The sequence below is a fragment of the Vipera ursinii genome (assembly GCF_947247035.1).
Source record: "Vipera ursinii genome assembly, chromosome: 2".
Lineage (NCBI taxonomy): Eukaryota > Metazoa > Chordata > Lepidosauria > Squamata > Viperidae > Vipera > Vipera ursinii.
In genome coordinates this window covers 175,412,734-175,652,175 of record NC_139513.1, presented here as the reverse complement: position 1 = coordinate 175,652,175, position 239,442 = coordinate 175,412,734, and the positions used below count along the sequence as shown (strand labels likewise).

Here is a 239,442-nt window from a genome sequence, read left to right as displayed (position 1 = left end):
GTATCTCCCCAAGATGGTGCCCTCTTAGAGTGTTGGAGTGAATCTCCCATCAGCCCACATCAGAACTGACAGTGCTGGCTGAGGGAGATTAGATTTTGTGTCCAAGAAGAATATCAGCTTTGCTCAGAAGAAGAAGATATCCCAAAAGAAATTGAAGAAGCAGAAACTAATGGCTCGGGAATAAACATTGATGTAACTTACAAATAAAACTAGTTTAACACAAAAAAAAAAAAAGAATATCAGCTTTGGGTAACATAGAACCTTGTCCCCAAAATGCACCTCAAAAATATAAGACAGCACTTCTTTAGCACCAATTTCGGTAGTCCTCAACTTATGACAATTTGTTTAGCAATCATTTGAAGCTCTGAGAAAACTGACTTATAACCTGTTCTCACACTTATAACCATCAACAGTATCCCTCTCAGTCACATAATTGTGATTTGGGTGCTTGGCAGCCAGCATGTATTTATATGATGGTTGCAGCATCCTGAGGTCATAATGAAGGCCATTTGCAACCTTCCTAGCTGGTTTTAGATGAGCAAAGTCAATGGGGGAAGCTGGATTTACTTAATGGGCATAGCAAAAAAAAGGTTGTAAAACTGGGCACAACTCGCTTAACAACATTATCCTTTACTTCTGAAAGTTCTGTTTACAAATTGTGGTTTTAAGCTGAGAACTGTCTATAGAGCTCTAGAGAATGAAAGTGTAGACTCTAGCATCTCTGGCAAAATTGCTCTGCAAGAAATGTGCCCTGGTGACTCATTACAAAGTAGAAAAGTAGCAAATAGTTTTAACCCAGCCTTGATAGTGTTTGGCAAGTGGTGATTTGTCTTCATAACTCCATGCTTATAAGACCATTTTTCTCCACCTAATTGCCTCCAAATATGTTGGACTTCAACTGCAATTTCCAGCCAGATTGAGAAAACTGTTCAAGAATGTGAATAATATCCAGAAACCTATTGACTCCAAGAATTCTTCCTTTCCTTGCTTTGTTTGAAGAATATAATCAGGGTGATTGGCTAGAGGAGTATATTCAGCTTTGCCTTATATCCTGGCATTTCCATGGGCAAGCTGTTTGTTCAGTAGTGTATTTATTATTCCAAATTCCTAATGGGTCTACTCTATGACATAACTTTGCCCCAGGAAGAAACACACCATTTTGGAATAGTACTATAACTGCAGGTATAAAAATAAAAAAAATCACTGAATTACACAATTAGAGAATTGGAAGGGACCTTGGAGGTCTTCTAGTCCAGCCCACTGCTGAAGCAGGAGACCCTATACTATTCTGGACAAATGGTTGTCCAACATCTTCTTAAAACCTCCAGTAATGGAGTATCTACAACTCCTGGAGGCAAGCCACTCCACTGATTAATTTTTCTTACTGTCAGGAAATTTCTCCTTACGTTTAGGTTGAATCTCTCCTTGATTAGCTTCCATCCATTTACTTGTGACAGCCCCTCAAATATTGGAAGACTGCTATCATGTCACCCACAGTCTTTCTCTTCCTTAAACTAGACATACCCTGACAATTTTTTGCTTGTCATGTTAAAAGCATTGCTATTAAATCCTAGTATCTTGGCCCTCACACTGCTCACTCATGAAAAAGGGTGTGTGTGCCTTCCAGTGTTATTTCCATCCATCCATTACACACCAACAAGAATGGAATTCCTAAAGCTCTTTTCTTTGGCCTGCAGAACCTGTGCAGATTCAGCAGAACAGTATTGTATAATGATGGTGGGATTTTTCTAATTTTCAGTGACAATCCAAAATTGATTGGAAATTGATTCTGGAAGATGCTTAAGCCCAGGTCTAGATAATTGGAGGAAAAAACATCCAAAAATAAAAAAGACCTACAATCTTATCTCTGCCTGTCCATCAGCCATGAAAATCACCATGATCACAATTATCATAGTAGAAGGCATGATTTTTCTATATCAGAGAGCACATGAACATCCAAAACATTATCAGTCCTTTTGTACTTTTGTTTTGTCATAAACTGGCCTTCTTTCTCTTTGTTTGTGTTAGTTTATTTAGGCAAATACACTGCTTGTAGCACTGACAATTCCCTCCACCCATCCCTGGTTATTCTTTATCCTTTTATTATTCCCATTAGTAAGTTACTAGAAGAAATAGCTTATTTATTTCATCAAACACTTCTGCGTCTCTTTTGCCACTTATTTTAATAGTAAAATAAGTTAGGTAAAGGTAAAGGTTCCCCCGCACATGTGTGTTAGTCATTTCCAACTCTAGGGGCCAGTGCTCATCTCCGTTTCAAAGCCGAAGAGCCAGCACTTGTCCAAGGACATCTCTGTGGTCACGTGGCCGGCATGACTAGATGCCAAAGGCGTACAAAACGCTGTTACCTTCCCACCGTAGTGGTCCCTATTTTTCTACTTGCATTTTTACGTGCTTTTGAACTGCTAGGTTGGCAGAAGCTGGGACGAGTAATAGGTGCTCACTCTGTTACGCGGCACTCGGAATTCGAAGTTATTTTACTTAATACCATAGTAAAATAAGTGGATTAGGCCTAGTAGAGTCTTACCACACATTTTTATTTTCTGTTTTGCAAGAGAAATATCTACCAGAACATTACATCTATTCCCACATTATTCTACAGCAGGAGCATATATATGTGTGTGTAATCACAAGACTACGACTGGTTTACTTTGGCCATGTCCTGCATGCAAATTCATTGGAGAAGTCAATGAATGGTTAGTGGACAAAGAAGAAGGGGCAAGCAAAGAACACGCTGGTTTGATAACATCAAAACTGATACAAAGATGAACATCCAACAACTGAAAGAAGCTGGGCTTGACAGGGTAGCATGGAGAGCACTTGCTTATAAAGTTGCCAAGAGTCGGACGTGACTGAATGGTTAAAACAATAACATATATACTGTATGTAAGAGAGGAAAGGACATAGTCCTGCCCATAAGCATCTAGTGAAAGAGACTATAGTATCACATATGTCACAGTGCCATGATATAAATGTTACAAATGGTATAATGTCTGAAATTACATACTTTATATACTTCTGGTTCCCTACAGACAGCTTTGGTCCCTCCTTTCTCAGTCACCCACCTGCTCTGCTCCTACAGTTGGCATACTACCCAGTTGGCTCTGCTCCACATTTTGCTTTGGGCCCACTCATTACTGCCATCGTTTTATGACAGGATCACTCTCTCCCTATGGTACCTATAAGCACCCATGATTGATACATTTCAAGAAACTGTTCTCCATCTTTAGCTCCCAGTCCTATTCGTGGCTCTCTCTCCAGAATATGCATGTACAGAAAACCTAGGAAGGGGATGTGTACGTGTGCGTGTATGTGTGCGTAGAGAAAAGCCTGGGAGATTTATTATTAGTGTTAAAAATTACACTTAGTTATGACTTCTCAAAAACTAAAAAACAGAAGGAGTGGTAGTTCTGGGGTTTAAGCGTCCCAATCCCAACCTTCCATTTTAGTCTGGAAAAGGCTTTTTTTTCAGTTCTACACTGCAGAATGTCCTTTTATTTATTTAAACATTTACAGAATGCCAACTATCAAAGAATGGTTAGCAAAACATATAGAGATCATACAGTCATATTTTTATCCTTTTAAAAGTCTGAGTAAAAAAAAATATTAATGTTTCCGAAGGGAAGGAGTGCTTTAAAGAGTTTGGGTGTGTCTAGCTGTCCTGAGGCCACGTAAGCATTACACAAGGGGTGCTAACAAAAGCTATTCTTTCACACTGATTTTAAGAAATGGTAGGGTTATAATAAAGGCTAAATTCTTAAGAAACATTTTGCTGCATTGGATTTGGCACTGCTAGGAATAAATCTACTGGTTGAAAGTATGGCTTTGGGGGCCGTTCACTTTTTTACTCGATCAAATATTGCCTCTCACACTCATATCCCAGAAAGGCACCAGAACTGAGCAAAAGGTGTGGTCAGTGGAGAGCTGAACATGTGAGATCGACTTGTACATATTTCTAAACCACCTGTCGCTTCCTCATAAAATGTGCTTTTATGAGTCAGACAAGTAAAGTCACCTCAGCAAACCAAGCCTTTGTGGAAGACTCTCCCTCCAGCCCGATGAAATAGGATCCTTCCCCACCTTTTTAAGCTGGAGATGTTGACACAATCATTTCTCTCGTTGCCACAAAGCGGAAACGTAGCCTAGGCATAATAGTCAAGGCAGAGAAGCTCCTCTGCCACTTAGTTTTTTTTATTGTGCATTAAATGTCCTGTCAATTCAATAAATCCCATTTACTTATAGAAGGAAATGCTATTATAGATTTAGCCTTTCAAATAACAGTTAATTAAGCAAGTTCACTCTTTCTCTTAAATGGCTTTTAGCTCTGGGGGGAAAATGACTGCCCATTTTCTCAGTGAGGAAAAAACATCAGACAACCCTTCTTTTAAGGGCCACAGAAAGAATTCTTAAAGACCGGGATTCTTGCTGAATTTATAAACGCCTGCAATTTGGGGTTACTCCTACACAAAATAAGCTCTAATTAAAAAAAAATGAACAGAAGCCAGCATCCCCTGTAAAACGAGCAGCAGAAAGGAGCTTTGCAAAAGTATATGAATTTTGTTGTGGTTTCTCACCTATGAATTGGAGTAATATGAAGGGCTTCCTCCTACCATATGTTTTTGTGCTATATAAATACTCAAGGGCAAAATCCATGTGCAACATGTTGAATACAAGCAAACCTGGGGACAAAATCAGTCACACGGGAACTAGTGATCTTAATATCTCTCTTTCCTGAGGATATGTATCCAGAGACATAATCAGCCCAGAAAGCCAGTTAATTGCCAAGCTCCCAAAGCGAAAGGTAATCCTGTGTCTTGTCTACCTAGACATCCTCATGGCAGCCAGCCTTGGTCAGAATGTACCTGCGCATCCCTGGACCTACTTGAAAAAAATTGCATGTGGTGGGACCCTGTGGATCAAAGCTGTAAAATGTAGGGGAAAAAGTTATGAATAGAAAAGTTATTTAAAGAAGTTATCGGTGTCCATCCAGGTGTCCCTACATATATGCAAAACTAATAGCCACAATGCTTTGGATTTGGAGCTTAATTTGATTTATTGATTACTAAAAGTATACCCTTTCTGCTTATATAAGCCCTCAGAACAGCTCATAGTCTAACCGTAGTCTTTCCTTCTCGCTCCAATTTAAATCTCAGAAGAATGCAACCAAGCACAAACATCCTTTCTGCTTATGATCAAACTGACAGTGTAGACAGGCTTCGGAACTTTTCTGTCAAATCAAAAGGCTGAATAGAAGGAGTGCAGGATGGGCTCCAGAGAGATGCTTGCACATGGCACTTATGCTTGTGCGGGGCACTCCTTGAGAAACCCCGGCGTGTCTTATGAAAGGAAGTCAACCAATTGCTTCTTCAGGCTGTAGCAGCCCCTAATCCTGGTTCTCCTCATTGCCAATAGCTCCAGACTCCCAACGCTGGATTAAGGCATTTCGCTGGCGACGCAGGAGTCGAGGACTTCTCTCCACCTGTGGGGTTGAATGGGGAGGGGGGAAAAGGGGGAAACAGGAAGCAACGGTTTGTGAGGTTCAAGAAACACATGAAAAAGCAAGTATGTGAACTAAGTCCAAGAATGCTGCCATGACTAGTTCAGAACAAAGAAAAGCACTCAGCATCATTTTTGCGATTAAACTAATATTTATTTTTCCCAACCTCCAAAGAACACAATTTGATTGCACTGTCAACATCAATAGTTGCCTCTACTGGGCAAGGATTTATGATCCAGAATTATTCAAAAAGTAATTCAAAAATTGATTAATTCATAAAACTTAATAACATGCCTAATATACCCTTTGTATGCTTTGTTGCAAATTAAGCTTTTTCCTAGATCTGATCTTAAAGGGAAAAATTTCCAAATCTTGCCACCTCAAATGCCACTGTAGTTTGGGAATCATGGTTTCTATTTGCCAGTTCACAAGTCTGTGCAATGCATTACCGCCTTGAGTTATTTGCAAAAAATAATAAAGGCAGAATACAAATAAATAAATAAATAAATCTGGAGCATGCTGGATTCAGTGGATGCACATCACAGTAAATGTGTCAGGATTAGTGCCTTCGCCCTTGAAGAGGAAAGCCCTGACATGATCTGCTTCTCCTTCTAATGCTAATGGGAGCTGGGTTTGTCATGCTTTCTCATATTACACAAAAAAGATCACATGCTTTTAGTAAAAAGAATCAAATAATAACAGAAGTCTAATTACATTCTTTAGACTGAGGCCAAGTAAGTTTGTTCCTTTACAGGTTAGACTCTCAGTCAAGCTTTTCAAAGTGGAGGCTGGCATGGTGATAGATTGATGTGTGACAATCTGAGCCCCATTCAGTTTTATGCCATGATGTACAGCAATTAAGGACTAAAGCTAGATTGTAATCTGCCAATGGACCACTGCTCACCTAATTTTTGATGATGATGCTTCTCGCAGTTATTTCCTGACAAGATCATGGGTCACCTATTCTGGCAAAGCTACACTGGCTTCTTGCAATTTTAGCCAAATTTAAGCTGCACAGAGTTTTGTTGCCAGTTTGTCTCTGACTTTCCTGGAAGTACTAACTGTAGGAACTAACCCAGAAGGAAGCTCACTAAGAATTGACTAGGTGTAAGGATTTCTTGGTGACAGCACCAACCTGGCACAATTCCCTCTTTCTAGAATTAGAACTACTTCATTCTCTGGTGTGTTTTAAGAAGAAGTTAAAAACTTATTTTTAAACCCAATCAAATGGGTTTAAACTGCTCCACTGGTCCAAATATGTCATTGAAAAATATAGAATGGATTTTTTTTAAAGGGCTGGAGCTACGCAGTCTAAATATTAGTGTGTTATTTCATTTGACAGCATTTCTAATAGCCTCAGCGTAAAAAACTGGCATTTACAGAGATTATAACAGACCTGATGTTTTATAAATCTGTGGGGTTTTTTTAAAATTACATGGTTGCTCTTTTGTGTTTTTAACATGACTCTCTGTTGGCTTAACTGAAATCAAACAGGATAGAAATATGTTAAATAAATAAATAAGCTCCAAATTGTTCCAGCAAAGGCACAACTTGTAATCTTGTCCTCTAGTGCTGGTACTAGCATGTTGGCCATTTAGGGCAATTCCAGGATCCTCTTCTAGGAAAGGGGAGAGGTCCAGGCACAAAAAGAAACACGGAAAGGATGTTAACAAGTAAGTCCCTTCATAGAAGCTCTTTCAATCTTATAACAAGCCAACTACTTCCTACTAGAACCTCAGATACAAAAATCTGAAAGGCCGTTGCTGTTGTTTTTAGATTATCTCAATAAATGACAAAAAAAACACCCTGAAGCATGTGAATTTTCTTCCAATGTCTGCAGCCACGTGAGATTAGATATGAAATTCCTAAGAATAATAGCCCAGTACTACTATTACAGCTTAATTATTTTCCTGCTGCTATCAAGGGCAAAGGAAACAAATGTAAATGTATTGCAGTACAATGAATCCATTGAATGAGTTTTGTTAAAAAAAACAACGGGGGGGGGGGGAAGGGAGGAAATCAGTATTTTTTCCACTGTTTTAAATAGTAGCAAAGTTTTGTGTTTTGCAGAAATGCATGCAGGTCAATTTTGTGAGAATGGTTTGTGCAAGACATCTTGTACAATTCTCTCTGCAAAAGATGAGAGTGTGGCAAAGTTGAGCCACTTTTTGTATGATAAACTACAACTGTGAGTAGACGTGGGTTAGGTACCATACCATTCTAGTCTCTTTTAAAGAGTCACATGCAATGGAAGGAGCTGAATAGTGCACATCCAGACATATTATTGAAGAGCTGAATTTGCAGGAGCCTCACTTTACGCACGTACACTCACGGCTGCATTCTACCATATAAAATGTAAGGAGCTTAGTTTTCTCTGACATGCTCTGTTTTTATTTTATTTATAAAATGTCTACTCCACTCAACCCTCCTAAGTGATTCTAGGTGGTTTGCAAATAAAAACCATAAAAAGAGACATAGTTAAAAACAATATTAAAAACAGAGCTTGAAAGTGTTAAAAATTAAGAATTAGAAAAGTTAAAAAAAGATGGAGGGAGCACCCTGAAAAGCCACCAACCAACCCCCAAGGTTGCATGATATTCTTAGACACCCCCCCCATGCCAACTGATCATTAAATAAATACCATTCATTAATGCAAACAAACAGAGATAAATTCATTCAAGTTCCATCCATACTTATCACACCATGTCATAAAATGGAACTTAGTTAACCAGGTAAACCATAGCCATCCCAAGCAAACACCTCACATATTCAAAGTAAATTTCAGAGTCTGACCTTTGCAAAGGAGCAGATTCTTAGCAAACTGCAACTGTTTCTATCGTATACGATAATATTCTGGTTTATGGTGAAAGACTATGGGGAGATATCAATTGCAAAAGCAAATCAAAGCTATCAGTGACAAAGAGTGGGCAGGCCCTTGCTGTTATTTTAAATAGTTTATTCACTACACACAAAGCTTTCAACAGCAACGTTTCTTTTCTCTAAGGAATTATGAACCACAGTGTTAACAATAAGAAAGATGGCAAAGGAACCAGTAGGAGGAAAAACAAGGGAATGGTTTTGCATCCATAATATTTATATACTTTGCAATCACAAACAACATACTATAGAGTAGAGCAACCTCATCTTGCAACTCTAATATTCCTTTTTTATTGATTACAAAGCCCATCACCCCTGACAATACCACTATGCTGCTTGGAAGAGAAGGGAGTGATAGGTTAGAGCAGAGGTCTGCAACCCGCGGCTCTGGAGCCGCATGCGGCTCTTTCAGCCGTCTCCTGCGGCTCCCAGTCCTCTGCCATGTGCAGTCCAAAAAAAAAGTGGGACTAAAAAAGTTCAACCAATCAATTCAAATATGCAGGGTAGGTGCATATCTCGCCTTGTCTCCACTCTTCAGTCAAACCCTGTTCTGCGCATGTGCGTATGTACGCGCATGCGCACACATTTTTTGCGGCTCTCAGTTTTTCCTTTTGTGAGGGAACCGGTTCTGAGTGGCTCTTTCACTGTTTCAGGTTGCTGACCCCTGGGTTAGAGATTATAGAAAGCCTATAATTTAAAGATTTAGAACTTCTGTTGGTTCCAGGGCTATACTGGGATTTCCATAATACAGCATGATTCATATAGTATAAGTAGGTGGGACCAGATATATCGTTACCAAAATAATTCCTCTAAATCATTTTGGATTGGGTTGGAGAATTGCAAAAACTCTGAAAAAAAGCTAGAAACCTTGCTCCTGTTCTGAGGCCACAAATGAATGTTGGTACTTCTCATTATCCTCTATTTTTGGACCCTTGACCCTTGTTACAGGCCTTCCGCTGAGGAAGGGCCAGACTGAAAATGGAGAAAGGTTCTAAGGACCGGAATTTTCATCTGTGCCAAGGTAACCACCTACTGTATATTCCTGAGAGGAGAGCTTAAGGCAGTATGAAATAATTGTGAGGAGTCAGATGGAATATGATGATCCATGGTTAACATCTCCTGCAAGTTTCCCCCCTTTTTAACTTACCTGTTAATACTTTAAGTGCTTCAACAATGATGAGTACTACCCCCATTAACGGGATTTTTTTTATGGGATAAACAAAGATGGTGGGGAAACATAGGAAGATTTGGAAAAGAAACAAGAAAAAAGTTATCTGAATGTTCTAAAATGAATCCATGAATGAGACAGGGAGATTATGCCCCACATTCTTATTGGATCATAGTTTTATCTCACGTATGCATTTGGGAGTGATAAGAGCTTGCTACATCTAGCTTTATTCCATAACATATACGACATGTCATAGCTGTGAGGATCACTGGAGCTTCCCTGCTTGTTACCTGGTGGAGGCCATTCACCTGAATGTTCTCTGAAGTGCTTTGAGGGGGCCAAGTGACCTCCAGTTTCTTGCAGGAAGGTCTCTCTGCAAAGAAAGAAAAAGGAAGCCAAGTCAGTCTTAGGAGCTACGCAGTCTCATTAGCAAGAGAATGCTTCCGTGGTCGTTCCTCCCAACTAGCGGCTTGCAGCCACTTCTAGAGTCATCCATCCATCATTATGGCAAAATAACAACAATAATAACAACAACAACAACAGTCAATTGCAAAAAGCAGCTTTACTTGGAACAGCTTACATCCTGAGACGACATCTGTAACACTTATCAAACATCCAGATCTACCTATCCCAGGTCTTTGGAAGGACTTGACGTGGCTAGACAAAAATGCCAAATCCAGTCTGGGCATCTGGCTGGCTGTGTGATGAACCATAAATCATGTCAACAAGGGCTGCTATGAAGGTGTTATACGTCGATTGTGGAGAAATTGCCTGAGCATATACAGAGTTCTATTTCTCACGCTTAAGTAACTGATAATAGGGAAGGGCTTTAAATTCTGTAGCTGGGTTGATGCATTTATTTAAACTTGGTTCTATAAATGATTTACTACCGGCAGGGCCCATACTATACATCATGTTTTAAAAGAAAACCTACAGATGACAAGCCATGATGGTTTGGTTTGCATAATACACTTAATCCCAAGCCACTTTGTGGCTAGGCATAATGTAAGAATGAGGACAGCATGGCCTGAGCACTGCTACTGCCACAGACAAATCAGAAATGGGTCCTTCTTCCTCCTGTGTTTCTGCCGCAGTTCTTCTATGAGTTCCACACCTCTTTTGAGAAGATTCTCAGAGCCATAAGCGTTCACACCCAGCTTTCCCTTTCAGTCTTGCCTCTGTTAAAGTTCAAACCAGTGTTTGCTATAACACCCTAGAAACCTATTTCCACCCTCTGGATACACACGCCTTGTCTGCTGAATGCCAAATTCTCATGCTACATTTCACTCTGTATTAGCTGATACAGACAGACTGATGGTTACAACAACTGATGAAATTAAAGAGATTTGAACACAGGCTTTGTCCAACATTCTTTTATCACTTCATCACATTAGTAGGCAAGTGGTGAGACATCCAGATATCAACTGCAGCCCTTTCTTAAGCCATAGGAATCAGCAGAGGGACGTTAGGATGAAGTATTAGACCTTCAATCAAGGTCTAGTTTTCACACTTCCTTACTATCGGCCCTGTTCACGTCCTTATGGGAGCTGAAGGCAAAACACTTGGATGGACCAGATTGCCTGCCCTGGTTTACTTTATATCATTAGCTCATTTTATCATGTTGAAATGAGGAGGAATCGAAATGCATTGCTGTCTTTAGGAAGAGCAATGTATGAAAAAGCTAGTGGCAAACAGACTAAATCAAGATTAAAAACAGATTTCTGTGGCATCAATGCAGAGTTCTATGACATCAGAGTTGACCACCACATGCAATTTTCTTCTTTCTTTCTTCAAGCTTGGACAAATGGCATAAAAGTGGTCAGTGCTACCAGTTCAGAATCCTTTCCCCAAACATACTTTTGTCCTCAGGTTTCTGCACATTCCCATTCTGCATTTTTTAAAATATTCCTTTACTTTAGAGAAAGCAGACCAAGCAGCTCTTTCAAGGTCATGCCGTGTGACCACATTGCAATGTGGACCATATCAAGCAATTTATGCATTTGACTCCAACAAACTAGTCTCAGAATGAGTGGATTTCAGAAGAGGCCTGCAATAGGAAGGCCAATATCCATCTGGATTGGCATGCCTCTGTTGGATGCCCAGAAGCCTCCAGAAAGCGCAGAATGCTAATGAAATCATGACTGTTTCCCAGCTTATATACAGAGTTATGATGTTTCTAAAAAGTGATGGTTTTATCCATAAATTGATGCAATTTCCCCTTAGAGCCATCTAGCCAATCTTCCCCAAACAACGATTCTCCTACAAATGAATGGGGAATTCTGGGAGATATAATTCCAATACATCTCAAAGTCCTCAGAGTGGAGAAAACTGATCAAAGCTATTGGCTATTATAACTGGAGTGAATTCCAGGGTTTGTTCAATTATGATCTGTTCCCGAAGAACTTTATTTTAATTTTTTCTTGCCCCTCTATTTCACCCAAATTCTTTTTGCTTTCATTTCTTATGTTTTAATAAAGCCTTGCCCAAGTTGGCATTCTCCTGGGATAAGGGGAGCTGTAGTCTATTTGAATGACAACAGTTTGGGGGAAACTGTTTTGGGAAAACTGAAGAGAGGAATGAGAAAGGATCACTGCTTGCTTTGCTTCTTCAACTCAGAGCCAAGCATGTGGCCCTTTTTTCATTCTTGTCTTCAGTGCTTTTTTTGTAAAAGAAAAAGGTGCCGGAACTCACACATGTCATACAACCCGCCTTGCCTACCCTACAAGGTTCCATTCAAAAAAGGTGCCGGAACTCACACACGTCATACAACCCGCCTTGCCTACCCTACAAGGTTCTATCCCAAAAAGGTGCCGGAACTCCGTTCTGAGCGTTCTATGAGAAAAAAAGCCCTGCTTGTCTTCATCCCATCTTCCAACTACTACAGTACTTACCTGGTGGGGAGGGAACTTCCTCGGCTTGATTGGAGTCTTCTGCTGGCTGACAAGGCAATGGCGAGCCATACAGGGCGAACCTCTGCCTCTGCAGCTCCCGTTCTCTTTCCTGGACCTCCCGGACCTCCTGCTCCAACAGAGACTGAGAGCTTTTGGCACGCAAGCACGAAAAGGAACTAGCCAAGGAGGCTCTCCCTGGCATATGCGGCTTCGGTTCTGCTAAAAGACCAGAGTCCAGGGTGATCATATTGGACATCCGATTGGCCTGAGCAAAAGATGGTCCCCTTGCATTTTCTGTGTAGCTGTTGTTGCTGCTGCTGCTGTGTGCCATCTTTTTGAAGTCTGGTGTCTCAGGGTGGGAAGGTTGCTCAAAAACCATCTTCTTCTCCTGCAGTTCTTGGGGTGTACCACGGTCATAGGTGCCTCTCACCTTGCCCAGCTGCACTAGGTCCTCTTCACGCCGACACTCCCGTTGAATCTCCCTCTGCATCTGGACACCAGCCCACTGTCGCTCCTTCTCCTTTGGCATTAGGGAGGATGCCATACTTTGGTTCAAGATAGGTTTGATGCACACTTCCACATATTCCTGGGTACCTCGAGAACTGCCCAGGCCTCTCTCCCTTCGTAGAAGTTCTTCCCTTTCCAGATGTACACGGATCTCTCGCTCAATTGGAGTCTCCAAAGGGTTCTCAGGCTCATAGGTATAATTTCCCATCAGGTCTGTGGGGCAGTCCGATTCTTCAGTCACCAAGTGTTGCTCAGCAGGAGATGCAGCAAGAGTTGAATCTGCTGGGCTCACCAGATCTCTGGTAGTGGTGGGGTCTGCAACATTAAGTAGTAATCCCTTTCTTGGTGTTGGACTCAAGCTAGAATGTTCTGTAGCTAACCCATTAGCTAAAGAGGCATCAGCCAAACCTCGAGAGTCTACTCTGTTCCTGGTATCTAGCAGATCTTCGGCACTGGCTAAAACCATTGCACCAGCTGCCTCTTTGGGACAAGTTGGATCACTTGTACCCGTCAGGCTTTGTGAGTCAGGAAATGCTTTGTCCAGTTTGTTGGCACCAGTCAGATTCTCTTCCCCCTCTGGCTGGCTGGTATTTTCTCCTGGCTCAGAGTCCCTGGTCACTTCTTCTTGCCTCTCAGATTCCAGCACACACTCTGCTCCAACCTTACCCTGGGACTGATTATTATTGCCGGCTCTTCTTGACTCATGAATAGCCAATCCTTCCCTGTCTTGCCCGTCACATACAGGAGCCAGGCCCTGGTGGGCAGGTCCACAGGAGTCATTGGTTGCCACAGGAGACCGTGCCGACAGTTTCTGAGGTAGAGTGTCACAACCTGTATCTGATGCCCTCTGCTGGCAGCAGAAGTCAACATCTAGCTGGGAGCCTGCTAATGCCAGGGAAGATGAATTTGGGCTGCAGGAAGAGTCTTGGGTGACCTGCTCATCAGTTGCCTGGGAACTGTCTTCCAAGGCTTTTCTCAAAAACTGCCCATTGACATGATCCTGGTAGTCTTCTGAAGCTAAAAGTAAGTGATCATTCTCTCTATCGGGCATTCTTTCTTCATTACCTGGTTCTGTAATTTTTTGGCCGCTTGGCTTTATTTCTTCATGAATGTTGGTAGGATGAAATGTTCCCTGAAGTTCATCTGTCAATTCAACATTAGAATGATTGGAGATAAAACACTCTCCCTCCCCTGTTTGGATTGGAGAATTGGTCTCCAGACACAACAAGCTGAGAGATTTAGGTGAAGGGAGACCTTCACTCTTCTCTTCACAGGCAGGAATTTGTTTGAGGCTACTGGAAAGTTCTGGTTTCTCTGGTGAATCTGAATTCACATCGATCGATTGGACAGAATGATCTACCGTGTCAACTTCTATCCTTTGGTCTGGTTGATTAGAGATGTCATTGGAGGTCTGTTGCTCTGAAGCAATATCTGAAGTAGTTTCATCATAAACAAGAGGATTCTTTTTAGCCTCATGGACACATTCCAAAGGTTTCAGGAAACCATCAGGCACAACAGGAACTTTATCAGAGCAGTGATACAGCTCGCTCTCCACTCCTTGGACCTCTTGTATTGAGGTTCCATTTGAGTGCTTCAATTCTGGAAAAACATTTAAAATACTGTCATGACCTTCCAGACAGCTGCCGTTCTCTCTTTGTGCCAGCTGACATGAAGTGTTTTCTTCTTTCTCCTGCTCTAAGCAGACTTTTGGCATTTTGATGTGGCTATTCTCTTGCCCTTGGTCTAGTTGGTTGTAGACAGGTGCCATATTAATTCCTTGCGAAAGCATGACTGGAGATGAGGAGGCTTTCTCCACAGGGACATGCTTTTGTATTAAGTTGGATGATTCTTCTAGTATATTTTTTTTGGCGATGAGACTGTTGGCATCTTCAAGTGGGGTTATCAAGGGCTGATTGGCTTCAGTGGTCATGGAAACATCCTTGACCACATCTTTGGTTCCCACCATCTGCCTGAATTCATCCCCATCTGAGCTCTTCTGGTTGCTGTGCTCCAGCCCAGAGTCAAAAGGGGGCAAGAATAATGCTTCTGTGGTCATATGGGAAATGGTTCTTTCTCCAACAGATCTAGGACAAAGAACATTCATCTCTTTAATGTGACTTGTCAATTTTCTGATATTCCCCTCATCTTATGAGTTTCAGCTGGGAAGGCACATTAATCAATCGCAGCAAAAACTCTAAAGGTTCTTTTGGCAAATTAGTGCCTTACAATTTTATTGTTGTATGTATTTCGTGTTAATAATTTAGGTAATAACATAGTCATAGAGTACATAGAAGCATAGGGCTGGAAGGGACCTCGGAGGTATGCTAGTCAAACCCCCTGCTCAAGGCAGGGCCTTTGCATCATCCCAGTCAAATGGTTGTCCACTCTATTTTTGAAAACCTCCAGTTTTCAATATTTGCTAGCCTTCAGGTGCTGCTATAGTTCCTGATTTTAAGGAAATTAGAAATTTCAATGAGACAACGGCTCCCCCTTCTGACAGTAAAAGGAAAAAAATATTGCAGGGCAAAAATCAGATTTGCAAAAAGCTGGTAGGGAAATATCTGGAACAGAATATGTGGATAGCAGAGCAAGAATAAATATTTTTTGCATTTCTCTTATATTTTGGATATCCCTTGGATATTTATGCCCATGTTATTGTATGTTGCTTTTAATATTTGCCTGTCCACATCAGTAGAGGCTGAGTAAGAAAGACTCTTCTAGCTCACCTAATCTAATTTTCAATTATTGTTATAGAATAGAATAGAATAGAATAGAATAGAATAGAATAGAATAGAATAGAATAGAATAGAATAGAATAGAATAGAAGAGAAGAGAAGAGAAGAGAAGAGAAGAAAAGAAAAGAAAAGAAAAGAAAAGAGAAGAGAAGAGAAGAGAAGAGAAGAGAAGAGAAGAGAAGAGAAGAGAAGAGAAGAGAAGAGAAGAGAAGAGAAGAGAAGCTGGAAGGGACCTTGGAGTTTTTCTAGTCCAGCCCCCCACTCAATCAGGAGAACCTATTGGCCAGGGCTGCCCTTCAGAGCAATAAAATGGGCACTGAAAACCACACCAAAAGCATGTCAGGCTAAGTGTCAGGTAACACTCTGTTGGTTAAAAGTACAAATATTTGCATAATAGTTGTTCTATTTCTGGCATTCCCCCAAAACCCATCAATCAATTACCACCAATTAGCTTTAGAAACCGTATGCTTCTTTTTCAGGTTCAGTTCTGATCTAATTCATTCAATGTTGACTCCAAAGTTAGCAAAGAGCAGTGGCTGCTCCTCTCCAACTATTTTCTGATCCTTCCTTTATTTATGCAGTTGAACAGAACTTTACAGCAAAACATTAGACCTATTGCTTAAAAGGTTGCAGTTTTAATGAAAACCCTCAAGTACTGTATTCAGCCTCAGAAGAACAACAAAAATGAGCAGGGCCAAATAGGTGGACATCTTTGACTTCCCTGGAACTAGACCAATTTTAAACTTCTCTCCCAGTTAGGAACTGGGCTTAGTGAACCATGTGTGATAATTGCATTCCCCTTGGATTTCAAAAGGCTGGTGAGTACCAACCGTTTCCCCCCTCTACCCAAATCTTTCTTCTCCCATATACTTGGATATGGGGGGAAAAACCCCAAAACAAAAAACAAAAAAAACCTTGCCTGAAAAACTGAATGAAAAATCCATCACCTAACCCATTTTTGGAATAAGATGCCAAAAATTAAACAAGCAATCTCTGACAGTTCTAGAACTGTGCATGAAACAAACTGCTCCCCATGAAAAACAGATGTACCAGCATTGATCAAGACTTGCCTTCCATAAAAAAACGATCGCGGTTCAGGAGAATGTTCTGCTAGCACTTGACGAAATGCTCTTCCTTCTCTGTCTCCAGGAATTGGGGGGGAAGAAAGAAAAAAAAAAGGGGGGGTATTTGAAAGGTCCTTCTTCAGCTATCCTCAACAGGCATTCAGCTTATCTTCAGATCCTCAGAGCCTCCCAGAGCCTCACTTCATTTCATTTCATTACCCCCTGCAGTTGCTAGCTTTATGGATTTTAGGCAGCCAAGGGGTAGAGCAGATGCCTTGCGTAGCTAATCCAGTTTCAAGTCCTTCCACTGATACAATTAAAAGCTTGCAACTGTATAATTAAGGAAATTCTCCATCTGCCAGCATAGATCTATGGTTTGGTTTTGCGAAAAGCAGGTACAACAACATTTCTGTTCTTAACAGACAGCTGTGAAGTTCAGATGTAGGAGTTGGGAAAAAGAAAGCTGGGGAAAAGGGAGTGGAAAGCCTATTCTTAGAAACAGACAAAATCAGAGGTTAAAGGTATTTTAATCTACTATTTTTTTTAAAAAAAATACTTTCCTATCTTTTAGTGACAAAGGCATTTTGCCTGAGAGCAATGGCTGTCAAAGAGAGGTGACCCCCAATTGGATGCTTTGATGTGGTTTCCTTCCAGGCAACAAGTTGTAAATCCATGAATGGTGAATAGATAAAGGGACAATGGTATGGGGGAATGGCACAACTCCAATGTCTGCAATACCACACCTGAGTCAGTCTGGAATAATGGTTAAGGATCCGAACTGGAAACTGGGAGACAGACCGTGAGTTCTAGTTTTCCCTTAGACGTGGAGTATACCTTTGGGCGAGTTGCTGTTTCTCAGCCCAACAGAGTGGTTATTATGGGGAAACCAAACTTAATTATACAAAATAAAGGCAGGCTATACATCTGATAAATAAATATGTTCTTAATCATTTTCTTTCTCTTTCTTTCCCTTCTTCCCATGATTCTCAGTAGAATTACACAGTGCATAATTGCCTGCTTAGCAACCGCCCTTTCTTTTTTCATCCCTTCTTCCCTGCAGCAATGCCCAGCAGGGGTTTCTTAGCAGCCCAGCTGAGACTCATCTTACCTGCCTCTGATGCTCTCGATCTCGCCTGGCCAGTCTCCTAGGCCCTTCCTCCGTCCCTGCCAGGCAAAAATGCATCCAGTGCTGAGCACTTAGTGCCTCCCAGTGTTTTATGCTCAGCCACTCAGCCAATTACTCGCCTGAAGCTAATCTGCTGGCAAGACTCCCTCAGCCGAGACTACAAAAAGAATTGCCAAGAAAATGTATAACCCTGAGGCCCAAAATGCAGGTGTCCAACCAAGCCGAGGCAGCTGGCCACGGTGTTAAAGATCAGCCTTATGAAAGAACATGTCTAGGCTTCTTTAAAAAGCCAAGGTGGATCCTGGCCTGTCAAAGGTTCTTTGCTGTGAAATGAATGGAGTGTCCAGCTGTACAGTAATAGTACAGCTCCTAATGCTAAGCAAGTGCTGCATGCACAAGGTGGGAGGGGGGAACCATTGTCTTCCTATTGTGATTATGGATTTGGAGGCATCTGTCTTGTCACTGTTGGAACTGGGAGGTTAAATAGTGAACCTGTCCCTGACCCAGCAAAATATTTGTTGGGGGGGAAGGACTGCATTTGTTCACAAGCTACTTATTTGAGAAGAATAATTTCCATGCAGATTAGCATTCCTGGCCAGTTTTCTTAGAGAAACAATAAAAGGGGTGGGAATATAGTTTTCAGTGCAAAGTAGTTCTTTGTTTTTTAGTTGCATCACCTTTCCTGTACTGTCCTTCCACAGGTAAGATTACTCCTGCTTGCCCGCATTCCCCAGTGGGAGATGCCATGCCCAAGTAAATAGGGAATCCCATCTGAAGCCTCACTGACCCATGATGTGAACACAATGGACGGACAGAAAAACTGTCAGCTCCCCAAATATTGGTTTGGGATCGTCCTTATAGATCAAGATAAGGCTACAGCTTTCTATTTTCTTATTTATGCGCAAAATGTCATGAGATTACTTATGTATAAAATGTCATGTCACAAGAGTGTAACTCACTCGAAAACACAGCATAAAAAGAAGCGGCTGTCCTAGTACCCCATGGCTGGACACTATAAAGGATGTCACCAGATGACCATGGCAGATCTGAAGGAGGCGGTGAGAGACAGGACATGAAGAGTGCTGATCCACAGAGTTGCCAAACGTTGGTCACCACTGAATTGGCTGACAATGATGACAATGTATAAAATGTGCTACTAGTTTCCATCACAGCCTATCAAAAGTCCATAAGGGGCATTTGGGAGGCAAATAACAAAATTTATATCATAAATGTACATTGAGACATCACAATTCAAATCCACACTTACATACTTTCATCAAACATCCGGATGCAAGTAGGTAAGGGTGGAGTTTGGGTAATGATGTTAGCCTGCATGTATTATTTTGACACTATCTTGGTTTGCCCAGATGTCTATAAGGGATGTGATCCAATAACATCTGGGAGGCCACCTCCATGACAGGTATAAGGTCAGTCTCAGCTGATTGTTACCAGCAGTGCTTTCATTAGCAAGCATTCCCAAGTATCTCGCTCTCTCCACTGAATTATTTTACTGTCACTCAGTTATAGCATCTACACAGTTAGCATAGATCAGGTGAGCTAAAAACAACCACGCTCATGGCTTGAGAAAGAAGAACAGAAGAAGACTGGAAGAGAAAAGCTAGCCATGTAATGTTTGCATGCTTAAATGAGCTTGGAGACAAACCATCAAGTCAGGGGATATCCAGGTTGTCAATCTGAACTGGTGACTTTCTCATGCTGAGAATCATGGCAGGAAAGCGGGCATAAATACCAAGAATTCAAGGCTGGCCTAGAAATGCACTAATTCCAAGAAGCTCCATTCTGTGGTTTAAGAGCTGGACACCAATTCTTCTGCGTCCCAAGATGCTTCTGTTGGACCATGGAGGCTGTTTGACAGTTTGCTGCTTAAAGCCCTAGGACAAGCCTCTCCCCTCTGTTTGGAGGTGGTGACAGAAAGACTGAAAGAGAGAGAAAAGAAAGATCATGTTCTGTGGTTTGGTGGGATTAGAGGACATTCAAGGACTTGATTAACTAACACTGAGTCAGAGAGACTTTCCAGAGTCACCCTTTGCTGCCTGGCACAGGCTGGATCCATCTGGAGGGGAGGGGAGGGGACAGGAGGGGAGGGAGGGGCAAGGGCAGGACAGGTACAATCTATGGGGGTGCCAAGCTCCACACAGCTCTTTCCAGGGATTTGAAGTATGGCAAAGTCACCTCCTGTTCTGAATATGTTATTATTATCTGGGCTGAAACTTGAGCAATCCAGATTCTAGAGCCTGTAGTGAGGAGAAGGAAATGTTCCTTCAAAATGTTTCACGTCACCCTGGAGAGATTAGGATCAGTTTGGTGAATGGAAAGGAGAAAAAAAAACTCCAAAGGAAGGAGAGAGTCCAAGGTCAGCTGTACACAGAGTAAACCTGACTACACCAAGCTCTCAACCTATGCTGAAGAACTGATAGAGAACAAAATAGTGAGGGTGTCAATATAAGCCATAAGTGCGTTTAGATCCCTCTTTATTTCTCATACTCAGAAAGCCTGGATATACATAGTGGTTGGCTTCACACAATGCAGTAATATAAACCTAAGCAAACTATATTTTGGCTTAATATGTTGGGTGAACAAATGATAGGATCTGGGCCATCGAGTGCTGGAAGGGATCTTGGGACAGCCTCCTGAATAAAGCATAGCTATTAGACATGACTAATTTTTTGGATCTACACTGAGAACCAGATAAGACAGCCAGTTCGGTCTAGTAGTGAATTCTAGAAACCAGAAAACTGAATTCTAGTTCCACTTTAGGCATGAAATCCAGCTGGGTGATTTTGTGCTTGACACTCTCAACCTATAATGTCAGGCTCAGTTAACCAGCCAATCAGTCAATTCTTGTTGCAACTAATGAATCAACACTTGACTGATCCAAAAAAAACAAAAAACCCAATCCTGCACTTGTGGAAAAACACAAGGAAGGAAATAATTGAGAACCACATGGCAGAAAAACTTGCTCCCAGCAATACACCTTAGGATTCAATCCCTGTACCACACCCACCGAATAATTCACAAATGAAAACATTCAGGTATTTTAGCATCTATATAACCTTAATGGGTTGGTTTACACATCACATTAAGCCACAGTTTGCTTTAATCACATTGTGTTTATTAAGCCTCAGAGGGTGGATTCACATGTTGCACTACACTATAACTATGGCACAATGGCTGGTTTCAAATGTTGTGCCAAGGCAAAACTAAACAATCTACAATCTATAGGCTGGCTTCACTACACCATGATGACTGCCTCCTTACTTCCTCTATTTTGCCTTCAGATCTGACTTAACTCCTGAAGGAAACATGTTCAGAAGTGGTTTGCTAAAGCCAACAAGACACACATCATTGGACAGTGAATTTCATAGTTTTCAGGCCTGCACCAGTCTGCTGTCTCATGAAAGTAAGACTTGTGACTTCATTTAGTTGAAGCAAATGAACTTTTATTGAAAGAAACTGGTTGTAATCAAGTCAGGTGAAATCTGGTGTTCCCACGCAAAAGAGAGAGAGAGAGAGAAAACAAGGAAAACCAGGGTAAAATCATTTGGGTTCTCAAGGTATTGATTGTGGAAGCATTTAAGGAGTTTGGGGGCATTAACATGTTTGAGGTCCATCCACTCCATTTTGGAAGGGGGAAAGTCTCTCCATGCCAGTGGGTACTGGGACTTCCTGTGGTGTTTGTGGGAATCCAGAATGTCTTTCATTTCAAAATGGTGCTCCTCTTTGAACATGAGAGGCTCAGGTGGTGGTGGTAACATTGGGCGTAGCGGGGAGAGCGCCTCAGGTTTCAGCAGACTGCACCTGAGTGATTTGGGAAGTTTTATTTTATTTTATTTATTTTAATTCCATTTATATCCCGCCCTTCTCCGAAGACTCAGGGCGGCTTACAAGCTTAGCAGTAGCCTTCATTCTATGTATATGCCTGCTTATTAGGGCTTTCACACACACCCCAAGCGGCATTATTACAAAGTCAGCTTAATTGCCCCCAACAATCTGGGTCCTTATTTTACCTACCTCGGAAGGATGGAAGGCTGAGTCAACCTTGAGCCTGGTGGGATGCGAACCTGCACTAATTGTAGGCAGCTGGTGTTACTTAAGGAGGCATTAGCCCACTGCTCCACCAAGGCTCTTATCCTATCATGGGATATGCAATAACCTAAGTAATGACTTTTGCTTTGATGGAACTCACATTTAGAAAGTTTAGCCCAGGGGTCAGCAACCGGAAAAAGGAAAAGAGCCACTCAGAACCGGTTCCATCACACAAACAAAAAAGTGGGAGCCGCAAAAAGTGCGCGCACGTGCGTCCACTCACGCGCAAAAAACATTTTGCGCGTGTGCAAAATGGGAGGCACCTGCGCTGCGACGGGTCTCCCCTTTGGAGAGGTGCGCGCCATCCCGTTCGGAGACCTGCCGCGTTCGTCAAACATGAACGAACGTGGCAGCTGTGCAAATGGGACGGCGGCGGCTTGGGAGAGGTGCGCGCGCACCTCTCCCAAGCAGCCGCCGTCCCTTTCGGAGACCTGCCGCGTTCGTCAAACATGGATGAACGCGGCAGCTGTGCAAACGGGACGGTGGCAGCTTGGGAGAGGTGCGCATGCACCTCTCGGAACGGGTGGTGCCACTCTCCATTTGGAGAGGTGCGCGCGCACCACTGCCCGTTCGAAGAGGTGCGTGCGCACCGGGCGACTGGGAGCCGCACGAGACGGCTCAAAGAGCCGCATGCGGCTCCGGAGCCACGGGTTGCCGACCCATGGTTTAGCCTATAGCTGAGCACCATACAGTTTCTATAGCATTGTCCCCACCAGCCTGACCTGATCCTCCATAGTCTCGGTATAGATTAAAATGTCATCTAAATATACTAGCACCCCTTTGTTTAAATATTCATGCAGCACCTCATTTATCAGCTGCATGAAGACAGCAGGAGTTTTTGGCAGTCCAAATGGGAGGACTCTGAACTGGAAACATCCTAAGGGGCAGTTGAACACTGTCTTCCACTCATCTCCCTCTTTGATCCTAATTCGGTAATGTGCTTCTCAGAAGTCTAGTTTTGTGAAGATTTTCCCCTTTGCCAGATGGGCCAGCATGTCTTTCATTACGGGAGGAGGTAAACATTTTCCATGCAGACAGTGTTTAACCCTCTATAGTCCACACATAGATGAAGGGACCCATCTTTCTTTTCTCAGAACAGAACTGGGTCAGCTACCTGGGGTCAGCCGATTGGATGAACCCTCGTTCTAGATTTTTGTCAATGAAGGTTCAAAGCTCTCCCTAGGGGTCATTGAGTATAGCTTGGGTTTGGATAATTTGGCCCCTGGTAGAATTTCTATGGAATAGTAAGTCAGCATCTGACCCCTTTTTGCTAAATACATCACATAGATCTTGGTACTCTTTGGGGAGTTAAGGGCTTGCCTCCTTCTGTTCCTGGAAGGGAGCTCCCATCTCCTGTCTGGGGTCCTGTGGTTCCTGGTCCCTCCTCTGACTTTGCCCCAGATTTGTCCATCATATTTTTAATAGCTTCCCCTCCAGTTTACGTACGGGTTCCACTTCAGTAGCCATGCTAGCCCCAACACCAGAAGATGTCCCATCACCAGCTGCAGTGAGGGGTAGATGCGCATCAGGTTGCCCCATCTAAGCCAGGGTTTTGTGAAGTTTGAGGTTCTCGAAGGCTCCCTCGTGAACTTTATGGCTGGTTCCATCATCTAGTCTGTCTAGTCACTTTCTCCACACTCATCACTTCCTTCCTCTAGCCCTTCCAACTCAGCTCACTTCCCACGTTGGTGGCTGCCTCTTCCTCCACGAGTGAATGTTACCCTTTGGTGTTTCTCTTCCCAGTCCTCTTTTCTCTCAACTCATAGGGCCCATCAGGGTCTCGATGGGTCATCTTCCCCCAGCCACTCAGACAGATCCAGTCCTCCCAGAGGGGGTCTTATATATGCCTTTCCCCAGGTTTCAATTTCTTCTTGGTCACTGCCTTGAGTCAACATTGTACGCACAGTTCCCATGTTAGAGGTAAAATACTCTCCAGGTTGACCAAAATTGCAGATTCCGCCTAATGTCAGGCCTGCCCCAGACTGTTCTCTCAGGAAAGTAAGACTCGTGACTCCATTTAGATGAAGCAAAGGAACTTTTACTGAAAGAAACTAGTTGCAGTAAAGTCAGGTGGAATCTGGTGTTCTCATGTAAAATACAAAGCTATTCTTTCCAACTCTCAATCCCTCCCTGCATGACCAGTAGCAGCCCAGCCAACCAATGTGATGCTGGTAAGATGCTGGTAACTCCATGGTAACATTCCATTCTCAAGGCAAACGGCCTTGAAGATCTTTGTACAAGCCGGTTTGATGATCTGGTCTTCTTTCATTGTCACTTCCCCCCTCTCCATTTCCCACCATTAGATATACAAGTGTGGATTGCCCCAAATTCCTCACCCTTCTCTTCCCCTTTGAAGGCACCAGGCTGACGATGGGGATCCTGACACAAAACAGCTATTAAAATATAAGAAGATAATATACAACAGAGAAAGTGCTCTACACATTTTACCATCTGCTTTGAAATGGGTAGTCCAGCTGTTTGTCAGACCCTTCAGGATTTCATTCTCTTCATCTGCTACGTACCCCAAAGTTAGAATCCCCCAGCTCATTCAGTTTATTTCATCTGAGAAATCCCATTCTCTATCCAAGCACATCTAAAGAGGCAGGCAGGCAGGCAGGCAGGCAGGCATGTGAGCAAGTAGAAAAATGACACAACAACCTGTCTGCAAAAGTCTAGTTTATATACTGGGTTGAAATCAGAAAATAGTACTATAGTATTCTATGATGCAGCAAGCAGAAATAGGCTGGCTTCACAAAGCACGGTGAAAGCTCCAGAGAGGAGAACCAACTGAGGTTCAAAAATATACTGACATTTTGACTTGCAAATTATTCAGCACATTCTGCATGTTTCTCTGACATAACATAATGAAAATTATGTTGTTATGCAAAACAACTGGAGGGCACCAGGTTATTGCCTGCCACATACTGGATTGTGCTGGTAATAATCCTACAGAAAATTATTCATGAAGAATGTGTATATGAGGATGCAAGGAAGAATACAAAGAATACAGGAAAATTAAAAGGAAACAGTCTGCTTGTAATTAGTCTTGGATATTAATGGCTAGAAAGCAGGATACACTACATTTATGGATATATTAATAGAATTTATTCCATTTAGAAGGGTAAAGTATTGTCTATGATGCCTGGAGAATAATAAGGTCTCCTTGCTAAAGTGCATTCACAAATGCGGTGCCAGTAGGAACTCAGTATATACACTGCAAAAGAGAACATTCTCATCACCAGGAACTCCAAAATAAAAAAAAGACCCATTAATTTTACAAATCTAATTTTGTATACAGTTTGAATGTTAACCAACATCCACCAAGCAAGGATGCTGCAAAGATTCTGGGGACCATCTCTTGAATCATATATTCTAGTTGCGTGCAGGAAACTGATCTTCTTGCATACCGTGTCTATGGATCTCCCTTCTTCCCAACACCCTGCAAATTAATCTACATCAATGTATTTCTATTTCTGTCTTGCTAATCACCAAACCTTTCCTTGTGGGGTAGTGTTTGGTATACAGCTGTCTTTAGAAGACTAAGCTGCTTAATACTCCTGACAGATGAACTTGAAGGTGTCACAGGCATGTTAGGCAAACAAAAAATGCTTTTGGTGATTAAAAATAAAAACAATTAACCAAGTGCCTTTAATGGGGTGGGAGAGAGAGGGAGAGAAACTCTGTCAGGAGTCAGATCTTTTGCTCTCTCACCTTCTCTTCTCCTTGAATCCAGGACTGACATTCTATGTATGTTCACAGACATTTTATACATTCTAAGGCTCAACTTATACTGACACGGAAATAATTTGTGTGGTTACATTCTATTGTAAAATGCTGCTGAAATCAAGAGTGAAAGAGCAACAGTGGCATTCCACTGTATGCCTGAATATAAACAGTTTTTAACTACTTAAACTTCAAATGAAAATGCAAATACCTCTGTTAGGATTGCAGGGCATGGAAAACTAGAGAAAAAACACAAGATTTAGGAGAATTTCTTCTGTCTCATATACATGTAGAAATAGATGGAAGAACATAAATCAGACTGCACAGAAATCTTAACCAATTTTACTAATATGTTTATTTTTAATGTAAGCCCCATCTGTTTCTTATGGCTGAAGATATTTGGGAAGAGAAGCTAACATTTCATTACCAGTTTGGAAAAAGGGGAAATGCACACCTTTTGTTTGGCATGCTTATCTGAATTTTGAGTCAAAAGAAAAACTGATATCAGAGGTAGGAGTGTAAAATTTCTTGGTTGGAGAAAGTATGACTCAGTAGTCACAGAACCACATTTTATTCTGAAAGATCAGATCCTACAGCAGTTTTCCCATTAAATAGCTGTGGAAAATAGTGAGAATAAGGAAGAACAGAGTGTGTCTTGTGGAGAATGCTTTTGAAATATGGAGATAGCAGCAGGTGAAATGTGGAAAGAAGTATTGTAACTCAGGAACTACATTTCCTTGCCAGCAGGGGTTGCAAGAAGATTAATTACAATAGAAATATTCCTGATTGCTATCAGAATCACAGGGAAGGGTCCTTTGAGATCTTCTAGTCTAGTCCAACCACCTGCCTAAGGCAAGAATAATTTATAAGTCATTTATAGATTCATTTATAAAGAAGACAGAAACATAAATGAGGAGGGTGACAGCACCAGGTTTAATGTTGCTGGTTCCAGTCCATACACTTGCACTGGGTTGGTTCAGTTGTATGAGACAGAACCTGCAGACCTTATAATAAATAACAGCTTAACTCCTTCATGGCATACTGTGTGATTATGAAGGGCTTCATTTCTGGTTCTTATTTCTTCTCCACAGAACGCAGGTTAAAATTACTTCACAGTAAGCTTGCCAGATGTCTCAGGATCATAAAAAGACAGTAACAAAAATGCCATTGGCCCTCCATCTCAGCAGGATATTGTCTTGACCACAGTTCCCCAAGGGTTCAGGTGCTCTACCTTGAGGCACTGGGGGCTGAATCTTATCAGTGTTGTTGAATTACAATTCCTAGCTCTTTTATCATTACTCATACTGGTTTCTCACCCTCAACCTGAGAATCAGGTAAATAGCGAGGCAAACTGGTTCATAATCCTTCTCAGGGCATTTTTTCTCATAGAACGCTCAGAACAGAGTTCCAGCACCTTTTTTGGATGGAACCTTGTAGGATAGGCAAGGTGGGTTGTATGACATGTGTGAGTTCCGGCACCTTTTTCTTTTACAAAAAAAGCACTGATCCTTCTGGTTATCTGAAATTGGATCCACACTTTAAGCCAGGTTATATGGGTTTAAAGTAGGTGTATCTCACATGGGCTGCAAAACCTGAATGTCCACTAGATGACAATGAGGAGTTAAAGAAATGTTTGCCTTCTTAGCTTGTCTGTGATGATGTCTTCTTTGCAAAGAATTAACATGACAGCATTAATAAATTATTTCCCCCAAATTGATGTAATCCATTAACTCCTTATTCCACTGATCATTTGATCCACGTCTATTCTTTTCCCCTTGCTGAGTTCAAGTGCTCTCCACATAAACCATGAAATTTGCTGTTCCAATTACTTATTCTGCTGCTGTTATATTGTTTCAAGGCAGAATAGCCAACTAACTTATCTCCAGCATATAAGCATGGTCACATCTAATGAAATTTATACATTTGAAGGCTACCTTAGATGGTGGCAGAATAAGGAGAGAAATACTACTGGTAGCATTATGGATGATTAACGTCTGCCTCATTTGTGGGCTAAGGTCTAGAATGACAGCTACATTATAAGAACACAGCACAAGGAAAGACTTCTTGTTTGTGTGCTGATTTGATGCAAGGAAAGGCTTTAAGATTTGAAAGTGCTGTTCTAGACAAATGACAGGAAATATAAAAAACCTCAAGCGTATGTGTTAGCTTCATAAAACCGCACACTAAACAAAATTAGAGTACCAGGAAGAGGAGGTAAAATGTAATTCAGGAGAAATATATCATCATTTCTCTCAGATTATGATTGGGGACAAGACATTGTGTTTTGCTGATTCCATCCGGTGAACTTGGGGAGCTTTAACAAAAGGTTCTTTAGATCATCATAAAAACCATAAAAGTTTTTCTGCTTTTTAATGGTAGCTGATTCACGAGAACTAGATGGAATCTGTGTTATGACAACTTCATCTTTTAATTGGTATAGAGAAACCTATCATCCTCTAGCTGCATAAACTTTGTGAAATTGTTTGAGAAAATGCTAAAAATGAATTCTTCTGAAGAAGTGTAGGAATAACTCTACGTAGGCTGAATATGTTGAACTGATGTAAAATAGGCTATATGTGGTTGCTATTATTTACTGTAATTAATTCATCATGGGTGTTTTGCTGTTGCTGTGAATGTTTTAATATTGTATACCTATTTGTGACTGCTAGGAATCTTAACTGAATTACAGCAGACTAAAATGGAATGAATGTATGCATGAACAAATACACAAATAAAGAAATAAAATTATAGGTGTTGAAAACCAGGTATGCAAGGTATGAGGCTGAATCTATCAAGAATCACCAACATGTTCCCAAGATATACACTTTTTCTTCCTCAATTTTAGGAACTTAAGGTGACACACATAACCATCATTTAGAGAATAGAATAGAGCTGGAAGGGACCATGGAGAGTCTAGCCCTCTGCTCAAATAGGAGAACCTATACCATTTCAGACCAGTGACTGTTTACTCTCTTCTTAAAGACCTCCAGTGATGGAGCGCCCATTATTTCTGGAGGCAAGCTGTGTCCATTGTCCTCACTATTAAGAAGTTTCTCCTTAATTCCAGGTTGCGTCTCTCTTTGATCAGTTTCCAACCATTGTTTCTTGTCCTGCCTTCTGGTGCTTTGGAAAATAAACTGACCCCCTCTTCTTTGTGGCAGCCGCTCAAATATTGGAATACCGCTATCATGTCTCCCCTATTTCTTCTTTTCTTTAGACTAGCCAAACCCAAGTCCTGCAGCCGTTCTTCATATGTTTAGTCTCCAGGCCTTTGATCATCTTTGTTGCTCTTCTCTGAATTTTTCCCCAAACTCTCAACATCTTTTTTGTAATATGGTGATCAAAATTGGTTGCAGTATTCCAGGTGTGGTCTCACTAGGGTTTTATAAAGCAGTACTAATACTTCACGTGATCTTGATTCTATGCCTCTGTTTATACAACCCAGGATTGTATTAGCTTTTTTGGCTGCCGCTACACAGTACTGGCTCTTTCTCTTATTTTAATTCACAACCAGAACCCTACTTTCTAACCCAAAGTAGGTGGGTAGAAAGAATAACTGGTCCAAAATCATTCAGCTTTCATGGCTAAGGGAAGACCTGAATCTGGGTCTCCATGGTCCTAGTCCACATCTTATTCATTACTCCAAACTTTGAGTGTGGTAAAACAACAAAGCCAATTTTGCTAATTATACGTTACCCCTGTATGCTATATGAATTCAGCCAGCATGTCAATTCATATTTGGAAAAAAACCCCAGATTTTTAGTATGCTACAAAAATCCAGGGAACAGTAAAATGGCAGAAAGGTGTAATTTTGTATCCTTTGGCTGACATCTAATAGTGATCCACATGGTTGCAGTCAGATCATGTAAACTCAGAAAAATGGGGTAATTTTGAAAACCATGGGAGTGTTTATGAAAACCCCATTGCAGAATCTTCTAGTAGCTGAACAGCTTTTGAAAAGAGAAATGATTGTAAAATAAGCCCTTGGCCACACAGCCCATTTCATAAAATAAAAACCTTTGGTCATTTCGTTTGTTTGTTGTTGTTGTTGTTGTTTTATTTTATTTTGCTTTGCTTTGTTTGACTGAGCCATGAAAGAACTGGGGAGAGCTTTCCACCAGGGGAAAGGAGTCAGTTGGGCAGAAACGGGGTGACCCGGAAAGAGGGTCCCTCATGGCCAGCTTTACCATTAAGGACCCGATTTTAAGCATGAATGGAGTGTGACCACTTGAGCGTCAGTGGCAGTCATCTCCTTTTATTTTCTGGCCTTAAGATGGTCTCAGAGGATAGAAAACCAGAAGGTAACCAAACAGCTCAGGAATGCTGGTAAATAATTCAGCTAGGCAGCTGATAAGTCACTGACCCAGCAGTGGGGGTGGGAGGCTTTCAAGGGTGCCAGGGCCCAGCAGTGCTGGTATTGCCTGTGGGGAAACTCACCTCCCTTCTCCCAGCTCTGCCTGCCTCTCAGCTTTTTCCAAACTGAAACCAGCCTGACCAGCTCCAGAGCACCTCATTTCTTCTCTCCTCTGTCTTTTGATCTAGGCGCTCGTGCGCACGCACACACACACACAGAGAGAGAGAGAGAGAGAGAGAGAGAGAGAGAGAGAGAGAGAGAGAGAGAGAGAAGAAAGGCTTGGAGCCAAGTCAGGTCCTGCTAGTATGGTGGGGATGTTAAAAGATGTACGTGCTCTTTGACTTTGCTCTTCTGGCTGCCCCTCACTGAGCAGGACAGAAGCTCTCCCCACCCCCTGCTCATCTACTCCCTTCTGCATCAGAAGAAACTCTGCAAAAGGCCACTGGCTGGATGGCTATCCCATGACTGAAAGGTAAGGAAAACACAAGAGGACTGGGCAGCTCTGGTAGGTGCTGGCCTATGGGCTTGGAAAGAGTGAAGGGGAAAAGCAGAGCAGAATGACGAGGCTGGGCTGTTGGGTTAAAAAAGAAGAGCACTAAAAGGAACCAAGTTAGTTACTCCTACAAGCCCCCTGTTTTGCAAAGGGCTTCATGCCACTTGTGACCAGTAGCAAAGAAGGACAGCTGTGGATCCCTTTAATAATTCCATACATGAAGGAAGATGGCAGGTGGAGCTTGTTCTACAGGGAGCAGCCAAGCTGCTCCACTCAAATTGTAATTTCCCCCTTTTTTACCTCCAGTCACTCAGCTGGAAAGGCTTTGTCCTAAAGTGCCTCCCTTCTGGGCAAAGGAAATAATTAGGGCTGCAAAAATAGTCAGTGTTAAGGAAAGGGTGGCTTTGATGTTACAAACAGCTGCAGATGTTGTTTCTGTGTACAAGGGATTGTCAAAGAAACAGGTGTACATCTTTTTAATCAGAACCCACACCTTCCAATTTCTTCATTATGGGTGCACTGCCCCCCCCCCCATGGAGGCCACAATGAAATGCATCATGAAATTGTTGCACAAATGATGCAAACCCCTTGATTTGCAATGATGCCATGACCCGTATGAAAATAATTTGTTCTATCCTTTGGACTCCCAGTGGAAACATGTTCCAGGGTGTCACTACTAGGCTACAGATGAAGTTTTAAGGGAATATCCTCAGCCTAGGGTGAGTGCTGGAAGATAGCATGCCCAAGTGTCTCCATGCATAGGTATTTCAAGAATGCACACACTGAAGATGACTTTTTATAGGTGATTAAAATCCTTTAAATGTCCTGCTGGATGCATACTCTCTTTGGGTGTATTAATCTATGGACTTTAATTAAAGCCCTTTCTCAACCATAGGTCTGGGTACGATCATGAAAGAAAAGAATTAGGCTGTATTTGGACAACATGCTAGATTAAAATGCAGTTGGTTAGTCTCTAATTTAGTGTGTTGTATGAACCCAGCCAATAGTTGGTTTGTGATTCAGTGATCATGTACAGTACATCCAGAAAATTGGATTCAGTAAACCAACTTTCTGGATGTACTGTATATGATCACTGAATCACAAACCAACTATTGGCTGGTGTTGTGTCACTGTTGTGTCCCGTCCAGCGAGTGATCACACTGAGGCAGTTTAGTGTTAAAGCGTTTATTCTGGTACATGTGGCCGAACTGGCCCTACCTGCCCGGCTGCCCATATATGTATGCCCAGAGTGTCTGACGCTAGCCAACCCACGGGCTCTGATCTCCCATGCTTGCCCTGGTCACCCAACCCGGTGTCCAGGGATTCCCGCCCCGTGGGTTAGCCAATCAGGTGGCCAGACAGGTGTATACCTAACACCCCTTTCCCCCCAATTGAGTCTGCTTTCTACTTAACAGTCCCTGCCCTACTGCCTCACCCCCTTATATAATCCTTTAGGTATGCTGGGGGTCTGTGTGCCCTGGCAGGGTATCTCCCAGGTGGACTGTCGGGTCCCAGTCCCCTCCCCTGGACTGGTCTCGAAGGCCCTGGCTGATCACTCCCTTGTCTGTGGCCCGCTGGCTGTGAGGATCCGGTGGGTTCACCTTGCACTGTGTCTGTGGTTGGCTCTGGTGCCCCAGGCTCGGTTATGGCATCCCTGGGTCCCTCAATCTCTGGTGGCCTGGTCAAAACCCTGGTGTTGGGCTGCTGTGAGGTGTCTGGGAGGGTGAGTGTTCCACTGAGTGTGTTGTTGGGTGGCTGCTGTGTCTGTTTATGTGTGGTGTTCTCTGGGGCCCTTTTCCTGAGTTGGTCAATGTGTCTCCTGACCTGGCGTTCCCCTTCCCCTTCGATGATGTACGACAGCGGGCCCAGCTTGTCCACCACCACTCCTGGTATCCACTTGTCCGCTTGGCTGTAGTTCTTGGCCCACACTAAGTCCCCAATATTCAATGTCCTGGCCGTGCAGTCCTGTTCCGTTTCCACCGTTGCCCTATCAGGGTGGAGTCTGTCTAATTTGGTTGTGAGTCTCTTGCCCCACCTCATTTCTGCTGGGCTTTTCCCGGTTGCTGTGCACGGTGTAGTATGTTATGCCAGCAAGAATTGTTGCAGTCTTTGGGGCCAATCTCCGACGATGATCCGGCGTAGTGCATCTTTGGTGGTCCTCACGTTCCTCTCTGCCAATCCGTTGCTGGAGGGGTGGAAGGGGGCCGATGTTGCGTGCCTAATCCAATAGGCCTTGAGGAAGTCCTGAAATTCATTAGATACGAATTGAGGGCCATTGTCAGACACTATCACGTCAGGTAACCCGTGGGTGGCAAAGAGTCCCCTCAGAACCTGTATTGTCTTGGCTGACGTTGTGTTCTTAACAGGCACCACCTCTAACCACCGGGAATAGCTATCGACCACTATTAGGAACATTTGACCCTGGAATGGCCCTGCGTAGTCAATGTGTATGCAGGACCAGGGGTTGTGTGTAGCCTCCCACCTATGGACCGGTGCGTGGGCCTGTTCGGGTCTGGACCTCTGGCATAGGTAGCACCCCGCTACTCTCTCCTCAATGGCCTTGTCTAACCCCGGCCACCATAGGTGACTGCTTGCCAGGGCTTTCATGCGCACTATTCCCTGGTGTCCTTCATGTAGTTCGCTGATGACTCTCTCCCTTAATTTTTCTGGCACTATCACCCTGTTTCCCCATAATAAGCAGCCTAAGTGTGCTGATATTTCGTCCCTTCTCCTTAGGTAAGCCTGGAATTGTGGTTCCAGGTTCCCGTGTTTCTACCCCCCTAGGACCCAGGTCGCCACCCTGCTTAGTACTGGGTCTTTGCAGGTGGTGTCGGCGATGTCCTTGGCTGTCAAGGGGCATTCTGGGAGTTCTTCTATTGTTAGGATTTGTCCAGCTGGGTCTGGGTCTGTGTCAGTGTCTGGGAGGGGTAATCTGCTTAGTGCATCCGCATGACCCATTTCCTTCCCCGGTCTGTATTGGATGGAGAATGTGTAGGCTGCCAGGAATATTGACCATCTCAACATCCTGGGCGACATTATTTGTGGGGTCTGTTTGTCCATGGTGAATAGGCCTAGCAGGGGTTTGTGGTCAGTAAGTATTGTGAATTCCCTCCCGTATAAGTAATCATGGAATTTCTTTACTCCTGCCACGATTGCTAATGCCTCTTTGTCTATTTGTGCGTAGTTGCGCTCTACCTTGGTTAGGGTTCTGGAATAGTATGCTATGGGTCTTTGTTCCCCGTTACTGTCCCAGTGGCTGATCACTGCTCCCACCCCGTATGGTGATGCATCACATGCTAAACAGATTGGTTTCCCTTCGACGAAGTGGGTGACTGTGGGCCTACTGGATAGTATGTCCTTTAATGTTTGGAAGCTTTTTTTGTGTTGTTCCAGCCACTGCCATGTGGTTTTATTGTCTAATAGTCTGTGCAGTGGTTCTGCTATGGCAGCTTTGTGGGGTATGAACGCGTGGTAGAAATTTATTAGACCCAGGAATGCTTGTAGCTCTGCCTTATTTTTGGGTTCTGGGGCTGCCTTGATTGCCTTTATTTTTCCCTCTGTAGGATGTATGCCTTGGGCATCTATCCTGTATCCCAAAAATTCAGTGGATGCTACCCCAATGGAACACTTTCCTTTTTTTAATTTGAGTCCTGCAGCTCTGAATCTCTCTAGTACCCTTTCCAACCTTTCAGCTAAAGCTCCCTCATTTTTCCCTGCTATCAGTACGTCGTCAAAATAGGGACACACCCCAGGTATACCTTTCAAGGTCCTCTCCATCACTTTTTGGAAAATACCTGGGGCTGTTGCTATGCCAAATTGCAGTCTGTTGACTCGGAACGCCCCCTTGTGGGTAACTATCGTCTGAGCATCTGCTGCCTCCCTGGTGACTGTTAGTTGCAAGTACGCCTGCGCCAAATTGAGTTTAGTGAAGATGGTGCCGTCCTGGATGGTCGCGAGGACCTGCTTCACCGTCGGGACCAGGTAAGCATGCTGATTTAATGCCCGGTTTAATGTGGCTTTATAATCGGCACAAATCCTCACATCTCCGTTGGGTTTTAGCGGGGTGATGATAGGCGTTTCCCAGGGGCCCCCTTCTACCGGTTCCAGCACTCCCTGGCCTACTAGTTTGTCTAGTTCGGTTTCTATTTTTTGTTTGAGTGTGAAGGGCACCCTCCTGGCCTTTATTCTTATGGGAGTTACTGTGGGGTCTAGTTTTAAGCTGATCGACGGCCCCTTGTATTTGCCGAGTGTGCCGTCAAAGACGTCTGCGTAGTTATCACAGATGGACTGTAGGGACCGGTGTTGTATTGTATTAATTCCTCCAACCCAAATACCGAGTGGGTCGAACCAGTTGAGGCCGATTAGGCTGGTTCTCCGGCCTTTGGTGACTAATAGTTCGAGTGGCCCCTTAAACCCCTTAAAACTGACTTCTATTGTGACTATTCCCTGCACCTTTATGGGTGATTTTTGGAAATCGGCCAGCTGGATGTGTGTATGTTTGATTGGGACCCGGCGGCCACTTCTGGCCTCAATGCGTGCCAGTGTTTCTCTAGAGACTATGGACACCACCGCCCCCAAGTCTACCTCCATTCTGCAGGGGATGCCCTGTAGGCGGACCTCGATTTGCAGTTTGGGGCTAAGCACTTGGTTGACGGCCTCGACCGTCCCTCGGTTAGGGTTTCATGCCTGTGGTCTGCGGGTCTCTTTGCCACTATTACCGGGGGTTACCTTACCTGTGGCCCAAGCGTCGATGTCATGGAGGTTTTCCCGTGGTTTGCTTCTGCAGATGCTTTCGATGTGGCCGGTTTTTCTGCAGTTCCTGCACTTTGCGTTTCGGAATCGGCAGCCCGCACGGGGGTGATTTCCCCCACAGCTTCTGCATCTGGATTCTGAGTCCCTGTGCCTGTTCAAGCCTTCCCTTGGTGGTCTTGTTTGTTGGTGGGGTGGTGGTCTTCTGCTTCTGTCGGTGTCGTCCACCCGGGGTGTCCTCACTGTGGTCTTTCCGAACCGTCGGGTGACTTCGTTGATGTCCGTCTCCCATGGGTAGTCCTCCACCCCACCGTCCACAAGGCACTCTTGGTGTATGGATCCGGTTGCGCCATTGCTGTTGTGGGGGGGTGTCGTGATGTCTGGTGGCTTCATAAGTGAGCAGTTCATCGAGGACTTCTTGTAAGTTTCCTGTGGGTTTGGCTATTATCCTGTTTTGTAGTTGCTCGTCACGCAAGCCTAGGACCACTCGGTCTCTGATGCGCACCTCCAGGTTATCGTACTTGCAGTGGAGTGTGGCTTCTCTCACCGCAGCCACGAACTCCGTTATCGATTCCCCTGGTTTCTGGTTCCGCTTTTCGAAAATCCTCCTCCAGAAGAGCTCGGATGAAGTGTTCTCGCAGCTTCCCTAAGAGGTCGGCGTACGAGACGCTGGTGACTGTTGCTGGCTGGCATAATCCCACGGCGACCCGGTAGACCGGCGTTCCACTGATCATCAGCAACGCGGCAGCCTTCTTTCGATCGTCCGTAATGCCATGCACCAGCATGTATCCCTCGACCTGGCCTACGTACTCTTCCCAATCTTCTGGGTGTCTGGGATTGAATTCTCTTATTGAGCCGACTTGTGCCATTCTCGTTCGTTCGCGGAGTTGGTGTTGCTGACGGCTCTTTGAATTTCCTGCTTCGCGTCTGCCTGTTCTCGCGCGTTCCTCACCGCTGTTACGCATATCCCACCTTCGTCGCCACTGTTGTGTCCCATCCAGCGAGTGATCACGTGGAGGCAGTTTAGTGTTAAAGCGTTTATTCTGGTACACGTGGCTGAACTGGCCCTACCTGCCCGGCTGCCCATATATGTATGCCCAGAGTGTCTGACGCTAGCCAACCCGTGGGGTCTGATCTCCCGCGCTTGCCCTGGTCACCCAACCCGGTGTCCAGGGATTCCCGCCACGCGGGTTAGCCAATCAGGTGGCCAGACAGATGTATACCTAACAGCTGGGTTCATACAACACACTAAATTAGAAACTAACCCCTTCATGGATTACTGCCTTGTCGTGGCGAAGGGGCTTGCGTAATTCAATGAAGCTATGAGCTATGCCATGCAGGACCACCCAAGACGGAGAGGTCATAGCAGAGAGTTCTGACAAAACGTGATCCACTGGAGAAGGAAATGGCAACCCACTCCAGTATCTTTGACATGAAAACCCTACGGACAGTACCAAAAGGCAAAACGATATGATGCTGGAAGATGAGCCCCTCAGGTTGGAAGGCATCCAATATGCTACTGGGGAAGAGCAGAGGGCTAGTACTAGTAGCGCCAGAAAGAATGAAGCGACTGGGCCAAAGCCGAAAGGACGCTCAGCTGTGGATGTGTCTGGTGGTGAAAGGAAAGTCCGATGCTGTAAAGATTTTTTCTCCATAGGAAACTGGAATGTAAGATCCATGAATCAAGGAAAGCTGGACATGGTCAAACAAGAGATGACAAGACTGAACATCGACATCTTAGGTATCAGCGAACTAAAATGGACAGGAATGGGTGAATTTAATTCAGATGACCATCAGGTATACTACTGTGGGCAAGAATCCCTCAGAAGAAATGGAGTAGCCTTCATAGTCAATAAAAGAGTAGGAAAAGCAATACTGGGATACAATCCTCAAAATGACAGAATGATCTCAGTTCGAATCCAAGGCAAACCATTCAATATCGCAGTAGTCCAAGTCTATGCCCCAACCACCAGTGCTGAAGAGGATGAAATTGACCAGTTCTATGAAGCCCTACAGCACCTTATAGAACTAACACCAAAAAATGATGTCCTCATCATCATGGGGGATTGGAATGCTAAAGTAGGAAGCCAAAAGATAAGCGGAATAACAGGCAAGTTTGGCCTTGGAGTACAAAATGAAGCAGGGCACAGGCTAATAGAATTTTGTCAAGAGAATACGATGGTCATAGCAAACACTCTTTTCCAACAACCCAAGAGATGGCTCTACACATGGACATCATCAGATGGTCAACACAGAAATCAGATTGACTATGTGCTCTGCAGCCAAAGATGGAGAAGCTCTATACAGTCAGTAAAAACAAGACCAGGAGCTGACTGTGGCTCAGACCATGAGCTTCTCATTGCAAAGTTTAGGCTTAAACTGAAGAAAGTAGGGAAAAGCACTAGGCCACTCAGGTATGAATTAAATCATATCCCTGTTGAATATACAGTAGAGGTGACAAATAGATTTAAGGAATTAGATTTGATAGACAGAGTGCCTGAAGAACTATGGACAGAGGTTCGCATCATTGTACAACAGGTAGCATCCAAAACCATCCCAAAGAAAAAGAAATGCAAGAAAGCAAAATGGCTATCTGAGGAAGCTTTGCAAATAGCTGAGGAAAGGAGGAAAGTGAAAGGCAAGGGAGAAAAAGAAAGATATGCCCAATTGAATGCAGAATTCCAGAGAATAGCTAGAAGAGATAAGAATGCCTTCTTAAATGAACAGTGCAAAGAAATAGAAGAAAACAATAGAATAGGGCGGACCAGAGATCTTTTCAAGAAAATTGGAGAGATGAAGGGAACGTTTAATGCAAAAATGGGCATGATAAAGGACCAAAACGGCAGGGACCTAACAGAGGCAGAAGAGATTAAGAAGAGGTGGCAAAATTACACAGAAGAACTATACAAGAATGAGCTTAACATCCCTGATAATCACAATGAGGTGGTCACTGACCTCGAGCCAGACATCCTAGAATGTGAAGTGAAGTGGGCCTTAGAAAAGCTGAGCAACAACAAAGCTAGTGGAGGTGACAGTATCTCAGCTGAGCTATTCAAAATCTTAAAATACGATGCAGTAAAAGTGTTACACTCAATTTGCCAGCAAATTTGGAAAACTCAACAGTGGCCACAGGATTGGAAAAGATCAGTTTACATTCCAATTTCAAAGAAAGGCAGTGCCAAAGAATGTTCAAACTATCGCACCATTGCACTCATTTCTCATGCTAGTAAAGTTATGCTTAAAATCCTACAAGCTAGACTCCAGCAGTATGTGGATCGAGAACTACCAGAAGTACAGGCAGGATTTCGAAGAGGCAGAGGAACCAGAGATCAAATTGCCAACATACGCTGGATCATGGAGAAAGCTAGAGAGTTCCAGAAAAACATCTACTTCTGCTTCATTGATTATGCTAAAGCCTTTGATTGTGTGGATCATAACAAACTGTGGCAAGTTCTTAAAGAGATGGGCGTACCAGACCATCTTATTTGTCTCTTGAGAAACCTATATGTGGGCCAAGAAGCAACAGAGATAACTGGACACGGAACCACTGATTGGTTCAAAATTGGGAAAGGAGTCCGGCAAGGCTGTATACTGTTGCCCTGCCTATTTAACTTATATGCAGAGCACATCATGGGAAAGGCAGGGCTAGATGAATCAAAAATTGGAATTAAGATTGCCGGAAGAAATATCAACAACCTAAGATATGCAGATGATACCACTCAAATGGCAGAAAGTGAAGAAGAACTAAAGAGCCTCTTGTTGCGGGTGAAGAAGGAGAGTGCAAAAGTTGGGTTGAAACTAAACATTAAGAAAACGAAGATCATGGCATCCGGCCCTCTCAATTCCTGGCAAATAGATGGGGAAGAAATGGAGGTAGTGACAGATTTTATTTTCCTGGGCTCCAAGATCACTGCAGATGGAGACTGTAGCCAAGAAATTAAAAGACGCTCCTCGGGAGGAAAGCCATGACAAATCTAGACAGCACACTAAAAAGCAGAGACATCACCCTGTCAACAAAAGTGCGTATAGTCAAGGCTATGGTCTTCCCAGTTGCAATGTATGGCAGTGAAAGTTGGACCATAAGAAAGGCTGAGCGCCAAAGAATTGAGGCCTTTGAGCTATGGTGCTGGAGAAGACTCCTGCGAGTCCCTTGGACTGCAAGGCGATCAAACCAGTCAGTCCTAGAGGAGATCAACCCTGACTGCTAAAACTGAAGCTAAAACTCAAATATTTTGGCCACCTAATGAGAAGGAAGGACTCACTGGAGAAGAGCCTAATGCTGGGAAAGATTGAAGGCAAGAGAAGAAGGGGACGACAGAGAATGAGGTGGCTGGATGGAGTCACTGAAGCAGTAGGCATGAGCTTAAATGGACTCCAGAAGATGGTAGAGGACAGGAAGGCCTGGAGGAACATTGTCCATAGGGTCGCGATGGGTCGGACACGACTTCGCAGCTAACAACAACAACAACAAACCAACTTTATGTTGATCATGGATATATCTGTAGTGGCCACATGGCCTAATTGTTTTTTAATGATTATATATAAAGGCATAAAAAGTCTTCCAGACTAATTTAACAAGCGTAAAAGTGCCCAGTAAATCTGTCTGTTTGTTCAGTAGCAGTTTTGTCCTTGGCTTGGCCTTGAAATGATTTAGTGCATTTGAGACTGGAAATGGAGCCTTCAGGCCTTTAGAATATTGCTTAGCTTTGCTCATTTCATCACTGCTCTCTGGGGCTTTTCCACCCCCACTGAAATGTACAGAGGAAACTGTGGCCCTCCTGATGTTACCGAGCTACTTGAGCAATCATCAATGGCTGGGGCACCTGGGGGTTGTAGTTTGAAATAGTGTATAGCATCAATCCCTTGTAAATTCTCAGGTTTCCTCTTTCTGCTATGTGTTCAAAATGGACAGTGATTAATAATGTGTGTGTGCGTGTATACACACACACACACATTCTTTAATTATATTAAAAATACGAATCCTGGACACATCCATGTTACAAAAGAAATAGTCGAACACCGGGATAAATATAAACCAACTGTTTAATATACTTATATATGTAATGTGCATATGTGTATTATGTATGGGTATGGGTACTTTCTTTTGAGAGCAGGCAATAGAATTTCATTTTGAATGTGGGCTAGTGTGCTCAAAGTAGAAAATGACAATAAAGTTTGTCTTATCTATCACAGCAGATTTTTCTGTTCTACTTTCCATTGTGAAAATACAATGATAAAAACCCTATGTCCTCTTGATTTAAGTGCCTAAAATTGAAATAACTTGGCTGGGGCGGGGGAGGGAGACTGGAGAAGATTGTATTTGGAAAAGGATTTATGTGAACATTGTTGCTAAAAATAATCCTCACCTTAACATGCTCTCAAAGTTGTTGTGTACCCCAATTTTGGGGAGGATTAAAATCCAGGTTAATGTGCTAGTTCTTGTATTGTCAGAGGTAAAAAATAAATCTCATTACATTACACACTGTATTATGGCACTTACCTTTCCTTTCAAGAAGTGTCTGGCCAGCCTTGATTAGTTATTGGTGGATTTCCTGGAGGATTCCTCTATTTTAAGAGGAGAGGGGGAGAAATTCCTGTGTTGCCCATTCCTCAGCTAATTAACACCCTCAAGATAGTCATTCCACCCCAGTAAGCACAACAGATTTTCTTAGCCAGACACCATAGCTGCAAGAATGAAGACCTCACATTACCATTCCAACAAGATGCTACATTCACTATAGCAACAGCTGAGATATAGTAAGGGTCTCTAGTGAAAAAAGACTTTGGTTTGCGCACCCAAAGTATTAGTTGAAATTCACCATATATCCTAGCAACTATCATCCCAAGTAGATGGATTGCAAGAAAAGCCTAGCTTCCACTGCATGCTGTTTCTAATTATTGACAGCTGCTTGTCATTCATATTCTGGGTAGCAATCAGGTAAGCATTCCCACAATTATTAGTCTAGCCCATCTTCTTCCATTGCTTATTTGCTGCAACAGTTCCAGCATTTAGATGAAAAAGTAGTGCTTACGTCTGTTAGAAGATTATGGTTTCCTTTTGGTTCATTAGTTGACTGTTTGCCATCCCGTGATCTGATTCCTATAAGAGAAATTAATAAGCAAGCTTATATTTAAAAAATCTATTGTGTCCTATTAATCACTGATTTATCCATGACAGATGAAGCAGCTCTGGTGCGGCAGTTTTCCAAATTTCTAATAACCAAGGTACCCTTTTCTGAATTAAAATTGAAGACTCTGTTCAGTTGGAGACTTCATCCCTCTGACTCTGTCACTGGATGAGTCATTGTTCCAAATGTGCCATTTCATTAGTAGTAAGGAATTCCAGAACAATAATTCACCCAGTAAATACCGGTATTGAGTGATTAAAATGACCCACTTGTGCAAGAGATCTCAGTAGAGGGTGTTTGTCATTGCAGAGTCACAGTGGGAACCTCTTGAGGTAAGACTAGCTCAAGAAGCTTTTAAAGGTAGCAGGATGGGTTTGGTGGAGCAGTGGGCTAATGCCTCCTTAAGTAACACCAGCTGCCTGCAATTAGTGCAGGTTCGCATCCCACCAGGCTCAAGGTTGACTCAGCCTTCCATCCTTCCGAGGTAGGTAAAATGAGGACCCAGACTGTTGGTGGCAATTAAGCTGACTTTGTAATACAGTAATGCCGCTTGGGGATGTGTGTGAAAGCCCTAATAAGCAGGCATATACATAGAATGAAGGCTACTGCTAAGCTTGTAAGCTGCCCTGAGTCTTTGGAGAAGGGCGGGATATAAATGGAATTTAAAAAAAACACCTGGCCTTCAGAGTTTGTGTTTCCACAAAAAGGAGGTTGAGGTTGAGAAATCCATGCAAAGTGAGGAGAAGGGGCTGGCTTTGCACAGCAGAAAGACTGGTTGCCTTCCAGTGCTTTCTGGGACAAACAAAAAACTAGCTTGCTTCTTCTAATCTAAATCCTAAGAAGTTTTGCTCTGCAATATGTAAACTCCAACTCTGCCTTTAATCACTTTGAGGGCTTTATCTTGCTTGCAACGACAAATCAAATGGCTATCTACCAGTTCTTGAGCAAACAGAAAAGCATGGCAGCAAAATATTTGCTGCCTCGGTTGCTGATTCCTATTCTGCCACGATAATGAGACTGGTGAGAAGTAGTGTCCTTATAGTTTTAATGCAGGACATATTAAGGAAAGCCATTGGTAGATTCATCTGACTTTGTTTCCCCTCCTACCAATTCTTACCTACCAGTAGGAAAACAAACACTAATTGCTCTTCCTAATGGAAGAAAATTGAGGTGAGTGTAGCATTGGTTGGAATGGTTGGGGTTAGCCACCTATCAGTAATTTTGATTGGAATATGCTGGAACACAAGTTTAGTGCACTTCTGAAAACAATGCTAGACCCAACAATACTCAGAGCAGAGGAGTGTTGGTGAAGATGATGGCACTTGTGGAAATGGCTACATTAACCTCTTTGATAGAGAAAAAAATAAAATCTATATTTATGGGTGACAGGAACCCCTTATAGACTTTTTGCACAACACTGGAAAAGTGCACTTATAGTTTTAATGATTAAAAAAACCCTGGATAATAACAAAAAAGAGTGAGCTTTCTTTTCTAATCACAGAGTACAATTTTACAATCGTACTTATATTTGCTGCAAAAAGAATTGGAAACTTTTTTTCTATTTTTTTCTGCAGTTTTGCTTTTTTTTTCTTACTCCTTTTTTCTTTACTGCTTTTATTTTGTGTTATTTTGTGTTAGGTTTTATGTTCTTGGTAAAACTTTTAATAAAAAAAATTATTTTAAAACGTCAAAGAATGCTACACCCACTTTGGAAACTCATGTCAACAAGTAGCCTAGCTGAGAAGTTGCAGGCCTAAAATAGGGACACGAGGTGGTGGTGGTGGTGATTCTTAAGAAGTGAGCACCAATCTGACTAGTGTTTCAACAAAATGGCACCTCTGACAGTGAATCCAGTTCTATTCTCACAGCCAGCAGCATCAGGGAGCAGGCTGTGGACAGCCCTGGATTGGCGAAGGCAAGATGCAACTCCCCCAACATAAATAGTAAAAAGTCAGCCACACATGATTACCTTTATTTTATTTTATTTTTTATTTATTTAAAAGGTTTATAAAGCTGCCCATCTTTCAACCAGCCCCAGGCAGCTCTCAATCAGTCTCCCAATCTCCCTTGTTGGTAGAAGCATTGGAAAACCTGTAACACATGCATTTGTGTAGTACCAGTAATACCAGGATAGAGCAGCTGGTTTACAGAAGAGCAATACATAGTGTTTCCCTGGTTTAAAATGACTTCTCTGTAGCACAGAGACCAGATGCTTAAAAGAAAACAAGTCTGCCATTATTTTTAAAGACTAATTTTTATTAAATATTTTTCTCAGATATAAAAGGTAAACATTAAAGTAATATAAAATAAAATGAGAAAGAAAGAAAAAGGGAAAGATGTGAGGAAAAAAACCAACTAGAAACTAAAATAAGCAAGAAAATGGTAAGAGAACACCTATCCAACCTTGACGAATATAAATCACTGGGACCCGACCGATTACATCCCAGAGTTCTGAAGGAGCTGGCAGATGTTATCTCAGAACCACATCTTTCAAAAATCCTGGACCATCGGGGAAATACCTGAGAATTGGAAAAGGGCTGATGCAGTTTGCATCTTCAAGAAAGGGGAAAAAACAGACCCAGGAAACTACAAACTAATCAGTTTAATATCAATACCTGGGAAGATCCTAGAAAAGACAATCAAAAAACTGATCTGCGAACAACTAGAAGGAAACGAAATCATAACTAGCAGCCAGCATGGGTTTGTTAAAAACAGATCATGTCAAACCAATCTCATCTCATTCTTCGATAAAGTGACTAAACTAGTAGACCAGTGGACGTAGTATACTGAGATTTCAGTAAGTCGTTTGACAAAGTAGACCACAACCTACTCCTTGGTAAGCTAGGACGGGGTCAGCAACCTGAAACAGTGAAAGAGCCACTCGGAACCGGTTCTCTCACAAAAGGAAAAACTGTGAGCCGCAAAAATATGTTCACTTGCGCATACATGCGCGCACGTGCAGAACAGGGTTTGACTGAAGAGTGGAGCCAAGGCGAGATATGCACCTACCCTGCATATTTGAATTGATTGGTTGAACTTTTTTAGTTCCTTTTTTTTGTGGACTGCACATGGCAGAGGAATGGGAGCTGCAGGAGACGGCTGAAAGAGCCGCATGCGGCTCCGGAGCCGCGGGTTGCAGACCTGTGAGCTAGGAAAAGGTGGAATAGACAACATCACCACCAGATGGATCTGTGCAGTGGTGGGATTCAAATATGTGAACAACTGGTTCTCTGTGTGGATGCCACTTCTGGAAGTCCATTTTGGGCCTGGGCAACAAAAAAATAGTTACTGGTTCTGCCAAAGTGGTGCGAATTGGCTGAATCCCATCACTGGATCTGTAGCTGGCTGGCAAACTTTTTCCATTTCATCAAAAAATCTATAAAAGGTTATCAGTCTTTAGTAAAATCCCTGATCAAACAGGTCAATTTTGCCATTTTTGCTAATTCCACCATCTTCACAACCCATTACTCCACTGTGGATATTTCAGTAGTTTTCCATCCTTGTGCATATAGTAATCTCACCGGAGTCAGCACATCTACTAAAGGCCATATTTTTAAGAAGCATGTGTAAGATGTGACAAGGCTTCAGAAACTGTTGGTCAGACAATTTGCAGGCAAATGCTCCTGTGGAAATCAGGTGTCCATTCTTTCCTACAGCCCAAGCCAAAGGTCTATGACAAAAAAAATGTATTGGGAAAAGGAAAACAAAATTGGAGCAACCAAAAAACTAATTTAAGCTGCCTCAGTTGTGGGTGAGGATAGCATGAAAGGACCGTCATGAAGACCAGGCATAAAAATGCCACATGAAGTATGTTTGTGTTGCATTAGGTGGATGTGATCATATGCTCTAAGTCTCACTTGTCTACAACCTTACTTTTTGGGGACACAGCTTGACTTCTCATACCTTTGGAATAAAGTGCCAGGTTTTTAACTAACTATTTAAGAGAGTGATGGTGAAGGCTGAATGCATTCTTATTAGAAGCATGCTTAACAACTGTTACTCTGTTCACCTTCACAAGCATCCTGGGTCAACCATTTACAAAAGCCAAGTCAAGATATAGAAAGCACAGCCTAAGCTTTGGCAATCTGCATTCTTCTTCCTGGGGTGCTTCTCCACTCCACTGCCTCCTTAAATGACAGTAGAAAGACTCACCCAGAGCCTCTCTGGGACATGGATCAGGGAGCTGTGGTGGTTTCCTATCTTTGGTGCTGTTGATGCAGCAGAGGTTCCACTTAGCACAGCAGGAAGGAGGGAGTCCTTTTGGCAGCAGTATAAGGAACGGTTGCTGGAATCGGGAATGTCTAGTTTAAAGAAGAGAAGGACGGGTGTGTGTGTGGGGGGGGGACATGATAGCAGTGTTCCAATATCTCAGGGGCTTCCACAAAGAAGAGGAAGTCAAGCTATTCTCCAAAGCGCCCGAAGGCAGGACAAGAAGCAACAGATGGCAACTAACCAGACAGAGAAGCAACCTAGAACTAAGGAGAAACTTCCTGACAGTTAGAACAATTAACCAGTGGAACAACCTGCCTCCAGAAGCTGTGAATGCTCCAACACTGGAAGTTTTTAAGAAGAGACTGGACAGCCATTTGTCCAAAATGGTATAGGGTTTCCTGCCTGAGCAGGGGGTTGGACTAGATGACCTCCAAGGTCCCTTCCAACTTTATTGTTGTTGTTGTTATAAAAATGCCAGTGGACTCTGGCAGAAAAGGGCTTGGAGATAGTCATGCAGCTGAATTTGCCAAGGTTAAAAAGCAGCACTTCATACTCCTTGCTGGCACCTGTGATGCATCTGGCTTCAGGACTGAACAAAGACTCTCTGGTATCTGTGGCATACAATTAAAATGTTATCTGTGGGCTTTGCTAATTAATATAAGGCATAAGCCTCTGAGATACATTAGTACACAGATCCATTCAAAATGAATGGAAGCTGTCAAAGAGAAAGCTCAGCACTAGGCTGCCTAATGCAAAATCACTACAGGCACTGTCACTTGAGCAGCATCAGAAATCTGCCCATCCTATTGTTATTGACACTCCAGTTTGGAAAATGGACCTTTATCTAGACTGGTGGCAGTATAGCACGGTCATAATTAATAGTCTCTGATGCTTGTTGAGCCACTAGAATTTGTGTCAGATTCTGTCTGGCTGAGTGAAATCTGTCCATGAATTATTTTGAGCTCGTTGAAACAATTTTCCCATTGGTTTATTTTTAGCTGGCAAAAGCAGCATTTTAATATTGGTGCCTGGATGATGTGACATCAAGGGTTTCCCAGTCTGAAACCCTTAAGATATATAAAATTACAACTCTCAGAATTGTCAGTCAGCAGGGCCAATTTATTTATTTTAGATTGTTTATCCTGCCTTTATTTTTTATTTTTTTACAAATTATGTGGAAAATATACATATAGCCCTTCCTCCTATTTTCCCCACAACAACCCTGTGAGGTGGGTTGGACTGAGAGAGGGTGACTGGCCCAAAGTCACCGAGCTGGTTTTCATGCCTAAAGCAGGATCGGAATTCTCAGTTTCCAGGTTCGAAAGCTACAGTCCCAATATATTAAAATGATACCAAATGAAGGAAAGCTGTTATAAAGACTCCAGTGCGTGGGAGCGCACTCTCATGCAGTGCAGGTTTTGCTGTCTATTTATTGTAGAAAGCAGAAGGAATGCTTTGAAGGACTGGAAGAAAAGCCAATACCAAGGCAAAGGTCAGATAAGAGGAGCTGAGCCCAGGCCAAGAAAATAACATGAGTAATCATTTCAGACAAGCCTCTCCTAATTTTCATGAAGATAATGGATAGCAGAGGAGAAATACATTCAGATTTGCAAGATTCTGTTACTATAGCTTTACCAAAAGAGAGAGAGACAGAGAGAGAGAGGGGGAGAATGAATACTGACCTACAAGGCATTACTGTTATAGTCTGGTCTAGCTCCAAGGGTTGACACCTATTCAAATGTTTAATTATAAAGTTTGTTGAAAAAATTCCCATGTTCCTGCAAAGTGGTTTCATGTGGCCTGTGAAGCCATCCTGGAAACAGTGAGGGAATGGCTCCCACTGCCTTGGCCCAGAGACCCTCCTTCTGCCAGAGACCCTCACATCTGTCCCACTCCTGCCCAGGCCCCCATAGGCACCCTTGATGTGAACAATGTAGAGCTGGCCATGCCCACCCAGTAGGCCATACGCACTCTAGCCACGCCCACCCAGTAGGCCACGCCCACCTAGGCCATACCCACCTGGCCCCCTGAGGGCAACCGCAATGCTGATGTGGCCCTCAATGAAATTGAGTTTGACACCCCTGCCTTTAGTGTATATGAAATACCTGGATCCTTGGAAAAAATCGACAGATATGTTTATTGTTATTAAATTTTACAGTGAATTTTTGACAGATCAGAAAGGTGATGGAGCATAGTCCCACTTTGGAAATAATTGTGAAGTTTTAGGAAGAGGAAATGTTAATTTTCTTCTATAGTAGAGTTCCCTAATCTGTGACTCTCCAAATATGTGAATTACACTTTCTATTGTCATATAAGCAAATGCCCATTTTTGCTAAGGGTTATAGCAGTATTAGGGACGCGGTGGCTCAGTGGGTTAGGACGCTGAGGTTGTCGATCAGATGGTCGGCAGTTTGGCGGATCGAATCCCGAGTGCCGCGTAACAGAGTGAACGTCTGTTAGTCATCCCAGCTTCTTCCAACCTAGCAGTTCGAAAGCACGTAAAAATGCAAGTAGAAAAATAGGGACCACTAGGGTGGGAAGGTAACAGCATTCCGTGCGCCTTTGGCATCTAATCATGCCGGCCACATGACCATGGAGATGTCCTGGGATAAGCGCTGGCTCTTCGGCTTTGAAACAGAGATGAGCACCGGCCCCTAGAGTTGGAAACAACTAGCACGCATGTGCGGGGGAACCTTTACCTTTACTATAGAAGTATTCGACCAAGTCTCTTAAGGGTACCCAGATGGAGGACACTTGTATGTAGGGTGTCTTTATTCTGAACATGGTAGAGGATCCTTTCATGTGGATCATCTTTATGGAGCCCATGCGTAGAGTGTGTAGCTTCTCTGGAGATTACAACACTGCCTCCGCTGAACTGATAAAATACAGCATGCCAGAATGCCTTCAGCCAGAGATACAGTCGGCATGTGGGTCATACTCCTAATGTCTCAAATATGCTCGCCTTGTTACTATTTGTTTGTTTGTTTGTTTATATATTTATTTTTAAAATTTATTGGCTGCCCATCTTATCATAGGGTAACTCTGGGTGGCTTACAGTTACACCTAAGACACATGAGGAGGGCAGGGGAAGAGGGGGGTGGGGTGGGATCTGTTATTATTCAATCAGCTCTATTGTGCTATTCCCCCACTGGGACCCCAAGCTGACTGGCAGAACCAATTCTTTAGGCCCTTATGAAAGGATAGGAGGGTTGGGGCCAGCCTCACATTTGGGGGGGGATGGTAGGAGCAACAGCAGAGAAGACCCTCCTCCTGGACCCTGCCAACTGGAATGATCAGGCTGACGGGACCCGCAGCATGCCTCCTCTGCTGGCATGAATGGTACGGGCCAATCCCAGTGGGGTGAGACAGTCCCTCAAGTATTTGGTAAGCATCTGCAGATAGAGGTCCTCATGTTCATCAAACTGAATTGTTCAGAATATAAGAACGATCTCTGGCTGGATCAGGCCAAAACCATATAATCTTCCCAGGAGCAGCCAGACAGATATCAATAATTATGTGAGTTTCTACAGGCAACCCATGAAATTGAGAAAAAGAGTCAATGGTCTAGATTACCCTTTCTGTAAAGAATGATGAAGCTGCCTATTTCTTATACCACTGAGTTAATTTGATTTTTTTTTAAAAAAAAATCTTTTTTCTCCTTGACTTGCTTATAAGTCATCTTATAACCAAATAAAAACTGACTTCTTCCTTGAAGTGATTATCAGCTAGCTAGAAGTCACACATTTGGGACATGTGATGCAAGGGGCTGGATTAGAAAAATGATTAAACTTGGCAAGTTCGATGCAAGAACAAGAAGTGGAAGACAACAGATAAGGGTCTGAAGAAATCACTGGAATGTTCTTGAAAAAGTTATAGATTAAGGTGGTAGGCATTGGTCCATATAGTCACCAGGATCCTAGCTAAATACTTAGTCATTTGGATGCATTGAAACTAATGTAGTTGTCACCTGGACAGAAAACTCCACTTGGATTTGAATGCTCACTGTTTGCAGTTAGGGAGTTAAGGGAACTCATTAATGTTCCCAGATTCTCTATAAACCTATATTTCATCCACCAAGACCAACTGAAAATCATGCTTTTATAACCTGAAGAATCAGAGATTGCAATGTATGAAATGAGATGTACTTTCAAAAAATTTTGTGAAGCTGCAGCTAGTGCTCTACGTGTCTGACCACTTCCTTTTGCCAAGAGTGCATAATTACTACTCCGTCAGTTGTAGTGACTGCTTTTCCAGTTTCTGTGCCTGTACAGAGAGTTGCTGGTTTAATTTCTTTTGCTGTTTAATTTACAAGAGCAGGAGCTTCCTCCATGTCTTGATCGTTTGAGATCTGCTGGTGAATTTCTGTTGGAGATACCTTCTTTTGCCTCACTGAAGTTGCAAAGTTAGCTTCCTAAAGTACCGGAGGAACTCTAATTGGTTTCAGAAGGCAAGTTAATTATATTTTGTTTATGCGGGCATTATTTGTCATTTGATTTATCTAATCTAATCAATCAAATTACTATTCTCCTCCATGTTTGTTTAAGTATATGATGACATGTCATTGTTGTAAGGAAATGGATGTTGTGATTTCAGTCATATCTATGAATTTAGGATGAGCTGAAGGAGGTGATCAGTTGGCAAAATATCTGGAAATACTCACACACACACACACACACACACACACACACACCAGTTTTTTCTTTAGATATTTGAAACACAGATAAATGACAGGAAAAATGGTAATAGTGAATATCGGTGAACTGTCGTGGTGCAATGGTCAGGATATTGGGCTCAAATCAACCTGAATCAGGTTCAAATTTCTGCTGGGCCACTTTGGGCTACTTGCTGAGTATAGTTTTTTGAGCTCCTTTGCTGTCTAAATGAAAGGACTTGATCAAGCCAGGAATTAGCCATTGGAATCCTACTGAATTCAGTGAGGGAGTTCAACAAGATCTTAAATGTTTCAGTAAGCTCCAAAGTGTTTAACTGGGATTTACGGACTGCTGGTTTGCCCAAGCAACTAGTCCCTGTACAAATTACTAAGATTAAACTAAAGCAAATCCTTATCACTTAATAAAATGGTGATAGTAGCAATAGAGGCATATTAAAGAACTCTGATGTACTTTAAGCACCCCTTTCCCATTATGAAGAATTTTATTTTTTCACTATCCACTCTTAAATTATTTTAAAAATTGTCTCTCTTTTTGCAATGTCTGTATACTATCTTCCTTGGATGCAAAAATGTTTTGTGTCTACCTGAAAAATCTAATATGGAAAATAACCCTCACTGTAGTTTGAGAATACAGTCTTACACGTGGAAACAATGGGTTCAATTTTACCTTTACCATCCAGCCAACCACTGAATTACTTGTAGGGTTGGAGCAACACTATTTGGTTGCTGGGGCTGCTGACTTACATGATGGTGGAATCACTTTTATCCTAATTTGGAGGCCTGGCATCCATAGCAGTCTGAAAGCACCATCTGTTCTCATTGGCTGTTCTTTTCACCCACGTAACCTTTGGAATAACCACAAGCCTCTCTTTCCTCTGAAGCAGCACTTTTGGTGGTTTGGGACATTAACCTTGTGGGAGGAGGCAGCCCAAAGGGCAAAGTTGCCGTTTCAGAGCAGGGCTTTTTAGCAGAAGTTGGCCTCTTGCACAAGTGCCGAATGAAAGGTTAATGAATGTCAGTTAAAGCAGGCAAGGCAAATATTCTTTTGTAGAAAGGCTGATCTCCCTTCCGCCAATGAACTGACAATCTTTCAGTTGAACTTATGGGCATCCAGTCCGGGTCATACTGAGAGACACATACTGATATTATAAAAAGCAACATGGCTCCATAGTTTTTCAGCATTCTTTTCAATGGGTTCACACCCAGAGGATCAGGTCGCTCAGGATTGAAGGCTGAGCCCTCAAAAAACACCCTGGATCTAGAACGAACGAGCCCAGGGGCAGAGAGTTTCCACGAGCAACATCTGCCTATATTTGCATGTGGATCTCTGGTCTCCATAAGAAGCATCTCTTTGCAAGATGTTTTGGTCTAAGACTCTTGTTCTTCCTTTTGGTGTATATACTTCTTATTGCATAGAAAATGCCCTTTGGGAAAGATTAATTTGTTTTTATACAGTATGTGTTTCTCCATATTTGGTTATATTTATAAACATTAACTACATTTCTGAATATGTATCTGCACAGAGTAGACATAGGCTGTGTATAGAGAGCAGTTGTACCAGAGAGTCACTCAATTCACACCTGTGCCTGATTGTCTCTCGATTGCAGTCGCTTAATGCCACTCAGGCTTTCTACTCTGCGGCTGGAGGATTCCACCTCCCAATTCTTTAGACACTTGTGAGGGAGAAGTTATTTTCTGCTCTATGCCTTCTGGGCTTTCCCCACCATATAAATAGAACTAATTAGAAGGATTCCGAGCTATCGAGGATTTCTCAGTAATTAACAGTTTACAAAAACTGCCAGTAGGTACTCAGAAATGATTTAGTCAATCATCAGCTAGCATCTGCAACTATTTAGTAAAAAAAAAATCTGCCATACAGGAGACATATTTTACTGTTTATGCATTTAGTGATTTAGCAGAAGCTAGTTTATGAGACTGAAAGAAATAAAAGGCTGGCTCAGGGATCTGGCTTCCCTTGGCCATTCTAGTTAGATCCCACCCATGGTGGGTGAATAATCTCATGGACTGATCAATGATTGCTCTCATTTTGCGTTACACCTACCAGCCTCCCTTCTGTGGGTGAGAAGATGGCTAGTCCTGTGGGGGGTTTGCCGATAGGCAGTTGGAACAAACCACATAGGCCTCAACACTCATTTTCATCATTTTCAGCCTGCCCTGGTACTCGTGGAGGGAGTAGGGAAGAAGGGAGGCAGAAGGGAAGTTGTGGTTCCAAAAATCTGGAGGCTGAGATAAACTGATTGTATGTTGACAAAATGACATATGAAATGTTCCGTTAGTTCCATTTGACTGAGTTGGTATAAGACTCCTGCTTTAAGCAGAGGGTTGGGCTAGAAGACTTCTGAGCTCCCTTCTAGCTCTATGATTCTACGATTATCTTGGGTTAAGCACCCCTACATGACTCAGTAGCTTCTGGAGCTCTTTTAGGCCTCTTCATCTATCCTATTCACGTCTGTCTGGATCCAATGTATGGTTCCTGATCTTTACTGATCATCCAGTGGGTTGAAAGCCAGTGGAAATTCATCTAATTTCAAGATCTTCAAAATCTAGCCCTCCTTAGTCTGAGCAAACTGCTTCTCTATAAAAAAGCAAGATTACTTCTACTTTTGATGTTTTGGGAAGAGACATTGGCACCTTTTACTCATTGTATGGAGAATTCAGCATTTGTCAAATAGTTGCAATCTAGTGGGTATTATCCTCCCATGTTTTCTTTAGATTTAATTTGTTTTGTTATGGTTACAACTATGATAAATAATATATACTTGCAACATTGCTCTATTCTACATAGAAGAAAAGTACTATTCAGATTCTAAAGGACTCATACCCCTTTATTCAACACATCTTGTTTCCAGCTTCCAGGTTTTGCCTGTTTTATTAATTCCTCCTAACTGCAATTAATTACAAGTAACAAATTATTATTTTAAATACCCTGGAATAGTCTCTGTTTATATATCTATATATAAGTGAGACTTAAAAAACGATAATCATTCATCTCCTTACTACACTAAATAGAAGGTGCTAAAACAGGAAGGATTTGCAAACATGAAAGTTGTAATGAAATTGAAAATATCTTCCAAACTTCCTGTGCCAGCTAATTGGCTGAAAAATACCTATATGCCACCCATGGCTATCTTGCTTCATTTCCTCCTGCATGCCTAGCTAGTGATTATCTACTTTCTGGCTCTGGCAAACATGGTAGGGTTTCAACTGCTGTTCCTAATAGTTCTGCACCAATTGTATATGGCAGACAGCTCATATTGTATTGTAAGATTGGGCACTGTGCCCAAATACCAATTTTTTTTCCACACAAGAGGTTTCAGTCTTCACTATATTTGTATAATTGCAAAACACTATTAGATAAACCCAGATAATCATACCATTAGCAATGCAAATTCTTCATTCCTACCATCTATCCACAAGCAGGCATTTTATTGGTGCAAAAATGTGGAACTGCAGTGCTGAAGCTGACATTAAAAAGGAATAAAGGGGCATGGGACAGAAAGAGTTCATTTTCTCAAGTATCTGTCAATCAATCCCTTGCCCCCAAGTGAAGCAGATGACAAGCTGACAAACTATTATAATTTTCCAGAATAATTACTGAAAATCATATTTCTGTAATTTGTCATTGCAAACCCAGGGATGGGGCATTCTGAACTGAGGATAGTGTATGCCACATAAACTGTGTGCTCCCCACCTCTGGTTTATCATGTTTGTAGAGTTTTGCACTGCAGTGTTTTTATATGTGACAATAGTGGTCTGAAAAGGGATGCCTGAAGACGAACAGAAGGTTGATGATTTATGCAGCATTCTCAGCATATGTTTGGCCATTCCACCACTGGTGGAGCCCTTAGTATCTGCCGATGTGGTACACATATGATGCCTTTGGGATGTGCTTTCTCTTTCTCTTTAAAATTTGACATTTGTATTTGACCTCTTTAACTGAGCCCTGTTGGGATGCCTTCTATATAGGAAGGATGCTGCTTCTCCATTTCAAAAGGGCTACAGTGGTGGGTCAGGTGATAGAAGAAGTTAGAGGAGAAGAATCTGTCTGTAAGCCAACTGTCCTACCTTGCCTGAGAAGAGTCTATAAGAGTGCGGGGACTAGAGCATGTAAGAACCCGAGATGGGAGTTGGGGGAGGAAAGAGGATGAGATGGTGTATACTGGCAACCAGTGTCCTCTGGACATATCCCAAAAGGCTCTTTTTCTCTTTCAGAAGGAAAATGGCAGAAAGCTCCTTATTTGCACAGCGGCTGCATGCTATTACGGTAAGCTTGTTTTCCCATTCTCCCCTGTGGTATGGATGCTCCACGTTTTCAACCAAGATTCTGCTGCTGCTCCTGTGGGAACTCCCTCTCACCCACCATCCCAAAATGGGAACTAAGAAAAAGTGTGGCAGTCCCACTTGGTCAGATCACTATTTTCAAAGCACGGAGCCTGTAGACATAGTAGCTTGATTCATTTGTGTGTGGTTCTTGTGGGTCTAGCTTGGCCATCGAGAGATGGGTCATGAATCTCAAGCTCATGCAATTATGTTCCTGCAGCCCATATTATTATTATGTAGTCTTAGTTTGGAACAGGCAAAAATTAAAGCCTGGTTTATGATAAATATCTGTGGGAGGCTCATTAAGGTCATCATGCCATTCACCCTGTGAGTGTTGCCAGATATGTAATCTTCTACTGAATAACAGAGTAAATATAAGAATCCTGCACGAGCAGAGGGAGAAAATGTTGATGGCATGTGATTCTAGCAGGGTCTGCTGATTGGATGGCAGTTTTGGAGCCTTTCTCCACTTGCACCTAACCACTTCACTGTTTTTCCCATGTCTCTTCTCATCCCCAGCCCATAACTGGGGTAGCTGAAAGTTGCCCTTAGCTATGACAGTATTAGTGTTCTCCCTCTTTAAACAAGCAGCAAGGTATATAATGTGCTTCACCAACCATATGCTCATTGTCAGATGACTCCTAACTTCCTTGATCAATTGAACCTGCTATGGGATGGTCCCTGCTTCCCCACATCTTCTTATGAGTTGGGCAACAGAATACATATAGTCCTCAACAACAGTTCATTTAGTGATTATTCAAAGTTACAAAGGCACTGAAAAAAGTAACTCATAGCCGTTTTTCATACTTATGACTGTTGCAGCCATCCCCATGATCACATTATCAAAATCCAGGCATGTGGCAACTGACTCATATTTATGACAGTTGCTGTGTCCTGGGGTCATGTGATCACCTTTGGTGACATTCTGACAAGCAAAGTCAATGGGGGAAGCCAGATTCACTTCACAACCATGTTACTCACTTAAAAACTGCTGGAATTCACTTAGCAAATGTGGCAAGAAAATTTGTGAAATGGGGCAAAACTCACTTAACAAATGTCTCACTTAGCAACAGAAATTTTGAGCCCAATTAGGCTCATAATCAAGAACCACCTGTAGTTTGGTTCTTTTATACCAGGTTCTTCAAGTCAATCTGCAGTCTGGAAATCTGGATTAGGCCGAGCAGCCACTGAGTATGGGGTAGGACTGCACATTAGGGAAGGAGATGAACAACTGTCTCTCTGGTGCATCACTGCACAAACCTCTCCATTCCTGTTGGGTGTTGTTTGGGCTACTTATGGAATAATATTAATCCTACGTTCAAAAAGGGACGCGGTGGCTCAGTGGGTTAGGACGCTGAGGTTGTAGATCAGAAGGTCAGCAGTTTGGCGGGTCGAATCCCGAGTGCCGTGTAGCAGAGTGAGCGCCTGTTACTTGTCCCAGCTTCTGCCAACCTAGCAGTTCGAAAGCACGAAAAATGCAAGTAGAAAAACAGGGAGCACTACGGTGGGAAGGTAACAGCGTTCCGTGCGCCTTTGGCGTCCAGTCATGCTGGCCACATGACCACGGAGATGTCCTCTAGGTCAGGGAACTGTCATCAGCGGGCGGCATGGCATACCCCCGCGATGAAAACAGTCGCTGTTTCCACTGGTTGCTGGCATCGATGGGCAAAGTTTAGGCGCCAGTATAGCTCTGACCGCCTTGGCATGAAATGCTTGCTGAGACGCTCTGTCAGGTCCGCGTATGGCACAGTGGCGACCGGGTCCAGGCTGCAGAGTCCAACGGCGATGTCATACACCACTGGCCCACTGAGGCACAGCAATGCTGCTGCTTTAAGGCAGTCTTCGGTGATTTTGTTCACCAGGAGGTAGCCTTCTACCTGCCCCCAGTGTGACTCCCAGCCTTCCGGGTGCCGGATGTCAAATTCCCAAATGTGTCCGAGATTAGCCATGCTGTGTGGGTCCGTGGTTCTGCTTCACGAGAGGGTTGGTGGAAAGGTTCCTTCTTCCCCAGCCAGTGACTTCTGCGAGTGGCTACCCGCGGCTGGTGGAATCAGTTCCTTTTCGCTCGTGACTTCAGCTCAGTGACTTAGCTCTGTGAAGCAGAACCATCCCATCCTCGTCGCCAGGTGGATTGTTTAGCAAGCAATGACCACGAGAGACAGCTGGCTCTTGTTCAGGACGCGTTTATTCGGGGGGAAACCGAACAGCTGACAGTGGGTAGAAATCCCCCTTTTATACAGAACCTGTCAGAACCCTGACCAATCCTTGAGGCATGTTCTCCCGCTGCGGAATTCTGACCAATCGGCTGCCGGCAGATTTTGACAGCTCAGAGCTGTCAACGGCTGCCGCGTGCGCCTGGGTCTGTCAGAGCGCTGTCAGCGGTATACCTCACACAGTTGTTGCTTGATCCTTGATGCTTTTGAAGTAACACAACATAACAATATATAACAATATATAACACTTTATGTTCAAAAGGAGCCAACTGTCAGATGATATAATTTATTTAGTCTTTTGCTAGAATAGCCTGTCTCCTTTTAGTGCTATCCTAAAACAAAGTTATCCTAGGAGAGTGCTAAATCCAAATCCAGGTAAGAGTTGGCCTCCCTTTGAGTGCATTTATGGAAGGAAAAAAAACCATTGTACAAAGCCAGAAGATGGATAAACTTTCTGTTAAAACTGTTCCTCACATTAAGGTGAGCAATTGGTGGATGTTTTCCCATTGGCTGTACTATTCAGTGGGAGGGGAAGGAAGCCAAGCTGAAAGAAATTCAATTTTTTGTATTCCATGTACCCTGTACACCATAAATGAGTATGATGTCATTTGATAGCATTGTGCTTGGAGCTGGGTAGGGATCACCAGTGATGCAATACTGCCAACTTAGAGACTGCTAGACAGGACTTTAATTCCTCCATGAGGAAAAGATATTTTTGTGTGTATGCTTCATCCACAACAGTTTAACCACAAAGAGGCAACAGCAGGTGTCTGAACAATAGAGAGTTTTTCAAAAGCAGTTCCCCAAATTATATATAACCTTTTGATACATCTTTATGTTTTATTTTAGTTACTAGTATATATGCAGCTATAGTTTAAACTTCAAAAGCAGGAAGCAGAGAGCTCCTTTTGAATTTGAGCAGTCCCCAGGTTCATAGAAAAGTAACCAAAGAAATCTGCACAAACTAGTCACTTACAGTATTGTTTTTATTCAACCAGACTTTTTCTAGATTTATGGTACTGCAGGAGTTCCCTCTCCCTCCTTCCAAAGTTTGCTGTATTCTTTAATAATAGATAATTCCTATGTCCCTCAATATCACTGTTATGAGACACAGGGCCAGCATTTATTCCTTTTTGTTTTCTGGCCAAGCATGCAAGGCAATGCCACCAGATGTGGTGGTAATGCTCTAAGAATGAGTATATGCAAAACAAAAACAAAATCCAACACATGCTCCCTAAATTTTCCCTAGTTCACTAGAATGTGGGAAACTATAAAAGGGAGGAGCAGTATTACAATAATATTGCTATTAAATGCTTATTTTCTTTTATTCATGTGACATGAGTATGAAACAGCATTTCCTGAGTATGAAACAGCATTTGCAAAGGGGAGCCTACAGTTTTGAATTTAACACAGATAAAATAACAAAGAAGGATCTTTTTGGACAACAGAAAGCAGAATGAAGATGTTTCGTTATAAGCAAGGGGAAGGAAGCTGGAGATTGTTTTTCATCAAAACAGCCTAGTGGGGAACCCTTCCAGGTTAAGAACCGTTTTTAATGGGTTTTTTTTGAGGGGTGGGCAGTGCAATGAGGCAAAATGGGCATGAATAGATCACACACCCAGCCATGTTTTGTAAACTGTATTTTGGCTTAATATATTTTGTAAATTCATCATATTCCGGATTGATCAGAAAACTACGATTAAGCAAACTATAGCACCATTTATAGGCCTAATTTTTGTCTTAGATTAAAAGGACAATGATAACAGTGCATCTGGATTAATTTAAGGGTTACTGAAATAGTGCATTAATTACAATTCTCAATTCCCACTGTGCCAGTGGCTGTTTACAAAGCTGAAGATATTGGAGCAACCATATAATTCCTTCCATTCATTAGAAAGTTGCCTTGCTGGGATGAAATTTCTGAGATTCTCCTTCCATGGGGAGAGCCTGGAGGGATATCCCCCTTGAGAATAAGGGCTGCTCTCCAGATTTCATTAAATCTTATTTTTGTTAGGGAAAGTTGCCAGACTTACTGATTTGTCCAAGGAATGGCCAAAATAAATGACAGGAATGTCCCACACAGAAGGGACCTAGGTGCCAGATATTTTCCACTTACAATCTTTGACTTTATGCCCAGTGGCTTTGGGTTTGTGCTAAATATGGGCTGTTTGCCCTGCTCCATGGGAAACCTGGGGTAACCTGAATCTCTTTCTTTGGTTTATCCTCTCTTCAAACAAATGAATAATTCATCAGACAATAGCTTCAACCTGAACCAAACAGAAAGAGAGAGAACTTTGGAGTCTTGCCCAGACTTGGAGAGGCAAAGATTGGGTTGAGGTTATTTCCTGAGCTGCAGCCCAGCTACCCTTGTGTGGGATCTCATACACACACACATCCTGATAATGAGCTTGACATGCGTGCTGCATTCCAGAGAGTTTAGCAAATATTTATTGTTATATGAATTTTTAGTTAATGCTTCTACAGTATACAGGGATCAAATCTGGACAGATTTTCCTGATCTGGCCAGAGCAGAGTGCAGGAGGGGAAAAGAAGCTGTGAAACAGCCTGTGCACTATGAAGACCAAGTAGCCTAGAGTATACAATCAGTAACAGACACATCAATGGCCATATGTCTGCAGCAAGGTGTCTGGTACACACACAGACTTTGTAAGCAGCAAAGACTCAATTACACACAGAAAGCAGAGCCACCAGAAGGCACATACCCAAATAGAAATCATTTCCTGGTACTCACTGGCACCAGTTAAACTAGAGTCAATATCAGTCTTTCTTTGCATTTATCCAACACGCAGATAAAGTAAAGGTAAAGGTTCCCCCGCACGTGTGTGCTAGTCGTTTCCGACTCTAGGGGCCGGTGCTCATCTCCGTTTCAAAGCCGAATCCCATTTCACCTATTAGCAAGTACAACCCCAAATAAGGGCAGCCCAAGGCAAACCAAACCACACCACCTCCTTCCTGCATTTGTGATGAGGGATCATAGACATGTCTCCTCCTGATCAAGTTCTTATTAAAAGAATCTTTTCTCAGTGACCTGGTGCAATTTCAAGAAGCACAGATGGGTTGTTTATTAGGGATCAGATATGTCTGTTTTCTGTTCTCCAAATCCAATATGGCAGGCAGATGTTTTATTTTCCTTTTTATCTAAGATGGAAATTTCTGTATATCCATAGTTCCACATGAAATCTATGACATTATTTTTTTTATTTTTTATTTTAATTCCATTTATATCCCGCCCTTCTCCAAAGACTCAGGGCAGCTTACAAGCTTAGCAGTAGCCTTCATTCTATGTATATGCCTGCTTGTTAGGGCTTTCACACACACCCCAAGCGGCATTATTACAAAGTCAGCTTAATTGCCCCCAACAATCTGGGTCCATTAAGTTTAGTTTAGTTTAGTTTAGTTTTATTTAATTTATATACCGCCCTTCTCCTTGGTAGGGACTCAGGGCGGTTCACAGGGCATATATAAAAAAGACAATACAAAAATTAAAAAAGATTAAACCCATGCCCAGTTAAAAACAGTAGTACAAAACTAAAACAACAATTAAAACCCATAATCCCCCGTCAGGCCAGACCAGCTATTTCAAATAGGTGGGTCTTCAGGCCACGACGGAAAGTTCGGAGGTCTGATGCCATCCGGAGCTCCACCGGCAGTTGGTTCCATAATGCCGGAGCGCCCACAGAGAAGGCCCTCCCCCTGGGGGCCACCAGTCGGCATTCCCTGACTGGCGGCACCCTGAGGAGGCCCTCTCTGTGGGAACGCACAGGGTGGAGGGGAGTTGATGCCGGCAGCAGGTGGTCCCTGAGGTATCCCGGACCCATGCCATGTAAGGACTTAAAGATCGTAACCAAAACCTTGAACCTCACCCGAAAGACAACTGGTAACCAATGCAGCTCACGGAGCAAAGGTGTAACATGGGAGTACCGGGAAACTCCCAAGACAACTCTCGCGGCTGCATTCTGTACCAGTTGGAGCCTCCGAGTGGTCTTCAAGGGAAGCCCCATGTAGAGAGCATTACAGTAGTCGAGGCGAGAGGTCACGAGCGCATGAGTGACCATACACAGGGCATCCCGGTTCAGATAGGGCCGCAACTGGCGCACCAGGCGAACCTGGGCGAAAGCCCCCCTAGTCACGGCCACTATATGATCTTCCAGGGTAAGCCGTGAATCTAGGAGGACTCCCAAGTTGCGAGCCCTATCCACGGGGGGTAAGAGCTCACCCCCCATAGAAAGAGATGGAACATTTTGAATGTCCCGGGATGCCGGGATGCACAGCCACTCAGTCTTGTCAGGGTTGAGTTGAAGTCTGTTCCTCCCCATCCAGACCCGAACCGCCTCCAGGCAACGGGACATCACATCGAGGGCATCACTGGGGTGGTTTGGGGTCGAAAAGAAAAGTTGGATATCATCGGCATACTGATGATACCCAACTCCAAAACCACGAATGATCTCACCCAGCGGTTTCATGTAGATGTTGAACAGGAGAGGCGAGAGAACCGACCCCTGAGGAACTCCACAAACGAGAGACCTAGGGGCCGATCTCTGCCCCCCTGCCAACACCGACTGCGAGCGTCCCAGGAGATAGGAGGAGAACCACTGAAGAACCGTGCCTCCCACTCCCAATCCCCTGAGACGCCGCAGCAAGATACCATGGTCGATGGTATCGAAAGCCGCCGAGAGGTCTAATAGGACTAGGACAGAGGAATATCCCCTATCCCGAGCCCTCCAGAGATCATTCACCAGAGCGACCAATGCCGTCTCCGTGCTGTACCCGGGCCTGAAACCCGATTGGTAGGGGTCCAGATAATCCGCTTCATCCAGGACCAGAGGGAGCTGATGCGACACCACACTCTCGACAACCTTCGCAAGAAAGCGAAGGTTGGAGACTGGACGAAAGTTGTTCAAAACAGCTGGGTCCAAGGCAGGCTTCTTGAGGAGAGGTCTCACCACCGCCTCCTTCAAGACGGTGGGGAAATAACCCTCACTCAAAGAAGCAGATATAACCGCCTGGAGCCAGCCTCGTGTCCTCTCCCTAGCTGCATAAACCAGCCAGGAAGGGCACGGGTCCAACAAACATGTGGAGGAGCTCAGCCTCCCCATAATCCTGTCCACTTCATCAGGGGTCACAGAATCAAACTCTTCCCAGGTAACATTGACAAGACCGCCCGTGTCCTGATCGCCTGACTCTGCCCAGCTGGAGTCCAAACCGGTCCGAATCCGAGCGATTTTATCCGACAGATGTTGATTAAATTCCTCGGCACGACACTGCAAGGGATCCTCCCTCACCTCCTGATTAAGAAGTGAGCGAGTCACCCTAAACAAGGCGGCCGGGCGATTATCTGCGGACGCGATGAGGGTGGAGAAGTAATTGCACCTCGCCACCCTCATCGCTGCGAGATAAGACTAGTTGGGACAGCAGGAGAGGGACTTCTGGGTAGCTGCACCCTAGCCCTGAAATAGCCTTCCCAAGGATTCCCACTCCTAACTAGATTAAAAAAATACTTCCTGTTACCTGGAAAGGCTAATCATCCAGTAACCATATGAAGATGCAGTACTTAACGTGCAATATTACTTTGTCATTTTAAATTTTAATACTGAAAATTCTAAATACTTTTGATTTCTGTTACATTGCTTTCTGATAGTTTAAAACTTGGTATCGTTTTACTGTTAATATCGTAAGTCAGAGCATCATGCATTTAGTTAAATTGTGTACAAATCGCCCATTACGAATGCATAGAAATAAAATAGAAGAAGACACCAAAAAAAAATCCTTCATAAGAAATCTATGCTAATACATTTGTTGAGATCAAAGCTGCTTTCTTAGCTTTCTCTAAAAAGAGGCGCGCGCTCTCTGTTCCCACGGCGCTTGGGGTTTCTGAGAAAACCAAATCCAAATTGCCGCTGGTAGGGCAAGGGGGTGCGGCAGTCTCTCCCTCTCCCCTCCATGCTTTCACAGGGCAAGCGTTTCAGAGTTATTCCCAGCGAATTGGGCGGCTGGGCAGTTTTGGGAAGCCTGTGGAGACCGGGAGTCCCCAAGCCAGCCGGGGGAACGCAGAAAGGCTCGATCAAGCGCTGCAAGCGGGACTACAGTCAAGTGCCAGGGGAGAAAAGGCGCCGGGGAGACAAACGGGGGGAAAAGTCGCGTTTTAAGCGAGGCTGATTCTGCTGGGATTAACCCACGGCAGCGTGGTCGGCCGGGCAAGCCAGCAGACGGGTCTGCCGGTCGCCCACGTGGGCTCGGTCCCGCCCTGGCTCCCTCCGCGGCGGGCCCTTTGTCCGCCCTTTTGCAGGGCGGCTCCTGTCTCGCCTCGCCTCGCCTCTCTCCGCCCACCCACCCCCTGTCTTTTTTGCTTTGCGGCAGGAGCGGCGGAGGCTGCAGGAGCGCATCCTAGCCACCCGGCGGGAACTGGAGGAAGAGAGACTGCGAGTCCAACGCCTCAAGGTACCATCCACGGAAAGGATACAGGAATGGATGGACCACCGAGAGGTGGAGATGGCTGTGCGAGGATCAGAAGCCAAAAATATGGGTGGGGGGGGGGGAGGAGCAGCACTGAAGGAGGAAAGAAGATACTTGTTAGCAGCAGCCGATTCCCCCCCACAGCAAACTGAAGGGAAGGAAGAGGCTGGGATGCACCCTGTTGTGGGTAATACCGAGTCTTTGGGGCTAGGTACATCTAGGCAATTCCAGAAGGCTGATTGGGTTTGCACTGTATTCATTTTTGTTTGACAGTCTTCTGATGCTGTGCCTTGAACCAGTTTATTTGTTAGTTTTATCTCCTATCTCTCCTCCAGGAGCTAGCTCCAGTTTCTTCCCAGAACAAGCTTATATACATACATGTGTGGTTTGGGGGGGGGGGGGGAAAGAGAGAGAGAGAGAGAGAGAGAGAGAGAGAGAATGTATGCATTATGGAACTGAGTATCTGCACTGGTGGGTGTGTCCAACATCTACTGTCAAGCCTAGAGCTTCACATGAAATGTCATTTGTATAGGACTATATATAAGGGTGTGGCTGAACAAGCATAGGAGTAGATACATGTATGTGTACATATGCATCGGCTTCAGACTGGAACTCATTTGTCTTGATGCATCCTGATGGCCCACGTGCATGTCCAGTATGAAGCAGACCCTAAATGCAATTTCTGTCTCTAAGAGAAAATCCCTGCGCGAACGCTGGTTGATGGAGGGAACATCCATGCCTGCTGATGACAAGGAACACATGTCTTCTCTTTGGGAGGCAGAGTCTCGTGTCCAAGACTTAGAACAAGATCTGTCCAGGTGGGTGTGTCCTAAGTGATGGTGAATGTGGAGCTTTGGTAATACAGTAATTGGGAAGGATTGCACTTCTCATAATTTCAACCAGCCAAAGAAACTGTCCTTTTGTAAAGCAGAATGGTTGTTTCCAGAGAAGTGTAAGGGAGACATCATTCAAAGGTAATCGTTTGCTGCTTTAAGGGGATTTCCTCCATCTGCAACACTTTGGGGATGTAGCAGCTGGGGAGAAGGCAGGTTCAGTTGCTGCTTAGATCATCCTGCCTTTCTTCCACAGCCACCTCAGAGTCTCCTGCCCCCTCAACAAATAGCTTCCTTTATTCTTCCACTACCCTCTATGCTTGCTATCCAGAACACTTCTGCTATCCACCATTCTTCTTGGTTCCTGAATTTCCTCCCCGATTTGTGAAGAATTTCCCACAATCCCTGATGTCAGAGTCATAGGGTAGCCAAATGCACGCCCCCCCCCCTTTGGGAGCTCAGGAAAAGTGTCTCAGAAATATGCAACCTTTGATTCCTCCAGAACTCTGCATTTGTTGCTTTTCTTAACTCATACCTTTGCTACCTGCTAGCCTGATGAGGAGCTCTAAAGAATTCAAAAGCTTGCACAGTTTTCTCTCTTAATGAAGGTTCTGCCAAAGCTTTGAATTTGGGATGCTTGCCTTCATGAGCCACAAATGACCGAATGGAGCTTATCATCTTCTCCTGACTTCATTCATTGCCCGAACTTGTTTCCGTTTCATCCCCCTTCCCCTTTTGTTTCTCTGCATCAGATTTTTCAAGGGCAAGCCACCCTGTGCAGAGACTTTTCTTCTGGTGTTGGTTTATAAATAAAGAGCCACATTGACAGCCTTTTGCGATTCTGGGTAGAGCTGCAAATAGAGACTGATGATGACATAGACATGCCCCTGGGGACACCAGGGAGTGCTGTTTAGCTGGGACTTGGTGTCTCCCTCCTGCTGCTATGAGCTCTCTTTCCGGAGGAGGCTAAAAACAAAACTGAACTAAAAGTGTGCATGGAGGAGGAGGAGGAGCCAACACACAAGAAGCCTAAAACCACTATCTGGCCTGAGGAAACTGGAGAGGAGGAGGATGGAAATGCTCAAATGAGTGATGATTCAGCAGCCCTCTTGAGACAATGCAAAGATAACCACCTAACACCCATAGATGACCTGAAAAAGCTAAGCAGCATTGATTCTTGTTAGTATTTGGATGGGAGACCACCAGGTAATGCCAAGAATGGTGTAGAGTAGAGTAGAGTAGACTAGATTAGGAAGTTGGAAAAACATCCTGGAAGAAATCCACTTCTGGGCCACTGCCAAGAAAACTGCATGGCTGAACCACAAAGATACTGGAATAATATAAATCCTACCTTTTGAGAGTTGTGTGGGAAGCTATAAAGGAACATACATAAATCCCAATATAAATGTAGCACAGTCATCCAACATGCACACACCTTAAACGACTACTCGACAATTGCCCAAGAAAGTAAGTAGTGTTCAACTCACAGTATAAAAGACAGCTGATTGAATTGTTTCTCAAAGGGAATGAAACTTGAAATCTACTTAATCAATGAGACACATTTATTTTAATATTTTTGCCCCTCTGTGAAGCCAAGGAGCTTTCGAGTGGAGATTATAAATAGAATAAGGCTATAAAATAAAACAAAATACCAAATCAATAAATAATAATTGAGTTGTCTTCTATATAGAGGTAATAAATTACATCCAATCGGTAGCTGTCTCGGCAGCTTGCAGATGTTTATGTCAAAAGTTTTGTACTACAAAAGAATTGAGCAGGCTGGTTTGAATCTTTAAAATTCTATGTGGTGGTGAATGTCTGGCCTTCTAGATTTGGGAATTTTGAGTTCAGTAACATCTGAAGAGCCACAGGTTCTCCACATTCTTTTATTCTATAGCTGGAATCTCCTCTCTAAAAATAATCTGGGTGAGGTTTGCAGATAAAATATTTCTTTCACTTTGTGGAGAAAGGCAAATTATAAGAAATGGACCCTTCTGGCTTCCTCACAATGTCAAGCTTACTGTTTACTGTTTTTCAGAAACCAACCTGTTCTAATTTGGCTCAGAATGTATTTTAGAAACACATCAGAAATAGGCATTGAGTTGAACATTTATAGTAATCTGCTCTAGAAGATATCAAAGCATGTATTATGGTGCCCAAGTCCATCAATTTCCTGCTAAAAAAGTCCTCTCTTTGCTAATAGGAATGGGGAAATGCTTGACCTTTAGATGCTGTTGAATTCAGTTCACCGGTGCTCTTGCAGCCTGGGAATGCTGGGTATGCAGCAGTATCTAGAATAGTTTTCTCAATCTTGGCAACCTTGAGACGTGTGGACTTCTGCTCCCAGAATTCCCCAGGCACTATATGTATATGCTGGTTGGAAAATTCTGGGATTTAAAGTCCACACATATTTGATGTAGAACTTGGATCTCATTACCAATGTGCTTTAAGGGAATATTTCTCTTGCGTTCCCCTATGGTCTGCAAATGTCCCCAAGCATTTTCTCTAATATCTCATTCTTTCTCTCTCTGAAGTCTTCAGTCTCAAATGCAGCACCTAGATAATTTGGATCTTCCCCAAGGATGGCAGCAGCAATCTTTGAAAGAGGTGAAGCCATTGGATGGCATTGTGAAGGTATTTATTATTAATTTGTATGCTGCCAAATCTTGTAGCCTCACAGCAGCGCATGATGAAAGAGAAACAGAGTAAAACATCCATGGTGAAAGATGCAATACATTTTAATCAATCAAACAAAAAGACATGTCAGATTAAACAGGTGATTAATACCAAATGGCATACAATATTTGCTAAAGATGCTCTGGAAGTGTATCACTATCTTCAGAAGGCCATTCCCAAGGAGCCAGTTTAGCTTCTAACAGAAATCTGTTGCATAGAATAAGCATCAATGCTTATCAGTTATAAGACTGTTAACAGTGTTTTCTGTCTTTCGTCCCTATCACCTCATGAAACTGAGGTTCTCTGAAGAAACTGGCCAATTCTTCTTGGAATGGGAGGTTCTGAAAATGCCTAGAACCTATAAGTCAAAACTAGCATATTGAATTGCCCCTGGAAATCTTTGCTAATTAGTGCAAGGCCTAGAAGATTAGAATTAGAATTAGAATTGTAGAGTTGGAAGGGACCTTGTAGGTCATCTAATAATCCAACCCCCCGGCCAAGATAGTTGCAACATGACAACAGCAGCTAGTACCACTCAATACTGGAATATTGTAAATGTCTAATCATACAGTTATGACTTGTGTCACTATAGATATAAGCAGCCTCAAAGTTTGCAAGCATGTGGTGGTGACCCTCCAGAAATTATTGTCCAGTAGGATGTTTTAATTCACATTAGAAGTCATTGTAGCAAAAAACTAAACCTGTATTTAACTTGTTTCCAATTCCCACTTTGAATCAAATCAAATTTTTATTATGGTCATAGACTAGCTTTGGAAGGGTGAAATACAAACAGTAATTTTAAAAGTGAAAAAGAATATAAAATACACAAAGTTAAAACACAAAGTTTTATATACCGTCTCCGTGGTCATGTGGCCGGCATGACTAGACGCCAAAGGAGCACGGAACACTGTTACCTTCCCACCATAGTGGTCCCTATTATATATATATATATATATATATATATATATATATATATATATATATATATATATATATATATATATATATATATATATATATATATATATATATATATATATATATAAACAAAACTCTTTAAAACCCCTATAAAAAGGAATAAAAATTAATCCCACTAATATGGACACATTTGTGCAGTCATCTTAATAGAGATGCCAAAGTTTTTCATGTCTTTCTTCCATGTGCTGTTTTTTTATGTAGGTTCTCAATCGACCCTACAGTCTTGCATTTTTCTGATTTTTCCCCCATCCAAATTCTAAGAAGGGTTAAGACCATGTTTAGCTTTCTATATTATTTGATACATTTATCTCATTTCATTGTTATTATACTCAATCTTACAAATCAAATCAAGTCCAGCTTTAATTCAGGTCTTGTCCCCCTTTTAAAATGAGGTGCCTGATTTCTTACTTGAAGCTTTTGATTGCACTGTTAAGCTCAAGAGGCCTCTCTTTCCATTCTTCTGCCATTCTGAAATTGTTATCAGAAGCAAGGCATTCAGCAGAAAGGAAACTCATACAGACAGAGAGGCCAAGATTTGAAATTGGACTTTGGTTTTTGTCTTTGGGAGCAACAATCCATGCTGATGGTGAAGTTTTTCTAATGGAAATAGGCCTCAGCTGGAACATTTGAACAAAAGGTTCTATCACACTTTTCATGAATAATAAGCCAAGATTCTGCAGAATTCCACCGTATTGTTTTGTGTGAATGTAGCTATATTAAGTTACAGCTAGAGTATGCAAAGACAAAACTTAACAATCTGTATTTGCACAATAATTTCCAGATTGAGGGCAACATCTGAATTTGAAGTACTGTGCCAGGAGTTATATTTTAAAAAGCAGAAAAAATATTTCTGATTTAATTTCATTTAAGCTTTAAATATAATTAATACAACTTTACCCTCTGTTACATTTAAAAAAATCATGCAATAAATAGTTTTAGTAGTGTCCAGGGTGTGATTTGCAGGTTTTGGGGACCACATTTGGTATGTGAGGCTTTAGGTTGGGCACTTTAGAGTAGCATGAGGGATGAACCTGATACACAACCTGTGCTGGACCAGATTCTAGCCAGCTTAGGAGTTAAGAACTGTGTTAGAGTATTTAGCATTTACACAGTTAATGTTGTATCATTGAGAGAACTGTATGTAAGAACATTGAGCATTTAAAGGGTTAAACGCTGTTTCCTTAAGAGATGGCTTCTGGGAAATGTAGTCTAGTGTACTTAGTCCTATACTTCAGGGCTTTTCAACCTTTTCACCCACTGTACCACTTTCAGGATATGGCAACATCAGAGTACCACCAGTCACCTAGCAAGGTGTCAAAAACTTAATGACCCCCCCCCCCCAAAAAGGAAAAAAGTGATGAAGTACAAGTAGTCCTCGACTTACAACAGTTCGCTTAGTGACTGTTCGAAGTTACAATGGCACTGAAAAAAGTGCCCCCCAAGCCACAACCAAGCAAGACACCTGCCTGCCTGCCCGGCAGCACTCTTCCTCCTGTCCGAGGTTTTCATTGTTGTGAGCATTTCTTTTGAGGATTGGCAGCAGGGGTGGGGTGGAGGTGTTTGGTTTTTAATCCCCCCTCCCCATCTGCTGGGTGGTTGCAGCAGGTTTTGGTCACTTCACATGACCCTGGGACACTGTGACCGTCATAAATATGAATCAGTTGCCAAGCATCTGAATGTAAATCACAAGACCCTGGAGATGCTGCAACATTCCAGCTGATCGGCGCTTCTTCTGGGCTCAGCAGAAGCACCAGGATCAGTGCTGAGCTCCAGCTGGAGCCTGGCGCTGATCCTGGCGCTTCCACTGAGCCCTGACAGCCCTGAAGAACGCTGATCCTGGCACTTCTGCTGAGCCCTGACAGCCCTGCAGCTCCAGCCATCTCTCGCTCAGGCTTGTGCAGTGCTGCCACCAGTTCAGCTCATTCCCCTCCCCCACTACCACTTTTCTAGGATGGTCACGTACCACCTGCCTGGTGTCAATGTACCACAGGTGGTACCTGTACCACTGGTTGAAAAGCCCTGCTATAGCTAGACAGTGGGAGGAGTTAAAAAGTTTATTGCAGGACATCCTGGTTACGTGCCAGATGGTAAAGCCTTTGTCTAATCAACCATGCTACACATATTACTAGCAGCCGTAGCCACACGTAGCTGAGATAGAGAATTACCCCTTTTTACCTACGGAAATGAACAGATATGGGCATATATGTGCTTCTACAACCGGATGTCTTTACTGCAAAATGTAAGTCTTTGCTTAAAGTTCCTGGACAATAAAAATATCTGTTATACAATTATTTTCACTGAGTTGAACTTTCTGGAATTCTGGAGTTACAAAGCATTTTAATTCTGACAGCCAGAATACAACCTGTTAAATCAAGTAATGAGCCCATTGTTTTAAAGAGTTACAAAACTGCTGTGCATGTTGCACAAATGTTGTCCAGGTGATGACAAAACATCTGGCTAAAGGCTTCTGGTACAATCTGGCAAATGTCCCTCATTCCTACCCCTCCCCACACAAGTTTAACTTTGAAAAGGTAAATGATTGTACTATTCATCATGGTGACAATGTTTCCTCTGAGAATGATCAAATTAGATGTAAATAGAATATGGATAAAGTGTATTTAGCTTATGCAAAATCTCATTGTTTATCACTTTATCAAAAAAAATTCTTGTGTTTTTAGATTGATGGGACATCTTCCTCTTCTCCAGAAAGTGAGTAATTTTCTATTTGGTAAGATGCAGATTATCTGGGGTACCTTATCACACTGGGCACAATCAGATTGGGAATTCTTTTAGGTAATTGCATTAAAATAAATAAGACTATTTATAGATTAATTAGTAGCGATAACCAGTGGTGTAGCGTGGGGGGTGCAGGGGGGGCCGGCCGCACCGGGCGCAACATCTGGGGGGGCGCGCTCACACTCGCAGCTTTCTGCCCCTGCCTGGCTCACTCACTCTCTCTCACTGCAGTGCTGGCTGTGCGAATCCGAGCCGCCGGGTCGCCGCCCACTGTGGAGGGGGGGGGTGCCAGGCGTGCGGTGCGGTGCGGAGAGAGAGCGAGGGACTATCTGGGGGAGGGACAGTGCAGTGGCCGGGTGCTTGCCCCGGGTGCTGACAACCCACGCTACGCCACTGGCGATAACTAGTGGTAATTTCATAGAATTTGGGCTGCATTTATCTAAGTAAGTCACACTTGATTATTTATATCCTGTTTAGAATTAATTATCTAGTAGTTGCAGATCTAGTCCTCTGCTCATACTTATGGATCAGTATAAAAAATGCCTTGCCCAAGCAAATGGTAGTGTTATATTTCATATGACCGGAAAATGTTTGGTCTCTGACCTAAACTTCTAAATTTTTAATCCCTTTCACCCAGCTAAAATATCAAAATGATGAATTAATTAAAGGGCAAACTATTATTTGCAAAATTATCCATAAGGTTGATTAGCTCACAGGGGATATTTTTTTTAATAGTCACCTGTAATCTTATCTATTATCAGCTAAAAAAACAATCCATTCACTAGTTCACAAGAAAGTTTTTAGAAAGAATTTAAGGAAGTATTTTCTGTAGTGTAGTGTTTCTTATCTGTAGCAACTGAAATCATTTTTGGCTGGGGAGTTCTGGGAACTGAAATCCAGACATCTTAAAGTTGCTAAGGCTGAGAAATGCTGCTCTAATGGAGAGTAAATTGGTTCTAAATTGGAAATAGTTCAGTTACTGAAATTCTTATAACTTCCATCTCAGTAAATCTTGTTAAATCTGAGTTTGTGAGAATAATTAGTTTTGCTTGGCATTGAACTATCAATCTTAGCAAGGGTACCAAAAGGCCTAGGTTGCTTTATCACCAGGTTTCACCTTTTGAGCTATGAAAACATCTTTTGGCTCCAGCATTCTTCCTCTGCAAAGGGACCTGGTTAAGCTAACTGAAAGTAATGTGTTCTTTACAGAGGGAAATTCTACTGAGACCAAACTTGAGTTGGCTTCTGTTTCTCCTCAAAAGCCCATGGAGGCAACAGCCAAAGAACAACTGGAGAATGGAGACATGTCAGGAGATGGTGGGTATTAGCCATTGGCAAGGTCTGCCATTTTGTAAGGGATCAAGCCAGGTCCTTGGGTGATGATAAAAATGAAATCCACAGTCCAAAGGACAACCAGCAATCCTGCTGAGCAAGTTTGCATCTGTCACATGATTTCTTGCAAATATGGACTTTGATAGAGAGTGGTAGAAAATTTGCCATCACAAAAATATCTTGGTTTCAGCTGTAAGGAGATTGCTCTTTTTTGAGGTCAGGACTTTTGAAGGTTCATTCTGGTTTTAGAAGAATAATCTGGGTATGCAGTGGGGATGGTAAAAATTACTTTGTTTTGCTGAGAGTTTGTGACAAATGAAATTCTGTGGTTCTCAGGAGCTCTTTAGATTTTCTTCCTGATAAAAGTATTTAATGGGAGAAATTAATCTCTGAAGCTGCCTTGTTCATTGCAGTTATTGACCACTAAAATGCTAAAACATGGGGAAGATTCAGTGTATATGACATGCACTTTAGCTTCATGCAAAATTATGGTAAGGCCCAATTTCATGAAATGATTTATCCTATACTGTTCATAAAATCAGCTGCATGGTAAACTTCTAGTTTGCAGGCCTCATGAGAGTCACACGGTCCTTGGCATGTCTAGATAGCTCCTCCCTCATAAGGCCTCCCCCTTCTGCCAAAGCCCTGGTCTTTCCACCCCACCCTACCCTCAATTTCTGTCAGAAAGATCTTATATCTGATTAGCAGCTGATGGGAGATGACTCTCTTCATATGCACACAAGCACTATTTTGTACCAAAAACAGCTTTAATAGCCCCTTAGTGGATAATAGAGATATTTTAAAATGTCTTTATTAAACAGTTAGTAAAAGAGGTTTATTTTTCCCCTAAAGACAGAAGGAATGTGCCTTTTGACTTAGTACCACAGTAACTATCCATGACGATTGTTCTACAGATTTCTTGGATGTGTTTTGAGGATTTTGTATTAGTGTAAATGGGATGTATAGGGAATGTTAGGCTGAATATTTCCCCTCCCCCATATATATATATATTATGTTCTGCTGAAACTTGCTGGCCCTCTGGGATACTCTTCAAGGGTGACATGTAGGCTGTGGTCACTCTGGACAAAAGCTAGACAAAAGTGTTTCTGGTTTTGTGCTATTCCCCCCTCCTTGCTGTTTCTGCCCACTCCTCCTTTCTCTTCCTACTTGCCCAGAGGACTAAGGAACAGTGTCGTTTTCCCAAAGGGTGCTTTTAAGATCAAGCTTTAAGTTTCAGCCTGTCTCTCTCTGCACTGCAAAACTCTGTGTGTGTGTGTGTGTGTGTGTGTGTGTGTGTGTGTGTGTGTGTGTGTGTGATTATAGATGGGGAGGATTCTATAATATGAAAGCTGTAAGCATTCTTTGGTGGAAGGGACATCTTGTGCGGGTAGGGCTATCTGAAACTTTCAAACATGAACACCATCACATGAAAGTGAAGCTGGAAAGATAAAGTTATTGTGCAATTTCCTCAGTGTCATCAGTTCATCTGCACTTAATGGAGCTTCTTGGCTAGCAGACAGATCCCTACCCAGGAGGTTGCTTGCAGAATTGGAGCTGTAAATAAGAGCAATAGGAATCAGACAAAAATGGGGAGATAGATCTAAGTAAATGCAGCAGACTGTACCATGAATTTGGAAAAAGGGATTAAGGGGCTGAGTCAAAGGTTGCTTCATCTGCTATGTAGTGGGGTGCCTGAAATAGAAATTCTAAATTGCTTTATCTCCTCCCACCAATGCACAATCCCTTAGGGAAGATCTCTGATGGAAGCCACATTGAACTAAATGGAAATGGCACAACTGCCCAGGTTTAAATCAAGGTAGGAAGATAAGCCAGACCATGGTGTAAAGGTCAATCTTTTGGTTATACAGTATCTAGCCTCCCTGATGCTACAAGATCATTTTATATCCTTATGGAAGATTGTCAGATTTAAATAACTCTGTGGATTATCTTGAGAGAGCCTGTCATAGTCGAAAGAAAGAGTCCTCAATGTCAGTATCTTGAGCGACCCTGGTAAAGCTCCACCTTGTACAAAGCAGGCCTAAAACAGAGCCTTGGGGTATCCCACTGCTTACTTGTCTCCAAGCAGATGTAATTCTATTAAGGACTAAACATTCAGTGTGGTTTGTCAGACAGTTACAAAGCCATTTGGTGGTGATGTTGTCTATCTCACATTTTTTTAGTTTACCAAGAAATAGGCTTTGGTCTACTTTATCGAATGCTTATGGAAATCCAAATATACTATGTCCACCAGCATTTCACTGGTCCACTAATTTATCACTCTGTTGAAGAATGAAATAAGGAGCCATGTCCAAACTAGGCACAAAGAGGATCATCACAGAGGTAGATCAGATTAATATGAATCTCCTTCTCCATGTGAAACTGAGAGGTATACTTTTAGCAAGAAGCTGTCATTTTCATAGCCTATAAGACTCAGGTTTTGGAGGCAGGTAGAGGTCAAGAAAGCCATAATACAGCAAACCATAATTTGTACTGTAAACCATTATGAATTTGGCAGATATGTTCAGTGAACATAAATCAGCTCTGAGAATTCTAAAAAATGTAGTTCTCATGCATAAGGAGGGCACAAAGTTGGGTAAGGTTGGCTTCAATATTGGTAATATTTAAAAAGAGAATACAGATCAGGACCAGAAAAGTCTTGACATTTTCTTTTGTTCTCCAAAGGTATTTCTGGCAATGAATGCAGCTCTGAAAAAACAGGAGTCAAAGTAAACCCAGTGACTATAGAAGGTGGGGCCGCTCCTACTACGAAGAATTTGGATCCTAGTGAAACCCCTGCTGCTCACCAAAGAAAGCTGGCAGTAGAAAAGATGGTCATCAGAGATCATTTGGGGCAGGAAGTGGGAAGCATGGATGCTGTTGGGCAGACACAGAACTTCATTAGAAAAGAGGACGAATTGGAAGACCATGATAACATGGGAAATGACTGTGAAGAATGGAGTACTTCAGGTAGTCTTTGCAATGTGGTGGATCAAAAGAAGACTGGTTGTGCTACTGAAAACCACCTGGACTGTGATCTCGATAGCCGTGATGGCCCAGAGGGAGCATCTCCAACTTCCCATGATCAGCAAAACCCTTCCAACCTTCTGCAGGACAGTGCTAACTGCCTGGATTCCCCCAGGAAGCAGGGAGATAGCGGGCAGGAGATAGGCTTGTTGGTCAAGGAGGCAGTTCTTATGAAAACGGGGCAGAAAGAACTATCAGAAGAAAATGCAGAGGAGGCAGAGCCTGCCAGAAACCTGGCAGTCTGCGATGTTGCTACAGAAGAAGAAGAAGCAGCAGTGAACCAAGCAAATCTTACACAGAAGGAAGAGATGCAAGAATGCCATGAATCAGACACAGTAATGCTGGGGGAAGCAGGAGAGGGGGAAGAGACCAAACAATCTGTTTCAGACCAGATCTCTCCTGGTCAGGAAACAACAATTCTGAACCCTTTGGAAGAGGCTAAGCTAGATCCGGTAATGACTTCATCTCTATCAGATCAGATTCCTTCTCTGCCAGATACTAAAGTATCCCTTCCAGAACAGAATCCATCATCTTTTCAGGAAACTGAAACTCTATTCCTGGAGTCAGAACAGCCGTTATTATTACATCAGAGTCCATCACCCCTTTTGGACCAATCTGTTTCATTGCAAGAAAATAAGGATTCTCCTCTAGGTCAGACCCCATCTTCACTGCCAGAATCCTTCATAGCGGCAAATCCGTCATCTCTGCAGGGCCATGTTTCTTCTCCAGAACAGAAAGCATTCTTATTACAAGATGATACTACTCCTCAAGGAACTAAATGCTTCTTGTTGGATCAGACCCAATCATCCATACATGAAGCTAATGGAAAAAATCTGGACCATATCTCAACAGCTCTTCAAGAATGTAGTGATTCTGTGGTAGATCAAATACTGCCTACCTCTCCAGACCAGCTCACATCTCTGCCAGAAAAGATTCCTTCCTCATTACATGAAGGACAGAAATCACCCCACATCTTGCCAACTGTTCTGGACCAAGAACAGTCTGTTTTGGAGATGAAAAGTCCCCTTCCAGATACAGCCCCTTCTGTTACTAATCAACTCTCTCCTCTATCTGATCAAATCATGCCCCTTGAAGAAGCCAATAATTCTTCCTTGGAAGAAGTTCCAGTACCTTTGCAAGTCCAAATGCCAACTGTTACAGAATCTCAAACACTGCTTCTTACTGAGGCTGATAAGTTTCCTTCAGGCCAGATCCCATTATCTGAGAATGAAAAGAAGGAAACACCAACGACTGAGCCAGACCAAATTCCACTTGCCCTCCATAACCAGAAACCCGTATTTCCAGATGGCAAGGAGGTGACAGGATCTCTAACTGATCATTCACCACTTCAAAGTCAGTCCTCTTCCTGCTTTCTAGAAGTATCACTTCAAGACCAAGCTCAACCAACTTTAGTGGAGCACATGTCAGCCTCTCTGCAGGACCAAACCTCTTCCCTTAAAGAAACAGAAGAGACTCTTGCAGGAAAGACATCTCCATTTCTTATGGAAGAGACACCTGCACTGTTGGATCAAGCTCCAACCTCTAACAAAGACCTAGGTCCAATACCACAAGAAACAACTGTCCTTGATGCTTTTCCGACTGTGAACCAAGTCTCTGCTCAACCCCTTCTAGATGCAGCTGTAAATTCAAAGAATCAAGAATTGAAAGAAGATAGAGATTCTAATTTGGCTTCAGAAGCAGAGACCACTGAGATGCAAGAAAATATTGCTGCTGAGCAACAACCTTTGTTGAATGAGCTGAAAACCGCAGTAACCCCACAGGACATTTCTCTAGGAGATCAGCAGCAGTCCAAGAGTGGGATCCAAAAGCACCAGGGAGCCTCAGTCCAGGAGGCCCCAATTTACATCACCACTGATGGCAATACTGCCTCATGCCACCTTCAACCTGCAGCATCACACCAGGAGGAGGGTCAAGAGCAGGGGCAGAACAGACGCAAGCAGAAGACGTGCCAGTGCTGCTTGGTAATGTAAGCTTGGCGTCTTTCACAAAGTTGAGGAGAATAGGTGTCATTGATCTGGTCCTAGCAGCAGGCTCTGAAAGTGGTAACATGCCCTGCTAATCATGTAGTGTAAGCATCTCACACATTCACGCATGCGCATGCACACACATGCATACAGTACACACTCCATGGAGGGACTTGGAGGCGAGTTGCATAGATGGGTCCATGGAAGGCTTGCTGCGTCACAAAAGAGAGTGTTCAATGACAGGATTGTTTCTGTTTATTGATAACTCCTAGCTCATCTTCCAGCTTTCCTGGAGGCAGCATATGAGGAATGCCCTGCTTGGGCAGATTGTATTGGTCCCCACACACTCTCCTGCAGCATGCACACTTCTCCATACACTAGTAGTGTAGATCTACATTTTTCTTGGCACTGTCAGGTACTGTATCACCGTTCCCTCCACTTATAGTTTATGTGCCTGCATGTCATCCTTCTTGTGCGTGCATGTACATTACACATTTAGAATGCACATGTATGTGCACAAAGGTTACTAACATGCAAACCGAGATAGATGCATATCCATCTTTTCTTCCTTTGGCTTGCAAGGCATTTTCCTATCTTGGAAAGCACCTGAGTTATGTGCCATTACAAACCTACAGGCTTCCGCAACTTTTTCACAGGGCTGGACACAAAGGCTACAATATGCATGCAGAACTCCTGCCATCCACACTTTCCGCATGTGCCTGAACACCGTCTGCTGAGTTGGCATGACTCACCAAATCAATCCGGATCCACTCCAGACACTGAGCAATACCCTCTTCCTCCTGTTCCCACCTCCTGCACCTCTGCTAAGACGGCCAGCTGAACACAACTAAGCTTGCAGGGCAGTGACACAAAGGACACAAGAGGACTTGCTGCCAATAGGTGGTGCATTGCAGGGACTTTGGACAAGGCACTACTGGAACCTTCTCTCCCAAATGTGGTCTTCAGCCAAGATCTCGTGTGTGGCAAACTCAAATCTTCTGCCTCCCAAAATGGGACTAAGAACCCTTTTCTAGCTCTGACTCTCCCCTTCCTATAGAAAGCCTGGGTTTGTGTCCTGCTAGGTCACAGGCTCTTCCCTCAGCCCTTCACATCCTCCTTTCGGTGACTGTTTATTCTATGCACTTTGTTTTAATTTTAGTTATATAAACCTCTGTTGGGGCCACCACCTAAGCCAGTAAGAGCCTTTTACATGTCAGTTTCTGGCTAATACTGATTCTCAATTAAAGTCAGATGCAATGACAAGTGACACCTGTGCCTCTGCTTGGGAATAGGGACGTGGGATTTGTCTCCTGGGCTTGGAAATGGGGCAGGCTAGCAGACCTGATGATCCACTTTGTGCCAGTTATCAAAGCCCCAGGGTGATCTGGGGAGCGGGGGGTAGACAGATGAAGAGTTGGTGATCCTGTCTCTTGTCCAAAGTTTTCCAGTCCTGGGAAAGAGGTAGCAGTTAAAAGCCACTTTGCTATCCCTACTTTTCCAATAAGGGCTTATCATGAATAATAAATAATAATGCACTATATTTATATATGGCTTGCAAAGTGCTGAAAGTACACCTCATGCAGTCTCAGTCATACTTAACAATACAGTTAAGTAGGTCCATGCTCCATCACGAAAGAGAAATGGAGTGGGGAAAGCAGAGGCTGGAAGAACACATCCCTTGCTTAAAACCTCACCGGGCCTCAAACTTGTTGTAGCTTTTTCCTTCTAGTTATGGTTGCTGAGGTATTATAAGGAGTCAGCAGGGGTAAGCATTGCTGAATTGAAGTTTCTTCCAGGGGTCCAATTCCAAATGTTCCAAGGGGAGAAGAAATAGCAACAAAAGTCATCTGAGATGCATAATATATACCAGGTGTGTTCTTGGCAAAGCTCATATTTGGAACTGGATTGGTGGTGAAGTGTGAGCTGTGGGTGCAAAAAAACAAAAACAAAAAACCTGCCCATTGTCTTGTGTCAATATAAGGACAGAAGTGGCATCTGAGTAAAAACAAACAGTGCTCAATTTGGGGGCAAATACATATAAAATTCACAGTGCTAAGATTACAGTGTATATTTATAGACACAGACATACATATCTTCCCTTTCAAACTGACCAAGGACAGAAACTGATACAAGAAAAAAAATCAGAGGAAAGCAAGCTTGATTCTGAGCTCCCTTATTAAATCTACCCATTTCTGTCTGCAAATAGGACCACTTTTTGCTGTCCGTGATGATTTCTCCACCTTTCCCATATCACTGCTGGCCACTTTGCCTGTAGAGTATTCCTGCGCACAAGCTCCTGAGAAATTTGTGCGAACACTTTTGTTGGCTCTCCTTTTATTTCCCCAACAGGTACTTTGACTTTCTCACCAGAGTTCTTTCCTGAGATTTAAGACAATTTATAACTTCTTTTTGTTACACAAGCATAATAATTGTGCTATGCAACCAAAACAGATTTTGGAAGATCTGAAGGGAGAGAAGGTGAGAGTGAGGGTTTCATAGTGTACAATGTGTGACAAAGCTATACTTGATCCTTTTTAGACTTAGGCAGGGAGGGGGGAAACGGATTTGTCAGATTTGTAGCCAACCAGTACTCCAAAAACAGATGTTCACCAGACATCTTGGAAGAAGAGGTCCTTGAAAGATCTTCCTTGGAGACTCAGATCATGCAGGCTCAACTTGGTAAGAATGAGATGTGAAACTGATCAAGCCAAGCCTTCGTTCAGTGCCCAACGAGGCAGTGGATTTGACAGCTTTGAGAAAAAAGCACACATCATTTTACTTTTCACCCAAGATTTATGAGGGACTCTTTTCTCATGGACGGTTCACAAAAGAGACAAAGTGACATTTGATTTTACTAAATCCTACTGAGAAAAGTGAGCCCAGAAGTTTGTCTACCCAACTTGACCTACCTGGACCTGCCCTTTAGCAAGGCTGCCAAACTCTGCTTTCCCCCAAATCCCAAAGCCACCTCTTTAATGTGACAGCAGGCACTTTACCAATGCCATGACTAAGGCAGGGACTGATTTTGTGTCATCTTCATGTATGTTCTTCGTCAGACTTTCATTTTTACTTTTGACATGGCAATCTTGCAGTAGTCTCCATCCCAAATCTGGTTCTTAGCATTTATGACACATGATCCTAAGTCACATTATTGCTTCTGACAAGTAAAGTCATCATGGAAAGCCAGATTTACTTAACAACCGCATGACTTGTTTAACAACCACAGTTATTCACTTAACAATCATGACCAAAAAAAGTTTAGTAAAATCAGGTGCAACCCAACAATGGAAGTTCCAATCACAATTGTGGTCAAAAATTGAGGATACCTACAATATTTGCCTTTGTACCGTATTATAGTGATTATACTTTTTGCTCATCACTAGAAGGCAATATAGGATCAGTTTTATTCCTACTTGAGTTTGTCAGCCTTAGGTGGGCCCCACAAGTTAAGCCTGATATATTGTATTCAACCAGAATTTGAACTCATGGTCCTTACAATATATAGCAAATATAACCACTGAAATAGAAGGTTATATTAATTCCACACTACAGGGAGGACCTGAAGTTTCTAGTATGAGCCCCAGACAAAATAATATCTGTAACCCTTTATCTGAGAGTGCAAACTAATAAGAAAGGAGGGCACAGTTGAAAAAACCATGGGAAATTATTTTGACATATGATTATGCAGCAAGATTATTATATGCACAGAGATGGAAAAATTGGCTGCTCTACCCACTATGGAGGAATGATTAGTGAAACTGAATTGATAAATTGACTTTTTTATTAGAAAAAAATCTACATTTATTGGTGACTAGAAGTCTCTTATGTACTTTTGCATAAATATGAAAAAATGAGCATGATTTATGGCTTTGATGATTAGACAGGATAAATTATGGAAAGGAGATTCGTGTTGTAACTTTAAAAACAGTGTTTTAAAAAATATCTGTACTTATAACTACTGTAAAGAATTTTGGGAGCCACTTCTTTATATTTCTTTCTTTTCTATTTTTCTTCTTAAAATTATATTTTAAAAGGTTACCATTCATAACATCTACCTGCATGTCCCCACTTGCACCTACCTGTGGAATCAACATTGGATCTTTTATTCCCTGCCATTTATTAATTGATTGAATTTCTGTCTAATGCCAGAACACTCTGGGTGGCTCCACAAAATTAAAAGAATATCTTAAAAAGACACTAATTGTCTGAGGGAACAACATTGCTTTGTTCCACACCTCCCTTCACTTAATGGGGCTCACCCAAATATTGCCTTCATCTCATCTCCAACCCATGCCTGAGGCAATCTAAAGAAATAACCAGGTTTTTAAATGCTAAGTAGTGTTTTGCCCATTTGACAAGAAACAAGCCACATCAGCTTTGGTATACATGCGAGTGAACCTGGCTCACCCATCATGCAATCTGTTCTGTAGTGGGTTTCTTGGAAGCAGGAGGCAAGACGAGAGGGTTCAAACAGCAACATTGCTTTATTGTAGTAACAGGAACAGAACTGAGAACAGAGGCTTCTACGCAGCTACTTATACGGTTGGCCACTAGGTGGCGGCCAATAGGTTTGAAGGAACCTATTCCCGTCCCAAAGCCAACCAATGATCATCCTGGAGACTGCATGTCTGGGCAGCCAGCAACCATTACACAGACACCCAAATTAGGCAAGCTCAAGCAGCATTCAAAGACACGTGAAAACAGTTCAAGTAAAAGGCCCACACAATCCATAGTTGCAATTAAGTGAAATTATCCCAGCACCTCTTGATCATTCAAAGCTGGTGCAGTTCTGTCTTCGCTAGCGTTAAGCACTATCTTATAGAGCCATTCAGCTGTGGGCAGTGAGAAAGTCTAATTATTTCAAACTGGGCTCTGTTCCTGACAGGCATCCAACTCAATCCTTAAATCAGACTGAGCGGCATCTAAGCAACCAATGGGGAACAGAGATGTAGGCAAGCTCTGTGAAATGAAATGAAGACAGCCGACCTCTGCTAGCTGGCTGAACTGGCTGGGAATGAAGACTTACCATTCTTCTGGGGATCAGGTGTAAGTTTAGTGCCACTTCAGCTTAGTAGTAAATTTGTGTCAAAAGGAGCCTCTCTGTTAGCTCAGGCAAAAGACTAGAACTAAATCTGCCTGTCCAGTCTCCCTCAAAACCTGCCTCCAGACCCCATTAAAGAGTGATGAATGACCATTTTTCTGCCACCTGGTGATGCCTAGTGGGAGGGGAGGGAAACAAGGGGAATCCACCAATCCCTGTTCCTAATGTGCCCTGTGCACCGTAAGAAAGGACAGCACCATTGGCTGCCATTTTACCTGTGGCAGGATAAGAATACCAGCAAAAGCAGCAAACATTATGCCACCATAGATTTGTGAGGACCTAAAAGCTAGTGGAATAAGAAACCATTCAATAACAACTTTGCTCCCAGGCAGCATTTTATTTTAATTTCCATGCCTAATTAGTTGGAATTTTATTGGAGAGCAATAAACAATACAAATTTGCAAGAGAAGAACTACAAGAACTGTTTTGGAGTCCCATGCACCCAGTTATGCTATTTACTTTTACAAAATGTGAGGCGCATCTAGCCAATAAATATATAGTTTCCTAGCAGAAACTGCTGTATCAGAACAATTTTTATGTAGTGAAATAAATTTGGGTTACCCGAAATTTAAATACTATGGATATTAAAGGTTAAATTGGAATACTGTAATTAAAAATTGAAAATTAGGTAAAATTTAAAAACAGGACATGGATATGTATAAGTAAAAATATATTAATAAATGTTTTAACTGAAAGTGCTATAATTAGAAATGTACTAGCTTAAATATAATATAACAAATGTTAAGAGAAATAGAAAAGGAATTTTGGATGATGCAACCTGAGATATGTACTAAAGATTTTGTTATTGAACTATTGATTACCCAATCACCATGCTGCTTTCCAAATATTTAAATGTAAAACTGGAAAACAAATAAAATTTGTTTTTTTTTAAAAAAAAGAACAATGGGGTATATGAAAATGGATGAGTTTGAGAGTTTATGTATTATAGAAATTGGGGATTCACGTTATAGAAGCCCTGCATAAACTTATTTTTAAAAAATAAAATTGGCTTGGTTGGAAAATTATGTTTACCTGCAAAAACAAAAACAAAAATACGAAGTGGGGATAGTACCCCATCAGGTTAGAGGAAATGTTGAAGAACAACCTACTTTATTTTCAAGTAAATGGCTATTTTGTGACTGGTCTCACTCATCACAGCACACTCTCAAAACTCCTAATGTACCTCCTGTCCCAAAAGAGTTGCCTGCCCTGATGCAGGAGCCAGAAAGTCAGCATGCCAGAGAAATGCTCTCAAGTTTTGGCATGTTGCTTTTTAGTCATGCCATTTGTAGAACATAATGACAAAAGATCTCATCTTGAAGTCTGTATCTTAAAAACAGGCCAAGTGAATAACCATAGCATGCTGAATGAAACCCGTGAAACAAGCTTGAAAGTGAAAAGACTTGTGAGAAACAACAAAAACTTTAGGAAATAAAAAGATAGAGTATAAAAATACCTTTCCATGGGGGAATCTCTAAAAAAAACCTGATTTTACATTTGGGTCTTAGATTTGTAAGGGAAGACAAAAGTAAGCTCTTAGAATATAATTCTGAACTATATAATAGAATTTGGAATGATATATCAAAAGATAGTATTTTAACAATTGATGCATGGTTAAGACAATATAAGATAGTATTTTAATAATTGTTGAACGGTTAAGACAAAAAATATCTTTCTAATAATTGGTGATTTGTTAAGATGAAAATGAGATTTTAATGGTAAAACATAAGAATGTTTTGTAATGAACAATGTAAGTTTTGTAGACAAGAGAATTATTCTTTATTGAAATAGGGAATTGTGGGTTCCCCCAAAATTAAGCTTTCTTTTTATATTATAGGCTATTCTAGAATATTCTATTACAATCAGATAAAATTTAAAAACAGGATATTGATATGTATTAGTGAAAATATATTGAAAATTCTCCGTAAGCAGGCATATACATAGAATGAAGGCTACTGCTAAGCTTGTAAGCCACCCTGAGTCTTCGGAGAAGGGCGGGATATAAATGGAATAAAAATAAAAATAAAATAAATAAATTTCAAAGCCGAAGAGCCAGCATTTGTCCGAGGACGTGTGGTCATGTGGCTGGCATGACTAGACACCAAAGGTGCACAGAACACTGTTACCTTCCCATTGTAGTGGTCCCTATTTTTCTACTTGCATTTTTACGTGCTTTCAAACTGCTAGGTTGGCAGAAGCTGGGACAAGTAACAGGCGCTCACTCTGTTACGCGGCACTCGGGATTCGACCCACCAAACTGCCGACCTTCTGATCGACAAGCTCAGTGTCCTAACCCACTGAGCCACCACGTCCTTTAGGTAACAACTAGAAATATATTAATTTCACTATTTTGACTATCTGATAATTAATGGAATCAGAGAGGGAATCCTTGTTGATGCAACCTGAACTACTTACAACTTGTTATTTGTTATTTTGACTACCCAACCACCGTATTGCTTCATAAATACATGTATATGTAAATAACAAAAAATCAATAAAACCTGTAAAAAAAACCTTTTGGAAATAACCAACTTGTAAAAAATATGCAAAATACTGTATTAGAACTATCCTGCCTCCTACTAGTGAGAAGGGAAATATTGCTAGCATTTAAAATGTTGGTTAGTGCTACCAAATATTTATTCTTGCTTATACATTTACACTTAAAGGATGCATGGAAATATGCCAAGATATAAGCAGCAATAAATGATTGTTTGCCCATTTCAGTACAGCTGTGTCTTACTCAGACAGCTTGCCTTATAACTTGTTTTACCATTTCAGACAAGTGACTGTTTTGGACAGTCTGCTGCTTGAGCAGGGGGTTGGACTAGAAGACCCCAAGGTTCCTTCCAGCTCCATTCTGATTGATTGATTGATTGATTGATTGATTGATTGATTGAAGTTCTTGTATCTCTAAATCTTGTTATTTCACTCATTTTGAAGGGGACATTCCTTATTTTGATCTCTCCCTTCTCATTAGCTCCCCCAAAACCCTAGAAGGTGATGCTACTCAAAATTACAGCTCTGCACTGGAAAATCACACAATCTCTCCCTTCTCATTAGCTCCCCCAAAACCCTAGAAGGTGATGCTACTCAAAATTACAGCTCTGCACTGGAAAATCACACAATTGGTACATGTTTTTCTTAGCATAGAATGATTACAAAGGAGAAAGAAGTGAGTCTTCATAAAGAGAAGAACACTAAAGTAAAACTGTATCCACTTGCAGAGTGTTCCGCCAGAGCTCTACTAATTGTTTCAAAAATAATGAGAGAAAATGCAGGGATTACGGTATTTGATTGTGGCAAAATAGGAATGACTGCCGAAATAAAGCCTAGGTTCACACATCACACTAAGCCACGATGTAGTGTGTTTGATTTTTGTTTGGTGTAAACCCACCCCTTCCAGTTTAAACCTCATGGTGTAGTTAGAGGATTAAGTGTTGCTATGTTGGTGTCAACTCTTAGTGATCAGGTGGAATTTTTCCCAGGAGGATGATCCTTCAGGTCTTCCAAAGGTGCACCACTATAACTGAGTCCATTCACCCTGTTGCTGATTGTGTTCTTCTTCTCTTTCCTTCCACTTTTCCCAGCATTAAAGCCTTTTCCAGAGCTAGGCCTTTTAATAATGTGACCAAAGTATGATAAATCTGATCCTTGACATTTGTGCCTCAAGAGAGAATACTGGGTCTATTTGTTTGATCCATTTGTTTGTTTCCTTGGCTATCCATGGTACCCTCTGAGTTTCAAAAAACGGGATGACTGATGACGATTATTTTGCTTTGGAAATAAGATCAGTTCAGTGCACTGGAATGGATATGTGGCTATCTATCTACCAGCCACGATAGCCATGATAGATCAAGGAGAATCTCTCTGATCCCTATTCCTAAAGAAGAATTGGAGACCAGAATTTCCATGTTGCATACTATCTGTAATTTACTGGCTTGTTGAGGTATTGAACTGATCTAACAAACCTCTATGTCCTTAAGAAATCATAAAGAACAAATTATGCACTTGCCAACTAAATGGGGGGGACAGTAACGCCTCCTGCTCCACATAGACTCAGGGATTGACGTTAAGATCGTTCAGACAATGAAGCTCCAGCCCACGAGATTCCTTTGGAGAAGCATGGCTTTCCGGAATTCGACTTGCTGCTAGAGCCAGGAAAAGAAGATGGACATTACATTGCAATAATCAAAGAGCTGAGAAATGAATGGTGGAAAAACACATGACAATGTCTGTACAAAGGAAACAACTGTATGCACGAGGTAGCTTCTACATTGGGCTACTTAAGCCCAATGTATCCTTTAGAAGCATATGCTGCTGCTTCTTGAAAGAAATATTCATGAACTACAAAATAGATTATATACAAATATTTATTAAACCTATTTTCCCAGTGAGCTGGGTTGCACTAAAGGAGAGTGATTGATCACCCAGGCTAAGGAGAACCAAACTCATGGCCTCCCAGTTGTTAATCCAGCACCTCAGCCAGTATACTGTGAAACAGTTTATAACTTTTGGGTGATGGGAATTGCTCTACCCTACCCTAAAATTTTACAAGTAGCAAGTAAAAAAAGACGGTTTCCTCAGTTCCAGCCTGGGGAATTTCACAGCTGCTGGGCTATAGTCACAAAGGCCCTTTTTCTAGCACCTTATGAAAAAGTCTGATTGGACACCTTTGAAGAAAGGATCTGTTATCCAACACAAACACCAACTCCATATTCTGGAGATGTGCTGAAGATCAGAAGTGACCTCAGAAGCCTCTCAGCAAGACAGTCTTGAAGACCTTGGAGACTGGATCAGGTCACTGCAGTCTCTGGCTTAAATTCATTGCTCTCTTCATTTTAAGCAGATCAAAGGATGTTAAGAGACATTTCAGTCATTTGATCCAAAGGCATAGTAGGAGCTTCAAAAGCCCAAGGAATGGTCTTTCCAGGAGAAATTGGATCTGCAGATGGATCAGAAGTAGCCAGCTGAGCAAATGACACCAAAAGGATCATGTCCCTCTTTCTCTTAATCCAGAAAATAGAGAATTGTTTCTGTCCTGCTCAATCCAATTCAGAATTTCCTCTTGAGTTGGAAGAAATCGTTTTTCATAATCAGAAATCACCACGGCATTTGGTCTTGCTAGTGGTGGAGATGGCTCAGGGATTTGTTCTAATATCTCAGCAATGTCCATAATTTCTGGAAACTGGGTAGAACATTTGGTCGGGGCATCCTGAAAAAAAAATGCAGCAAAGTCATAGGAAGCCCTAACTCACTTACCCTACTATAGGGTGACAGCAAAGCCTATTCAGAAAGTCAAAACATAGCCTCTACCCTTAAATATCTGACTCCCATTTTTCAGATTTCCAAGCTCCTTAACTTCACCAAACTTGGCATTGTTTATAAGCCAGCCAGCTTTTGGGACCACCCTTTTCAGAGTTCTCCATAAATGGCAGAAATACTGGATGAAAGGAACTTGTTTTCTCACCATTTAGGATAAGCAATTTCCTCCCTCAACAACCTATGGATCTATCCTTTCTCTTATCTATGGAAAAGGAAAATCTTTATCCTGTTTTTTGCAACAGCTTTCCTCAATTTGGTTCCCTTCTGATGTGCTAGATTGCAATTTCCAACACTCCCAAATATTCTCACACTTGTGAATGATGGGAATTGTAATCTAATGCAAATCTGAAGGTACTGAGGTTAGGTAAAGGTAAAGGTTCCCCCGCACATGTGTGCTAGTCGTTTGCAACTCTAGGGGCCGGTACTCATCTCCGTTTCAAAGCTGAAGAGCCAGCACTTGTCCGAGGACGTCTCCGTGGTCATGTGGCCGGCATGATTAGACGCCAAAGGCACACGGAACGCTGTTACCTTCCCACTGTAGTGATCCCTATTTTTCTACTTGCATTTTTATGTGCTTTCGAACTGCTAGGTTGGCAGAAGCTGGGACGAGTAACAGGCGCTCACTCTGTTACGCGGCACTCGGGATTCAATCCGCCAAACTGCCGACCTGATCGACAAGCTCAGCATCCTAACCCACTGAGCCACCGCATCCCTTCGTACTAGGGTTAGTGATTGATAATTCTTACATAATTAAGAAAAGTTTTCAATTGTGAGAATATATTTGCAGATTCAGTTGTGAGCGCATTTTGAGGTAGATATGGATCAGCACTGAAACTCAGAAATATGGCAAATAAAAAGAAAAAAAGACAAGAAAACCAAATATCTTTAGCACAATATACAGGCATGGTATTCTGCTTTGACCAGCCATTCATAGTAACCTTACACAGAAGATGAATAGAATACAATTTTAAAATGTAAATAAAGTAATGCCTTGGTCAAATGCACAAAGTAGTTGGCCTGGACTTTATGTCCATCCAATGACTACTTAAACAACCTACATCTGCAACCTTTAGTTTGGGGTTTAGCTTTAGTTCTTTTTAGGGCTATCTAGAAAGAGAAGCAGATGAATCTCCAAGATCACAGTAGAAGACAATACAGTACTTCCTCTTTAGTACACCCTGCAAATGCACTTAGTTCCTGCAATTTTGTAAAAAATCCAATTGCTTCTTACCATGGCCAGCACAGTGCTCTCTTCATTCACCACCACAGCAATCCCACTGTGTTTTGCATCTGGAATTTTCTCCCAACACCACCGAGGCAGCACCTTATGGCAGAAGCCCAGTAGCCTACAAAACAGAGATATTAGAGGTTGCTTTGCCCAGGATTCAAATTAGCAATTAAGGCAACCAGTAAAAGAACTTAGTTGACCCATCCACACACATGTTATGCCTGCATCTCTGCTTTTCATCACTTACCTTCTATATTTAAGCAGCACCATAATGGACCCCATTATAATCAGGATTACCACAAGTGAGAAAACTATCACAATGCTCTGCCAATGAAAAACTGCAAAAGATTTAAGGAAAACACTGTGATTTATTTTGTATCAAATGTATACATTGTCAAATTTACTCCATCTCAAGGATGCTTGCATGCCAAAATTCACAATTTCCATGGTACAAGATAAAAACGTCAACTGTAAAACAACCTCTGAAAAAATATAAACTACTTCAAGAATAATATTAAAATGGACTTCCGGGTGGTGCTTCAGCGGCGCAGACAGTCAGATTCGACAACTGGCACTTTGATCCCATTGAAGCGGCAGAATAGCCGATGATCAGCTGTTCCGCCGCTTGAAAACCCTTCCCCTTGGGCAAAGAGGGGAGGGGGAGCTTCCAGGTAGGGGTAGAGCTCCCCTAGCGCGCCCAGAACATTTGTTCTGGGGCATGAAGGGTGAGAGTTCCCCCAAAGCCTGGGAATGCTCCGGATCGGAGGACTCTTCTGCTTTAGCAGAACAAGACACTGAATCCACTCCTGCCGGATCTGATTGTCATCTTGAGTGGCTGTAGCAGCAGAGTGGATGCAGGAGCTGTATAAATAGCAAGTACAAGGCTTTAACTCTGAAACTTAAACTCTCTTCCTGTTCCAACGATCGTTTTGAAAGAAGGGGAAGATGGCGCCTGACTGATTTTTTTTTTTTGTAACAAGAAGCGAAAGTGTTTTTCTTCAAAGTAAAATGACTGTTTGGATACTGAGTAGGAATATGTAAAATGGACTTTTTTTATTAAAAAGTTTTATAAAGATTACAATATTATCCCCTCCCCAACCCACCCTTAAACCCCCCTCCCCCTCTCCCACTTCCCAGAGCTGAGTACAGGGTTACAAATATAATAATCATAATCTAACTAACATTAACCAACTAAATAAATAACCAAGTTCATAATGTGCTTTAACTCCCCTATAACATAAATACAAGATAAAAGTATCCAAGTTATTAAACAATACTAATACTAAAAATAATAATAATACCATATAATTAGAGCTAATAATAAAAAAAGAAAAATTTCCACTATAATAAACTATAACACTCTAAAATTTACTCATAAGCTAAATGGAACTTTTTAGTCCCATATTTATTCTGAATATAATCTATCCATCTTCTCCAGACCGAAATGTATATTTCTTGTGAATGATCCTTCAAATAAGCAGAAATCTTAGCCATTTCTGCTAAATTTGACACTGTAAGCGTCCATTCCTCTATAGTAGGCAAGCAATCCTTCTTCCAATATTGCCCTACCAATAACCTTGCAGCTGGTATCAAGTTCAACATCAAATTAATTTCTTTAGTATCACAATCTGTGATAACACCCAATAAAAATAATTGTGGAGTGAACTTTCTCTTGAAAATCTTTTGAATGTTCCACCAAATTTTAATCCAAAAAGCTTTTATATTTCTACAAGTCCACCAAATATGAAAATAAGTAGCATCCAAACTACCACATCTGCAACATTTGGGCTGTAAATTAGGATACATACAAGACAACTTTTTAGGATCCAGATGCCATCTATAAAACATCTTATAAAAATTTTCTCTTAAATTTTGGGCCTGGGTAAATTTTACTTTTCTAACCCAAATTACCTCCCATATATCCAATGGAATCAGTTCTTGAATATTTTGAGCCCACTTTACCATGCAATCCTTAACTAATTCCATTTCCGAATCCAATCCTATTAAAGCATTATAAATTCTCTTTATATGCACTCGATTTTGATCTTTAATCTGTTTTACCAAATTTTCATCCATTAATGTAATACCAACCTTTTGATCTAACTTCCACCTAGCTTGCAATTGAGTATACTGAAACCAGGACTGTACAGTATTTTCTTGCTTTAACTCAGCTAACGACCTTAATTGCCAATCATTCCCTACCAACCTAAGTAATTCCTTATAAGAAATCATATCCAAATTCACACCCATAGATACATCCTCTATTGCGTGTCCAGGAATCCCAATTGGTATTTTATAATTCAACTTATAATAATACTTTTTCCAAACACGCAATAAAGCACTTCTTAAAATATGAGATTTAAATGCGTCAACTTTTTTGTTATATATTAAATATGCATGCCACTCATATAGTAGGTCCCATCCATCAAGATAAAGTATTCTTTTATTTGTTAAATTAAGCCAATCACTAACCAATGTTAAAACCACCGCATCATAGTATAATTTCAAATTAGGCACTTTAAGTCCTCCTCCTCTTTCCCGTGCGTCTTGTAAAATCTTAAGTTTAACTCTCGGTTTTTTCCCCGCCCAGATAAATTTATTAATACCCTTCTGCCATTCATCCAAATTAGCATATTTTTTTTCAAAATAGGTATCATTTGAAACAAAAAGAGAAACTTTGGTAAAACATTCATTTTAACAGCTGCAATTTTCCCCAACAAAGATAATTGTAATTTTTTCCAATTATTTAAATCCTTTTGTACTTTTAACCATAACATCTCATAATTATTCTTATATAATTTCGCATTAGAGGCTGTAATATATACTCCCAAATATTTAACCTTTTTCACTGTTTCATAACCTGTTAATTTTACTAACTTCCTTTTCATTCATGGTCATATTTTTAGATAATATTTTGGTCTTATTGTTATTTACCTTAAAACCAGAAACTTTCCCATATTGAGTTATAATTTCCATCAAGTCTATAACCGACTGATTCGGTTGAGATAGTGTAACAACCAAGTCATCCGCAAATGCCCTTAGCCTATAATTATTCTGCTTTATCTTTATTCCCTTTATTTTGGTTGATTCACGAATTTTAATCAATAAAATCTCCAATGTTAAAACAAACAAAAATGGTGACAGGGGACATCCCTGTCTTGTGCCTTTTTCAATTTTAAATGCCTCTGATAATCCCCCATTAATTATAATTTGTGCCGATTGTTGTTGATATATAGCCTTAATAGATTGCAGAAATTTATCCCCAAAATTCATCTTATCCACAACTTTCAATAAAAATTGCCAATTCAACTGATCAAACGCTTTTTCAGCATCTAAGAATATCAATGCCACAGACACTTGGTTGTTCTTATCCAAATATTCTATTAAATTTACAATTTGTCGTACATTATATTTCAAATATCTTCCAGTTATAAATCCAGACTGATCACTATGAGACCTGGTTGGGCTCAGAGGGTGGTGTCCCTCTGGTCGATCTCTGCCCACCAGGTTTCCAGGTGCTGGACCGGCCTTGGGCTCAGGGTAGGGGCGGGGGAGTGGCGGTAGTTGTGATGGAGACCCTTTGTCCGCGGGAGGCCACCGTTGTCCAAATAGCCGGGTGTGAGTCCCTCCTCTTGAGATGTGGCCCTAGAGCTCAGTTGGGCTTGCTGCTGGTGTACCTTTCGCCTAGTCGCGCAGCAGCAGCCCTGCCTGAGCTTCTCGACATCCTCTCGGGGCTGGTGATTGAGTTCCCCAAATTTATGATTTTGGGTGACTTTAATCTACCATCCCTGGGAGGATCATCTGAGTTAGCTCGGGAGTTCATGGCTTCCATGACGGCCATGGACCTGATGCAAGTAATTCAGGGCCCGACTCATGTGGGGGGCCACATGCTCGATTTGGTTTTTCTATCTGGACGGTGGTTAGATGATCTGGGTGGGGGTTCTCCAATTGTTATGCCCCTGTCATGGACCGATCATCATCTCCTGCGGTTGGTCTTCCGTTTTGCCACTCCCCGTCATGGGGTTGTTGAACCAATGAGATGGTTCCATCCTAGGCGCTTAATGGACCCTGAGAGGTTCCAGGCAGCGCTGGGGTCCCCACCTGCCTCCTTTGCTCACAGCTCAGCCAACGCCCTTGTGGAAGCCTGGGAAAAGGCAGCCACAGAGGCACTCGACCGAGTTGTACCCATGCGGCCCCTGACCCGGTGGAGATCCCAGTGGGCTCCATGGTTTTCCGCGGAGCTCAGGGAGATGAAGCGTTGGAGACGGGGCCTAGAGAGCTGTTCGAGATCCAGCCGGTCTGAATCCGACCAATTGCGACTAGGGTCCTTTACAAGGTCTTATCTCGCAGTGATGAGGAGGGCAAGGTCTAATTACTTTGCTATCCTCATTGCGTCCGCAGATAACCGCCCGGCCGCTCTGTTTAGGGTGACCTGCTCCTTCCTTAATCAGGAGGTGAGGGAGGAGCCCTTGCAGGGCCGTGCCGAGGAGTTTAGCCAACATCTGTCGGACAAAATCGCTCGGATTCGGACCGGTTTGGACTCCGACTGGGCAGAGTCTGATGATGAGGACATGGGCGGTCTTGTTAATATTATCTGGGAGGAGTTCGATCCTGTGACTCTGGACAAAGTGGACAGGATCATGGGGAAGCTGAGCTCCACCACGTGTTTATTGGACCCATGCCCCTCCTGGCTGGTTTATGCGGCTCGGGAGGGGACACGAGGCTGGATCCAGGCAGTGATAACTGCTTCCTTGAGTGAGGGTAGTTTTCCTGCCGCCTTGAAGGAGGCGGTGGTGAGACCTCTCCTCAAGAAGCCTGCCTTGGACCCAGCTGTATTAAACAACTTTCATCCGGTCTCCAACCTTCGCTTTCTTGCGAAGGTTGTTGAGAGCGTGGTGGCGCATCAGCTCCCGTTGTTCCTGGAGGAAGCTGATTATCTGGACCCGTACCAATCGGGTTTCAGGCCCGGGCACAGCACGGATACGGCATTGGTTGCTCTGGTGAATGATCTCTGGTGGGCTCGGGACAGGGGTTGCTCCTCTGTCCTAGTCCTATTAGACCTCCCAGCGGCTTTTGATACCATCGACCATGGTATCTTGCTGCGGCGTCTCAGGGGGTTGGGAGTGGGAGGCACTGTTCTTCAGTGGTTCTCCTCCTACCTTCTGGGACGCTCACAGTCGGTGTTGGCAGGGGGGCAGAGGTCGACCTTGAGGCCTCTCATTTGTGGAGTTCCTCAGGGGTCGGTCCTCTCGCCTCTCTTGTTCAACATCTATATGAAGCCGCTGGGTGAGATCATTCATGGTTTTGGGGTTGGGTATCATCAATATGCTGATGATACCCAGCTCTTTATCTCTACCCCAAACCACCCCAGTGATGCCTTTGATGTGATGTCCCGTTGCCTGGAGGCGGTTCGGGTCTGGATGGGGAGGAACAGGCTTCGGCTCAACCCTGATAAGACTGAGTGGCTGTGCATGCCGGCATCTCGGGAATTTCAGATTATTCCATCTCTAACCATGGGGGGTGAGACTTTACCCCCCGTAGATAGGGCTCGCAACTTGGGTGTCCTCCTAGACTCACAGCTCTCTTTGGAAGATCATATAGGAGCTGTGACTAGAGGGGCCTTCGCCCAGGTTCGCCTGGAGCACCAGTTGCAGCCCTATCTGGACCAGGATGCCTTGCACACAGTCACTCATGTGCTCGTGACCTCTCGTTTAGACTACTACAATGCTCTCTACATGGGGCTGCCCTTGAGGACTACTCGGCTTCAGCTGGTGCAGAATGCAGCCGCGCGAGTGGTGGTGGGGGTTTCCCGATACTCCCATGTAACACCTCTACTCCGCGAGCTGCATTGGCTTCCGGTTGCCCTCCGGGTAAGATTCAAGGTGCTGGTAATGACCTATAAAGCCCTAAATGGCATGGGTCCGGATTACTTACGGAAGCACCTGCTGCCGGCATCGACTTCCCTTCGTCCAGTGCGCTCCCACAGAGAGGGCCTCCTTAGGGTACCGTCAGTCAAAGAATGTCGACTGGCGGCCCCCAGGGGGACAGCGTTCTCTGTGGGCACGCCAGACCTTTGGAACCGTTTACCGGTGGAGCTCCGGATGGCTCCCGACCTTCGCTCCTTCCAACGTGACCTAAAAACATATTTATTTGAACAAGCCGGCCTGGTCTGAAGGGTTGGGGTATTTTAATATTAACTGTATTAATTTTATTGGAATTGGGCTGTATTATTTAATTCTTTTTTAACTTTTGTACATTGTATTTTTACTGTATTTGCCCTGTACACTGCCCTGAGTCCTTCGGGAGAAGGGCAGTATAGAAATTAAATTATTATTATTATTATTATTATTATTATTATTATTATTATTATTATTATTATTATTATTATTTGTTTCAAAACATGCATTAATCTATTTGCCAATATTTTTTGCAAAAATCTTATAATCTGTATTTAAAAGCGATATAGGTCTGTAATTCTTAGGCTGGGTAAGGTCTTGATCCTCCTTTGGAATCAGCGATATAAAAGCCCTTCTCCAGGACGGAGGCACTTCTCCAGCCTGGATATTATTAAATAATTCCTTTAAAGGTTCTACCATCTCTTCAAGTAAAATTTTATAATAAACTGCTCATAAGCCATCTGTACCAGGAGCCTTACCCACTTTTAACTGTTTAATTGCTGAAATAATTTCCTCAGAATTAATTAAACGATTCATCCCTTCCCATTGTTCATGTGAAAGCGTAGGAATATGCGCTTCTTGTAAATACTTATCTATATCTAAAGCTTGTATATTCTCACTAGCATATAACTTTGCATAAAAATCTTAAAAAACCCTTTTTAATCAGATTTTGTTGATATATTTCTTTACCCTTGTATTCTATTTTCTCTATGATATGTAACTTCTGTTTTTTCCTTAATTGATAAGCTAGCCACCTACCAGGCTTATTTGCATTATAAAAAGTATTATGTTTCGCATATCTCAAGTTAGTTGCAACCTGATCCGCCATCAACATATTAAATTGCTCTTTCAAAAAATTTATTGAAATCCTCAGTCTCTTGTCTGATGGGTTCAAAATAAAAGCTTTCTCCTTCAATTTAATCTCTTCTTCCAATTCTTTACGTTTTTACATCTGCTTATACCTATGACCATTATTCATATGAATAAAAAAACCCCTCATATAAGCTTTACTAGTATCCCACACCATTTCAATTGGTGTACCTTTATGCATATTCAAAACAAAAAATTCTTTCAAAAAAATCTCTACATTTCTCTGAGAGCACATCATATCTGAATAAGTTTTCATTCAATCTCCAAGATCTTCTGATCCCGTCTTCCCTAAACAACTCCATCCATACAGGACTATGATCTGACAATGTCCTAGGAAAAATCTTGACATTCTTGACCCTGGAAATAAGATCACCAGTAATTTAAAAAAAATGAATTCTAGAAAACAATTGATGCCTGTCCGAGAAAAAAGTAAAATCTCTGTCCTCCAAATTCCACTCCCGCCAAGTATCTCTTAATTCCAAGTCATCTTTCAAATCAAAAAAAGCTTTAGGCAATCTAGAATGGTTAGGAGAATTTTTAAAAGATCCCTTCTTGTCCTTGCATGAATCCAAAACACCATTCCAATCACCCATCAAAATAACTGATTTGTAATCCAATTGAGTTGTCATGTAAAAACTTATAAAACTTTCCTTGCTGTTGATTAGAAGCATATAATCCAATAATAAGAATTTTCTTGCCTTGTAACACTAATTCAATAATAACATATCTTCCCTGTAGATCAGACTCAATTAATCTAGCCGATAAGTCTCTTCTTAGATAGATAACTACCCTACTCTTTTTATCTGGGGCAGATGCTGTAAAATGTAATCCCAACTGGGAATTAATCAAATACTTTTGATCTTTTGCACAAATATGAGTTTCTTGTAGACAAACAATATCATTTTATGGTTGCTTCAAGTAGTGAAATACTTTCTTTTTTGTGGTGAGTTCAGGCCATTAACATTCCATGTCAGGAGCTTTATCGCCATTCTTAGCGACCTGAAGCCTATGGAACACCGCCTGAAGATCCGCCGTTGATCTCTTCGGTCGCGCCCCTCCCACCGGCTCCTTAGTAGCAGGGTCTTGTATCATAGGCCCAGAATCTATCTTCTGTTTCAATTGCTCCTTTTCTTTACGTTTATGCGCAGCACGTGTCATTCTCTGTTCTTTTGGATCACCCTTTAACGCCAAAATCTGTTCAGTAGATTCAGCCAGCTGTACCTCTCCAACAAACTGTGATGTTGCACCTTCAGCTTGTTGTTTATCTTCCAAACTTTCTTCTGTTCTCTTAAATTGTGGAGATGGTGGTGAACCTGCTTTCAGGACATAAGTATAAAAACCTTTTGCCTTTGCAATCGTATTAAGTCGGTATCGTGTCCCTGCATAGTTTACCACTATTCCAATAGGCATCTCCCAAATGAACTGAATCTGTCGATTTTTAAGCTCATCAGACAAAAAACCAAACTCCTTCCTTTTTCTCAAAATTTTAAGAGGTATTTCTTTCAAAATTATAATATCTTGACCTGCAATTTGAAATCTCTGTTGATGAAAAGCCTGAATGGTTGCATTTCGGAGTGACCTCTTAGAAAAGTAAATCACCACATCTCTAGGTAAATTTTTCTGCCTCGCAATCCAAGAATTAACCCTGAAAATTTTATCCACCTCCTTTGATAACTCCTTAGGATCCCATCCCAAAATGGGAGCTATAGCTTTAATCACCTCCTCTTGCAAATCCTCTTGGGGGGTTTCTTTCAATCCCCTTATTCTCAGAGCAAATTCCATGTCTCTATATTGTGAGATAATCACCTCATCCTCAGTTCTATCAATTTTATTTTCAGCTTTAGCAATTCTACTTTCTAATTTTTCACTGTTTTCCACAACCTCATCCACACGGTCATCTAAGCGTTCAATATGTGCAGCCAGCCCTTGAAGTGCAAGCAATATGTCTTCTCTCATCTCCCTCAAGAAGATCAGCCATCTCCTCCTTTATTTGTTGGGCTGTTTGTTGTGCTTGAAGCTTCAAAGCATCCTGCAAATCTTTAAGTGTAAATGCTGGTGGTGGAAGAGAAGGTGGAGGGGATCTGGGCTTTGAAGTGGATTGTGTTGCAGGCTGTGTTACAGGAGAAGAAATTAAACTTTTAGAATCAACAGGAACTGCCTGCTGTCTTGAAGCCATTTCCCCATTTGTTACAATTCACTTTCTCTTATTACTTTCACTTTCCTTCTGCACTTCAGGATAAAAATAAAGTCCAAAAAGAAAGAAAAAAAATCTTTAAAAATTTTAAAAACTCTGAAATACACAAAAATCCAATATGTTGTTTAAACTTTAGCAAAATCTTCACACTTTATTCTTTCAAAAAATAACAAAGAAAAACATTTCGGCGCCATCTTTTCTCTTTCAAAGTCAAATTAAGGTGTGGAGAAGATTAATGCACCCCGAGTTAAAGTTTTAAATACTTGCAAATTTGCCTCCTCCTGATCAGCTCTGTCTGCTTGAAGATCAATCACAAATCACTATAATCCGCAGATGTGGATGCGGCGTCTGGCTTCGCCCCTGCAATTCAGAGCAAAGGCATCCTGGACTCGGAGAAAGCCTCGGGCTCTGTGGGAGCTCTCACCCTCCGACCCCCAGATGTTTCTGGGAGGTCTCGGGGAGCTCTACCTCTACCTGAGGAAAGCTCACCTCCCCCTCTTCTCCCGAGGGGGAAGTTTACGAGCCGCGGGACAGCTGATTGTCACCGTCCCCGCAGTTCTAACGAAGCCTCAGGATGGGCAGCCAAAGAACAGCCGCCATCGGTGCAGCGTTGCCACCAGAAGTCTCGTAAAATGGACTTTTAAAACCTTAAAAGAGCTAGCTAAAATTTGGAGGTCTTTAAGTTTTTAAGTCATTTTCAAGATTTGGTTATTTTACAGTTAAACTACAAAGTAACAAATGGACTAGAAAGTGAAAGTGTGTACTGAAAGTTATTAGCTGCAAAAATGGCTCCCAAACCGCATAGACCTGTTTTTAAAAGTGCGGAGGCATTGCTTGTTCAGCAATCTGGAACACAGTTTTTGAAGTTACCCTCCGAAGCTGCTGCATCTGTATTGACTTTAAAAGATTTACAATATGCTTTAAATGATGCTTTAAAAATTCAGTCTGAAAAAATATTTGAGAAGGTGGCAGAATTTACTGAAAAGGAAAACAAGAAAATAAGGGAGGATACTTTGATGGCACTTCAAGTGTTTTCAGGCTGTATTGAGAACTTGGATGAACGTGTGGAAGAAGTGAAACAAAATAATCTGATGCTGGAGGCTAAAATGGGTGAAGTGGAGAATAAAATGGAAAAACTTGAAGATGAAATAGTAATGATGCAATATAGAGATATGGAATTTGCGTTGAGGATCAGAGGTTTGAAAAAGAACCCGCAGGAAAATCTGGAAGAGACGTTGGTGGATGCTCTGGCACCTATTTTGGGGTCTCAACCTGAAGACTTTTTTTGGAAGACAGACAAAGTATTCCGTGTTAATTCTTGGATTGCCAGACAAAAGAAACTGCCAAGGGATGTGGTGGTGTACTTTACAAATAGAAAGATTAGAAATGAGATCATTCAAATTTTTTATAATAAAAGACTTAAAGTGGCTAATCAGGAAGTTTTGATTCTGAAAGAGATTCCTCCAAGAATTTTGAGAAAAAGGAAAGATTTTTTTTCCCTGGCAGATGAATTAAAGAAACAACAGCTTCGGTTTAGGTGAAAGATACCATCGGGTATTGTGGTGAATTATGCTGGAGAAAGATATTGTCTTAACACAGTCTGGAAGGCACGTGATTTTTATTCTAATGTATTGAAAGCAGGCTTACCATCATCCTCAGAAGTTAAAAAGGAAAGGAAGAAGGAGAGCGACAGCTATAAGAAATAGTTTCGGAAGCTGTGCAATTTTTGGTTTTATTAAAAGAACCTAAGACTCAAAGAAAGATACGGGCTGCATCTAGATGCAAGGAATAATAATAACAATAACAGTAGAGATTAAAGTCAAGCGTATATAAGAAAAACATTGATAGAAATAAGATTTAGAAATGGAACTTGTTAAAGATCGTAGGATAATCAAGAACTAATAATGGTGGACATTTGGGGATGGTATTTACAGTAGATCTTAAAAATTAGTATGTATGTATTTAAATTGTTAGCCTAAATGTTGGAGATGTGGTGGTGATGATGCAATGTATTATTATGTATGGTGGAACTGTAAAGATTACAATTTTAAAAGTTAAAGTAATTTGGTGGAATATGTAAGATTTTTAAGAAAAAGATAAGGTTTTTTTTCTTTTTTCTTTTTATAATTATTTTTGTAGGTATTACTATAGACTGTATTGTTATAGAAACTAAATTTAATAACTATAGTAAATATTTGGTAGTGTTATATTGGAAGAAGGCTGATTTGTTTACTATAGAAGAATGGATTTTGAAAGTTTTGAATTAGGTAGAAATGGTAGAATTTGGAATATGTGAAGAATATTTGTAACAGAGATATATTGTGATGTTTAAGGAGAGTTAAAGCGCGATTAGATTTAAAGTGTAATTATAGTTAGTATACCGTATTTTAGATTAAGATTGTTAGAAATAATACCCTGTATTCAGCTTTGGGAAGTCGGGTGGGTTGGTGTGGGGGAGGTAGGGGTACTGGGTGGGTTAGGGTATGGGTTAGTGTTAGGGGGATGGGGTTTATGTCTAAAAATGTACTTTAAAACTTTTCAATAAAAAAAGAATATTAAAACGTCTATTGTAAATAGCTCTAACTTGTCATTCACTCACCATACTCAATCCTTGCTACCCCAATACCATAACAGTATGAACTACTTTTAATTTTTTCCTCAAGAACTGAGCTATCTTAACTCTAATGGGACAAAGTAGAAAGAATACACTTCAAAAACTTTGCCTCAGTTCCTGCAGGTGACAATGACCGATTAAAAAGTATGCAGTCACGCTTGCAAAAGATGAGAATTGTAATCTAACGCAAATTTGGAGGTGCAGTGGTATGATCCATCCCAGAAGTATGCAGATACAGGTAGTCCTCATTTAACAACAATAATTGGGCCTGGAATTCTATCACAAATTGATGCAGTCATAAAGCATGATGTCATGAGACTGCATCACTTAGCTACACAATCCCAGCAGTCTCCATTGTCATCATTAAGCAAACACCTTACATGACTGCAACATGGAAAGAATCCAGAACTATTTGCTTATATTGCTGAAATCACATCCCAAGGAAGCAGGTGAAAGATACAGGTGAGTGTATTGGCACTGTAAAATATGTGCTGTGGCTAAGTGCTATGGAATATAGGAAGATGGGTGCTATGGAGCATGGATTGTGGGCACTATAGAGTATAGGTGTTCAGGTGTCATGGGCAAGTGTGTGCTGTGGGTGAACACTGTAGAGTACAAGTGGGTGGGCTCTATGGAGTATGGGCAGGCACTACAGAGTATGAGTGAGCATAGGTGGGTGGGTGCTGCAGGTGGGCACTATGGAGTATAGGCAAGTGGGTGCTGTGGATGAGCACTATGAAATATGGGTGGGTGGTGCTACAGAGTATGAGATCCCTATGCCACCTGGGGGCAGGAGCCAGAGCAACTTGCAGGAGCAACTTGCAACCTCCTACTTGGTCACCACAATGTAAAAAAGATGTCGAGACTCTAGAAAGGGTACAGAGAAGAGCAACAAAGATGATTAGGGGGCTGGAGGTTAAAACATATAGGGAACGGTTGCTGGAATTGGGTATGTGTAGTTTAATGAAGAGAAGGGTGAGGGGTGACATGATAGCAGTGTTCCAATATCTCAGGGGCTACCACAAAGAAGAGGGAGTCAAGCTATTCTCCAAAGCACCTGAAAGCAGGACAAGAAGCAACGGATGGAAACTAGTCAAGGAGAGAAGCAACCTAGAACTAAGGAGAAATTTCCTGACAGTTAGAACAATTAACCAGTGGAACAACCTGCCTCCAGAGGCGGTATATGCTCCAACACTGGAGGTTTTTAAGAAGAGACTGGACAGCCATTTGCCTGAAATGGTATAAGGTTTCCTGCCTGAGCAGGGGGTTGGACTAGATGACCTCCAAGGTCCCTTCCAACTTTATTATTATTATTATTACTGGCTTCCCCATTGATTTTGCTTGTGGGAAGATGGCAAGGAAGCCACAAGTGATAATAACATGGTCACAGGACACTGCAAACAATGTAATTGTGAGCCAATTGATGAGCATATCATGATCATGTGACCATGGGGACACTATGATGGCTGCAGCTTTGAGAACTGATTTAAGTTCCCCATATTCATCGTAACTGCATGGTTGCTGAATGAGTGGTTGTTAAGTGTGGACTTCCTGTACCCAAAACTCTTTACTGGTAGTTCTCGACTTATGACAGCAATTGGGACTGGAATTTCCATCACTATGTATGTGGTCATAAGCATAAAGTGATCATAAATCACTTAGTGACAGCAATCCCTGCAATCCCAGTTGCCATTGTTAAGCAAATCCCACAGTCATTAAACAACTTTCTGCCACCTTCCCAGAACTAAAGTCAGTGGGGAATCCAGCAGTTTGCAAGTCCAAGGCCAGCAGACTGCCGCCAAGTGTGTGTGTGGGGGGAAGCAAGGCAGTGTGCAAGGGTGTTGGGGAGGGTCAAGGACAGTACACAAGGATATGAGGGTTGAGGAGGGTGCATAGGGATGTGAGGGGATGGATGACTATGAGGTGAGGGTGTGCAAGGGTGCAGCTAGGTCGAGGAGTGAGTAAGGGTATGAGGGAACGAGCGTGAAATGTGCATAAATGGAGGATAAATGAGGGTGTGGCGTGATTAGGGAGAGGGGAGTGGTATAGGTTAAGTACACTGGACAGCAGCAGAAATTGGGGAAGGTGTACTAGAGCGCAGAGAGGTGCACAAGTGGCTGGTACAGTGCAAGCACAAGAGAAGCTGGCGGTGGGTGGAGGAGACTTACCTAGGTGACTTGCGAACCTCCCTGCTGGCTTCCCCACAGACTTTCTGGGGAAGCCAGCAGGAAAATTTGCATATAGTGAACATGTGATCACAGGGTGTTCCAATTAGTCATAAATGTGAACTGGTTGCCAAATACCCAAATTGTGATCATATGACCACAGAGATGCTGGGACGGCTGGAACAACAAGGACCAAGCCCAATGCCCTCATAGCTTTGAATAGTCACTAAACAAGTAGTTGTAGTTTGAGGACCTGTAATTAATAGCCAGAAGGTATCAAAATCCGTAGAGCAGTTTTTGTGCTAAAGTGATTGATTTCACAGCTAATTTTATCATGATCTTTCTTGCTCCTATAGTTAGTACAATATCTCCTGTTAATATACCAGTTTGGTTTAAGGAACAAAGCTCCTTGCAGTCCCTCCTACCTGATGTACTGAAGTGATGCATGGCACTGGCTGCACCCTCTCCAGCCGATGTAGAGCCAGTCATCCAGACCTGGTAGGTTGTTCCTGGCTCCAGATCTGAAAGAGTGTAATTTCTTTCCGTAGCACTAACTGTAATGTAAAACAAACAAACAAACAAACAAAAATCTATCCTAGGCAGGTGGTAATCCGGACCCATCATCCAGAATTCATTGGTGAGGATAATTTGAGGGAACACCTGCTGCCGGCATCAAACGCCCTTCGCCCAGTGCACTCCCACAGGGAGGGTCTGCTCAGGGTCCCGCCGGTAAGAGATTGCCGGCGGGTGACACCCAGGGATAGGGCCTTCTCAGTGGGAGCGCCTGCCCTCTGGAACCAGCTGCCGGTGGAGCTGAGGACTGCCCCCGACCTTTGATCATTCCGCCGGGGCCTGAAGACCTGGCTCTTCGAGCTCTCGGGCCCAGGCTGAGGAGAAATTTATTTTAATTGGGGTTTTTAATAGTACAGGGTTGATTTAATATTTTTTAAATTGGTTTTTAACTTTTGTATGGTTGATTTTTAACTCCCTGTAAACCGCCCTGAGTCCTCAGAGAAAGGGCGGTATATAAATGCAATAAATAAATAAATAAATAAATAAATAAACTTACAAAAACAATGCAAAACCAAGTCTAACTTAACTAGCAGTTTTACACAAGACAAGAAAAGAATATACTGCGTTTACACTTTACAGACAGAAAGGGAATCCCATATATTTTTCACAAAGAGATGTCTTTGTGAGATATCTTCACAAAGATATCTCACAAAGAGATATCTTTTCACAAAGAGATGGCTTTTGGAAAAGAATGCCTTACAATGTACATTTAATATAAGGCATAAGGAGATCAAGATCTCTGCATTCTTCTCCCCCCAAAATATGTGTTGACTGTTATTGTTTTCTTGTTGCCACCCATTGAAATGTACAGGTAGCTCTCAACATAGGATGGCAACTGGGACTGGAATTTCCATCACTAAGCAATGCAGTCATAAAGGCAATCACATCAGTTAGGGACGGCAATCCCTGCAGACCTTGCTGCTGTTGCTAACTGAATCCCATGGTGGTTAGGTGAGGCAACTTCCTGCAAGCTTCCCACAACTAAGTCAGTGGGGAAGCTGGAAGGAAGTTGCAAGGCCTGGATGATTTACCAGCAGGCAGGCAGGCAGGCAGGTAAGTTAATTTTAATGTTAGGTTTTACATTTTTTAATCAGTTATAATATGTTGTATACTGTGCCCAGAGACCCTCTTTGAGGAAGATGAACAGTTTAAAAATATGAAATATAAATAAATATAAGTAGATGCTGCAGGGCAGAGAGGAGTGCAAGGGGGTATGTAAAAGTGCAAGGGAGGTGTGACAAGGCTCAGGGAGGATGTGGGGTGGGGGGTGGGGGGGTGTATGCCAGAGTGCAAGAGGGGAATGGAAAGAGCTGGGGACAAGTTGGGGAAGATATGAAGTAATGTACAAGGGCAGGAAGAGGATAGGGCGAGGGTGTGTGAGAGCGGCCTGGTGAGGGTTAGGGAGGAACACAAGGTGTGCAGGAGTGTGAGGGAGGCACGGCAAGAGCCAGGGAGGATGTGCAAGGATGAATGAAGGTGTAAACAAGGGACAGCAAGGGTCGAGGAGGGTGTGCAGGAGTGGCTGGTGTGGCACAAGGACAGAAGGGCTAGAACAGAGTGTGCAGATGGGGGAGACTTATCCCAGTGACTTGCAACCTTCCCTGCTGGTTCCCCATTAGGGAAGGTCGCAAATAGTGATCCTGTGATAGCGGTATGCTTCAAGTGCAACAGCAACTAAGTATGAGCCTGTAGGCAAATGCCCAGATCATAATCATATGACTGCAGGTTGCTGGGGTAGCAGGAACTCCAAGGACCAGTCATAACCACCATTTGTTTGAAAGACTGCTGAACAAATAGTTGTAATTTGAGGATTACTGTATGGATTGCATCAACTGGAAATCTGTTTATAATTTTGGGGGTCTAATGAAGGGATTTGGGTTTATTTTCCACATAAAAGATGTGCTGCAGAGCTAAAAACCACTCTTTCTCATACCTTTCTATATTCTCCCATAGAAGGGGATTTTGCTCCTAGCTTTCCAGATATATTTTAGGCTGCAAAGGAACAGCCAAACAAGGAAGAACATATCCAGCTGCATGTGCTTTTTACTTAAAGAACCAGACTCCCCACTCCTTTGTTATATAAAGAGAATAGATAAATATGGTTTCTCTTGCTATGACTATTAGTTCCCCAAAAGCTATACAACAAATTTCTGGACCCACAAATCTTACCTAAGTGAGCTTTCTAAGGAAAAGCTATAAGGTAAAGGTAAAGGTTCCCCTGCACATGTGTGCTAGACGTTTCCAACTCTAGGGGCCGGTGCTCATCTCCGTTTCAAAGACGAAGAGCCAGCGCTTGTCCGAGGACGTCTCCGTGGTCATGTGGTCGGCATGACTAGACACCAAAGGCGCACGGAACGCTGTTACCTTCCCACCATAGTGGTCCCTATTTTTCTACTTGCATTTTTACTTGCTTTCAAACTGCTAGGTTGGCAGAAGCTGGGAAGAGTAACAGGCGCTCACTCTGCTACGTGGCACTCAGGATTCAACCCGCCAAACTTCCAATCTTCTGATCGACAAGCTCAGCGTCCTAACCCACTGAGCCAGCTATAGATATCACCTAATTTCAAACTAATGCCCTTGAGAAGTGATGAATTATCTCCATTTAATATGGGACTGAAGGGAATAATCCCAATCATCTGGAGGAAACCAGAGGAGAGAGCTGATGCAGAGCATTGTAATTAAGAGAGGCAATTTTAGGAGGACCCAATGCCTTCCTCCTCAGTTAGGTTTAGGCTGACTTAGACTTAGAATCTCACTCACTGGGCTTGTGAACCATAAGGCTGTCTGAACGGAGATGTTTCAGGTAAAGTTTATAGTACATGATATGCCCATTGCGGTCTGCCAAGGGAATCTCCTCCCAAGAGATGGAAGTGGCAGTAGACGAGAGTCTTTTGTCTTGCAATCCTTGGGGACCAGCTGATGGTACTGGAAAAGCAAAGGAGGAAACAGAGGCTGTGAACTGGTTCAGCAGGCAAGCAAAGCGTACAGTTCATCTCCATGCTGTAACAAAGACACATTGCATTACCTACCACAGTACAGAAGATATACCAAAAGTCAAGTTCCATAGGCCAATAAATCCAAAGGAGACCATCAATTTATGAACACCAGAGGAAATGTTTCTATACTAAGAAATGTTCAAAGATCATACATCCAAGGTAGTATTCAAGAAGAAAATGGCCACCATTCAAACATTTAATGTAATTTGTCTCTGGAAACTGACTAACAGTTCTCCCAATATAGGTAAAGTTCTATATAATGGATGCAACCTTTTTTTCAGTATGGAACTCATAAAACAGTTTCCCTCCAGAACTCTGGAAGTGATGGCCTTCTGAAAGGAAATGACCAAATTCTTCCATTGATTGTGCAACAGATGAAACCCCTTAAAGCAGGTACTCCTTGCTTAATGACCATTTGTTCAGTGACTATTTGAAGTTAGGACAGTGCTGAAAAAGGAGACTTACAATTGGTCCCTGAAGTTCTGGCCATTGTAGCACACACACCTAACACGGTCATATGATCACGTTCCGGGTGCTTGGCAACTGGTTCACTCTTATGAGGTTATAGTGTCTTATAGTTATGTGACCACCATTTGCAACCTTCCCTGCCAGCTTCCCATAGGCAAAATCAATGAAAGTTACTCTGGTAAGCTGTTTGTCAAGCACCCAAAATGCGATCATGAGACTGCAGGAGGGGAAGCAGTTGGAATTTTGAAATCAGGTCATAAGGAGCTCCGGGGACCTCTGTCACAAATTTGAATGGTCACTAAGCAATTGGTTATAACTCAAGGACTACCTGAACCAACTATCTAACCTTACGTCTCTCAATGCCTAAGTTCTCTATCTTAGATAATTGAAGCCCTATCTCTTTTGTACCTGTATCAACATTGGTCACACATACAGCATCAGTCACATAGACATGGCTGCCATCTTGACTTTTTTAATACACCTCCTCTCCCCTGCTTCCAATAACCTTGGGTGTTGTTTTTTTCTCTTGGGCAAAAAGAAAAAGAAAACAAAAAAGCTAAGGGAAAAAAACCTAAGCAAATCTGTTCTAAGACTGTTACTTACTTAGCTAAAAAAAATTTAAAGCAGTATCTTTCTACCACTTCTGCAAAAAAGCTGTCATTTTAAGAGAAGGCCTTGTTGATAGGCTGTGGTTTTCTGCATGTTGTTTCCTGTCCTTTGGAGGTGGGTCTCTGCTACTATGGCATGGATCTGGTAGAACAACCTGATCTATAGAGTATAAAAGGGCAACACATGCATGTTTCCAAGCCCTCTCTAAAAAACACAGTTTTTAATACTAAGCAGCTGCAGCCATTAACACTCACCAATAATGTTTTTTAAAACAGTTTTTATTTATAGCACTGTTTTCACACTACTATTGTAAGCTACTTCAGGAAACGCATAATTGAGAAGTGACATATAAATAACAATAAACAGAAGGATGAACCCAATCAGTTTTGGCTTTCCCAACAAACCATAGCTTGTTTTCTATACAGATCAGCAGAGTGCTTGAATTCAATTATAAAGTTTATTCTTGGGCGCAAATTTCCTTTGCTGCTGGAGTTAGCTATACTGCATTAGTTAAAGATATAAATATAGTGCCTCACACTACCGCCCGTTTTTTATTGTAGCAAAGATCATCAATTCAAAAGAGCGATGCTAATCAGCACCCAATCTCAACAGGGCAGAGATGGCTGTGCTATTTAAAGTTACAAGAATGCAGGGAGGAAAATTCATCTGAACGCTCTAAAGATCAAAGGGGAAATTCTGGCTCCACTAGTAAGCCCCCTCCCTTGCACCCCTGACAATTACCTTCTTCTTTGAAATAGGCACGTACAGAGTCTGAGGCAGTTCTCCCATGAGCATACAAACCATACACACACACAAGGTATGGTACTTTTGAACTGAAATTGCCTAAAGAGGAAGAAAGAAACAATGTTTAGAAAACTAATGACTTGCCTCTGGAAGTTGTGGGTGCTCCAACACTGGACGTTTTTAAGAAGAGATTGGATGATCATTTGTCTGAAATGGTATAGGGTTTCCTGCCTGAGCAGGGGGTTGGACTAGAAGACTTTCAAGGTCCCTTTCAACACTGCTATTCTTTTTTTATTTTTATTTATTATATTATTATTATTATTATTATTATTATTATTATTATTATTATTATTATTATTATTATTATTATTATTATTATTTGCTGTATGAACCTTAGTGAGTGGCCTTTGCCAGCCAGCTTTTCTCTCGCCACAGGCTAACAGCTAAGCATGCCTTCATTTCAGTACACAATCCAGGAGATAGCTATTAAACTGTGAAAGGTAAAAGTCACATGCGTCTGCTTTAATTTGCTTCTGCAGGAAATCAAAAGAGAACATAGGACTCCAAGAAGTAGTGGAAAACTTTCAGCACCTCTTTTTCCAGAGGATACCCGCTCCCTTTTTTCAACAGACAAAATTCACTCCAGTGTCCCAGAAGGTGCCATGACCCAATGTCCTTCTACTCCGTTTACTTAACAGAAATGGAGGGACAAACTAGATAAAATTCATGCATTCAAGCAGCATAATTTCATGGTTTTCATTATATAAGACGCAATTTATATGCTTCTGTCAAAATTTGAATAGCCTGGAGAAGATGGAGCTCTAATGCTATAGAGAGCTCCCCTTCCCATGACCTTGCATGCTTGTACATAGTTGCTGTATCCAAGGAAGCTTCCTCTGGAACAAAATGAGGCTTTTTTGTGTGTGGGGGGGAATGAAAATAGCGGCTGCAGAGAGATAATATTTTCAGTCAGTGGTAGTGGAAGAGGCAGCCACAACCACGCACAAAGAGAAAAAGTATGTGCTACGTTTCCTCCTATTTTGTTGTTTACATAATTAATAACATTACTGCAGGTGAGATTGTCCATCTCACCTCTCAATAGGGCGCTGGTACTGCTTCCAAGTGTGCGAGTCCAGTTCAGCAACTCTCCCGTACTATCAGCAATCTCTTTTCTCCACTCGACCACATATTCTTTAGGCTGAACCCACTGAGAATCCATGCTGGGCTTCCATGTCACGTTGAGACCCAAACCTTCTGATGCCACTACTGTCACCTCCTCAGGGCCTGGGAGCTCTAGGAAAAGGAAAGACAGTTCACCATTTTGCAGGACATTGCCCAGAACGCTGGCTATCATCCACACAATTAGCCATAAAATAATCTCATTAATTGCAAGCCTTGAATCTCAGCCAATCTCAGAAAGCTAAACATGGTTGGACCTGGTTAGTACTTGAATAGGAATCTATTAGTTGAAACAAAACCCCTCCAAGCCTTAGGAACAGGTCATGGCAAACTACTTAGTTGTCAAGAAAATTGCACAGATTTCCAAGTCATCACCAGGCCTCACCAGGCCATCCTTCTCAAGTTGTTCAGTTTGTCTGAGGAACTCACCTGGCCTCTAAAAAAAAACCTACTTGGTTTCACAAAGTTTGAACCCTTGATGACCTCATTTACCCATCAGTGTGGTTTTCTTGGCAACAATACGAAAGTCATTTCTGCATAACATTTTGAGAATTTCCACTCTTGCCTCAGCCTTAGATTTTCTTCTAATTTCTCATCCAAATATAACCAGGAGTTCTTAGTATTTAAGGGTTAGCCCAGGTACACTAGATGTTATGTAGCTGGGAATTTCACCCCTAAAATTAGAGAATCAAAGTAGTTAACTGCCTGGTATAAAATACATCAGGATCTTTTCTTAAGGTGGAGTACAGAAAGGGTGACAGGAATGAATATGTTGTGAGTGAAGGGAAAGGAAGCCACCACCTATTCTTCTTCAAGAATCAGATGAGAAAGCCAGAAAGTGAGGCAAGAAAGAACTGTTTCAACCCTTTAGTGTAACATGAAGGTGCACCTGTTTTCTCCAAGCTGAGATTGGCCCAGAGAGTCTTGTTAACAGAATTGCGGGCTGCTATTGAGACGTACTGTGCAGCAATAGGGATCAAAGCCTGACAGCAATTGTAATTCATTCTGTAGAGTGTTTTGCTGTGGTCCAGGAAGACAATTTCATAATCAAGGATCTTTCCCTGGGCTGCTTCTGGATCCAGTGCCTGTGAGAAGGGAAGCAGAATTCCTCAGCAGAGTAAAGAAGAGGGAGGGAGGGAGGGAGGGAGGGAGGGAGGGAGGGAGGAAAGAAAGAAAGAAAGAAAGAAAGAAAGAAAGAAAGAAAGAAAGAAAGAAAGAAAGAAAGAAAGAAAAGAAAGGGAAACGGCTGAAGTAACCCAATTCATAGTCACTTGTGCCCTGCTTGTCCTGAACCAGACACACCACAGGTACTGGTCATGAGCAATCCCAGTCAAAACTGGATCAACATTAGAGTCTGTGCCATTGACATGAGCAGTACAAAAATTAAAAGATAAAAGATTGCACTCATTTTGGCAAGTAAATGATAGGTTAAGAAAATGTGCACAAGCTTCTTCCTAGTTTCTTCTAAAAAGCAGGAAGCTGTCAAGTGAAAGACGTTTTATCAAGAGGGGCTGAAAAGACCATCCTGAGGTGCTTCAATGTTTTTCACTCCAAGGACCAAGCAAGCAAAAAGAAAGGGGGGGGCTTTTTTCCACTCTCTACTTTCTCCCTCACCCTAACTGCTTGCATCCCTCTCAGGTGAGAACCTACTCTTGGGCCCCAGGGGAGTCCAGCTGCCCAAACAGGGAGAGGATAAAAAAACAGAAATAACTAGCCAAGCAGGAGCTGTAAAAGAGACCTGATTTTTGCTAGCATTACCTAGCACAGGGGTAGGCAACCTCGGCTCTTTTATGACTCATGGACTTCAACTCCCAGAATTCCTGAGTCAGCATAGCTGACTCAGGAATTCTGGGAGTTGAAGTCCATGAGTCATAAAAGAGACGAGAGAAGAAATGTATGCACATTAGGGCAATTTGCAGGTCAGTACAGAAAATGTTGTAGTTAATAAACCCTTTGACTTACTGCCTACTTATATGTGAATTTCTAATCTTTTGTAACTTAATTTTACTGAAAGGGGAAAAAACTGGTGATGAGAGTTATTGCATGTTATTTAAGGCATTTTTTAAATTCACTGTCAGTGGAAGAAGACAAAAGAAGCAGCTGCTCGAGTTACTCTCCATGAAAAAAAAACATTTTTAAAATACGATCAAGTTGAAGAATTTTATATTTCAGGGAATTTGAAAGCATTCAGCTCTACATGAAATGCAAGCCTGATAATATGGAAGCTATCATACATGTTCCAAGATTGTATTACTGTTATTTATTGCCTTTACAGTATATTTTACAGAATGTTCAAAGGAACTTGATTGTTAGTAATAACTTTGGGTTTACACTTCTCAAATGAAATCTGATATCCTAGGATGCACATTTTAGGCTAACTTAGATTCAAGTCTATGGAAAGTGTATTTTGAAAATCACAGCTGCTAAGCTTATTACTGAATCATCATTCTGTTTGTTTTATTAGAATGAATCCTAAGCACATTTATCTTGCTCTTATTTAATAGCTCCTGACAGTAATAGATGCCTCACCAGCACTTGAAACATCTCTTTTCATGTATTAAAGTTTAATTAGCAGTGGGCTAATGCCTCCTTAAGTAACACCAGCTGCCTGCAATTAGTGCAGGTTGGAGTTCCACCAGGCTCAAGGTTGACTCAGCCTTCCATCCTTCCGAGGTAGGTAAAATGAGGACCCAGATTGTTGGGGGCAATAAGCTGACTTTGTAATAATGCCGCTTGGGGGGGCACGAAAGCCCTAATAAGCAGGCATATACATAGAATGAAGGCTACTGCTAAGCACATTGATTTGTGCTTCTTAGATTGTAAGCCGCCCTGAGTCTTCGGAGAAGGGCGGGATATAAATGGGATTAAAAAAAAACACTTCCAAATTTGCAGCAGGGGTATATTCTACCTATGTAAAACAGCTTCAGTTTTTAAGAATACATTAAGTATCTAGATAGACTTCCTTTTTATTTCCAAATCTTTTTTCTTTTCCAATTTTTTTCTTGTATCTCTAATCAAAATGAGAAAAAGCGTTTCTCTCTCTTCCTTGGCAAATTTGGCTTCTGGTCCAGTTACTGATATCATTCTTGTAGAGATTTTGTTTCTTTAAACTATCACCCCTTTGGATCATTCATAGTTTGCCTCAAAATTCTTTTATGCAGATTCTGATCTGGCCCTAAAAAGACTGACCTGCCCTAGGACCCACAGAGAGGAACACTATATGATAAGAAACAGGATGTAGCTCACCTTCCAGAGCAAGAAACCGCTTTGATTCTGGCGGTCAGAAACACACTCTTTTTGCCACACATCAACTTGACCCAAAGGAGCTAAAGGAATCAGAAAGGAGGCAGGTAATTACTAAGAACAAACAGGATAGCCACACAGGTCTTCCCCTGAATAATACAAGTAAGAAACAACTGAAAAAGGAACACTGTGCATAATATGTAAGGTTACAAATGGGGAAAAAAATCCTAATAAGGATAAAGACTCAAATACAAAAAAAAATCCAATAAGGATAAGGATGCAGACCTGGCTGTTCATAGGCAATGAATATCGACCAAACAGAACCAACAGAAAATTAGAAATCTACACTAGACTCCTCCCACCCATTTAGTGAATGCTAACACTTTTGATAACACTTGTCCCAAAATTATGTATTTTAATTGCACCTCTATTTGTCTCAAAATGCATTGTGTAAATGCAGCAAACAAGTGTTTGAAAAAGTATACATCGACCAGTTTTCTGCTGAGGTGCTACTGCATTCACTTTGATTGCATGAATTGCTGCTTCATCCACAGCTGTACCTACCAGCCTCACAGGTACAGAAGAGTTTGGAAGAACTCCATTCGCTCCAAAAGCCTTTTTTATTTTTTGGGATGCACCGTACCTGCACCTCATAGCAGGTGAATGGCTTCAGGTCATAGAATTCATGGTTTTCTTGGTCTAGATGGGTCTCCTGCAGCTGGGAATGGAACATACTCATATTGTTGTTGTTGTTTTTTTAATTGAAAAGTTTTAAAATACATTTTATCTTTAACAATCCCCCCTCCCCCCCCACCTATCCCTCCCTACCCCTCCCCCCCATTTCCCCCTCCCCCCCCCGACTTCCCAGAGCTAAGTACAAGGTATAAAAACAAAAAACAATCATAAACATCCATATGCTAACAACAATAAACTATTAAGTCTATCGCTCTCTAGCTCATATAAGATAACTACAAGCAATATTAATATTACATATAAAAAGAAAGAGAAAAGAAAAAAGAAAGGAAGACTTATTCAAATGCTAAATGAAACTTTTTAATCCCATATTTGTTCTGGATATAATCAATCCATTTTTTCCACTCCATAATATAACGTTCTTGCGAAATATTGTTGTTGTTATATTAACATTCTAACCATCTATTTTGCAAGATCACTCAAAGGGATCCAAGTTGAAACAAAAATTTCAAAAACCTTTCATCTAAATTTCCACTAGAATTACAGCATCTAATATTACACCGCAAGAACAGAATAGCACGCTGGATGCAGATCCATATCATGTTTACTATTAGGACCTAAAGTACCGTATTTTTCGGACCATAAGACGCACCTGACCATAAGACGCACCCAGTTTTCAGAGCAGGCAAACAAGAAAAAAAAATTCTGAACCAAATAGTACCGGTATACTAAAACAGGGCTTTTCAACCTTTTCATCCATTGTACCACTTTTAGGACAAGGCAATGTCCGAGTACCACCAGTCGCCCAGCAAGGTGTCAAAAACTTGACCCCCCACCAAAAAAGGAAAAAAAATGATAAAGTACAGGTAGTCCTTGACTTACAATGATTCACTTAGTGACCGTTCAAAGTTATGATGGCACTGAAAAAAGCGACTTATGACCATTTTTCACACTTATGACCGTTGCAGCATCCCAGGGTCATGTGATTTACATTCGGATGCTTGGCAATCGATTCATATTTATGATGGTCACATTGTTCCAGGGTCATGTGATCGCCTTTTGCAACCTTCTGAGAAGCAAAGTTAGTGGGGAAACCAGATTCACATAACAATCATGTTACTAATTTAATTTCTCTCTCCTTCTCTTTCTCTCCCTCTCTCCCCCTCCCTCTTTCTTTCTCTCTCTCTTTCCCTTTCTCTCCATCTCCCTCTTTCTCTCCCTATTTTTCTCTTTCCCTCTATCTCTCCCTTTCTCTCTCTCCCTCTATTTCCCTCCCTTTCTTTCTCCTTCTCTCTCCCTCTCTCTCCCTCTCTATTTTTCTCTTTCCCTTTATTTCTCCCTTTCTCTCTCTCCCTCTATTTCCCTCCCTCTTTCTTTCTCCTTCTCTCTCTCCCTCTTTCTCTTTCTCTCCCTTTCTTTCTCTCCCTCTTTCCCTCTCCCTCTTTCTCTCCCTCTATTTCTCTCCCTTTCTTTCTCCTCTCTCCCTCTTTCTCTCCCTCCCTATTTCTTTCTCCTTCTCTCTCTCCCTCTCTTTCTCTCTCTCTCTCTTTCTCTTTCTCCCTCCCTCTCCCATTGTCCCTTCCTTCCTTCCTTCCTTCCTTCCTTCCTTCCTTCCTTCCTTCCTTCCTTCCTTCCTTCCTTCCCTCCCTCTTTGTCCTTCCCTCTCTGCATTAGAGCAGTACCCGCGGAGGCGGCCCTGCGGCCCGGCTTTCTCTTGCAGAAAGCAAGCTGAAACGGAGCGAGGGAGATTGCCAGAAATGCGAATCGGCCGATCTCGCACTCCTGCAAACTCCCTCGCTCGGTTTCAGCTTCCCTTGCTACAAGAGAAAGCAGGCTGAAACGAGGGAGATTGCAGCAGCGCGAGATCAGCCAATTCGCATTCCTGGCAATCTCCCTCACTCCGTTTCAGCCTGCTTTCTCTTGTAGCAAGGGAAGCTGAAACCGAGCGAGGCAGATTGCAGGAGCGTGAGATCGGCATTTCTCAGCACGTGCCGATTCGTGCTCCTGGCAATCTCCCTTGCTTTCCACTTGCAGAGGTTGGGGCTGGCCATAGGGATCACCTTCAGACCATAAGACGCACCCTCGTTTTCCCCCACACACACACTTTTGGGGGAAAAAAGTGCGTCTTATGGTCCAAAAAATACGGTAATATATAACAGCTAAAGCAAGGATTTGACAATGGCCTCCAGGAAACTGCCTTCAGTTGATTAACGGGGAAATCCTAGACAAAGCCAGCTGTAGCTCAATGAAATGGACCTTCAGCAGACAGCCACAATTCAAATGATGGGGAAAAATGCAAAACATACACAAAACAGGTCACAAATGCAAGATAGACTCACATAGGCCCATTCATGGTCTGTGGATATCTTGTATCGAATAGCGTAACTGAGAGGTTGGTCACTATGCAATTCAGACCACTGAGGGTTTTTCCATGTCACTGTGGCTTCAGAGCAATCCTGTTCCACATGATCCAGTTCAGGAGGACAAGGCTTCACTGAAACATGAGGGAAGAGTTTAATCATATATCATATCACTCATCATTACTCCTAACTGCCACACCTAGTGATAAAAGCATTGATCTACACACAGACATTGCACTAAGCCAAAATATGGTTTATTTTTGACTAAGCAGTGTGTGAAACTAAGGACAGATTAGTGATGTGTGTAGGGCTGTTTTGGCATATTCAGCAAACCTTGGTTAGAAAATCTTGGCTTCGCACAATACATAAGTCTCATCATGTCAATGGTTTATTGAATAAGCCACAACAGACTGGGTTTTCACATTATCCTAAATCATAAGCAAGCCAAGCATGTCATAGCTTTTCAAAATGTGTGAATTTAGTCAAGATATCTTTAGTATAAGGTATCTGTCCTACTGTAAATTCAGTCCTTCTTATACTTGGGACCCAGTCTTGATCTTCCAGAGTCATACAGAAGTCTGCTATCTGAAATATGCCATTGCAATTCCTCAGGAGGTAGAAAATTCAGAATGTTAACCTATAGACCCAACTGGCTGCTGTGAGGACTACAGAGATGAGCCTGAGCGTTAGTGTCAGTACAAACAAGGAGAGTGACAAAAGCCAAAAGGGGCCAACACTTGGCCTGCACAAGTAGGCAAGAAAAGAAAGGCACTTTTTTGAAGCAAAAAGTGATCATTGTTTTCCTAGATTCATTCTCAGAGCATTCTGGCTCTCGAATTTAGTTTCTCTAACCTATTTCATCCAGGCTGAAGTTTAATTTCTTGAAGACAGCAATACCGGCTGCACTGTGAACTTCCATCCAGACACTGTATTTGTCTCCATGTGTCAGTTTCCTTCGTTCAATAAGCAGCCAGTTCTGTCCCGTCTGGGCTATCACTAAGTGCACTTGGCCAAGATGTCTTCAGAAAAACAAGGACATACAGATATATCTAACAACAGATTATATAAATGGAAACTAGACATTTGCTATTTCCTATCAATCCAGCTATCCTGCCCAAGCCGGCATCTTTCAAGAGTTGCAGATAAAGGCACAGACGCGTAGACACCCACAAAACTCTTTATCTAGTCCCCTTTAAGCTCTTTTTAAATTATTCTTCTTGACTTCCAACTGTCTCTGCCTTTTAATCTTTGCAGAACTGCAGATTTTGCCTGGTGCCAGCTATTACAAAAGAGATTCTACATAGAACTTTTAATTTTTGAAAGAAAGAAAAGCCTAAGCCAGCTAAATGTTAAAAGCAAGTCATTTAAAGCAGTCATAATTTAGAAACGATTCTTCTTTCTTTCCTGTGCACTAAACATCTATAAAAAGTTTAAACTCTATAGTCAAGGTTCTTATGTTCTCTGAGCTTTAATGAAAAGACTTCTGACACTTGCTGTTTATGATGGTAGCTCCTATGTGCTTTTCTGAAAATCTCTCTCAGAGCTCCCAATCCACTCAGTTCAACTGACAAAGATAACTCTTCCATTATTTTCCTTAATATTCTACACTTTTCTAATATTGGCCCATTTGGCTAAAACCTCATTCATGAAACTACAAAATCCTAATAGGTTATTCCTTTACTCTCTGTAATCCCCTATATACTTCCTAAATAAAGTCATTTAGTCAATAGATTACACTGGCCAACATAAGAGGTCCTAGTTGAAAAAGGCAATGAATTATTAATTTGGATATTTGTACTATAAGTCAATATAAGGGCTCACTAACGGGAGCATTATGCCAAATTTTAGGCTCTGGTAGTGAAGGATATAAGTGGCGTTAGGATTTTGAGATTCCCAGGTCAACCAGCTGCAGTTCACAAAGTTGCTGAGAAATGGTTGGAAGCACTGCAGGCCCATAGTGGCATCTGGGTCACCTACAAAAAAAATCACAAATCAGCATTCCAAATTACTGCAGTTGAAGACACATTTCATGGGAAGGAATTATAGCTACATGAAAGTTAGGATCCTCCTAACCGAACTTTCCCTAACTCCTGTCTTTGGGTTAGGACAGCAACTTGAAAAATCCCCAGAGAATCCTATAATCCTAACATAGCTAGAAGAAAGACTTGGGAGAAGAGATTCCAGAAGAGGATGCAATAGGTTGGAAACAGTATGGAGTTTAATCCTGACCTGCCACTGCTTCAACAGTTGCCTGCCCTAGAAGTCATTATTTGCCATCCAACTACTAGGATTATGATTACAGCCATTCAAAATAGATGCAGGAATTACACAGTCAAGAACTGCAAATGAGATTGATTATGGTACCAAACAGTAGAAGAAGCTCATCATATGCAAACTACCATCACAGGAAGATATTAAGGTATTAAATTTTAAGGCTATATGTCACATTTACTATCAGGAAGAGAATTGCTGCAGCACATCGCAAAGGATGGGACCAGAATTTGTATTCCCTCTTTTTTAAAAAAACAAGTTTTATTAATTTTCCAGTTTTACATCTAAATATTTAGAAAGCAGCATGGTGATTGGGTAATCAATAGTCCAATAACAAGATCTTTTGTACATGTCTCAGGTTACATCATCAAAAATTCCCTCTCTCTTTCCCTTACTACATCACATTCAAGTTAATACATTTCTAATTATAACATGATCAGTTAAAACATTCATCAATATAATTTTACTTATACATATCCATGTCCTGTTTTTAAATTTTACCTAATTTCAATTACGGTGTTCCAATTTGGCCTTTAAGGTCCATAATAGATTTCAGGTAACCCAAATTTCCCTTATTTCATTACATAATAGCTGTCATATCTATAATACACATATTGCTTACTTAAATACATTCTTATTTTATTTCACAGATATATTCTATTTCTCATCCTAGTACCTCATCATTTACTAATAAAGTATCATTTATTATCTCAATCCATAATTCAAAACTATATTCTAATAACTAATTTTCATTTCCCTTGTAAATCTAAGTCCTAGATATTAAATCAATTAATATCTTTTAAAGTCTCCCCTTAGCCCATTAAGTGAAGTTTTAGGCAGTTCCATTATGAATAAAAAAAATCCCATTTTTTAAGCCTAACTCTGGCTTTCTTTTTGTGCCAAGCAGGCTTCCATAACAGTGCCTTTAAATCCTCAAGTGGATCTCCCTTCATTCCTACACATTCTTTGAATCAAGGGAGACAATCCAGTTGTCAATTTTTCAAAGGAACTGGCCCCTTTATAATCATTAAATTGTTGCCCTAATAGTTCAAATCTCCATGTTTGGTTTTGTATATTTGTCATTTCAGTCTGGTCTTCTTCCGATTTCATCTGACTTGGGTAAGAAGTCATGTCCAATGTTGTGGTTGTTGTTTGTTTGTGTAGATTCTCAGTATGCTGTATTTGTCGAAGGTCCTCTTCATGGTTGTCGCCCCTCCAGGGTGACTTTCTACCCTTTTCAGGGTGTCCCAACGGAGGAAAACCGGGCGGCGGAGAGAACACTCTCCCGGTGCGTCCGCCAGCACTGCAATTGCAAACTGGAAGCCATATTCCCTCTTTTTTTAGGAATAGCATTAAGCCTATTTAGAGTTTGCATAACACTAAATGTAATGCAAATATGTCCTTCACCTTCAAATTCTGAAAAAATATGATGTTTTGCTACCTATTTTTAGTTGTCAGAAGGAGGGGGCCTCTGGAGGCCAAGGTTGGCCACTATTGTTCAATCCCTTTCAGGGTATTATTGAAAATGAAAAATAATGTGTTTATTTGAAGAACATTTAAAACAAGTTCAGCTCAAACTGATGTCTGGGATTAATACAATTAGAACACACACTTTGCTAATTCCTGCTGTCTCTACTTTTCCCCCCAATTGTCAACAGACCAAATTTCCTTTCCCCTACTTTCAACCCTAAGACATAATTCTTTATTCTCCAGGTTATCTTCTCCAGCTATTCCAAACATAAGCCCCCAGTATAGTTTTGCCATCACTCAATCAGCAAGCAAGATAAAGGTCAATGTGTTGAAAATGTTTCGCTTGCTTCACTTCTTCTACTTTGGAGGCCTATTTGGGGCTTTTGATAGATTTCTTGTGTGGGTTTTAAAGAGCAAGGGGCAAGAAGGTGACAGTAGCAGCAGTAGCCATCACTAAGTGCAGGTCTACACACATTTGACAGTCCTTCTTCTTGTTGTCTTGAAGTTATGCAAACATGTCTGGCCAGCCTGCCTCTCCTTAGCAAACAGAGATCTGGATATATGGTAGGTCCACAGATCCATCAAGATCCCTAATCACAAGTAACTGAATACATATTCTCTTACCATTGGAGCCCTAAATGGCTGCCATCTCAGATTCCTTTAAACTGGATCCACAACTTACAACAAATCTGAGACATGGTACCTAAATTAAAGAGATCTGAAATGGGATATGGCTTTAAACCTTCAGTTAAAGAGAGGCATAGGAAAGTTAAAAATGGTTCAGCTCACATGTTCATTACCTGGAATTGACATCCAAGCATATTGGCTTTCCTCAAGAGCACAGATGAAGTTTTTGGGAAACAGATCTATTGAAGCAAAGCAATAATATTTCTCCTTTACCTTTCAGCCCAGAGACCTTGAAGGTTAGGAGTAGCAACCCTGCAACACCCCATCTGCTTCTCATGATGCTAACTCAAGTAGTGGTACGATGGAGGAGCACCTGGAGAAATGCTCAGCCTCTGTAACATTAAAAGAAAATCATTCCATCTTCAAGTTATTAACAGAGCAGAAAATAAAACATTTTGAAACTCAAAGAGTTTGAGGGTAGAGTAAGGGTTGAGAAGATAAGTTGGGAAGGAAGGAAGGATTGGAAAACTGTTGTGTCACTTATTGTTGGCAATATGCGACAAGGATCGGATAACCACATTGCTCAAAAGATAAGCCATAGCAATGGATGAAGGGGGAAATAAGAACTGTTCCCTAAAATTTCACATATGCTGGGTATGTTTTATAATCAGTTATCAATGGGCTCACCATTTTATCCAGTCTACTGAAATTTGAATAAAGTACAATAGACTAAGTTCATATATTAGGTTGGTTTACAAATCCTAAGTTTATGTTGCCAACTAAGTGGAATAAAAACAAATAATGTTAAGTATTAACCGAACACACTGTGGATTATTCAGCAAAATATAGGGAAAGCAGCTGTGGATTACAGTTATACATGGAGCAGATACATACAATTTCCCCAGGTCATTCCCCTGACAGTGATTATATTTGGACACCATAGTATCTGCCTTATTCACATATTAAATGTAGTTCTTTTCACCATATTATGTAAGCCAGTCATTTTTAAACTGATTTATAATTTAGCATGTTGCATGAAGCACTTCATAGAGTTTTTGCAATACTACTAGCATGCAGATATATTTGTTTAATCAATTTAGAAACTACCCAACTTCTAACCCATCAGGGAAACTACACTGAAAAAGTAATGAAAAGAGTTCATAAGCAGCCCAAAGACACATAACCAAACAAAACAAAACCCATATTCAATAGGGGCTCAACCATCAATCTGCCCCATAGCCTGGGAGAATAGATAGGTCTTCAGTAGCTTCCTGAATGTCACAGGATGGGAACATAATCTAAATCTGGATTTGGAGAAACTGGTTGATAGGATGAATTCCTTATGTATGAAATGCCTAAGATCACATGGTAATTTACAATTATTTTTATTTATTTATTTTAATCCCATTTATATCCCATTTATATCTCCGAAGACTCAGGGCGGCTTACAATTTAAGCACAAACCAATGTGCTTAGCAATAGCCTTCATTCTATGTATATGCCTGCTTATTAGGGCTTTGGGGGGGGGGCAAACGGCATTATTGCAAAGTCAGCTTATTGCCCCCAACAATCTGAGTCCTCATTTTACCTACCTCGGAAGGATGGAAGGCTGAGTCAACCTTGAGCCTGGTGGGATGCGAACCTGCAGGCAGCTGGTGTTACTTAAGGAGGCATTAGCCCACTGCTCCACCAAGGCTCTTAAATAAATAAAAAACAGGAGAAAGAGTGCCAGGAATCTGTTTTGGGATGGGACTTGGACTTTTCCAGGACCAAATCAGACTGGCTGAGGATCTCTTCTAGCAAACAGGCTAGACAGACAATTAGCGGATGTGACAACTGCGGATCTATTGTCTTCCGAAGGAATCGGGTAGCGCCACCTTCCCTATTGCCTGTGCTGTATACCGGTATTCGAAGCAGCCCCTACAGATAGCCTGAGACAGCGCCACAACCCTCAGTTCATCTGGCTCCAATGTTTCATGCTAACTGCTAATTTCTATAAATGCCTTCCAGCTATAAAAATCAACGTCCCGACCGGAGATCGAATTCATTACACGAATACGGAGGGGAGGTCCCACAATGACCCCCCCCCCCACACACACACACCCTTGTCATCACCCCACTCCGTGTGTGACAATATTGTGAATTCATAAGAATGTTTCTGGGACCAGATAAGTCGCCTGTTTAAATTGCTCTTTGGCTCCCACTTGACCTCCAAACGGTCCCTTTCCACTTTAGGTGAGCCATTCATCGGAAGCTAATTTTTTAATCGGAAAAGATTCGCAGAAGGAACGTTCCCAACTGCTTGGGAAGATCCGAGGAAAGCCTGCAGAAAATCCCAAGCAATTTTTTTTCTCCAAAGGAGAAGGCGCTTTCCCCACTTTAGCTCACTTACCACCAACAGCTGCCAGCGCTCTCCAGCGCCAGCGTTTCCCAGCACCGCAGAGAAAAAGACTGTCGCGAGTTGACTCAACGCTTCCCGGACGTCGCCGCGCCAGGCGCGTGAAGCTACTACCCCTGGTCGCTCCAGGGCCCCGAGAACGCCCCGCGCCGCGCTTGCCCCGCCCTCGGCCCAACCGCGGTGGAGGGGAGGCGGGTAGAGGGGCGCCAGCTGCTCGCGGATTATTTCCATTTCCTCTTCTGATGCAGACCGTGCTTATCATCAAGGGTTGAGACGAAAGAAGAAGCCGCCTGCTTCCTCCCTGCATGCCGCTCGAAAGGAGGAACGTGAGGCCGGCGTAAAAGAGGAAGTTGGGCAGCTAACGAGAAGCATCACAGGCGGCGGGATTTACTCACGCCCTTGGGCTTTAGGTTTGGGATTATTGTTGTTGCTGCTGCGGTGGTTTTGTTGAATTAACCACCACTATTAACCACTAATAATTAACCACTACTGTTCAACATTGCATTAATTCCATCGACAATAATCTTATGAGACACAAAACTGGGATGCCACATCTCAAGCCAGCATGGCAAGATAAACCATCTACTATACACGGATGACTTAAAACTGTATGCGAAAAGCCACAGTGAACTTGAATCAATACTCAGCGCAGTTCAGCTGTTTAGCAGCAACATCAGAATGAACTTTGGACTTGGAAAATGTGCTATCCATGCAACAAGGAAAAATGCAACAAGGAAAAATAGAAGGAATACAACTGGGAAATGGAATTATTGTGAAAGCACTAGCAAAAGATGACAGTTACAAATACCTAGGCATATTGGAAGCAGATAACATCTAGAATGGAAAAGTCATAGAGTCAACGCAAAAGGAATACATCAGGAGAGTCCACAAAATATAAAAATCAAAGCTGAATGTTGGGAACATAATTAAAGCCATTAATACATGGGCAATCCCAGTGATACGTTACCCAGCTGGAATTATCAACTGGACTTCAGCTGAACTGGAAAACCTAGACCGGAAAATGCATAAACTTTTTGAATGTGCACCACGCTTTACATCCACAAAGTGAGATTGACAGGTTGTACCTGCCAAGAAAAATAGGGGGCAGAGGGCTATTGCAAATCCACCAAACTGTAGAAGAAGAAAAACGAAGTTTGAATGACTATGTGAATCAAAGTACAGAAAAATTACTGCAGGCTGTGAAAACTGAGCATTATAAAAATAACAGAAACAAAGAATATAAGGAAAAACAACTGGATGACAGATTAAATAGATGGAAAAGCAAAGCTTTGCATGGACAACATTTGAAAAACATTGAAGGAAAATGTGATAACAACTTGACATGGGCATGGCTTAAAATGGGAACCATCAACAAAGAAATGGAAGGCTTAATACTGGATGCTCAAGAACAAGCACTACAAACTAATGCCATGAAAGCGAGGATACAAAAATCCACTAACAATCCAAATTGCCGACTTTGCAACGACAAAGTTGAAACTGTTTCACACCTAATATGTGAGTGCAGCAAAATCGTGCGAACTGATTACAAAGCTAGACATGACCGACTTGCTAAAATAATCCACTGGGCATTGTGTAAAAAATGCCACTTACCTGTGTCTGAAAAGTCATGGAAACATAGGGTGGAAAAAGTTGTTGAGAATGAGAGGATGAAGATCTTGTGGCATTTTTGAATACAGACAGATCACTATTTGGAACACAAAATGCCAGATATTGCAGTTGTAGAGAACCGAAGCATACAGCTGATTGATATCGCTGTACCAGGAGATGCCAGAATTGAAGAAAAAGAACTGAAAAACTAAAAAAAGAACTAAAAAAATTGAAATATTGGGACCTGGCCATCGAAACTGTTTGATTATGGATGAAACAGTGATGCCCATTGTCATTGGGGCACTTTGCAAAATACATCAAGAAACTGCAGCTTCCTGCAATAACTCCACCAATGCTAAAAAAACCTGCGCTACTCGGAACATCTTACATTTTAAGGAGGTACCTGGTTGATACCTAGAATGCTGGCAGCAACTCGTGTCAACCATCAGCGCCAGTCAATTTGAATGTTCAGTTGACTGAGGTTCATGTTTAATGAATAAAAGATAAATAATAATAATAATAATAATAATAATAATAATAATAATAATAATAATAATAATAATAATAATAATAATATAGTTGGAAGGGATCTTGGAGGTCATCTACTCCAACCCCTTGCTCAGGCAGGAAACCCTATACCATTTCAGACAAATGGCTGTCCAGTCTCTTCTTAAAAACTCCCAGTGTTGGAGCATTCACAGCTTCTGGAGGCAGGCTGTTCCACTGATTAATTGTTCTAACTGTCAGGAAGTTTCTCCTTAGTTCTAGGTTGCTTCTCTCTTTGGTTAGTTTCCATCCGTTGCTTGTTGTCCTGCCTTCGGGCGCTTTGGAGAATAGCTTGCCTCCCTCTTCTTTGTGGCAGCCCCTGAGATATTGGAACACTGCTATCATGTCACCCCTCGTCCTTCTCTTCATTAAACTAGACATACCCAATTCCAGCAACCGTTCCTTATATGTTTTAATCTTCAATCCCCTAATCATCTTTGTTGCTCTTCACTGCACTCTTTCTAGAGTCTCCACATTTTTTTTTACCTCGTGGTGACCAAAACTGGAAGCAGTATTCCAAGTGTGGCCTTACCAAGGCATTGTAAAGTGGTATTAACACTTCACATCATGTCACTTCACGTCACTGTCCTGCTGGAGGGCACAGGACAGATAGAATAGAGCTGGAAGGGACCTTGGAGGTCTTCTAGTCCAGCCCCCTGCTCAAGCAGGAGGACCTATACCATCTCAGATAAGTGACTGTCTAGCCTCTTTTTAAAAATCTCCAGTGATGGAGCGCCCAGGATTTCTGGAGGAAAGCTGTTCCACTGGTTAGTTTAGTTAGTCAGTTTCCAGAAATCAAAGGCAACAACCCCCCCCACCCTAAATGCAAACTAAAGTTTAGTTTCAAACTTAACAATCTGTAAAATCATTAGATGTAACATATCATTATAACATCAAGCTGTTCCACTGGTTAATTGTCCTCACTGTTAGGAACTTTCTCATTAATTCCAGGTTGCTTCTCTCTTTGGTCAGTTTCCAACCATTGTTTATTGTCTTGCCCTCCGGTGCTTTGGAGAATAGTTTGACCCCCTCTTCTTTGTGGCAGCCTCTCAAATACTGGAATACTGCTATCACGTCACCTCTGTTTCTTCTTTTCTTTAGACTAGCCAAACCCAACTCCTGCAGCCGTTCTTCATATGTTTTAGTCTCCAGGCCTTTGATCATTTTAGTTGCTCTTCTCTGAACTTTTTCCAAAATCTCAACATCTTTTTTGTAGCATGGTGATCAAAATTGGCTGCACTCTTACTAGGGTTTTATAAACCGGTACTAATACTTCACGTGATCTTGATTCTATGCCTCTTTTTATACAACCCAGAATTGTATTTTTGGCGGTGGCTGCACAATGCTGGCTCATAGTCAAGTGATCATCCACTAGGACTCCAAGGCCCCTCTCATAGTTACTGTTTTTGAGCCATGTCTGCCTAATCTGTACTTATACCTTTGATTTTCCTGCCTAAATGTGAAACCTCACTTTTCTCCACACTAAAATTCATTTTGTTGGATAGGGCCCATTGATGTAAGAAATAAACAGCCCTGTGTTTGCTGGATTAAATGCTCTGGACTTGATATCCCAATAGGGGTGGAGGATGTGTTTATATCCATTAGCTGCAATTAAATCAATTCCTCCCAATATTTGGATGCATCAACAAGGATTTTGCATAGGAGTGTATCTGCTGCATCTATGCATGAGTTACTGTCCTTGCTTATTTTTCTCTACTTGGTTGCAAGAATGAATTGGGTCTTGCATTTTTAACTGAAAAAAAATTGTTATTGAAATAGTAGCTTTCATTTGAGTCAGGTTTTTTATAAAATGCTAAACTAAAAAGCTAGATTTATAAACATATACCATTCCCAGGTCCAATGACACACAATTTATTATCTGTTAGCTTTAATTGTTAGTTCTCTGGCTTTTCCCCCACACAAAGTTTGGTATACATGAATTGAATCATAGAAGCATAAGATTGTAAGGGTATTCTGGTCACAACCCGCTGCCCAGGGCAGGTGACTTAATACCATCCTGAACAAAAATGATTGTCTAATGTCTTGTTGAACATTTCCACCAATGGAGCACCCACAGTTCCCGGAAGCAAGTTCTGCCATTGATTAATTATTCTATCAGGAAATTCTTCCGTAATTCCAGGTAGGATCACCCTCTGATGCACTTTGGTCCATTGCTTCTTGTCCTATTTTGGAAAATAAGTAGACCTCTTCTTTGTGACAGCCTCTCAAGTACTGGAAGACATTTATATCCCACCTAATTCTTCTCTTTCTTATACCCAGTTCCCTTAACTGTTCATCCTATCATTTGGCCTCCAGACCCCTTATCATCTCTCTTGCTCTTCTCAGCATTTTTTCTGTATTGTGGTGACCAGACCTGGACACAATATTTCAAGTGTGACCTCACTAGTGCAGTATAAAGCAGTTCTGTCACTTCTCATGGTCATGATACTTCTGTTGATGCAGCTTAGGATAGCATTGTCTTTTTTGGCAGCCTCAGCACACTGCTGGCTCATACTTAAGTGCTGGTCCACCAGGACACCTAGATTCCTCTCACAGTTACTACTGTTGAGCCAGGTACTGCCTATTCTATAATGTGCATTTGGTTTTTTCTGCCTAAGTACAGGTTCTTGCTTTTCTCACCACAGAACTACATTGCATTGGATAGGGTCCAATGTTCAAGTTTGTCAAGACCCTGCTGAATCTTGAATCTATCTTGCTAAATGTTAGCAATTCCCCCCAGCTTGGTGCTGTCTGCAAATTTGATGAGTTCCCCTTCTATCCCTAGATTGTTTATGAAGTTGTTGAATAGTACTGGGCCTAAGACAGAACCTTGCATTCTTCCCTCCACTTATGTTGAAGACTACACACTGAGTGTGGTTGGTCAGCTAACTGTGAATCCATCTGGTGGTGGTACTGTCTATCCCACGTGATTCTATCTTACCAAGAAGTAGGCTGTGATCTACTTTGTCAAATGCCTTACTGGAGTCCAAATATACTATATCCACTGCATTTCCCTGGTCCGCTAATTTAGTCACTTTATCAAAGAAGGTAATAAGGCTTGTTTGGCATTGGCATTGGTCTGATAGTTTTGAACTGGCTGTTTGATTTGTGGCCATGATTACACTTTATGACAGTGAACACTGTAATTGACTAATATTGCCCTGACACTTAATATGTATGCCAAAGAATGAGTGCGGGTGACTGTGGTTATCATATGTCTTCGCTCAGCTTAGTGGCAGTATCTAAGCCTCGCTGTTCTCAAAAACTTTTTGTGTTAAATTATTTTGGGAGAAAACCATCAAGGAATCACTGAGCTGTAAAAACATAAATCCCAGAAGAAAACAACCCAAGCAAAATAGAATGTATTTTCATTTGGAAGCCCATTGATCCTGCTATTTTATACCCTCTGTTAACTCTGAAGTAAGTAAAAAGGCTTTGTGAGCCCATGGCTAGCAGGCTTTTGTTTTGCTTTTGTGAAATTTAAATATTAAAGTTAGGGGCAAATTAGAGGAGGGATTCCTGTGTACAGAATGTGAGGACTTGCAGATATAAATAATATAAATTTATATATAAGTTTATTGGGTGTATTTAATATCAGTTGTCACAATAAGGGGTGCATACATATATGTTAAATATTACGCATGTATAATAGAAAGTGAGGCATGGGGTGTAAGGCAAAGATTAAGAATGGAAAAGTGTTGGGGACAAGAAAGATACCTACGTTTTTAGCTACCTAGCTATATTTTATTGTTGCTTTGCAATTATTGATAATCAATAATAAATACCTTTTTTCATCTGCAGAATCTAAGTAGTTTCAGGTTTGTGCCCATCTGGATTTTTACAGGTGCACAAAAATTTTATACAGGGAAAGTGTGAAGTTCTCTCTGGCAGTTGGCCATTTCCTTCCCACACTGTGTGCATCCTTTTGATCTATCGGACCACCACTCTCTTAATTCTGGCTAATAATAGCATGAGTTGTAGATTAATGGGAAAGCTGGCAAATACAAATCAGTATACCTCAACTTCTGCCGAGTTGCAGAAGAAAATACAGTGTTAATATGATTTGGATTATGTCAGATCGTTCCAGGTAAAATTTTCTCAAAGGTTTGATATTATGGCAGATTGTTCCAAGTAAAATTGCACACAACCACTCTGAGAAATGTCACTGGCTTCTCCCTAAACTTGTCTAGCTCTTCTCAACATTTTTAGGCAGTTTGCATGAGGGTAAATGTGTCCAGCTGCTTCGAAATCTTAGGCAAACATCTTGTAGTGTTTATAATTTGAGAATTACTGATGTCATTAAAATAAAACAAATCTGAGTTTAGTGACCCTATTAAACCAAACTCTTCTGAGTCAGCATAGTGCATCTTGTTATTTTGTTTCAGGTTTTTTTTCTTGTCAGCTTTGTTTTATAGTCATTTGACTCTCAGAGCAGCAGGCTTAGTTCCTCTCTAGGGGGACAAATGAATACACCGTGGAAGTGACACCACCCTGAAAGCTGTTGGTTGTGAGACCAACTCGAATACCAACCCAAGGATTTATTTATTCATTAAATTTAATGCTGGTCTGTGACCGTAATAAAAATGGATTGATTATTAAATTTCCTTGCTGCCCCTCTCACCGTGAGTTGATTTGTAAATTATCAAATGTGAGAGAACGTTTGTGACCCTCACCAACGCTCAGAAGGCCATTCAATCCTACTTTTCTACCGGAGGTTCTCTGCTCCTGCCACGAACCCTCCTTGGTGCCCAGCAATTCCAGGAGATCTATTAATTTCAACTGAGTGGAACAGGAGACTAGGGAATGTAACTGTCCATTCTGATTGTGACTGAGGCTCATCGATGTTCTTAGAATTCAGGGAAATTGTGTTAACAAGGCTTTCGTGTGAGACGTGCAGAGCACTTCATAAGCGAGTATAATCATGTAAGTGGGATCCATAGGGCTTTGAGAATCAGAACCTACCTCGATGAAAGGCATGGATGTTTCATGGAGGCATTCATGTTGCATCTGCATGCATGCTGGTAAATCTTCAAGCTCACAAATTCTATAGTATACTTCCTTGTTTTTATTTTTTAACCAATGAACACATGCAGTAAATGAGAACTGCTATCTAACATAAAGAGCTGATCTCACGCTTGCTGCAGCCCCATTTGCAACAGGCATTGCTCAGGCTTTCCATAACATCTCGGGCTCCACGATCCAAAGGCCAGGGCTCTTCGGAGAGGGCATAGCTCCGCTGACCTTGCCAGCCCCCATAATTGTCAGAGGGATCCTGTTGGGAGGAATGAACTGGATTCCATTCATTGGGTAAGGATGTTGTATCAAATGCTTCTGCAGGATCTCTCCCAAGGAGAGCACTGAGATTTCCTACAATGAGAAGGTAACAGTGGAAAATAGGGAGATCAGGAGTAAGATAAGCTAACATGGATACTGTGCTAAGAAGTCAACTGCATCAAAATATCTTAATAAGCATTAGATGAAACTGAATAAGTATTTAGGCGACCCACATATTTAACATCCTCTACAGAAGTAGCAAAACCGACATTTTCCATAACCCCTTTGGAGAACAAAAGTTTTCTAGGTTGTCTTGGTGAATTGTTATTAACTTTGTTGGTAATATTAATGTTTTGTAAATAAAATATCTGAAACAATATATCTGAAGCAAAAGGCTGAGCAAATTCTAACATTAGCAGATATTCAGATTTAGCCGTTCAGATTTGCCGTTTCCAAACAGGGCTTGAGTCTCAGTATTCTGAGCATTTATTTTTTCAAGGGGAATAAGGTGAGCAATGGTTGGATCACAGCAGTTTCTACATATCACAGTCAATGGATGTGAAGATGATTGTTGATTAGTATAAACTGCAAAATTAGGCCTCAGAACATTGATGGGAAAATGCCTTATGTCGATTTAATTGCCATCAGATCTGTTTGGGCAACCAAAAGCATATTGAAAAGGTATGCTAATGTCAGAAGCACATTGACATTAGAAGGAAATGCTTGTAATTTAGTTTCCCAGACAGGGATGTTTAATCTGTCCCTTGTCTACAGCGTTGTAATTATATCCTCTTCCTCCAACCCTAATTGCTTTCAGATGTGTAGCTTCTGTTTTTAATAGAGGAACAGGAAAGGGTAGGAAGACATGGGCAAAAGTTTAAGAGAGGCTTGTGGTATCTCTAGCTGAAGAAGGGATGCAACTTTGATGTGCCTTGGTTTCTACATTTTTCTTGATGTATACACTCTTTTCAGTACCAAATGAGATGTGTTCCTCAAACAGTATCCAAGCTTTGTACCTAAAAGGTCCCACGTTTGGTTTCCAGCATCTCCTGGTAGAGCAGAAAAGACTCCTGTTTTCTACAGGAATGCCTTCTACCAGCCAAGTATTGTACTGTCCACTAGTAAGTTGTCCATTAGGGAAAACCTAATACAATAAAGTGTCTTCCTATATTTTTATATGATTTTAACTGGACAGATTATATCTACTTTTAAACTCAATCTAGCATTCTTGGGAGAGTATGGGTGACAAATCTCATCTCGTGTAGCAAGGTATTTACTGACTGGGATAAAGGGAATTATAACCCAACTTGCACAAACTGAGTAATGAAAGTTAATTAAGTTAGTTGGTGAATGACAGGGCAGCATCCCTGAATGTGCCTTCTCACAGCTACCCTTTGTTGGAAACACACTAAGGGCTACGAATCAAAGAAGCTGAGCCAAAGGCAATGGAGCAAAGGGGTAGGAATTGCATGGCTCTGCCTTGGTGCAGCAGCTTCTTAGTCCTTTCCTGTTCTGTAATGGGCACTATATGCTCTTGCAAGTTTCCACTAACTAGCGGCATACAAACACACAGGAAGCAGTGCAAGGACAGCTTCAGATGTATGGCACGGTGGTGAACCACACAGCAATTTTGAGCTAGTGCCCATGCTTATAACAACAATAAAATAATTTTGGTTAGTTCTCAGGCCAGTCCAATTGTCTCCCAATTTCACCCTGGTCAGAGCATTCTTTGCATCTTTTTACAATTCCTTTCTAAAGCAGCAGTTTGTGAATGAAAAGCTGCTCTTTCCTTCATGGCTTTCTTCTTTCAGTTCTCAAATATTTGCCTGGCATGTAGATACCTTGCACATGAAAGTAGCTTGCCTATTTGGAGGGTGTCACATTGGGGGAGGCTGCTGTACTTTAACAATTTAGGCTCTAGCCCAAGTTTGCCCACATGCCCTTTGCTCACCTGCTCGTCTCCAGCGGGATCCTCCACAAGTGAAGATGATAGCACGGATGAACTCCCTGCCACACAGCTTGACACCATAAGGAGGTGTCCTGGCTTCGCTCACCAGCCATTTCTCTGAGAGCAGCACTGCAAGCAACAGAGCCAGGAGGAACTTGGGCATGGCTGAGAGCGCTGCAAGATGAGAATGGGGTTTCCTGCAGCAGCACGACTCCCTTTTGCCAGCTTCTCTCAACGTAGATGAGTCCTTTTTATATCTCCAGGTAGACATGAGCATCTTTCTGGCTATCTCCCCAATTAACATCAGGAGGGGGTAGAGACCTTTCTTGGTGGTGGGGGGGGCTTGGGGATGCACACTTAATCAGAGATAACCTTTTCCTTGTTATCAGCTGGGCAGATAGGGAATTGGCCTATCAGCGCTTACCTGGCCTTTCCTGGCAGGGACAGACATGTACATACAGAGAAAATGCACAGCAAGATATGCAAATGCTGATAACGGGTGGGAGAGGAACACAGGCAGAACAACTCACCAAGACTCCCCACACCTATTTATGGATTTTTGAAGACTTTAATGTCCCAAACGGATCAACAGAAGCAGGAAGGCAGACAAGCAGGGTTCTCACTCTTACTACATCTCCCAGTTTACCCTGATCGGTTTGGGCATTTGTCAGGAGTAGCTGAAAATTAGATGCTGATTGCCTGCAATGCACAAGGATAGACAGTTCCTATTGTGTTACATATTTCTGTCAGTCTTTTAACCAATCAACCACCTAAGAGCTACCCTCAACAATGGTGCTCCAGGGCAAATGCAGTATCTTTCCCTTTGTATTTGTATTGTTTACTGGATTTATCAGGTCATTAAATCAGGAGAATTAAGACATTGCACATACTTAAACTCCATTAAAATACAATATAAAATCAAATAAGTTATGGGAGGAATGCTTACCAACTACTAGTTTTCCACTAGTCTGAGCCAGGAATTGTCTTAATCTCTCACCTCTTTGAAAAGCTACTTTTTTGTGGTTGTTTTTAGAACAAAGGTGGAGTTACAGCAATCACCTCTGAGTGAGGATGGTGTTTCAGGGGGCTGGACATGACTGGTGTTTTACAGGATGACACTGTTTAGTCACTGAAACCTGAAGCACATCATCCCTGTAATCTCATATAAGATCAGCAGAAATAACTAGAGAAAGTTGTCCATTGAACAACCAGGCTTTATAGATGACAATCAACACTTTGAATTGCATCCAAAAGCTCACAAGTAACCAGTGTAACTCATGGACAATGATCTTCAGTGGAAACTCCATGCAGAGGCATGAATAATGTGTGTAAAGTATGAATAACTGTGATCAAGTTCTGCTGCTCCAGAAAAAAGTACACGAGAGAGTCTATGAAAATGACTGCTGTTTGCTGTTGCTGCAAGAGCTGTGTGCATTCAGCTTATGCATATATCTGCCTGGGGAAGTGCAACCACATCACAGTTAAATAGGGCAAGTCTCCAATACAGCTCAGCTATAAACCCCAAACTATTCAGTCTTGTTAGACTTGAGCCTCAACTCTTCTCTCCCTTCAGACCCTAACAGCCTCCAGGCACTGAGAGAGCACATCAATAACATCACTTAGTCAGCCAGGGGTCAAAATGAACAGACAGATACCCAACACCACGCTACTGAATAAACTTCCTCATGGGTCTCATGTAGATGGTAGATGGAAGAGTTCTGAGACCTAAGAAACACCAGAAATCCCAGCCCTAGGTCTAGATCTCTCCCCTCCCTCCCCTCTCTCTCCCTCCCTCCCTCCCTCCCAACACTGAATTCAGGCAAATTATTTTAACTCATGAGGCAGAAAATGTCAACTTGCAGTAAGTTTCTGAAGAGTAGACAGGACTATTTGAATTGTTCCTTTTGTTCAGATTTTTTTTTCAAAGTTGATAGGCAGTGACAAGAGTTTCCTGTTTCTCACATTGCCCCAATAGATGTCCAAGCCTAAGACAGGGGGTAAAAATGCAGCTTACACAGCTCTCTGCCTTACTATGAAGATTCTGAGACACTATACCAGGAATTCTTTAGTGCTGCTTGTCCAATTGTAGAAGAATGGGAACTGCAAAAGAGCTTTTGCCTGGTGGATAGCTTCAGAGTGAAATAGAATAAATCCATTCCTTAACATGAGAAGTGTAGATTTCTTTCCATCTATTTAAAATAACTCTTTACCAAGTCCAAGGCTTGGTACAATTCATGAAATGTCCTTATGCAAATATCTTCCACGTTATGTTGACAGCAGGAAGAGCACTGAACTTTGCTTATCTCTCCAAATTCTGTCCTTTCAGCCTGCTAGAGATAACAGACGGTTTTCCTTATTTTGTGTAAGAAGACTGCTGCAGCCTCTTCCATGAGTACGCCCTAGCAAATGCCACCAGAGATAAGCTTTGGCCCAAGTGCTGGGTAACTTGCTCTCTGCTGCACGATAAGAGTAACATTTCAGACAAATGACAAATATAGACCCTTCTTAATATCAGGGCAATACAGTGAAGTCAGAGGGATATGGCCTCTATGCCCTTATTGAGAGCTTCTGGGAAATCGGATCTTTGGATTGACCCAATAGACACCTTTGTATTATAGATCCTTGTCTTTCTCTCTTTGGATTTTCTTTCTGGCTTCATTATAGAGCTGGACAATAACTTAGAAGTTTTTTTCCATTTAAATTGGGCTTTTATAAAAACTGGGAATTGACTTTTTGTGTGAAGGAACTTCCAAAACAGCTTCAGCTAGGTGTCATGGTTCCGATGAATAAGACAAATCAAGCTAGCAAACATTGCTAGCAAAAATCCAGTCAACTGCTAGATGGAAGCAAACAGATAGCATTTTGCTGCCATTTAGAGGTTGTTGTTGTTCAGGTTTGGTAGCCTTGTATTAACAATTTAACTATGGCAGTGGTTAGTAGTAGCCAATGAGCAGGTTAGCTTGGTCGTTCCACAGTGAGACACTGGTGAAGCGGGCATAGCAGCACCTGCATCATATGGGAAGAGCACATCTTCCTTCTCCTATGCTTACCACTTTCTATAGAGGGACGATTGAAAGTATCCTGTCATATTGTATTACGGTGTAGTTTGGAGGTATTGCTGTTTTGGACAGGAAGGCTGTGCAGAGATTTATTTATTTTATTTACGGTATTTATTTTAATTCCATTTATATCCCGCCCTTCTCCGAAGACTCAGGGCGGCTTACAAGCTTAGCAGTAGCCTTCATTCTATGTAGATGCCTGCTTATTAGGGCTTTTACACACACACCCCAAGCAGCATTATTACAAAGTCAGCTTATTGTCCCCAACAATCTGGGTCCTCATTTTACCTACCGTGGAAGGATGGAAGGCTGAGTCAACCTTGAGCCTGGTGGGACGCGAACCTGCACTAATTGCAGGCAGCTGGTGTTACTTAAGGAGGCATTAGCCCACTGCTCCACCAAGGCTCTTTGTATGGGTGAGCATAGTAGATGGGTGAGCATAGTAGAAAAGACAATTGATAGTTCACTTCTTTCTATCCCATAGCATATAAGTGATGCTTGACCAGGGTCTGCAGAGACGCTACACATTCTCTCCATGAGTGGTTTTCTTTGTTACCTTCTGGGAGGAGACTTCTCAGTATCCAAAACAGAACAATTAAATTCTGTAATAGCATCAACCTTGTTACCTCCCAAGACTCTTTTTTCTGCTGTTATTGATGATGTTACTTGCGAAGTCGTGTCCAACCCATCGTGACCCCATGGACAATGTTCCTCCAGGCCTTCCTGTCCTCTACCATCTTCTGGAGTCCATTTAAGCTCACGCCTACTGCTTCAGTGACTCCATCCAGCCACCTCATTCTCTGTCGTCCCCTTCTTCTCTTGCCCTCAATCTTTCCCAGCATTAGGCTCTTCTCCACTGAGTCCTTCCTTCTCATTAGGTGGCCAAAGTATTTGAGTTTCAACTTCAGGATCTGGCCTTCTAAAAAGGAGTCAGGATTGATCTCCTCTAGGACTGACCGGTTTGATCGCCTTGCAGTCCAAGGGACTCGCAGGAGTCTTCTCCAGCACCATAGTTCAAAGGCTTCAATTCTTTGGTGCTCAGTCTTTCTTATGGTCCAACTTTCACAGCCATACATTGCAACTGGGAAGACCATAGCCTTGACTATATGCACTTTTGTTGGCAGGGTGATGTCTCTGCTTTTTAATGTGCTGTCTAGATTTGCCATGGCTTTCCTCCCCAGAAGCAAGCGTCTTTTAATTTCTTGGCTGCAGTCCCCGTCTGTGGTGATCTTGGAGCCCAGGAAAATAAAATCTGTCACTTACCTCCATTTCTTCCCCATCTATTTGCCACGAATTGAGAGGCCCGGGTGCCATGATCTTGGTTTTCTTAATGTTTAGTTTCAACCCAACTTTTCCACTCTCCTTCTTCACTCGTAACAAGAGACTCTTTAGTTCCTCTTCACTTTCTGCCATTAGAGTGGTATCATCTGCATATCTTAGGTTGTTGATATTTCTCCTGGCAATTTTAATTCCAACTTTTGATTCATCTAGCCCTGGCTTTTTCATGATGTGCTCTGCATATAAGTTAAACAGGTAGGGTGACAGTATTCAGCCTTGCGGACTCCTTTCCCAATTTTGAACCAATCAGTGGTTTCGTGTCCAGTTCTCACTGTTGCTTCCTGACCCACATATAGGTTTCTCAAGAGACAAATAAGATGGTTTGGTACTCCCATCTCTTTAAGAACTTGCCACAGTTTGTTGTGATCCACACAATCAAAGGCTTTAACATACAGTAGTCAATGAAGCAGAAGTAGATTTTTTCTGGAACTCCCTAGCTTTCTCCATGATCCAGCATATGTTGGCAATTTGATCTCTAGTTCCTCTGCCTCTTCAAAATACTGCCTGTACTTCTGGTAGTTCTCGATCCACATACTGCTGGAGTCTAGCTTGTAGGATTTTAAGCATAACTTTACTAGCATGTGAAATGAGTGCAATGGTGTGATAGTTTGAACATTCTTTGGCACTGCCTTTCTTTGGAATTGGAATGTAAACTGATCTTTTCCAATCCTGTGGCCACTGCTGAGTTTTCCAAATTTGCTGGCAAATTGAATGTAACACTTTTACTGCATTGTCTTTTAAGATTTTGAATAGCTCAGATGGAATACTGTCACCTCCACTAGCTTTGTTGTTGCTCAGCTTTCCTAAGGCCCATTTCACTTCACATTCTAGGATGTCTGGCTCGAGGTCAGTGACCACCTCATCGTGGTTATCAGGGATGTTAAGCTCGTTCTTGTATAGTTCTGTGTAATTTTGCCACCTCTTCTTAATCTCTTCTGCCTCTGTTAGGTCCCTGCCATTTTGGTCCTTTATCATGCCCATTTTTGCATGAAAAGTTCCCTTCATCTCTCCAATTTTCTTGAAGCGATCTCTAGTCCTCCCTATTCTATTGTTTTCTTCTATTTCTTTGCACTGTTCCTTTAAGAAGGCATTCTTATCTCTTCTAGCTATTCTCTGGAATTCTGCATTCAATTGGGTGTATCTTTCTTTTTCTCCCTTGCCTTTCCCTTCCCTCCTGTCCTCAGCTATTTGCAAAGCTTCCTCAGATCGCCATTTTGCTTTCTTGCATTTCTTTTTCTTTGGGATGGTTTTAGTTGCTACTTCTTGTACAATGTTGCAAACCTCCGTCCATATTTCTTCACGCACTCTGTCTATCAGATCTAATTCCTTAAATCTATTTGTCACCTCTACTGTATATTCAACAGGGATATAATTTAATTCATACCTGAATGGCCTAGTGCTTTTCCCTACTTTCTTCAGTTTAAGCCTAAACTTTGGAATGAGAAGCTCATGGTCTGAGCCACAATCAGCTCCTGGTCTTGTTTTTACTGACTGCATAGAGCTTCTCCATCTTTGGCTGCAGAGCATATAGTCAATCTGATTTCTGTGTTGACCGTCTGGTGATGTCCATGTGTAGAGCCGTCTCTTGGGTTGTTGAAAAAGAGTGTTTGCTATGACCATCGTATTCTCTTGACAAAATTCTATCAGCCTGTGCCCTGCTTCATTTTGTACTCCAAGGCAAAACTTGCCTGGTATTCCAGTTATCTTTTGGCTTCCTACTTTAGCATTCCAATCCCCCATGATGATAAGGACATCATTTTTTGGTGTTGGTTCTATAAGGTGCTGTAGGGCTTCATAGAACCGGTCAATTTCATCCTCTTCAGCACCGGTATTTGGGGCATAGACTTGGACTACTGTGATATTGAATGGTTTGCCTTGGATTCGAACTGAGATCATTCTGTCATTTTGGGGATTGTATCCCAGTATTGGTTTTCCTACTCTTTTATTGACTATGAAGGCTACTCCATTTCTTCTGAGGGATTCTTGCCCACAGAAGTATATCTGATGGTCATCTGAATTAAATTCACCCATTCCTGTCCATTTTAGCTCGCTGATTCCTAAGATGTCGATGTTCAGTCTTGTCATCTCTTGTTTGACTACATCCAGCTTTCCTTGATTCATGGATCTTACATTCCAGGTTCCCTTTTTTCTGCTATGTGTTCTAAATGGTCTGTGATTAGTGTGTGTGTGTTTAGCATATGTATATGTATGTGCATGTATGAATATGGGTATATATATATTCTTTTGAGAGTGGGCATCAGAATTTCATTTTTTAATATCTGCCAGTGTGTTCACAGAAAAAAGTGACAATAAAGGTTATCTTATCAACTTATCTTATATCTTATCATCTTATCTCATCTTAGGTATCAGTCTATGTTCTTATTCTGGGCTTGGAGTCAGACATACTGTATTTCTTAATACTTAGCATTTAGTTAAATAATAAACGGAATATATCAAAGAAAACAGATATCTTAGCTACAGTTTGTTTTTATTCTGAGTGAAATGTGTGTTTCTTCTTCTCAACCTATGTTGTTTTATCACCATTTTCCTCTCTCTCTGTCAAAACATTTATCTTCTCAGTTTTGCACTTCACAGAAAAAAAAGCAGTAGTTCAAAGGTACTATATTTGGCTTTCTAACACATTTAAAACACAGACATATCAATGAAGCATTTCCCTGTCCACACGAAAACCAGCCCTATTAGAAATACACAAGTGGAGATTGCATGTGTCCACTTGAGGGAAATGTTAGATGAAATGTTACAGAACTGCAACAAGGAAACAAAGGGCTATTATCTGGATTGTAAAAAAATGGATCACTCTAAGATGGCAGCAAAGAGGTACAAAAATGCAACATAGATGTATGGTAACCTTTTTACTTCTTCTGAGAGGTTTGCAGAATATATCTATCATTGTCATCAAAATTTGATGTTTTGTCTGCTATACATGCATTATATTTTGTTTCTCTTTTCTTTTACGTCCCAAGGAAGCTCTGCACATTTAGTTTAATTAGATTGGTTCTTTTTGAAAGGAGTAAGTTGGAAATAAATAAATTATCCAAATTCTATATAACCTAATAGTGGATAACCTATGGCCTTTTCTGCACCTTCTAAATCTCAAGATCAAGTCTCAGAAATCTGCAGGGGAAAAATAGCTGGATGATGTAATTAAGTAGTGGGCAATAGTGATTGCACAGTAGTGGTTGCGATGACAACAATGATAGTGGAAAGCTCCCCTAGAGCAGTGTTTCCCAACCTTAGGAACTTGAAGATGCGTGGACTTCAACTCCCAGAATTCCCCAGCCAGCATAGCTGGCTGGGGAATTCTGGGAGTTGAAGTCCACGCATCTTCAAGTTCCTAAGGTTGGGAAACGCTGCCCTAGAGAACTGGCTGGATTCTGAGCTGAAGATTCAACCAAAGACTGAATCTCAACCGAAGATCACAATGGCGAAAAAGTAATTATGAATGTTAATAGTACTTTTATTATAAGGTTACAGTAACAGAATCTTTAAAGTCTGAATGGATGTCTCCATTCCCTTATTTTATCTTCAAGAGAACTAATGAGGGTCGAGACCAAGAGACTTTTTCAAATTACACTTCTGCCTTGAACTCAAATTGTTTTTGTCTGATATTGTCTTGGTCAAGACTCTTCACCCTCTTGCTCAAGATTAGTTTTACAGCCCTTTACACCAGATCATTGGTGGTCCTGGGTACCAGTTGTTGCTTCTGAAACCCAGGCCATGTGTAATAATACTATCTTATTTATTATCTGATTCTGGATAAGGTAGCCAACCTGGCATATATAACCAAGACCCATGTGGGCTTGGATTGGGAAATTCTTCTCTTAGAGATGTGTCTACCTAGGCTTCACATTTGGCAGAAGATGCAAACCCAGATGCCAGTCCAGACACCAGATGCAAATTCCATCTGGGATGCTTTATTGGCTTTCAGAGGCTCTGCTTTACATAGTATAACCAGATATAAGTACCTCTGGCTGAAGCTGGGCACTAGGGAAACAGATGGCTTTGCTGCTTTTGTACCACCCTCCCTGTAGTTTGGTAACATCTCTTGCTTGAACCACTGCATTCTGTCTCTGAATTAATGATGGAACTCCTGAGGTTTATTGGGGGGCTGGACTAGAAGACCTCCAATAGACCTTCCAGCTCTATTCTATTCTAATTTATAATCCTTAGGGATTGTTATCTGCTACCAGCAGAAATAGAGTTAGGGGCAGTTCAGTTCATGGCTACCATAGCAAATGTGGCAAGTTATTAAGGGTTTGGCACATTTTTTTGGGGGGGAAGGGGGTCACACGTTTCAGGCCAGTTGAGATGTGATCTGTCAATGGAGTACATTACCATGAGTCCTTATACTAAAATAACTGTAATTGCTCTTCATCTTACTGATGCTGATGCTTCCTTTTGCAGGGAGGTGGGACCTATTAGATCCAGCCACCCAGGTAACATGAATCGGGGAGGATTCTGGAGAGAACCTGGGGTTTGACTAAGTAATTGGCCAGAATGGGTGGCTAATGAAGGCCTTAGACTGGATTGTTCATATGCAGCATCCCTCTCTGCCTCAACCTCCCAGCTCCTTGCTTCTCTGAGGAACTATGGGAAGTGAAATGCTAGAAGTCAAAAAGTGAATTTAACCAAGCACAGGGACCCATATAAGGACTACTTTGCAGCAAAATGTTATTTTTCTGCTCTTATCACATTTACCAGCAGCTTTCTTTTAGGTGACTCACTCCTTGCTGAGGAGGATTGAATCACAAGACTACCTGCGGGGCCATGGTGAACAATATTATAGGCATCTGTCAGATAAAGTAATTTAGATTTGCTTGGAGTCAGACTCTGAACTGATTCTTTGAAGGTGATTGAAGCTTGTTATTTGAGAAGAGCTTGCTCCTGTAAAGTGGAAGTGGACAGGATCCTCAGGGCTGCTAACCAACAACTTGTTTATTAGATCCACTGGTCTGCCTGGATTGTTGAGCTGTCTTGGGAGGTAGTGTGTATTTGGGCCACCTCATGGCTGTTGGAGGAGAAGGCACACATCCCTACCTCAAGAAGTTGTCATTGGACCCATTTTTCCCCTGTCTCCAATTATCTTTTGTTAGTGGTCAGGCTTAGGTCCAGAGGGTTCTGGAAGAAACAGGTTAGCTACGTCCTTTCAGTCAGATTTCTGATAAGGACATAGCACCAAAATGGCATGGGTAGTATTTTTTATAACCTCTGGCAAAGCAGGATGGGATTGGTGCAACTATCCTTGTTCTTCTGTCTCTCAGAAGCCTTCATTATCACCAACCATGATATTCTTGTGTATTGCCTACATGGATTATGTCTTATTATTTTACATAAGACTGCCCTTGAAGACGACTCAGAAGCTGCAGCTAATTCAGAACACAGCATGGCTTGGTGTGCCCATCTAACATCTCAGCTTTAAGTACAATTCAAGGTAGTAGTCATCATAAAGTCTGGCTATTGATGGCAATTTATCACCCAGAGCATCTACCCATTCTATTCAATCTGACAGAGTTTTCCTGCTCCAAGTCCTTTCAATATAACAATGCCATCTAACGGGAGGTATACCTACTCTATCACTGATCCTGCCTCTAAAGCAGCATACATCCTGACAAATGTCTAGTCCTTCCCCAACCTTATAAAAAAGCTTTCAAAATCTTGTTTTTCTATCAGATGTTGGAGCTTTTAAGAGTAATGGTATGACAAACCTTCCGTATTGCTTCATTTTGATTTGTTGAATCAAAATGAATTTCAATCAGAGTTGAAATATTATGAAACAATATAGATTGGAGGACCTCTGTTCTTGTTTCTCTGTTTACTTTTATTGATCACACTGCACACTGGGGCTGAGCTAATATTGTGCCCAAATGATGGGCACATGAGACATGCTTGCAAATTACAGGCCTAATAGCAAGCTAATAAACTAGTTGATTGGATTAATTCAGAGCGCATATTAAATGATGAGCAAGCAGGATTCAGGTCTGGATACTATGGACCTGTCTTAGCCAAAAGATATACCTCCAAGTGAAAAATATACATCTAAAACAGGCTCTATACTCTACATCACATATGTTGATTTCAGGTCTGTGTTTGATTTAATTCTCAGATCACACTTTTGCTCATGGATAAACTCTATAAGAAGTCTAGATTCAAAGTCTGTTGCAATATGCAAGGCTATTATACCAACAAGATACAAACTTACAGATCAATGAGACAGGGATGTTTCCTAGCTCCTCTGCTGTTTAATTTATATATAAATTCACTCATGGACAAAATGAACCAATTAGAACACCATCTTCCAAAATTAGCAAATATGTATATTGCCACCTTGCTATTTGCAATCTGCACAGTACTTCTGTCATAATAAAGTGGACTCAAAAGCCTTGATTGCCTTGACCAGCTATTGTTCAGAAGAAGTTTTTGAAATCAATCACGGCAAAAACCCAAATTGTAAGTTTTGCAAAGAGACCTAAACAACATGCCTGGAGGATAAATGGCTGAAATATTGTACAAATTAAAATCATCAAATATTTGGGCCTAATTTTCCATAACTTCACCAAGTGCAGAGCAGTCAGAAAGTCACTGGCAAATCCATCTTCCTGTCAGAATTTCATTTTCTAAGCAAGCCTGGGTTTTAACTTTCACTTTTTTGAATTTATTGCTTTACTCTGCCTTTTGTCTTTTAAAGTTGACCAGCTGGTTGAATGCTGATTTGATTCAACCCACTATTGTTCTGTGTGGTTTTTTTCTTTCCTTTTATGTTGTTGTTTTGAATAGCTGTAAGGAAACACTGGGTGTTTTGGGATGGCGAAGTGCTTTCATTTGATTTACATTATTATTTGACTTGACTACAGGTTCTTTGTATATGTTTATATTTGCAAAATATTTGGAGTTTATTTCTTTTGAATTTTTAAAAACTCTTGGTTCAAAATACCCAGAAAATATCTTTCCTGTTTCCTTCTGCTTCTGTGTTCTTTGTCCCCTAACCATGTTTCACAGAGTAACAAGCAACCTAGACAGAAATCTAAGAAAAGACTTTTTGGTAATATGCAACTTTTAGCTGAAAGTTTTTTTAAAAAAAATTTGATATGATAATAGCCATGGAAAATATACAGAGGCATTTAGTTTTAAATACGTTCGTTTCACAGAAGGACTCTGATATGAAAGTTGCAGAGCAAAGAGATATGGACTCCACAGCCAGAGAACTAACTAAACCTGCGTCTCTTTGAAGTTCATTTCTTTACAATACTAGAAGCCTGATTGAATGGGAAAGTGAAATTTTTTCTTTCCTATGAGGACTATGAACTGGAAATCCTGTTGTATGGTAGTGAGGAACATATTGCTAAGGTTTATAAAATGTTATTGAATTTGAATTTGGAAACTGAATATGTAAAACATTGTATGATTCAATGAGCAAGGAACTTTGGATATAGTGTAAAGCTTGAACAATGGGAGAATATGTGGACGAAAGGTTTAAAATTTACACTAAATTACAGATTCACTGACTCATGTTATAACACTTTACCTGACAAATGTCGTGGGAATTCTGATCTTTTTTATATATAACTACTACTATTGGATCAGTAAGATCCACATAGCTGTTTTCCTATACTGTCTGTAAAATTAGGCAGATCCTGGTTATCCATTGATGATTTCACCACCAAATGTAATACATTACTATGTCCTGTCCTGTTTTATTGTATCCCAATGTTTAATTTTTATTCTGGTCTGTGGCTGCAATAAAGATTGGCTGATTAGAATATGATAGCAGTCTCTTATGTACTTGTAATCTTAAATGCATTTTAACATTTTTGCCATATGCTTAATAAATAAATGTTCTTGGAATTCAAAGGTTTCAAGATGTGAAAATCTCTCAGTATACTATGATCAAGTACTGAAATGTCACTGGAGTGAATGAAATATAAAAAACACTGTGAGGAAATAAAGCATATCTATGTTTTAAAATTAACTTTCTTTCAATCATCTATAAAAAGGAACTATTTATATGTCAGCTAGATCACCTAGAAGCAAAACACAACATAAGGGAAAGACACTGAAGGGACAGGAAGGAAACGTTGACAAGGGAAAATCTAAAATCAGTTGTAATAGCTGAATTCAGTTGGCTTAGTTTTAGTAGGCTATGATCCTTTTTTTTAAAGGGCAGACACGATGCAGGAATCTAAGTTATTCAATATCTCTCTTTATTGCTTTCAATTCTTCTTTTAAGACAGCTTTTCAGACTGTGACAAACTTGTCTGTATACTCACCTCCAGATACACTTTATATTTGCTTTTAAGTATGAAAATTGTCTCATTGAACAAACCATAAGTAATGACACTTAAATAAGAAAAACCAAGTGTAAATACCAGTAATTGCAAAAGGGATCCTGGAGTCTTAGTAGACAATCACCTAAATATGAGCCAATAATGTGTGGTGGCAGCCAGAAAAGCCAATGCAATTCTAGGCTGCATTAACAGAGGGATAGAATCAAGATCACGTTCTAGTACCACTATACAAAGCCTTAGTAAGGCCACACTTGGAATATTGCATCCAGTTCCGGTCACAATATAAAACAAAAATGACTAGGGGACCGGAGGCTGAAATGTACGAACAGTTACAGTCTAATGAGGTGAGGTGTTACCCCCCCGTTGATAGGGCTCGCAACTTGGGTGTCCTCCTGGATTCGCGGCTCAGTTTTGAAGATCATATAGGAGCCGTGACCAGGGGGGCTTTTGCCCAGGTTCACCTGGTGTGCCAGTTGCGGCCCTATCTGGACCGAGATGCCTTGCGCACAGTCACTCATGCACTCGTGACCTCCCGGTTAGACTATTGCAACGCTCTCTACATGGGGCTGCCCTTGAGGACCACTCGGAGGCTTCAACTGGTGCAGAATGCAGCCGCGCGAGTTGTAATGGGGGCTCCCCGATACTCCCATGTAACACCTCTGCTCCGCGAGCTGCATTGGCTTCCGGTTGCCCTCCGGGTGAGATTCAAGGTGCTGGTGATGACCTATAAAGCCCTAAATGGCTTGGGTCCGGGATATCTGAGGGAACACCTGCTGCCGGCATCAAGTTCCCTTCATCTGTGCACTCCCACAGGGAGGGTCTTCTCAGGGTGCCGCCGGCAAAGGATTGCCGGCGGGTGACACCCAGGGGGAGGGCCTTCTCTGTGGGTGCGCCTGCCCTTTGGAACCAGTTACCCATAGAGCTTAGGACTGCCCCTGATTTTCGTTCGTTCCGCTGGGACCTGAAGACCTGGCTCTTTGAGCTTTCCAGCCAGGACTGAGAATTTTTAATTTTTAACTTATTGCAATTGGGTTTTTTAATCAGAGTTATAGGGGTTTTAGATTTTCAATCAAGGATAATTTAATCTATTTTAATTGTTATTAACTTTTGTATTGTAATATTGTTTTAATTGCCTTGTGAACCGCCCTGGGTCCTACAGGAGAAGGGCGGTATATAAGTTCAATAAATAATAATAATAATAATAATAATAATAATAATAATAATAATGATGATGATGATGATGATGAAAAGAAGGACTGAGGGGAACATGATAGCAATGTTTCAATATTTGAGGGGCCTCCCTAAAGATGAGGGGTTCAAACTATTTCCAGAGCACCAAAAGGCAAGACAAAAAACAATGACTGGAAACTAACAAAAGGGAAGACAAGAAACAATGGTTGGAAACTAAGGAGAAATTTTCTTGCCTTCAGAAATTGTGGGTGCTTCATCACTGAAGGCTTTCAAAAAGAGACTGGACCATTTGTTTGAAATGGTATAGGGCAGGGGTAGTCAAACTTAGCTCTTTTATGACTCATGGACTTCAACAGTCTTGTAAGCTGTGATGATTTACAATTAAAACTTTATACTTCACTTTTCTTTGGCTTGCCAGCGTCAAGCAAGAGTTACATCGAAATTCTGAATTACAAATAGAGTAGGGAAGACAACAGGCTTCCAGGTAACTACAGCAAAAGTTTAATAGTCCTTTGGTGCCATCTATTGGCCACGAGATAAAAAAGCATCCTCATCATAATTATCCATAGTTTACTGAACTAGGATTGAGTTAGCCCAGTTTTCCAGGGTTGCACAATGCCCTGAATTAAATCACACAGGCTGGGTTCCCATTGGCCAAACTGTTGTTGGCTGTTTTGAATTAGCGTATGTAAACGAGGCTACTAACATTGTCGCATGTTAAAAGGCGAATAAGGTTACCAGTCGTCATCAGTAATATTTGCACATTAGTATCTTTAGAATCAGAAACACTGCTTTGGAAGTGCCAGTCGGAGAGTTAAACCAGGAACCAGCGCTACTCTATCCTGTTCTGCTGGTGGGGTTTACATAAGCCACGAAGTTTGATTGCCCAGCCTAGAAACGGAACACTGCTTGGTTTTATCCACAGATCATTTCCAATGTAACGATTCAAGGGATAAAACATGTAATTAGTTACGACCGTTACACTTCATTTGCTTGTTTTTAAAATAGTCAGAAAAGGCCTGCTGCTGCATCTAAACTACATTTCCCAGAAGTCAAGGAATTACGCATGCGTTTATTGAGCTAAATGGAGTTAGGACGCCTTCCGCAGTATATTGAAAGCTACCTAGCCAGTAGGAAACTGCCACAGCTCCTAATTCGTTCGTGATGTCTTCAGGAAACACCTCTCTGCTAGAATGACAGGTTTCTAATCAAATCCGTAGTTGGGATTATTAGATTTGCCAATAGAAAAGTAAAGTTTCCGGAAGGAGGCGAGGCTTAGAATCAATAGAAAGGAGGAAATACTAGGACGTGATTGACATTCAAGCAGCCAATAAATCTTATCCATCGTCCAATCGACTTCAGGCACCACCCACTCCCCCCTCCCCGCACCGAAGTGGGTAGCAACAGTTGCCCCGGTGAGGGAACACGGAGGGCGCCATAGCCACCGTAGTCGTGGCGACCAGGAAGCCCGGCAACAACAACAACAACCGCCCACCCTCCCTGCCTCTGTGCGATTCCCGCCAAAATCGAGAGAGAGCACGATAATCGCGACAACGTCCCCGCCCCCCCCTCAGGGGACGAGGCCTCGCGGGGCCGGGACAGTTCCAGGTGGGTTCGAGTCCGGTTCCCCTTCCTTTTTCCGTAAAAAAAAATGGCGAAGTCGGTTGTTCCTCCTTTCTTTTCTCCGAAGTAGTCGGGAAAAGTGAGGCGGACAAGTGAAGTATTTTTTTTTCCCGATGTTGGGCCCTACCGAGGCCACACCAAACAGGGCTTGACGGGAAAGGGCCCAGGCCCTGAAAGGAGGAGCGTTGACGCTTCTCGGTGATTGGTGGGCGAGAGAGCCAATAGGAGTAGACGGACACGCTTAGGGCGGCCAATGACACTTAGAGAGAGGCGGGTGCGGACGGTCGCTCAGGAGAGGGGGAAAATGAGAGAATGGTTGACTTCAAACAGCGTCATAAAGTCGCGGTGACGTCACGAGCATGAGCTTTTCTTGGTGAAGTTGCGTACTAGCGCTAATAATCTAAAGGAGTGCCTCTGACGAGAATTAATTAATAAAAAAAAATTAAAGGGTTTTAGAGAAGTCCTGGTCGTAGAGAAGGGGTCTGTTTGAGAGAATAACTCCCATGGGGAAAAGTCATAGGTTAATTATTGAGTATCTTGTTGTCTTTAGAGAGTTGAATCTCTAATTGAAAAAAGATAAAAGAGAGCTGGAAAGACTTGGCCAGGTCATAGAAAGTCACTTTTAGACAAGAGGATGATGGCCAATAGCTGCCATGTAAGAAGAGCTGCTTACTTGGCTATTTTTATAAATGGTTTGAAGAATGTGGGAGTTGTGCTGGGAAAGTGTTTTATTTCTTAGTTGGTCCCTGCTTCCTGTGCTTCTCAATAAAGCTCCATGTCTGCTATGGTGAAAGCTTGCCCACCCCTAGAATGGGCAATACTGTGTAGGTGTACCATTGGTTTTTTAAGACATAAAACAGATTCCTGTGTGCCATATTTAGAACAGATACTGGTAAAGAGTAGTGGAAGATTTTGAAATCAGAGGTTTTGGACTCTGTGCTCGAAATAAACCTATTGCTCACTGATAAGGCAATTTTTATGCAGAAGGTCTCCGTTTTATTCACAGGGAAACTTAGGATTGGAAACTTTTTTTAAAAAAATAAAATAAAAGGTAGCCAGTACAGATAGAAATCCTAGTGTGGTGTTAAAGAATGCTAACCCCTGGCTAATGGAATTGACAGTATATCTGAATCCTCAAATAAGGCAAACATTGCTGTTAAATATAACTTCGAATTACTAATGTAACGGATATCTAAAAGCCATGCTGTTTCACGGGGCTGTTTCAGAGTGCTTTAGGTAAAATTATTTGTGTCCTGTACTTGTGGCTAGGTACAAGAGAGCACACCACAATTGGGTAAGAGTAATGATAAGAATAAGAATGTATTTTTTTTACTCTGTTCAGTGCATAAATATGAATGAATTTTCTTCTTACAGGTAGTTCTTATTTAATAACTGGTCATTTAGCGACCAAAGTTACAAGAGATCCCCCAAAATGTACTTATGACCTGGTTTCCAAGTTCCAATGTCTACTGTGGTCACATGTTCACATTTCGGCTCTTGGCAGTCAGCCTGCATTTACAGCCATTTGGTTTATGTTTTTTGCCAGAAATCTGTGCTTGCTTTTGGGTTCTGACAAAAAAACACCCATTGAGAACGATGGGTTCGTTTAACAACCACAACATATTGTGTTTGTTTTACCACCATGTATACTTAATGACTGCTTCAAAAACATCATAAAGTTGGGTCAGTCATGTGATGACCCACTTAGCAACCAGCATGACTTCTGACTATAATTCCAGGCTCAGTTATGGTTTTAAGTTGAGGACTTCCTGTATTTTCTTAATATTTTTATTCAACATAACATGACAGGTTAATGTTTAATTTCTTCACTCTGAGAGGTCTAGGTATTATTTTAGGTTCTAAAGAACAGCTTTATATTGAAAAGTTATTGAATTGCTTACTTTTCACAAAATGCAAAACAAAGTATTGGAAATTGAAACTAAACTGAGGTGAAATATTATTGACCATTCTAGAGATACTGAATATCAAATACTGTTTGATGTTATAATGATGTGTTACATCTAATGATTTTACAGATTGTTAAGTTTGAAACTAAACTTTAGTTTGCATTTGGGGGGGGGTGTTGTCTTTGATTTCTGGAAACTAACTAAACTAACCAGTGGAACAGCTTTCCTCCAGAAATCATGGGCGCTCCATCACTGGAGATTTTTAAAAAGAGGCTAGACAGTCACTTGTCTGAGATGGTATAGGTCACAGGTCTGCAACCTGCGGCTCCGGAGCCGCATATGGCTCTTTTAGCCGTCTCCTGCGGCTCCCAGTCCTCTGCCATGTGCAGTCCAAAGAAAAAAAAAGTGGGACTAAAAAAGTTCAACCAATCAATTCAAATATGCAGGGTAGGTGCATATCTCCCCTTGGCTCCACTCTTCAGTCAAACCCTGTTCTGCGCATGCGCGCATGTATGCGCATGCGCACACATTTTTTGTGGCTCCCAGTTTTTCCTTTTGTGAGGCAACCAGTTCCGAGTGGCTCTTTCACTGTTTCAGGTTGCTGACCCCTGGGATAGGTTCTCCTGCTTGAGCAGGGGGCTGGACTAGAAGATCTCCAAGGTCCCTTCCAGCTCTATTCTATTCTAAGAAACTACCTGACAAATACCTGCAGTTTCCTTGGCAAGATTTCAGAAGTGGTTTCTTGGTTTTCCTAGGGTTGAGAGTGACTGGCTCAAGGTCATCCAGCTGATTCTGTGCCTAAGGTGGGACTGTATCTCTCAGTCTCTCTAGTAATGTATAGCCTGATGCTTTAACTCCTATACCAGACTGGCTCTCTTAGTTTGCTTTAGAGGTAGTTAATATAACTATGGCATCTGTCATTTATTCCCTGTATAGTGCATCATTTCTTTTAACCAAAATTACGATAAAAACGGAAACTAAAAGAATGGCTGGCAGGACTTCAATACTTTTTGAAACATTAAACCAGTGTGCCCAGGTTGTAAAATGGCAACCAAATTCAAATGTTTTAAAACTGATCCTGCTGCATAGGACAAGGTAGACTTTAGCACTTTAATACAGCACCAGAAGGTCATTATAACCATTTAGAAAGTATTACTATCAAGTTCATAAGTTTCAATCAACTTCATGTTTTACTGTTCATTGCATGGGTATCTCATTTAATGCAGTAAGAATAATTATGGAATAATCTATTTTATGTTTGTATGTTTAAGATCCAGAAGTTATTGTAAGATGGAGGTGTTTGATTGCTTTGGAAAGGCTGAATGAAAAGTATTAACCATGTAATTGCCTGTGGGGATGGTGTTTTGAATTTCTTGAATGTAATCTGAAAATCCAGATTATACTTGTAATGTTAGCCTTTATTATTGCAGGTTTATTACTTACAGTTCAGCTAGAACTACATGCCATATAATAATACAACATTTTTAGTGGAATATGCAGTTTGGCTACATGTGAAAACCGTTCCATCCAAGAAAAAGGTATTAAAATATTTTCAATATTCAATTTTGACTTCAGCTAAAAATATCCAGTAGTCAGAACCATCTAATACATTGTTTGAGGTTGGAGAAACAAATTGTAATAAGTCTGGTTGCATGAGAGTCCTAGACATAATTTCATCCAGGCACTGATAAATAATTGTTTTATGTAGCAGAAAGTGTTTCTAAGAAAAGTGACAAAACTGCTGCTGCTCAGGTGTTTGCCCATAGATATATTCCTTTTCTTATTCATTGTGTGATCTGTCTATACCCATGTTACCACCTTTACTTTGCTAATGCAGAAGTAAATTTCTGGAGATGTGTATGGCACCAATCTGTCCCAAAGGTGGTTAAACATCACCTTTGGGACAGATTGGTGCCATATAAGGGAACCGGACTTTCTTGACAACGTTTGCTTGTTATCCAAGAAGCTTATTCTCAACGACTCTGAGAGAGCTAATGACTGACCTTCGGAGTGCTAATGATCAGATGACTGCAAAGAATATAAATACTTCCATTCCTCACCATTCAGCCAGAACTGAAGAAGCTTCTTGGATGAGAAGTGAAACTTTTTTTTGAAGGAAAAAAACAAGAAAGTCCAGTTGCTTTTTGAACAGCACATTTGGGACAACCTGGATGATTGAGAAACTCCACAGACTTGGCACCAATTTGGTTATACTGCACTCTGTTCACTGGGTGGCATGATATGATATGCTCTTGAGTTAATGCTGAGGTTTAAAATACTATTTCAGAATTGTATTATGGAATAGTTGGGTTTGGATATACAGTAGATAGCTGTTGACTTTTGGAGGTTTTTTCAGATTCACAAGTGTATCCGGTGAACAGAATTATGGCACTTTAGGCAGGGTTGTAGCTATTGGGATAAGAATGTACAATGTCTAGGACAGTGATGGCAAACCTTTTAGAGACCGAGTGCCCAAACTGCAACCCAAAACCCGCTTATGAATCGTCGGGTGCCGGGTGGGCGTGGCTATTGAGTGGGTGTGGCCCATTGGGTGGGTGTGACTGCGGTGGTAACAGCAGACTGGGTGGAACTAAAAAGTTCAATCAGTTAATTCCAACTTTGCGAGATCTTTTTTTTTCCTGTGAGAAATTGAAATTGATTGATTGATTGAACTTTTTTTTTTTTGCAAATGGCAGTGGAGGCCTAAAGTGAAAAGGTTTTATAAAACACAGCTGAAGGCCTAGGACTGGGGCGACGGCACGTGTGCCCACAGAGAGGGCTCTGCGTGCCACCTGTGGCATGCATGCCATAGGTTCGCCACCACTGGTCTAGGAAATGTCATTTTTTCACAATATAAACAGGCTTTTTCTTTTTAATTTTTATGGATTCTCTTTTCATACAGTAATTTTTTTTTGAAAAAGATATAGACGTGTAGACATGAAAATCTTTATATGAATCTCCTTTTCAATTTTAATTTCTCCCTGCAGCTGAAAACTATATTCAGCAAGTGTGGGTAACAAATTTTGAACTCTCCTTCGCTATTAAAAGGACTTGTTAGTTCAGTTGTTAATTTAAGAGATTATATCCTTGGAGGTAGATTAATGTTTATCCATAAAGGGACACGCTATCCTTCCATTCAGCAGATGTGCCTGTAGTAGTGTTCTATTTGTGCTGGATTACTTTCCAACAGATTTAGAATCAAAATCATAGGATTGGAAGGGACCTCAGAGATCTTCTAGTCTAACCTCCTACTCAGAGCAGGAGAACTTATTCCATCCTGATGAATGGCTGTCCAATGTTTTCTTGAAGACCTCCAGAAATGGATCACCATAACTTGGGGAGACAAGTTATTCCATTGATTGTTGTTGTTGTTGTTAGCTGCGAAGTCGTGTCCGACCCATCGCGACCCTATGGACAACATTCCTCCAGGCCTTCCTGTCCTCTACCATCTTCTGGAGTCCATTGATTAATTGTTCTTAAATCAGGAAATTTCTCCTTAGTTCCAGATTGAATCTTTCTTTAATGAACTTTCACCCATTGCTTCTTCTCAATCCTTCTTTGTGCCAGCAACCTCAAGTCCTGGAAGATCGTTATGATGTCACTTCTAATCCTTCTCTTCAGTAGGCTAGACATACCTGGTTCCATCCATCGTTCGTCATATGGTTTAGCCTTTAACCCAGGGATCTTCCAACTTGTCCCTTTTATGACTTATGGACTTCAACTCCCAGAATTCTTCAGCCAGGCACGCTGGCTGAGGAATTCTGGGAGTTGAAGTCCACAAGTCATAAAAGACCCAAGTTTGAAGACCCCTGCTTTAACCCCTTATCATCTTTGTTGTTCTTCTCTGTAATCTTTCTGGGGCCTTAGCATCTTTTTTGTATCTTGGCGATGAGAGCTAGACACAGTTTTCTAAATGCAGCCTCACTAGTGTGGTACAGAGTGATACTATCTCTTCTCTTGATCTTGTTGCTATTCCTCTCTTGATGCAGCCTAGGACTGCCTTTGCTTTGTTGGCTGCTGCAGCACATTGCTGGCTCATACTTGTGGTGGTCCAAGATCCCTCTCGCTGTTACTACTGTTGAGCCAGATACTGCCTATTCTATACCTGTGCTTTTAGGTTTTTCTGCCTAAGCACAGAACCTTCTTTTTCTCACCACAAACTGCATTTTGTTGGATAGGTTCCAATGCTCCAGTCTGTTAACTTATTTGGCTAAAAGAGGGTTTTTGTAAAGGGTGAGAAAAAAGTTTTCCCTTCTGAGACCTTGAATGATACATTCAAAAACAGGACTATATGCAACTACCAGTCTGCTTCAATAAGGCAGCTTCTGGTTTTCCTGACAAAGAATTAAGCTCTGTTATTCAAAAGAAAGATTATACGTTAATCATATTGTCTGACTATCTGAGAAAAGCAGCCTTATGCGAAACTAATAATTCCAGATAGATTGTAGACTGTTCTTTAGTAACTGTGGTGATTTACTTAACTACAACTGCAAAAAGGTCATAAAATTGGGTGTGATGATGTGATGACTCACTTAACCAGTACACCACTTAATGATGAAATTTGCAGTCCCAATTGTTGTAAGTCAAGGACTACCTTGCATGCTTCTTCATGTATGAAGCAGCTTTTGAGGGCTTTACACAGCCTCACTGCATAACATAAGGATATAGTAAACATTGCTGTTGAGGTTCTCTGCAGATGTCCCTCCATTATTCTTTTACCTTTAAACAATAAGAAGTGTTCTTTCAAAGCATTTGACCATCCCCAATACTAAGTTGCAATTACAGTAGTCACTTGTGGGATTTATCATTAATGTGGTTTGTCTGCAAATAAAATCAAATGGAATATGAATTTATATTGTCCATAGAGGCTTATTGAATTTCTTTAAAACAGGTATACAAAATATTATGGAAGTTTACAAAATTGGCGAAGACACATTATGCACTTATTTAACCAGAAACACTGGGAGCAGAATGTGACAAATAGTGAACAATTTACTCTGGATCTTGCAAGTTGTAGCATACTTTGTGTCTTAAAGTTCATACTCAATCCTCTATTCCTTATCTTAACTAGCTGTAATGAGCACTGTAAACAAGTTGAATTTCTGATGATTGTGAGCATCTTCATAAAAGAAGAAATCTGAAAAATATGATTGAAGTAGCATGCAGATTATACTTAAGTGTTCTGCATTGTTAATTTTCCAGACTAATATTTCACGTGCACTAATCGGTGTTCCTGCTGCTATTCTTTTTGATAATTGACCGCAATTAGATTTTAAACATGGTGAATTATTAAGTTATTGCTCAGTGAATAGAATTGTAGGGAGTTCTTTTTGTCTGTAGAATGCTTTATAATTGATTAATTATTTTTCTTTTCTTTTTGTTCTATTTGTTTTTCCTTTTCTCTTCAACAAAAGGAAGCAAAAAAGCCTTATTTATTATCATTTTCCCCACTGTTGGCATGGCAACACAGGCTTACGTTACAGAATTACAGGCAGCCCAACAACAATCACAACAACAGCAACAGTCTCAGCAACAGCCAGCAACAACAGCAAATACAACACCAGTGGTGGTGGCGGCAGCAACTCAACAACAGTATGTGGCAGAATTGCAAGGTGCCCAGCAGCAACAGCAGCAGTCAACTCCAAAACAGTATGTTACAGAAATCCCAACTTCTCAGACGCAGGCTCCACCCACTGGACAACAGACACCAACACCTGCGCCACAGCAGTACATTGTAGTGACTGTTTCTGGTAAGTGTTTAATGGGTGAACGAAAGTGGGGAAATTGCCAGGAAAAAAAAGAGAGTGATCATTTGGAGAGACGAAATGCACTATATTTATTTACAGTCTTCAAAGAGGGGAGCTTGTGAAAGCCATTATCAGTGCTACTTCTGCAAAGACTATGAAGTGAAGGAATAATCAGCCCAAATATCAAATAGTTCTGATTCAACCAGTTAGAGAATACTGACAATAGTAGTTGGCAATGTCCATCCTAGGAAGCTCTTTGGAAATATTTCCCATTGTTTCAAGAACAGAATCCCTTAGTCTGCCTTGAAATCTATTTGTGAAATATTCCCCTCAAAGATTATAATCATTGGAGATCCCATTGCGTATCTATGTACCTGAGAATATTTACAATTTGAAAATTTCTCCAGATAACTTTCCTTAATTTGTAGTTGTGTGATTTGCATTTCATAGCTTCTTGGTCTATCTTAGAAGAGTACGGTAAATTTTAAATAATAATTTGGTTAATCTCATCAATCACAAATGAAATCCTTTTAAATTTACTACCATATTTTCAAATTGTTCTATTGAAATATGTATGTACAAAAATATAGGGTAAACTGTTTTAAATATGCTGAAATGTGATGAAAAGCTCAGATGAAATACTAAGTTTGTATTTGTATTTAAATTTGGTTTGCAAAAGTCAGTTGAAGCATTCACTGAGGATTGCCAGACCTTTAATTTGTGTTTAAATATATTTTCTAATTCTCTATCAGCTGTTGTGAATAGATTAGTGTCCATCTTTTGTGAATTATACAGTTAATTCTCATCATTGTAGTTATATTAAATTATCACAAAGACTGATTTAGTGAATACTGAAACCTCTGAGAGTGTCGAGTGACTATATTTTTCACTCCTCCGCATATCCACGAATGACGGTGAAAGCTCTCTGAGTACTGATTTTGCAGTTACAAATAAATTTTGAGTAGGGAATTAGCAAATAACAGAATAGTCTCAGGAAATTCATTCTGGGTCTTGCATCAACAATGAAGATTTGCATTTAGAACTTAGGTATGATGATGAGAATAGAACCTCTTCCCCCTGTGTTGTATGCAGCAGAACCTTCCTTTCACAAATCAGATTTTTATGGTAGACAGTTCCTATATATTTTCAATAATAGCCCAAGAATATTAATCTATGTACAGAGTTTCAGAAGATATGATATGAACTCTGCATCACAGCCTTGCACGGACCTGTAAGGGTGAGATTCCAGGCCATATGGAAATTAAATATAATAGATTGCTTAATTCTTTTGCTTATATTAATAATAACTGAAAATAGTTTAAGAAGAGTTAAACATCTGTCTGACCCAAGATGAAGGCTGCTTCTAACATGTTAGGGCAGGTTTGGGCTTCAGTTTAATACCTGAATGAAAGGCCACCAGAGAATTCAGGGTTGCAGGCAGGACTAGAAAGTTTTAAAAAAAATACCAGAAGAAAGCAGTGGCATACCGTTTTAGCACTTTGCCAAAAATTGCCTATGGATTATTATAATTATTTGTACTCCAGGCTATCATGCTTTGTTTCATGTTTTTAATTACATGTTTCAATGTTGTAAGCTGCCCAGAATCTATTGGATAATACCTTTAATAAAAATGATAAAATAATAATGAATATAGATAAGTTTATAAAATCACGATGAGAGAAGCTTCATGACATACCGGTATTTCTTTTACATTTTTACATGACAATATTTAGCTTCAGCTGGATTTTGTCACAGCAGAAATTTACTGCAGGGAGATTAGAAAAGGTTGGAAAATTAGAGAAGATTGGGAAGAGGTTAGAAAAAAGAGCCAGCTTGATCTAGTGGTTAAGGCATCAGGCTAGAAACTAGGAGAGACTAGTCTAAGTGACCTTGGGCCAGTCATTCTCCCTCTCAGCCCAACTCACTTCACAGAGTTGTTGCTGTAGGAAAAATAGGAGGAAGGAATATTAGATACTTTCAATGCTTTGAGTTATTTATAAAAAATAATAAAGGCAGGACTAAAAAAAAATCTGCCCGATAATTTTCAGTGCAACGTTATTTGACTTTTGTGTAAAGAGCATATTATACTAATGTCTCCACGGCCAGGGTTCAGCAATTTTTTGGGGTTAAGGATAGATCTTGCTAGCTGGCAGCCAGTGTAGCTCATGTAGCAGTGGTGACACACAAGCACAACAAGAAGTACCTATTATTGTTTCCAACCCTGTGCTTTGAATTAGCAGTAGCTTCTGGATGATCTTCAACGACAGCCCTTCGTAGAGTACATGGCAATACTCCAATTATGACGTGATCACGACATGAGTGACTGCCTCCAGGACTTCCCAGTTGATAAAGGGGCACGTGCAACGGGCATATAAGACGTACCTGTGCAAAGGCCCTCCTATAGGCAGTAGCTGTGAGCCCAGGAGTCTCAAATGGGAAAGTACAACCCCATCCAAAACCAAAGATGGAAATGTCTCCTGATCCTAGGGTCCAAGCAGCCACAGGCATTCAGTCTCGTCAGGATGGGCGGAAGTCTGTTCCTCCCCATCCAGTTATAGGGTGGGGAGGATCCCAAGTGTTCCCATATAGAACACAAACACGTCACCTTTATTAAAACAATTTACCTGTTAAGAATTATAATCTAGGTTATGTTCTTATTTATGCCTTAAATAAAATACACTTACGCTCCCTTTCCACAAGTACAATATTTTCAGGCAAAAGACACAAACAACTCACTTCCTTAGTTGTAGTCTGCAAATCAGAAAAGATTATTTCCACCTAAAATGTAAAACTAAGTTTGCAACTTCCACAGGAGATAAAGGTTCCTTGGTATCTCAAAGATGATTTAAATTGAGGAATTTGCTTATTGCACATTGATATAAAGCTAATGGGCAATAGTGAGGTTCAAGAAAATAGACTTAGTAAATGAATGGTCATGTCTGTCCATTGGCACTTCTTGCGGAGTAAAAAGTTTTGTCAAATTCTGTAATCCCTATAATCTGAAGGCTGCTTCAAGCAATTTAACATATTTTTAGCAGGTTCTTCTGTGGTGCCTCTTCTGACTCTGTTTCCATCTATTTGCTTTCATGTCTTAAACAATAACTCTTATTTCCAGGTGACTTGTTTTGATTATTTGTCAAATAAACCTAACTTTTTATCTATATTTTCATATCAGAGAGGCTCATTATGACATTGTGAGAATTTCCACCCTAAATATAAAATTGTCTGCTGTTAGAGATACCAGAATATATAGGATTTTCATACCTACCCAAACTGAAACCAGTTTTGTGAACACATATTAGGAAACTTTCCACAGCCGGAGTCTCCAACAGATGTTGAATCGTTGATTGTGGCCACTACAAATTCTAGTCTGTCTAGATGGCACAGAGAGGGGAAAGTGTGTTTTACAAGATGTTAATTCTTTTAATGAATTGAAAGGAACCGGTTTGTCACTGAGAAGTTCAGCTATTCTCAAGTCAGCCATTTGCACAATGATATTGATTATGCCGATCATTCTTCACATTGCAAGAGTACTTCAAGGGAACAGTTTTGAAATCCTGCCTATTAAATTGTATTTTCTAAGAACACAAATACATCCAGAAGCCCAGTGCAGATGGCCCAGTGTGACTTCCTCTGCCCTTTTTCCCCTCATGTTGAGCATGTCAAATGAGACACCCGTGAAATGTGAACTGCTCCTTTGCGATTATAATCGGGTGAACAGCCGGCATCCGCCACCCAATCCTGAGAAGAACAGAGAATGTACCTACTCTGATGCAAATGTTTATTCGAAATCAATCTGCCTGGAGCTTTAGTAGGAACAAATGGGGATTACTTGGCCAAGGTTTCAGTTTATAAAAGGCAAGCCTGTTTTATTTTCAAGGAAAACAGCCGTTAGAGCTGAAACCTTTCAGGAGCTTCGTCATGTATTATGATTGCCTTTATGCAATGCCTTTTGATCGTAAGTACTTCTGAAGGGATTTCTGCTTAGTACCTCTTGGTTTATATCAGAGATAGATCCTTTACAAACCACCTGCTGTCTTTGTTCTCTTGCAAGCAAGCCTATGGTGGCCAACAGAATTACAGCATACTGTAGAAGAAGTTGTTCAAAGCGGAAGACACTGCTCTCAGCAGAGAAAGCTTCTTGATTATCATAGTAGTTCTTTGAACTACCCTTGCTTTTGGAAGAGAAATGTATGCACTGCTTTGGATTATATCTCAAAATCCGGAAGGAAATGAAAGGTAGCATCTTCAGAAAATAGTAGGAAACAATTTTTTATGACCATAACATCATTGAGGGTGGATGAACGCCAGGAGCTCAATGTCCCGATGTAATTGCAGATGCATATAGATAAGTGAGCTTGCTGTACCAGAGACGGCTATATTCCCGTTTGCCTTTAGAGAAACATATGCTTCCAGGGATGGATATAGAAAGGAAACACCTGCCAAATAAACTCCCCCTCCCCTCACAAAAAATGAAGATTAAAAAAAAACTTCGCTGGGGTAAGAGTAAGCAAGGTTTTGATTGTTACTATTATAAAAGGGTTACTTGAGCACTGTTGCACCAAGTGGCTTACTAAGCGTATTCAATTTAAGAGATGTCTAGGAGATCCAACTTTCCCAGATAACTTCTGCCCACCCAGTCCAGATGGCCAGAAAGTGCCTGCTGAAAGTCTCCATTCTGGGGCATAGTTGGAGGGCATTTTCCCTCCTATGGTCTAACCTAATGAAGGATGCCAATGGTCCCAATCCTGTGATTTCCCGAGGCTTGTGAAATCCTGACTTTTCAGATGAGGGGTGGCTTTGAAGATTGATTGTTTGTGGAACAGTGGCTTGTTTTTTTATGTTACGTTATTTCTATTAATCCTAACTGGTTATAATTCATCGCACAGTCAGATAGATGTTGAGACTGGATTTGGCATTTTTATCTAGGATCCTATACATTATCTGGAGTCCTTCAGTCTGATTCTCTTTATTTAAATCCAATAAATAAATATATACAATAAAACTTTTAAAGGAGTTTCTAAAATAAAGGGAGGGGAGGGATTTGCTTTACACGACAAATATTGCACAACTTTTAAATATGAAACTTTGTGACGAAGGAGCAATGTAGTGGGGGAAGGTATCTTCATTTCTGGGTAAATATATATGAATTGCTTTATTACCATTACAAAGAGTAATGACAAACTGCTGGGAATTATAACAGCTTCCAGCAAAAACATGCTGGGGAGATCTCATATAGACTTTTCTTAACAAGAACTGTGCATTTGAAGTCTAGGACAATCATCTGAAAACATGCTTAGAGGTTAGAGCAGGGGTGTCAAACTCAATTTCATTGAGGGCCGCATCAGCATTGTGGTTGCCCTCAGGGGGCCGGGTGGGTGTGGCCTGGGTGGGCGTGGTCTACTGGGTGGGCGTGGCTAGAGTGCGTATGGCCTACTGGGTGGGCTTGGCCAGCTCTACATCATTCGTATCAAGGGTGCCTATGGGGGCCTGGGCAGGAGTGGGACAGATCTAGGGTTCTCTGGTAGGAGGGTCTCTGGGCCAGGGCCAAGGCAGTGGGGGCTGTTCCATCACTGTTTCCAGGATGGCTTCGCGGGCCACATGAAACCGCTTTGCGGGCCGGATCTGGCCCCCGGGCCTTGTGTTTGACATGTCTGGGTTAGAGTGTTCTGGTGAGGAAAATGAATTGCTACGTTTGAATAATACCTGCTCTCATCTTAGGAGCTGGCTGTTCTGTGTAATTTAATTGCCAATATGAATTGTCAGTGAAAGCCAGCTGGGTGACTTTGAGCCAGTCGCTCTGTCTCTGCCTAACCTACCTCAGAGGGTTGTTGTGGGAAAAAGAGGAGGAAAGTGTGTTGGATATGTTTACCACCTTATCTATAGAAGTAATAAAGATAGAACACAAATAATAACATAAAATAAAATAATATTTTCGTCTCAAATATTAGTCTGGATAGGCAGCAGTTCATACATATGTAGTTATAGAATTATAAAGTTGAAGTAAGCCATTTCAAAGATTAAAGCCTTCCCAAGTGATATCGGTCTAATCTCTTCTTGTTGTTGTTGTTAGTTGCGAAGTCGTGTCCGACCCATCGCGACCCTATGGACAATGTTCCTCCAGGCCTTCCTGTCCTCTACCATCTTCTGGAGTCCATTTAAGCTCACGCCTACTGCTTCAGTGACTCCATCCAGCCACCTCATTCTCTGTCATCCCCTTCTTCTATTGCCCTCAATCTTTCCCAGCATTAGGCTCTTCTCCAGTGAGTCCTTCCTTCTCATTAGATGGCCAAAGTATTTGAGTTTTAGCTTCAGGATCTGGCCTTCTAAAGAGCAGTCAGGGTTGATCTCCTCTAGGACTGACCGGTTTGATCGCCTTGCAATCTCTTCTTATTCTCCTTTCAAAAGAAGTGCCTTTACAAGTAACTCAAACAATTTCTTGGAGCAGTGCTTCTTCTTCTGTTAGCATGGAATGGGACAACTGCACGGCCAACTCGCCATGGCCAACTTGCGGCAGAACAACTTGCGGCGGGACAATGAAACAATTTAATTATCTAAAATAATTTTGAAAATATTTTAATTTTTGTCATTCACATTTCATTTGATCTCTCCTTTTGCTTCTTTCCTTTCTTTGCTATTAGTGTAACTCTTGTTCCATGGCACATTGTCCTATTATAAGTTGGCCGTGGTGAGTTGTCCTGTGGCGAGTTGTCCTAGACCCATGTCAGCAAGAGTTCAGCTTGTGAAAAAGGATCCTGGATCCCTTGTAGAGTACAAAAAATAATAAAGCAATAACTTGATAAGCTGTAACTGCTGGAATAGGAAAAGGTGTTTTGTTAACTTTTCAGAGAGCTAGGTTGTAGGGACAGTATTGGACTCCTGTTGGTCACATGGCTCTTAAGTGTTGAATGAATACTAAAATTCCTGGTTGTTCCTTCACTTCAGAGAATGAGTTCCACTTTCTGCTCTTTCTTCCATTTTTTTTGAGATGTAATTGTAAAGTTGGGATTTTCTTGGGGAAGTTTGTCTAATATATTCCTGCCTTTCAATAGAAGGCTCCATGAGGCCCAGTGACACCGTTTCAGAGTCCAGTCCAGCGTCCACAGCTACACAGTCAGGAGTGCCAACTCAGGTGGTCCAACAAGTCCAGGGCACTCAGCAGGTATGTGGCTCAACTGAGAGTCTTGCTATTAATGTGACATAGATATACTAAAGCAATCAGAGGAAGTCTGACGCATGTTTCCAGATATGTTTCATAACAGTATAAGAGACATGAGATACAATGAGTAAAAACAAAAGGCATATTGGGTAAGCTGGTCTCCAAAGTAGGTAAGAATAGGAGAATGTTTGCTTGTTTCTCTCCTAACTTTTTGTTTCTTGAATAATCAAGATGGTTTAAGATGATAAAAATACAAAATATCAGCTACAGTAACATTAATACAGTTGATATGAGAATTAATTACTGAAATAACTGTTAAAAGCCTGACTGCTGAGAGAGTGAGAGCCAGATGTATTTCCCTAGGGAGTGTGCTCCATGTTTTGGGATTTATGCAGGAGAACTGTCAGTCTTTTAGTGACAAGACAATCTTCAAAAGATCAGTAAAATCTCACCAGCTAATCTAAGTAGCCAAGCAGGTTTATTTTTGGAGAGGTATATGTAAATAGTTAGTTTTAATGGCTTTAAAAGTCAGTATCAATGGATTGGATTGTGTTGGAATGCAACTAGTAGGTAGTGCAAGTATCATATCTATGCTTTTCACTGACAATAATTTACCTACTATACTTTGTATTAGTTGAAGGTTTTGAAAACTGTTCTTTTAAAGAATAGCTTGCATACAGCTCATTGCACTTGTCAAGCAAGGCAAGTTGTAACCAAGGCACAGGTAACGATTGCTAAAGGCAGCCTGTTCAGGAAGGGTCACATTTGGCTCACTAACTGCAATTTGTGATCATGCTCCTTCTACTGCTGTACAACTCCAACTCAAAGAAGTCTCACTTTAGTTCCAGAGTCCCTACCAACAGCAATTCTGTGTTATTTATTTAAAGGATTTATATAGCTGCCCATCTTGGAGCACAACTCTGGGTGCTTCAGAACAATAAAACTACAAATCATAAAAACCAATAAATCATGAAAACACAAACTAAAAACCAGCCCCCATCCCAAGCACCTCAGTCATCCCAACCATCCACGGGCTCCCATTACACTACTCCAGAATACCCCAGCTATTCATCTCCACCCCGAACCAACCCAGTGATGCCCTCGATGTGATGTCCCGTTGTCTGGAAGCGGTACAGATTTGGATGGGAGAAAACAGGCTTCGACTCAACCCGGCCAAGACTGAGTGGCTGTACATACCGTCATCTCGTTTAGTCCAAGAGGTTCCATCTCTGACTATAGGAGGAGAGATGTTACCTCCCATTGATAGAGCACGCAATCTGGGCGTCCTCCTAGATTCACGACTCAGTTTTGAAGATCACATTGGAGCCGTGGCTAGGGGGGCATTTGCACAGATTCGTCTTATATACCAATTGCGCCCCTTTTTGGACCGAGATGCCCTACGTACAGTCACCCACGCACTCGTTACCTCCCGTATTGATTACTGTAATGCTCTCTACATGGGGCTGCCCTTGAAGACCACCCGGAGGCTTCAGCTGGTGCAGAATGCAGCTGCACGGGTTGTGATGGGAGCTCCCCGATACTCCCATATTACACCCCTCCTGCATGAGCTGCATTGGCTACCAGTTGCCCTCCGGGTGAGATTTAAGGTGCTGGTACTTACCTTTAAAGCCCTACATGGCTTAGGTCCGGGATACTTGCAGGACCGTCTGCTGCCGGGAACAAATTCCCATCGTCCAGTACGCTCACACAGAGAAGGCCTCCTCAGGGTACCGTCAGCTAGGCAATGTCGGCTGGCGACCCCCAGGGGGAGGGCCTTCTCTGTGGGAGCGCCAACCCTATGGAATCAGCTCCCCCCTGAGCTTTGGATGGCCCAAAACCTCCAATTCTTTCGCCGCAGCCTCAAAACACACCTGTTCCACCAGGCTGACCTAGACTGACAGGCATTTTAATTAATTTATATTTAGTATTTTTAATTCATTTTTTAAATTCTCTAATTTTAATTTATTGCACTGATGTTCTCAATTTCATTTTTATCTTGATTTCTATACTTATTATATGTTTTGTTGTTAGCCGCCCTGAGTCCTTCGGGAGATAGGGCGGGATATAAATCCCATCAATAAATAAATAAATAAATAAATACTCCAGTGCTTGAGTAAAGAGTCAGATCTTAATGGTCTTCTGGAAAGCTAAAAGAGTTGGGGTTTGACAGATTGCTGGGTAGAGGGTATTTCACCAGGTAGGGGCAGCTATTGGAAAAGCACTTCTATTCTTCTCTAGTTTTAATTGTTCTATCTCATCCATTTGAATATCAAAATTAAGTAATACACAAATGTACTGATTAATTCATTGGAATTAGAAAAGTAAGAGAAAATAGAGCTGGGTGTCAACAGCATACCAAGGACAGTACAAAACTGTCCTTGGTGGAGCAGTGGGCTAATGCCTCCTTAAGTAACACCAGCTGCCTGCAATTAGTGCAGGTTCGAGTCCCACCGGGCTCAAGGTTGACTCAGCCTTCCATCCTTCTGAGGTAGGTAAAATGAGGACCCAAGATTGTTGGGGGCAATAAGCTGACTTTGTAATAATGCCGCTTTGGGGGGGCGAAAGCCCTAATAAGCAGGCATAATGAAGGCTATTGCTAAGCACATTGGTTTGTGCTTCTTAGATTGTAAACCGCCCTGAGTCTTTGGAGAAGGGCGGGATATAAATGGGATTTTTAAAAAAAACAACCTCCAGATAATCTCCCTAGCAATTTCATGTAGATGGCGAATAGCATACAGGTAGTCCTTGACTTAACAGCCATTCATTAATGATGGGCCAAGGTTATAGTGGCCTTGGAAAGGCCCTTTATAGTCTGTAAAGTAATTCCAATCATCACAACATTGCCTGCCTCCCCACAATCAAGTGATCACAGCCAGCTCACCTTTACACCTGGCATCTTCTGATGTAGCGCTTAAGCTAAAATGACCAGAACGGTCCAATACCATATTTGAACAAAATTCCAATTAAAATATATATTTGAAGTTACAAGGCTATTGGTTTCTCAAACATTTTGCCTTAGAATGCAGTAGTAAAGTCTAACTTTTAATTAATGAGACAGTCACTTGTCTGATATGATAGAGGTTCTGCTTGAGCAGGGGGCTGGACTAGAACTACGAGGTCCCTTCCAGCTCTATTCTATTCTATTTTGGATCAAGAAAGGCCTTTTTCCAGCAAAGATTCTTACAAAAGTCCATTTAAGGTAACAGGGACATGTACCATACTTAAAGAAGCATTAATCACCTCTCTCAACCATGGAACCAGTCCCAGTCTGATACTGACTCTACTGGGTGGGGCAAGGATTAAGCACGCACTTGGAGGCCCCTTAGCTATCTGCACATGCATTTCACATCATCAAGCTGAACTGTCAAGCTGAAAAGGATCTATATGAAGCTGACAAGGTTACCTTCATATGATTTGCTCCCAAATTGGAGTTTAAATCAAAATAACCCTATGACTTTGTCTGCAAAGAATGTTGAAGGTTGCTCACAGGGAGCCTCCATCGGTTCCAGCTTTCCTCCATCCACCTCTTCGTAGACAGGGTTGATGGGAATAGAAAACATTGTTACCCTGTTCAGTGGAAATGATGTGGACACCGAAAAAAAGACCCTCTTTACTACATGCACTACTGCAGGGTAGATTTCAAATTCTGCCTGTACTAAACTGTATAATCCAATTCATTATGAATTCCTCCTCCTGCACCTCGCCCTCTGCTTTAGTATCTTGTATTTTGTTCTTGATTATAATACAAGAGACAAGAGAAGCAGATGATCTCAAATTGGAAGTGGCATTCTTTTTCTGAAATGCTTTTGGTTTTGCAACTGAGAACACGGGGTTTTCGCTCAACTTGAAATCCTGAAATAACAAAAACAATATTTTACAGGTAGTCCTCAACTTAAAACAGTTTGTTTAGTGACTGTTCAAAGTTACGAGAGCACTGAAAAAAGTGACTTATGATCATTTTTCGTACTTACGACCACTGCAGTATCCCCCATGGTCATATGATCGAAATTCAGATGCTTGGCAACAGGTTCATATGTATGACAGTTGCAGAGTCCCTGGGCCACCATATCACTTTCTGAAACCTTCTGACAAGCAAAGTCAATGGGGAAGCCAGATTCACTTAACAACCGTGTTACTAACTTAACAACTGCAATGATTCACTTACCAAATGCAGCAAGAAAGGTGGTAAAATGGGACAAACTCACTTAACAAATGTCTCACTTAGCAACAGATGTTTTGGGCTCCGTTGTGGTCAAAAGTTGAGGAGTACCTATACTGGCTTTTCTATATAATGAACTTCAAATTCCGGAGTAAGAAAAATAAAGTGATTAAGGCTAAAAGTCTTGTTTTTTTATTCTGCTCTCTTCTGTGCAGAGGTTATTGGTTCAAGCCAGTGTACAAACAAAACCTGGAACTGTATCTCCTCTGCAGCTTACAAGTGTGCAAGTTCCCCCACAGGTGAGTCTCATTTCTTTTACTGATGCTACTTTAAACAGTTGGAAATGTGTTGAAGCATTCTCCTTTGTCCAGCAACATGCCTTCAGGACAATATTCAGGTGCTTCATATATTGCTGTAAAAATGTGCTGTATTTATAGTTCTTTTTCTGTTATCAGATGTAGCTGCATTATGGTACTAGCTTAAGCTACCATGTTTATCCCAAGAAATCTCATGAATTGCTTTGTAAAGGCTGCTAAGTAATAAAACACTCTGCACAGTCTTCACAAAATGCATATTAGTTTATTTGATTCATACCTCATTTTTCCATATGGCAGGAAGAGCAAGGCATGTAATGCTGAAAGAGATTAACAAAGATTAAGAATTAAAGTACGATTAAGATGAATACTTGAAGTAAATCTTAAATTATTTTATAAAGAAGAAAAAGTAGAGACATCAAAGATTAAAACCAGTATCTTAAATAATGTTCATAATGGCCACCAGTTTAGGTTTTTCAACATTAGGGTAATTCGGTCCCTATATTTTACATCAGTCTAATTGACGGAGGTGCTGAGAACTGAAGTTTGTGGACACTCTTCCAAGAGTGGCCTGATGTAAAATACAAAAGGCATAGAAGCTATTTGGTTCGGGGAAAGTGACCGATGACAATCAGAGGCAATTATGTAACCATTCCCATTGCTATTGTCACTGCCTTGAGATCCAGAGGCAGCCGAGGACCAAATAGCGCCCTCACACTGTGGAATTCTTCTCCCAAGGAGAATACAACTGTAGGCTGAAAGGCAGTCTTAGGACCAAGTTCCCTGTTAATAACGTCTGGTTTAATTTTGATTTACTCACCTCGTTAAGTGTAATACAGGGAGTCACACTTACCGATCACTTGATCAGCAATCATTCAAAGCTATAACAGTGCTGAAAAATGAGACTTATTACTGCTCCTCGAAGTTATGATCATTACAAAGTCCTCACAATCACATGGCCATGATTCAGGCACTTGGCAACTGGCTTGCATTTACGGTATTTCCATTGTCGCATGGCCATGGTTGCTGTTTGCCTCCTTCACAGCTGGCTTCCAACAAGCACAGTCAAGGGGTAGCTGGCAACAAGCCACGGCCATGTGACCTGCTTAATGACTGTACCACTTAGGACTTTCAATGAAGGAAATGGTGGATATGTATCTCTGAACACTGGAGACGGTGCCAAGGCAGAAACTGCTGACTCGGTGACAAGCCTGGGCCAGCAGAGCTTTTCTGGGCAAGGCAAGACCAGAGGAGTGCCTACTTGCGCTCAGGAAGGCAGCTCATTGTAAGGACATGCGCAGGATCCAAAAGGCAACTCATGAGTAGAACACTATGAGCTGTGAAAGAAATATTAAGCTCATACCTTTGAGTGGAGTCTGCTTAAAGATACTGGGTTTGCCAAAATCTTCACCTTCTACTGCACATTTGGAATATATCAATTTTAAAAGCTACAGAGATCTGAGCAGTAGAGCATCCTTCAACCCAAATTACATTGAAAAGAAACAGAAGGATTTAAAATAATTAAAAGCAAAAAAAATGACTGGTTTGAAGTAAAAAAGCTTAAAACAAATTAAGATGATAGTTGAGTTTGGACTATTATTTACTTTAAAGCATGTAAAGCTTTAAAGCACCGGCATGCCACAGGGCTGTGTGCTTAGCCCCTACCTGTACTCTTTATACACTTATGATTGTGTATCATCTGACCCATCCACTGCGATAATCAAGTTCGCAGATGATACAACTGTGGTGGGTCTTATTACAGCATATAGGGCGGAGGTACAAAAACTATCCATATGGTGTAGTAACAACAACTTGCACCTAAACATCGGCAAGATGAAAGAGATGGTGTTAGACTTCCAGAGAAAAAAGGAGGAACCTGCCCCACTTTACATCGGGGAGGACTGTGTAGAGAGAGTTTCCTCCTTTAAATTTCTGGGAGTCTACCTCTGTGAAGATCTGACCTGGAAAGTTAACACAACCCAGGTGGCTAGAAAGGCCCAACAGAGGCTTCACATTCTTAGGGTCTTGCGGAAGAACAGGGTAGAACAACGGCTAATGACCCTCTTTTACCGGTCTACTATAGAGAGCGTCCTCTCGTATGGTATTGTGGTTTGGTATGCTGGTCTGACAGCCGCGGACAGGAAAGTATTACAGAGGGTAGTGAGCACAGCACAAGACATTGTGGGCTGTTCCCTGACACCACTGGGTGACATCGCCAGGGCTCGTTGCCTTGGAAGAGTGAGGAAGATTCTCAGGGATGACTCACACCCTGGACGGTATCTCTTTACTCTCCTACCATCCGGTAGGAGATATAGGAATATAGCCAGCCGTACCAACAGGCTGAAAAATAGCTTTTATCCGTGGGCTGTTAGGCTTTTAAATGGGACATGAACTTATGCAGAATTGACTTGGGAGGCCGGTGTGTGGTGTAGTTGGTTCACATAGTGTGGTGAGATGGAGGGTTTGTTGTCACTGTGTGTTGGGGGGAGAGAGCACGGGGGGGGGAGGCTCAGCTAATCTCAATGTACACATGTTGTACTTTGACAATAAAGGTTTATTATTATTATTATTATTATTATTATTATTATTATTATTATTATTATTATTATTGATTTTATTAAATAAATAATACATACATTGAGAGAACAAAGACCTTTCGTCAATTTGTTTATAGGGATGATTTGTTGGTTTCATTAAGCAAAGAGATAAGGGGAAAGTTATGAAAAATGATCTGATTGTAGATATCCAGAGTGCTGAATGGGACTAAAGGTGCCAAGGATATAGAAAAAGGGAATAAAAAAATGAAGAATCTGTAACAATTAACCAGTGGAACAACCTGCCTCCAGAAGTGGTGAATGCTCCAACACTGGAAGTTTTTAAGAAGAGACTGGCTAGCCACTTGTCTGAAATAGTATAGGGTTTCCTGCCTGAGCAGGGTGTTGGACTAGATGACCTCCAAGGTCCCTTCCAACTTTATTATTATTATTATTATTATTATTATTATTATTATTATTATTATACAAATAAATGAAAAATAAAATGAAAAATTTTTGCAAAATAAAACAGAAATAAATCAAGAGACGGAAAAAGATTTAGATAATGTGATACCATAGGAATTAAGATAGAGAATTGTGTTTGAGACTCTTCCAGAGGAACCTGGTGAAGACATCAAAGAGGGTTGTTGAATCTTTTGACAAAAGTTTTGGAATGGGATGCAGAAGTGGACCAAGCATACAGAATTAGCACAAGATATACAGAATTAAAAAATGTATCAAGAGATATAATTGTGCCCTTTGTCAAGAAGGGTACAAGAGATCATGTTCTGCAACATTTCAGTACTGAGATTGGGATTAATAATTCAGAAGTAATTGTGCTCAAAGATATATCTATCAGTATTGTACAAAAATAATATACTTTTTGATTGCTAAGCAGAAAAATACTATTTTGTCGGGATAAACTGCAATGAGTAATTTTAACTTTTAAGCAGCAGACGTTCCAACTTACAAAAGGCAAGAGATTTTTTGAAAGGTTTAAAGAGGAATTAGAGGAGATACAAATGGATTCAAAAGGAGTTACGCAGCTAGTACAGCAAGCAGTTATAAACTTAGAAAGTACATCATAAGCATGATTTTAAATGCCTAATGTAGAATATAAGTGGGGCATCTGCTGCCTCCAACAGAAAAAAAGTATTTGATTATTTGAAAAAGTTGAAACAAGATGTAATTTGTCTGTATTTGGGGCTGCTTTGGGTACAGCCTTCATGTTATTTTTATCAAGCTTGTTCACTGCCCTCTGGAAAGAGGAAAAACAGATATAGTTGGGCCAGTTTTAAAGAACATTTTTCATGCATATGTATATAATAGAGCGTCTTTGTATGTACAGAGGAAATGATGTGCAGCATCAGTGTAAATTGAGGCAAATAATGAAGCAGTTTTTGGCACAACCTACTGAATGTATGTAAATAGGTTGGTTGGCCCAAAGAACATAGCAACTTACCAGTTGGTCTTGCTGATTAATGATTGGCTCAACTTATCATAATTCTTCTAAAGATAATCAGACCTTTTTTATGCTAATTGTTTCAGCGGCTCGTGGTACAGAATACACCTCAAACTAGCAAAGGAGGATCAATAGCTTTGACTGTACATGGTGTGCAACAAGTCCACTCTTCACCTGAGGTGAGTGATCAAACATTCAGATTTTTCAGGTTTTGTGAAGCATATTCAGTATGTAGATGTCCTGTTTGCTGTGCATCAAAGAAACTACAGTTTGACCTTCACTGCCTTTTGGTATTGCTCATCTTCACATCTGTCTTCCAATTCTGTCTTTGTTGCTTTCCTTTCCCTGCCTGCTTTTATTTCCTTTACCTAGTTAGTCAATCCTAATTAAGTTTTCATCTCACTTTTAAATAGACCAAAAACAAGGACATAGATTTATCATCTCAGCAATACTGTTAACTGGGGGTGGGGGGAATCAACGTGTGTTGGCCACTTAAAAATCAAATAGTCTCTAAGGAAATATAACCAAATATAGTAATGAACATTAATGATGACAGTCCTTTTACTATGAAAGATAAGTTCTTTTGAAGAATTTATAAGACTGCCTGATGAACTGAAGGTTTAATATTTCACGTAATTCCAAAAAAGTACTTCAGAGTTCATGGGAAGGAGAATGTAGCACCTATCCAAAACACTTTAAAGCAATTGTATATTTTCAAAAGGGAGAAAAATAGCAAGAAAATAGGGCTGCTTTGGAAAGCTGAAGACAGATACTGCATTTGTATCATTTATATCAGGGGTGTCAAACTGCCGGCCCGTGGGCCGAATGCATCATAGCAAAACCGCGCCCACCCCATTGCCGGCAATGGCAAAGAAAGTCGTGACACGTCACGTGACGTTGTGAGTTTGACATCCCTGATCTATACGCTCAGGAATACCTGAAGCATCATTTTGGGATTGAAATCAAAGTGCTTCACAGCTACAATGAAAAGCAGAAAACAAATTCAAGACTAAAGATCTATTAACCAGGCAACAGGAACAGAATTTGGGATAGCTCCATGTGAATCCCAGTGGATGATATTCCCCTGCTGAGTGGAATGATGTTTTGTTTGCTGTTTTTAAGTTTTGTATGCTAGGGAAACAGAATTCTGCCAAATGTGCTTCCTTAGTTACTTTCCCACCCCTATCCATTGTTTTGTAAGTGGTTAATAATCTGGCTTTTCCTATCTGAAACCCATTTTATTGTGCTCCTCATAACAGAAAATTCAGTAAGTTAAAGTTAGTGTAAATCTGAGATTTCATTTTTCATTATAGGCAAGAATAGAAAACAGATCAATCTCTTCTGAAGTGCCAAATTTATTAAAAGATTTTTTGCATACATCTTCTTGAAATATAGATTGTTGCACAAGCTCTTTGTTGCTGATTACCTTATACCAAGCTTTACGTAATGGTAATTCTCAATAAATCCTAACAATTAATGTAATGCTTTAGAGCTCTCAACCCAACTCATATATGTTATGTCATTACAGTCCTTTCAATAGGCTGTTGTAAGGCTACTTTCATCCATCTTATGCAGGAAGGATAGTTGAGAGAAAATGCTTTGTATTATCAAAACAATGTGATAGTTCCTTTCCTGGGATTTTTCTGTTAATTTCTGAATCTATTCCATCTCTAGGGAATAAAGTGCAATGTGGGTCACAATTACGCTCTGCTATGCTAACATTGCTCTTACAGAATCAACACATGCCCATTAGGGTTTGTATGCATTGAACTAATTTGTTGGTGCACAGTATGAATCAAGACATTTTAGAAGCAGAAGTGAAAGAATTATAATGATAAGGATTCTAGTAAATCAATAATTTGGTCTGGCCTCAGTGATCTTTGAAAGATTGGGGAAAGATTGTTCTGATTCCATTTTGGCCTAATAACAAACAGCGAAAATTCAGTTTATCCTGGGATAAATAGCAGTTCTTGCGAAGTCCTTGCTTGGCAAATTTAAACCACATACAGGTAGTCCTCGACCTACAATCAGCTGTTCAGAAACTGTTTGAAGTTATAATGGTGCTGAAAAATGATGGTTACAACTGGTCCTCAGAGCCCACCTGTCCCAGCACCCATACACCCAAGTACACTACTCTAGGCTTGCTGCATCTCCCTCACATACCTACACATCTTTACAAACCATCACCATACCTCCCTCGTGCACCATCTCCAACCTAGGCCACACCTCTTGGATACCCCATTGTGTATCTAACCTGCCCTGCACCTCTCCGGAACCCCATCTACTCATTCATTCCTTCATGCATATTCCCTTTTACCCCTCTTGTTCCTCCCAACCAACAGGAGCCACTTACCTGCCTTCAAAGCTGGGGCTTGCAATTTCCTACTGGCTTCCTCACTGACTTTGGTGGTGGGAAGCAGGCATGAAGGTGCCTCCCTTTAATGTCTGTGGGATTCAGTTAACAATGGCAACCAGGACTGCAGCTATTTGCATTGTTAAGCAGGGTAGGCAGTCTTTGTGACTACATTGCTTGGTAGAGGAAAATCCAGTCCCTATTGCTACTGTAAGTCGAGGACTACCTATATGTAATAGGTATGTTGTCTGTTGCAGTTGATCTTACATGCATGACTCAAAAGAGGTATTTATAGCTGACCATTATAGTTTAGGCTGTATAGAGCTGTTTCAGTCTTCTGTTTCTTAAATAATGTTGGCGGGTAGGGAAAGGAAAGGACATCAGCATTTTGGTAGATGATTTCTCTTTGGTAGGTGATTATGTTTCTAAAATTGCTCAGAGGAACCGTATTGGTGTGGGCCAGCATTCTGGGGATTATTGGCTATGCTGATCTTGCATGTTAATGTAGTTTTTGGTAATAATTTAGTACTGCCATTTTTCACTTCATTAATGAAAACAACCACTGAAAGTTTTGAAGGAACCCTAGTATATTTTAAAAAACAGTTCGCTATAAGCACAAATATTGTAAAAATAAAAAAAACAACAAAAAGCAACAAAAAGGCAAGATTTTTTAAAAAAACAAAGGATCATTTTGGCAAAGAATGATGCATAAAGATAAATTCAGTATGATACCAAAATCTGAAGTTAGTCCTGTAATATTGATAATATCCAGGTTTGTCCAGCTTTCATTGGTGGTCAATCTGTAAAAACACATATGCAAATTAATTCCGTTGAACTCATTGAGATATATGACACAATTTCTCTGATTTGAGCATAGTTTTTGAATGATTCTTTCTCCTATTTTAACAAAAATCAATTCTATATTCTCAGTCTTACAAATTAAGCAATAAGCTAAAGGAATTGCCCAGATAAATAGAATGTGTTTATATACTGCTTACTTTAAGTGTACTGCTTGTTTTAATTAATTGAATATTCTTAATTTGAAGTTGAGATTTTGTTGAGATTTTGGCTCGCAGGGCAATTTTTTGCAAAGTTAATGGTGGAGCTGCAAGAAAGATTTGCTGCTGGATTCTAATTGCCCTTAGTCAAGGATTTTTCTGTATACTTGATGTTCATTTCAAACCAACAATCAGTGCTTGAGACATAGAGGTGATTCAGCTTATGGAAATGATCATGCCTAAATTTTCGGGTTGCAAAGCTCAGTTTGGTATTTCAGTGAGCTACGACAATCAAGTAGGAAGGAAATTTATTATGTTCACCGCCTTAAGTTATTTATAAAAGTAGTAAAGGCAAGATATAAGTAAATACTAAGTAAATAAAAAATAAAATAAATCTGAGGGAATATCTCAGGCCAGTCAAACACAGGTAATAGCATATTATTGAACCCACTTTGTGGCAATGATAGCTTTGAAAGAACGGTAGTTCAATAGCACTGTTTTGTTCATAAGTTACAGGTTTGCCTGGGGCTAATTTCATCTTGTCCCACACAGTGATATCAGAATCTTTCAAAGCTGCTGTGAGATAATTGTTTAACACTTTAAGGATAAATTTGTTTATATCTGTTTCAGCATTAAGAGTCCACTAGTTTACAGATCAGTCCGTGTCAGGAATAATTTCTATTTCTATGAATGTCAGTTATTGTAGTCTTACAACAAAAAAATTCTTGAAAAGATCTAGCCTATCGTTTGATTAGTTCAACTTCATCCTTCATTTTCCTTCGTGGCTTCTTCCATAGAGCACAATGCAAGAGGAGATAAATAAGATTCTTGCTATGAAGGAAGTGATTGTGATGCTCCTAATGAAGATGTTCCTTTGGATTCTTAGGTTGGCTGATTGAAGTTAGATAATACAACTTTCCTCCTCACTTCATATACATATTTGTGAGCCATTGGAGTTAGTTTATTTAATTATTTATTCATCATATTTATAACTGCCCTTCTTGCAAATGTAATCCTGCAGTGTACAATAAAATAGTTAAAGACAAGTATAAATGACCATTAAGCAATACTAAACATTAATGTAAATAAGACCACAGGAGAGTGATCCAACAATCCTGTACACAATCTAACCATCTTGTGGGCCCTCTGTTTCCATGGGGTTCCTAAGGCTTCTGGAAAATCTATGTTTTAAGAGACTTTTAGAAAGCTAATAGAGTCTTGTCATAATACGTTTGGTTATTTTGAAAGAGCTTCTTAGATTTTTGGTTGGTGGCAATTCTAATTTTCGTGACAGAATCTTGAAAGCTCTATATTAGCTCTCATAATAACATTCAGTTTAGCAAACTTGTATGCTATTGGTCCTGAAACATTTGTAGTTTAAAACTGAAAGTCAGTTTATCAACTGTTTTTTGTGTAGGGCTGTTTTAAACAGTTCAGGACTATTCCATTTTTGTCTAAAGTCAACCACACAAGAACCAATATTAGAAGCTGAGACCATATCTGGGGCTGTCAAAAATGTTTATTCTTTGATGTCAAAATCCACCCCTCCAGACTTAGAGAAAAAGTACTTGAAAAATGGAAGGTTGATATTCATTTCTCTCCATACCTGCTTTTTTCAAAATTTTAAAAAATGTTTTTTAAAAAAATCTGGATACTGTAAAAATTGTTCCCAGAATGAGACTATATCCAACCCGGAAGAAACTTACTGATTTCTAGCTAAGATCAAGTGAGCATGAATTGTCAAAACATAATACAATCCATCGTGCAGTTGTGCCTTTGTCCGTACCCAGAGAGGGTAAAGTGATCCTCCTTGCCTTTCAGCGCTCCCCTGTCCAGAACAGTAACTCTGCCGCTAAACCAGGACAAGTACAGCAGCTCCAGGTCCACGGAGTCCAGCAAGTGCCTGTTGCACAAGAGGTGCTGTATTTTTGCTTGCATCAGACTTGTGGTCCTCCCCAATTTCAGTCATTGCTTTTTGGATGACAAGAATTGAAGCCTAATAAGGTGTACCCTGGATTCTTAAATTGTTATTGCTAACAATTTCCAAGCATCCTTGGAAATCTTCAGCCCACCATTCAGTTGGTATTTCAGTGCATGTAACTCAGAACTTAATAACACTTTCCTTTCAACAACTCCCAGTTTTGTGCAAGTCCTAAAACAAGCATGTAAGCATCTATTGTGGGCCATTCCTGTTTCATGTCCACTTCTCCCAATGGCAGATTGTATGTGTTTTATATGTGTTTCACAGCTAATAAAAATGTTTTTGTGAAACATTTTGTTGTTTTGCTTGTTGAACCATAATATCCTATTACTCTGTATTTTTTAGAACCAAAGTCGTCCCATGTGAGGGGTGGGGGAACAACTTTGTTATTTAAAATTAATTGCATTCTGTTGAATGTATAATGCATGCCCAAACAAAAGCAACATGTTTAAAGGCATTTTTCTGAAAAATAATAATTTTGTAAGTTCTTTTTTTAAAAAAATTGCAGATTTTTCTTCTTCATTGTAATGTGTTCTTGTGTAAGTATTCAAAAATAAAGTCCTGCAGAATTCCATAGACCATTCTTCCACAGCACCACAAACCGGAATACAATTTTTATTACACTGCTTTTTGTAGTTCCAGATCAAAAAGAAATGGCACCTCTGATTTAGGAGTTTTGTTTTTGCCAACAATCTGCCACTTACTGTGGATCTAGTTTTCCATAGGGATCAAACGCTGAATTGCTTTACAGTCAGGTTACAGTCATGTAATAGGTAGTCATCTAATAATGTTTCAAAAATTCCTCTGCAGAATCTAGGTGACAAATACTAGCCAGAGGAACTTGCACAATTTTCTCACGATAAAAGAATTAATTTTCTCTCCTTTAATGAAAGTTAAAATATTTTCCTATAGTTGGGCCAAGCATTCTACAATGGGATGTATCATTACCCTTTCTTCTGGAGGCAGAGCTACCGTAATAGATTCCAATATGCTTCCCACGAGAGGAGATAATTCCAGTCTTGGTTCTGACTCTGCCTTCTTCTGGATAGAATGCACGTCTGCCAACTGCCACTAGCCATCTATGCAACTCAAGTTCCATTAGTAACCAGACTTTCCTCGCTTCTCTTTTAGTTCCTTGTCTTATACTATATTTACTTAGAAATTGGAATGAGAAGACCAACAATCACTAAAATCATACACTTGCTGCCTGTGGGCATGTAGAGAACTGCTTTGTTGGCTGGAACTGAACAAGAGGGCTGGCTCTCACTGCATCAACCTCTGAGCTGCCCACCGCAATTGCTGTCGCTTGTAGCTTCAGGAGGTCTTGTCAGCTCTTTCCAGGAGCATCAGATAGCCTGGGGCATGCAAAAGGAAGGAAGTGAATGATACTGACTACCCAATTCCTCTCTGTTCTTCACAGAAGGAACAATGATGCTTTAATGGTTCATTTGCTCAACTGCCAAATAATACTTTTTGAATACTGAAGATTCCTGATAATGATTTGATAATAATCAAGTGGTCACTAATTAAGCTGTGGTCTTGCCATCTCTGACCTTTCTTCTCCTGGGGTTAAGATGAGAACCCCATATTGGGGTTGGTCCAGAAAAGGGGAAGGAAGAGGGGGGACCCAAAGGCACTTTTTCCAAAAGGCAAGTGGACTTCCTTGGTTTTGTCTTTGAAAGCATTTCACTTCTCATCCAAGAAGCTTCTTCAGTTCCGAATGAATGATGTGGAATGGAAGGATTTATATTCTTTGCAGTTATCTTTAAAGAATAACTGCAGAGAATATAAATCCTTCCATTCTCCACCAGTCAGTTAGAACTGAAGAAGCTTCTTGGATGAGAAGTGAAATGTTTTCAAAGGAAAAAACCAAGAAAGTCCACTTGCCTTTTGGAAAAAGCACCTTTGACACAACGATGACCTGGAGGCTTGAGAAGATCCATAGACAAAGAGGGGTGATGCAGTAGCAATTCTCCATCTCCCATCCTCCTTTTTATCTTTATATTTCTACACCCTCCCACTGCAAGTGTAAAGCGTAGATTGAATCCACAGATACGCTATCAAGCAACAGAGAAGCCACCAGATTTCCCATCCGTGGGACATACAAATCAGATACCACTCCCAACATAAGTCAAACAGGGAGAAGTTGGAGTTGTCCCTAGATCAGGAAGTGTACCAATATTCAAGCTTTCCAGACATCAGAATTTCCAGAACTATTCAAAAAGTCTGCAAGATCTGAGGCCTGAAATAATCAGATCTGTGTTCCTAAGAATCACCCACTGTAAGCATCCCCTCCTCACGTTGCCCTTTCCTTGAGACCTTTAACAAAATCCTTGAGGCACAGTTGGAGGAGAGGGGGAACCATTGGCATCTAAGTTCTACACCTTCTGAACAAGCAGCCCTAAGCCTTCTCGAGATGCTTTTTACTCGATATTCCCATGGCAGCTCTTTATTCTCAAGAGCCAGAATTAAGAAAGGTAAAACACGTCCTGAACACTTGGAGAATAGAAGAACAGAGTTTCTGTGGTGCAGTTCACAAAAAGCCCTTAGCCATAAGGGTCTCCTTTGCCACAACCATCTTCTCTAGACCCTCAATCTTAGCTCATCCCCCCCCAAAGAAAATAAGGAGCTTAGAGTATGAACAAGCTGGCCATTCATGTTGGATGTTAGCTCTATTCTTCATATATATATGGCATTTCTTCAGTATCCCCAATAGCCCAAACAACCCCAGTTAGAGTGAGTAATTCTCACAAGTAATGAATCTCGGAAGCCCTATTTAATGGCAAGGACATACATATGCCCCCTCAGCAAGTCTAGTTCATTACAGATGCCAGTCCAGTTCACTACAAACCTCAGCCTAGTAATCCAGGGATGGATGGAAGAGGAAGCCCAAAGCAACATAAATTTCCTGAGGGCTATGCACAATACACCTAGCTCTGAGCATGCTCCAGGCTTTCTTAAAAATCCCGGAAGCTCTTAACAGATATTATGACACTAAAGTCAACTTCAGGAAAAAAGGGATCTAGCAATAAAGGGAAAACAGATAGCCAAACTCTTATGCTAGGTCAAGAAAAATATAACATATACTCATGCAAAATACATCCAGGTAATCCACAACACAACAGCAGACTAACTCAGCCATGAAGACTTGAACATTAGTCTCAAAACCAAGATGTTTGAAGAAATAGTTTCAATCTTTGTGGGACCTCCTAGCAAATCTAGTGATTTAAAAGATGGAACAGTTTAACTCACACTTTCCAAACTAGGTAGTAGGGGCAACAAAATCTCTTTATCAACTCTTGGTCCAAAGACTTACTCTATGTCTTCCACCAATATCTGCTAATGCCTGGGCTCCTGAAACTGATGCGAAGCTTCTAATTGCCTAGGCTGTCTTACTATTCAAACTTAGTCAGTCTCTCAACGTCCCGATCACGGATCCTGCTGGCCTTACCAACTTGCTAACCTATAGAAAATTTAATTTCCCAGATCCCAGCTGAAGGTCATCCAGGTCATTGTTATCTCAAAGGTGCTTTTTCAAAAGGCAACTGGATTGTTTTCTGAGGAGGAAGAAGAAGAAAATGGTTTGTTTCTAGTCACAACCAATAAAGATTCTTGGATGAGAAGTGAAATATCATCGTCTTCTTTCTCAAAAAAACAATACAGTTGTCTTTTGAAAAAGCACCTTTGAGACGGATCCCAGCTGCTTACAACTATAGACCTGGAGACTGAATGGGGTTAACTTGCCATCCTGGGATTTAATAACACAACCATTAAAGGTAATCCTTGACTTACAGTTACAATTGGAACCAGAATGTCTGTTTCTAAGTGAGTCACATCTGATTTTATGATCTTTATTGCTACATTTCTTGTTAAGTGAATCACTGTGAATGTTAAGTGAACCATGCAGTCATTAAGTGAATCCAACTTCTTTATTGACTTTGCTAATTGGAAGCCCTGTAGAAAGTCGCAAGTGGCCCTGGGATACTGCAATCATTGTAAATATGGGTTGCCAAGCACCCAAATTTTGATCATGTGACTGCAAGGATACTGGGATGGTTGTAAGTGCAAAGACTGATCATAAGTTACTTACTTCAAATGGTTGTTAAATAAATGGTTGTAAGTCAAGGACTACCAGTAATTCCAAAGAGGTTGTGCATCTTATATATGTGCTCCCATTTTCTGAAGGCAGCCTAAGGAAGGGAATGTCATCAACATCAGCCTCTACCTTTCAAAGTCCTCATCTTTTTACCAAAAGATTTCAGAGATGGACTATAATCAAGCTATCTCCACAGACTGGTGTCACCACACTCCTTAGTCCTAACACCAGTGATGAAGATGTCCATCTTCAGATCAAGTTTCTGAAGGAAAGACTCAGTGACAATACTATTCATGATCTACCAGAATCTGTCGTGGAACGTCCTGCTAGTTTTTCCAGCCCTAATAAGAACATTATTCAAGCCCATGCACAAAGTAACCATTAAACACTTAACATGGGGAGGACATTCATAATTGCCTTAGAAATTGGTTCAAGAATGAGTACTTGTATCATCCATCCCTCAGTGCCTAGGCCCAACCTTTATTCTCAAGATCATTTTTGACTTCCACTGGGACTTCCTTCTGCCCTAGCTACAAAACCCAACTAGAGGAATTTTGACACAAAGTGGACATCAAGTGGAGTTATCAAGATCTAGCTGAGAAGGAGTTCAGAGTTTCTGACAGTTTCCTAGTAATATTCCATCTTGACTGCAGGTTTGCACCAAACAGGCATAAGAGATTCAGAATAATCCTGCCCCACATGGAAGAACAATTCATTCCACTAGAAAAGCAATAATTTTATCCACTTTTAACAGACATCTATAGGATTGCTACATGATCTTCTGTCATTTAACTCTTCTGTGCAGAAAATTGTTCTTAGCAAAAATTAGAGGCCTTCCAGATATAAATCCACCTTAAGGATGTTTATTCCCACTGTAGAATGACCTGGTTTTACTGTAGAAAAATGGTTCATTTGGAGTTTTCATGAAGGTCCTTTTTCTACACTGGAAGCAAGGTATTGAACCCACCCAGACATTCACATGCAGAGGAACTGGCAATCAAATTACCAGGGCCCCAATACTTTTGAGCAATTTCTCAGATATATCTTTACCTTACTCTAACTTTTAAAAATGTGCTTCTTTTGAGCTTTCTTCTGGATTGTTACTTTAGTACTAGGAGTGGAATTAGGTTCTCCAAAAGGAAGCACGTTAGAATCTAACTCTGCTTCCTGAACAAGTGAGAGGGACTGTTGTAGAATGCCCTATCACTAGTTTAGAAAAAAGGATATTCATGGAAAATCTAATGAATCATTCTAGGTCTTAGTAGCTGCTAGTGTGTGTGTGTGTGTGTGTGTGTGTGCGCGCGCGCGCGCGCGTGTGTATATGTGCACGCATACTAAAGTCAGTTTTTGATTCCTGGTGACTGCCTGGGCTAGTCCCTGCAGTTTTCTTGGCAAAGTTTTTGAGAATTGATTTACCCTTTCCACCATCCTAGGAATGAGAGAGCCGGACTGACCCAAAGTCACCCAGCTGGCTTCATGTCTAAGCAGGAGTAGAACTAATGGTCTCCCAGTTTCTAGCCAGATGCTCAAGCCACTAGACCAGACTAGATCCCAAAGTACACTAATAGACTCTGGTGTATTTCATTCCACAGAGATCTGTTGTGCAGACAACTCCCAAAGCAGGTACAGTGCAACAACTGGCAGTTCAAGGGCTCCAGCAGGTTCATGTTACCCAAGAGGTAAGTGTTTGTCTTCTGCTCTTGGGTTGGCCTGCATTTTTATTTTTGTAACCTGTAGCCACACAGGCTTTCTGCCCACAGAGCTACATAACTAACATCAGAGATGTTAAAGCCCTGTCTTTAATCCTCCTGCAAAAATACTCCCATTTGTTTCATTCAAGTGATCCTAATATTACCGATCCAGGATCAGTCTGTCCTGTCCTCCCTCTTTCTCTTGGGGATGTGGTTTGTAGCCATCCAGAGATTCCTGCCACTGACCACTCTACTTGCCCAAATAGCGAAGACCTTGAGCTGTGCCAGTTTCTTGGCCTGAAGGTCCCTTTTGCTTTATAGAGTATAGGATAGCCAGAGTACTGGGACCCTCTGTTCTCAGTCTCAACCTTTACATTCTTGTTCCTTTTTCCTTTAGCTCTGATTGCTTTAGTCTTTCTGTTTATTATCTAGAATGCAGACAGTGGTCCTTCTAAGAGCAGTCAGCAGGAGCAGCAGCAGGAGCAACAAGGAGTACAGCAAAGCCTCTCCCTAGAATGCAGCAGCAGCAGCAGCAGCAGCAACAGCAGCAGCAGTGCACCCCAGCTGACCAGCTGCTGTTTACCTGGCCCGGAGCACAGGCTCCACTACATGCACTCACTAGATTCTGCCTCGGAGCAGTGGGTGGAGCTGGTCCGCATGCTTCCTCAGCCACTCCTCTTGCCACAACAGAAGGTGGTGATAGAGCAGCTACCATTCCTCTCCTCTCATCACTCCAGCCCTGACCAGAGAGTCAAGATTCAGAGAGTCCCTCAGGTGCTAGTGTTTGGAACAGCAGCTACAGCACTTAAAGTAGGTCCAGCAAAGGGCAATAACTGAGATCCAAGAATAGCAAGCCCTGTGCGCATCACTTTTGAAGCCACAGAAAACAGAGCAAACTAGCATCATTCCCTTCTCTGTGCCTCCAAAGGACTCTCATCTTAATCGTTGGTGATGGTCAAATGGCGATTTTCCCTTCCCCATACCCTGCCAGAGGAGTTGAAATTCTTGGACCTCTTTAGGCTTAGAGTTGATTTTGTTTTACCTAAATAAATATAGGGATAAATATAGGAATCTTAAGGGATGTGTGTGAAAGAATTGTTAGAAATATGATGGCATAGGGAAAAGGAAGAAAGCCCTAAGGATTTTCCTAATTTATCTATTTCCGGCTTTCACATCTTTATATGAAACCACCATTAAGCCACCATTATCCATGGTGGCACAGTGGTTGGAATGCAGTATTGCAGGCTGAATCTGCCCACTGCCAGCAGTTCGATTCTCACCAGCTCAAGGTTGACTCAGCCTTGCATCCTTCCGAGATCAGTAAACTGAGGAGCCAGATTGTTGGGGGCAATGTGCTGACTCTGCAAACCGCTTAGAGAGGGCTGTGAAGCACTATGGGGTGGTCTAGAAGTCTAAGTGTTATTGCTATTCATGGGAAATATATACCCTATCGTTAAACAAATTTCATTTTGGTGGACTTTGGTGGGAGTTAAAATATAGGTTTTAATAGCTAGTTAGGATTTTAGTCTGGGTTTGTGAACAAGGTTCAGTCTAAGAAAGTGGAATACTGAAATACTAAACATAAAAAATATTTTCTTGTAAATAAAAAAACACTGATCATCTTTGTAAAAGGTCATTTTGCACATCATGAGGGGGAAACCTAGTACAACAAACAACTGCAGTCAACTATAGTTCTGAATAATTGTATGGTGTATTGTTATTGTAATATTATACTTCCAAGAACTTAGAGTGCTTGCACTTTTTACTATAGCTCTGTGCTTTGACATGTGGGAAAATTTGCTTTGCTTTGCATTCCTTTCTTAATTATTGTATTGCTGAGCTTATTTTGTCTAATCAGAGGACCTGCAGTGTCTTTCACTTACACAAAGAATTCTTATTCCCTAGAAATTCTGGGGTGAGGGTTAGCCTTTGATCAGAGAATCCATGATAATGGAATGTCAGGTGCAGGATAAAGGCAATGCACATGTGTGGAAGAAAAAGGGATTCTGCTGGCCCAGTCTTACTTTAGAGAAGTATATTTGGAGGAGAGAAAAGGGAAAGGGACAGTAAACACGGCCTTACTTCTTAATCTCAGTTCGCTTTTCCTTTCCTTCCCTCTGCTTATGTGCTCAGGTCCAGCAGCTTCAGCAGGTCCCTGTGCAGCATGTCTATCCTAATCAGGTTCAGTATGTGGAAGGAGGAGATGCCAGCTACACAGCAAGTACCATGTGAGTATAAAGAAGTCAGGCTTATCCTGTCTATGCTATCCTGAAGCCTTAATAATTTTTTTTATTAAAGAGTTTTACAAAAACAAGATTTTACAATATATCCCCAAATCCCCCCCACCCCAAACCTGCCCACTTCCCCCCCCCCACATCCCAGAGCTAAATACAGGATTATAGTTACAATAATCATATTCTAAATAAAAATTATGCATAATATACAATTAACCAAATTCACAATGTGCTTTAACTCCCCTTTAACATAACTACATACAAAGTACCAATAACAATATCCCTCTAAAATCTACTCATAAGCTAAATGGAACTTTTTAGTCCCATATTTATTCTGAATATAATCTATCCATCTCCTCCAAACTGAAATATATCTTTCCTGTGAATGATCTTTCAAGTAAGCAGAAATCTTAGACATTTCTGCAAGATTCGAAACTTTAAACACCCATTCTTCTATAGTAGGCAAATTATCCTTCTTCCAATATTGTCCCACCAGTAACCGTGCTGCTGTTATCATATTCAACATCAAATTAATTTCTTTAACATCACAATCTACAACAATACCCAATAAAAACAGTTGCGGAGAAAACTTTATCTTTCTCTTAAAAATCTTTTGAATGTTCCACTAAATTTTAATCCAAAAAGCTTTTATATTTCTACAAGTCCACCACATATGAAAATAGGTGGCTTCTAAACTACCACATCTCCAACATTTAGACTCCAACATTTAAGCCTTAATAATTTAATTGGTCACATTCAGGCCGCCAAAGCAACTTCTCCAAAAAAGGGCGTGCTATAGTTTTTCACACAACAGCCAAATGTTTCCATGTTGTGTCTAAACCAACAGATTCTATGTTATTTCTAAACCCTAGAGATAACCACTATTCCAACAAAAGCTAGAACTGAAAATATTTTAAGAAAGACTCTGATGCTACCTCAAACACCAGTTGATTTATTGTGCCCTAGTTGTATCTGATAGGTTGGATTAGGATGGGGTAGGAGTGCCTTTTACGTGCCAGAGAAAACCTGGCAGGATGCCTGGTATACAATTATTGATATTTTTACAGAAACCTTTAAAAAAATTAATCTCTTGCCAGCAATGTTCCTGCTTCTTGAACTTTCCTCCTTTGTGTCTGTCATACAATTTTGGATATATGTAGTTGAAGTTTTCTCGGCTAGGTTGCCGTTTTTCCCCTAATGTGTGTATGTGCTTATTTGACTGTATTTCTTCCATTTCAGACGCTCCAACACTTACCCTTACACAGAAACCCCTCTCTATACTCAAAACACAGGCGCAAATTACTATGAATCCCAAAATACCCCAACGCAGGTCTCCAGTCCGGCAACCTCACAAACAGTGGCCAGCAGTGGCTCGGTACCTATGTATGTTTCTGGAGGACAAATCATAGCCAGTCCAAATGGAAGCAGCAGTACAGCAGCAGGAGGAGGAGCATCAGCAGGAGGAGGGGGAGGAGCAGGAGGAGGAGGAGGAGGAGCACCAGCAGCAGCAGGAAATGGTGCTGGTAGTGGCAGCACTGCTGGAGGAGGTGGAGGAGGAGGAGGAGGAGGAACTGGTGGCAGCAGCAGCGCAGGGACCTATGTGATTCAAGGAGGTTACATGCTGGGAAGTTCAAGCCAGTCCTATTCACACACCACCCGTGCCTCTCCTGCAACAGTAAGTTTTCCACTAAGATATTTGCTTGTTGATTCACAGGAATTAGAAGTTACTTTTCTTGCTGTCAGTGCAACTAATCTTATTAATACAGTGATTTTTTATTTTTTATTTTTCATTCCATTTATATCCCGCCCTTCTCCGAAGACTCAGGGCGGCTTTACAAACTTAGCAGTAGCCTTCATTCTATGTATATGCCTGCTTATTAGGGCTTTCACACAAACCCCAAGCGGCATTATTACAAAGTCAGCTTAATTGCCCCCAACAACCTGGGTCCTCATTTTACCTACCTCGGAAGGATGGAAGGCTGAGTCAACCTTGAGCCTGTATTTTGCAAAAGCAATATTTTGTTGGCAGACTACTCTAAAAGACAGCTTAGTAGTGTACCTGTTGCCCATTACTAGTCTCTCTGAGAAAGATTCAACTGTAAGAGAGTTGGGCTATTGTTAAGTTACACCCTCAACTCCCGAAAATAATACCTGGGATAAGCTATCTGGAGTCATTCAAGTGAGATGAGTGGCTATACAAATTGAATAAATAAATGAACAGACAAATGTATGGATAGCACATTATGCTAACAGTATATATTCTGAATATACTTCAAGAGTTTACCTACAATATCTCACTAACTTGAGATTTTGGTAGCATAATTTTTTTTAAAAAATTTTTTTCCTCAAAACCAAGATGATTTTTTAATTCTTCAAAGTTAATTTTCCCACAAAACCCCAGTAAATGGTCTGAAACCAGAGTTTCTAGTTGTTTTAAACCCTCCGGCAATTTCTCAGAAGTTTTCTTCTGGTAAAGAAGATTCTGTTATTCTCAGTGACTTTTTTGAATTTTACTTTGGAGGTAATGGAAGGTACCTATTGCTGTTGGTAGTTTTCCTGCTGCACAGTTCTGTGGTCATCTTGGCTGATTACACTTTGCAATTTGGAAACGTCTAGGGGGAGTTCACTCATGGGGTCTCCCTTTGTGAGACTTGACTTTACAACAACCAAAGTTACAACAGCCAAAGATTCTGAATCTGTTTTTATTCTCCCAGTGGATTCTTGGTGGAGACAAGACAATGCAGTAAGAATAAGGGTAACATTTTTGTGCCTGCTGATTGTAGCTCAGATTTCATGCATTTTTCTTTCAGGCCACAAATTAATTAATTAGAATTAATTGTTAGAATTAGTTTTTGCCTAATTTTCAGTACATCTTGCATAAGAATTGAAAAATATCTCAAAAGGCACTTTTTTTCTTTTCTTTTTTCTTTCTTTACAAAAGGCAACTGGACTTCCTTGTTTTTTTCCTTTGAAAACGTTTCACTTTTCATGCAAGAAGCTTCTTCAGTTCTAACTAACTAGTGGGAAATGGGAGGATTCATATAGCACTCTAGTGCTAACGACTAGATGACTTTAAAGAATATAAATATAAAACCTTCCTTTCTCCACCAGTTAGAACTGAAGAAGCTTCTTGGATGAGAAGCAAAACACTTTCAAAGGGAAAAAGACCCAAGAAAGCCTTTTGGGGAGGGAGGGGGGGGGAAAGCACCTTTGGGACAACAATGACCTGGATGACTGAATCTCCACAGAATTGAAAAGTATAAAAAATGCGTAGTCTCTTCTCTGCTTGCCTCTCTTTAAAGAACCATTATAATCCATAAATCTCTTCACATTGATTTCTCAAATGCCATCGATTAAATACTCCAATGTGCATGGAAAGAAAATACCTAAACCTACCAACATGGATAGAAAGCAAAACATACTAAAACGTCGTCAAAAAAGGAGCAAGGAACAGTTAAGGGTAGTACGGGCAGACAAAATGCAGAGCTCTTTTGATGAAAATGAAACGTTTGTTTTGGAAGGGGGCGATGGCCAATGAAAATAAAAGTAATAAAAATTTCAGCTGAAACTGAAGGAATATTGAGAAGGTTATTTGGGATTAGTCAGAACTGGCAAGGTTGGTGGAGTTCAGGGTGTAGGCGTGCAGGGCAGCCGAAAGGGGAGAAATAGAGGGATTGAGATAGGCAGTAGAGGGAGTTGAAGCAGGGAGCAAACTTGAAGGACCTGTGAATTGCACTTCTGTTGCTTTGTAGGTCCAGTGGCTGTTGGATAACTATGAGACTGCTGAGGGTGTGAGCCTTCCTCGCAGTACCTTGTACTGCCATTACCTCCTGCATTGTCAGGAGCAGAAACTGGAGCCAGTCAACGCAGCATCTTTTGGAAAGCTGATCCGCTCAGTATTTATGGGACTCCGAACTCGCCGACTTGGAACCAGGTAAAAAGGTGGAAGGCTGTGTAAGTGATGTGAAAAGGTTTTGTGAACCAGCATGATTTCCTCCATATAAGGAAAAAACCCAGCACAAGTGTTAAATTTGTGTTTCTGTTTTTAGACTGACAACTATTAAGAGGACACGTATTGAAGCAAGTATTTGTTTTGGGAGGAACTGGATTAGCTATAAAACATGGATTTTATGTAATTATGGGGAATAATATTAGCTAGCGTCACAAAACATGATTAATCAGTTAAACTTAGCAGCTGCATTCATACAGTACAACCTAATTGGTTTAACTTTGAATTCCTTATTACTGTATACCTTAGCTTTGCATATGACCCACTGTTATTTGATCAATTTACAGTATAGTACTTGATGCTAGGCCAGAAATAGTTTAGTTCAATAAATACGGTAGTTAAATATTCTGTGAACAGAATTGGTGTTTCCTCAGGCCCCCAAGGCTGAAGAGATGCAGGTTCAAATCTCATTCCAGTCTTGAACTCAATAGACAGTATGACATGAATAATAATAACAGCACATTTGATATTTTGGAATATTTACAATACTTCATAAACTTTTATTGAATCAGTGGTCCCCAATTTTTAGCAGTCTTGAAATTTTGTGAAAAAGTTAAAGGTACTGTCAAAGAATGGCTACCTTATATTTTTCCATAATAGTCACAATATACCACTTTCACAGAGGGGTAAGCTAATAAGGCCAGAAAATTTTTTATTTGTCCAAGATCTTGTATCCAAGATAGATGATTAATTTGAACTTCACTCCTTGCAAACTCCTTAGAATGCTAGTTTTTATTCTGTATTCTTTTCATGGGGATCATCCTAGTCTTTCGCTCCAGTTTTTCTCTCTTCTAACAACATAAACATATAAATGAGAGGGACTTTTTTCCCATCTAAGTAAGTTACCTTGCAAGCTTCCCCAGTTCATAATATTGTTCTAACCTGCTGCTTCCCTTCCCCAAACTGTCTAGAATGTGTTCGTGTTGTCTTTTCCATTCTACCAAGTTTACATGGCAGGAGGGACGTTTCCTCAAAGTGCATGGTTTCTTATGGTTTAAGCAATTTATGTACAGGTTTCTATTTTCATTTTTCTTTCAGAGGGAATTCTAAATACCACTATTATGGGTTGCGCATCAAAGCCAATTCCCCATTGCTGCGGCTCATGGAGGACCAGCAACATCTGGCCATGAGGCAACAGCCTTTTTCTCAGAAGCAACGGTAGGAGATTGTGCAGGAGTTCGGTGACAGAGGATATGTTCATTGGTTGTAAAGATTCTTACCTAAATTTGCCTACCGCCCTAGAAATCTAATACATGGCCAATTAGATCAGTGGTATTAGGTGGTTTTCCAGATTTCTGTTGGAACTTTAAGTTTTTCTGCTGTCTGGTTTTGTAGTAACCCCCATGATTTGTCTTTGGAAGTTCCTGATTAGTACTTTTCCCTACCTTTGTGTTTAAATTTTGTGCAATCTCAGAAGAACTTACTTTCTATCTACATCCAATTTTGGATATAGTTTTGGTAGGGCACCACTGCATATCTGTCCTGATATCATGCATACCGCATCCCTTTCCTTACTATTACTGTGCTCCAAAATGCCTTAACTCTGAGTTACTTTGTCTTTTAGGCTCAAACCTATTCAGAAAATGGAGGGTATGACCAATGGAGTAGCTGTGGGGCAGCAACAGGCCTCAGGGCTATCTGATATCAGTGCCCAAGTGCAACAGTACCAGCAGTTCTTAGGTAAGAATGAGACTTGATCCATTGAGATCTCTTGAGTAGGACGCAGAAGAGATAATGCACCATCCTTTATATGGCTGTCTTTGCAGTATTTCTGTGGTGGTAAAACAGTAGGTCAGAGTTCCAGTTTTCTACCTCTTTCAAGAAAATAAGAACCTAGCGCAAATAAAACCCAAATTTTCACTTCTAATTTGGACAAATGAGAGAAAAGCGTGGCTGTTCATTAGGATTTAGTTGATCTTGTTAGACTGACTTTTCCTTCATCTTTGCAGATGCTTCTCGCAGCTTGCCTGACTTCACAGAGTTGGACTTACAAGGGAAGAATCTCCCTGAGGGTGTTGGGGCTGAAGATGTGAAGGCTTTCCAGCTGCTGTATCGAGAACATTGTGAGGTATGCCAAGGATCATATTGGAAAGCAAAATGATGCTCTAGAGCAGGAGTAGGTAACCCGAAATCCTTTAGATCAAGGCTTTTCAACCTTTTCACAGATTGTACCACTTTTAGGACATGACAATATTTGAGTACCACCAGTGCTTAGCAAGGTATCAGAAACTTGATGACTAAAAAAAAGCGGGGGGGATTTTGGGATTTACTGATTAGATTCATTAGTTGTTACAGAAATGACTAGTTTATAATATTATGGAAAAGTAAAAAGTCCAGGTTCAATGTTAATGCTTCCTTCTACTGCAACAGAGGAAGTCTGTTCTTTTTCTCTTCTCCCCCTCACTTCCCCTCCTTTTTCCTCCCCACTGTGTCCTACAATTTGCTTTTGTATTTTTGTATGTTATTCTATAATAAAATATTACAAACTATAGAAAAAAAGGAAAAAAGTACCAGTTTTAATTTCTTTGGTGGCTGTTCCTTTGCTGAATCACTTTCCCTTTGCACTGGCAAATGTGTGATGAATTTATCCATGTTTATTAATATACACCACTACCAGCTAGCTCAGGGGTCTTCAAACGTGGCACTTTTAAGACCTGTGACTTCAACTCCCATAATTCCTCAGCCATCATGGCTGGATGAGGAATTCTGGGAGTTGAAGTCCACAGGTCTTAAAGTTGCTAAGTATGTAGACCCCTGAGCTAGCTGGTCGGCCTTTCTTCCTCCCTCCCTTCTGAGCTCTTTCCACAGTGTACTAAGAATGCACTCCCCCCAATCCCTTCCCTGTACCCTTAAAGACACATGAATCAAGTGCAAAGCAAGAAAGGCTCTCAAAATAAAGAAACGCATAACCTGGGGGGGGGGGTTCTTTAAGCTGCCTCAGGCATGTCACGTGTCACAATGTTGCAATTTGAGACTGAAAGGCTCCATAATTGTGAAAAGCTTTAGCCTTAAATTAAGCTGTTTACCTTCAAAGAAAACTTTCTAAAAGCCATAGACTGACTCAAGATAAGGGGGTAAAACTAATTACATTTGTTTAAAGGGATTAAGCCTATGGAAGTCAACACTTTGGATTAATTGCTAGCCTAAAATACAGACTAAAATATTCCAATAACCAAAGGACACAAACCAAGCCTCTGAATTACAAAACGCTGTAAAAACTGTACAAAAATCCTTATGGTAACCCAATCAAGCTGCCAGCTAATCTAGAACTACATAAACCCACCTCCTTTCCGACATGCCGGCTTTTCATTTCATCAGCAATGATTCATTCTCCTGGCTGGAGAAAACAAACCAGGGGACCTTTTCTTCTCTGTCCCTGTTTTCTCCCTGCCTGCTGACCTCTCCTTCTCTTTCCCTGTTGTCTTTTTTTCCCCTTTCCTGCCCAAACTACCTCCTTTTATGGTCTCTCTTCTCCTCCCTCTCCCCTTTTTCTTCAGTTCATCTCCAGCTCCAAGCTGCTTTCGGAACTGCCAGTTAGCTGGAGCCAATCAGGTTCTGCCGAGCCCAGACAGTCCTGCAGCTGCAGCTGCCTCTCCCTCAGGCTTGGGTCGCTTTGGCTCATTCCCCTTCCCAGCTACACTTGGCTAGCAGTCGCGTACCACCTGCTACATGGCAAAGTACCACAGGTGGTACACGTACCACCGGTTGAAAAGCCCTGCTTTATATATTCTAACTGATCCTTTTTCCCAATCAATTTTGGAAGCTTTTTGGCTTAAATATGTTGAATAAACTTGGTTTAAAAGGGATTGTTGCTGCTGGAAAGATTTCCACAAGCCTAGTCTTGTAGGGACTAGTTCTTAGCCAGTGGTAGGCTGGAAAAGTAGTCTATTTGGGAAATAAAACGTCAGTGAGCAGGGAGGAGTCCCAATTTACTCAATGAGGTAAGGTGTGGGGCTCAGGGTTTAAGTTTCAGTTTAACTTTTCCATTGCAAGAAGTAAGGTATGCAGTGGATTATACAACTACTACTTCTCTGCAGGCTATTGTCGATGTGATGGTAAACCTGCAGTTCACACTGGTAGAAACACTCTGGAAGACCTTTTGGAGATATAATTTGAACCAGCCCAGTGAAACCACCCCTATAGTTATGTGAGTATTATTGCATAGTTGTCATTTCTTCCCAATGTGTGCGATGTGACCCACTCAATTTACAGCCATCCTTTTCCAGAAATGTTAACTGCCCCCTTTATCCCCCAAAAGACATCAGTGGATTCCATTATGAAAAGACTGCTGTCAGGGCAAATAAAACATTAACTTTGAAAGGAAAGTTGACTAGGAAACAATTTTTCCTACTCATTGATTATTCCTTTGAAGAACTACAGAAAGACATGCTGGCTTCTGAGAAGATGAGTTGTAATTTTGTGATTATTCTTTTTTAATTTGGCATATATGTATGCTTGATATTTTAGCCATGATGAAGCAGAGAAGCGTCTCCCAAAGAGCTGCTTGGTGATGCTGTCTAAATATGAGCCTGTTCTCAAATGGACTAAAGACTGTGACAACTTGCTGTACCAGGGGCTGGTGGAAGTCCTCATCCCGGAAGTGCTCCGGCCCATTCCGAGTAAGCTGATAGTGCACAGCTCATGTTTTCAGCCAATCATGGGCTATGATAAACTGAGGGCAACCAATGGTGCATGGAGAAACTTCAGCTCTTGGAGACGCTTTTCCTGACCCTTCCACTTTCTCTCCTTGTGGGCTTAACCCAGGTTCTGCGACTGGTGGGGTTAAAAATCTTGTTTAGTAGAGAGGGAAGCAGTTAGATCAACTCTTGATTCATAACAAAGACTTTGAAACTGCCTATGTTAGAGTGAAATTATTGTTCTGGTTCCAATTCTGCTCCAGGTGCCTTGACACAAGCAATCCGAAACTTTGCAAAAAGTTTGGAGAGCTGGTTGACAAATGCTATGATGAATATTCCGGAAGAGATGGTCCGAGTGAAGGTGAGCCAAAGAGCACAAAGTTTGTGGGGCAGGCAATTTGAGATGATTCTTCTTCTTCTTCCTCTTCCTCTTCCTCTTCCTCTTCCTCTTCTTCTTCTTCTTCTTCTTCTTCTTCTTCTTCTCTTCCTCCTCCTTCTCCTCCTTCTCCTCCTTCTCCTTCTCCTTCTCCTTCTTCCTCCTCCCCCTACCCTCCCCCTCCCCCTCCCCTCCTCCTCCTCCTCCTTCTGGGAACTTGGGGTCTGTGCTAGGAGAGATTGATAGACAACACCACTAACAGTTGCTGTGCATACTTAAAGCTAGTATGCCACATTCTTCTTCCCGTTTTCTTTTGGAGTTTATTTGATTGATTGATTGATTGATTGATTGATTTATATAGTCACCCTTCTCACATAAAAGACTGGGTGACTTACAATAAAATAGGTAATCATAATAAAATAAAACAGAAACATAGCAGGTAAGCTTCATGAATAACTCTCAACAAAGCCAAAAGGCAGACTTTACCACACTCCCAGGGCCCAGGCACAGAATCAAATTTTAAGGCCAGCAGGATTGGGGCTAATGGTGGAATGATGTTCCAGATGGAGCGCCATGGGAGAAAGTTCCTCCTTCTGAATCCCACCAGCCAACACTCCTTAGTTGACGGCATCTAGAGCAGGCCTTTCCTACTGATGGGATGGAGAGTAACACAGCCCCAACCCATGAAGGGCTTTAAAGATAACTACTGGTATCTTGAATCGCACCAGAAGCACACTGGAAGCCACAGAGCAGTGATATTACATGCACCCCAAAGACATTAATTGCCTGCGCTATCGCATTCTGCATCAGCTGAAACTTCCAAACACTCTTCAAGGGCAGCCCCATCAAGAGCATGTTGCAGTGATCCAGTCTGAATATCACAAGAGCATGAGTAATTATGAGTAGCCCCCCCCCCAGTCCAGGTATGGGTGCAACTGCGACATAATCCAAAGCTACGAAAGGCCCTCCTAGCCACAGCTACCACTATGGTTACTTTGCAGTTATTCTCTTAGTTCCTTCTCACCAAGCAGAATGGTGAGGAAAAAAAGTTGTGTCATTTGGGTTTTCTTTCTCAGGTGGCTGCAGCAAGTGCCTTTGCCCAGACCCTGCGACGTTACACTTCTCTAAACCATCTTGCCCAGGCTGCCCGGGCTGTTTTACAAAATACAGCTCAAATTAATCAGATGCTAAGTGACCTGAACCGGGTTGATTTTGCTAATGTCCAGGTAACCAACCGTCTATATCGTTTTGCCCTAGTTTGGCCATGCTGGGTTTTTATCCTTCCCTTTTCCATTTGCAACTAGAAACTAAAAACTTTTCATTTTCTTGTTGACTCAGATGGGCTGGGTGCTATTTATCACGAAAGCTTTTTTGTCGCGGTTATCTTTGGTGAATCAAGTAGCCAATATAGGAGTTCCTTCAGATACAGATATAAGAAGATTTAGTTTGCTAGGCCCATCTGGGTTAGCATACTTTTTTAAAAATAAATAATGTATTTGCCTTATCAAGCTCATTATCAAAGTTGTTTTCTCAGTCATTTCTTTATAGTGCTTATACCCCACCTTTCAGCCTGAATTTTCTCTGAGTGACTTTTAGAAGAGTAAAAACCAGGCCATCCATGTTGTCAGGTTTATAATCTGAATAACAGATTACAGAAGGAAAGGGGAAAACAGATAATTCAGGCACCTGTTCTTAATGTTTAATTTTCCTGTAACGGGCTAGTTATAATAGGAAAGGCCCAAATGAGTTACAGAGCAGAGGGATCAGTTGCTCTTCCTCACAGGGCAACCTGACTGGCCTCTGTGAGGAGAGGAAGAAAGATCCTCCGTCCAACAGATCATTTTAGAACAGGGCTTTACAACCAGTGGTACGGGTACCACCTGTGGTACATTGGCACCTGGCAGGTGGTACGTGACCATCCTAGAAAAATGGTAGCGGGGGAGGGGAATGACCTGAACCAGTGGCAGCACCGCACAAGCCTGAGCAAGAGATGGCTGGGGCTGCTGGACTGTCAGGGGTGTCAGGACTCTAGCTGAAAGCTTGGTGCTGATCCTGGCGCTTCCGCTGAGCCCAAAAGAAGCACCGATCAGCTGGAATGTTGCAGCATCTCCAGGGTCTTTTGATTTACATTCAGATGCTTGGCAACTGATTCATATTTATGACGGTCACAGTGTCCCAGGGTCATGTGAACTGACCAAAACCTGCTGTAACCACCCAGCAGATGGGGGGGGGAATAAAAACCAAATGCCCCCCACCCCACCCCTGCTGCCAATCCTCAACAGAAATGCTCACAACAATGAAAACCTCGGACAGGAGGAAGGGCGCCACCGGGCGGCCAGGCAGGTGTCTTGCTCGGCTGTGGCTTGGGGGGCACTTTTTTCAGTGCCATTGTAACTTCGAACAGTCACCAAGCGAACTGTTGTAAGTCGAGGACTACCTGTACTTCATCACTTGTTTCCTTTTTTGACACCTTGCTAGGCAACTGGTGGTACTCGGATGTTACCATATCTTAAAAATGGTACAATGGGTGAAAAGGTTGAAAAGCCCTGTTTTAGAAAATCTAGAGTTAGTGAGCCGTTGGATCTTTTTCGTGGTTCATCTTTTAAATGGAGAAAACATATTTTATAATAGCTCATGATGTATTGTTGGCCTCTCAGTACCAGATTATTTGCCTGCTCTGTTTCCACAATGTTTTAAATTTTTAAGCCACTTCAGATTGGTCAATGATTTATCCGCAGAGACAGATTGTGTATGTGTATCAGTTGCATTGAAAAATTTTCTCCTTGCTCTTCCAAAGGAGCAGGCCTCGTGGGTGTGCCGGTGTGAGGATCGTGTGGTACAGCGGCTCGAACAAGACTTCAAAATGACTCTGCAGCAGCAGAACTCTCTGGAACAGTGGGCAGTATGGCTGGACGGTGTAGTCAGCCAAGTCCTAAAACCCTACCATGGCAGCCCCAGCTTTCCCAAAGCTGCCAAACATTTTCTCCTCAAGTGGTCCTTCTATAGGTAAGTGGAAGGCAAGAAGTGGATGTTAGACGTGCTCTTTGGTGCCCAAGCTGTAAGTGACATGATTAACTGTGTGCTTCCTCAATGATATGTGCAGCACTGGGCTACTTCTCTTTCTAGCTCCATGGTGATTCGAGACTTGACCCTGCGAAGCGCAGCCAGTTTTGGCTCTTTTCATCTCATCCGCCTCCTCTATGATGAATATATGTACTACCTGATAGAACATCGTGTGGCTCAGGCCAAGGGTGTGACTCCTATAGCTGTCATGGGAGAGGTAGGTCTTGTGGCTATTGAACATAAGAATGAATTGCTGGCAGAAAGAGGGTTCTGCAAATTCTGATTATCATCCACTTGGCAGGGGTATCCTAATGAAAGAAATGTTTTCAACACTTTCCCCTATTTTTGATTATATGATGTTTTTATATATACTCAGATGCCTTGTAAATTTGATGTATAGTTGATATAGACCAAAACTCCATATAATCAGGAGCATCAGTTCTTCTGTTCTGAAAGTATTTTTTGTAGTAGTTCTGTATTTCAAGTGGTTTGATTAATAGGATGCCAGGTTAACTCAGGCTGGGTCTCCATTGTGCTTTTTCCTAAACCCAAAATAGAGTTATAGATGGAAAACCATATATAATTACTCATGCTTTATAGCCAATGGAATTTCCTGTGCTGGACATTCAGGAACAGCAAGTTATCAAGCTAAAACCATTTGACTACATTCTGGATAAAAAAAAATAAGCATTATGTATGGCTATGCAGCTCTATGTGTTCCTACATCTCTCCCTTACACAAACTTGTCTCGTTGTAGAGAACATCATTGTTTATCCATGTTTTTTGTTTCCTTTTAAGTTTGCAAATCTGGCAAGTTCCTTGAACCCTTTGGACCCTGATAAAGGTACTGTCCAGCACTTTAAGGACTTGTTTTAAGAGGTTAATTGTTTACTTAATGTTAGATTGTTTGGAATTATTACTCCCTCCTTTACAAATAGGAGTCAATATTGTTCATTCCATTTGTATGGAAAAAAGTTACAGGGGGCATATTTAGTTATGTTTGCAGCTATGCCTGAAACAGATTCTGCTCCAGTACAAGTTGGTTGTCTAAGGTGACACCAGGACTGAAAAAGGAAGAAAGTTTATCGCATTCATGGAGTTTTATGTAATGATAGCTAGAACCCATGTCAGCCATCATCTAAATTTGGGAATGCTGCTTGGGTAGCATGCAAAACATACTAGACTTCAGTGCAACCTACTTTTGGTGGGGGGGAATTGTCTGCATTTACCTCATACCTCATTTCCTGGAAGGCTTTACAATGCTGAAGGAGTCCTCCTGCTGTCCATGTACAGGTCTAGCTCATAGGATGAAATTAAGGGTTATCTGCATATCTGGGAGATATCATGGTTTTAAACTCAGCACAGAAAGTGAAATTAGAGAGAGACCACGATCTAGCTCAGATGTAGGCAACCTTGGCTCTTTTATGACTTGTGGACTTCAACTCCCAGAATTCCTGAGCCAGCCATACTGAGGGGCAAGGGAGTTTCCAAGCTCAGTCATGCTGGCTCAGGAATTTGATTCCAGGATTGTGCTATCTTTGACTCTTGATAGGGTTGCGATCTACTGGAAAAAGCAGGCTTGCAATCTGAGGGATCTCCCTGACATGGTTCCTGCTTGGGGTGACATTTCTCAGTGGCAGTGGCAACACTGGGGCAGAAGTCAAGGCTTGGGGGCAGTGCAGCTGGCTGAGACTGCTGAAAGCCCGGGCCCCAGGCCCTGCAACACTCTCTGTAGTATCTTGTCCACTGATGTCCCCAGTCCTCATGGTTTTTTTGGAAGCAGGTGAAATAATGGCTCTACCAGAAAGCCCTTGGGATGAATTATAAATCTCTAGATTGGAAATTAGATTAATGATGTAATAATCTACTTGATTTTGACACTGACTTTGTACCATTTTATATTTAAATTCTGTAAGCTGCCTACTGTCTGCTAGGATTTGGGGGAATAAATAAATCACATAAACATCTTGCCAAGTGTTGGCTTTCCCATATAAGAACTAGTGAGATGTTAACAATCTTCAGTAAGGGCATCAAAATTTTGAGAAACTGTAAACAATTTTTATTCCTGTGTGTGTGCATGTATAAAAGTAAAACATTTGGGGGATTTGCAACCCCGCTCCCCTTCTGGAGTGAAAGATTCATTGGTTCTCCTGAGTGCTAATCCCTGTTACTCAGTCTAGTGAATAAAAGCAAAACAATTATGTACAATTTTTTTTAAAAAAGCAAATGTAAAAGGATAATACAAATTATTATCATCCAGGGCTTAAAATATGGTTTCCTATATCTTTAGAAACAATTCCCAAAGATTTCTGCTTCAGTTAATCTTTCTCCTGGTCACTTGCCTTGAAAACAAACATGAGCCTCTGACAATGGTCTGTTTGCTTAGAGCCTAAGTTTACACAGAGTCATAGAGTCATAAAGACATGACAGTTACCAAGCACTTAAATTTGATCAAGTCACCCTGGGGATGTTGTAACAGTTGTAAGTCTGAAAACTGGTCATAAGTCACTTTTTCAGATCCTTTGTAATTTCAAATGGTCACTCAATGAATAGTTGTAAGTCAAGGACTACCTGTAATGTAAAACTGCCCCTGAACTTCTGGAAGTTGGATTTATATTGCCATTCTTCCACAAATTATCCTTGTTTATGTTTTTCTGGAGAACAGGGGAAAAGCTTAGCTGTGTGTGACTAGGAATATTGTCTAAGCATTAAAAAATATAAAATGAGGAGCATCATACACCAACAAAACTCATAGAGCAAGAGCACCTCTGAGGCTTACTTCTTCAAGCTCGTAATACCCAAGTGATGTTACCATTCAGCCTTTTTAAGGGATGGTGGTGAACCAGGAACAATAGAATAAACAGAATAAATTCCATTTTTTTAGTTCTGGATCTCTGTGACATACGCAGGCTATCTGCTCCAAAGCTGTTGGGGAAATGCCTCCTTCCATGCAAACCTACTTACTTCCTCCAAGACTTTTTTATTCATTTTGGGTGGAGCTAGGAAATACAGCCTTTTTCGTTTCTCACGAGGCCTCCAAGAAGAAGCTGTACTATGCTTGGCTCTGTTTCATATGCATGGCAAAGACCACTCTTTTAAGAAGACTTTGAATGACATGTTTTCAGTTTTGTTTTTATTAAAAATCTACTTGAATTCAGTTTTGGAGGGAAAGGGATTGTTATTGGGCAGCATTCAACAAACTATATATGATTGTTATAGCCAGAGATTCAGATTTACTCTAGGATACTCAGAATAATAAATGGTAGCTTGTAATAAAACAGCAGTGGCATTACAGGTTTTAATTGTGATATCAAGAATACTTTGACACCTAAAAAATCCAAAAAACTGCAATGTATATTTTATTCAAATAGACATAAATCATGGTCTAAAATTGATATGACATGGACATCCTCGGAACTTAGCACAATGTACAAGAAATAGAGATAGAAACTAATATTTGGGCAGATCATAATCCAGTAAATTTGACTTGGAGAGGAGCCAAGAAAAAAATAAGATGGTCCTTGAACAAATCCATACTGAAAGAAAAATAATTTATACAACTAGTGACAAAGGAAATGGACTTTTTTTTCAAAATAAATAAGAAAGAAGAGACGTAGCTTCCAAATGTGTGGGACACAGCTAAAGCATATTTCAGAGGGCTGGCTATCACCTACACTGCTAAAAAGAATAAAGAAAACAAGAGTTAAAAGTTGAAGGAAGAATTTAGAAAATTAGAATTAGAGCTACACACAGACCCACAAAAGAAAATATTTAAAAAGCAAATGGAGCTAATAAAACATAAACTAAACCTAGAAGAGGCGGAAATAATGACTCAACAGATTAAAAGGGCCAAACAGAACTTTTTTGAAAATGCCAATAAGCCAGGGAGATAGTTAGCATATAGACTGAAAAAAGAAAAAGTGAAAAAACTGATAAATAAGTTGCAAAATCCAAAAGGTGAATTACAGTTTCAAAATGACACAATTAAAAAAATTATTAAAGACCTTTACAAGATACTTTAGAGCACAGAGGAAATTTCAAAGAAAAAAAACACAGCAGTACCTTAAAAAAGCAGACTTACCAAAAAATTCCAGAGAATATTCAAAACATATTAAATGGAAGAATATCAGTGATGGAGATTACAGAGGCTATAAAAAGGCAAAAAAATGACAAGACCCCGGGCCCAGATGGATTACCTGCAGACCTCTACAAATCATTACAAGATATACTAAGCCCAATACTGAAAGAACTGTGTAATGAAATATTTTTGAGGCTAAAATACCGAATACGTGGACTGAAGCTAACATCACTTTAATATCCAAAGAAGATTCTGAGTTGACACAAATAAAAAATACAGACCAATATCGTTATTAAATGTAGATTATAAAATTTTCACCTCAATAATAGCAGAAAGACTAAAGAAATTTCTGACCAAATTTATACATACAGACCAAAATGTCTTTTCTATCTAAAAGACAGATAAAAATAACTTAAGAATGATCATAGATGTTTTAGAGTACTATGAAATTCATCCAGGGAAACAGATGGCTCTAATATTTCTAGATGCACAGAAAGCGTTCAACAATGTAAAATGGCAATTTATGTTCCAGCAGTTAGAGGAAATGGACTTTGGAAAATACTTTATAAATGTAATTAAAACAATTTATAAAAAACAAACCTTCAAATAGTCAAAAAAGTTAAATACTTGGGAATTTATTTAACAGCAAGACCTGCAACAATAAAAGAAGACAACTGTGGAAGATTGTTAAAACAAATAAAATTGGATCTGGAAAAGTGGAAAAATGTACAACTCTCAGTGCTGGGGAGAATAGCAACAATGAAAATGAATATCTTACCAAAAATACTCTTTTTATTTTAAACAATAGCTTTAAGACTGGAAAAAACCTTTTTTGATGAACTAAATACAACAGTACTGAAATTTATCTGGCAAGACAGAATTAGACTGCAAATGTTATAAGAAGCGAAAGAAAGTGGAGGATTTGGACTACCGGATTGGACGCTATACTACCAAGCAACTATGCTAACATGGCTAAAAGAGTGGATAATGCTTAGAGATAAAAGACTATTATACCTAGAGGGGCATAACCTACAACTTGGATGGCATGCCTTTCTGTGGTATGGGAAGAATAAAATACATAGATACTTTCAAAACCACTTTATAAGAAATGCTCTTCTTTTAGAATGGGAGAAAATAAAAGCGAAAATCTAGATTAAAATACCTGGATGGCTTTCAACAATGGAAGCATTCCCTTACCCAAGAAAGTTGTGACCTATAAAGATATTTTGGACAATGGAAACTGAAAGATGGACAAGATTTATAAGAATAAGGTATTGATTTATCATGGTGGCCATACCTGCAAATTCAAACGAGATATGAAAAAGTTGCTAAAACAACGGGATTTTATAGAATTTGACCAGATACTGTTAAAAACAGATGAAAAATTGATTAAGAAACTCTACAAATATTTGTTAAGCTTAAAGATGGAAGAGGAACAAGTAAAAGAAACAATGATAATATCGGCAAAGAACTTTGGACATAATATAGAATTAGAAAACTGGCAAAGTTTATGGGAAAGAAACACCAAATTAAAAAAAGTGGTGGCTTATAAAGAAAACATATAAAATATTTTACAGATGGCATTTAATACCGATGAGATTAGCGAAAATGTTTAATAATACATCAAACAAGTGTTGGAAATGTAAACAAAAACCAGGTACTTATTACGATATCTGGTGGTCATGCAGTAAAGGTAAAAGATTTTGGTCAAAAATACATATTTGGTTGGAGAAAATGATTAAAAAACATAGATTTTAAGTCAGAACTGTTTCTGTTAGGCATAATAGGAGGAAATTATGAGAAAGACTGTATGTATTTAATTCTACATGTATTAACTGCAGTAAGAATCGTATTTGCCCAATATTGGAAAAAGGAAACTTTATCAATGGAAGAAGAACTAATTAAGAAAATTTTAGTCTGTGCAGAAATGGACAGATTGACGTTAAAGATAAAAGAGAAAGAAGACTCAGTATACTTTAGAAAATGTGATAATTTTTATTAATGGCTAGAAAAATGAGTTAGAGAGAAAGGAACATGATATGTACTGTGTAACATTGAATACATACTATTAGGAAGAAGACTTCTGAGCTATTAACTAACATATTGATTATGATAATATAGAAATTAATTGTTACTTATTGTTTTTTAAATACATGAACCCAGACAACATGCTGTTTGCTAAATATTAAGAATGTTATTTTAAAAAACCTTTACCCTAACCCAAATATTTTGCCACCTGATGTTTAATTTATTGAGCCTTGGTGGAGCAGTGGGCTAATGCCTCCTTAAGTAACACCGGCTGCCTGCAATTAGTGCAGGTTCGCATCCCACCAGGCTCAAGGTTGACTCAGCCTTCCATCCTTCCGAGGTAGGTAAAATGAGGACCCAGATTGTTGGGGGCAATTAAGCTGACTTTGTAATAATGCCGCTTGGGGTGTGTGTGAAAGCCCTAACAAGCAGGCATATACATAGAATGAAGGCTACTGCTAAGCTTGTAAGCCGCCCTGAGTCTTCAGAAAAGGGCGGGATATAAATGGAATTTTTTTAAAAAAAATAATTTATGAATATTATAAAATGGGGAATTACTTCAAGTGAATTAATATATCTGTTAAAGTAGCATAATTATTAAAAAAATCAGAGAATTATGATAGGCAGAAGAATCTTAAGCTAAAGTAACAAATCCTTTAATAAAAACTAGAAAATAAATGTTAAAATTAACATCCATTCATATTTCACTGTTTATATTTTTATGAATTAGTAAGAAATCTAGACACATTACTGTAGATTGTTTTTACTAAAGATATTGTATTAGTGAAATGCATTTTTGTGATTTGCTGTGCTTTGATTAATTTGCAAAATTTTGCATGAAAGTTTTGTAAACATTAAATGCTGTATTATTATTGTAATATAATGCAAGAGAGGGGAGCAGGAACAAAAAAATCCAAAATAAAACTTCAGTATAATACAGGAGTTTACTCTCTTAGCCCTTTCTGTGGCAAAGAGATTGTTGAGTAGTCAGCAGGTCAAAATGTTGACTGGCCCTTAATTTTGAGAAAAGTCTTAGTACTTTTTGCTTTCTGATTCGAAAATGTAGTGATCATGGAATGGGCAATTTTACCCCTGGTATGACATATTCAGGGGTTTCCCTCTACCGGAATGAGCCACTGAAGAAACACTTAAGGTGATTGCTTGGTAATGGACAACCTCTAAGAAAATAAAGCTTCAGTGCTCAGGGCCTAACTTGGCTTTGTGCTTCCAACTGATGTAACTGCTTTTTCCTTTGAATTAGATGAAGAGGAGGAAGAGGAGGAGGAGAGCGATGAGGAGATGCCACAAGAATTGTCTCTTAGCTCCAATGAATCCAGCAGCCTAACAGCGGAGCCTATGGAGCCACCCTCGAAACTGGCACGGACAGATTCACGGGGCATCTTTGTGCAAGCACTGCCCTCCAGTTAAAGAGAAATAAAGGAGGGACTGACTACTAAGTGGCCAGCAGGAAGTCAGGGTGCATCTTGCACTGCGTTGTGCTGCCCTGCGATAAAGATGTGCTGTTCCCTGTCTCCGAGTGGTATGCAATGCGCTTTCATTTCATCCCCTTCCCTGGCCTACCTGTACCCAATATAAACCAAGTAAGATCCCAGCAACACTCCCCCTAAAAGCCTGGCTAATACCTGGTAGCACTGGTGGGGGTGGGGGAGTGCTTGGTTAGTGGGCTGAACATGGTTTCACTGATTGGGTCAGTTTCGTTTTTTTGACTGCCTCCTTGATTACCATAGGTAGTCTGAAACTGGCTTAAACCATGACCCCTTCACCCTTGGCTGATTTTTGAAGGGAATTTATGTGCTTGACCAAGCATGGTCCCAGATTATGCTGCTGGGAATGCATAAAACCCATGCTTTTGGATTATAAAATTGGCCCAGGTTTACCAAGGGCCTAGCCTTTTCTGCCTCTTGGCAGAAGTATGATATGCAGAGTCTGTGGCACACCTGAGTTAGTTGACCCATTGAAACTGATTCTTGGTGAGTCATCCCGTCCACTAGTTGGATCAGGTTGAATGTCATTATATTGTGGGAAACTCCTTGTGTCTGCCTGTTCCTTGATGCTGAGCATCTGTCTTATACTACTCAAGGCTGCTGGACACAAGAGTTTGGATTTCCAGAAGCTTGGAGAGTGATGGTCAATGCTTGGGTATAGGGCAGGAATTTGCAAGAATTATTCCAGCTTGAGTGAAAGTTTCTGTGTAATAATCAGCATTGACTTCTTGAAGCTTTCTGTGGCAGTGGCTGAATTTATAAGAGGATTTTCTCAGTGCAGTATATGCATCTGGGCTTTCAGCTATTCAATGGTGCAATGTTATTTGGAATAGGACAGTGTGCACTTTGTGCAGCTGTAATTGTATCCAAATTTGGTTTGCCATAGATGTATACATAATGATCATTACTAGGACAAGTGCCATCTGCTATACCTGTCTTTCTGATCCAGCAAGATTTTAGCTACAGTTCCATTTTCTTTTAAGAGGAAAAAAGGAGATTTCAGCATCATGGTTTCAACTGATACATCTTGAAATTGTGTCTGTCACTCTAGATTTTCTAATAGAGCTCATTCTAATTCTTCAGCTGCTTAGATTGTCCAGTGCTAATTTCTCTTGGACAATTCATCCCAAGCCCACTGTTATATTAAAAAAACAGCCTCATATTAAATATTTCTAAATTTATAGATGCTTAATGTACACTTGAAGTTCTGCTGCAAGATCTTTCTGTTTCTACTTTTCCCTACTTTTGGGGAGCAAGGTGGCAAGCAGGAGTAGTGTTCCATTCATATGCGTTATTATCATCCCTGAATACAGTTTTTGTATGCAGCTTTCAGACTTTTGGTGGTTCTCCTGATTATTGTGATACACTTGCAACTTTTAGCCAGATTCTGGTATTACCTGAGACATGTCAGGAAATCCTATGCTATTAGCATGAAGCCAGCCTAAGTAAGCCATTTTTGAACTCTGCTAGCACATCAAACATAACTAACTCAGCCTATTTTGCTAATACCTTTTATTTTTCAAGCCTTACTTTGTAAAGCTAGTGGCACTAAAAATACACTTAGCCTTGGCAGATGCTGGGGCTGCCCTTCTATTGACCAAGAAAGAGTGTTTAGAAATATTCACCCAATTGTTGCCTTCTTAAGGCCATTACAGTGCTGGTGATTGGAAGGGGTTAATTTTTTTTCAAGTGCTTGTAGTCCAAAGATTGCCTGCTACACAGGAATAAGCTAGTAAGTGGGTATAGGAACTGCTGCAATCTACACAACTATGGAACAGGGTGCTTACTCATCTCAACCTAAACTTCTGTTAGCCCACTATTACCTTATTGCAGAATAACTAGAACAGAGAATGCAACAGAAACTACACTGGTCGAAATGATATGCAGAATCATTGCCAACCTGCTGAGAAATAGGAATACAAAACCATAAGCAAGGATCAGCAATGCAGATTTCCTTCCTATTTGTGAGGGGGTAACTCAAATGGTCATTATAAGTCAACTGGATTCATAGTTTACCAACCAAAACTGTTTTGACTTTACAGCTATTTAGAATTAAGCATGAAGACTTGGGTTCTATTAGCAGCAAATGCTATTTTATTTTGCAGCTGGGCAAAATTACTACAGTGCCACTCTTCACTTTTGGACTAAATCTTAAAAATTATGTAAATTAAGTATATGCATCTCTGGGAAAATAATTTGGTGATTGTGTGCTTTCTAGAGAACTTATTTAAGAACTAATAGCCACTGATCCTTGAATCCAAATTGATGATACTACTGTAATATTCCCTTGCAGAAGTCTTTTAGCTATGACTGTCAAAAGAAAAATCTGTAGGCTTTTAAATGCTACCGGTGGTCAGGAGTAAGTGGGTAAAAACAATACCTTCTTAGGTTTTAGCCCATGGCTACATGCTACACATTTAGGCCAAGTCTCCATGTAAAAACACTCAGTCTGATAAACCAGAAATTAGCTGTCAGCCTGACTTAATCTAAATTCCTTGAGCAAGAAAATAAGCCTATGAAGATGATGTGCTGCATGCAAAAGGCCTCTAGTTGCTGTTCCTCCTTAGGACACCTCTTCACAGTGGAAGTCATAATGAAAGAAACCCATTTTTTAAGTGTCTTTATTTCCATCTTCAGTTAAATAGGCAAGCAGCTGCTCCAACTGCTTCCAGTCCAGGATAAGCTCCAATGAAACAAATGCCGCTTCCTTAGCTGCACGTGACATTAGAACACCAGGATGAGATACTTTTGGATTCCACTCATGAAGTTATTTTCTGTCCAACTTCTTTTGCTACAGCAAGTCAAATGTGTTTCAGGCACTGAATATAAACTTATTTACCTTGTAGTCCCTCTTAAGTATGTAAGTCTAACAAAGCGCAAAGCTGTCCTTAAAATAGTAGCCCAAGTCGTAAAGCGGCACAATCTTGAAAGGGAGCAAATAGAGGCAAGACACAAGTTTGGACCTTTTTGCTTCGATCCCGAAGCAAAATGCTGCCTTCAAGGAAATTTTTTGCACAAAAGGACCTCTTAGTTTTGAATTACAGCCTAGATATTTGTAAGACGGAAGTGAGATAGAAAAGTTCTCCCTTCCCCTGCCTTTACTAGAGGTGCCAGAGCCAATAAATACCCCCAAGCATAAGAACCCAGTCTCTCTGAGAAGCACCTTAATTCCCCTATCTGGCTGAACTATCATTTGTAGCAAAGCAGCGTGTAATATCCATGGTTTCTACAGTATGTGTTTCCTGTGGCAAACCTAAAATTTCAAATCCGTTTTTCTGGACGTGTGCATACCTTGGTTTGTTGGATGTATGAGTATATCCATCAGTGAAATAGTATGTTTTGTGCTCCAACGTATAACCAATATCTACAAGGACAAGCATTAATCAGGTTTTGAGAAATATTCCTCTGTTCCAACATTTCCTTAATCCTTGCTCTCTATAATGTATGCAGATTGACATTTAGCTTTATGACAGTCCCAATTCTGGTAAAGAAAATGAATCTAGTTGTTTGCAAAAAAAATCTTGCTTCTGTGAGCTAGCTATTCCCTCTATGAACTGCATAATGCTGGAACCACCACTCACACAAGACCAACAACATGAATAAGCTTACCTTTGTATTCAGTTGCTGCCTTACAAAACAAAATCCTTTCCCTCTGAACGAGGATTCTCTCCATTCACTAAGCAAATTTTGCTGCAGAGCAGCTAGGAACAGTTGCTAGCAAAGCCAAGTCAGAAATACTTGCCCAGTCTATTTAATAGCCCACACAAACCAGTCCCGTTCCTTCTCTGTGCTAGTAACTAAGCAAACAGATCTGATTACTTGCTACTCTGATGGAAGTAATCACTTTCCTGGTTTGTAACTGAATATTAGATATTCTTAGTTTTAAACAAAAAATATCTGTGCTTTTCTATGTAATAACTAATTCTTGTTCTATAAACCACCTAAATATTGTGAGATTGGTGAAGATAAATTACTTGATATTTTTGGGTTTTTCAACCATCATGGCCTTATTTGTTCAATTTTTCCAGTGTTTTAAACCTGTGATATAGATGTTTATTGCAAAATCTACATATTGTATAAAATATATATTTTGTGTCAATCTTTTGTGTGGCGGCAACAGCAGCAGCCTTAGCTGTTCTATAGACTTCAAGTGGAGTCTGAAGAGCTTTGTAGGTGTCCTGGGTCCATGAGATGGGCAGTGCCTGTGGTCAGATGATGTGTGTGTGTGTGTGTAGTCTAGAGTGCAACAGCTGTTTTCTACCTTTTGTAGTTCTTTCTTAAGAAATAAATTCAGCCGTGTTCTTTGCCTAGGATGCTGCTTGCTTACTGTTGCAAAAATGAGTTCACATTTAAGCCCTCGTGTGCAAAATTGGAATCTGCTTGGCAATCCCAACATAGGTTCTATGACATGGATGAACCTTTGGATGTTCCCAAACTTTCCTGGTGCACAGTGCTCTGGCTGCTGTAGCAAGTTCCCTAACAGTTCCATTTATTAAGGATCTTATGCTGTCCTGGGAGTTTGCTGTAGTGCCATGCTACAGTTTGGGAACTGCAGATCTAAAATGTTAACATATAAAGAGGGTCAGAGCTATATTCCACCCTTCATACAATTTAGAGAGGCAACAAAAAGCAAGAAGGAATAAATCCATTTCACTTCTGAAGTCATGTTCAAAAATTCATCTCCTGGTGCCCCATCCCAGCAGAGCTACTTAAATAGGATGAATACAATTGATGTTTTACATAGCTACTTCAAACAGAATGAGCATAACCTTAAAGGATTTTTTTCTGAGACAATCGAGATGCCATTTGGCTCCCTTTTGCTATTTCTCAATTGTTGTATAGCTTTTGCATTTTTTAAAATCAGAGGCTTTCAGGCAAGTATGTTTCTATTGGAGTTATATAAAAAGGCTGCTATTCATAATAACTGTAAGGTGAAACACACTTATATTAAACTTCTTAGGGCCTGAAATTACTATAGTAATTTGTTGGGGGCTGCTTAGAGGGGGCTGTAAAGCACTGTGAAGCGGTATATAAATCTAAGTACTATTACTATTGTAGTATTTTTGCTAATATATGAATTCTATTCATGAGGACTGTTACCTCTGATTCAAAGTGAAGGCTGCCAATGAAAGGGAAAAGATGCTTCCTCACACACCCATCCTGAATTTTAATTATCCTCCCATTTTTTTAAGACAACATTCTCTTGGATATTATGAGAAAATATTTATAATTATATTTATTTACACAATCTGGAATCACATAATTCAGAAACCCCTTGCTCAAACTGGGCAAATCTAATCATGGACAAATCGCCCAGGGACCCTAAGTGCACCATGAAAAAAAGAATATATTATAATAACCAATGTGAATTATGGAATGTTCTCGTATAACAAGCAGTAAGTATCTTAAATTTGCACACACTTTCTAGATAGTAAACCCTTAATGTCAAGCTGTGTGAAAATTCTCAGTTGCGATGCTGTAATTCCTATTAAGTTTTTCATCAAAGAAGAAAAGAAGCAACAAGAATTAGTTTGTTTAAAATATTTATTGCAGGAAATAAGACCTGCTGGAGAGAAAAGAGAGAAAACATTTGTAATCAGGTCCAATAGGTAATGTGAGGTGGGGTGGCATTTACATTTAAGAAGAAAAAAAAGACAAAATAACAAGTACAAAATGACACTGAAACAAGAAAGGAATTTGGTCTCCTTAAACAATATTGTTGCCTTGGAATAATTTGTTCTTGCATTAGAGGGAGTCAAATCTTACAGGATATTCCCACCTATTCTTTGTAGCTTCACCAAATACAGATTACTATAGAAGGTTAAATAGCTAACTTTTGCTTTTTCTAAATCAGTTGAGGTTGAGCCATCGCAAACAATAATCCTAGTCTGCAAGGAAAAGTTTGTTTTTCAGAGTCTCAAGCAACCTCGCTTGTTCACATACCCCACCCGACAGCAACAAGTAGAGGAGGTGATTCTATTCATAAAAACTAATGCTTCCAAGATCATCTGGGCAACATCTACTCTAAAGAAAGGGGGAAATTAAAAATGTTTAACAAGGAGGTAGTTGAATTGGACATATACAGTTATGGCAAAAAATGAACAACTGATGTGAGTTTTGCTTCTGAATCAGATTTCATAAGACAATCCATGTGTAGCGCTCATTGTCTGCTAGGAATTTTAACGAGCAACCTGTAGTTACAAAGAAAAAAAAAGAATTAGCCAAGAATTAGTGTCCCTGCAATACAAGACTCTCCAAAACTAACTACGTTATAAAGTCATCATGGATGGAATTTCTGGAACTCTGATATCTGAAACCAGAAACCAGATAGTAATTAACTGCTACCACTTCATGGGCCTTGATCGATCAAAGATATTGAATAAAATCTCCAAAAACCCAGAATCAAGACAGATCTCCCCAGTGTTTAACATTACATTTTCTAGAAAAAGTGTCCTAAATTTTTTTCATAAAGAATGTCAGAGACAGAAAGCATCAAAAATTTCTTTGATTGAAAACTGGCTATTATGTCAATTGGTCAGCTAACTGAATCCACTGATTAATAAAACTTTCACAAGACAGAAAATACCTTTGTGAAGGGCTTCATTGGTCATTCTGTTGACATAGCGAACACTGCTCTCTGGTACAAGCCACTTCATTACCATATCCACACAGCTTTTCCGGTAGGAGCTCCATACACTGCCACTGAGAGGCAGGAACTAGGGTTAGTTAGCAAGCCCAGAGTTCACACATGGATAATTCTGATACAGCATTTAGAATCATGGAAAAATATTACACAACCTGCCCTCGATGTAAGATCATCAGAACAAGTGGCAGATTATTCCCTGTGTTCCTTTAATTTTGCCACTACATCAGACATGTCAAACACAAGGCCCGGGGGCCAGATCCGGCCCGTGAAGTGGTTTCATGTGGCCCCCGAAGCCATCCTGGAAACAGTGAGGGAACGGCCCCCGCTGCCTTGGTCCTGGCCCAGAGACCCTCCTTCTGCCAGAGACCCTCAGATCTGTCCCACTCCTGCCCAGGCCCCCATAGGCACCCTTGATGCGAACGATGTACAGCTGGCCATGCCCACCCAGTAAGCCATACGCACTCTAGCCACGCCCACCCAGTAGGCCACGCCCACCCAGGCCATACCCACCCGGCCCCCTGAGGGCAAACGCAATGCTGATGCGGCCCTCAATGAAATTGAGTTTGACACCCCTGCACTACATAATAATGGTCACCATTCACTTCCATCAAGAGACATGGAATGGTACATTTTGAAAATCTTTGCAGAAAGGAAAATATGTCAGAGGAAAGAGAAAGTTGAAGGGCTGATTTTCATTAGAAAGGTTAGAATAGAAAAATGGTAAAAAAAATAATTCAAGGATAAATATCCCCCCCAAAAAAGTAATAGGTTAACCCTGTTTTACCTGGTCTGTCCTTTGACTTCTGTGAGATCACCTACACTGACAGTGACAAAGATCCCAGTATTCAGATCCCATGCCACTTTGAGGCTGGTGTGATATGTCTTTGGTCTGCAGATGATAAGAATGATTAGACTACCCATTCAGTAAACAGACAAATAATACACCTACTTATATCAACGTTTTCCCAACCTTATACAGTTGCTCCAAAGAAATTCTTTGCTGATACAGATAGCATATATTATCTCCAAACATTTTGAGAATGTATTTTAATATCTGGGATATAATATTTTAAATTTCTGATAGAACTACAGATCTTCAGATTTGACCAGTGCTTCAGAATATGCAGAAGCACTTGCGCCTTTTTGCAGGATTGCAATGCTGCTGCAGGAAGGCTTGTGTAGTAACCATACAATCCTGGAAACAAATCCAAGGAATTGTCTAGCCTGGGACTGGACTCACCTGAGCTGTCCCTCTTCATCTGGAGAAGGAAATGCTAGCAGCAAGAGTCCAATATTGATGATGACTTGATTGGTTTCTGGACATACCTAAAAAACACGTTTAAAAGAACTGAATAAGCTGCATCCGGCTGGAGGACAAGGTTCTGTTCTTATCTAAAGGGAATCCAAGGTTAAGACTGAAAGGAACTTAATAAAACAAAGGAGGCTCTCTCAAGGTTGTTCTTAGATCATCCCTGTGCTACATATGAAACATATAGTGTTTTTAACTCTCTCACAAGAAAAGAAATACTCTAAGCCAGGGGTCCCCAATCTTTTGGGCACCAGATTTTTCCGCAGACCGGAGGGGGCATGGATTTGTGTGCTGCCTGCATCCTGTGGGTAAGGCTTTCCTTGTTTGTGTGGACCAGTTGCTGGCATGCTGTGGCCCAGTACTGGTCCAAGGACCGGGGGTTGGGGACCCCTGCTCTAAGCAGGAACCCTTTAATTTCAATACATCAAGATATAAGCCATCAATCAGCTTGTTGGCTGTTCATAACATTTAAGTCAGCTGTTATTGAATGAATAACAACATGTTTTCCTACTCTGCCCCTTACTAGTCAGAGACTTCTCTGAAGTAATACTTTTTCTACTCAGTTTAATTTTTTTTAAACTTTTGTATTATTGTATTTTTATTGTTAGCCACCCTGAGTCCTTCAGGAGATAGGGCGGCATATAAGTCCCCAAAAATAAATAAAAAAAATAAATCAGCCATTCTAAAATGGCACAAATAAAAACTTTGTGTGAACAAATGATCAGAGAGTGGAATGAGCCAGCAATCCACAATAAAATCATCATACTATTAATATCAATTAAAAGTTGCCTGTACCTTATTCCAAATTTTACTCCTTTTACTATTTCAATCTACATAAGTCATAAACTGTGAGACTCGTAGGTCACCTTGGAAAGTTTAGAACTGACAAGAGACAGTACCACTTGGCATTGAATATAATGAGGCAACAGTAGTTATGCCAGAACTTTCAAATAAAACTTGGTACTATTGATCAGAATAGTCAACATGAAGCAAATTGGGAATATTTATCTTCTAACTAATGATGCAAACATGACTCAGAGCCCTGCTCCACAGCAACTCTATTTTTTTAAATTATTGTTTCTTTGTAAATCAGACTGCAGAGAAACTTTTTTTAAAAAAAGTTTGATCATTGAGCTGATCCCAGTACTGTATTATTTGGGTTGCTGTTGCAGCTTGATCAGATGTTGTAGCTCTGAATTGTTATTGTGAACCAATTCACCCATTGTGTTACTGCTGGAAGAGATATCTAGCTTTTATTATTTGTGCCTGCCTGATTTCCACATCACACAATTATCACGCATTATAGAAAGTTTTGGAAAGCTGCCAGAGTGCCCCCAGAATGGCTGGATTGGAAGAAGAATGGAAGTTTTTACAGAGTTCGCACAATTTGTACTTTCTGCATTTCTAGTTCTAGATACTAAAGGAAATGCTCATCTTCTTTATTCTTTAAAAAAGAAATCTTGGGCGCACCATCACTGGAGGTTTTTAAGAAGAGACTAGACAGTCACTTGTCTTGAGATGGTATAGGTTTTCCTGCTTCAGCAGGGGCTGGACTAGAAGACCTCCAAGGTCCCTTCCAGCTCTATTCTAATATATATTTATATTTTCTTAAATATAAGCTATTTGGGGAAAGTTTGTGTTAAAAAACAATATAAAATGTAAATAGAAACAGGTTCTATTAGGGATGACCTCAAATCTGCAGGGAAGCCATATCTCTCCTCTTAACTACATGATCTTCTTCGTGAACTGTAAAATACATTAATTCTTAAATAACCTTCCTTTAATAAGGTGTCTTCCAGAGGTAGGATACAACTCCCAGAACCTACATTTGTTAATGCAATGAACATCACAAATATGACACAAGGAAAGTGGTTTAACAATTCTAGGGGAGGTATGTTAGGAAAAGTCTGGTCTAGAAAACTGCCCATTCGCACTATTTTTATTTATACCGTGTCCTTAGGGAGTCCATTTCCACCCCTTTTTAGATAGACAAATAGCAGTTTACCTGACACCAACTCTGTAGTCAAAACTATTGAAAAACAAATCATGACAGATATGGACCAACTTTGTGAATGGTAAGGGCCTTTATTATTATTTAAGGATAAATTTTAAAAAATCTGTTTAATTATAACTATAAGCTATGTTGACACTCAAGGGGACAGGTAAACTTGCAAGTCAATACTCGGCGCTCTGGCTGAAGGTGCTGCTATACTGACCATTAGCAAATATAATTTAAGTATGTTAAATTTATACCCCATTATTTTTAAAAGCAAATAAATCTAAAAGCGTCTTTCCTCAAATGTCAGCCTGGAGAATAGCATCTGCATTTTTTTTAATGAGCCAAGAAGCAATACTTTTAAAATGATGTTCTGTTCTCAAATAAGATACCATTAAACAAATCTATCATATGCCTACCTCCAAGATGACAATGTCATAATCACTGAAGGAACAAAACTGCTTGGACCATGAAGCATCATTTCGAATCACTTCATTAATAACATATTCAAAATCCAAAGTCAGCTGCTCCACTGTTAAATATTGGCCCTGGAAGGCAGAAAGATAGCAGGGAAGAATCTGTATCAGTACTTTCTGGCACAGCCTGCTCCTTAGCAAGACAGCTGATTTTCAGAAACTCATTATACAAATAAATATAATTGCTCCTCTGTTACACCTCTAACATTGACATTAATACTATAGAATAGTATTAATACTATGGAATGCAACACAACATAAGAAAGACAAAAATAGCACTTCTGAAATCCAGGAACTGCACAAATAAGCTAAGTTAAAGTGTTTTCCTGTTTGAAGACTGAACATCTTTCAAATCTAACAGAAAAGAGAATAGGGGACCTAGACTGGAAAATTTCTCCCATTCACATAGTGCTTGCCAAATGTTATAGTCCTTATATTTTCTGGCTATGGTCCAGCCCTTTTATGAAGATCCTTTAACTGATAAATTACAAGCCTAATATATGCTAAGCCTGTTTAATCATCATTTACATAATAAACCAGAAATGATTGTCTTCATACAACCTACAAACTATAATTAACAAACATACCAGTCACAGTCACATAATGAGCTAAGATCAAACTACACAATGTTTGTTAAACTGGCAACTAAAGCGAAGATGCTTGAAATATAAATCAGAAACATTTGAAACTTGCTGAAAAACAAACTGGTGCTATTTAAATAATCCCTCAATGAGTTCAAGACATATCCCTAAATTAAAACCACTATATTCCAACTAATCAGGGTGTGTTACCAAAAAAAATATATGTTTTGTATTTCAATACAATGAGATCAAACAACTGGATAAAAACAAGAAAGCAAGTAATGAAAAAAACCAAGAAAGTAATGAAAAAAATATTAATGAGTTCACATTTCCTTGAGAATAATTATTTGGTGGTCTTTCTCAAACAGAGTTAGCATCTCTTTCTCCCACATCAGAAGATTGCTAGAAACAGCTCTTACCTCACAAATGGCCTTCTCTTTCAAGAGCTTCAAATTTCTTCCTAGGAGGTCTGTCACAACAAATGGCAAGGAGATTTTGTCATCCTCATATTCTGAAATAAAAAAATAACATAAAGCCATGTAAAAAATAACTATGGAGCATCAAAAGAACAACTTCAAAAAGATCTTTTGCAAGAATAGGGAATAAAAGGAAACCTAAACCAGGAGAAGTAAATGTATTGGAACAGGATGCTTCAAAGAGATTCTGTCTTCCCTTTGATTATCTAAGGTTAGTTAATGTGTTTATTATTCCAAAGCACCCAATAGATCTTTTGTTTTTCCAAATCTCTTATATTTGATTTTTTCATATCTTGTAACTACCAATTCCATTTACTAATATTCTTGCTTTGGATAATTTATTAATATATTTATGATTTATATGCTGCCTTAATCAAAGTAAAATGTCCTATCACTAGCGTACAAGACAAATTTATATCAGTAATTGGTATTTTTAGTATTTTTGAATAGGCAAAGTGTTTGAACTGTAAAATAGAACTGACTGACGTCATCATGCAGTTGTCTACTTGACTGGCTTCATTGTCGAAAACATTTATTTTTGTCTTCTGAATTAGTCCTGGCAGGGTACCAGGATCAAATATGCAAGAGAACACACTTTGTGAATCTATTCTGAAAAACAACCAGTCAGCATTAATCTCTCCTACTTTTCAATTTTTGAAACACCTCGTGAACTATGCTGTATTGAAGAAAAACTTGTCACTGTGAATAATAATATTTAAAAAGCAACACTTGCTGGTTATATAGGAAAAAATCTGTTCCACAAATCCATCTGAACAATATACCAGTTATTATTAAATTTATAAAGCCAAATCAGACACACTCCAATCAAGGTATCACCTTGAATGCCTGCATATTCTGATTATATACTAATGATAAAAGACAAAAATGTATACACCAAATAATTAAATATATAGCAGGGTTAGTAATGCATAGGCTGAAATTTTAGTTTCTAAGAAAATCAGACATTTTATCAGCAAAGAAATTGGCTGATCGGCTGATTAAATAACAACTGTTCTCTCACGAGCAAAACCGAGAGCAATTAAGGGACATGAAAAGCTAGAACAAAAATCAGGGAAAACAAAATTGAGGGGATAAAACAAAGCACCTGGAAGGAAATAAGTTTTTCTCAGTTTTTTCTGGTCTTTACACAGTGGCAGGCAATCCAATACTATAACAATTCACATTGGCAAGAAGAGGGGAAAAATGCAAATGCCATAGGTGGCGAGATGTATAAAATGTCTTTTTAAACAGGACAACTACCGGTATGTTAGACAATCAGAGAAGATCAGAGGTCTCAGAATGGCTACGGTCCAGAAATTTCTTCCTAAACAAGTTTAAAATCCATGCATACCAAAATACTGAGGATGTCCACCATTCACATTTTACAGAAAGCAGTGCATAATATGTGACTATATTACACAAATTAAAAAAGAAGTTTCAGGTTATATAAAATAACACCCACAGAATATATATACTACTAAAACTTTCCCGTAACTTTTAAATGGGCAAAATGGTGGATTATAGAACAAGTTTCTGAATCATAGTACTGTACGTCAAATGGCCTAACTTACAGAAGTATCCAAAAACTGAGACACATGGTTTCAATAGAATTGAAATTTAGCAAATTGGGTGATATTTTGAAACAAAAGTTATCATAAAACAGTTTATGACATAACACAAAATTACACTTAAGTACAGAAGACTTAAAACTTCTTGCTCTAAATACATTTAATATGATACAGAATAACTTAATTGTGGATTTTAAGAGAGTTATAAGCTACAGGCTGTAGCAGGCCCCAAAATTATGAATGAGTCACTGCTAGATCTATTAGCTGTTACACAAATAGAATGCATAATTAGGATTCCTATTTTATTATGCTAGATATTTCAGATAGAGATTCCTCATGCGGTTATGCTACATCATCTGATCTTCTGCTAGCCTTAACTGAAAAGGCTGGGTGAAGTGGGAAAACTCATGTAGTAAGAGGTGACACAATGAGGAAGCCATTGTTTACAGCTAGGCAATGGAGACGGTGCAGGAAACATTCCCAAGGTTGGACAAAGTAGCCTTCCCTTGTTCAAACAGAAATTCAAATACAGTACATGCTTCCATATTCTCCACTGATGGCACTTTTTCCCATATGTACTGCATTTGAATGGAAGCATTTTCTTACTGATACTTTGGCTCATGCCTGCAAATCCTGTCAGAAATTAGAAACCCACTATCACTTTCTTCCCCACACTCACCATCCTCTGCCTCAGAAGAATCATTGGGTTCCAGGACATAGCGCAGTTTGGTATAGTTCACATAGCCTGGCTCAGCTGGCAGACTTTCCAGTTCAAAATTGGCTATAAAAGATTCTTTGGGGGAGCCCCCTGTATCAGAAATGCTACTGGTTCCAGTAGATGATGCAGAACTATGAGCAACGCTGCCATGTAAGCAAGATTCCAAAGTCTTCCTCAGGTCCCAAGAGCCTAGAGTATCCTGGCCTAGAGCCCCAGAGTCAAGGAGACACTTGAGTCCATTGCCTGCTGCTGTTGCTTCTTCTACGGGCGCACTACCTCTGGCTTCCTTGGCCCTTCGGAAGATGTCTGCCACAAATTCCTTTGCCATAGCTACAGCAGGCGAAACGTGGGTATCTATGTCCTGTGGAGCTACAGCAAGAGGCTGTGTCAACGGAGTCTCACTCTGGCAAGAGCAATTGTCTTTTTCCAACTCTTTCTCTAAGCCTGCAGGACAATGTGAGATGAGGGATGTGTGGCTCACTTCCACAACAGGGGCCCGGGACTGGCGACTCCTGTCATAGAGAATTTGGCAGAAGTTGCTGTCATCTAAAAGGAAACAACAACAACAATAAAATCAGAAGTGCTACACAATTTCTACAACACATTTTTAAGGACTATTCGTAATATGTTGCTGACTCCAAAACATGAATATACACGTACAAATAATCATTATATTTGGTTGAGTCTAGTATGCCCTTGTAATTTTTCCACACCGACAAGCTGGGCTTTAGTCTGTTCTCCAGCAAAGTTTTTTTTTTAAAAAAAAAAGACTCAACAGCTACGACAATGAATATTCTGACCAAGCAATCAAAGAAAGTAATTCAGAGGTAGATCATACATATGATATAAGCATCATAATTTCCATTTCTCTCACTTCCTTTTGAAATTCACAACAGAGAGAACACTAAAGTTACATAGACCAATTATGAAAACTTCTTGTAGCAAGTTAGACTATTACTATTCAAATTATATTGAATAGTAATGGTCCAGAACATATTCTGTATTAAAATAATCTTTTAATTTGCAATAGTTGAGATAATTTGAGGGGAGGGGCCGTTCCCTCTCCAATTAAGTAAGTGGATGTCATTCATTTTTATGAGGAAACTGAATTGCTATACTTGGGCAAGTCTTGCTTGCTTTAGTTATATCCCCATCATTGCACTGTTTGAAAGTTCAAATGTTCAAAAACTCTGAGATCTCAAGAGATTTATTCTGATAAAACTCCTGATTTATTCAGTTATTTGATTTGAGGTTTGGTTCTCATAGGCCTACTATATACAGCCCATCCAAATAACAACAACAACAATCCCTCAGTGAGGCAGTATCTTGATGTGATTGTGGGGCTTGTGTATTGTGAGGAAAATGAGAGCTATGCCAGGGGTTCAACCATACTGGACAGGCCTCATCAGAGGAGTCAGACAAAGAGTTGTCTCTCCCATAAAAAATATGGTGAGACATAAAATGTCAGAAAGCCATACCAGCTCGGATGTGGCCCGGGTTAACAAAGTCCACGCTAGATGTTGGAATTCCTGGATATCTGGTGAAAAATGGGCTACAGGAATCGGGACTGTTGGTTGAGCAACCAGAGCCAGCAGCTGCAGAACTACTGGAAGAAAAGGTGTTTACCCATTGCAGATACACAGTGATTGAAAACAAAGAAATAACAATCTGTTCTTATAGATCAAGTCCAACAAGAAGAGGATATTTGAAACAAATGCACCCGTTCTGGAAAGAACAACATCCAGAATCAGAAATAAATAACAGAGGCCAGCAGATCAGTGTCAATTTATAATACAAAATAAAGTTTTCACAGAAGCATAACTGGAAGAACTGCCAAGGTTTACCCAGGGCAAATAAATCAAAGCCTTGCCAGAAGTAACTCAGAATGTAGAAGCAAAGCAGGGGGAGTTGGCAATAGAGGAATCCAGCAGAGATATACAACTGCTTTCATTTAGAAAACAGGCATTTTCTTCTCTGCCCTAGGAAGAGCAAAGCCCTCTAACTAAAGAAATAAAAGAACTGAAACAAAGAGTTGAGTATCTAGACCAGACATGTCAAACACAAGGCCCGGGGGCCGGATCCGGCCCGCAAAGTGGTTTCATGCAGCCCGCGAAGCCATCCTGGAAACAGTGAGGGAATGGCCCCCACTGCCTTGGCCCTGGCCCAGAGACCCTCCTTCTGCCAGAGACCCTCAGATCTGTCCCACTCCTGCCCAGGCCTCCATAGGCACCCTTGATGCCAACGATGTAGAGATGGCCACGCCCACCCAGCAGGCCATGCCCACCCTGGCCATACCCACCCAGGCCCCCTGAGGGCAACCGCAATGCTGATGCGGCCCTCAGTGAAATTGAGTTTGACACCCCTGATCTAGAACAGCAGAAAAACATCAGAATAAGGCTGCCTGCATTGAAGCTTGTTCCAAAGAAACAGCCAGCACAAACATTAAAAGATGCAAATACTGCAATATCAAGCATAAGCACCAACTCACTGCAAGAAACAAGCAATTAATATACAGCACAGCTGCAGTTATAACTGAATACCCAGGATGCAAAATCAACAAAGAAGAAAGAAAGCCAAACAGTGCGCCACAAAAATGGGAGATTAGTCTGGAAAATAAGATCAGCAAGTTGAGGTCAGGTGCAAGCAAGCTAGAACAAATGAAAGAAAAGAAGCTGAAGAACAAGAAGACCAAAGACCACTTAATCAAGAAATACCACTTAGAAATAAGGAAGCTCAAGGAAGCACTGGAAATAATAAAGCAGCAAATAACAGCTATAGCCAAGAAGATCAGCAGATACAAAGCTCGAATTGCAAATTAAAGGCAAAATCTCCAATTTCAATCCAATCAGAAACGTTTCTAATAATCCATCAATGGAGAAACTGCAGTGAATCAGTCAGTACCTGACAAGGAAGAAACAGTGCAGTTCTGGGCGCAGATATGGGATAAACCAAAGAAATACAAAGACGCAGCTTGACTAAAAGAGGTGGCTGCAAATAGCAAGAAAGATCAAGAATTGGTCAGCAGCAGGTGAAGATGAATTGCATGTTTTTTGGTTGAAAGTTCTAACTGGTCAATACCTACTTATTGCCAAGCAGTTCAACTACAGAGTACAAGGAGGGGAAATTGAAGAGTGGCTAACAACTGGGAAAACCTACCTGATAATGAAAGATCCAGCAGAAGGGGCAGCACCAGGCAAATACAGGCCAATTACCTGCTTACCAACAACTTTCAAATTGCTAACTGGTGTGGTAGCTGATGCAGTCCAACAGCATCTAATTGAAAACAATCTCTTTCCACCTGAGCAGAAAGGAAACCACCCCAATAGCAGCAGAACAAAAGATCAACTCCTAATTGACAAAATGATCTTGGAAAACTGCAAGAGAAGGAAGACCAACCTGAATGTAGCATGGATTGACTACAAAAAGGCATTCAACTCTCTGCCACATGACTAGATAATCAAGTGCCTGGAAATAACAGGAGTGTCAGAATCCATTTATATTTCATTTCTAACTATCTCATCTGTGCTAAAGCCAAATCTCATCTTCCCCTGGATTCTGCCATTCCCAAGGGGGAGAGGCGACAGGCATGTGGGCTTTATTGTTTTCACTTCCTCCATAAATGTACCCTTTTGTTTATCAGCCTGTCTGCTATCCATTACAATGTAACAAATTGCTTTCTATGCTGTGCATTCTCTCTGAACTTCCCTCCCTTACCAGGCAACTAGAAAAAGGGGTACAACCCTCAGGGATCTGGTTTATTTCTCCAAAGGTGTGAGGAGCTGTGGAAATGATCATGCTGGAACCAGATTGATGTTATCTTTCCTTTCCCACATGGACTTACCACCTGGAGATTGGCCATGTGGGGTGGGGTTCTGTTTGGGGACACTTTAAAAATATCTATCTGTAAAGGAATCCCTCAGATCCTGTCTATTATGCTTGCTATCTCCTATTTCTTAGTAAAAGTTCCTGCTTGGAAAAACTGTCTCCAAGACTTCTGCTTTCTTAAGATGTGGGTTTGAGGTGGGCCCTGACATGGAGTCAGTAGAAACATCAGAAAATTTGTGCAAAGATCGATGGCACAATGGAAGACACAGTTGCAGGTCAATGGTGAGAGACTGGGAGAGGTTAATATCAAGAGAGGAATATTTCAAGGAGATTCACTATCACCACTACTACTTGTCATTGCACTGTTTCCTCTGTCAACAATACTGAATAACTCAGTCCATGGCTATCAAACATCAAAAACATCTGCCAAACTATCCCACCTCCTTTACATGGATGATCTGAAGCTGTATGGAAAAACTCCATTTGAAACAGAATCGCTGCTCAACACTGACTGTATATATAGCCAAGATATTGCAATGGAGTTTGGCTTGGACAAATGTGCCACACTCACTATCAAACAAGGAAAAATAGTGAAAATTGAAGGAATCAAGATGCCCCACAAAAATAACATTAAGAGTCTGGATAAGGATGATTACTATAAATACCTGGGTATCTTTCAAGCTGACAACATCAAGCACACTTAAGTCAAGAAAAAGATTAGAGGTGAATACATCAAGAGTGAAGAGGTCCAAACTCAATGGAGGAAATACCATCAAGGCAATCAACATCTGGGCAATTCCAGTCATTAGATACACAGCTGGAATAGCGGACTCTATTGATAGGAGGACCAGAAAAATAATGACAATGAATCACACCCTTCATCAGTGACACTGACCAACATTACCTATCAAGGCAAATAAGCAGGCGTGGAATGCTGCAAGTACATCAGTTGGTTGAAGAAGACAAAATGGCTTTGGAAAAATATCTGAAGGACAGTGATGAAGATGCACTGAAGTTTGTATATCAGGAAGGCTTACTGACTACTGGAGAGACCAAACTGCCCTACAAGAAAGACCAAATGAAGAACAGAATGGAGGCATGGGAAGACAAAGCACCACATGGGCAGTCCATTAAAAAATACTGGGAAAACAGATAATAACAAGACCTGGCAATGGCTAAGAGCAGGAAAGTTGAAGACCGAGGGACTAATTGTGGCTGCACAAGACCAAGCCTTAAGCACAAATGCATACAAAGCCAGAATTGAGAAGACAGCAACAGACAGTTCCATTTACTATATGCAAAGAAGCTGAAGAAATAGTGGACCACCTGGTAAGCTGCTGCATGAACTTGCACAGACTGACTACAGACAGTGGCATGATAAAGTAGCAACAATGGTGCATTGGAAGTTCTGCAAGAAATATCATTTGCCTCAAGCAAGAACTGGTAGGACCATAAAATAGAGAAAATCATAGAAAATGAAAAAATTAAATTGCTCTGGGACTTTAGAATTCAGACAGGCAACTGGCACATAACACCCCAGACTTAACAATTGTCGATGAGAAAGACAAAAAAGTCTAGATAGTGGACGTGGCAGTACCTGGAAACAGCAGAACAGAAGAGAAAGAACTGGAGAAAATAAAATACAAAGACCTACAAGCAGAAATAGAAAGACTGTGGCAAAGGCAAGCAAGGGTAGTACTAATAGTAATAGGTGCCTTGGGTGCAATCCCAAAACAACTGGAGCACCACTTGAACACCACTAGCATTGACAAATTTGCCATCAGTCAACTGCAAAAGGCGGCTTTACTAGGAACTGCTTCCATCCTGCGACAATATCTGTAACACCATCAAACATCCACATCTGCCTATCCAAGGTCCTTAGTAAGGACTCGATAGACAAAAATGCCAAATCCAGTCTGAACATCTGGCTGACTGTGTGATGAACAACAACAATAATAGGATAAGGAGCCCTCCTATTCTATCACATCCTAGAATATTAGATAATACTATAAAAAGTAGAGACCTTCAAGATTCTGGGTTCTATATTCTTCCAGGATTTGAAATGGATACCTAACATTAGAACCATCATCAAAAAGGCACAACAAAAATGTTCCTTCCTGTGTCAACTTAGGAAGTTCAGACTACCCCAAGAGCTGTTGATATAGTTCTACAGAAGAATTATTGAGTCTGTCATCTGTACTTCTATAACTGTCTGCTTTGGTACAGCAACTAAACAGGACAGGTACTGACTTCAACTGATAGTTAGGGCTGCAAAAAAAAACCAGTTGCAACCAGTCTGCCTTCCATTGAGGACCTGTATACTTCATGAACCAGAAGGAGGACTGAGAAAATATCTACCGGCCCCTTCCCATCCTGGACATAAACCGTTTCAACTCTTCCCCTCAAGACCCTGCTCTAGGGTGTTGCATGCCAAAACAATTAAGACACAAAGACAGTTTTTCCCCTTGTGCCATCACTCTGCTGAACACCTAATTACCACAATACTGTCTTAAGTCTCAGTATATTTACCCACATAGTATGGCTGTATTATTATTATCCTTCTCATCTTCTACTCTACTCTACTCATCTTCTCCATTAGTATCTTATGTTTATATACTTTGTTGTTTGTATGTACGCTGAGAGCTTATGCACGAGAGACAAATTCCTTGTGTGTCCAATCGCACTGCTACCTGATCGTGGGGGAAATGGTTAAAGGAGTTGCAGACAAGGTGCCATGTTTGCATCTTTATGTAGCCAAATCATATTTTTGCCTTAAAAAAAAAAACTATTTTTTTTACCAATACCTTCAATCAAAAGCTAGAATCATCTCCAAATTGCTACTTCAGTGGAATAGGCATGAACTCTAATCTTTGTTAAGATAAATCTAATTTTCTTGGATAGTCCTACTTCACATACACTAAGTTATGGCCTTTACATTCTTTTTGTATCTTTTTAGCACCTAACAAAGCCCTTCTCTCTTCTTCCTTCCAGCTTTACAGTTGTTTTACCACCTAGCTTTAATTTTAAATATTCTATCATTTTATGTTTTTGGATTGATAGCTATTTTTACTATTTTCTTAATTACCGTATATACTTGAGTATAAGCCGAATTTTTCAGCCCACTTTTTGGGCTGAAAGTTAGAGCCCCTTTCTGAGGCCGCCCCTTACTTGGGATTGTTGGGCGAGAAGGCGACGTGGGCATGGAGGAGGAAGTAAGTCGCGCTTTACTCGTCACTGCGGGGCGGGGAGAAAAAAAGTTCTTGCCGGCCGGACTTGGATGGCGGCAGCGGCATCAGCTGGGAGCCGCAGCCCGGCATAGTCCGGCTGAGCTGAACCAGCTCAACACAAAGCGATCGGGCCTTTCCTTCCCCCCCCTTTCCCTCCCCCCTCCCGCTCTAGGGCAGAGATCCCCTTCCTATCGCTCGGGGCCTTTCGTCTCTTTGGCTCGCCAGGGCTGGAGCGGCGAGAGCGAGCGGCAGAGGAGAGATGGTGGGCTTTCCTTTCCTTTCCTTTCCTTTCCTTCCCTTTCCTTTCCGTTAGAGAGCTACCTTCGTGATTACAATGTGGAGTGGCCGACTGAGGCTGAAAGCACATTAGGTAGCACTTGAGACATGCAGGCAAATCCTGCTAAAGGGCTTTTCCCTCCCACTGGATCCGCGCTCCGCAAGCCTCTGCCGCCGGCGGAGGCTGGATCCGCGCTCCGCAAGCCTCTGCCGGCGGCAGGGCGCGGATCCAGCCGGCGGCAGAGGCTTGTGGAGCATGGATCCAGCCTCCGCCGGTGGCAGAGGCTTGCGGAGCGCGGATCCAGCCGCCGGCGACAGAGGCTCGATCCGCCGTTCTGCAAGCCTCCGCCGCCGGTTAATACCCTGTATTCAGCTCTGGGAAGTGGGGGGAAGGGGGAGAGAGGGGGAGTTTGGGAGGAGGGGGAGCTCCACGGTGCAAAAATAAAGCCCTGCCACTCTTCGCGTTGCTTGCCCGACTCGCTGTCACGGGACCGCACGGATCGCCTCGCTCCCACCGGCAGCTGATTCCTTCGAGTTTGGTCTCGAGCGATTTTGCATTTTCTCCAGTGCTGAAAGCCACTCGGCGGATCCCAGCCTCGGCTTATACTTGAGTCAAGAACTTTTCCGGTTTTTGGGGGTAAAATTAGGGGTCTCGGCTTATACTCGAGTCGGCTTATACTCAAGTATATACGGTACTCTGAAAACCCATTGAAGTAAAAAGGTGAAATCTGCACACAGAATTCAGCCTGATATGAGTTCTCTTTCAAAATATATTCTATTTCATTGTCAGCAGTAAATATGGATTTTTATGAGGGACGAGGGAAATTTACTGCTGTCCAAACAGCATGAAAAATGGTAACGACACTGGCTAAATATTAGGACTGTGCAAAGTATTTGGATAAAACATTTCATGGCACGCAGCAGCACAAGTACCTCTTTTAAAATTCTGAAACAACTGCATCTTCTGCAAGGCTTACCTAGCTGTTTTGGATGTTGCTTTTGTTTGCTCCTGTATGTGTAAATAGACAACTATTTCACTTTCTTCAGCAAAAATGTTGTTGCTTTAATCATTTGAAGTGAGATGCTTTATTTGTGCTACTGCACATTTGGAAGCGCCTCATTTCAAAAACTCTACATAACCCTAATATAATGTGCAAAGTAAGGATCAAACATAACATTACAAACACTAAGGGTTAAGCTAAAGTTATAACAAGAAGATATGAACTGGTGAGGCCCCCATCTTCAAAAAAGGGGAAAAAAGCCTAACATTCAGTAAGCTAGGTCTTAAAGTGGGTATGGATTTAGAATCAGCAGGATCTAGCAAGAATTCATAGTCACATCTCTTTCCCTCACACATAGACAAACAGATGCAGCTACACATAAACACTTCCCCACTCATTTACCTGATGTATGCACAGAAACAGCACAGGCAACTAGAGAATAGCTGGTGTTAAGCAGCACCACTTGGTCCTTCTTGAGTTGGAATGCTGGCTGAAATGTGGGGAAAGGATACACCACCTGGTACTTCATGTGCAGCATGAATCCATGCTGCAAACATTTGGCATTTGGGTCACCTGAGAAGTATACGCAAGGGAACATCAGAACCAAGACAGACTCCTTCTTAGGCAAGACTTACAGTTACCCATTTTTATTGTTGAATTAAATTTCCAAGGTAAGATAATAAGCATGTTGCAGAATGCACATCATCTAAGTTGTGATATCATGCTAATTCACTAAAATAAGATTTCTGAAGCCACCGATAAAGAGGTCACTTACAATTACAGGTAGTTCTTGATTTACAACCATAATTAGTATTGGAATTTCCATCTCTAATGTGGTCATAAAAGTGACGTCACGTGAGTGCATTGCTTAACAATAGCAATGCCAGCATTCCTAGTTGCCATCATAACTCCAGATGTGAAAGTTGTTCAGTGGGAAGCAGAAGGCGTCCCAGCTAAGGAATATGAGGTGGCGAAGAGAGGAAAGGGAGACCCTAGGAGGTTCAGCACAGACAATACAAAAGCTCCAGCGTGCTGCAATGTTGTGTGAGTTCAGGGAGGCTGGGGAAAGAACATGGTGCAACCCCAGCCCAGCAGCTCAAAGCCACCAAGCCCCAGCAGCATGGAAACTGCACCCAGGAAAGCACAAGAGCTTCTTGGCATACTGTGGCTCTGAGAGTTCAAGAAGCCTCTGAGCTGAATTGTAGTGCAAGGCTCAGCCCCAGTCAACCACACCACCCTGTACTCCAAGGCCCCTGCTGCCCTGTGCTCCACCATCCTAGCAGATCTTTGCCATTTTCTGCCTTTGGCTGCTCACGAGGTGTGCCCGGCTGGCCCTTCATGAGGTAGCTGCTGATCATCTTCTCCAGTTCTCATGAGGAAACCTCAACCCATGACGTAAGGAAAAAAACCTTATGTAGCCAGCAGCTGCCTTCCAAAGGATCAGGCCAGGCATATCTCATCAGCAACGAGAGAAAGAAGGTGGCAAAGGTCATGGACTATGGAGGTGCAGGGGACAAAAGGGCAGAGATGGGAGGGAGATAGGTTGGTGGAAAGCACTGAAGTGCCCCTGTAGTTTAAGTGCAGGTGAACAGTCAAGCACCTGAATTCTGAATTTTTGGCACTGCAACTGCCACAACTTCTGGAATCAAACATAGGTCCCTTTATTCAGCTTTGCTGTAACTTCAAACAGTCAGTGAACAAATGGTCAGAAGTCAAAAACTACCTGTATTCCCAATGATTAACAGTGTCCCAGTGTCATTTCTCTCATATTTGAAAAACTGGAACTGAGCAGAAAATATGAAAATAGTTTTTAAATATTAGGCAATAATACTCTGAAAACACATTAATTCTGGCATTTTTCTCAGATTCTGTGTACTTCTTTCTCCTACTTAAAACTTTAATCAGTCCCTTCAAATAATTTTGAAGGGTAAAATAAGGGTAAAAAATTCCCGTCAGTCATGTTCAACCTACCTGGATGTGCAATGGCCATGTCTCGGCAACTGGGACAGTACATAAAAGGAGGCATAGCCACTGCACTGATATAGATGTCTCTATGGTTTTCATCACTCATCATCATGTTCATCAGGAGGCCATTGGCTGAACGGGTACTAGCAGGACAAAAGAAATAGTGGTCATTCCATTTACATTTTTACATTTGTAATTTTTAGTTCTGGCTTACAAACTGAACTCCAAACCTGTTTTAAAAGTATCTGTCAGACTTCCAAACCTGCAAATTAATTCTCAATAAATTCAGTGACATTTAATCACTTGATTTAATCCAAGGTAACAAAAGGTTATGGTGTTCCACTAAATTCCTAAATTTAATCTGTAACAACTCAGAAGTTTAGAGTTTGTTTGTATTCTGCTAAGCTGTTCCCCAACTTTTCAAGTCGACATCTAATTTCCTAGATATTTATCATTGCTAATATGAAACAAAAAGTATAATTTAGAATGCTGCTAAATAGAGTAAGTCTGCAGAAGGATATATTAGACAAAGCTTTGAAACTCAAAGCTTATTTTACTAAAGAAACATACTTGAAACCAAAAACGATGACCTTAGAGGAATCACTGGGCCATTCACATACAGTCAAGTAAAGGTCACTATAGATTTCTTCATCCTGGAATAATCGGACCTGGCGGACCTGAAGGAACAAGAACATACTTATTAGATCACAGATGTACCTTCCAAAGAAATTATTAGAATATACAATAACAATGACAAAAACCTTATTAATCTAGTACATTAATTCCAATGTGTTTTATGGTTCTTTTGCCCTGTATCAGAGAATTAATTGCTGCCAAATGTAGCTACATGAAAAAGAAAACCAAACATTAAAAGACATCTAATGCAACCTGTTATGGCTTGATAGTTACTTAGCATTTGCCAAGATTACAAAACAGGGCCAAGCTTAATCTGACTGGACAAAGTTTCTGATCTACATTTTTTTTAATTAAAAAATTGATGTTACGTGATCTTGGTTAAAACTTCTACAAAACGTTGTACTTTGTCATGAAGAAACATTGACATATAGGCAGGTTTGCAATATTTGGGCACTTGTTTTTAATTTTTTTACTAATGCTATTGTTCAATAAACTAGTTACTACTATAATAAACTATCTGGTACACTAAACTAGTATGTACATGGAAAGACCAACATACAAATGGCTAAAGCTGATTTATATTTTATAAAGATGCCAAATAAGTTTGAGATTATTTTTGCTAGATTATAACATCCAATGTAATTTGTAATAGTTCTTCAGAAATGTTACCAATCTAATTTGTCAAAGCTCAAACTATAATTTATATTAGTGAAAAGTGGTATTGAAAAGGAAAGTATCAAGCACAAATTCAGATAGATAAATAGATGAAAATCTAGTACAGAATTCAGTAGTTCAGAGTATACTACAGCTATGGCTTTATATCAGGGGTTCCCATCCAGGGGTGCGAGACGATACTCCAGGTTTGGGTTTGGGGTGGAATATCGGGTTTGGCTTTTCAAAATTATAGTGTATATGCATAATTTGTTGCTGTTATTTCAAATTTTTGTAAGGGATGCGAGAATATATCAGAAGCATTCTAGGGGTGCAGGCTATAGAAAAGGTTGGGAGCCGCTGCGTTATATCAAGATATCTAAACTGCCTCTTCTCATATAAAAAGAGGCTCAGTCAATCATACCACCAAGGTATATAGTCTATGAGGGCATACTGAAAGGTTACTACTCAATTAGCTGTCACGAGAGGTTACAATCATACTACTTCCCCCTGCCTCACTTCCTACAAAATGATTTTCCTTAAAAACAAAACAAAATTCAAGACCATAATGATTTACTCCTGCAAGTGGTTTGCAAATGATTTTTTTTTAAAAAATATCCATTTTTTCAGAATTATTCTTCAGAACTGAAGAAGCTTCTTGGATGAGAAGCGAAACATCTTCAAACAAAAAACAAAGTCCAGTTGCCTTTTGAAAAAGCACCTTTAGAAAAACCATTATCTGGATGACTGACAATCTCCACAAAAAGAATTATTTTACTTTATAATATGGCACAGCCATACAGAAAAGAAGAAATGTAAATCTACTAAATGATTTCTGGAAGGGGGGGGGATGACAAAATATTGCACTTAAAAACTTGAAGTAAAAGCTATGCCTTTTGTTATTTGGGAGATATTTCTCTCTGTAATTGTTCTTTCTGTGCTCTCTTTAATATTAGCTACTATGATGTTTAATCTCCTCTACATATTTTGTTTAAAATGTCTAGTCTAATCCAACATTCTAATGGTGTTTTTTTCTTAACCTTTGGTAGTGCTATAATCATCTAGCAACTTATTAATACAGTATGTTCGATTACTTTATGACTTATAGCTCTTTGTTTTAAAGCAGGGATGTCAAACTGCCGGCCCACAGACATGTCACGACAAAACCGCACCCACCCCATTGCAGGCAATGGGGGAAAAACTCCAATACGTCACACATCACATGATGTCGCGAGTTTGACATGTCTACTTTAAAAGAAAAAAGGGAATACCATGAACACTTATTAGAGAAATAAAATTCACTCTGGAATAGATTACAAAGAAAGCTTCCTATCTAGTTTTGAATGACATAAAAGTAATATCTGAATATTAGAAACAAACACAAATGTCCTGTCTCAGGTTTTCTTGATTATCCACCAGAAACAAGCAAATAAACTGCAGACATGAGGCATTACCATTTGTATTTCTAGTATGACATTAAAAGAATTTTGTTAGGCAAACTGAAGCTAATACCTACATTTCAAGAAATCAAAATACTATGGTCACTAGGAAATATAATACTACATAATAGCAAAAATCTAGCAGGAACATTCCACTACTAAAACCTGTTACTACTCTGCTCTTCTCACAGCATCCAACCATTTTGTATAAGTCCATACAAAACTCTACACATTTACATTTACATTTGCAGCTTCAGCGCAAAGAAAAACACTCTATTGTTTTAAATCTTCTTCTATCTTTTGAGCTGTTTGAAATTTTTAGAGAGCAAAAATTAAACTTGGGCTTAATACAAAAGGTCAAACCTTGTAAATGTATGAGAGATATTTTAGTCTGGTATATATATTGTGTAGTGCAGTCCATACCATTTTTAGCTTGCTGTGAACATTGAACTCCCACCAATAGAGATGGTAGATGTAAAAAGAGAAATCATCATCTCCACTGCTGCTAGTATAAGACAAGACGTATCTCCCACACTTAGAGAAGCCAAGGAAAATGTGTCTGCAAGGCAAGAAAAAGCAAGCCAGAGTGAGACTGCAAGATTTTCAAATAAGTAAGGTACATGAGCAGTTAATCACCTCACACCAAGGAAAATAACTAATCCATAGCAATTAAAAAAATGATTTGAACATAAACTTACCCAGCACATAGGAAATGTTCATCAACAATGCTCTTCAGAGACACACAAACCCTCGGTGGTAACTTACGAAAGAGACGAGGTGACAACTGACCATTGATCTGTAAACAGGCATCAAAAGATCTTAAATACATACATATTCCCTTTATGCCACACTAACCCAAATTTTATTATGATCTTTGGCCAGCATATGTACATCCAGGGCTTTTTTTGTCATAGAACGCTCAGAACGGAGTTCCGGCACCTTTTTTGGATAGAACCTTGTAGGGTAGGCAAGGCGGGTTGTATGACATGTATGAGTTCCAGCACTTTTCTTTTACAAAAAAAGCACTGTGTACATCTATATGTGTGTGTGAACATACATATCAAAATAAATGAAAGTGTTTAGAAAAAAGTGGATTAATTTATCAATATATCAAGCAAATTTGAGTAGACATTACAATGCAACAGAACACATGCTCAATGGGAATCATAGGGACAGTGATACATGGAAGGGATTTATTTAGGTATTTACAATCAATGACTCCTAAAGGGAATACACTGAATCTAGCCAGAAGAAATGCCCTGCAATGTCTATTTTTAATTAGGGATTGGGAGTAATCATCTGGATTGCTTGTAAAAGACAATCTCCAACACAGAGGTTGCCTTGCTGCTAAACTAACATCTTGTTGCCATTCTGTGTCTACAATCTTTCTTTCAATGAACTTTTTGCCTAATCATATCCCATCCTTTGTATTGCGTTATTAGATATGCCATAGGCTGCCAGTTTTTATCTGATGGCTATCTTCCAAGTAGACTGGAAATTATCCGTTCACCAGAAATATCAGATTGTTAGATTAAACAGTGATTTTAGCCCGTACTTAAAGGTAATAATCTAGCTCCTGACTTCTATCCTTATAATGACATGACATGACATGCAACTGGCTGACATAATTACATAATCTTAAAAATTTGGATTGTCCCTTCTATGCTGCAGCGAAGGTCCCAGTTGAATCCCATATACTAGTGGTGTCATAATTTTAGCCTCAAACAGTTTTTAACCAATATAGTGTCCACCCTCAGAGGAACAAAAGGACAGCAAAGTGATGCCACTCCTTTGAGCAACCCAGGTATGGGACTATGTCCTGATGATGAACTCCCAAGCATTTGACTTCTTCTGTGTTACTGCCTTTAAGATACCTATTATGAATTTTAGATCATTTGTTAAAGGTCATAATTTTTGTTTGTTGATAGTATCATTGTTGAATAAAGGATCTCTATACAGCCCTATCACAGACAGCGATCGAATAATCATAAAGGAAATGTCTACAGTAGTGGCCAAAATTGTGGGAACCTTTTGGGAAAAGTGTATTTTTGTGGTTTGATGGCTAATAACACCACTTTTTTTGGAGTAGTACCATAAAATTATATATCAATGGAAAGATAATTTAATCAAGAATGTAATGCAACATAGTCTGTTCAATTATCTGTACTGTATTCTATGAAAAGTTATAGCCAAATAACCAGAAAAAGGAAACACAACTTGCTTAGGTTGATATCAGGTAGCTTTCCTTCATCTGATTGTAGCCAATGAGCATGAGTGTTTAGAGAGCCAATCAGGTGTCATCTTGTTTTGGCAATTAGCTAATCAGTAGGATTCAGTTATTGATGTCATGTATTGAAGCTGAGAGGAGGACATCTGTCAGTGTGTTATGTGATCGCTATCAAGTTGGTTGGGTTTTTTTCCTTTCATTTAGTGGGCTTGTAAAACGTAATAAAATTAAAGTAATGGTGCAAAGAGTTGACTGGTTGCCCAGACACTGATGTAAAATAGTACTATTAAGTGAACAAGATTACAGTTATAAAGAAATTAGAAGAAAAATTGGTGGAAACTTAACCAAAGGTGGCATTTCTACTGTACACTTTTCCCAAAAGGTTTCCATAATTTTGGCCACTACTGTATATTGAAGATGCCTTTGTTGACACATTCTATAAGTGAGTTTACATAAAATTAAAAATTGACCTCCTCTTCACTCATCCCCTTCCCACATCTCAAATAACTGTGAATGAATTAGTAATAAAAAGGCAAAAATTGTGAACCTCTTATACAAGAATCATGAAGTTAACTCAAAATACACTCAGGACTAATTAAAAAAAGAACAAGCAAGATGGAAAGTTATAAAAGTTATACTATACTACTCGTAGCATAATTGGCTATGTCATTTTATTTTTATCCTACATCTATATATGCACATAGTTCCTATCCTCACACAATCATGCCTAATAAGTTACCCAGAGAAAAAAAATAATTTGGCCATAATTAATGGGGGAATGATTGAACTAAGTTGGAGTTTTGCTGGTTCAAGCCCAGCTCTGAAGGTATGTCCAGAAGCCCTTTATTTAAGACAATGTACTGTGTTAAAAACAAGATCACAATTACAATGAAAAAAAGAAAAAATGGACATCTGGGGAACAAATCAATATTATCTCAAACATACATGAAGGGCCCAACCTATCCAAAACCTAGATTTTAAGGCCTGTTTGAACATTGCTAGGATACAGGAAATATAAATCTTTATGAGTGTAGCTCATAGAGAAGAGGTGATACATGAGCATATCGTGGCATGTCATAAGTATGCTGCCAAATTCTGGATCAGTTTCAGCTTTCAAGTAGTCATCAAAGAGCAGCCATACATTACAAAAGTATATATGCAAGATGACTATGAAAGTATGAAAGTATGAGAACTACCTGATTAAGAAATGGGAATTAATGCACAGAATAAATCTATGGGAAACTCTTCCTGACCACAGCTGCCACCTGCTCTTTAAGTAGGAGCTGAGTCCCAAAAAACACCACCCAATAAGTGCACCAATCCCAAATAGGGAAGTGCAATGCCATTCATGACTAAAGATGGAAAATCTTAAGTTACAGGTAGTTCACAACCACTCTTATCTTGTTATAGTTGAGCCTGAGTCTGTTTGTCCTCATCTAGATCCCCACAGCTATCAAACACTGGGAACATACTTCAACAGCATTATTTGGTTGCTTACAAGCCATCTCTGTCCCAATCTGAAACATGACTGAAGAAAGTCCACATAATTCATTTCCTCCAAGGCCCTCTCAGGTTATAGCCTATTTTCTCAGTGAACCTTCCAAGAAAGGGAAGGTTAAAGACTGGACAAACTTATCCAGAACTGTTTGATCCAGGAGTTGATATACCATTGCCTCCTTCAAAGTCAGCAAAATTATCACCATCACCTAGAACTCAATACTACTATATAGTATTGAATACCAATAAGCAGGTATTCAGTCAAGAATTCTGTCCATTTCCTCAGAAGTTAAACATTAAAGCTTATCCCAAGTAACCAGGCAAGACCATGCTTCCATCACCTCTGCAAGACTTACCCAATTGTAGTCCAGGTCTAAGTGAATCTGAGTGATTTTATCCACCAGAAACTATTGTTTATAGTGGCTATGGATATGGCCTTATGACTCATCTTTTCTCAGGAGGGAATCGGTCACCTTAAAAAGAGCAACTGTCTGGCTATCGATGGACACAACAGCAGAAAAACAATATTTTGCCACTCTTAATGCCACAGTGTATTCCTTGATAGGGGCTTTCATTTGTGCTTGGTTGGATTCACTCTTGGTTTTCCTCCAACAGTGCTCTAGGCATTTCTTCTGGTGTTTCATTCCCTGGAGTTCCTCAGAAAAACAGGAGCACCACAAGATCAATGCACAGTGAGAGGTTGCATAGGAGCAATCCGATCAAAAACTTTCATCAATTGTCCATTTTGGCAATAACTAAGACCTCAATTGAACCGTCCACCAGATCCTCTGGGACAAACCAAAGGGAGGGAGAGGGAGGGGGACAGTGGTTATAGGTTGAAGAGCAACCACAGACCACAGTTAAGGACCGACTTTAGCTGTAACATCTTCCACTTCCAGATTATGTTGCAAGTACACCAATAACAAAAATCACACCTTGTGTGCAACACCTGGCACACACTGGGCCTTCAATAAGTAGGGGCACATCATAGGATCCTCCCCAGTTACTCCTGCACTCAGCAACGGAGGAGGTGCCACCTTGCCTTGGCCAACCTGTCAACCGACCTCTCCCTCTCTTCCCGGTCCTCCACAAATATAAACCGTGGTTGGTCACAGGTTATGTCCAGGTCAATGCCCCCTCCGTTTCCCTAGCCAGCAGAGAAAACAAAGTCCGGTCAAGCTTAAGAGTCCGGCGAAACAGAGCCTGGCAAACCAGAACTCGAGACCGATAAAAGAAAGGAAAAGATCAGAGAGGGGCTGAAGGCCTTAAGGCCGACAACAAGCTTTCTCTCACCTCGACTCCGCTCGCGGCCTCCCAGCTCCTTTCTACCGCTCCTCGAGTACTTGCTTGCTGTAGACTCACTAGTGCAGGGGTCTTCAAACTTGGCCCTTTTATGACTTGTGGACTTCAACTCCCAGAATTCCTCAGCCAGCTTCGCTGGCTGAGGAATTCTGGGAGTTGAAGTCCACAAGTCATAAAAGGGCCAAGTTTGAAGACCCCTGCACTAGAGCCTCGTGGGGGAACCCGGGTGCCCCCGGTGCCCGAGAGCGACTCCAGCTGAACCGCCGACAAGCCGAGTATGAGCCACGCAAACTGCTTTCACCGGAATGCTCGACATAGCTTTGTCAATGCCTTTCTTCCTACAGGGGCATTAATTCCACGGCTGGCCCTCCCTCACCGCCTGCCTCTCCACCCTGTGGTGGGTACCTTTCCAGCAACAACACCCGGTCACATCCGTCCCTTCCCTCTCCCGTGGCTGTTCCCGCTCACCTTGATGCGCTCGAGCTGCCGGACGACGTGCTCCCGCCGAGCCCCGCGCCCCAATTCCGCCGAGCCCCGCTTTCCACCCGAGGCGGCGCCCCGCTCCGATTTCGAGCTCGGCGCCATTTTCCTCCACCTCCTCAGCCGTTCGTCGCCACGGCCTCCCTCGAGTGAGCGCCCACGCCGACGCTATCGCGCCCTCGCTAATTGGCCAGCCTTCGCACGTGAGCAAGCGTCGATTAGCGCTCGCTCGGAACTTCGTTTCGTCTCTCAACTGCCATTGGTCAATATAACTGTCTACCATCCACAGTACGTCCCTACTCTCACCTCACAGATGAGCGATGTCACACGTTAAGCGCGCGCTCACTCGGGCCTGATCTATCGCTGGCTTTCGATTGGCGAAATTGCCTTTCAGTTTCGGAAGGGAAAGCGAATAGGCGACGCCTCCCTGAGTTCTCAGGCACAACGCGGGGTAGAAAAAGACCTAGAGAAGGAAAGTGTTACGTTGCCATAGTAACATGGCTTGGCCTGCCCATCCTGTCAAGCAAAGACCCCAGCAGAGTGTACTCTGGACTAAAACACAGGATGTTATTGTATTAGAATGTGCTTCTGTGGTTTCACCTGAGACCATATTAAACAAAAAAATAAAAGCTTAATACATGGCAGAGAGCGAGTCTAACCTTCTGTAATTTAACTGATCTCCTTGCAGAGAAACTGGATGTTTAGCAAGCCTTCAATTCCGCCAAACAGATGGTAAACCCTTTGATTCTCCTTACTTTGCATTACTTCTATTTAATCTGGTCTTCATAAAGAATTATGTAATCATTACTTGACTTAACTTGCTTTCTTTTATTTTATAGACCTGCTTCTATTTGTAATGCCATGATAACATCTAGGATTATAAATACTGACACAAACTTCCTAAAGCTAACCCATTTTATATCATTTATTTATTTAAGTATATTTTGTACTGATCTGAGAGCCCAAGGTAAATCACAGTAATTCTTTGTATTAAAAATATTTATTTATTTATTTATTTATTTATTTAATTATTTATTTTATTACATTTATATACCGCCCTTTCCCGAGGGACTCAGGGCGGTTTACAGGGTAATTAAAAACCAAAAATACAAAAGTTAAAAACCAAATTTAAAAAAGATTAAATTTATCCCTGTATAAATAAAACCCCAATTAAAATAAATTAGTCCTCAGCCTGGGCCAGAGAGCTCGAAGAGCCAGGTCTTCAGGCCCCGGCGGAACGAACGGAGGTCGGGGGCAGTCCTCAGCTCCACTGGCAGCTGGTTCCAAAGGGCAGGCGCCCCCACAGAGAAGGCCCTATCCCTGGGTGTTACCCGCCGGCAATCTCTTACCGGTGGCACCCTGAGCAGACCCTCCCTGTGGGAGCGCACTGGACGGAGGGAACTTGATGCCAGCAGCAGGTGTTCCCTCAGATATCCCGGACCCAAGCCATGTAGGGCTTTATAGGTCATCACCAGCACCTTGAATTTATTTCTCCCAAACTGCACAAGCTTCCACTTGGTCATTGTAAAGGATGAAGAAAGTTCTTCTTAGTCTAAATAGATGTGTGTTCTTAAAAATGCACATACGGATTGATGAATATGAGCAGTGCTTTTTTTCTAAAAAAAAAAAAAAGTGCTGGAACTCTCATCTTGGTGGGCGCAGGAGGCGGGGGGGCGGTGCTGCTGCAGTCACAGGTGCGAAGGGTGTTGGCGGCGGGCTCCCCTCTGGGGCCGGAGCCGGTACAGCTGGTGCTGTGGGAGCAGCAGAGCCCATTCTATATGGCGGGGCTGCACAATGCAGGCAGAGGAGGCAGTGCGGGCCAGGCGATGTTTTAATCTTATGATTTTAAAAATATATTTTTTCTATTGTAAGTTTCCCCAAACCTCGCCATGTGGATTGCATACAAATATAATTGGTAAATAAAGGTAGAACATATACATCAAGTGATAATATGCTTCCCTACAAAGTCAATTCTTGCTCAATGACAGACCAAGGAGTTAACTCGGAAAGGCAAGAGGAAAATCTAGAAGAGGTCTGTGCAGCTCTTCAACATCTTCATCAACGATTTGGATCAGGGGATAGATGGGGAACTCATCAAATTTGCAGACGACACCAAGCTGGCAGGAATAGCCAATACTCCAGAAGATAGGCTTAAGATACAGGAGGATCTGGACAGACTCGAACACTGGGCACTATCTAACAAAATGAAATTCAACTGTGAAAAAAGTAAGGTTCTACATTTAGGCAGGAAAAATCAAATGCACAGGTATAGTATAGGTGGTACTTTCCTCAATAGTAGTAACTGTGAGAGGGATCTCGGAGTCCTAGTGGACAATCACTTAAATATGAGCCAGCAGTGTGCTGCAGCTGCCAAAAAAGCCAACATAGTGCTAGGCTGTATTAACAGAGGGATAGAATCAAGATCATGTGAAGTATTAATACCACTTTACAAAGCCTTGGTAAGGCCATACTTGGAATACTGCATCCAGTTTTGGTCACCACGATGTAAAAAAGATGTTGAGACTCTAGAAAGGGTACAGAGAAGAGCAACAAAGATGATTGGGGGACTGGAGGCTAAAACATATAGGGAATGGTTGCTGGAATTGGGTATGTGTAGTTTAATGAAGAGAAGGGTGAGGGGTGACATGATAGCAGTGTTCCAGTATCTCAGGGGCTGCCACAAAGAAGAGGGAGTCAAGCTATTCTCCAAAGCACCTGAAAGCAGGACAAGAAGCAACGGATGGAAACTAGTCAAGGAGAGAAGCAACCTAGAACTAAGGAGAAATTTCCTGACAGTTAGAACAACTAACCAGTGGAACAACCTGCCTCCAGAAGTGGTGAATGCTCCAACACTGGAAGTTTTTAAGAAGAGACTGGCCAACCATTTGTCTGAAATGGTATAGGGTTTCCTGCCTGAGCAGGGGGTTGGACTAGATAACCTCCAAGGTCCCTTCCAATTTCTTCTTCTTCTTCTTCTTCTTCTTCTTCTTCTTCTTCTTCTTCTTCTTCTTCTTCTTCTTCTTCTTCTTCTTCTTCTTCTTCTTATTATTATTATTATTCTTATTATTATTATTATTATTATTATTATTATTATTATTATTATTATTATTATTATTATTATTATTATTATTATCTTGTAGAAAGGAAAGGCCCATACTGGTAAATTAAAAATCTTTGTGGTCTGCAAAGGAATGCTGGTGGGCTAATCAATGATTTGGTGACTAGAGGAGCATCTACAGTGTTGGAGCTTGTGGTCATGGTAAGCCATGGAGGCACTAGGCAACATGACTTTCAGGGCAGTGGTGGTGATTTTATTACTTTTTTTAAAAAAGTCTGTGCTCTGTCCAAGGGTGCTTGGTAGGCTGCATGTACAGGCCTGGTCTAGAATTTATTTTGGAGCATTAAACTATCTAGAGCAAGCATGTCAAACTCATTTTGTTTGAGGCAACTTTTTATAAAAGAATTGCTATTAATTTGTTTTAATAAAATAATTTAAATCAATTTTTCACTTGATTTCAAATTAAATGAATGAGATTTTTTTAGTACAATTGCCAAATGCAATAAACTGGTTTTAGGTATACGTTACTGGAAGGAAAAAGCAATCCCTGTTGCGTTACTGATCCCAGAGAAACATTTGCATGTATGCAGGTATCCTTAGGGTGCCATAGTTATGGATGAAAAACATTGGTTGCAAAGTTGGCATTACTGGAT

General features: G+C 41.0%; 6 protein-coding genes across 7 annotated transcripts; 2 read left to right on the top strand and 4 right to left on the bottom strand.

Moving 5' to 3' along the window:
- Positions 1 to 2,557: 2,557 nt before the first annotated feature.
- MISP3 (MISP family member 3) lies at positions 2,558 to 13,046 on the bottom strand. Its single transcript, XM_083352817.1, has 3 exons — positions 12,452 to 13,046; positions 9,851 to 9,933; positions 2,558 to 5,497 (listed from the first exon to the last, which is right to left on the bottom strand). The coding sequence occupies exons 1-3, from the start codon at positions 12,993 to 12,995 to the stop codon at positions 5,402 to 5,404; spliced, it is 723 nt and encodes a 240-aa protein (XP_083208943.1). The 5' UTR covers positions 12,996 to 13,046; the 3' UTR covers positions 2,558 to 5,401.
- Positions 13,047 to 50,024: 36,978 nt separating this feature from the next.
- On the top strand, positions 50,025 to 78,124 carry PALM3 (paralemmin 3). Its single transcript, XM_083352800.1, has 8 exons — positions 50,025 to 50,096; positions 54,555 to 54,606; positions 63,254 to 63,334; positions 64,043 to 64,167; positions 66,717 to 66,816; positions 70,515 to 70,545; positions 71,782 to 71,889; positions 74,587 to 78,124. The coding sequence occupies exons 2-8, from the start codon at positions 54,562 to 54,564 to the stop codon at positions 76,917 to 76,919; spliced, it is 2,823 nt and encodes a 940-aa protein (XP_083208926.1). The 5' UTR covers positions 50,025 to 50,096; positions 54,555 to 54,561; the 3' UTR covers positions 76,920 to 78,124.
- An 8,242-nt stretch (positions 78,125 to 86,366) lies between these two features.
- IL27RA (interleukin 27 receptor subunit alpha) lies at positions 86,367 to 122,430 on the bottom strand. Of its 2 annotated transcripts, XM_083352806.1 has the most exons (15): positions 122,209 to 122,421; positions 120,090 to 120,208; positions 117,274 to 117,421; positions 116,301 to 116,467; positions 115,428 to 115,582; positions 112,960 to 113,113; positions 112,399 to 112,478; positions 110,042 to 110,237; positions 109,066 to 109,266; positions 107,971 to 108,072; positions 105,917 to 106,081; positions 103,009 to 103,137; positions 88,812 to 88,902; positions 88,568 to 88,682; positions 86,367 to 87,226 (listed from the first exon to the last, which is right to left on the bottom strand). In XM_083352806.1, the coding sequence occupies exons 2-15, from the start codon at positions 120,151 to 120,153 to the stop codon at positions 87,005 to 87,007; spliced, it is 1,989 nt and encodes a 662-aa protein (XP_083208932.1). In that variant the 5' UTR covers positions 120,154 to 120,208; positions 122,209 to 122,421; the 3' UTR covers positions 86,367 to 87,004. The 2 variants fall into 2 exon arrangements, with proteins under 2 accessions (XP_083208932.1, XP_083208933.1); XM_083352807.1 differs by lacking the exon at positions 88,812 to 88,902 and having other exon boundaries at positions 87,001 to 87,226; positions 122,209 to 122,430.
- Positions 122,431 to 129,348: 6,918 nt separating this feature from the next.
- RLN3 (relaxin 3) lies at positions 129,349 to 132,798 on the bottom strand. The gene is made up of 2 exons (XM_083354457.1): positions 131,594 to 132,798; positions 129,349 to 129,735 (listed from the first exon to the last, which is right to left on the bottom strand). The coding sequence occupies exons 1-2, from the start codon at positions 131,892 to 131,894 to the stop codon at positions 129,479 to 129,481; spliced, it is 558 nt and encodes a 185-aa protein (XP_083210583.1). The 5' UTR covers positions 131,895 to 132,798; the 3' UTR covers positions 129,349 to 129,478.
- A 14,093-nt stretch (positions 132,799 to 146,891) lies between these two features.
- On the top strand, positions 146,892 to 207,746 carry RFX1 (regulatory factor X1). The gene is made up of 22 exons (XM_083357138.1): positions 146,892 to 147,089; positions 150,442 to 150,549; positions 154,482 to 154,761; positions 161,811 to 161,920; positions 166,292 to 166,375; positions 170,473 to 170,565; positions 175,559 to 175,654; positions 181,407 to 181,493; positions 183,639 to 183,733; positions 184,979 to 185,414; positions 187,492 to 187,673; positions 188,787 to 188,906; positions 189,313 to 189,428; positions 189,698 to 189,816; positions 191,786 to 191,895; positions 192,216 to 192,367; positions 192,649 to 192,746; positions 193,838 to 193,987; positions 195,559 to 195,767; positions 195,888 to 196,041; positions 196,623 to 196,668; positions 203,192 to 207,746. The coding sequence occupies exons 2-22, from the start codon at positions 150,472 to 150,474 to the stop codon at positions 203,356 to 203,358; spliced, it is 2,982 nt and encodes a 993-aa protein (XP_083213264.1). The 5' UTR covers positions 146,892 to 147,089; positions 150,442 to 150,471; the 3' UTR covers positions 203,359 to 207,746.
- Positions 207,747 to 208,965: 1,219 nt separating this feature from the next.
- DCAF15 (DDB1 and CUL4 associated factor 15) lies at positions 208,966 to 235,910 on the bottom strand. Its single transcript, XM_083357139.1, has 13 exons — positions 235,720 to 235,910; positions 230,924 to 231,021; positions 230,649 to 230,784; positions 228,070 to 228,176; positions 227,506 to 227,642; positions 225,937 to 226,107; positions 217,167 to 217,751; positions 214,863 to 214,954; positions 213,806 to 213,934; positions 211,322 to 211,407; positions 210,866 to 210,970; positions 210,022 to 210,137; positions 208,966 to 209,626 (listed from the first exon to the last, which is right to left on the bottom strand). The coding sequence occupies exons 1-13, from the start codon at positions 235,834 to 235,836 to the stop codon at positions 209,571 to 209,573; spliced, it is 1,935 nt and encodes a 644-aa protein (XP_083213265.1). The 5' UTR covers positions 235,837 to 235,910; the 3' UTR covers positions 208,966 to 209,570.
- Between the last annotated feature and the right edge of the window lie 3,532 nt (positions 235,911 to 239,442).

What these genes read in the sequence shown, in the direction of transcription:
- MISP3 (XM_083352817.1), bottom strand. Translation starts at nt 12,995, where the DNA reads ATGGCATCCTCCCTAATGCCAAAGGAGAAGGAGCGACAGTGGGCTGGT. An exon ending in GGAAGTTCCCTCCCCACCAG is followed by an intron (nt 9,934 to 12,451) that starts GTAAGTACTGTA and finishes CTTTCTTTGCAG; the next exon opens with AGAGACCTTCCTGCAAGAAA. An exon ending in AGGTGAATGGCCTCCACCAG is followed by an intron (nt 5,498 to 9,850) that starts GTAACAAGCAGG and finishes TCAACCCCACAG; the next exon opens with GTGGAGAGAAGTCCTCGACT.
- PALM3 (XM_083352800.1), top strand. Translation starts at nt 54,562, where the DNA reads ATGGCAGAAAGCTCCTTATTTGCACAGCGGCTGCATGCTATTACG. An exon ending in CATTGGATGGCATTGTGAAG is followed by an intron (nt 66,817 to 70,514) that starts GTATTTATTATT and finishes TTGTGTTTTTAG; the next exon opens with ATTGATGGGACATCTTCCTC. An exon ending in TGGAGACATGTCAGGAGATG is followed by an intron (nt 71,890 to 74,586) that starts GTGGGTATTAGC and finishes TGTTCTCCAAAG; the next exon opens with GTATTTCTGGCAATGAATGC.
- IL27RA (XM_083352806.1), bottom strand. Translation starts at nt 120,153, where the DNA reads ATGAGAAGCAGATGGGGTGTTGCAGGGTTGCTACTCCTAACCTTCAAG. An exon ending in GCGGTTTCTTGCTCTGGAAG is followed by an intron (nt 110,238 to 112,398) that starts GTGAGCTACATC and finishes CCCTTCTCACAG; the next exon opens with GCACTGGATCCAGAAGCAGC. An exon ending in AGAGCACTGTGCTGGCCATG is followed by an intron (nt 87,227 to 88,567) that starts GTAAGAAGCAAT and finishes TTTTTTTTTCAG; the next exon opens with GATGCCCCGACCAAATGTTC.
- RLN3 (XM_083354457.1), bottom strand. Translation starts at nt 131,894, where the DNA reads ATGTTAATTGGGGAGATAGCCAGAAAGATGCTCATGTCTACCTGGAGA. An exon ending in ATCCCGCTGGAGACGAGCAG is followed by an intron (nt 129,736 to 131,593) that starts GTGAGCAAAGGG and finishes TTCTCATTGTAG; the next exon opens with GAAATCTCAGTGCTCTCCTT.
- RFX1 (XM_083357138.1), top strand. Translation starts at nt 150,472, where the DNA reads ATGCCATATAATAATACAACATTTTTAGTGGAATATGCAGTTTGGCTA. An exon ending in CATTGTAGTGACTGTTTCTG is followed by an intron (nt 154,762 to 161,810) that starts GTAAGTGTTTAA and finishes GCCTTTCAATAG; the next exon opens with AAGGCTCCATGAGGCCCAGT. An exon ending in ACAGTACCAGCAGTTCTTAG is followed by an intron (nt 189,429 to 189,697) that starts GTAAGAATGAGA and finishes TCATCTTTGCAG; the next exon opens with ATGCTTCTCGCAGCTTGCCT.
- DCAF15 (XM_083357139.1), bottom strand. Translation starts at nt 235,836, where the DNA reads ATGGCGCCGAGCTCGAAATCGGAGCGGGGCGCCGCCTCGGGTGGAAAG. An exon ending in GGCAGCTCGAGCGCATCAAG is followed by an intron (nt 231,022 to 235,719) that starts GTGAGCGGGAAC and finishes GCCTGTTTACAG; the next exon opens with ATCAATGGTCAGTTGTCACC. An exon ending in GAAGTCAAAGGACAGACCAG is followed by an intron (nt 210,138 to 210,865) that starts GTAAAACAGGGT and finishes CCTGCCTCTCAG; the next exon opens with TGGCAGTGTATGGAGCTCCT.